General features: G+C 50.7%; 3 protein-coding genes, 1 long non-coding RNA gene and 1 other non-coding gene across 8 annotated transcripts; 2 read left to right on the forward strand and 3 right to left on the reverse strand.

Moving 5' to 3' along the window:
- Positions 1-34,843: 34,843 nt before the first annotated feature.
- On the reverse strand, positions 34,844-34,916 carry TRNAG-UCC (transfer RNA glycine (anticodon UCC)). The gene has a single exon. It is a non-coding gene; the product is annotated as a tRNA-Gly (tRNA).
- Positions 34,917-66,842: 31,926 nt separating this feature from the next.
- Positions 66,843-180,853, forward strand: PEPD (peptidase D). Of its 2 annotated transcripts, XM_059998811.1 has the most exons (15): positions 66,843-66,871; positions 75,316-75,499; positions 77,437-77,564; positions 85,053-85,116; positions 90,905-90,952; positions 92,370-92,431; positions 101,088-101,132; positions 111,351-111,426; positions 112,334-112,380; positions 156,469-156,537; positions 157,990-158,067; positions 168,172-168,320; positions 176,194-176,378; positions 179,718-179,909; positions 180,367-180,853. In XM_059998811.1, the coding sequence occupies exons 1-15, from the start codon at positions 66,855-66,857 to the stop codon at positions 180,502-180,504; spliced, it is 1,482 nt and encodes a 493-aa protein (XP_059854794.1). In that variant the 5' UTR covers positions 66,843-66,854; the 3' UTR covers positions 180,505-180,853. The 2 variants fall into 2 exon arrangements, with proteins under 2 accessions (XP_059854794.1, XP_059854795.1); XM_059998812.1 differs by lacking the exons at positions 77,437-77,564; positions 85,053-85,116.
- Positions 180,854-183,846: 2,993 nt separating this feature from the next.
- CEBPG (CCAAT enhancer binding protein gamma) lies at positions 183,847-193,567 on the reverse strand. 3 transcript variants are annotated; one of them, XM_060000222.1, is made up of 2 exons: positions 193,383-193,567; positions 183,847-187,377 (listed from the first exon to the last, which is right to left on the reverse strand). In XM_060000222.1, the coding sequence occupies exon 2, from the start codon at positions 187,286-187,288 to the stop codon at positions 186,839-186,841; it is 450 nt and encodes a 149-aa protein (XP_059856205.1). In that variant the 5' UTR covers positions 187,289-187,377; positions 193,383-193,567; the 3' UTR covers positions 183,847-186,838. The 3 variants fall into 3 exon arrangements, with proteins under 3 accessions (XP_059856205.1, XP_059856204.1, XP_059856203.2); XM_060000221.1 differs by lacking the exon at positions 193,383-193,567 and adding an exon at positions 192,596-193,364; XM_060000220.2 differs by lacking the exon at positions 193,383-193,567 and adding an exon at positions 187,590-187,610.
- Positions 193,568-261,790: 68,223 nt separating this feature from the next.
- CEBPA (CCAAT enhancer binding protein alpha) lies at positions 261,791-264,415 on the forward strand. Its single transcript, XM_060000826.1, has one exon. The coding sequence runs from the start codon at positions 261,927-261,929 to the stop codon at positions 263,016-263,018; it is 1,092 nt and encodes a 363-aa protein (XP_059856809.1). The 5' UTR covers positions 261,791-261,926; the 3' UTR covers positions 263,019-264,415.
- A 7,550-nt stretch (positions 264,416-271,965) lies between these two features.
- LOC138413919 (uncharacterized) lies at positions 271,966-272,624 on the reverse strand. Its single transcript, XR_011246323.1, has 3 exons — positions 272,402-272,624; positions 272,188-272,285; positions 271,966-272,092 (listed from the first exon to the last, which is right to left on the reverse strand). It is a non-coding gene; the product is annotated as an uncharacterized lncRNA (long non-coding RNA).
- Positions 272,625-284,705: the final 12,081 nt, after the last annotated feature.

The following is a 284,705-nucleotide window of genomic DNA, read 5'->3' on the forward strand; positions in this document are numbered from 1 at the left end:
CGGGAAACCTTCTCAGTAAAACTAGTGGGCAATGGGAGTTCCCTGGCAGTCCAGCGGTTAGGACTCCGTGCTTCCACTGCCGTGGGCCTCGGTTTGATCCCTGGTCAGGGAACTAAGATCCCACAAGCCACGCAGTGCAACCAAAAGCAAACAAATGAACAAACAAAAAAAGTGGTGGGGGCTTCCCTGTGGTGCAGCGGTTGAGAGCCCGCCTGCCGATGCAGGGGACGTGGGTTTGTGCCCCGGTCCGGGAAGATCCCACATGCCGCAGAGTGGCTGGGCCCGTGAGCCATGGCCGCTGAGCCTGCGCATCTGGAGCCTGTGCTCCGCAACAGAAGAGGCCACAACAGTGAGAGTCCTGCGTACCGCAAAAAAAAAAAAAAAAAAAAAAAAAAAAAAAAAGTGGTGGGCAACGTATCCCTCCAAACATCAGAAGACCAGCAAAGGGAAGAAACAGGGTGCTTGTCATGTCTGAGAACATGAGCACCCCCCAGATAGCCAGTAGGTATTCGCTGGGAAGCATAGAGATCCCGTTTTAGAACAGTAGCTGAAGCTGGGAGCGTTTTGCCCCCTCCAACAGCATGTAAGTGCAAAAGGCATCAGGTAAGATGATGTAAAGGGGATGGAGCATCCTGAAACTGACCAGCCAGGTCTTCCTTTCAGGAGGAGACACTGCTGAAAGAGGAATCAGAACTGAACCGAGAAGGGATAAAAGAGGGGAAGGAAACAGAAGATCCAGATAAAAGTGGAGACGTGTTTATAAGAGCCAGACGTTGGAAATCGAACCGCCAGACCTTTTAACTGCGTGAAACGAAACAGGGAGCTTTGTGAAGTTAGAAAAGCTACCTTGAACTAAACTTCCTCCTGAAAGTTCAGGAAAATTAATTTCCTCTTTACAGAAATGAGCACAGGAAAAGGATCAAGGTCATACCCCACACAAAGTAAAAAAAAAAAGAGAGAGAGAGAGAGAGAATAAGGAGTAGAATACCATCTCCACGGACACTGAAAAGCATAAAGAAAGACATGCTTACAAACAAATAAGAAGCTATAACCTACTGTTTCCAAAGATGAAAGCCATAAGAAATTAAGGAAGTGGTATAACAACATAAATCAGAAATTTAAAAACTCAGAAATGAAATGACAAATTCAGGAAAAAATTTGGTTTAAAAGAAAAAATATTTCAGAAATTAAGACTAGACTGGAAAGAATACATGAGTGAATAAACATGACAGATATTGCACTAGAAGCAATAGGAGATGGGAAAAAAATATTAAAACTCCATAAGAAATGAACATGATACAAAGAATTCAAGAGAAAGTGACAAATGTTGAAGCTAGGTAAAGATGACTTAACATGCAGAGAATAGGAGTCCCTGAAGAAAAAACAAAAGTAGGGCTTGGAACAAATGTTAAAAGCTGTAATTCAAGGAAAACTGTCATAAACAAGAAAGGGTTGAAACGGCATATTGAAGGGTCACACCATGTTCCTGAGAATACTGACCCAGAATGACCAACTTTAGGGTATAATTTTAGTAAAAATAATGAGACTTAAAAAAAAACTCCTTTGGGTAAGCAAAAGTAGCCTATGATTTGATAGAAAACTGGATTATCACCAGCTTTTTGACTGTAACACTTGTGTCACAAGAAAATAGAGTACCATACCGAAGATACTCAAGGAAATAAAATGTGAACCAAGAATCTAGGAAAACTGACTTTCAAGTATAAAGGGTACAAACTCTTACCAATATGCAAAAATTCAGGAAATATTGAGCCCTTCCTGAGGAATCTACCAGAGAACCAAAGTGACTAGAGAAACATGAACATAAAGAGATGAACACGAGCTCTAAATATTTGGTTGTTTATGGAATTAAGAATAATTGAAGATTAAAAAAGAAAGAGTATAGTGTGTAATGGCTATACTTTCTGACAATATTGAAATAGTGCAGCTCTTTATTAATGGAGGAATAAGAAAATGAGGAAAGCATATGGAAAAAATTGTTTTAAGTGTAATACTTTTATTGTACCTAGGTTTAATAGAAGTCAAATAAGATCTTGTTATATCTGTTCCAATTTTGTCAGCAAGAAAAATAACTTGGTATGATAAAATTCTTTTATTTTATTTTTTAACTGAAGTATAGTTAATTTACAATGTTGTGTTAGTTTCAAGTGTACAGCGAAGTGATCCAGTTATACATATATGTAATATATGTATATATACATTCTTTTTAGATCCTTCTCCATTATAGGTTATTACAAGATATTGCATATAGTTCCCTGTGCTATACAGTAGGTCCTTGTTTTTTACCTATTTTATATACAGTAGTGTGTATATGTTAATCCCAAACTCCTGATTTATCCCTCGCCCCCCGCTTCCCCTTTGGTAACCATAAGATTGTTTTCTATGTCTGTGAGTCTATTTCTGTTTTGTAAATGGGTTCATTTGTATCATTTTCTTAGACTCCACATATAAGTGATATCATATGGTATTTGTCTTTGTCTGACTTACTTCAGTTAATACAATAATCTCTAGGTCCATCCATGTTGCTGCAAATGGCATTATTTCATTCTTTTTTAAGGCCGAGTAATATTCCATTGTATATATATCTATAGCATGTCTTCTTTATCCACTCATCTGTTGATGGACATTTAGGTTGCTTCCATGTCTTGGCTATTGTAAATAGTGCTGCTATGAACATTGGGGTGCATGCATCTTTTCAAATTAGAGTTTTCTCCAAGTATATGCCCAGGAGTGGGATTGCAGGATCATATGGTAGCTCTATTTTTAGTTTTTTTTAAGGAACCTCCACACTGTTCTCCATAATGGCTGCACCAATTTACATTCCCACCAACAGTGTAGGAGGGTTCCTTTTTCGCCACACCCTCTCCAGCATTTATTAGTTGTAGACTTTTTAATGATGGCTATTCTGACTGGTGTGAGGTGATACCTCATTGTATCATTAACTTTTTTTTTTTTTTTTGCGGTACGTGGGCCTCTCACTGCTGCGGCCTCTCCCGTTGCAGAGCACAGGCTCTGGACGCGCAGGCTTAGCGGCCATGGCTCACGGGCCCAGCTGCTGTGCAGCATGTGGGATCTTCCCGGACCGGGGCATGAACCCGTGTCCCCTGCATCGGCAGGTGGACTCTCAACCACTGCGCCACCAGGGAAGCCCATTAACTATGTTTAATAATGATGTTGATTAAGGTAGTATTAGTGTTTTACACTGAGACTTTTGTGCGTATAATATGGGATAAAGTAAATAAGTGTTGGATATTCTAATTCTGTGATTCTTGTGTACTCTTGAGCAGTATGATTTTGGGTGAGAAAAAGGAATTCAGGTATAAGAAAGAAGAGTTTAAATAAACACTTGATACTTCTCAAATTGAATTGAAAGAATCAATACACACTCATGAGGCATTTTATCTTTTTTTAATTAATAGAATTAGTTTTAAAGAACTGCTTTAGGTTCACAGCATAACTGAGTGGCAAGTATAGAGGGTTCCCCTCCACCCACCCCCATCCCCCGAAACCAGCCTCCCCTACCATCAACATCCAGTGTCAGTGTGGTACCTTTATAACAGTCAGTCTACCAGCATTGACCAACCTCAACCGAAGTCCATTGTTTACATTAAGGTTCAGTCTTTGTGTTGTACGTTCGATGGATTTTGACAAATGCATAGTGGCATGTATCTATCATTAGAGTATCATACAGAATATTTTCACTTCCCTAAAAATCCCCTGAGCTCCACCTATTCGTCCCTCCCTCCCTCCCTCCCTCCCCTGAACCCCTGGCAACCACGGATCTTTTTTACCATCTCCATGGTTTTGCCTTTTCCAGAATGTATTATAGTCAGAATCATACAGATGTAGCCTTTTCAAATTGGCTTCCCTCACTTAGCAATATGTGTTTAAGTTTCTTTCATGTCTCTTCGTGGCTTGATAGCTCATTCTTTTTATTTCTTTGTATATTTTGGACAACAATCTTTTATCAGATATGTATTTTACAATATTTTGTCCCAGTCTATGGTTTATCTTTTCATTTTCTTAACATTTTATTTTATTTTTTTAAAAAAGATAGCTAGCTAGATAGAATCCACTATGTACAGATAGCAAGGAGACTGGCAGTACTAAAAGATATGTCAAAAGGAGATGGAAACCATCTGTAAGAGGCTCTTGGTGGCCAAATATGGAACCATTTGTGCTTCAACAAAGTTTATAATTGTAATGAATTAAAACCCATCAAATGTATTGAAACCTTTAATTCATAAAGCTACTTAAAACATAGTCACCTTCAGAGGAGAAAGAACAAATTTATTCTCTCAAAAACTGGTAAATGAAGGGAAAGAATCAAACATTTATCCTGCCTTTAATATGTGAACTGTACCACTGGGTAGCCAAACAGTGTATGAGTGGAAGCATTTCTTTTTTTTTTTTTAATTAATTTAATTTATTTATTTTTGGCTGTGTTAAGTCTTTGTTGCTGCGCGTGGGCTTTCTCTAGTTGCGGTGAGTGGGGGATACTCTTTGTTGCAATGCGCAGGCTTCTCATTGCGGTGGCTTCTCTTGTTGCGGAGCACGGGCTCTAGGCACACGGGCTTCAGTAGTTGTGACTCACAGGCTCAGTAGTTGTGGCTCGCGGGCTTTAGAGTGCAGGCTCAGTAGTTGTAGCGCACGGGTTTAGTTGCTCCGCGGCATGTGGGAGCTTCCCGGACTAGGGCTCGAACCCGTGTCCCCTGCATTGGCAGGCGGATTCTTAACCACTACGCCACCAGGGAAGATGAAGCATCTTTTTATAGAAGTACTCAAGTTAATATACGAAAGAGAAATGATAGAATATCACCAGCTTAAAGCCCCTGTGAATGAACAGAGCTAGGTATTGTGCAGCAACAGCTGTTAAACTCACAAAAGGAGAGGCAAACAGATATTATGTGCCTCTGTATGAAAGAACACATCACCACCTGTGGTCTTGCCAAAAGGACTGAACCCGAGTCTGATCCAACCTCTGGATTCAGCTGCAAATTTTACCGGAAAATACAGAGGGACACCTTGAACTCCACCAAGGATATCAATCAGCAGAACCCAGACAGCGGGAAACTGGGTCAAAAGGCTCAGATTCTTCAACAGATAAATTATAAAGAACAGAAAGGGATGGACCGGGAAAGCTCTAGATTAAAAGAGACTCAAAAGGTAGATTGGATTTTGAAAAATAGCAAAACTACAGCACATGTCTAGGAAGGCACTCGGGTGATACAAGTGTCAAGAAAGACAAGAGACCAGATTCCTATCAGAGTCTGGCGAGGGGTCACTTCTGCAGGGAGGAAGGCAGTTAAGATTGAAAGCAGACACATGAGGGCGCAGCTGGGGATGTTGGTGAAGTTCTATTCCTTGCTCTGGGTGGTGGTTGTTATAATAACTCCTTAAGCTATACATTTGTTGGGCTTATTTTTTCCGTTTTATTTTACAATGAAAATACTTCTTTAAAAAATTCTTCCCATCCCTAGTTTCATCCTCATTCTCCACATGCCCCGAGGCAATGGTTGTGGCTGTGACTGATTTCCCAATATGATGCGTTAGGGCTCTGGCTCCAGAGTAAGGATGCCGAGTGTCTAATTAGAAGGACCCAACGACCCACCAGAATAAATGCTCCAGAAGGTCAGAGACTGTGCCTGCCGTGTTCACTGCTGCACCTGGCATGGAGTAGGTGCTCAATAAATATGCCTTGAATGAATGTATGACAGAAGCTGGACTCAGTGGTTTCACTTTGTTGGGGAGAAATGTATAGTGTACTCGGTCATATAAAAGATACTGCGACCCCACCACGAAAAGGCCCGTCTCCTCCCTGTTTCTGAGTCGGACATATCCACATCTCTGAGGTCATTTTCTGGCCCACCTTTGGACACCATCCGTTCCACCAACAGGGAGAACCTCCTTGGTGAACCACAACGATGAAGGATGCCTTGCTGCTTCTAGAGGACTGGCCAGGCCAGGGGTGGGGCTGGATCATCCCTTCACCTTCATTTTGAACAAGAGTTTGAACAAGAGAAGCTATGCCTTGGACCGGTCCCCACCTCCCCCTACCTGGAGAAGCATTTGCCACGGTGACTGCCATGGGAGAAGCAGAGATATCTGTGGGCTCTAGGGTTCAAGAGGGTTCATTCTGAAAACATCAGGGAAAGACAGCATGGGCTGACACTGGTGTGTGCAGGCCCTCTGCTGCTCTGCTTTCCATCCCTGCCCTTGTGGGTCCCCAAGAACACGGGGATTCCAGGTGCACCCACATACAAACATGAGGTACAACCTTGATCCTTGGAGACCCAAATTCAGGGCGTGTTTGGAAGGTAGCATCATTTAAAGTGACTTAGATGAAATAGGTTTACGCGAAATCGCTGAGAATTATTTGCTTCCCTTAGCCCCCTTTATCCTAGTTTATACCCATTTAACAGCTGGGACAGCAGAAGCCAGAGGGTTAGTTATTACTCCAGTTGGAGAGGAGTAAGGGCTCTTGAGGGTGATGCCTCTGTTTTCCATAGATGGCCCCACTCATGACCGGTGCCTCCCAAACTTGACTTTGGAAAGGATGAGCAGGTGGTTCATGGGACTGGAGCCAGTTTCCTCTCATCTGGCATTTGTTTGCAGTTCTCTTCCCAGAGCGTGGATGCTACCTGCCCCTCCACATTCACCTCCACCCCGCTTCCCGAGAAATAAGTTCTAGAAATCTCGGGGATTCCAATTCCCTACAGTCAGATCTCTGGGCCACCTATTCCAGAGTCACTTGCTGTGACTCCTCCCAGTACAGGGAGCTGATAATTCCTTCCACGTCATCTTCCTAGGAAGTGTCAGGCACAGAGTGAGCAAGACATGCCCAGACCTCCCCTCACAGAGCTTATCGCCTGCCCAGCGGACATTCAAACGTCCGTGCCTTGCGACTTCCAGAGGTAGATAGAGTTTCCCTTGTTTAATAAAAAGCAGAAGAAAAAAGTGGGTTAAATCAAAGTTCTCTCAGGTAACCCTCTTCTCCACCAGTTAAGTACAGTAAACCTATTTTAAGAGCATCGCTCAGGAAGCATAAACTTTATTTCACTGCATCATATAATCCCCTGTAATAGAAAACCAGTGATGAGGATGCCAGCAGCAGGTGCAAAAGGCAGTTTTACATCAATAGAAAATTCAATTCTCATTAATCTCTTCACAGCCAACATAATTGAGTTTTCATGGGGACCACCGGGCTCAGCCCCAACCCCTCGCCACTGTTCCCTTTGACGGGGGACTGTCTTGCCCACTGCTGTGCTGGAATTTGTCTGAAAACAAAGGGAAAAACAGTGCTGATACCATCTCGGGCAATGTGGGTTTGCAGCAGAATCTCTTTATTTCCATCACCGCGTTATTACTGACATCCAAGCCCTTGAGCGCAGTCTCAAAGGTCTTCCCTGGGTATGTAAATAGCATCTTGCTTTGTTATTTATTTCTTAGCTCTCCTCTTCCCTCCCCTGCCCCCAAGTTGTTTTCTGTCTTTTTTTTTTTTTTCTGAAGACATCACAGGGGTCACATCTCTCTCTTCTATCACAGCAGTCTTCACTTTTGCAGCATAAGAAGGAATTATGAGCCGGGTGAGTGCCGGTGTCCTACGCGCGGATGTATGTCTTGTCAGACTCCCCATCCTCCCAGGTTGAGGCCATAATTCATGCATGGGTGACAGCCAGTTTGAAAGCAATCACTGTGAAGCCACAAGAAAATGCACAGGATTCATAAACTCCCAATATTGCCTCCTCTGATCTATTTCCTTCATTGCTTCCTTCTCCCTATGTTAAACTGTGATCAGCCTTAGCATGGAGCAAAGTTGCATCAGCCTAATGTTTCACACCAGCTACGTTAATTAAAATGCTCCCTCTATGCCGATTTCCAGTAGGCTCTCCTCCCAGCAAATGCGAGTGCACAGAAAAAGCCCAAATCAGACTTGTATTGGTTCTTCACGCCCACTGTGAGCAACAGGTGAAGCAGAGACGGGGCGGGGGGTGGGGGCACTGCCCAGGAGCCAAGGTCTGGCACAGAAAGAGGATGCTGCAACTTCAGAGTCCTCCTTGAAGAAGGGTTCCTGGTCCCTGTAATCAGAACAAGCAGCTTGCCAGGGTGAGTTGTCTCCCACCTTATTCGGAGTCTGGGGTCTGCTTTGGATGCCTCTGAAAACTGCGCCTAGTATTGCCAAAGATAGATCTAGGTTTCTACCTTGCCCACGTGAGGCGTTGGCACTGCCAGATGAGGCTGTGAGCATCGTCAGGTGTGGTTGGAGCAGTCCTGCCCATCCAGCAGCCCATCACCTGCATCACCACCAGATACCCGTTTGCCAGCTACCAAATCAGAGTCCCCAGCCAGGAATTCGGGGCTGGGCTTAAGCAGAAAATCGGACTCCATCTCCCGTTCACCATCATCCTTGGACCTTGGTGTCCCAGAAGCCACGGACACTAGCAATGCTTTCATGTCCATGCCAGTAAAGACGACTAGGGTCAGCAGAAAGCCCAGAGTAAGGCTTGGGAATGGGGTCCGGATAGACTCCTCACCACTAGGGCTCGGGCTCCTTGGTGGAGTCTGGGGTCAAAGGATCAAAGGGCTCTCTGCCCAGACTCCTCCTGTGCCGGTTTCCCTTGAGGACGTTGAGGGGTTCCTGTTTCCCTGGTCAAACACCCGTTTTTAAACACATTGACGGATGCATGGATAAAGAAGATGTGGTACATGTATACAAAAGAATATTACTCAGCCATAAAAAAGAACGAAATAATGCCATTCGCAGGATGGATGGGTCTGGAGATTGTCATACCGAATGAAGTAAGTCAGACAGAGAAAGACAAATATCATATGATATCACTTATATGTGGGATCTAAAAAAATGGTACAAATAAACGTATCTACAAAACAGAAATAGAGGCACAGATGTAGAAAACAAACTCTCGGTTATCAAGGGGGAAAGCAGGGTCGGGGTCGGGATAAATTGGGAGATCGAGATTGACATATACACACTACTATATATAAAATAGATAACTAATAAGCACCTACTGTATAGCACAGAGAACTCTACCCAATACTCTGCAATGACCTATATGGGAAAAGAGTCTTAAAAAGAGTGAATATATGTTTTAAAAAAAAGTTCTGTACTAATTATTTTTTAAAAGTTACAATAAACAGCATTGTGAGACAGCCATAAAAAAATTTAAAAAACCACACACCCCACTTCCCAAACTCCTCACGGGGACAGCCTCCATCCACCTGCTCCCCTCTCTGTTCCCCGAGGGCCATCCCTCCTCCCTTGCCTGCTTGCTGCCTGCCTGTTCCTTGTTGCCCCTGCCGCTGTGGGTGCTGAGCTGGCTTCTCCTCTCTGGTCTCAAGATGTGGGCTCACCCTCTGGCCACCTCTTGCTCTTCTGCTGCTCTGATAGCTGGATAGGAAGGGTCAGAATGCGGTCTGAATGCCTCCCTGGAGATGCCGTGGGGAGTGAGTCACCGTCTCCCAGGCCTGCTTCCCGTTCTCATGCCACACCCTTGAGGTCCAGCTATCCCCACTAACCTAGAGATGCTCACTGAGGTCCCAGACTTTTATGGGGCTGAACTAACCAAGGTCAGAAAATGGAGGATGGGGGGTGGGGAAGGCTTGACCACTTTCTGATGTTTCAGGTGTTACACTGAAGTGTGGGGCCATAGCCCTTTGAGGCCTGAAATCTTGAGTTCTTATGGATTGCTATTTATGTGACATTCAATGACTAACAACAAAAATAAAAGGAAATCCCACAAGACCCCATCCCCACTTGGAAGTATAACTGAGGGTGTAGACATTCTTCTGGAGGGTGAGACAGGGAAGGCACAGGGGCTGCCCTTGGGGAGGATCATTAGCTTTGTCCTGCCACACTTGAACTTCTTTGGGAGAAAGCACAAACCTCCCCATGCTACACAGGGCCCCAAAGTTTTAGGACTTAAACCTAATCTCAACAGAAGACCTGGTGTTGCTTATCACAGGGAACACCAGCAGACACTCCCACACAGGTCCTGTCCTCACCACCTCCCCTTTGATGACTTGTAAGGACCTAACTGGTCACCTATTCTGGGTCTCACATCCCTCTGGCCCACCCTCCACCACAGTCTGAGTCGTGCTTCTAAAATACAGCCTGACCACACCAGTCTGATGTCTACCACTTGTCAAGTCAAATCCACAATCCCCACCCTGGGAGTTTAAGACCAACTTCTCCTTTCTTTACACCATTCTCTGGATGCGTCACTGCTTTCTTCCTGCCTACTCCCATTCACGCTGTTCTGCTGGAATGCCTCCCCTGCCACCCACTGCCACGCCTCAGTACGCACTTGTGCCTGCTACCGCCTCTCACCCAATATTGTTCTGAGAGTCTTAGCCTGTGCAATAAGTCAAGAAAAAAATATAGAGATGTATAATGATGCAAAAAATAGAAAAGAAGGTAATTACTTGAAAATTATATGCATTTCAAAAAAACAAATGGAAAACTGTTAGAACGTTGATATCAAAAAAAGAACTGAGATGCATAGTTTCCCTATATACAAATTGTAACGCGCTAAATATAATGAAAAAAATCCCATTTACCATAGCAACAAAATATATAAAATACCCAGGGATAAACCAAAAGAAATATGCAATAACTGTACCCAAAAAAAATCCATAAAACTGTACTGTGAAATATAAAATAAGAGCTTAATAAATGAAGAGCCATGTTATGGCATAGAAAGACTTGGTAATAAAAGTATTTCAATTCTCCCTAAATGAATCTATAAATGTAACTCCAATAAAAAATCCCAGCAGGATTTAGGGAGAAGAACATAATAAAATTCAGTTGGAAGATTTCCAAATGACCAAGATGAACTAAGAACTGTTCTTTAAAGCGGAACAATGAAATCTTTGGTTTACTGGCTATGGAACCAGAATATAAAGGGATGCTTCTTAAAAATAGAAATAGACAAAACAACAGAAGAGAAAAGAGGATTCCCCAAATGGATCCTTGCATATGTAGACGTCTGATATTACTGAGAACAAAAACGGATACTTACTGAGTAAGTATCCCATGTGCCAGGCCCTGTTCTAAGCCCTTTACATGTATTAATTCATTTAATCCTGACAACAGCTCTGGGAGGTTGGTTACTATTACTAACCCAAGTTACAGATGAGGAAACTAAAGCACAAAGCAGTTGAATAACTTGCTCAAGGGCATACACCATTATGATGAGAGTGACAGATCAAGTTGGTTAAGAAGGATAGTCTATGGGACTATCGATGGGATAAAAGGAAGAAAATGGAATTAGATTGCCTACCTCAGATCATGTACAAAATTGAATCCCAGATATGGGAAAGATTTCAATGTAAGAAGAATCAAGGGTACTAGATGCTCATCACTATTCACAATCTCCAAAAGGTGGAAACAACCCAAACGTCCACCAACTGATGAATGGATAAGCAAGATGTGGCTAGTCCATGCCATGGAATATTATTCACCCATGAAAAGGAATGAAAGACTAATACATGCTACAATGTAGATGAACCTTGAAAACATTATGCTGAGTGAAAGAAACCAGACACAAAAGGCCACATATTGAAAGACTGCATTTATATGAAACATCCAGAATAGGTAAATCTATAGAAATAGAAAGCAGTGGTTTCCAGGGGCTGAGAGTAAGTAGGAGGAGATTTGGGAGTGACCGCTCAATGAATATGGGTTTTCCTTTTAGGGTGATGAAAATGTCTTGGAACTGGATAGAGATGATGGTTTCCCAACATTGTGAATATACTAAATGCCATTGAATTGTACACTTTAAAATGGTTAATGGTTAATTTTATCTCATGTGAATTTTACCTAAGAAAAAAAAGTACTAGAAGACACTGTGGAAAGAGTGACTTTAACACCTCGGGGTAGAGCGTTACTATACTGGCCTCCACTGAATCACATCTTCCTGTGTCTGTGTGCCTTAGCAATGTGACCTTGGTGTTCTTTCCATCAAGAGGTGGAATCTGTCTCCCCATCTCTTGAAGTTAGGCCGGCCTCGTAATTTGCTTTGGCCAATATAAGGTGAGGAAGTGACCCTGGGCCAGGTGTGGATCCTCTGATGTAAGAGGTGTTACAGCTTCTACTTTACCCTTCCATAGTCCTAAGACCACCATGCCATGAAGGAGGCCAGGCTAGCTTATTGGAGCAGGAGAGGGCATGTGTTGGAGAACTGAGGCACCCCAGCCTACAGCCAGAAACAACAGCAGCTTTAGTCATATGAGTGATCCCAGGAGAGACCAGCAGAGGAAGCCACCCAAATGCCATCCAGAGAATCATAAAAAAATAATAGATGGTTAATATTTTAAGCCACTATGCTTTGGAGTAGAGTGACGAGCACTGATACCTGAGTAGATAACGGATACATTTGGGCCAAGTAAGGGTTTTTTTTTTTATAATGTAGTGGTAAAGAAAAATAGATAGTGATGAAATAAAAATTCACATTTTAAGGCAAGACAAGAAAAATATGAACATAAAACTTTTCCTCTGCCCTTTGGCCTCCTCCCTCCCCGCTAGTGTGTCTTGCGCACATGCATTATGTATTAACCAGATCTCCCTAATGGCAGAAATACCTGCTCCACCATAAAAATGAATTTTTCTTCTTCTGGCGCCAGCCATGAAACTCCTTAGAAGATAACAATCCCTTCTCAATCCTGTAAGGGGTCACGCTGACCCACCCCTCACCTTGGATGTGCAGACATCTCTGGTGAACTTTATGTACAATGCCAATATATCATTTCTCTTAAAGATAGAGATTGGTGCAGAACAGACTAGTCAGATGACCTGGTGAGATACTGGGCCACACCTAACGGAAGTTCTTAGCTTAAATATTTACTTATGACCTCATTAATGCCACTAGCTATATTACTTGCATTCTATTTTACAAGATATTTGGTAATGCTTCTTGCATTGCCAAATAGTGTGACCGAGCCTCAGATAAAAGTAATGATAATTAGGTGACTTGAAATGATTGCTCAGAAATATAGTTCTAGGGCTTCCCTGGTGGCGCAGTGGTTGAGAGTTCGCCTGCCGATGCAGGGGACACGGGTTCGTGCCCCGGTCCGGGAAGATCCCACATGCCACGGAGCGGCTGGGCCCGTGAGCCATGGCTGCTGAGCCTGCGCGTCCGGAGCCTGTGCTCCACAACGGAGGAGGCCACAACAGTGAGAGGCACGCATACCGCAAAAAAAAAAAAAAAAAAAAAAAAAATATATATATATATATATACACATATATATATATGTAGTTCTAGGGAGTTCCCTGGTGGCCTAGTGGTTAGGATTCCAGGCTTTCAGTGCTGTGGCCTGGGTTCAATCCCTAGTTGGGGAACTGAGATCCTGCAAGCCATGTGGGGTGGCCAAAAAACAAAACAAACAAACAAAAAATATATATAGTTCTATAAGTTCAGTGACTGTAATAGTGTTACTCTAGATATGAGAAGAAGCAACAAGAGGGAACCATTTCCTGGACCATAACGGACTAGTAAGACAGGTGGTCCAGAGGCCTTTGGTTACTGTTAACAGGGCCTAGTCCAGTAATAGCACACTGAGTGTCCTATCAGCAAAATCCTCACCTGACCTGGGAATAAGCATTCCTAGCACCATGGGACAAATTGGTCATAAAATACCTTCCAAACCTTGCTTGAAGTAAAGACCAAAAAGGAAGAGATTATAAAATAAAGAATGTCACCCACCATTCAGTTCTACAAGAATCAAGTCATTAGCTACTGCAGTCACTGACCTACAATACACCCTGAAAGGAATTCAGGGTGAAGGTCAGAACGAGACACTTTGTGCCCCCAGAAAACTGACAGAACTGGCCCTCAGATAGGGCCAGATATTTTCAGGAGAAGGTCGTGTGAACCTAGTTTTCTTGCATCTTCCCATGCTTAGAAAAGCTCTAAAACCACTAGCTGAGATGTCTGTTCCTCGTGGCTAGTAGCAACCTTCTACCAAGATGTGCGCTTAATTGCACATACCCCTTTGTCAAAATCACGCATATACTGGCCTCCCCCTTCTCCTCTTTGGAACGGCTCTCAGAGCTCTCTGAGAGATGGTCTCCTGGGTTATAATCCTCAGGTTTGGCTCGAATAAAATTTTTCATTTCTTTCTTAGTTTGATGATTGATTCATTTTTTGCGGATAATAGAAATAGGGCAAATTTGACTAGGTAAAAAATGTAAAACTTCCACACAGCAAAACACAAACAAATAAAACACCACTAACAACTGGTGCTTACCCTGGGGGTATATCAAAACTCCCTGGGAGCTTTCTCAGTACGCATATATCAGTCACATGTCAAGGAGACATTTCAGACTCCCCAGGGTTTAGAGTGAATACATGTGGCACTAGGTCATGGTTAGAGCAAGAATCCTGTAGACAGGCAACGGCTTGAATCCCGCTTGCCGGCGGTGTGCCCTTGGGCAAGGTGTCTCTCTGCCTATAAAACTGGTACAATAGTAGTATGTGTCTCATAGGGTTATTGTTGTACGGATTACAACAAGTTAATACACGTGAATCAATTAGAACAGCGCCTGTCGTATAGTAAATACTTAATAAATGTAGTCAGCATGTGAATACTGAAAAATTTTCCAAATGATTCCCGTACACCACCCACCAAACCAGAAAACAAAATTTGACTGGAGTGTGTATGTGGACAGAGATTTGTAATGCGTTATGATGAGCAAAAGTTATCCTCAAGGTACAGACAGCTCTGAATAATCAATAAGAGAAACATGTAAAAACAAATGCAATCAGTTCCAAAAGAAATGTAAATACACAACAAACATTAAAAGACATTCAACTTTTGGACTTCCCTGGTGGTGCAGTGGTTAAGAGTCCTCCTGCCAGTGCAGGGGGCACGAGTCTGATCCCCGGTCTGGGAAGATCCCACATGTTACGGAGCAACTAAGCCCGTGCGCCACAACTACTGAGCCTGCATTCTAGAGCCCATGTGCTGCAACTACTGAAGCCCACGTGCCTGGAGCCCGTGCTCCGCAACAAGAGAAGCCACCGCCACGAGAAGCCGGCGCACCGCAACGAAGAGTAGCCCCCGCTCGCCGCAACTAGAGAAAGCCCATGCGCAGCAGCAAAGACCCAACGCAGCCAAAAAATGAAAATAAAAAAAGACGTTCAAAAAACAAACAAAAAAAAGATGTTCAACTTTAATGGTCATCAGAAATACACATTAACGCAATTTGTTTCTGGTCTTTCATATTTGCAACGAGTAAGAAAGGATAATTACCAATGTTGACGAGCATGGGGAGAAACAGGAACGTTCATACACTGTTAGGCAGATTTTGAATTGTTACCGTCTTTCTGAGAGCAACATAGCAGGAATGCATACACAATTGTAATGTGATCCACTTCTTGGAATTTATCATAAGGAAATCATCAAACAGGTTAAAAACAATATATGAATAAGGGTGTTCATAATAGTCTCCATGTTAAAACAACTCTGACGCCAGTGAATGGAGATTCATAAAATAAAGGGACAAAGCCGGTTTCAGGGCAAAGTGAATATGGTAGGACCCACTTTTGTAGATACGTATGCAGAGGGTGTCACTAGACACTGTCCCTGCTGTTGGGGAGGGTGTTCGTGGCGGGTGTAATATTGGGAAGCCCAACAGGGGTTGGGATCCTAGGGAATTCACGTCAGCCTCATCATACCCAAAGCTGACAATTTCATCTCCATCTGTCTGATTACTGAATTTTATTTTTCAGGTGGTTCGAAACTTGTTATTGCTCACCTCAAATGCCAACAAACCCCTCGTTCTTCCTTATCTTCCCTCATTCTTTCACAATAGGTCTGATTGGATGAGCCATTAAGCCCATCATTTAGCAACCAAAACTTGGTTGCCCTTTCTTTCCTCAAGGGCAGGAAGAACTTAATATGCAACCCTTCCCGGAGGAGAGATGAAATATTTGCATTCTGTCTCTCTAATGCAACAAAAGGAGGAAGAAGATCAAAGAGCTTCGATTCTTTAATAAAGCAGGCTGAGCATGCAGAGTCTGCTGCCACATATATGAAAAATTTACTATAAATAACTGAGAAAAAAGACTGGAGGGATGTGTATCCAAGTGGAGGAGGGGCAGGAGAGTTGAACAAGCTAATTGGATAAATGAAATCAAGGGTGTTTCCTGTTTTCTTGAATTTTATGATTTTTCTGTAATTTTCATATATTTCTCTTGAAACAGAAAAGCAATCTTCTATAATATTAGACTTTCGTCTACCTTTCAGAAGTGTCTCCTCAACTCAAAATCATCTCTAATCCCCGCCCCTTATTTTGACAATGTTGGTGGGTGTCTAGCTGTCTTGTACAATGTTCTTAAATGCTCCCAATCCCCAAACCTGCCTCCATGCAAGCCTGAGGGGCTGAACCGGGGCGGGTAATGTGGACAGGGAATGTTGCCTGCCATTCCCATAAACAAAGAATATTGCCCGCCATTCCAGTAAACAACAGTTGCCCGTCATTCCAGTTCTACAAGGGGCAAGCCATCAGCCACTACAGCTGCCGCTACCCCCCACCATAGGGCACCCTGAGGGGATTCAGGATGAAGAAAAACAGGATACTGGCCCTAGATGGTTAAGATGTATATCTAAGGAATAATTTCAGTGAGTCCTTGCATTTTCCGATACTTAGAAAAGCACTAAGATCATTAACTTGAGCTGTCTGTTTTTTGTGCTTTCCAGTTATCTTTTTTTTTTTTTTTTTTTGCTATGCGGGCCTCTCACTGTTGTGGCCTCTCCCATTGCGGAGCACAGGCTCCGGACGCGCAGGCTCACGAACCTGCATCCCCTGCATTGGCAGGTGGACTCAACCACTGCGCCACCAGGGAAGCCCTTTTTTTTTTTTTTTTTGAGAAAGTCAGTCCTTTGTGTGGCTAAACTAGTAACCTACACAGCCAGGAAAGCTGGGTGGCCTTGTTTTTAACCAGTCCAGGCTCTGAGTGGTGAACCTTCCTGAGGTTTCTGTTTGCAGGTTCTACAGGCTTTAAAAACCCATGTTTTTGTTTAAGCCTATTCTAGTTGGATGGTATAATCAGAAGAGTATTAAGCAATATCAACCTTGGTACCAGAAGTGGAGTTACAAGTAGACAGTCCTTGAAAGACAGTGAGCTGACTGAGGCAGGATGAGAGTGGGGATGACCACAGTGGGAAGTCCCATCCAACACCGAGAAGCCTTCCAACTGCGGTAAATATTGGAGAAGCAATTATGATGCTTGTTGGCTCCTGGGCCTAGGATTAGGGGCTAACAGAGAACAAGGCTGTAGGGGATCCCTACACTTAGACGGCTTAGGTTTTCATGAGATATATTTCCAGGAAAAGGAAAGCCTGGCCAACAGGGGCTTGGGATTTTCTGTCTCTTGGGAAATCCACAATTCTTAGCTTGGGCTCTAGCCATCGAGGCGGTCACCCCCTGGGGGGAATCTTCCCCAGGGCTTCACTCTGGAGGGTCCGCACAGGACACTGGATCCGGAGATCCCCCCTGGGATGGGTGCTGGCCGGGGAAGCAACCCACCAAAGCACTGTGGAAGGCAAGAAACCTCCGGTCCCATCACTCCCAGATCCTTTCTGGGCAGGAAGAAATGGTATCTGCTTTGGACTGGCAACTGAGTGGGGTGTATCTCTGTTCAAGAATGTTCTTGATGTATCCCAGTCTCATAAATGAAACTCACCACTGTCCATAGGATGAGTTGTTACTCAGCCTAGGGTGGCACCAGGCACAGATGGAGTAGTAGAGTGACCTGCTCCTTACAAAAAGAAAGTGAGCTCTGAGAAGAGGAGCCACGCAGCTGCCTGGGTGGGGCGGGGAACAGGGACAGGTGGGGTTTAGTCACCTTTCAATTGGGAGGAAGTCCTCTGATCTAGGATGGGGACAGATGGACAGGCAGGAGGGACTATTCTGTTAGCTTTACATTCCTAGTTCCAGGCCTTTCAGCACTGGCTGCCCTCCTGGCCTTGGGCTCCATGGGTAACTACTGCATCCTTCAAAATATGGCCCCCTTATGCTCAAGTTAGCTTCAGCTGTGTTTTGTTACTTGCAACTTACAGTCTTGAATTTTAAAAATTAATATATTTTGTACTGAAAAGGTCATAACTGAACATGCTAAAAAATTCAAGTAGGTCAAAGGGTAGTCGATAAAAAAAAGTAGTTCTCCCTTCCACTCCAGACCCCTGTCCTTTTCTCTGGAACCAACCACCGTTAACAGTTTATGTAAAGGGTTTCTATAAACCCTTTCTGGAACTTGCCATGTGTATAGAAGCACATGTATGTAGTTTTTTTTGAACAAATAAGAGCTTATTATACACACTGTTCTGCACTTTGATTTTTGTTCTTTTTTTTTTTTTTTTTTTTTTTTTCCGATACGCGGGCCTCTCACTGCTGTGGCCTCTCCCGTTGCAGAGCACAGGCTCCGGACGCGCAGGCTCAGCGGCCATGGCTCACGGGCTCAGCCACTCCGCGGCATGTGGGATCCTCCCGGACCGGGGCACAAACCCGCGTCCCCTGCATCGGCAGGCGGACTCTCAACCACTGCGCCACCAGGGAAGCCCCTTTTTTTACTTAATATCTTGGAGATCATTTCATATACCAACTGTTTATTGATTTTAAATTTCTTTTACCAATTCATTTTTAACTTAAAAATCACATATATAAATAAGTGGGCACTGTGATAGTTAATTGTTTATGGACATATTAAATTAGCTTCCTTCTTTATACCATGTGCCAAAATAAGTCCCAAGTAGTGGGTTGAAGATTTAATTATAACAACTGAAGCTCTCAAAAATAATGGAAGGAAACGTGGGTGAGTGGTCTTCACACGGCAGACCTTGAGTGCGAGAAAGTCCTTCCAGGCCTGACATGGAAACTACGAAATCTGAGGCCCACAGGCTCAAGGGTGCGTGTGGGTTTTCTCCAGACTCTACTTTTTCTCCTATAAGAAAAGAGGGTCTTAGGTAGGGCTCCCTAAAAGCAGACCCCAAGATGAGCACCCATGTGGTTTGTTAAGGAGCTGGTCTTTCATACTCCTGCCCCTGTCAGTCATCGACTAAGGGCTGCCCAAGGGACATGCACCTGTGGGCAGAGCAACTCCTGTAACCCAGGGAGATCCCGAGAAGTTGCGGGTGCAGCTCAGAGAATCGGGGCACAGATGCCCAGGTGTGGGGATCTGAGAGGCTCTGGAAGGAGCATCAGTTGTGTCTACCACACAGGGAGTCTTTCACAGAGGCGGGAGCTAGGGGAGACCTGTGGAGGTCAGATCAATGCCACGGTCAGCTGGAGGTCAAGACGTGAAGTTAAAACTCTGAGCTTGCAGTGAAAATTCCAAGAGGATGGGAGCCCCAGGCCCTCATACCCACAGTCAGCTGGCCCCAGAGCCCAGATGTCTTTGGGGCAGGGGTTTTATGCTGAGGGCTCTCAGAACGGACCCCAGGAAGGAAGTGAGGAGTGTAGGAGTGGGCAGAGAGGGAAGTCACAGTGGGATTACAGCCAAGGCCTCGGCCAGTCCCATGAGAGCTCTGGAGCTGGGACAACACTTCAGTACACAGTGAAATTCCCAGCACCCGAGGGGTGGCGGCATCAGCGCTGGAGAGGAGGTCTGGGTGGCACGCCACAGTGTCCCCTCCATGTGGGGATGGGAAAGTCTCTCCTGGAGGCATCCATCTGCTGTGACTGTCCAAGGAGAGGGGACAAGGGCAAGCCCAGGGAGCCGCAGATCCAAGGCCATTGGGATGGACTCACCCTCAAGGAGGTCCCCTCTGTGGAACCCTGGGGCGGTGGGGGGCCTACCTGTGGGCTCCGTGGAGCTTGGGTTCCCTGGCAGAGCTGCCGCTGGGAGAGATCTCAGGGGAGATGTTCTCAGAAACCTGGCGAGGGTCAAGGGTGAAACTCTGGCGTGCGGGTGCTCCAGCCTGGGTTCTGTCTCCCCCAAGCTCTGCTGTAGGGTTAGGGTAGCAGTCTGATGGAGTGGTTGGCGGGCCAGAGCAAGGTGGGCTTCAGCGAACGCCCTGGCCCTCTCTGGGCAGCTTTACCCTCTTGAGAAGGGTTCCCATGGAGGGTGGGGGGCCTGTGGCTGGCAGCCTGCTGCTTCGCTTTCCAGCTGCTGGATCGGAAAAGCAGAGAGAGGTTCTCAGGAATGCCTGGGCCTGGCCCAGCTTGGAGAGAAGGGCTGCCTTGAGATTGGGAGGTTTGTTTCTGGTCCCAAACCCCCAACCCAGTCACCTCAACTGCTGTTGCTTTTAACCAAATTATCCTGAGAACGAGAAGTGGCAGAGGGGCGTGGGCAGCCGGGCAGCCAAGGGCTCGTGGGCAGGAGCTGGAGGAATTGTGTCCCCACGCCTGCCCCTTTGCAGATGAGGTCACGGCCCAGGGCAGCCCTGGGAGCCCAGAGGGGCAGTGATGGAAAAAGCAGACCAAGGCAGGTCAGGGTGTGGCCACCCAGGGAGAGGTGTGGACCCCTGCACACCTTGGGTCCCGCCAAGGGGTGGGGTGGGCAGTGAGGGCAGCCTGCACTGTTGCCATTCCCCATGCTGCCCAGTGCTGGGCGGGAGCTGGGGTCTCAGGGGGACCTGGCTTTGGGTCTGGTTGCCAGGATACGGCACGGCCCTGCCTAAGCATCCCTGGAAATCTAGTTTCCCTGAAACACCTCCGACCAGGGCCGGAGCGGAAGGGCCGAGCCTCATTACTGGCTGAACAGACGGTTCTTAACAAATTGTCCTCAGCAGACAGGGACGTGTGGCCAGTTCAGCCCATGAGGAGGTCTGGGAAAATTCCAGGCCCTTGGTGCTGAGGGGAGACGGTTTGTGCGCCTCCACATCAGGGGCAGCCAGGCTCAGCCCCCATGCCCCTCACTGGTCTCCCAAAACTGTCCCCAGGACTCTGTGCCTCCACCTCGACTGGACACCCTGCTCATTGACGTCACCCCAGAGTCTGAGAGGGAGCCGTTCACCGGGAGCCAAACATTATGGATTATGCCCCAAACCAGGAAGGACAGCTAACAACTCAGGACTGAGCTCCACTCACACTGGTATTGATCCTGGCCGTGCAGTGGCATGGAGGCCAGTGAGAACCAGGCTTACTTGCGAAAGGCGAGTTTCCTGCCTCGCAGACACTGAAGGTTTTAATCAACGCAGAACATCTCAGGGGACTTCCCTGGTGGCGCAGTGGTTAAGAATCCGCCTGCCAGTGCAGGGGTCACGGGTTCGAGCCCTGGTCCAGGAAGATCCCACATGCCGCAGAGCAACGAAGCCCGTGCAACACAACTACTGAGCCTGTGCTCTAGAGCCCGCGAGCCACAACTACTGAGCCCTCACGCCACGACTACTGAAGCCTGCGCACCTAGAGCCCGTGCTCTGCAACAAGAGAAGTCACCACAATGAGAAGCTCATGCACCGAAACAAAGAGTAGCCCCCGCTCACCACAACTAGAGAAAGCCCGTGTGCGGCAACAAAGACCCAACACAGCCAAAAATAAATTAATAAAATAAATAAACTTATTAAAAAAAAAAAGAACATCTGAGGACAGCATGTGCTCCCCCACGCCCTATGCTCAGCTGGGGGGCAGGCTTGGCGGCCCAGGCAGTCAGAGTTGGTACATTTGGGGCACAAGCCCGGGGCACAAGCCCAGTTTCCAAGCCAAAGGCGGTTCCGTGGAATTATGAGCCAGGGCAGGGGGCTTCCAAGAAATGGAAAGGAACATGCCCATTGCATCCAGCTCAGGAGAGCATCAGTCACCCAGCCCAGGGCATGCCCAGTGCACAGGTCCTGCCGGTGGGATGACCAGGCGGGGCACGACAAGAGCCCGTGTGCCTCAGGTTTCCGACGATGGCTGCAAGGCTGACTTGCTCCACGGAGAATATTTGAGATGCGGATGTGATGGGACTTTGGCATTCCATCCTCAGTGGCTCTTAGCTCCCCTTCGCATGGCTCATGGCAGCTGGGTTTTCTGGAAGCAGGTCCTGGTAAGGAGGGGGCGGGTGTGGTGTCGGTGGGGCAGAGGTTCTTCCTAAAGCGAAGACTGTTTCCAGTGTCCTTCAGGGCCTCATTTAGGGAAGTCCGGGCAAGTGGAGAAGGCCGTGTGTGCTCAGCTGGGAGGCAGGAGAGGTGGGGCAGGCAGATCCTAAATGAGGCACAAGCCCTGAGATGTGGCTTCCAGACAATGGCCCCCAGGACGATGATGCTTGCAGGTGACGGCCAGCATCTGGAGGAAAGCAGGCCCACAGGCCCAAGAAGGGGCCCTAGCTGTCCAGGGCATGCTTGCCTCTGTCCCCTTTTATTGTCCTGGACCTCATCCTCTGGAATCCAAAGTGGAGGGTGGTATATTTACCCTCAGGCTGGAGTGGAGGCCGGAGTAGCGGGCCAGTGGTCACCGGGAGTGGCCTCTGCGCGCGCTCTAACGGGGCTGCTCCCTTCATTGCCAGCGCTGGAGGTTTGTCCTCGTCCTGGAGGCTGGGCGTTTCCCTTGCGCCCTCCACTGCCCTCTCCTTGCAGCCCCCCAGGGCAGAGTGGAGAGGCCCATTTACATATGGGTGACGTAAATGTGTCGCCCAGTGACGTGGGTGCTGGCCAGCACCATCGGGCCCCTTCCCGCAGGCGCCCCATCCTCGGGGAGCCCTGCCAGCGCCCCTTGCAGGAGAAGAGGAACCTGCTGCTTCACCCATGGGCCAGCCGCCTGGAGGGTCCAGGCCCCATGCAGGCAGCAAGCCTCTGGGACATCTGGTAGACAGTGTCCTCAGGGAGCCCAGGAGGACTGAAGCTGGGTCCTGGCCACCCCACAAAGAGGGACTGGACTCCAGATGCCCACCCAGTGCTGCTAGGGAGACGGAGAAAAATGCAAAAGTGCTGCTCTCCACGAGCTTAGGATTATGCTTCAGGGACAGAGAAAGCTTCTTCAGACTGGGGTCCTTGTCCCGCATGGGAAGGAACGGCAGGAGCGGCAGAGGGATCCAGAGTCCTAGCTCAGCTGTTCTGGGTGAGTGAGGCACAAGCCCTTACACCTCAAACATCTGACCACGGGCTTCCCACCAGGAGCCTACGGAGTGAGCTACTTGGGATTGCCGAAATTTAAGTCTGTGCATCAGTGCGTTAATCGTTCATCTTAGCATTCTGCTAAAGTGTACGGCGGCCAGGCCACACTGCACGGCTCCCTGCACGCACACACACGGGGAGTGGGCGTCACCAGTTTCCAGGAAAGAGCTTTGTGATCATCATATCCTCAGACCACTGTGAGTCGGTCACAATACACAGCTGCTGTTTTCTTCGCTTATCAAGGTAGGGGGAATAATGCGCAGTGGAGGAAAAAAATGCTGCTTCAAACTGACGCTCTCTTCTGGGAGGGTGGAGCCTGGTGAGGGAAAGATGATCATTCCAGGGTCTCTGCTGTTCTTCTCAGAGGGCCTGCTCTTTGTTCTGCCCCAGTGACCCTCGTGTGTGTGTGTGCGTGTGTGTGCGCCTGCGCGTGTGTACGCTTGCGCACATCCATGGTGTCCCTGGAGCCAGCTGTAGGAGAAAGAGCTTGTACTCCCGGGGGCAGCCGCCTCTGGGATGGAGGTGGGGGTCAGAGACCAGAAGCCAGGAACGCAGGCCTGACATGGAGAAAAGGGGTGTCTAACAAGCAGCCCCTCTCCAAGGTCCACAAACTCGCAGGCCTCAGCTTGCATTCTTAGTTGATTTGGAGAGGCTGGGGAAGGTGGACCATGGTGACTAAATCACAATCATCACGGCATGATCGAGAGCAGACGACAAGAATTCAGCAGAGGTGGCAAATGGAGCAGGAACGACATGAGAATATAATTCACCCCCTACTCTCAGGCTCAGCTTTGCAGAAATCTCAGTAGAGTTCTTAGGCTTTCTGTTGCATGTGAAATATTATTTAGATCGTAAGGGGCAGCTGGGTTACATTCGTTAGGTTTTAGTATTGTTTTGTTTAATTTTTACAAGTTGTTAGTAACGCAATGCATGCACATAGTTCAAAAAGTCAGATATTACCAAAAGATTTCTAATAAGGAGCAATACTTCCCTACATCCCAATCTTGTTCCCAGAGACAACGTTTTTACCTCCTGGGCCTGCTCCCTCCTGTATTCACCTCCATGTTTCCAATCCACATTCACAACCATGGCCCCCTCTTCCTTCATTGGTTCTGTCATTCTATTTTGATATCCCACCCTGTGAATGAGTTCCTAGCTTTCCTAGGGCATCCCCTCCCTACTTCTCCTCCACCGTCCCCCATCACACTTCTGGTTCCAATTATAGCCAGTGTTTATGTTATTTTGACTATGCAAATGTGGTTTATTGTTGAGTCAAGAATATATAATCATCTCATCTCCTTTCTTATCCAACCTTGTTTTTTTCCCTCTAGAGTTATTAATTGCTTCACTTTTTTATTTGCCTGGCTTTCAACATACCTATCATTAATTTTTTCCACATGTTTTGAAATCTCTGCCACAGTCTATTAACAATAATTTTAGATACAAGCTAATATCACAGTTACCAAACTGCACCAAGGCACACCAGGATATTGCAGTGAACATTCAGAAGCATCATGGAGTATTTTAAATTTTTGAGAGAAATACAGTGATAGTCAACATTTGTTAGCTGTCACAAACTACTAGCATAAGGCAGTTCACTGTTTCAGTGTTAGTGTGAACTACATTCCTTCAACTGATGTCACATTTTTGCAAAGCTGGGTTTTCAGCATTTACTGGGATAATATGCAAGTACTGGGTAAATATCAGTGTGAAACAGAAAATGAGGGTGGAGGTGTATAATCTGATTCAAAGGTTTGAGAAGCTGTGCAGTGTCCAAAGAGTTGCACACATCTCAATAGGAAGTAACTGTGATTATTAAAGAATGAAATTTTTATATTTTGATTTCAATTTATATGTACTGGTTTTTCAAAAGGCTACTATAGGTTGTTAAGACATAAATATTGATTAAGTTGCTCAGGCCTAACTATTTTATAAACAGAACTGTTAGGTATTTCTTTTAACCTAGGAGTATCAAGAAAAAATTACTAAGACAAGGACACCATGAACCAAGAAAATCTGGGAACCTCTTCTCTAACAGACATTCTTTCTCACTCCTGAGGATGTCTCTTCCAGAACTTTCTCCTTCTTGTCACAATCTGCTGTGAAGCTGTCACTTTAGGAGCAACCATCGCTCTACTCCTGTGTAGATCTTCCATTTCCTGGATTCCATGTTCTTTCTCATCTTGCTGGAGCATGTTCTTCAGCTTCCTGAGAAAGGGTATTTGGAAAATAAATCTTTTTAGTGCATGAAGGTCTGAAAATGTCTTTATTCTTCTCTCATTTTTGGTTGCTAGTTTGGCTGGATATAGAATTTCATATTGAAAATAATTTTTCCTCAGAATTTAAAAAATTTTGCTCCATTGTGTTCTAGTTTTTACCTTTGCTATTGAAAAATCTGATGTCATTCTAATTTCCAGTTTTTTATATGACATTTGTTGAAAACATTGTCTTTTCTCCATTGAAAAGTTATGGCACCCTGGTTGAGAATCAATTGACTGTATGTGAGAGTTTATTTCTGGGCTCTCCCTTCTATTCCATTGGTCTATATGTCTTTCTTTATGCAGGTAACACACTGTTTTGATTACTGTAGCTTTGTAGTAAGTTTTGAAATCTGGAAGTGTGAGTTTTCTAACTTTCTTCTTTTCAAGATTATTTTGGCTATTCAAGTCCCTTGAGATTCTATATGAATTTTAGAATGGGTTTTTCTATTTCTGTAAAAAGTACCATTGGGATTTTGACAGGGATTGCATTGCATCTGTAGATCACTTTTGGTGGTGTTGTCATTTAATAATATCAATCCATGAGCATATGATGTCTTTCCATTTATTCAGGTCTCCTTTCATTTCTTTTAGCAATGTTTGGTAGTTTTCAGTTCACAAATCTTTTACTTCCTTGGTTACATTTATTCCTAAATATTTTATTATTTTATGCTATTATAAAGGGAATTTCTTTCTTAATTTCATTTTTAAATTGGTCATGACAAGTGTACAAAAATACAACTGATTTTTGCATGTTGATTTTATATCCTGCAACTTTGCTAAATTTATTTATTAGCTCTACATTTTTTATTACTTTAGAGATTTTTACATACAAGATCATGTCATGTGTAAACAGAGATCATTTTACTTCTTCCTTTCCAATTTGAATGCATTTTCTTTTTCTTGCATAATTGCTTTGCCTAGAACTTCTAATACTACTGATTAGAAGTTGTGAATAGAAGTTCAATAGAACTGCTGAAAGCAGGCATCCTTATCTTGTTCCTGGTCTTAGGGGAAAAGTTTTCAGCCTTTTACCACTGAGTATGATGCTAGCTGTGGGTTTTTCTTAAATGGCCTTGGTCATGTTGAGGAAGTTCTCTTCTATTCCTTGCTTACTGGGTGTTTTTATCATGAAAGGGTGCTGAATTTTGTCAAATGCTTTTTCTGCATCAATTGAAATAATCATGTATTTTTCCCTTCATTCTATTAATGTAGTGTACTATATTGATTGGTTTTCTTTGTGGATTTTTGGTTTGTTTTTCTGTTGTTTTTTTTCCCTTTCTTTCTTTTTTTTTTCTAATGTTGAGCCATCCTCACATTCTGGGCATAAATTCTACTTGGTCATGATGGCTTTTTAATATGCTGCTGAATTTGGTTTGCTAGTGTTTTGTTGAAATTTTTGGCATTGATATTCATTAGATATGTTGGTCTATAGTTTTCTTGTTTTTGTAGTATCTTTTTCTGGCTTTGGTGTAATGAAAAAGCTGGTCTCATAGAATAAGTTAGGAAGTGTTCCCTCTTCTTCAATTTTTTGGAATAGTTTAGGAAATATTGGCATTAATTCCTCTTTAAATGTTTGATAGAATTCACCAGTGAGGTCATCTGGTCCTGAACTTTTCTCTGTTATGAGATTTTTTTAAAAAAATTACTGATCCAATCTCCTTACTAGTTATGAGTTTAATGAGATTTTATATTTCTTTTTGAGTCTGTTTTGGTGGATTATGTGCTTCTAGAAATTTATTCATTTCATCTAGGTTTTCCAATTTGTTGGTTATAATTGTTTATTCATAGCATTCTCTTATAATCTTCTTTACCTCTGTAAAATCTGTAGTAATGTGCCTAATTTTAGTTCTGATTTTAGTAACTTGTGTCTCTCTCTTTTTATTCCTAGTTATTTTACCTAAAGGTTTGTCAATTTTGTTAATCTTTTCAAAGAACCAATTTTGGTTTTATTGATTTTAGTTTTCTATTCTCTATTTTATTTCTCTCCCTTCTAACCTTTACTCTTTCATCCTTCTACTTGCTTTGGGTTTAATTTGCTTTTATTTTTCTAGTTCCTTAAGGTGTACAGTAAGGTTATTGATTTGAGATATTTCTCCTTTTATTAGTATATGCATTGGCTTCTATAAATTTCACTTTTAACACTGCTTTCATTGCATCCCATGAGTTTTGGTATGTTGTGTTTTTGTTTACATTAGTCTCAAGTATTTTCTAATTTCCCTTGTGGTTTCTTCTTTGACCATTGGTAGTTTAAGAGTGTGTTGTTTAATTTCCACATATTTTTGAATTTTCCAGTTTTCCTTCTGTTACTGATTTCTAGTTTCATTCCACTGTGATCAGAAAAGATACCTTATATGATTTCAATCTTTAAAAATGTATTAAAACTTGTTTTGTGGCCTAACATATGATCTATCCTGGGGAATGCCCCATGTGCATTTGAGAAGAATGTTTATTCTGCTGTTATTGAGTGGAGTGTTCAGTATATGGCTATTAACTCTAATTGCTTTATAGTGTTGTTCAAGTCCTGTTTCCTTATTGATCTTTTGTCTTGTTTTCTTATCTGTTATTGAAAGTGGGGCATTGAAGTCTCCAACTATTATTATAGAATTATTTATCCCTACAATCCTGCCACACATATTTTGAGGCTCTGTTACTAGGTGCATATATGTTTATAATTGTTACATCTTATTGTATTGAAGCTTTTATCTATCTATCTATCTATCTATCTATCTATCTATCTTTCTCTCTAGTCTTTCTTTGTCTCTTTTAATCTTTTTTTGATTTAAGGTCTATTTTGTTTGACAGTAATATAGTCACCTTACCTCTCTTTTGGTTATTGTTTGCATGAAATATCTTTCCCCATCCTCTTACTTTCAACTTCTTGTGTCCCTATATCTACAGTCTTGTAGAGACAGCATATAAATGGATCTTGTTTTATTTATCCAATCTTCCAATCTCTTTCTTTTAGTAGGAGAGTTTAATCCATTTACATTTAATGTGATTACTGATAAAGAAGGATTTACTTCTGCCATTTACTGTATTGTTTCTATTTCTGTAAATAGAAACAAATATGTATCTGTTTGTTTTCTGTATGTCTTCTATGGTTTTCATTCCTTAATTTCCCCATGACTGCCTTCTTTGTATTTCATTGATTTTTTGTAGTGTACCATTTTGATTACCTATTTTGGTATTTTTTTAGTTATTCTCTTAGTGATTACCTTGGGATTACAATTAACATTTTAAACTTATAAGAATCTAATTTGAATAATGCCAACTTAGTTTCAGTAGTATACACGAGCATCTGCTCTTATACATGTTCATCCCTCCCCTTTATATTATTATTATTGTCACAGATTACACTTTTATGCAATGTATGCTTATTAACATAGATTTACAATATTTATGCATTTGCCTTTTAAATCATATAGGAAAACAGGAGGAGTTACAAACCAAATCAAAAGTACAATAATAGTAGCTTTTATATTTACCTTTGCAGTTGATTTTACTGGTGTTATTTCTTCTTATGGCTTTGAATTACTGTCTGGTATATTTTCACTTCAACCTGAAGGACTCTCTTCAGCATTTTTTGTAGGCAAGTTCTATTGGTAGTGTTCTCCCTCAGCTTTTATCTGGATGTCTTAATTAATGTCTTAATTTCTCCCTCATTCTTGAAGAGTAGTTTTGCTAGATGTAGAATTCTTGGTTGCATTTTTTTCTTTCAGGACTTGAAATATGTAATCCCACTGCCTTCTGACCCCCATGGTTTCTGAGGAGATATCAGCTGTTAATTTTATGAAGATCTCTTGCATGTGACCAGTTGGTTATCTCTTGTTGCTTTCAAAAATTCTCTTTGTCTTTGGGTTCAGCAATTTGAGTATAATATATCTTGGTGTGGATCTCTTTGAGTTTATCCTACTTGGATTAGTTAAGCTTCTTGGATGTTTACTTCATATCTTTCATCAGATTTGGGACTTTTTCACCATTATTTATGCAAATATTCTTCTGCTTTTCTCTCTCTTCTTCTATGATTCTTATGACGCATATGTTGTTATATTGATGGTGTCCCATAGGTTCCTCGGTCTGTGTTTATTTTCCTTCATTCTTTTTTCTTTCTTCTCCTCAGACTGAATAATTTCAATTGTCTTATCTTCAAGTTTGCTGATCCTTTTTTTCTGCCTACTCAAATCTTCTGCTGAACCCCTCTTGTGAGTTTTTATTTCAGTTATTGTACTTTTCAGCTTTAAATTTTCTATTTGATTCCTTTTTATAACTTCTCTTTATTGAAATTCTCATTTTTTAAGACATAATTTTCCTGATTTCCTTTAGTTCTTTGTCCATGGTTCCCTTTAGTTCATTGACTATATTAAAGACAGTTGACTTCATGTCTTTGACTAATAATTCCTATGTCTGGTCTTCCTCAGGGATAGTTTCTATCAAATTCTTTTTTTCCTGTGAATAGGCCACATTTCCCTGTTTCTTTATATGTTTTGTTAAATTTTTGTTGTTGTTGAGAACTGGACATTCTGAGGATTATGATGTGGTAACTCTGGTACTCAGATTTTCACACTTCTTAGGGATTTCTGACTTTTGCATGTTGAGGGCTGGGGTCATCTATTTATGATTTTTTCCAAACTATTTATGTGAAGTGTGTATTCTTTGTTGTGTGTAGTCACTGAAATTTCTGTTCCATAGTCTCTGTGATTGTTCAGTGACCTGACAAATATTCTCTTAAATATCTGGGGGTGGGGGGAGTACTCTTTCTTTAAATTCCCTCATGGTGGGAAAGCTGCTTTAGTTCATGGGACTTCAAAAAATCATTGGCCTCTGTGCCAGCCCCTCAGTGATCAAAAGCAGTATTCAGCAATCAAAACATACAACCCTTATTTTTGTAGGACAAGGTCCTCATTGTCCATCCTGACAGCAGCAAGCCATACTAGGAATGTGGGCTGCCATCCCCATGACTGCCTGCCGAGGGGCTGGTGGCTGGAGAATGCTAACCACTATATAAAATGTGAGAATTTACCAAAATTTACCAGCCTCTTCATCAAGCTCTCCTCTGGAAACTACAAGTGTTCAACTGGATTTCAGAGTTCCAAAATGATTGCTTCAGACAAGTCCAGCTAACTCAATAGCTGTTTGGATGGAGGGACAGATTCCTTTAGCTTCCTACCCTACCATCTTCAGTGACACTACCCAACCTCCTTTTTTTTTTTTTTTTTTTTTTTGCGGTACGCGAGCCTCTCACTGTTGTGGCCTCTCCCATTGCGGAGCACAGGTTCCGGATGCACAGGCTCAGCGGCCATGGCTCACGGGCCCAGCCGCTCCGCAGCATGTGGGATCTTCCCGGACCGGGGCATGAACCCATATCCCCTGCATCGGCAGGCGGACTCTCAACCACTGCGTCACCAGGGAAGCCCCCTCCCTGTTTTTAATCATGCTAAAACCCCACTCCCAGCCCCAGCTTCCAGAGCCCATCCCCTCCAATACTGAGCCTGGGAATTCTGTGGTTAATGGGCTCGTGCTCACCAACATCCCCCTCCAACACGCCTCTGATATTACTTTCTCTGCTCTGCTCAATCAGAATGCACTCCTCCCTCTATTTTCTGCCTTCCAAAATTTATTGAAATCCCTCACTGCTACTATTCCCTCATCTGTCTTTGTCCTTTTTGGTTTATACCTTTAAAATTGCTTTACTTTCATGGTGGCAGGGTTGGGATGGGCAGGAGAAGATGCCTGAGGTCAAGCCACTTGTTTTTAATAGGCACTCACTCCAGGTTTCGCCACTGCTAAACACCTTGTTCCATTGCAAGGCAGCACTGTTACCATTTGACTGTCATTGTGTCCTTCTATGTATTGACTATCATGGTCAGGAGAAATGGTGGAATAGGAAGTTTGCAAGGGTTTGCTCAACAGTGTAGCCAAGTAATGGCAAGATAGCCAACTCTGAGTTTCATTTAGGGGAAGATGAGTCAAAGTGGGATGTCTGGGGACTTGTGGGCATATTCCTGGAGGGGACACTGAATTCTAATCATGCCAGTACGCAGTCCTGCTGAATTCCAGAGCAGCCTGCTACTGTGGCTTTGTTCTTAGTCTAACCTGCCTTGAATTGAATGAATGAATAACAGCCACCTCTGATGCTGGGAGGATGCCTGAGCCTTTAGGATTCAAGAGAAGTAGTGGGCCTCTCCTCTGAGCAGGTCTCAGGCCCCCACACACTTTCCTGAATCTAACTGCAAACAGGTAGCAGTACCCTCACAGGACAAGGGAAGGGACCTCCTTTTTCTGTTGTTTGTGTTTAATATTGAGTTTCAGCCCTGCTCATGATCGCAGCTGCTGTCAAAGGACCTACAGGAAAATCCGTTTTTATTGAAGCTGAAAAGGTCGATTTTCTTGGATGTCTCCATGGTGAAAATAATAAATGCAGCACATTCATACCCTGTGTGATATTTAGGCTCTCCAGCTGGAATGACCCTTGGGAAAAAACACCTGAGATTTTAATTATGTTTCTCATCCTTCCAGGCAACATTTGCTGCAGAGGAGACCAGCTGGTTTCTCCTTGGGTCATAGGATAGGTATGTGGTCAGGGACTGGGCAACCCGGCTAGGTGTCATCCAGTTTAACCTGGGCAATTTCCCAGTGGGCCTTCCTGGATCAGGAGAGCAAGGTACACATTTGGTCTAAAATGTGGCCCAGTAGTTACGTGGCTTCTGCCATTCAGGGCTTATCTCATCGATTGACCTGAATTTGCAGGAGGACAGGTCTCTCTCCTCTGTCTGTCCAAATCCCATTTGAAGATAGGAACCCCCTTCTGGGAAAGCCTGAATGGCTGAGACTCAGCTTATGGGGATGGCCAGCCTCTGGTCCCTGAGGACGCTTCTACTCCCTGGGGCATCTGAGCAGCCCGAGGGCAGGGCCACTGGACGTGCAAGTTTATCTCACCTGGGATTAACTGATGATGGACCTAGAGCAGGAAAAGGGAGGGGTCATCAAGAAAGCAGAGAAAGAGACTGAAAGTTCAGGGTAAGGTTCCACTCAAGGAGGGCAGGGTGGTAGGGGTGGAGGGAAAAACTCTATGGCCAGCCTGGTATTGACCTCTTTGTGGGTACTTATTCTTCATTAATCCAGGAGATTAGATCATTTCACCAGCTCTCTTTTGATGTTCATTCGTTTTGCCTGGTACAGAATAAATGTTTTCAACCTACAGATCTACACTGTCTTCAGTTCAGCAAGGTTCTCCTCGATTTTATTTTTGAATGCTTTTTCTTTTCTGCTAGCTGTGTTCTGTACTTCATCACACCTCTTACCCTTATTTGATTTCCAATATCTTGTCTCCAAAGATGTTGCCTTCTCTCTGATTACTTCCAACTTCCCTTGTCCTTTTTTGCTGCATCCTGAAAAAGCGTCTCAAACTCAGTCTCCGTGTCACTGCATCAGTTGTCCACAGGCCCTCTCCAGACTTTTACTGTCGCTGATGTCTTTTAAAAAGTCTGCTATGGTGTCATTTGTGTCCTCAGATGGTTTGCTCAACTTCCAGCTTCATTTTGATTACAGTTTGTTCTCATTCTCTCTCCATCTCTTGGTTTTTAGAGTCAATATTTTCATTTTGAAAAAGAAGTCTTCATCTGTTTCTCGGAGAAAATATTTTCAAAATTCACATTTTTTCGCCTTCCTTGATATTATTACAATATGGTTTTCTGCTCCGTCCACCTTTTCTTCAGGTGCTATACGGCTGAGTTCACTCTCATGCCCAGGTTTCTTCCTGCCAAGTTGGGCGTGCTCCATCTATCGTGTGAGTGTGGTGTATCTCTCTTGTTCAGGGCAGGGTCGCTGAGGGCCGACTGAGCCCATGGCAGTGGTGAAGGGGCAGTTGGAGAAGAGCCCTGACCACGGAATTCTGCCTGGTGGGAAGACTCAGCCCTTCCAGGCTCAGCACAGCCTCCTTGTGGCAAGTGGTCCTCGGGGACAAAGAATACTCATGCCTCTAGTGGTCCCCTCCGAGTTAGGGGGTTCAGGAAGGAGTTCTTCCACACCAGTAAATGGCCAGGTCAGAGAGAGCTTCAAGCACCCCAGGGCTGCGTCTCTGTGCAACCAAGACCGTGCTCATGGCTCTGCGGCTGGGGTCTCTGAAGGCCCTTGGGACACGGTTGGCACTGCCCCCCACGTCCCCCACGAGTGTGCTCACTGTGTGCCTCATCTGGAGAGGAAAGGACGTGTGTGATGCTCCACCAGCATCTCCTTTACTTACTTTCCTGACACCACACATTTTTTTCACTTCTTTCCATACTCAGGAAGGAGGGCTGTGGGTCTTCTTCAAGCCAACACCTCACCCTGGTCTCAGCTGCCCACCCTGGTCTCAGCTGCCCACCTGCCCACCTGGTCTCACCTTGCAGAGACTCCTTCAAGTCTGTAAAACGCAGCTGCTGCTCTCCTTAAGTTTCAGCAGGGCTTGCCTGATTTTTGTTATCTTTTTTGCATGTTTTCATTTCAGGGAGGGAGATATGAGGCCTTTTCCTTACCCTCCCTTCACACATCTCACGCCTAAGTTGTGTGCTGTGTCCTTCACAGCCCTTTGGATACTTTTGAATCACACATGTCAATGGCTAAAGAGATTGATGAGTCATTATTCCAGTGAAACTTTAATAAGGGACAAAAAAAATTTTTGTTTTGTCTGTGGGAAATGCGGAGATAAAGAAAGCACAGCTTCTTTATCTGAAGACAGGAAAATAACAACACCTATGTCAGGTTCTGTGGCTTGAATTAATTAAGACAATCAATATCTGTGAAGCCCTTAGAACAGTGCCTGGCAAGTGGAAGTGATCAATAAGTGGTGCTTAGGCCTTATTTATTATAATAAAAATCGTCACTCTGACTCCTGTTCCAACACGACCTTGTTTGGTTAAATCACTGCTTATCATGAAAGCACATTCTGTGTTTACCGTGATGTATGCTGTGAGTCTTCAAGATACAGGTGGCCTAAGGTTGGGATGATCGCCTTACCTCAAATTCAAATTTTTACTAAAGAACATCAGTGGATAAGTCTACCTCTTCCGAGGGGAAATAAAAGACCACTGAGATATTTAGGCTTATCCCATAAAACTAATCTTGTCCCTGAGTCATCTAGGAATAATAAGTTATATATACACCCACACATATATACGCATATATGGATACAAGCATAGATACACACATATACGTGTGTATATTTTATGTATGTAAATAGATATGAAAAATATGTATATGTAATTTATATATGTGTATATACACACAAATATATGTGTACGTGCACATATATATGTTATATATACATGTATATTATATATGCACATATGCATATACACACACAGTAATGACTTTATTATTTTTTTTTTAAATTATTTATTTATTTATTTACTTAGGCTGTGTTGGGTCTTAGCTGCAGCATGCAGGATCTTCGTTGCAGCATATGGGATCTTTAGTTGCAACAGGCAGGCTTCTTAGTTGTGGCATGCAAACTCTTAGTTGCAGCATGCGGGATCTAGTTCCCCAGCCAGGGATTGAACCCGGGCCCCCTGCATTGGAAGCACAGAGTCTTAACCACTGGACCACCAGGGAAGTCCCAATAATGACTTTAGAGGGACTAATTTATACCTAATCTTTTAACCCTTTACAACCATATTGAATGTAATTTGGGACCCAGAGTCAGGCCCTTCTTCCTTCAGAGCCTCTGAATCCTGGAATGCAGCCCAGAGCTCCACCGTTTTCCTAAAATTCAAAATAAAGAACTTTTTTTTCTTCCCCTCGGAGCAAAATTAGCAAATAGAGACAACTCTGCAAAGAGGGATGGGGCTGAGATCAAAGAAAAACCTTGTGCATTTTGCAATATCACAGCTGCTCAGTGTCTGCACCAGGTTGTTTCCCCATCTCTGGACCCTGAGCTGGAAGGTCTCAGCACCTTGAGGTCCTGGTCGGGCCCTGCTGTCTGTCTGCAGTGGCAGGAGAGGAGGGCTGCATGGAGGAAGTGGTGCTGTGGGCTCAGCTGACCTCGGTGCAGGCCACAGGCAGCTGCACAACCTTTCTGAGCTTTGGTTTCCTGACCTGTGAAATGGGCTCACAGCACCACTCCTGGATAAAGAGGGCATCTATGGGGAGAAGCGCTCTGCAGATGGACCACACTCATGTCTCCACCTACTCCCCTCCCAACATTCCCTGGCCCACTCAGGCTGCTGTGCCACCGCCCGGCTCTTTTCACCAAAGTTGGAAGGTTCCACTTAATCACCAGACCCCTCAGCTACCCCCCCCATTCCCAGCCCCTCCACCTCCTTCAGCTTGGATGAGGGAAGTGAAACAGAGCTCAAGGAAGATTCCTTAAACCTGGTGATGACCCTGTACCTGCAGGCCCTGCCATCAGCTAACCCCCAACAAGCCGTTAAGAAGAGAACAGACCTTCAGGGCAGGCAGTGAATTCCCATCCCCCTGTGGCGCGGGACAGAGTGCTTGGGCGGTGTCCTGCACCTGCTGGGCAATCTCTCCAGCCCTTAGCACAGTCTGTTCCCTGGACAGCACTGAGGCTGGCAGATGAGAGGGCCAGCAAGGAGGTGGGGGGCAGGTGCAGATATGTGCCCTCCCCCCTCCCCCATCCCCACCCTCTTTGGATGCAACTTTGGGTAACCCTGTGGTCAACAAAGATAGGTGTTCCTGGAACAGGAAACACAGGTCGTGAGCACGCCCAAATACAGGCACCAATATGCTTATCTGTGTGTACACACACCCCTCACAGATGTGCACGTGCGCACACTTACATGTAGGTACACACCTGCACCACACACATCCATGTGCACGTACACAGACACACAGGCATCTGTGGGTACCTTTCCTGTCTGCCCCGAGGCTGTCCCTGGCACCTGACTGTCCTTGGATGCCCTCTTGCCCCCTACGACCCCCCGAGCCTGGCCTGGGCAGTCCCAGGAGGCAGTGCTGTGATTTCATTTTCCATTTTCTTCTCACCAAGGAGGCCTCTGCAACATGAGCGGCCCAAGGGTGTGAGCGGTGCGCAGAGCTGTATGAGATTCATTTGAGAAGCTCCAGTGGTGGTGGTGTCAGACTGTGTCAGTTCCAGAGTGTCAGACTTTATTAAAAAAAACCTGTGTGATGAACACGCACACACACACACACACACACACTTACACACACAAATCCTCAATGGCATACGTGAGCACACTCGCAAGCATGCACACTCACACATGAGAGATAAAGTGCTCACACAGATGAGAGCACTCCACACACATTTCCACACACACACATGCACACACACACACACACATGCACAGCACACACACATGCACACACACACATGCACAGCACACACACATGCACAGCACAAACACACACATGCACACACGCACGCACACGCACACACACACATGCACAGCACACACACATGCACACACACACATGCACACACACATGCACACACACACATGCGCACATACACACACATGCACAGCACACACACAAACGTGTACAGGCATGTACACACACACGTAGAGAGGCAGGCACACAGGTGAGCACGTGCGTAGAAACCGGGCGGCACGCACACATACGCCGAAGCTGGTTTGCGATTCCTGCCCTGTCTTCCTGGGCCTGCTCCTTCCAGGCTGGGGCCCTTGTCTGAATGCACAGGAGACACACTGACTCGGCTGACCTCCAAAAGAAGGGAAGCGGAAAACGCTGATTCTGCCTTCTAACTATTTTTCACACGCGCTGGTCCTCTCTCCAGGCTCCTCCCCCCACCCTGTAGATGGCCTCCAGGTCACTCTGAACCCCAGCTCTGAGCTGCACAGGTGCTCAGAGCCCAGGCACTTCGGCTTGCTGCCTGTGTCACCCCAAATTGCTCCCCTCCCGGACACCACCCCACCCCACCCCACCCTCCACCCCCACGCTCCAGGCCCTCCAAGCCCCCCTCCCTGTCCCCCAGACCTCTAGGCGGTGGGTGTCTGCTCCAGGCTGGCTTGGATGGCCCCTTCTCTGACGCCCCCGCCCCCAGCAGGCAGAGCTGGGCCCTGTCCTCTGCTGTCCCTGAGCTGGGCATCCATACCTCCACGACTGTCCTGTTCACAGTGTCATGTACTGCTGCTCTGTTGTCTCTGCCATCCCAATAAACCCCTTCTGGAAGCGCAGGCTCCATCCTCCTTGTCTGAACGTGCCAGGAGCCTGACTGTGGTAAGCCCTCAATAAATATGTGTTGGCGGAATGAATCAACAGATGAACGCACCCATGCTGCTAAGTTGAAGTCAGTTCTGTTCTGTTTGGAGACAGGGGCCTCGGCCGGCTGGAGAACCCACCCTCTCTGCTCTACTGTTTTGAGTTCAGCAGTGTCCCCAGAGGGAAGGATCTGCAGGGAAAACTTAGCGAGGAAAATGCCATCTCCCAGCCTCATAAATCCTCGGGAAATTCCATCCTCTAAGTGAAAAATGTGGAATCAGACGTTCTGTATTCAAATATATATGAATTCGGATCACTGACTCAAAACTTTGTGTTATCACCCAGCTGCGGCTCAGATGAGATCTCAAGTCACGTAGAGCACGGACACATCACTCTGAAGGGAAACGTTCAACACCAGCAGAGGAGAGAGATTCCCGTGGTGATGGCTCCAACAGGAAGAGGTCACGTCTCCGTTCCCATTTCCATAGGCTGAACCTGTGCCCAGTGGGCACCGCAGGTGACTGACCTCTGCCAGTGCCCAGTATCTGGAACGTCTTCTTATCCCACATGCCCTGGGGAGGGCAAGCTCCCCTTCCACCACCCTCTCCCCTAAGTAAGGTCAACTCACCCCCATCTTAGCTGAGGCTTTTGCCTTTTCAAGACGCTTTGGATATTTTGGTTCTTGAGTTTCCACATTTATCATTAAAACGATTATCAGCTCAAAATATCCTGTTCCCTAAAACAATGCAATCAGAAGGCAACAGTGTATTTGAAGTTATAAATAACTTCCTTTCTCCCTGCTACTTGTTTGCGACGCTATATAAATCTTTAGGTGTACGAGTTTCATCATTACTAATGTTCTTTAAAATGTAATAAAACTTTTCTCATTAAAAAAGCCAGCCAATCAAAGCAAGCACCTCACAGAGCCACAGACTGGGTGCCGCGGTATTTGCATTGCAGAACATCTGTAATTCTATTCATGGGTTGGCAGAGCTGCAGCCCATCAGTAATTAAACACGGAACAGCTGTCACTCTGCGGCATCCAAGGCAGACAGGATGGGATAATGAGCCCCCGTCCCTGGGCTCTGCGCAGGGGGCTGACGTAGGAGGAGGGGGGCTGCGCAGGGAGGGGCCGGTGCGGGCAGGGGCTGACCTGGGTGGGATCGCTGAGCTGGGCTCAGGGCTGTCCTGGGCTCACGCACTCCAGGCTGTCCTCCTTGACTCTGAGGGGAGAGGGGCTTAGAGAGACAGCGAAGGGTTTGCTCCATTTGTGCAGACCTCAGGGCTCCTGATGGAGATGGGCTGGGCTGGGAGGCACTTCCAGCTTCCGCCCTGTATCTTCTGTGCTGTTTGCAAAAGGGTAACAAGCCGGCAGGTGGTGACTTTTGTAATTGACAGAGCTGACTTTTAAAAAGGGTCCGTTGCTGAGTGGTGAGAGCAGAGGAAGGGGTCCTGTTGGACTCCCAAAGACTCGGAGGGATGGGTCCTAAGTGTCTAGGTATCCAAGCCAGAAAGGGCATCTGCAAGCTTCTGGCCCAATGCCCCCATTCTGTAGGTGAGGACAGCTGAGGGATGGAAAGGCACCGTGGTTTGGGGCAGTCACTGGTGAGAGCCCAGTACAGGACTGGGAGCCTGCAGGTCTGAGTTCTAGACACCCACAGTCCACAGTGTAACCCAGAGCAGCTCTGTCTGCCTCTGGGTCTCAGTTTCCTGCTCTAAACAGGGAGTGGGATGGGGTGGGGTGGGGTCTTTAGGCCTGTTGGCAAAGACATCCTGGGAGCAGAGTCTTCCCGGGACCCTTTTAGAGATGGACCTATTCATCTCCCATGGGGCCCAGATGGGGGGCCAGGGGTGGTGGTCCAGTTCGTTGTCTGTCCTTCTAGGAACCCCACCTGGACTCCTCTTATACCTCTCCAACCCCCAGTGTGCACATCAACTTCTCCGAGGGTCTCCTTCTCCCTCTCTTTCTTCCAGGCACTTCAAGGTTGTGTGTGCCACCTCCCAACAGCAGGGGCATAGGTGATGTCTCCCAGGGCCCCCTGACGAGCCCACATCAGGGGCCCGAGCTCCTGCAGGCCAAGCTCCCTGCCAACCGCCCGAGGCTGCACACCCTCCGGTGCCTGCTGACCATCCTGACCCAGGCCTCCTGCTGGCCTGGAGGCCAAGGGATGGGGCGGCCTTCCTCCATGAGGAATTCTCGGCTTGCCAGGTGTCCCAGGGCACTCTCGTCTTTGTCAATTGCTGCCACACTGGAGTCAGGGAAGAACTGAGCAGACTGGCTATGGGCGGGAGACACAAGGGTCCCCCTAAGGGGGCTGCACTGGGGTGGAGAGGGGAGGTCTTCCGGGAGTGCACTGGCAGGTGCCCACTCTGGTCTGAGATCAGTTAGACTCATGTCCTTTACCCACAGTGACAACAGGGGGCAGAGGGGATGCTGCTCAGTGCCTTGGATGGGGCATTTTCTGTCCTGGGTGTGCAGATGGGGATGGGAAGGGTCCACGTGTCCACTTGTCTGGATGATGGCTTCGTGGGAGCTGGGGGGTGGTCCGGAGGGAGAGGTAGCGGCTGGGAATCCCTGGGGTCATCACTGTGGGGAGAGGAATGCCAGGTCATAGCTCGGGGAGCGAGGGATGCCCCATTGCCAGTCTGTGCCCTCTAGGACCCAAAGCAGGGGGGGCCTATAACCCAGACCCAGAGGTGGGGTGGGGGTGCCTCGACCAGACACACACACTGAGCTCCGGGGGCTTGGCTGTACTGCAGGTGTCCCCGGGTCTGCTCATCTCCCTGTGACTGTGAGGATTTTATGTCCTCCTGGGCCTGGTATCCTCTGTACCTTGATGTCTGGACCTGTGAGGGTGGCTGGATTTTCAAAGACATCTGTGGCACCTGAGGGCTGACAACAGAAAAGAATATTCGAAGTCAGGGACCTCTGGTGAGGCTCCTGGGTCCAGGTAGAGAGAACGTCCCACTGGGGAGGTGGGGCCCATGTTTGCAAGGACCAACGGATGCTGGATCTGACCCACCCCTCAGGCTGGGGACCCTGTGGACAGGGAGGAAACGGCCCTCCAGGAGAAGGTGGTCTCCTGGGCTGACATCCCGCATGCCTGGGGCTTGGGGCTGCTGCAGAGGCCCTCAGCGCGGCATCTGCCTGGCTCCCTCTGCTCTGGCACCGGGAGAAAAGGCATGTGCTTTGGGGCACGTGAGTGTGCATGTGTGTGCAGTGTATGTGTGCGTGCACGTGTGCAAGTGTGGGTGTCTCCACTGAACCATGCAGTCTGGGGGGCCAAGAGTCCCAGGAGCCAGCTGGTGATCCAGGCCTGGCATCTCTCTCGGCCCTTCCTCCCCTGAGCAGTGGACCCATCGGATAAGCCCCAGGAATGGAGCGTGTTGCTTCCCCCCAGGTAGACAGTTGGGGCTTTCCCCTCGGCTCCAACTGCTGTTTAGGACCAAGGTGGTCTGAGTCCAGCAAAGGGAGAAAAGGCTTTCTTGGGGCAGCGTGGCACGGCTCCCGCTGCCTGTTAGCAGCTGTGACGGATGCGGCTTCTTGGGGCGAGAGGCTGCTTGGGGAGAGAAAACCTGCTCAGAGTGGGTGGGGCTTCAGACACTTCTGGCCACAGTGGCTTGTGGTGTTGTGGGGCTGGGGGGCACTCAGGGCCGCTTAGCTCTGAACGCAGGGCCCGGAGGCTTAGCAGTGTGGAGGGAACGCTGAGGCATCCGCCAGCTCAGCTGAGCCGGCAGGCGCTGAGGGGGAAGGGGGAGAGGTTGCCTGGCGGGCGCCTCCTATGACCCAGTGCCCCGGCCCACGCGGGAGGGGCGCTGATGGAGAAGGCCAGCGAGCGCTCCAAGCCAGCAGAAAAGCTGCTCTCGCCACCCACAAGCATGTGGGCTAGGGCCTCCCAGCAAGACCCAGGCCCCTCCCGGGCTGCAAAGTCACCTCCTAGGCTCTCCCTGGTCTCTCTTCCTTACACGGGTGACAAGCGTCCACGCTCCACGCTGCCTCTGACAAGAGCCATGGCCACAGTTTAGGGGGGTGCTCTGCTTGGTGCTGTACGAGCACCTCCCCGTGCACCTTCATACCAAACCCGCAGGATGGGTGCTACTGCTCTCCCCCTTCAGAGAAGTTACATCAATTATAACTCTTTGTTGTTGTTGAAATTTGAGCTTTCTATTTTTTTTAATTAATTTTATTTATTTTTGGCTGCGTTGGGTCTTTGTTGCTGTGCAGGCTTTCTCTAGCTGTGGTGAGCCGCGGCTACTCTTCGTTTCGGTGCACGGACTCCCCATTGCGGTGGCTTCTCTTGTTGCGGAGCACGGGATCTAGGCGCGCGAGCTTCGGTAGTTGCGGCATGCATGCTCAGTAGTTGTGGCTCGCGGGCTTAATTGCTCTGCGGCATGTGGGATCTTCCTGCACCAGGGCTCGAACCCGTGTCCCCTGCATTGGCAGGCGGATTCTTAACCACTGTGCCACCAGGGAAGTCCAATTATAACTCTTTTGATCACAGGGACTAAGCCCAGCTCAAACAGGCTTAAGCAAAAGTGGGATGCACTGGCTTGAGCGTCCGAACTATTCCGGGGACAGCCCTAGCTCCAGGACTCTGAACAGTCACGTGCTTAGCCCTGAACCAATCACAGTGGCTGGGGAGTGTGATGCCCTGATTGGCCCACCCCAGAGTTGGTAGGGGCAATCAGCTGCTCCAGAAACAGGACGACAAAGAGTGCGGAGTCCCCAGAGGAGAATGGAGTGAGCAGAAGGCAGATGACGCCTGGCTGGCTGGCAAAGCTCACCACGAAAGCCAGATCTGAGCCAGGGCCTGCGGAGGTGCCAGAGCCCCCTTTCTCTGCTTCCCTACAGTGCTCTGGGGTCCCTGGGCTGGCATGCCTGCCCCCAGATCTTTACTGCATGGCCCCTGGAAAGCTCCTGACTGTGATCCAGACCTTGGGGACCCATTTCTGTCGGCATCAATTCTGCTCTTGATTTTGGGAGGTGCAGGATGCTGGGGCGAGACAGGGTCCTGTAGCACAGGCTCTCCAAGCTGGGACCCTGGGGACCCCAACTGGATGGTCACTGCAGTTACATAACTTAAATATAGGGGACGTAATTATTTTTTTTTAATCTACCAATACAATTGTCTCTGATTATTTTTGTCACAATACAAATAGTCTCAGTTAGAGCAGAAATAGGGCGAGGGTTTATGGCTCCCACGAATCTGACAGCAACCTCAATTCTGAGGCAGAAAAGCAGAAGCCCCTGTATGGCCTTGCCACGAATCTTGCGGCAAAATGTCCCTAATTCCAGTGGGGGCGCAGCAGGCTGGGAGGAGGCGGTCAGAGGGCACCTGGGTCGCCTGTGCAAGGCCCCAACTCCCACAGCTTGTCTCAGGCCTGCTGCGAGAGGGAAGGTCTTCAGGCCTGCAGGAAGGCTGCTCATGGGGTTGAGGACACCTGACCCATTTACGGGTCCACGCCCCACCCTGCAGCCCGGTTTTCCGTCTGTCCCTCTATTACAGCCTAAGACCTGCAGGGTCTGGACTAGCCCCGCTCTGGACCGTGCTCCCAGACTCTCCTGGGCCTTCAGCTCCAGTCTGGCCCGCTCAACCCTCCCAGCCAGCCTGACACCCAGGTTCCCTTTTACAAGAGGCCAGTTTCCACCTGCTGTTTCCAAAGGCAACCCATTTGGAGAGACCCAGGCCCTGAGATCCAGCCAACCCCCGACATTACCGATCGAGAAACTGAGACATCAAGGGGAAGAATAGTCCAGGGTCACACAGCAAAAGAAGTGGCAGACAGGGGACCCCAAGACTCTGTCCCCAGTCCCGGCAGCCACAGGGAGCCACAGGAGAGTACAGGACAGAGGTGGGGCAGCCAGCCCTTGGAGGGAAGCCTCATGGTCCTGCTTGCCTTGCCCCACCCTCTCCTTCTCCTCTGAGTATCTGTGCAGCTGCTGAGACCCCTGAGAGCCCAACCCAGTCCCCTTGGCCCCATCAAGGACAAGGTCACCTCACCAAGCAGCCATCCTCACAGGTCTGGACTTTGAGCTGCACTCAGCCATGGAGCCCCTGCCCTGGGCCCACCGCCATTCCCCTCAGGAGACACTCCCCTTCCTATTGCAGATTCAGTACGTATGGCGGGTGACCCCATCTGACTTGGGCCACCCACCCAGGGAACGGCATCAGGGCCTGAGGCCTCAGCGCCGGTACACTCCCAGTCCCACCGTGACAATGGCTATGCGTGACCGTGAGGTTCCTGCAGGGCTGGGGCAGGGCAGGTGTGAGTCTGATGCATGGGGACAGCAATGCCCCTCCACCCAGCCACTCCTGCTCTTTCTGATGAACCTGAGCATTTGTCTCTCAAACTCCAATGGAAATGTTTTGGGGATTTTGAAAATTGGAATTGTGGTAAGAACACAGATGAACTTGGAGAGAAATAGGATTTTCACAAAGCGAGTCCTCCCAACCCTGAAAGAATGATTTCTCTCTAACCAGGCTTGTCTTTTTGTCCTTTCAATGTTTTAGAGTTTTCTTCGTCTGGGTCTTGCATGTTTCATGTTCAGTTTATACAGTTTGTAGCTTTACTGATGTTGTGAAGGAGGCTCTTTTTTTTTCTTTTCATTTCCCAGGCAGTTATTCACTGGTACAGGGGCAGCTGTGGATTTTTCTCAGTGTCTCTTCCATCAGCCCACTTTTCCAGGCTTTCTCAGTGGCTCTAATGTTGTACAATTAACTTTCTTGGATCTTCCCGCTAAACATAAACATATTGTTTACCGGGAATGAGAATATGGTTTCTTCCTTTCTAATCTTTGGTTTTCCTTTTCTTCACTTTCAGTCTTATTATGCTGGCCCAAGAACCCTTGTTTAAAACTCACAGATAGGGCTTCCCTGGTGGCGCAGTTGTTGAGAGTCCACCTGCCGATGCAGGGGACATGGGTTCGTGCCCCGGTCCAGGAAGATCCCACATGCCGCGGAGCGGCTGGGCCTGTGAGCCATGGCCGCTGAGCCTGCGCGTCCGGAGCCTGTGCTCCGCAATGGGAGAGGCCACAGCAGTGAGAGGCCCGCGTACCGCAAAAACAAAAACAAAAAAAACCCCTCACAGATAGAAGGGTCACCTCCAGCTTCTCACTGAGGCCCCAGAGATGGGCCCCTAAGAGCCCACGGTCCTGTGCACACCTGTCAGCGTCCCCAGTGGTGCTGGGGCTCCTGTCCTCAGCATGCCCACAGTTCCAAATGCCTTACCTCTCCCTGGACTCTCTTCCCTCTCAGGGAACTCCAGGGCCAGGCTGGGGGTGGAGGCGGCCAATCCCTCCACCCCCTTGTGCAGGGGCTCCAAGGGAGATTTTCCTGGCTTGTCCCCATGTGTCTCTTCTTGAGGGCCCCTGGCCCCTGGGTGCCACAGTGCTGACCACAAGGATGAACTTGTTTCCCGACTTAAGACCCATCTGGGTGTTTTCTAACAAGGGCTGGCAGGCCGGGGGGGTGTTATGGGGGCTCCGTGATCCTCGGAGTTCTGGCCATAGAACCATGGTCCCATCTCCCAGCTGTGCCGTCTGATCCTCCGTCCAGCACGTGTTAGTGGGCCCTCACTGCCGGCCACACCCAGCGCAGTGACTGGGGGTCCAGGGAAGACCAGGGAGGAGCCGGGAGGAGACTTGCCCACAGTGCAGCGAGATTGGCCGGGGATGGGGGTGCTGCTGGACTTGAAGGTGAGAGAGGCCTCTACAACTTGGCTCTGCGGTGGGAGACAGGTAGAGGTCACCTGGCGGAAAGATGGGGGGAACAGGTGGGGGACGGCAGCCCAGAGGTGTGAAAGGAGCAGTGACCGCCCAAGTCCCGGGTCCCAGCAGGGCAGGATTCCACGTTGGACAGAAGAGGACACGAGGCTGCAGGCAGATGGGGGTTTGTGCAGGGATGCCCAAGGTAACGAGCTTGAACTTTACCCGGAGGGTCTCGGGCTGAGGATGAGGGGCTCATGTAAGAAAGATCACAGCTGGGGGGAAGAGGGACTGAGGACATTCTGGGGGATTGTCCACTGCCCCTAAATTACTGGCATTTTGATTTGACCCGTTAGAAATCTGAGACAAAGTCATGGTGTTTGTTAGTTTGGGGCTGCCCAACACCCATTCCCTCTTCTCAGGGTCCTGATTCCCCATGGGTCTCGCTCCTCCTGTGTTCTCAGCCTATGTGGCTGGAGCTGTGCCTTACATGGGGCCAGCTTGTGACCCAGGGCCCAAGCCCATCAGAACACTGCTCCCCTGTGTCGCGATGATGGGCCCTGCAGTACACATGTGACTCTGGCCACACGGTCAGCCCCATTAGAACTAACCCCAGGGTGTTGTCTGAGCCACTGGGACGCAGGGCCCACCATGTCCTAATGGACGTGCACCTGGACAGATGTGAGAAACTACCTGACCGCCACGTGGAGCCCATGAATATCACCAACAGAGTCAACCAGAGTCCAGAGTCTAGATTCCAGAGTTAGTGGCTGAGTCCAGCCCTGCCTGAGGCCAGTCTGCTCTGGATGGGATCTGCTCAACCCATAGTGGGCTGGGTATCCTGACCCTTGCCACCCCAAGAGACCTCCCCATGCCCAGCATCCTTCCAGTAACTGCCCCCTTTTCTGGCTTAATTTAGCCCAAAAGGGTTTCTGCTGCTGGGTGGAGGAGCTGGCCCCAGAGCACTGCTGTGTTCAAATGGACAAGAATGGGGAGACCCAGCTCTGGGAAGACCCTGGAGCCAGCTCCAGTGCAGGGACAGAGAAACCCAGCATTGTCCTCTGAGGGTCCAGACGGCAGGTGGGAACTCTTAAGGCAGATCCAGGGATGGGCCTCAAGACTGCCTGGGGAGCAGGATGCCTGGGGGCAAAGTGGCTTGAGCTGGGCCTTGGTAGCATTTGGATGGGGGAGAGCATGCTGGTGTGGGACACCCAGGGGCCAAAGGCCTGAGGCCAGACAAAGTGAGGAGGCCTGGGTCCTGACGCCTGGCCGGAGCAGAGGCTGCTACAGCCTGGGGAGTTTGGATTTGACACCCAGGAAATAGGACATCACCCTGATATAATTTACTCCAAGTGGGTGATCATTGATTTAGGACTCCTGGCAGGTGTGCTATTCTGAAACTTGACAGAGAGAAACATTAAGTCCATGAGTCCCCATTCTGCATGGAGCAATCCCATTTCTCTACACCTGGTCAATTCTACAAAAGCACTTTAGTCCCCCGGAGGGAGGCAGGATGGATTTGAATTAACCAGGAAGTTCTTTGATTGCTGTTTGAAAACTCCTCTCTGCTACCTGGCCTGACATAATAATTACCTGCCTGTGATTCATCTCTGGCAGATGATGATCGATGATAGGGTTTGAGGTGATAACTGAGTACGTCCAACACCTCACCTCCTCGCTCGTCGTTCGAGCTGAAGCAGCCCTGGTTTTCCCTCTGCGCTACCGATGTTCGCGATCACCTTGCCGAGAATGGGTTACAGAACGAGGTGGGCACTTTGCAGGGAGTCCTGTCAGCTCACACAGCACCCTGCTGTGGTCAGCCCAATGGGGGTCCATCCAGCTTGGTCTTGGCCCATCACCTTGTAAGTCACCCCTTAGACAGAGACTCACAGCCCAGATGCTAAGCTAGACTTCTGCTCTCACCTTCCCCAAATATTTACCGGGCTCCTACCGTGTGTCTGGCACTGTTCTGGGGACGCATCAATGAACCCAACAGAAAGAGCCCTGCCCTCGGGGAGTGTGGAGGGAACGTGAGGGGCAGGGTGCCACAGGCACGTAATCAAATCAACAGGAAAGGAACTTCAGAGACAGATGTGCTATGGAGGAAATGCGACAGGGCTGGGGAGGGCCCCTTGGAAAGGCGGCATTGGAAGGGGAAGCCCAAGGACCCAGCAGTGGAAAAGGCAGGAAGGAGCAGATCAAGCAAAGGGAGAAGCGAGGGGTTGGAAAGGATGGAAAGAAGGTGGGGGTGCGGATGAGGGGAAAGTGGGGGGCATGAGCTCAGAGAGGTTGACGGGGCATTGGGGGTGGTCTCCTGCAGCTGGGGGTAAGGTTGCCCCAGAAGAGCAACCCCCATCCTCCCCCAGAGGAAGTCCTCGGGGAAGGGGTCGCAGTGCAGCCAGTAGGAAGCCTGGGATGGAGTTCAGGACGGTTCGCACCAGCACCGTCAGTGGCCCCTGGTGGCAGGGCGGCTCCGTAATTGCGGGCCCAGCACGAAATGAAAACACAGTGCCCCTTGTTCAAAGAGCAGGAAAAAGCTTCCTCTGTTCGTCAACAGTCTCTCTGGCCACGTGTCATGGTCTTTTTAAATTTGCTATTTAATGCAGCTCTCCCTTGGGCATGGGGAACCTTGTGGGGAGAATGCAGATCCTCATGGGCACCTGGGGTCCCACCCTACAACTTAGTGCCTTACCTGGCCTCCCATTGCCTGTGCTCAGGTTCCCAGGAGCGGAGGGTGACAGCAGTCGCTGGGGAGGGTGCGGAGTAGGCAGCTGGCACGTGGGAGGTGGTGGAAGGAGGGGACTCTAAGCTCCAACACATGTTCCATTATCCCTTTGAACTTCACTTATAAAGCACAAATTCAAAGATAAAAATGGTTAAGAATCTCAGGAGTGGGAGGTACAAACTATCAGGTGTAAGAAAGACGTCTTCAATGCTGTCCCAGCAGTGGCCACAGGTCCCTGTCCACATGGGAGGCTTGCCTCCTCCCCTCCCCTGCTGAGGGAGCCCGGTACCCCTAAGCCATGGACCCTGGACCCTGGCCGGCTGCACGGGGGGAGTTGGGTGAGGGTGCCTAGCTTGTTGGTGCTGGTGGTCTGCTGTGCACAGGGCCACAAGCCATGGGGTGGTGCCACCGTGGGTGTATTTCTTAACAGGTCTCAGACCTGGACTCTGCCCTGGTTCTGCCATCAGCTTCTTGTGAGTCCTTAGGAGAGACATCGTTAGTTCAGCTTGGCCTCAGTGTATTCATCCATGAAATGGGCACAATGCCTTCTCTGCTCCAGGGTTCTCAGAGCTGTGGTGAGGCTATGAAGGACACGAGGGTCAAACAGTTGCTGGGCATTTAGATGTAGTTTGGTAAAAATAGCTGTGTGTGAAAGCAGAGAAATCCAGTGGCGGTGTGTGACTTTCCAGGGCCTGGAGAATCTGTGACTGGTTGACTCGTCCCCTGAAAAAGTTCTTCTGAATGATGATCATCCTGAAAGATAATATAACCATATTAACAAACATTTGGAAAGCAGAAGAATAGCCTTCATAAGCCCACAATCCTAATACAACCGTTGTTAAAGGGATAATCTGGGGAATATGTTGGCAGAGTCTTTGGTGTGGTTCATGAACGGGTGTGACGTGTTCATTATTCCAGTCGTGGCTCACTCTGGGTCCCTCAGAGGCGACGGTGGGGTATAAAGAATGACTCTGAAGCCAGACCAACCAGTCTGGGATCCTGCTCTATACAGTTTAAGAACTGTGTGATCTGGGCAAGTTACTTAGCCTCTCTGAGCTTCAGTTTCTTCATCTGTAAAATGGGGATAACAATGGTACCTATTTCATCAATATATTAGGAGACTGGAATGAGGTGGAACTGAGAAATACTGGTCCTCTCCTTGCCCCCCCGCCTTAGCCACTGCACGTGCATGGCCACACACCTCTGATCCTGGCTGTGCGCCATGTCCTGAGTCCTCCAGCAAGAGCCACCAATGGTGTATTGGGAGGGGAGTGTCACCTCCGCACAGAAAGGCTGCATGTCTCTTGTGGAGGTGCAGTGGACAGGTGCACGCTCTCTCTCTCTCTCTGCACACCTTAGGATGGGTCTGCAGTCAATACAATACAAGTGTCTTGGGAATGAATCTCCTGTTTCCTCCCAGGTCCTCCCTGCCCCACAGACTCCTTTGAAGGCGAGTCCCCTGACGTACTGATGTGGACATCATACCCCTTTGTGGCTTTTCAGGAGGCCCGGCTGTGAGGGCTCACAGTTCCACCCTTGTTACCAGAGGAACTGGCCTCCCCATGACGTCTGGCTTCCTACATCCTGCTCTGTGCTTGGTCACCATGTGTCAGCCTTCACCATCTGCAGGGAACGCAACTGATGCTGGAAGAAACACAGCCACAGTGGGGACACGACCATCTGGGAAGCTCAGGGGCTTCCCAAAGCCTGCCACATGCCCAGTTCAGGCACATCCCACCTCCAGGCACACCGAGCCACTCATTCAATAGCTTCCTAGGCTGGGGTATGTATGGGATGCCAGGCTGTCTGAGATGTGAACAGGTGTTGCTGTAGCTCACATGCACAGTCCCAGAGCCTGCGCTGCAGGAGGGACTGGAGCATCATCTCTGCCCAGAGAGGGGACCCGCGTGCCAGAGATCACACAGCAAGTCGAGGGACAGAGCCAGGCCTTGAATCCAGGCCTCCTGACTCTGAGCCAAGCGCTTATCTTTGGGGAGGAGTTGACAGAGACTGGAAGGGTGGGTTGGCCTGAATTTGGGGGTCTCAGTTTTTTCCACACTCCTGAGACTTCCCTGACCAGCCCTCTTCCCATGGATCTGTCTTATCATCCTGGGGAATGCCAGCATGAGCGCCAGGAAGAAGGGTGGGTGTCTAAGGAACCTGGATGTCATGGGGTGAGTTGTGTTTCCCCCAAAGATACGTTCACCTGGAATCTCTGAATATGACCTGATTTGGAATAAAGGTCTTTGCCGATGTTATTAGGAATCTCAAGATGTGATCATAAATCCAATGATAAAGGTCCTTATGAGAACAGAAAAAGAGGAGACACAGCCTGAGGGAAAAGCCCACGTGAAGATGGAGGCAGAAACTGGAGTTACGGGGCTTCCCTGGTGGCAGAGTAGTTAAGAATCCACCTGCCAATTCAGGGGACATGGGTTCGATCCCTCGTCCGGGAAGATCCCACATGTCGTGGAGCAACTAAGTCCTTGCACCACAGCTATTGAGCCTGTGCTCTAGAGCCTGCGCTCTAGAGACCGCGAGCCACAACTACTAAGCCCGCGCAGCCAGAGCCCGTGCTCCACAACAAAGAGAAGCCACTGCAATGAGAAGCCTGTGCACCGCATCGAAGAGTAGCCCCTGCTCACCAGAACTAGAGAAAGCCCGTGCGCAGCAACGAAGACCCAACACAGCCAAAAATAAATACAACTAAATAAATTTATATTTAAAAAAGTTTAATTTAAAAAAAGAAGAAAGAAACTAGAGTTACGCCACTGCAAACCAAAGAACGTCAAGATCTTCCAGCGGCCCCCAGAACCTAGGAGAGAGGCATGGAACGATCCCCTCTCAGAGCCTCCAGAAGGAACCAACCCATCAAGACAGCTTGATTTTGGACTTCTGGCTTCCAAAACCATGAAAGAATAAATTTCTGTTGTTTTAAGTCACCCAGCGTAAGGTAATTTGTTACAGCAGCCCTAGGAAATCAATACATCTGGGGAGTCCATCTAAGGGCAGGGTCTCAGCCAGTCATGGGTCACTTTCTCCTGGGTGGACTTGGTCAAGTGCAGCGGCATCATCCTGGTAGAGGTGGGGATGAGTCTGCTCACATGCTGCCTGCCTTCCACTCAGGTGTGCGTTCTAGCGGATGATAAAGGCAGTAAAGACAGATCTTCAGGAACCACTGTAGTAGGAGAAAGAGACTCCGGTGTAGAGCTGAGCTCAAGTCCTCGATGTAGAGGCCACTGGGCGTTTTAGAGGGAAGATGGGGGATAGGGAGGGGGAACAGGCAGGGGCGGAGGCAGAACTGGGGAAGTGAAAAGTGCAAAAAGCAGGTGGGGGTTGGTCAATGTGATTAGGCCCCTGGGTTTGCTCCCTGGAGCTTATGGACGTCGGCTCCTACCCAACCCCAGAGATGGGGAGACAGGGGCCCTGTCTTCAGGTGTTGGCTGGAATGGACAGTACATTTTTTTACAGCCTTGAGCTTTCCAAGGCAGGAAATTAAGGGGGTGGGGGGAGTGGGCTGTCCCAGGGATACGGCCTTGAGCTGGTTTGGTGATGTCTCTCAGTGCGGGGAGTGGATGAAATTGTTTGTCCTGAGAGGCTGCCGTCCTTACAGGCCAAGGTTGGGGCCAGTGGACAAGAGGGCTCAGAAGAGCCTGAGTTTGGTCAAAGAGAGAGTCTTTGTCAAGGAGGTGGAGGCAGATGCGAGCCCAGCCCTCCCAGCATGGAGTTCTAGTGGGGAAGACAGCCAAATCAATGGGGAGTAGGCGGTGATGGGGAAGGTGCGGGAGTAGGGGGCACGTGGAGGAGAGACATCTGAGCGGACAGAAGGCAGGGCCGTCAGGGAAGGAGGGAAAGTCCAGGCTGGACCTGAAGGTGGTGGAGGCAGAGGGGGCAGGGAGGGTGGCTGGGGAACAGCATATGTGATGCGTGAGGCTGGGAAGCAGAAAAGCCGGTGAATCAGGGATGTGGAATTAGGGGAGGTGGGCGGGGGCAGTGGAAGATGGGGCCTGGGCTGACAACAGGGGGCAGGTGGAGTTGTACCAACATTCGGGCCCCTGCCTGGAGGTGGGACCAGATACAGCATCGCTATACGCTCTCCGGGCGATTCTAAGATGCAGCCCTGCTTGAGACCTGACGGCTTTAGCTTAAGGGTAATGTGGCATCCCTGAAGGGCTGTGAGCAGCCGGGAGGGACAAGATGAGGTCTCTTTCATTTAAAAGTTCGCTGGGCAGAAGCTGGGAGAGCCTCGTTGAATGTTCTAGCAATAACCCAGGGAGAGAAGAGGGAGCCTGGTCCAGGGCAGTGGGCTTGGGAGGGAGGAGGGATTCCAGCGGTACTTGGGGGAGAACTGGAAGCATTTGATGACAGGTGGGATGTACCTGTGAAGGTGAGGTGACACCAGATTTCTGTGTGGACAGCTGGCTGGATGGTCACTGAGATGGGGAATCACAATCGGAATTCGGGCCATCAAGTAGTGACACGTGAGGCTGTTTTTCTTGCCCAGTGATACCTGAGTGGTGCTGTTGGGAGATACAGAAATAGAGCCAAGGGGAGAGTCTGACCTGGGATGAAGGTGCTGCAGTTACCAGCACGTGGGCAGCAGTTAGAGGATAGAGGGCCTGTGACAGAGGGCCCCTGGCCGGGGTGGGGGGGGGGGCTTCGATTTTTGAGGCATGGGCTGAATCTCAGCAGTTGGGAAAAGACCATCCAGAGAGGCAGGAGGAAGCCAGGAGAGGGTGGGCAGCTGGGAGACAAAGCAAGAGCGAGTTTCAACAAGGAGTGAGTTATCCCCAGCGCCCTAAAGTGCCAAGAGGCCGCGTAGGATGAGGCTGAAAGGCGTCTGGTGGATCTGGAGGGACAAAGAGCCTGGGCTGGCTCTCCTGTCCCCACTCCTGGCCCCCAGGCTGAGGCTTGCTTACTGGAGCCCCAGGCAGCCCAGGTGTCAGGGTAAAAGGCAGCTTTGGGCCCACAGAGGGAGAGATCTCCAGCAGGATGTAAACGTTCAGCTGCCTTTAATAAGGAAACTTCGGAGTTTAGGTGTCTTCTCCTTTCCTGCCTTAGGAAGAGGGAATGCAATTTTTTTCCCTCCAGGGCAGCCTAGTATCCTCCTCAAGGGCAGCCTAGTTAATTATAGCAACATTTTACAGACTGAAAAGTGCACATACCCTAAGCGTGCAGCTCTGTGCAGTTTCACAAACTGAATACACCCGTGGAACCACCCAGATGAGTCCAACCCAACCTCACTGGCCCCAGAAGTCTCTCCTGTCCCCCCTTCCAGGCACTACTGGCCACGGGTAACCATGATTTTGACTTGCAACTGTTTAGATGAGTTTTCCAGTGTTCTTTTTAACTTTTTTGTTTTTCATTTATTTTGTTTTTATTTTATTAATATTTCTTTTTTATAAACAGGCAATACGTTGCTTCCTAAGTTCTCTTAAAAAAGAAACATTCTACCTAGTAAATTTGGAGATCTAACTGGCTCTACTCAGTGAAACATGCATTGGGCAGCATCCCGTCTAGCAGATAGAAAGGAGCTCCAAGGAGGTGTACAAAATGGAAGACTTTTATGGCAGAAGGAGGCAGGCAAGGAAGTTATTCTAGCAAAGAGCGGATTGTTTCAGGCAAGGTCACCTTCCTGTGGGGGAGGGGACGTCTATCTCACTAATGCTGACCAAGTAATTCCAGATTGACCGGTTAAGGGTCACTTTCCTGGGAGAGGCTGAAACTGCAATTAAGTTAGGTATTAAGTCTAGTTTGCTGATGTCAGGGCTTAGCACAAGTGACTCCATTTTAGCCTGTTGTTTCCTCTTTTTTTTTTTTTCTTTTAACAGTTCAAAGACCAAAACGCTATAAAAGAGTGTGCCCATTGAGAAGTCTGGCTTCTACCCTTGTCCTTTTCCATCCCCCCTACCTTATAGATCATGAGACGGAAAACTTTTTTTCTGAAAAAGGCCAGATAATCAATATTTCAGGCTTGCAGGCCCCGCAGCCTCTGTTGCAATTACTCAGTTCTGCCGTTGTCATGCAAAAGCAGCCATAGACTCACACAGCACCTGCCCTGTGCCAGGCGGATCTCGCTCAACACCGGGTTTCTGAGATTCATCCTCCTTGTGGCATAGATCCATTGCATGACAGCACCACTCTATCCATCCAATCTGCTGCTGATGGGCATTTGGGTAGTTCTAGCTCAGGGCTTTTCTGAACAGGGCAGCTATGAGCAGCCTTGCCCGTGTCTGCCGATGGACAGATGCTCATGCTTCTGCTGGGTGTGCACCAGGGAATGGAGGCACTAGGTCAGAGGTGGGCACTCTGTCTTAAGGTTTCAAACGAACAGCTTCCATTCTAGGTTTCGTGAGTCATCCAAGCTGAATGCAAAGACGGAGACAGAATTTGTGGTGAATTGTGGAGGGACAAAGAGGATGAAGGGGCAGGGCACATGGGCAGCCGTCAGGAGACAGGAGCAGAGTGGGGGTGGGGACTCCGTGGGGAACTGGTATGAATTGGTTGGGAGTCGGAAGGTCCTGCCTGGGGACCACGCTTGCCTTCCCTCTGTGGGACCCCACCGTCCCCGTCGACTCTGTCTTGAAGCTTTCTCGATCCTGGCTTCCAGGAGGATCAACCAGGGAGTTTGCAAAAATCCCAGTGTTCTATCGCCATTCCTGGAAATTCTGATTCAGTTGTTCTGCGTAAAGCGCAGGTACTAGCATCTTTTAAAGATTGTCCAGGAGATTCCAGTGAAAGCCAGGGAAGAGGACCACTGGGCCTCATGTGGTAGTGGTCATGTGAGATCACAGCTGGCCCCCAAGAATCTAACTGCCCACTGAAGACCACCCACCCACTGGCAGACATTGTGTCACTCAGGGCTCCCGGATGTAAACAACAAAAATGGACTTAAGCCAAGGTATACTGAAAGGACGCCCTTGGAAGGGTGTGAGGCATCTCTCAGAACCTCCTGAGACCTGGGCTGGGGAGGAGCCCATGGCGGGCAGCCTCCGGTACTGCTCCCTTCACAGCCTGCCCAGCTGCCTGTGCCGGCTCTGACGGCGGCCCTGCTGCAGCCACCGTGAACCTTTTCTGCCTGAGCTGCACGCTAGGCAGGGCACCGGCCTGGCTGGGCTTGGGCCTGTACACCCAGCAGCCCTCGAAAGACAAAGGGTGTGAGGCACAGGGCAGCCACAGTGACAGTGGGCTCTGGCAGGGTGGAGGCGGGGTGAGGAATGCTCTACCTGTTCTGGAAGGGGCTAAACTGGGCAGGATGGACACTGCCCAGGGGATGATGGTCTGGGACTCCCCACCATGGCCCTTTCTCACCTTCTCTCCAGTGGCCCAGATTCTGCAGGAGCACTAAAGCCCCAAGACACAGGGGACCCACGTGAGCTCTTGGCTGGGACCCCGGGTCCAGCAGAGCAGAAACCAACCCGCAGTGTCCTCGGCCCCTTCCCTAAACTATCCTGCTCTTCTCACCGACAGCGTGACCTTTACCAGCCAGTCTGGACAGTGTCCTCTCTTGCCGTGGTCACTGTTGCCATTTGCTGCCTGGAGGTGACAGTCCCTCAGTGAGCTGGCTTTGAGGTCAGTCAGGGTAGAGCATGTTTCCCCACGGGCCACCTGGGAGGATGAGACATGTCAGGTTCCCAGGGAGTCCCCAGCAAACGCCCTGGGAGGCCAGGTGCCCCTCCGACCTCTGAGGTCTCTGGGAAGGGGGGCCTGTGGGAGCTGCTGTGGAGCAGCTCCACCGCCCCCCCACCCCGGGCCAGCTGTCGGGGCCACTTCCCTCACTTCCCTCCCCCTCACTCCGGGCTCAGGTGGTGGGAGCAATCTCTGAATCCATGGAAACCACAGAGGAGGCAGAAATCAGAAGAGAGGAAGAGCTGAGCACTGTTTTGCAAATCCTGGGGAGGGTGAGGGGGGTGTTACTTTCCTTGATGAGTAAAATCCAAAAGCACCATTTTTCTCTCACTGGTAGCCCCCCCACTGGGGAGGGACTGGCCCTCATTTCTCACCAGAACATAGAACGGAGAGCAGGAGAGGGATTGCCGCTCTGGGGGGGAGCCAGCAGGCCCCGGCGAGGCGGGAGGCAAGGGTCAGGGGAGGGGAGAAAGGCCTGGGGCGCAGGCTGTGGTGGGTGTGTGGATTGGGGCTCGGGGTCAGGGCTCTGGGACTGGAGGTTGGGAAATGGGGGTCAGTAGTGTGGAGAGGCAGAGTTGGGAGGTAGGGATGGGGAGTTGGGAGTCAGGGGGTGGGGAGATGGGGTTGGCCACACGGTCTGGGCTCCCGTGAGCCAGGGTCGTCCCCCTACCGAATGGCCCCAACTTCCCAACTGTCCTCTTGGCACTGCCCTGCAGTCCTCTGTCTGTGATCCTTGTCAATAATAACCAGACCTTTTCCTGCAAAACACAAACCAACCTGGGAATGTAAGTTGGTGCAGCCACTATGGAAAACAGTATGGAGGTTCCTCAGAAAACTAAAAATAGGACTAGCATATGATCCAGCAGTCCCACTCCTGGGCATATACCCAGACAAAACTATTATTCAAAAAGATACATGACCCCTCTGTTCATAGGAGCTCTATTCAGAATAGCCAACACATGGAAACAACCTAAATGTCCAACAACAGATGAATGGATAAAGAAGATGTGGTACATATATACAATGGAATATTACTCAGCCATAAGAAAGAACAAAATAATGCCATTTGCAGCAACATGGATGCAACTAGAGATTATCATACTAAGTGAATTAAGTCAGAAAGAGAAAGACAGATACCATATGATATCACTTGTATGTGGAATCTAAAATATGTCACAAATGGACCTATCTACAAAACAGAAACAAACTCACGGGCATAGAGAGCAGACTTGTGGTTGCCCAGGGTGGGAGTGGGGGAGGGAAAGGGATGAACTGGGAGCTTGGGGGTTAGTAGATGCAAACTATCACATTTAGAATGGATAAACAACAAGGTCCTACTGTCTAGCACAGGGAACTATATCCAATCTCCTGGGATAAACCATAATGGAAAAGAAGATAAAAAAGAATGTATATATGTGTGTATAACTGAGTCACTTTGCTGTACAGCAGAAATTAGCACACCATTGTAAATCAACTGTATGTCAATTAAAAAAAAAAGTCACAAACCAAACAACCTCCCCTCTTGGACAGAGTAGGAGGTGCAGAGGGCATCAGTGGTGGCTCCAACAGATTCCAGGGCCCCAGATGAAAGCAAGCTCCCCAGTTTTCAAAGGAACCCCATAGGCTGCAAGGCATTCCCGAGACAGAGGTGTTGTTTTTTCTTTTTTTACAGTGGTTTTATTTATTTATTAATTACACAAATGCCTGAATATATTCTCCTTAAAAAAAAAAACAAAACATTCGGCCATTAGATAAAGGTATAGCCCCTCCAAGTTGTCTCATAATTCCCTCCCTCATCCCTGAAGACATCCCTGGTTTATCTCCCTCCAGACCTTTTAAGCACTTTCACAACATATACACGTGTCTGCAGAGAATTCATAGAACTGTGCATTGTTTTATCGGTTTATAAACATCATGACATAATACAGTATGCACCGTTCTTCAACTTTTCACTCAGCGCAATGCTGTTGAGAGTTCTCCAAGTTGATACCTGTAGATCTAGGACATTCCTCTTAACGGGTCCCAAGTGCAGGAGCAGACGAGTTTTCTCATGTGGGTGAACGCGCAGACTGCTTCTAGTTTTTCGCTATCACAAATAATTCTTCAGTGAACTTTCTGGTTTGTGGCCTCCCGTTTTCATGAGGCAGGATTTCTTTGGGGTAGATAATGAGAATTGCAATTACAGGTCAGAAGGCTTTGTTTTAAATTTGGGGGGTTTATTGTTATTTCCAAGGTACTCGCCAAAGTGGAAGTTCCAGTTTATTTCCCCACAGCCGCTTTTACTCGACGCCCATCTTGGGGTGAGACTGATGGGCTATGGGCTCTTTAGCCAGCAGGGGCTGGGGCCCCGTGGACACCAGGGGTCCCTTGGCCAGACCAGTGAGCTTTTCTGATTGGGCCGTGGGAAGGGCAGGAGGAGGGGACCTCACTGGAAAGTGGGGCGTGAAAGGGCCCTCGATGGGAGGAAGGATGGGAATAAATGTGTGGGTGATGGGGGTGATGAGCTCAGGATCGATGCCCAGCGCTCATGCCTCATCCCCGGAGAGGCAGCTGACAGGCCAGCATAGGACTGCGAGTGACCTGAGGTCACGAGAGAGGTTTCGCTACCTTGGGTGGCTGTCACACAATAAACCCCAACCCACCACAGACTACTGGTGGCTAGAAATCCACGTGGCTGGGTCGCCTCTCAGCCCACCAAATCCAGATCTCTGAGGGGTGGATGACATGTCTGTCCCACCCCTCATGGCCCCAACAACAACACAGAGAGGGCCTGCCGCTTGTCCTGTGCTGGGTGGGCTGTCCCCAGGGGACTTGGACCTCCTCAGAAGGAGGCCCTTACTCTTCACATGGCAAGTGCCCTTGGTGACAGAAGGGACAGAGTCTGCTAGATCCCAAGTTAAAACTGGTTCTCCGTGCAGCCAGTTCTGCAGACGGAGCTCCGTGAGCCTCCACAAAGATTCTGGGAGCTCTTCTCATCCCAGTTTAGGCCTCCTTCTCCCTCCAGCAGAGGTGGTGGCCGGGGGAGACGCTAGGTCCATTCTCCTCCCAGACCCCCCATAAAGAAGGCCTGGCTGCCCACCCACGACCGGCACTGCTGCCCTGGTCGGCCGCCCAGCCTCCCCCGGAGGAAGCTGACAGAGGCCCCGTGCTGGGCCAGCAGCTGGTCCTGCGGGCGGATTCGTGATCTGGGAGGAGCCGCATGTGCCGAAGCTCCTGCTTCTGGCGTTTCCACTGTGAGATGATTTTCAGTAAATTCTCCCTCAAGCCCTGAATATTGATCTCCGAGCTCTGGAAATAAAATTGTAATTTTCCCAAAGACTGTTTGAACGGAATGTCCAGACAGGATGGGGAAGCGAGTGAGACCCCTGCCGGCTCCCGAAGTTGCCGGTGAACTTGACATCTGATTCGGAGACTGTGCTGCTGTCTGGACTGAGCACAGCGGCGGCAACGTCTTGGGTACCTATTAATCTTTGTAAAAGATGCCCCGGATAGAACGACCAGCTCTTGGAAGTGGGGCAGGCGCTCAGCTTGGACAGTGCAAGCCTTGGACCTGGGCAGGCGTCTCTGCAGCGGGACGCTTGTCTTCATCTAGGTGAGAAGGTGCTTTGCTTTGGAAAGAGCAGGGCTCTCCTCACCCTCTGTGCTCGGTCTCCCACAAGGTTTGGGTCTGTCTGAGCAAGGCTAGCCTTGGGGTGAACTCCCTGCTGACAGTCACCTCTCAGCTACCCCTCCAGGCTACCCAGGTACAACCCCATGCTATGTGCGCCCCACGTTGGCCTTGCTTTGGGGTGTGACAGTGCAGGCCAAGTTCCCAGGCCGGGCTCACTGGCTTTTGCTGCACCCAAGGTGCACACGAGGCGCCACTGGCATAATCGTTTGGATTTAATTGGCTCCAGCACCATCTCTGTTACAGGGGCCCTCCAGTCCCCTTAAAAGTCTCTTTCAGGTGTTCCTGGTGGGGTCCCCAGAGGGATTCTTAAGGAAACTCAGAGTCCTCCCACTTCCTGTGCTTCAAGTGGGCTGCCCAGAAAGCTCCACTGGGGGCACCACGTCTCTGCACCACCGCTGCCCAGTCTCCCTCGTGCAGAAACAGAGCTACGTGAGGGTGGTGCCTTTCCACGCCCCCAAGGCGGTGCAACCACACCGTGCCGGGCAGAATCGAGGTCCCGGCAGCCAGACCACGCTCCAGGTAGAGGTGAGTTGATGGTCACGCTCTCTCCCCAGGGCCCCACGGCGGGTGCTGCTGGGACCCTGCACCTCCCAGAGTTCCACGTGAAAGCAGCCCCTGCGGCCTCTGTCCCCAGCCTCCCCTCCGGGGTGTTAGTTTCAGGCTCTCCTCCCTCTGCCCCGTGTGATAACCCGGCATAACAAATCATCCAGTGTAATGGCTCAGAACAACCGTTTACACGGCTCGGGATGCTGGGGCCGGCGCGGCCGGTCTCAGCTGGACTCATTCGTGGGTCTGCAGCCAGTCCTTGGGTTGGCTGGAGGCTGATAGTTCAAGCCAGCCTTGCCTGTGTGTCTGCTGGTTGGCAGGCTGTCGAACGGGCATGTTACATTCTGGCAGGCTAACTAGGGCATCTTCATCCGGTGGCAGGGCTCCCAAGCGTGGCAGGAGGGTCGGCCCCGGTGGGTGAGCCCTTTCCGAGGCCTCTGCTTTTGTGAATGTCTTATTATCCAAGGTGAGTCACGTGGCCAATCCAGATTCAAGGGCTGGTGAAATAAACAGTACTTCTGGATGGGAGGGGCGGCAGCATCACTAAGCAAGGACGTGGACACAGCAAGGAGAATTTGAGACCGATTTTGCAATCTATTGTGTGTCCCTAACCACTCTCACACAACTCCTTGCAGCCCCTCTTCCCTACGTGCAAACCCATGCCTACGAACAGAGCCCTGCTGGCTTCATAGGCAGGGCCAAAAGCCCTGGGTGCAGCAGGGATGCCCTCTCTGCAGCCTTCCCCACTCATCCGTTTTCCTGCATCTCTTCAGCATCTCTGTGTTTGGCTGGACTGCCAGCTCATGTATAGGGAGCAGGGCTGGCTCGCAGTGGCTAGGCAGCCCCAAGAGCCAGCCAGTCCTCTTGAAGGGAATAAGCACTGACCATCTTGGCTTGGGGCTACGGACTCACCCATTTGTGTCAAAGTTGTTCTGTAGGTGGGCAGGGTTAAGAGTGACGTCATGGGGCATCTTGCCCACCTTCACTCCTTGAGGATGAGGGTCCTGGTGCTTTCCTGCTGTCCCTACTTCTCACATGACCACTGAAATAAGGATGGCAGCCATCCTGAGCCAGGGGCTGTGCTGAGGGTCTTATGGGATCACCCATCTAATCTCTTCAACAATCCTCTGAGCAGAGACCCATCAGCCCCACTTTACCAAGGCAGAAGCTGAGGCTCACAGAGGTTGGATAACTTGCCCAGCACCACACAGTGAGTAAAGTAAAAAAGCCAGGAATGGGATCTAGGTTCCTGCATCCACATTCCTAACCTCCGTGCACATGCTCTCGGATAATAAGTATCATAATAAGGAAAGTGACCACTGCTATATTTGTATAGTGTCAAACTGTTCCCCAAGAGCCCTGGTGTTCAAGGTCTCCTCTGCCCCTTAGAACTGCCTCTTACGGGAAGCAAAAGCACACTGTTGTCTCCAAATGGCAAAAGTGAGGACCAGAGAAGTCAGGGGACCCAGGCTTCTGATTCTGAAGTCCATGTACTTCTTTTCTTTCTCCACCACATGATTTCTAACAGGCTGTTCGTGCTTGGGGATGTTTATTAGGCAATGATATGGAGGCAGGGCTAGGTAAGACCTTTAGAGCTAAAGAAATGAAGATGATGTATCCTCTCATGTAAACTGAAAAGAAAAACCATGAAACAAGAAACTCACACTTGTGCTGAAATGAAAATCGCTGCCTTCTAGAATTTTTGATTGCAATACTCAGGACTAGTTTGTCCAAGTTGACCTTTTCAAGGTTTTATTTGGGGGAGCTGCTGGCACCCCAAATTGGTACCCACAATATTGTGTGTCACAGGGATTTGTGTATATCTCCCAGCATCTTAACCCCCACCTGTTGGGAGAATTGGATTTAGTGAGATGCCGGGCTCCCAACCCTTCCTTCCCCTCTGCAGAAGCCCAAAGGGACAAGATGGCCAGAGCATGGGCGTGAGGCTTGGGCTCTGTCAGTGGCTACACTGCCCGCCAAGGGCTTTGGCCATGCAGGGAGTGAAGCCAGGATGCTGGATGCTGTGTCAGTCCAAGGTGATGTCCAAGAGTAGGGGTAGTGGCAACAATTAAGGGCAGCAGTGTGTGGTGTGGCCTGGCTGTGCACTTAGCTACCAGCCTGCCTGGTTCCCTTCTGTTTTCTGAGTCGGCCTCTCCTTCAGATGTGCCTCCTAACCCCCTCCTGACACATCCTCTACTTGAGGATGACCAGACTCAGGGGCTCTTTGTTACAAAGAACGCTGATGAGCATGGGGCTTAAAATGGGAAGAGACTGCAGGCAGGCAGCCCCGGAGGCTTGGCGTTGACATGGGGAAGTGGGAAGGGGCCGCAGGGAGGAAGAGGTGGGGGACATGGCGGGGGGTGGGACAAGGCACTGAGGAGGAAAAGCGGACAGATGTGAGGTCAGGAGAATGAGGAGTCGCAGGTGACCCCAGTTCTGCTGGTGGCATAGACAGGTTAGGTGGCTGCTGGGGACATAGTCTGTGGGTGATTTCATGAAGGGCAGAAGGCATCCCCCTTAAAATGACACCCTGACGGAAACCCACGAGAGGGGCAGTTGTGAATGTCAGCAGGAACGTCAGAGACATTCAACAACTTGGAGCGGGGCAGAGGGAGAGCCCACCCCCCGGTGAGATTTCTCTCCAGGACACAAGCCACAGAACACAAGCCACAGAACCCAACACTCATACTTTTGAATTTCATTCATTTTATCAAGATCTTGGAACGTGGTAATAAAGTTACACCAATGAATAGCCCCACACAACATGGGAAATGCAATAAAAGTGAAAGCAATAAAAGGTGGAGAGACAAGCCACTCGGCACTGGCACGACTCGGAAGAAATAAAAGTAATTATCACCTGTGCAACCTGGCCAGCCCACTCCGCGTGCGCGCAAGAAAACCATTTCAGAACTTTATTTCCTATATGGAACGTCGATAATTGGATGTATTTATAAGTCTCTCTGGAAGAAAACAGCTTGTGATTTCAAGATGAGAAAACAGTCTTTCAAACAGTGAAAAACAATATACTCCCATTTTCACACACACACACGCACACAGACACACACACACACAAAGAGCTTGTTTCCTTCGATGTTTTTAAGGTGCTGTTGGAATGATTTGCCTTTCCGAAGGCACCGTTCCATTTCTCATCTTGAACTGCCTCATAGACCTTGGCAAAGTGCTCAGCAGGGACCACTTCATTTGAGGCAGTGATGGGGCTTCCTAGGGAAGGCACCCCACCCCCGCCCCCCCGGGCTGCTGCCTGCCTCTTTCCTGCAGGAAGATGGATACCCAGGAGGGCTGGGCGGGGCCAGGAAGGGCAGGAGGAGTGTGACGTGGTGTGGGGCTCCTCTGGGGGTGCTGAGGGATGGTGGTGACGGCTGTGGCATGGTCTGGAGGAAGGAGCAGGCCAGGCTGGCCCCGGGAGTTGGAGAGCTATGGCTGCCGCTACTGCTGATGTTGCAGAGGCTGAGGGCTGGGATCCACCAGATCCGTGATGGAGAGGTGGTCTCCTGGGCGTTTCATTTCTATCACGCTCCTTCCTTCCCTACTAGGGAAGAGCTTGGGTTAGACTATGCCACCCCCATCTCCCCTCTCCCACCCGCACATGCCTGCACCCTTCTCTTCCTTCTGTTCAGTCTCTTCGGTGCTAGTTTCCTGAGCCCAGTCTTCCATCGTCAGGAAAAGCAAATAGTCACAAAAACCCCACATGCCGCCCTGTGTGGGTTTCACCACCAAGGCTGGTGCCCCTATGCAGTTAGCACAGAGCCTCTTGCCAGCACCTCCTGCGCCAGATATGGGCTCGGACCCCACTGCTCTCCTGCTCAGAATCTCTCAGGAACCCCCAACTCGTCACACAGCCCTGCTCTCGGCCCTCCCAGATGGTGGGTTCCTTGGGGCCAGTGCTGAGGGCCCCTCTTCCTCCTCGGTCCAGATCTCCAGCGCAGGGTCTGGGCCCCGCCCCCTCCCAGACTGGCACGTGAGACAGCTTGGTAGTAAGGGCAGAGCTGGCATCCAGTGTGGTCACACAGAGCCTTCCGGCAGACCAGCATCCTCTGATGTAGCAGAAGATGGAGGGGGCCCGTGTCCTGCTCTTGCAGGGACGTCCCTGCGAGGCCCCAAGTCAGAGTCTGGCTGGTTGCCACCTCTGGGCCAACCACCTCCAGGCAGCCAGCCATCAGCAGGGTCCATGGAGCTGCGGGAGCTTTGTGCCCGGGTCGAGCGGTGTGGGCAGAGCAGGGAAACCTGGCAGTGTCACAGGGACAAAGGGAGCCATGGGAGCTCCCAGGAGAAGCCTTCCTGGGACCAAGTTTCTCTGTGGTCTCTGGCTGGGGCAGGGCACTTCCTGAGAGTCGTGATGCCCTGGCCACTGGGCTGGCTGAGCGCAAACGCTTCCCAGCCACTTGTAGGTCACGATGAGGGGAGACTGTTTCAACCAACAGTCTATGACCTCAGAGGGGACGCTGTGTGAGGCCTGAGTGTGCTGGCTGGAGCTCTCCCTTGCTGATTTATACTCTCTGGCTCCAGCTCTCTAAAATCAATCTTTTCCCAATTGCCTCCTGGCTTCCTGCAGCGTTCAGGGTCGGCCCTGCTTGAGTAATCTTCACCCACTCCCAAGGCTGCTTCTCCTGGAGCCCCTGCCAGAGCCCTGATCAGGGGTGGGGGGCGGGTGGGGACAGCCCTGCCAGAGCCTCTGATGGGGAGGCGTGAGCAGTAGCAGGGCAGCCCTCTGTGCCAGGCTCACTGGCAGGGCAAACCCTCCATCCAGACAGACCAGGGTGGGCAGGAATCAGGGGCAGGCCGCTCCCACCCCCCAGCACTGCCCACAAACAAGGGAGCTCCACTCAGCTGGTAGGTGCCCTCCCCCTATTATCTTGTGGCTGTTTAGGATAATTACTTCTTTTTCATATTAATAAGCACGCAGAGCTGGCAGTTGGCTTAATTTTCACATATTTTTTGTCAAAATAAATGGTGGAGGGGCTGTGATTAGCTCCCGGGCAGGTTTTCCTTCCACAAAAGAGCATGAGGGGCTTCCCTGGTGGCGCAGTGGTTGAGAGTCCGCCTGCCGATGCAGGGCACACGGGTTCGTGCCCCGGTCCGGGAAGATCCCACATGCCGCGGAGCGGCTGGACCGTGAGCCGTGGCCGCTGAGCCTGCGCGTCCGGAGCCTGTGCTCCGCAACAGGAGAGGCCACAACAGCGAGAGGCCCACGTACGGCAAAAAAAAAAAAAAAAAAAAAAAAAAAAGCTCATTCTGCTCACCCTTCGTTATTTTTAAAAAGTGTCCAGTCTCTTTAGCTGAAGGTGGGAAACTGCTTAATGGGAAGTGGGGGCGGGTCCAAGTTCTCAGGGCAATGGGCTGGGCAGTGGGGTGTGGGGCTTATACCTCTGCTCTCCTCCCTGGAAACTGGCAAGAGGGCGGACAGATCGTCTCTGGGGTCCTGCCTGGAGGAAGCGGGAAGGGGGAGGAAGGATGGAGTTTCCCTCTTCCATCAACTCTCCTTGGTCTTATCTCTGTCAGGGAGGTGGGAAGGGCTGTCTAGAGGTGCCACCTTCCTCCTCATGGCTTTGGCCGTTTTAGCTGTGCCACAGGCTGAAGGTGCCTGGATGTCTGCTCATGAAACCCTACAGCAGCCCCGTGAGGTGATACCATTAGCCCCCACCTGTCAGATGAGTAAACCCGGGATGGTGCTAGGACTTGAAGCAGGCACGCTGTGTCACCCACCCTGCTTATGCTCTCGTTTGATTCCTCCCCCTCTTTAAGGGGCCTGCTCTCTTCCCAGCTTTGTGGGAACAAACAACAGCTGCTTCTCCATCTCCGAGTCCCTGGGGCCTCCCTAGCTCAGCCATGGTGACCCGCATTCTTGTTCTGACAAAGAAACAAGAGGCACTCCCAAACCCAAGGTCTTCAAAGAGAAGCTACTTCTAGCTGTGAGATAGCTGGGGGTGGGGTAAAGAAGCCCAGGGGCACGTGCTGGGCCTCACATCCTGTCCACACACATCTGCATAACCCTCGTGGGGGCTGGGACTCAAGGGGTAACCTCTCCCATCAGCCCTGGGGCCCCTTCCTTTACTGAGCCAGTGTGAATCACTACCAACTCACTACTGCATGAGGTCAGCCCCTGTGTGAACTCAGGTGAGTTATCCACCTCTCTGGGCCTCGGTTTCCTCATCTGTAAAATGGCATTAAGGACAGAGCCTACCTCACAGGGCTATTGTGAGGATTCAGTGAACTGACATTTGTAAAGCACTGGGGCACACTGAGTGCCCCGTACCTGTTAGTATTACTATTATTCTAAGGCACCGGCAACACAGGGAGCTCCCCTGGAACATCTACTTACCACCACCCTTCCTGTCCCACTCCCCAGCCTTCTGGAGGACACTGCACCCAACAAGAGTACCCAGCAGGGCAGAGGGGGATGCCCACAGTTCTTCTGAACTGTGCCCTCCCTGTGCCCACTTCTCCCCAGCCCTCCTCACTGGCCTCCCTGTCCCCAGGTCCTTCTCCATTCTGCAGTTGAAGGAGCTTGGAAAGGGCCCAACAGACCGAACTCCCCATCCCCATATTCAAGGCGGTGCAAGATCTGACCCTTGCTTACCTCTGAGGCTGCACCTCTCACTCCCACACCCCCCTCCTGGACACTGAACTTTTAGTTTATTCCAATTGCCCTGGGCTTTGCTCCAGCCATTTCCCTTCTTAAACAACAGCTGTCACCTCTGCCCCGTCCCTTGACTGGGTCAGAGGCTCCCTCTCCCAAGGTGTCCTTCCCCTGGGCAGGCTGGGACGCCAGGTCAGGGTCAGAATCAAGGTATCCACTGCGCCGGGAAGTTCCCTCCTATTCTGGAAAGGCCTCTGCCTCCACCCGAGCCCCGCCCCTCGCCTGCAGCCGGGGGCCGGCGAGTAGATAGATTCATCTCCTCCTTCAGGGCTCCGCCCCTCCGGGTCCTGCGGAGCCTTTTCACTAGAGGAGGCGGGGCAATGGCTCCTGGCCCCGCCCAGGCCCCGCCCCGCGAAGTGGGACCCGGTGGGGCTCAGCTGACGCCTCACTTCACGTGACGCTGGAGCTGGGCAAGCATGGCGGCGGCCACCGGGTGAGTGCTGTTGCTGTCCCCGGCCCTTGCATGGCGGCGCGGAGCGGGGGCTTGGGCCTCCCGGCTGGACAGTGGCTGAGAGCCCCGTTGCAGGGCCGCGTCCCCGCCGGGCGTGCAGTGTGGCCGCGGGCAGCGCGCTTCTTCGCGCGGGTTGGGCGTCCAGCGCGGGGCGTCTGGCTGCGCGTCCCAGTCAGCTCCCTGGCCACTGCCCACTTCCCTCGGGGCCGCAGTGGCGTTCAGGCCCCACCCGCGCGTGTGGAGTCCCCACTGTGCGGCCGAGGTGGGGTCCACGCGCACATTCACGGTCACGACCCTCAGATGGGAAAACTGCGTTGCCAGGGCGCTGGGGACCTGGGGGCCCTCGGGAGGAGGCAGCGTTTGAGATGGGCGTGGAATCCCCTCCCTAGCGGGGCACTTCTCCTCTTCCTTCAGGGCCAGATGGAACTTCTCAGAGAAGACTTCCCTAAGCACCTATCCTACTCTTATCACCACCTGGTAAATTATATAGTACATAACAACAAAAAAAGAAACAACTCGTTTCTTGTCTTCTCTCCATTTAAAGTGTGAGGTCAGGGCCTTTGTCTCGTGTGCTCCTGGACATTGTTAGTACCTGTCTTGCACGTAGTAGATGCTTCATAAATTCTGATGAATGAAAGAATGCTGAATGGTCCTAGTGGCAGGAGATGTGGACAGGTGGGCTCACTGAAGCGTTGGGGAGTGTCCCTGATGAAGGAACATCTGAACAAAGGTTGAGAGTTCAGAGTGTTCTGGGGACGGGGGACAGTGGAGCGTGTCCCTGTGCTGGAGGGCAGTGTCCCAGCTGGCTTTTCCGGACTTTGTCCTAAGGGACTGGAAACTTCCAAGGGTTTTTAGTCTGCTCAGATCTGCTTTTGAGAAGACTATCCCCTGGGCTATATATGAGTTCAGGGCAAGGGCCAATTATGGGGGCGGCATTTGGGCCTGGAGATGCTGGGGGCTGGGAAGGGGAGTGGTAGAGAGAGGGCAGTGCCCCAGATGCCAGGCTGGAAATGAGATCAGAATGGGGGCACTGGGACTAAATGCATCTCTCTTTTTGGAAGGTAGGGAGAGTGGCAACAGAAAATGGCCCCCTCAGTTGGCCCCCAACTCCAAGGTTGGGAGAGCTTAGGACATGCAAATCAAGCACTTAATAGGCACCTGCTGTATTCCAGGAACAGTACTGGGCCTACCCTTACGTGTTCATGGGCCACTGGGGTAGGTGTCATGCCTCTAGTCTTGGTGTGTGCCATTGACGGGCATGGATTCTGAGCTCAGAGGAGAGTGTGGGTAGGCTTCACTCCCTGGATGATATTTGTGCTAGTCCTTGAGCACCCCTGAGGCAGAGAGCTATGCTTGCAAAGTCCCAGATGAGTGTCAAGGAATCTAGGGCCAGATCCTTGAACCCAGCCTGTGACCCTGTCTTGTTTTGTTTTTTTTTTTTGCGATATGCGGGCCTCTCACTGTTGTGGCCTCTCCAATTGCGGAGCACAGGCTCCGGACGCGCAGGCTCAGCGGCCACGGCTCACGGGCCCAGCCGCTCCGCGGCATGTGGGATCTTCCCGGACCGGGGCACGAATCGGTGTCCCCTGCATCGGCAGGCGGACTCTCAACCACTGCGCCACCAGGGAAACGCTGTGACCCTGTCTTAAAGAGCAGAGTGAGCAGTAGGTGTAGGCCATGTCCAGATGTGGGTCAGTTACCCCTATATCTGGGCCACCAGGTGGTCACAGGGAGTTCCAGGGGCTGCATTTGGATTCAGGGCTCCATGCTGGCTTGAGGTCTGCTGCTCTCCTGAAGAGACAGGGAGCCAGGCTGGTGATTGGATGGGCGGTGAGTCTAGAGCTGGCTGAATCCTGGAAGGAGGGCGCTTATAGCAAAACTGATTCTCTGGGCCATGGAGCAGGAAAACTGAGTGACAGAGGCCTTGGAGAGGTGTGTAATCGGAAGGGAGACCTGACAGGTGCAGGCAGCTTCCAGAGATTGGCAGGATCTGCTTGGCAAGAGCCGTGCCAGGCTGGTATGGGTTACCCTGCTGGACACTTAGAGCCCAGCAGATTCTTTAAGTGGAAGAGGCTGCCAGTGTGTTTCCAGCAAAGCTCGGTGCCCAGCTGCATACACAGGACAGATGAGAGTGTCAGGCATAATGAGGCACCATACCGTCAAGTCACAGCCACAGGCTCCCCAGGAGTTGGATTTGGTTGCCTGGAGAGTCCTTCTAGACCCTGGGCCCAGGGAGGCCTGGGTGCTTGGAGTGTGCTCCACGTGATGGGGGGAGTAGTGGAAGCCCTAAGCTGGTATCTCAGATTCAACTAGAAACTTCAGAAGCTCTTCTGGGGGGTGTTTAAGGGCTGATCCTGCTCTGTCCTGCCAGCCTGGGCAGGGACTTCAAGTTTGAGACAGAGGGTCCCACAGCCCCCAGAGAGTCTGCCTTGAGGTCGTCTCCAGCCCCTCCCCTAATCCAATATCACTTGGTGGGAGGGAGCCCTGCCTTCTCCTTGAGTCATGCCTCGAGCTTCCCATGGACAGAGATGAGACTTCTCTGCTGTTGCCAGACCTGCTGCATCGGCTCCCCCACATGGCTTTTTCCTTTCTCCACCTCCCTTTGCCCACTCACCGGCTGGCCCTGGAGAGTCCTCATCCTCTGACATATTGTTCACATACTTGCAGATTCAGCTCAGATGGTTCCTCCTCCTAGAAGCCTTTCCTGACCCCCCTCCCTCCTGACCTCCAGTCAAGGCTTCCTGCTCAATATTCCAGAGAATCCCAGTTTTTCCCACTGGCAGGAGGATGCTCTTCTTCATCTGCACTCCTGCCCATCACGGTTGGGTGAGAGGTTGCTCCCCTTCATGTCTCTCCGGCATCCTTGGAGCCCAGGGACCAGTTCAGTTTGTGTCTCCAGGGCCCTGTGGCCGCCCAGTGATTGGTGCTAGGTGACACGGTGCCTAATGAATAAGAGGAGGATTTACTTTACTAGTCCGACATGCCATCCTGCTTTGCACGGAGCCCTCAGTGATTGACGAAGGGAGCTGTGGGTGGGAGTGGGAACAGAACTCTGAATAGGGTGAAGGAGTATCTTTTTTTTTTTTTTAAAAACACCTTTATTGGAGTATAACTGCTTTACAATGGTGTGTTAGTTTCTGCTGTATAACAAAGTGAATCAGCTCTACATAAACATATATCCCCATATCTCTGAAGGAGTATCTTTAATTCTTTAACTGAGTGACGCTCAGGGAGCTGCTGCCCAGAGGGCTTTTGCCCGGTGATAAGCAGCAGGTGAGCTGCCCTGGGTGTGTGCCTGTGGGGTCATAGTTCACGCTGGAGTCAGCATTTCTGGAGGGCAAGTATCTGGAGGAGCCAGGTTCTGGATCAGAGCCCGTCCCCACCCTGATATGAACCTGGTGCTCTTGGAGAAGACGCATTGGGTTGACCTTGGGGGCTGGGGGGAGGGGTGGGTCTGTGGGAGGCAGGCTGGCCACCGAGTGCCCCTTTGCCTTCCCATGCCCTTCCCCAGGCCTGGTCTGACTCCACACAGGTCCCTGTGTGTGCTTAGCCCCCCGACCCTCCTCAGGAGAAAGGTAGGCAGGGTGGGAGATGCTGACCAGCTGCCGTGAGGCCCCTGCAGCCAGGGTGAGTGGTCTGGCCCTGCTGACAGGCAGCCGGAGGGCTCGGTGGGCTCGGTGCCTGGCCTGAGCTGGAGGCTATGGCCAAGGAAGCAGGCGGTCCTTGACTGGCCTCTCTTGCCGGAAGCTTAGCAGCATGGCCCCATCCAGAAGTGGTGTCCCATCCTAGTGCAGGGATCTTGTCCTTGTCTGTGCTGTGGACCCCATGGGCATCCGTGAGACCTTTACATGACTCTCAGCGTGACGAAATAAAATACAGAGGATTACAGGGAAAACCAATTATATGGAAATACAGTTATAAAGATGTTAAGAAATAAATTTGTGGTATAGTAGTATATGCTTCTTTATACATTAAATAATAAAAGCAGCAGGTCTAAGAACCACCTCAGTGTTGAAGTAGTGATGAGTAAAAGTGGTATTTTGAGGTACTGTGACATCAGTAAGGTGACATGAAAATACCTCGGATTTCTGTTGGTGACAGATTCACACACTGCCGAGACTGTTGTGGCTTGTTGCTTACATTAATAATTGAAGAAAATGTTAATTTAAAGGTGAGGTTAGAAAAACTAAAGATATAATTTTTTTTCCCATCCAAGTAGGTGGACTCCCTGAACACTATGCATGAATCCCTTGGGTGAGAACCCTGCAGGTGGCCATTGAGGTCAAAGGAGGGGCTGACTCAGTGCTGATCTGGGGGACGGGAGAGTTTTGGAGCAGTGGTATCACACCTCCCGTGGGGGCTGGTCACTGGCCGTGTCCTGGGCTCTAGCAGTTGGCAGGGGGTGGGCTGGCCCCTGGGGGCTGGAGCTTGTTCTGTGTGTCTCTTTGATACCCTGGAGCCCTCGTCTGCCAGCCCCTGCGGTCTTCCCCGGGCGTTGCCTGTGCCCTTGGCTGCCTGCAGTAAAGTGCCTTATTTATACTTGGACTCGGGGACGACCTGGCTTTTGCCTTTTAGATTCCGGGTGCCAGTTAGCAAAAGCTCCAGCAGAAACCAGTTGGGGATGTTTTATGGGTGCTGCTTTTGCTGAACTTGCAGGGCGAAGCCACCTGCGATGGCTCTGGGCCCAGCATTCTCTCTGAGGGGTTGGTTTATGTCATGAGAAATCAAAGGGCATGTCTCTATAAACCTTGATTCTGGGGTACCCTGCCGTGATGAATGACTGCAGCCGTCGGCGTGCCTGGGGGCTCTGGCCAGGCTGCCTTCCTCTGTTCCGGCTGAGCCCATGGACGACTAGATAGTGTTGTAGATTTTGCAGGAGCAGCTGATGCTCACAGGAGGGGGGAGCGTATTGAGTTTCCTGTCTTGACCTGGGCTGCTTGGCCCTTGGGCCACAAAGGTCCTGTCTGGGTGCCCTGAGGAATTCAGGTCTCTCAGAAGGTTCTGGATAAGACAAAGCCCAGCCCTTCTGAGAGCGTTCCAGGTGGGGACGTGGTGGCAGTCCAGGTGGACCCGGTAGCTGGTGTGTTTAAGGAAGAAGGTGTGTGGGGCGTGAGGCATGGGGGTGGTGGGGGGGATGAGGTGGGTGGGGCTGTGCAGGCCGCCGGCCGAGGCTGGGCACTTTCAGGCAGTTGTGCTGTTGAGTCTGCATGGGTCTAGGCACCTTTGGCCGAGGCCATCTGCAGCAGTGCCTTGGTGCTGCTCACTCTGGGCCGCTGGGAGTCTGTAGAGACGAGGCTCTTCCCTGAGCCCAGCCCCTCCATGGGCTTTGCTGAGTGAGGGGAAAGAATGGGAGGGAGCTTGGGGGACTCTGTGCACGGGTGCTGGTGGCTGCACTTTCAGTTCCTGATAGCACGGCCAGCTGGGGCGCTGGCGTGTTTGTGAGCTGTCACCTCTGTCCTTTCATCCTTGTGGCTGAGCGTGGCAAGCAAGTGGCACGGCTTAGAGGAAGCCCTGGCTTCTTGTGTCCACCCGCCCAGGAGGGTGAGTGGGGCCCATGCCCGGGAAGGGGGACAGCAGGGAGGCTATAGTCCTGTCAGCATGTGCGGGGTGGGCAAGACCCCTCCACCCTTCCTGGCCAGGCCGGCCCAAGGGTTCTGCTTCCTGCGCCTCTGGGGCTGATGTGGCAACTTCGCACAGCTCTGTGGGTGGCCGCACCTTGTGACAGTTGTTCACTCAGCAGATATTTCTTGAGTACTTGCTGTGTGCTAAACACAGTGCTAGCACGGGGCGGCAGGGACCAGAGCAGACCCAGATCTCTCTGTTCATGGGCTTTCCATTCTAGTGGACAGAGGCGGACCTCACCAGCAAGCACCAGGACACATTTATGTCGGACAGTGAACGCGTCCTTTCAGCAGGGACTTGGACGAGCCTCAGTCCGAGGGGTGACTGAAGAGAGTGTAATGCAGGGTGGGCTTACACAGCCGTGGGCAGGCTGGGCGGGGGGAGAATGAGCGGCCTTTGTAGCTCCAGGTTTCCCCAGGGAGGGAGCCGGGAATGGATTCTCTGTCCTCCGCCATCTCTTCCCACTCTCCAGCCTCTTGCTCTGCCTCCCAGTCACCAAATCCTCCTGGAGCTAACGAGGTCCTCGTGGGCCAGGCCTGGACAGAGTGGGAGAGTGGATTTGGAGACACGAGTGGGGGAAGCCTGGCCCAGGGCTAAGTGGGGGGACAGGCCGGGGAGAGAGATGCAAGGTTAGAGAGGGAAGCCAGGGAAAGCCATCCTGAGAAAGTACCATTGGAGCCAAGACGTGCAGGAGGTGTCACCTTCCTCTGAGGGTCCCATGGCCAGGTGAGTGTGGGAGGTGCCCCGGGGCCGTGAGGGCAGGTGCCATCTGCCCAACTCTCACTGCAGCCCCAGGCAGAGCCCCCTCCCTTGCACCAGCTCTGGGCTGTCCCTCCCCTCTTGGACCTCCATGCCTGCTGCCTGCGGGCCAGAGAGCCTGCAGGGCCTCCCTCGAACACACGTCACACCCACTGCCTGACTGCTGGCCCCCGGCCCGCTTGCTACGACTGCACTTCCTTCCTTTGTTTAGTCATTCACATGGCACTATTTTAGGTGCCGGGAAGGAGGCAAGGTCTCTGCCCTCACAGAGCTTACACTTTACCCGGGGAGACAACAAGCAAGTGAATATATACTGTTCGGCAGCGATGCTGGTTCTAGAGAGGCGGGAAGAGAGTAGCGGATAGGTTTGGATGGGGTTATCGGAAAAGCTCCCGGGAAGGGGGAGCATTTCTCCAGAGGCCTGGGTAAAGCAAGAATGTGAGCCTGGTAGGCCCTGGGAGAGAGCATTCCTCACAGGGAACAGCAGCAGTGGAGGCCCCCAGTGGGAGCGTCCTCGCAGGTCAGGGAAGGGTGGGATGCCTGTGCGGCTCCCCTCAGCGCCTGTGGCTGGGAGTAAGTCTGCACCATGTTGTAAGGGCAGTAGAAGGCGGGGAGGGGTTGAGCAGGGTAATGCCTGCTGGGATTGCCACTTTTCAAGGGTCCCTCTGGGTGGGTGCGGACCAGGCTGTGGCAGAGGCTGGGGCCGGGAGCAGCTAAGAGATCCTGCAGTTGTCCGGGTGGGAGATGGGGATGAGCCACATGGTCTGGGCTCCAGCTTGGAGGTGAGCTGAGGACGGAGGGGGTCCCGGAGGGGCCGGTGCGGGGCCGGGTTTCAGCAGAGAGCGTGGCCTCCAGTGTCCTGGGCACCGAGGCCCCCTGAGGACTGAGAAGCCACCTGCAGATTCAGGAGCACGGGGCCATTGTGGCCTGGCAGGGGCTGTAGTGCAGGAGGGGGTGGGCCAAGGTCTGCTGGCGTGGATTGAGGAGAGCACGGGCGGCCAGGACACGGGGATGGGCTGGGTGACTCTTCAGAGCATATTTATTGCAAAGGGAGAGAGAAACAGACGGCTGGCGAGCACGGGGGTCAAGGGGAGTGCTTTTATCTATTTATTTTCAAGCCGGGTGAGGGTCCTGTATGTCTGGATGCTGAGAATGGTCCTGAGAGGGGAAAATTGATGCTGGAGCAACTTGGGGGGCGGGGGTGGGGAGAAAGGCGAGGGGTGGGGCAGGCCATGCCCAGGTGGAGGGGCAGCCTCGGGTGGGAGCAGCTGTCTAGAGGGGCCCAAGGAGGAGGGGTCTGGAGAGTGGGTGCTAGGAGGATAGGGGGTGTTTTCTCAGTGAAAAGGGAAGCCAGTGTGGGCGTGAGGAGGGACACCCGCCTGCTGTGCCAGGCCTGGCTCCGCCTGGCCTTCAGTGCCTGCTGCCCGCCGTCTCAGGGCCAGCACCCCGAGGGCTGCCGCTCCGGGTGCACCGTGTTGTGCCTCCTCCTTGCTCGTGTGGCACCTGCGAGCCTGGCTCAGCTTAGGGCCTGGTGCTGCGTGCCCTGGGCGTGTGTGTGTGTGTGTTGTGTATGTGTTGGGGACAGGTGGGTGTCCCGGCTCAGGTGAGGAACAGGCCAGGCTGCTGGGTCTGTGACTTGCAGAGAGGATGGCGGCCTGCAGACACACGGGCAGGGATCCAGTGTCGTCTGGGCCAGATCTCGCGTGGATGGGAAGCTCCTTGAGGGCTGGAATTGGGGGTTGGGGGTGTGTCTGCACACCACTGCAGACTTTCCTTCCGTGAGCTGCACCCGTCTACCAGTCACACAGACCCAGCTGCCTCTCCTCCCCGCTTGTGGTCCAGTGCCCAGGGACAGGAGGGGAGGGTGTGGTTGACAAGCCCCCGTGGTCCTCCGGCGGCCCAGTGAGGGGCTGTTTCTAGGTCACGGGCAGGCTGAGCTTGGACCGGCTTGCCACGTGCTAATGGGGGCCCTGCCTCTGGGTGGGGGACGCGCCTGGTGATGCTAACAGAAGCCTGCGTGGCGGCCTGTGCTTGTGTCTTTGCAGACCCTCATTTTGGCTGGGGAACGAAACCCTGAAGGTGCCGCTGGCGCTCTTTGCCCTGAACAGGCGGCGCCTGTGTGAGCGTCTGCGAAAGAACCCGGCGGTGCAGGCTGGCTCTGTCGTGGTGCTGCAGGGAGGGGAGGAGACTCAGCGCTACTGCACCGACACCGGGGTCGTCTTCCGCCAGGTGAGCCCAGCCGGCAGCCTCCCACATCTCTGAGTGTGCACTAGGCCCGCTGTGGGCTGTCTGCCCTCCTCCAGCATCAGGCCTGGTGGGCCTGGGCAGCTCTGCCCCCTGGGGGACCCTGAAGAGGCTCTCTGAAAGCAGGCCGAGGCTTAGGTCCCCAGGGAGCCCCCTCTGTAGGGGTCAGGGCTGTCGCCAGCCAGCCTCAGCTCTCTCAGGTCAGAGTCTGGAGAGACGATGCTCCTGGGAGAGCAAGCAGGCAAGGCTTCGTGGAGGAGGCAGTATTTGGTGTGAGCCCTGAAGGCCGGCATGAATTCTGACTGGTGGAGCTTGGGATGGGCTTTCTGGGCTCGGGGGTAGTATCCACAGGATTGGACCTCAGAGGGCGGGCTGGGCAGCCTTCCCTGGCCCGGGAGAGGTGCAGATGGGGCGGGCTGAGTTCCTGGGGCCAGATTCTGCCACAGCAAGGAGGACGGGGGCTGCAGAGGTCCTGGGAGGAGGCATGTGAGCAGGGTCTGAGCAGGAGTCGGCAGCCCGGGCATTGGTCCCGGCTTGGCCGGTGCCGACCCTGTGACCCTCACTGGGGTTTGGTTTCCTCCTCTGGGAAGTGGTCCAGGGGCTCCTCGAGGTTCTGGAACCCTGTGGGGCAGGGGTGGCCCAGCTGCAGGAAGCCAGCTTGGATGTGGTGGCCTCAGCTGAGAATCACTGGCATCACTCGGTTCCCAGGAACGAGAATGAGGACACTGGACAGAGGAGCTCACCCAGAAAGCCAGGAGGGCCCTGAGCCGGCCCCACTTTACAGATGAAGAAACAGGCTCAGAGGAAAATGACTTGCTAGAGGTGGAGCTGGGATTATTTAGAACCCATCTCCCGACCCCAAGTCTAGCGCTCTCCTCTCCTCCCTGCGCTGCCCTGACTGGAGGTCTGATGCGCTGGGAACTCCCCAGGGGCAGGCAGAGCCGAGAGGACATGGGCGTCCAGCATCCGGATCAGGGAGGAGGCAGGGGAACCAGAGGGTAGCTAAGTGTGGAGAGCGGGTGGTAAGGCGTGGCCTCTGCAGCTGGACAGCGTCCACCCCGCAGGGCACGGGCGGAGATCCACTGCCGGGAGCCACGGCCCAGTGTTTTCCGTGGAAAGCACCTCCTCCTGCAGGGCTTCCCTCTGCCGCGCCGTTCTTGCAGCTGCAAGCCTGCCGTCCCTGTTGCTGGAGACGTGCGGGTCTAAATAGGTTTTCTCGGACTAGTCTTGATGCTTCTTGAGGTTTCCATAGTCTGTGGCTTAAAAACCGATCTCCTAAACTCAGCTGTTGGCTCTCTTACTGGTGCTATGCAAGATTAATTTTAGAAGAGCGCCTCCTCCGCTTCATACCTTTGTAACGCTATTTTAGCTCCGTGTTTAATGCTAAACACTGAAGTCATCAGCTGCCCCGGGGGTGGGAGAAGGAAGGAAGAAGTCCTAAACGGAGGAGTCCGTTTCTGAGCAGATGCCTGGCCTGGGCGTCTAAGTCAAGGTGGCATCTTGCCTGCCTGCAGGCAGTGGGGGTAGCAGAGAGGTGGGGGGAGGGAGGGGAGTGCGGGCAAGGCGGAGACGAACCTGTGGTGCTCCTGGGCACCCGTGTCTTAACCTGCCCTGTCTGGGACCTGACGCGGGTGGCCGGTGAGGTGGGGTGCAGGTGGGGCTGGGGCACGGGCCTGAAGCAGGGTCTGAGCAGCCAGCCAGGAGGAAGGCGGGGACGGCAGCCTGCAGCTGGTGCAGGGGGGCAGAGTGCTGTGGTGGAGGGTGGTGTGAGGCTGGGGGTCAGGCTCCGAGAGCCAGGGAGCCCGAGCTGACTCTCCAGGGTGCGGGGAGGAAAGCGCTCGGTCAGATACCCCACCTCTCTCCTTGCACCTCACGTTGCTGTCCTGCTGACGGGGTGACCTGGGTCCTTGTTCCCGCCACAGGAGTCCTTCTTTCACTGGGCCTTCGGTGTCACCGAGCCAGGCTGCTACGGCACGATGGACGTGGACACTGGGATGTCGACGCTCTTCGTGCCCAGGTTACCTGCCAGCCATGCCACCTGGATGGGAAAGTACGGAGCACCCCGGGGCGTGTGACCGTGCCTGCTGACTGCTGGCTGGCTGGGGTGGGGGTGGGTGCAGGGCCTGGGCTGTGGGTGTCAAGCGGCGGGGGGCGGGAGGCAGAATTAGCAAGGGGGAGGGTTAGTGAGCAGGCCCGCTAACAGCCTACTCTGGGCCAGAGCCTGTTACCCTTTGCTGGGAAGGAGTGTCAGAGCTGGAGACACAGACCACGGTCACGTTTGTTCGGAGGTACTATTAATTATTAATCTTGAAATTCCGGATTCCCAGCTTTGTTAAGATGCCCGAGGCTTTGGCCTGGGTCATTGGGAGGCAGCCCCTCCCTGGGTGTGGTGGGGAGGGCAGCCTGGGGCCCTTCTCTGAAGCCCATCACTGACGTGCGGTGCAGGGCGTTACTGTGTGCCTCCCGCCTGCCGGCCTCTGGGCTAGGCTCTGTGGCCCCCAGGATGTAGGCCCTGCCTCAGCTGGCTCACCTGGGAGACAGGGTCGTGCTCTAGGGCCGTGCTGTGGGAGAAGTGTGAGGCCAGAGGCCTGGGTGAGCCTGAGCGGCTGCCTCCCTCATCATCTGTGGTGCCTGCCAGCTTCAGGGCCCTTGGCCCTGTCCACCCCTCGCGGAAGCCGTTCCTGCCTGCTCAGAGAGGCACTGAGGCAGAAGCTGTACTTAACTGGGGATGCTTGAGGTGATCAGAGGATCCTGCCAAATGCTCGCCGCCTTCCAGCGTGTCGTTTCTGCCAGGAGAGTGCTTATTCTGGGCTAATGTATACATTGCAGCCTTTGCTGCCTCGTGGGCCCAAAATACTCAGTACCAGGTAGGCTGGTGGGTCTGCGGCTGGTTTGAATGATAAGGCAGCCGGCTGCTGCAGGGACATTGCTCTGTGCAGAGGGCCAGGGAAGGGCTCCCACAGCTCAGCGGGCTTCTCCGGGGAGCGGGTCTGGCCACTGTCGGGCCTCCGATGCCTTATCTGTGGAACGGCGGTGATGCCCTCGTGAGGCATCGCAGGGCTGTGGTCACAGTGGTGTGGTTACATCTGTGACATCATGGTCACATCATGGTCACTGTGGAGTGGTTACATCTGTGACACTGAAATGGGCGGCGAGGGTGCTGGGGACAGGCAGCTAGTAACGTCCACAGTATTGTGGCCACTCCCTATGGAGAGCTGGAACCTTTTCCCTCCTCCCGCGCTCAGCCAGGACCCGGGTGACTGCCTCGATGCGTGAACGTGGCCGTGTCACCGTGTGACCTCTGAGGCTAGACTGTGAAGTGTGCTACAGTTTCCACCTGGTTCTCGCTCCTCAAGCCCAGCCGCCACTCAGTGAGGAACCCAAACTCACCCACGTGGAGGGACCAGAGGCCCCGCTGACAGCCAGCACCGCCCGCTGGAGCGGGTGACTCCAAGCCCCAGTCCCTCAGGGCTTTGTTCCGAGCACCGACCTTCCGAGTCCGTGGACGTGACACATGCTTTTTTACTCCGCTGCGTGTCAGGGTGATTTGTCACAAAGCCTGGTAGCTGGAGGAGTTTCCTGGTGAGAGTTTAGATCTGGTCTCCGTGAGGAGATTGTCCCGGAGCCCTCCCCGCACCTTGAGGTGATCACAGAGCTATAGCCTCAGCCCGTCCTGCCAGTGGCTCCTGTGCCTGGGCGGCACCCATGGCTTTGGCCTGGCTGCCCTCTCAGCCTCCCTGTGGCCCCGCCTCTTGGCTCAGGGCGTGCTGAGATGCCCACTACTCAGCAGCGCTGCAGTCAGAGATGCAGCACGGTGAGACGTGGGCGTGGACGGTGGTGAGTTTCTGTCAGGAGGTGTGGAGGGGCTCTGAGTGCGTCCCCTCTTCTGACTGCTGCTGCCGCTGCTTATGCAGAGCTAACTCTAAGTCAGGGAGTGCCTGTCCGTGGGGCAGGGTGGACATCCTCCAGGGCGTGGCCCCTGCCTGGGGGACTGCACACTCCATTGGGGGAAGCTGAGCAAATCTCACCCTGCCTCCTCACAGCCATCATCTGGGGAGCCAAACAGCACTTGACTTGAGGGTTTTTGTTTTGTTTTGGCCAAGCTGCACGGCATGTGGGATCTTAGTTCCCTGACCAGGGATGGAACCCGTGCCCCCTGCAGTGGAAGTGCAGAGTCTTAACCACTGGACCACCAGGGAGGTCCCGATTTGAGGGTCTAAAACCCAGGACCTGATTGGTCGGGGAGCAGCTGTTATCGGTTGGCTGTTCTAGAGCATAATCTCCAATAATACAGGAATGATGTTCTGCACTTTGACCGCGGCTGGGTTTTAGAGCCACTGTTAAAAAGTTCTCATTTAGTCTGTCCCTGCTTTGCCAGGGCAGCTGATTGTCTGGTACGGACCTTGGAGGGTACAAATGGGTCTGTAAGGTGGGTCTCCCTCTTGGAAAGGCTCCATGTATGCGCTGGGCAGGCCAGACCACGCAAGCTGGTCCCAACGGGCGTTCCAGCTCTGCAGCAGATAGCTCGCCCCTTGTCTCTTGCCGACCTGGCTCCCCTCCGTGCCCATCCCCGGCAGGCCTTTCCCTTCCTCTGCTCTGGTGTGACCCTCCCCTAGTCCCCACGTCCCAAGCCTTTGGGAGAGAAGGCACGATGGGAACAGGGCAGTGGAAGGGGTTGGTTGTCTGGGGCTGGAGGTGGGGAGCAGCCAGATGTGATGTGTGTAGCTGTTTCCAGACGCTCATGATCAATAGGGCGGGAGTGAGGCTGATGGGATTACCTGGCCTTTGCAGTCCAGACCCACTGGACTGAACGTTTGACCTTCAGCTCCCCAGCTTCCTTCTGAGTCTCTGTCTGATGGCTTTTGAAAATCCATCTGGCAGACACTGCAGTCCAAAGTCATCCAGGGAAACAACACCCCTGTCTGTAGATCTGCCGCTTTCCGTGTAAACAGCCTGTCCTGTTGTCAGGGCTGCAGACGCCGGGGGCTCGTGGGCAGCCTGGTGCTCCGCCTGTTCCTCACCCCGGGCCTTTGTGGGGACAGGAGTGTGGGAGCTTCTATTTTGTTTTTACTTGGGGTCTTTGCTTACAAAAGTTTGGTGTCTTTTTTTTTTTTTTTTTTTGCTGTACGCGGGCCTCTCACTGTTGTGGCCTCTTCCGTTATGGAGCACAGGCTCCAGACGCGCAGGCTCAGTGGCCGTGGCTCACGGGCCCAGCCGCTCTGCGGCACGTGGGATCTTCCCAGACCGGGGCACGAACCCGTGTCCCCTGCATCGGCAGGTGGACTCTCAACCACTGTGCCACCAGGGAAGCCCTGGTGTCTTTTTGATGTGAGAGTGTTTCCCATCATTTGCGTCAGAATCGGCCTCAGCTGATGGCAGTTTTGGCTGCTGGGGTGTCTGGGGTCCTCTAAGCAGGTGGGAAGTTGCCTCCTTTGGCAGTTGCAGCACTGACAGAGGGTGAGGAACTTTGGGCCAGGTTGGGCGACCCTCCTAGAACCTTTGGAGCCTTGGCGGTTTTCTGCTCCCATCCCTGGCTGAGGCCTCGGGCTTGGAACGTGAGACAGTGTGGCTGGCCTGGGCTTTGTAGGGAGGAGGGGCTGTCCCCAGAGCTGAGGCCCCGAGCACTGCACTTTCTGGGATGGGGGCTGATGTGCGCTGTGGTGCGTGTGTATGTGTCTGCAGTGTGTGTGCATGTGTGATGTGTGTGGGTATGTTTGTTGGGGTATGGTGTGGTGTAGTGTGTGTGCTGGGTGGTGTGTGGGCGGGGTGGAGAGTGTGTGTGTGTGTGTGTGTGTGTGTGTGTGTGTGTGTGTGGTGTAGGGTTGTGGGGTGGTGTGTCTGTGGGGTGTTTGGGGTATACTTTTTCACAGTCACTGCCCCCACCCCATACACACAGCTGGGTCACAGGACGAAGGCTGCCTCAGCCAGCCTGACGGCCTGGCCCCGGCTCCCCCGTCTTTAGGGAAGGCGCCCCGGGCACTGATGAGGGGTGCAGGCCTTCCTGAGGAGGGCCAAGGGAATTCCTTTGGCTCTGACCCCAGGCGGTTTGCGGGGAGCCTGACCCCGGTCAGCCTGAGGCCTGGCGAGGCGTTTGGCCCCTCTCCCCGGGCTCTGCTGCCCACGGGCCTCCTCTCCATCACCTCTGCTCTCCTCACCGGCCTCTCTGGGAAGTGCTGCCTCGCCGCCCAGGTTCAGGCGCCTGCATAGCTTTGGAGAGCCCTGCTTTTCTCTAACAAGCTAATAGAGCCTTGACATGGTTGCCGACTTCCTTCTGGGGCAAGTGCGGGGTGCCGGGCGGTGAGCCGGAGGAGAGGCCGCTGCGTTGTACGTGGCTGCGGGCAGCTCCGGCCGCTGGAGATGGATGGTGACGGCTGTGATTTGGCCCTGTTACTTATTCATTAGCCCCAGCTTGCCAGCTAGACCTGCGCTTGGAAATTTCATTTCCTAGAGGGCTCCACCGTGTCTGCACCGTGGGCATTAATTGAGAGTCTCCTTCTCACAGGAGGGCCCGCGCGGGGTGTGGGCACTCGCTGCGCCTGCCCTGACCCTGAGTTCTGGGAAAGGCCTCCCCTGTCGCATGCTGGGCCCAGCTGCCTGTGAAAGAGGCCTGCGTGGGCCGGGTTCCCAGACACTGGCTCCTTCTTGAAGACACAAACCCTTTTGAGTGGCACCCTCCCTCCTCTCTCCTGCCAGAGCTGCCCCTTCCTTTTGAAGGGAAGAGTTTCTGGGGTGGGGTCGGCTTCCCTACTGACCCATCCTCTCCCATCCAGTTGCTTCTACTTGGATCTCCCACATGACGGGGTCTGGCATGAGCTGCCCTGCTGGACCCTAAACTGCAGTCAGGGCTCCATGCAGCCCTCTGTGAGGCTGCTGTGAGCCTGGCACTCAGCCTGGCACTCCAGCCAGCTCTGTAGGGCTCACAGGCACATGCCACTCCTCCTCCTGCCCCTCTGGTGGCTGGCTTGACGTGGTGGCATGGCACCCTTACCTCTTAGGGTGACATTTAAATGAGTTTTACTATAATTGGCCCCCAAACAGGAAAAATAAGTACTATTCAAACTTAATTATCTCTGCCCTTTAGAAGAAAAAATGACACGCAAAGTGCCGGAAAAGATGCTCCCCGCTTTTCGGGTTGTATCTGTCAAATGGTTATTCTTGCTGAGAACCAGGCCTGTGGCTAGTTGGGCGATCTGGGGCCCTTGAGGCCCAGTGTGCGTCGAGGTGGGCAAAGGGCATTTGGTGAAGCTGGCCCCTGGGCTCACTTGCTCCTGGACTTTGGGATGGCTTCAGCCGGCTCCCCCATGGGCTGGCTGGCCCTTGCCACTCCTTGGCTCCCGTGGCAGGTGAAGTGGCTCGTGGCTGGTAGGTGAGGGGTGGACAGGCAAGCGCACAGCCCTGGGGCCGCCCACAGATCACAGCTGCCTCGTGTTCTCCTCTCCTTTTCCCCCTCGTCCCCCCACCTCCTCTGGTTCCACCTTGTCAAGACGTTGACCTCAGGCTGAATACACGGAGATGCTCCCAGGTCTGAAGCCTCCTGGGTCTCTGCTGAGTCCTGACTGCCAAGACTCCCAGGTAGGGCAGGCAGGAGCACGTTTCCTGAGGTGTCCTTTGGCAAGACAGCTTGGGAGAGTTCGTGTCCCCGACGGGAGGTGAGGTGAAAGGCCAGTGTCCAGGCTAATGGCCGAGACGCCCCTCTGTAGGGACCATTGAGGCTGGTCTCGAAAGCACGTCCTTGGCTCTTCCTGAATATTTTGGGGGTTTGCCTTTGATGCCTGTCACAGCTGGAGGGGATGAAGTGACTGGGGACCAGGGGTGAATTGGGGAGCTGCCGAGAATTCGGGCATCTGTCCTGAGCGGGGACTGGAGCCGGGGCAGTCAGCGTGAATGTGGTGATGACACCGGTGGCCCTGCCTCTTGCCTTTCTGGCACGTGCTTTTGTGAATGGCTGCAGGGTCAGCTGTGCTGAGGGTGTCAGTGCTTGGTAGCAAAGGGTCAGCGAGCTCTTTGCAGTAAGCCCTGGAGCCGGGGCCTCCAGCATCCAGGCAAGGTGCTTGTCATCAGTTCCTGCCCCACGTGGCTGCTACAGGCAGTGCTAATGGAGGCACAGCCTTTGGCCCTTTAACTTTGAGTCCCATCTCAATCGCAGAAGCTAATGCAGTTGGATCGTGCAGAGTTAATTACCAGCGGGAGCTTGATACCCAGTGCCCGCTTCAGAGAAGCCAAGAGGGCAGTAAAGCAAAAAGGGTTCGGGGCACCAGGCCGCCGGTCTTAGCGGACCACTGTCTCCCCGGCCTGGCTCGCTGCCTACGGCTGTGAGCTCCCTGCTGCTGACCCCCAAGGCCACCCATCCGCCCCTGGTTTGTGCTCTGTGTTTCCGGGCCACAGTCCGGCCTGGGACGCCTGTTGGGGCAGAGAGGAAAACGGCGCAGGGCTCAGAGAGGGGAGTGGGAATCTGTTCCCTGGGTAGCGGTGCTGGTTGATCAGTGGTGTTGCAGAGGCACGTGGAGCTTGCTTTTAGAGGGGTCATTTCCGAGTCCCAAAGTGCTCTCCCTCCCTGTCCCCTACGGGCCTCCCCAGGTACACCGTCCTTGGCACCTCCACCTGCCTGTCGTCTGCTCACCCTTGAGAGCCCAGGAAGCACAATCTGAAAACCATCTGCTACTTCCTCTGAGGCTTCTTTCAGATCTGACACTTGGTGACTAGAATATCATGCAATCACAGGCAGGATGGGAGTGAATCCCCCATGCTGATGCGGTGCCCAGGCGTGGGACGGGGTGTGTGTGTGTGTGTGTGTGTGTGTGTGTCTGTGTGTGTGTCTGTGTGTGTGTGTGCATCTTGGACATCCTTCCTCCAGGCGGCTAGAGCTCCTGATGTGAGCTCTGTCACCAGCAGTGACATTGACTCATCTGCCTACCAAGAGGCTGTGGGGGTGGGGATGGTGCTTGCTGGACCCACCAGCCCTGCTCAGTGCAGCCGTGACCAGGAGCCCTTTGTGAGGCGGGCAAGGGCCACCCAGCCTCCTCCGCCCTGCGTCTTTGTCTTCTCACTGGCTGATTTTTCAGGGACGATGAGTAAGCTTGAATGTTTCTCATCACAGTGAGTAATACTGTTACTGGCTTCTTTAAAATGTTAACTTTTAAACTTTTCTTTAAAAGAGGCTCTGTGGGGGCCTGGGAGGCAGCTAATTTCATGCCCTGAAGCGTGGGTGGGCTGGCTGGCTGCCTGGAGTGGGTGGGCTTTCATTGGTAGTAGAGGGAGGTTTGTCCTCAGCTGCTGGCCCCTCAGGCGGCCGGGGTCACGAGCTCGCAGGAGGAGCAGAGGTTGGCTGGGGGAAGGTGGAGGGATGCAGGTGGGGTTCAGCAGTCACTCTGGCCCAGTGTCCTTTGCCCTCCAAGCCTGTGTTGGGCTGACCGGCTCGGTGCCAGGTGCCGGCTGGGGCAGGGGTGGGCCCGGGGCTTCTTGGCCTGAGCTCAGAAGGCAGCCTGGACCCAGCTGCGGCCAAACCCTGACGCTGGCGTTTCCTGTGCTTCTTTTTGAGGATCCACTCCAAGGAGCACTTCAAGCAGAAGTATGCCGTGGACGACGTCCAGTACACAGACGAGGTCAGTAGTGGCCGACTCCTCCCCTTGCAACAGCCTGGCTGGACATCGCGGGACAGCACGGTCCAGCCACCAGCCCCCTCAGCAGTGCCCTTGTTTGGAGAGAGCAGGCGAGAAACATGCCTTTCAGACCTCCCTGGGAGGCCCCTGCTTCGCTGGGGCAGTGCCCGACCTGGTCGCCGGTGTCTTACACCTTGGATGTGGCCGCTGAGCTGCTCGGAGTAAGGGTGTCTCTGTGAAGGTCTGATTAGGCTTGGATGGGCCTTCGCGCGTTGGGAGGCCCTTCCCACAGGCCCTCACCAGCTGTAGGTGCCGCTGTCGGAAGAGCCCCAGACAGCGAGAGGCCTGCGGGATGGGGTGGGCTTGGAGGACCCCTGGCTTTAATCTTCTTCCCAGCATGATTGCCCAGTGGCATGTGGCCTGGCTGTGTATGTGACTATCTTCCTGGGGCTATCAATCTGTCCCCCAATCCAGGCAGTCAAAAGGGGCTGCCCCTGGGCTTCCCTGGTGGCGCAGTGGTTGAGGGTCTGCCTGCCGATGCAGGGGACAGGGGTTCGTGCCCTGGTCTGGGGAGATCCCACATGCCGTGGAGCGGCTGGGCCTGTGAGCCATGGCCGCTGAGCCTGCGTGTCCGGAGCCTGTGCTCCGCAACGGGAGAGGCCACAGCAGTGAGAGGCCCACGTACCGCAAAAAAAAAAAAAAGGGGGCTGCCCCTGACTTCCACTGCTGTTAGGGCCAGGCCGTGGCAAAGGTGAGAGCACAGCCATGTGCCCCCCTCGTCTCCTTGGGGGACCGAGTCCCCCTGATACTGCACCACTGCCAGGCGCACAGGAGGCCTCTGCTTGTCCCTGGGTGCTGTCATAAGCCCCATCCTCTGTGCAGATCGGTGCTGGGTAGAACAGCAACACCCCGAAGTGAGTGCCCGCCGCCCGAGGTGCAGCCCTGGCCTGGCAGGACCGGCTGCACGGAGCCCCTCCGTGCCACATTTCCCCAGACAGAGGTCGTCATACACTAAGAGCCGGGCTGGCATTGAGTGAAGAGGCAGGAGGAGTTACTGACTGGAGGAGGGAGAGGAGGTGGGAGATGGTAGAGCTGAAAGATCAGCAATAGGAGATGCAGGGCAAGCTGCAATTTCACTCACGCCTGATGTTGATGGAATGTACTTATGCATCTTTGAAAGTTTGCAACTTGAAGGTTCATATGTAGGGGACTTACTGTACCTTGTATTTTTGAAGTGCTAGAGAGAGAGGGATGCCCATCCTTAGTTGTGATTTTGTTCTGACCCTCTCCTCTGGTGGGTGTATCCCTCCTACCTTTGTAAACTGCATCTTAACATTATTGCTCTTTGGGACCTTGACCTTCTGGGTCTCCTCGGTGTGAAACCTGGAGGGGGCAGCCTGGGATGGGCCCTGAGGCCCAGCGCCTCGAGTCAGAGCGTCTCTCTGCCGCAGCCTCCCAGCCACAGTCTGGTGTTTTTGCTTTTGACCGGGGTTTTTGACCGGGGTTTTTGTCCGGGGTGGGCGGGTAGGGGGGCGGTGGCCGTGAACTCAGCTCCATTTACGCAGTGATTTCTGGGGAGAAGGAGAGCCGGCCTCCAAATGAGGTAAAACAGAGGAGGTCTTGAGTGTCAGGCCAGGAAAGCCTGTCATGATAGTGTAGAATTAGAGCCCCGCAGACCAGCTCACCTGAGTCTGCATTTATGAAGCAGAATCTGAAGTGAAGGCTTCAGTGGCGGTGAGAGCACGGTGCTTTCTGCGGGGCCGCGCCGTCATCACCGTCATCGTTAATCGGCCCTGTTGTGATGATTACTGCTGTGCATCTTATTGGAAGCGAGGGCTCCTGTGGACCGTGGGACAGGCGCTCCACTCCAGGATGGCACCTGCAGGTTCCAGCAACCTCGGCAGCTCACACAGATCCCCTCCTCCCTCCGCCCTGTCCCATGGTGGACCACAGTCTCACCCCGTCGAGAGGAATCCAAGGCTCCGAGCAGTGAAGGGCCTCGTGCACGGCTGCGTGGCCATGGAGTACCAGGGTTGGGATTTGACCCCACCAACTTTGGACCCTGGCAGCTCGCCCTCCACCTCCGCCTTTGCCCTGTCAGAAGTGAGCGGATGCTGCAGGACACGCCTCCAGAGGGGACAAGGCTCCCAAGTGCCTTTGATTTTCTGTGGCTTGAAATGGAGCCCGACTCAAGTACAGACACCTGGGCTGGGAGGCACTCGAGGGTGCCTGGGGCTACTCCATCATGGAAAGCGACAGGAAGCCCTTTATGTTGGGGAAGGGTTCCCTGGACCAGTTCTGTGGTGCTCAGCTTGATCTAACAACCTTGGGCAGCCTTGGCCACAAATCACAGACGAGAAGCAGCTGACACTTGTCTCCTGTGAAAGAGGGCAGGAAGCCCCCACCCCAGGCCGCGGCCCGTCACTCGATACCACATGTACAGCACAGGTGTCTGATGTAGCAAACCTGGCTATCTAGTTTCCCGCCTCCTGTAGGTGATCCTGAGTTTATTGAGAAGGTAGAGTGAATGGTGGCTCCCCGAGAGGGGGGAGCTCAGGAGAACCTTGAGAGGGGCTACTAGGCATTGCCGTCAAGGTGCGGTGCGGTGGCTGGTATGCAGGGGGCGGGAGTTGGCCAGGCGGAGGGCACGTTTTGTGTTCTCCTTCATAGCACCAGGCAGATGTTGCCAGGGTCACTGGCTCGCATGTAAGAGACCTTGGTGGCAGCACAGTGATGGATGCTGCCTGCCTCTGCCTCGGTGGGTAGAGGCGTCAGGGAGTGGTGGGGTCTGCGGCGGGCCCTCTGAATGCTGTGTGGGACTGCTCGCCCCAGGTTACTAGATGCACCAGTTGTTCACGAGTAGCTGCAAATCCATGTTGTTCGTGGTCTTTCCCAATATTTAAATTTTAGAAACAAATTGAAATTTTTATTTTTAGATTTTTATTTAGCTATTTATTTTGGCTGCACCACGTGGCTTGTGGGATCCTAGTTCCCTGACTAGGGATCGAAGCCGGACCCTTGGCAGTGAGAGTGCGGAGTCCCAACCACTGGACTGCCAAGGAATTACCCCAAAATTGAACATTTTAAATGCATTGCCGGCCACCAGCGTTCAGCCCTGTTTCAGACTGCCGTGAAGAAGGTTCAGTTTTAAAAGCTTTGCTTTCTGCACAGCGAAGCCCAGCTCCCGGAGCAGTGCAGGCTCTCTTGACAGCACTGGTCAAGGATTGTCCAGCCCCTTTCTCTGGATCGTCACCCTTGAAGAGTGGCCAGCAGGCCTGGTGGGAGCTTTGGGCACGAGGGTGCGTGAGGCCTCCACGGGAAGCCTCTGACTGTCCCCAGGGGAGGATCCTGGTCCACAGGGCGCTGGAGAGTTCTGTGTGTGCCGTCCACTGCGACCTGCCGGAGAGGCCAGGCTACCTGGGAAACTGATGCTGCAGCATGAAGCAAGGCAAGGCGTTTAACAGCGCTGGTTCATGAGAGCTGGTGGGTCCCCAGTGACCACTGGTCCACGGAAACGAGGCCCCGTGTGGACAGAGCCACGTCGTCCTGTGTGCAGAGCTGTAGTTCCCACCTGTGACGCATAGCTGCCTCACGTCCGTCGCCTTAATTTCGGAGGCAGGGAATCAGGGTGTGCTGACGAGAGGGTAGCACTGATTGGTCTCCACGGGGAAGGGCAGGTGCAGCGGCCTGGCTGGGGGAAGTTTTGCAGCCGCAGAGGTAACCAGGGCCCACTCAAGTGTTCACGATCAATAAAAGATGCTGCCCTGCCAGGACCAGCAGACGCCCGGCCTGCTGCGTCAGGCCGCCTCCATCCGTGTGCACATCGGGTGGCATTGAGAGGGCTGCTTTCTCCTCCGTTATCCCCAAGCAGCACGTCCTGAGTCACAGCCGAGAGAAAAACCAGCAGCCCACACGTTTGTTATCCTGCTCCCCTCTTCCAAGGACAATAGCACATACAGTCCCCAAGTGCCTACTCGTGCTCTGGTTGTGCTGCCGCAATCGACGGACCGCTCTGTGCCGATGAATATAGACCCTTCAGTCGCTGTAACAGCATACCCAGGGCCAAGTGCGGCTCTGGTTCCTTCTAATGAGCCGCCCCCTCCTCGCAGAGGGCCTGGGGCGTGCTAGCGACTCACCACGCCCTTGTGTGTGCAGCTCAGAGGCTGGGCTTCAGTCATTCTCAGAGCAGTTACTGAGCAAACGAGGAGGGTCCAGGGAGATGGAGCATTGGGCTTGTGGGTGGGAGGGTGAGTCATGTGGCCGTGAGCATCAAAACCTTGACAAAGTATGGGGCTTGTCACCCAGCAGTTTCACTGGGTCAATTTTTTTTTTTTTTAAGGAAGTCATTTATTTTTTTAAGGAAGTAAAGACTTTATATCAGGATGCCCATCGGGGCATACTTTGTAAAGTTAATCATTAGAAATAATGTAAGTGCCCAGTAGAGGAATGAATAAATAAACCATGCCAGATCTGTTAAGAGAATATGACGCAGCCACCACTGTGCTCTCTTTTAACTATGGGCAGATTAACCCATAAGCCTTTTCACTGGTGAAATCTGGACATTTGCAGTACCAGCTTCCTGGGTGGTTCCATGAGATGAGCCTGCAGTGAGTGGCACAGGCTGTGTAATCAGGCGTTCCCTGGACGTTTACCATCCCCCGCAGTAGTGACTGGTAAAAATGGCGTGTTTGAAGCATATTTAATGACAGGAAATAAGCGAAACATGTAACTTCATATGATCCAAATGTCATTACAGATCTCTGTTTTTATGTGCAGAGATAAAAAGTCTCAGGGGATGGTTTTGTAGGTGTATTTTATCTTTTTATAGTTTTCGGTATCTTCCAGGTTTTCTCTGGGAGCCTCTCAGTATTAAAAAGCATGTATACATATATGTCAGAACTTATCAAAACGTGCACTTCAAATAAGGTGCGGTGTAGAGTATGTCGGTGATGACTCAGTAAAGCTGTTGAAACAACAAACAACAAATCCTCACTCCCGCCCTGTGTCAGGTGGGAGCGTGAGGAGGGGGCTCAGTGCAGTAGGAGCTGCAGTGGCCAAGATGCAGAGCAGGGGTAGGGCCAGGAGAGGAAGAAGGTGGTCCCACCGGGGTGGCCCGCCCCCTTGGGGTGAGGATGTCATGGCCGAGGCAGTGTGACCGGCCGGGGGGCAGTAGAGGAGGGAGTGGACCAACCCGCCGGGGGACCAGAGACCTCAGTCCTGAGCTCAAATTGAGGAAGCGGCTACGATGGGGAGAAGGCGTCCCAGGCAGAGGTGAGCCCAGGCAGAGGCATGGGGAGGTGAGCCTGCGTGGCAAGCTCGTTCAGGGGGTCGGGTGGGAAGCAGCCAGCGTGCAGGGCCCTGAGTGGGCCGTGGAGGGATGGAAAGCGAGGATGTGGGGTTGGGGGTGGCAAGTCCATGTGGTCAGGGGGATGAAGGGGGCAGGGAGGAGGGTGTCTACCCTGGGCACCAGTGCCGAAGAGATTGCCTCAGTGGGTCTTTCATGAGGGACCAGGCAGATGAACAGAGGTGCTAGCCTTGGAGGGTGAGTGGGTCTGGCTCTTAGGAGCTGGGATCTGTGTGGGGCTCGGAGCCAGGGCAGCACGTGGGGAAGCCGGGTTTAGGTTTGAGTCCCTCTCTGTTACCTGATAGCTGTGTGGCTTTCAGAAATCCCTTATTCTCTGTAAACTTCTGCTTTAAGGATGAGCTGTCAGTATTTAATAACGCTGGTACGTCCTCGCCATCAGGCTTCACGTGGTGGCACTAAAGTGGATTTTTCTTTCTGACCTTTCAGATCGCCAGCGTCCTGACATCACGGAGCCCCTCCGTCCTCCTCACTTTGGTAAGTGGCTGGTGTTCAGGGACCAGGCAGCGTTTGAGTACGGGGAGGGGCTTTAGGGAGCCGCTTGCCCCTGCAGAGGTCAGGGCCGTGGGGAGGATTGAAAACAAGGGTCATTGCTGATAAATAGTGACAGCTCAGTCTGAATTGCTGAACGTGTCCAGGACCACGTCCTCCATTCTCCAGTCGACCTGGGCTGTGTCCTGTCCCGAGGCCACTGTGGACGAGACGCCACGCATACTCCGAGGGTTAAAACCTGACTGGAGGATGTATTTGTGTCAGGTTGAGCTCTTGGGGTTTGTGGACGTAGAATATCAATTTGCTTCCACACTGTCTCTCCTCCGTTGTTGATAGAGGACGTATCAAAACGTGCACTTCAAATAATGTGCAGCGTAGAGTGTGTCGGTGAACACACCCTTTGCGTCTGCCCATGAGGGTGCTGGGCTGTGTGGCATCGGGGCACTAAATGACGGAGGGCCTGCTGCAGCCTGGGGCAGGCAGGGGTGCACGGTGCACCCTCGCAGGGTGGGGCGGGGGTGCTGAGGCTGTGAAATGGCTCCGAGGAGAAGTCTGCTTTCTTATACTTCAATCTTGGGGAGCTTCAAATATGAAGAGTATGCAGCCCTTCTACCCTCCCAAAGTGACCCTTCTCTCCTTTGTTAATTGATTTTTACCGAAATAGTTTTTCTCAGTTATTTTTGTTAGCGCTACACGTGATCTCTTTTTTCCACCCTGCAGTTTTGATGGCTGAGAAGCAACGTTATGATTGTGGTCACGGAGGGTTCAGTGTGTTTTTTTGGGGGGGATACAGTTAGACATCGACCTGTAGGTCTTGAGGAAGAATTAAAAGGCGATTTAAAAGGCCTGGCCTCTCTGGGCATGGCACGTTTTCCTCTGAATCTTTTGTTTTGTCTCCGCTCCTGTCTAAGTTCCAGTTGGAGTCTCCTTACAATTAGGGAAAGGAGAGGAATGTAACACAGTCTCGGTGTCACGGAGAAAGGCCCCTCCTGCCTGAGTCGGGTCACACCCGCGTCTCTGGAAGGGCCGGATTTGACAGTGCTTTTCAGGACACTGTCTGTGGGGAGCGTGTGTGCACACATGTGCACAGGGAGACCAGCCAGCCTTGGGGCAGCGGGGGGATTTGTGGTTGGAGGTGGTCCCGGTCCGAGGTCTTCTCGCCCAGCCTCCACCTGTGCCCAGGCAGCCCGAGCTGGGGTCAGCAAGGTGCTTGGATGGAGGAGGCCTTGCTTTCTCTCCTTTTCAAGCTGCAGCAGAGAAAGGAGGGCTGCCCTTGTGCTGGGGCCCGGCCTGGAGTTACCTGAAAGGCGGGAAGGGATGGGTTGGCTGGGCTGAGGCGGGGGCTCCCCGTCGTCGCCCCGTGTGGCGGGTCTGCGCCCTCACGTTCCCTCTCTCTCTCCAGCGCGGCGTCAACACTGACAGCGGCAGCATCTGCAGGGAGGCCTCCTTCGAGGGCATCAGCAAGTGAGTCCCGGGGCCCCGGGAACCGTCTCCTTTCATCCTCCATCAGCTCACGTCTTCACCAGCAGGCTGGCCCAGTCTACAGACTAGACACACAAACAGGAGGATGCTAAAAAGGGGTTAGATTGGGTGATTCGAGGACATGCTTAGAAAAGCAATTTGCCTAAATTCACTCCAACCTTGACTTTAAGGATCGATGCCACTTCCCTGTCAAGCTCTACTGTGAAAGCACAGGCCCGCCACGTGCTTAGGGAAGCCTGGGCAACCGTGCACACACGTGGGGCGGCTGTTTTCCTTCCAGGGACCTGCTCTGAGCTCCGTGGTCTTCGTTTTTATCATCCCCCTCCCCTCACTCCTAGCCCCTGGCCTCCCCCAGCCTGGCTCATAGCTTCCCCTTGTCCCCTGCTGCCCCAGTCCCAGGTGGCTGCCCCCTTACCTGCCCTCGCTCCCCAGCGTAGCCCCAGGCCGAGCCCCCCAGCTCTGTTCCCCCTTCTAGGCCTCCCCAGGCAGGAGGGCAGGTGTTGGGCACAGGGAGCCAGCACCTCTCCCACCTTGCCACCCTCCTGCCCTGGCCCCTGGAGAGTGCCGCCTGCCAGCCATGCCTGTGTCCCCGGGCTGGCTGCTGCCTGGCCCTGCGGGGAGCGGTCTGTAGGACCCGAGGCTGCAGCAGATGAGCCCTTGAGGGGAGGCACCTGCTCCTTGGGGCTGCTGAGTGTGGACAGCTCGCCTGGTCTCCTGTTTCTCCGGCCCCGGCCCCTCCCCCACCCCAGCCTGTACTCTGCGCCCCGGCATCCTCTGTCCTTGGTGGACCGAGGAAGTGCCTTGTAATCATGTATGAGCCTGAGCCGCGGGAATCTGTATGTGTGATGTGATGAGGAGGGATTATGAGCTCATAAATACGTGTCACTTCCCCCAGTGATAAGAGCAGTGGGGCATCAGGTGTGCTTCTTCTCGTCGCACGCATCTCTGCATCCTCTTGGGAGCTCCCCAGAGCGGCCTCGCCTCCCACCCCAGCAGCGATTAGCCCAGCTTGTTGAGATGCTGGCCGTGGAGCCGCTGTCTTCCTCCAGGCCCTTGAGGGGAGTGGTATGGGGCACAGCTTCCTGCTGCCTGTCCTGATCCGAGCCTCCCCTCGTCCCCCAGCACTGCCCGGTGCGGGGCGGCTCCTGTGCCCTGCTCACCTGCCTACACTCTGGTCCCGTGGGCTGGCCTGTGCAGTCTCGACTTGGGTCTCACTGCCTTGTGGGGAAGCCCTGAGCTAGAAGGAGGGAGCCCTGGTGGCTGCCACGCCGACCGGTTCTGTGACCTTAGCAGAACTTGCCTCTGAGCCTCAGCTCTCCCGCGGGAAGCATGGTGCTGCTCGGGCTTGCCGTGGGATGAAATGAGATCCCGCTTGTCCGCAGCCTGGCGTGGAGCCGGTGCTTAATAAACAGTTGCCCCCGAACAAGCCCCCATCACGCCCCAGTGCCCCTCTGAGCGTCAGTTTCCCCAGCTGTGTAGTGGGCCAGCAGACTTCAGGATGTCCGATGACAAGATTCCTGGATGTCAGTGAGCTGTGGGGTCTTTCTCGCCCCACCTCCCAGCCGAGGTCTCTGCTGCAGAGAACGCCTTCTCAAGCACCCGGGGCCCAGGTTTTCTGGGGGAGCGGTGTGGGACTCCAGGGGCATCATCACTCTCTGTGAGCAGTGGAAGTTGAGGCCTTGTCCCCACTCCCCCGGGAGGAGTGCCACTGTGAACTGACCTCTCCCTCCACTGAGCAGACCCCAGCCTCTGTGCCCTGCTGCTCCCTGAGTCCCCGTGGCCCCTGCCAAGAGCCCAGAGGAGCCTGTGCTTGGCCAACACCCCACCCCACATTGGGAGTGTTTTTGGAGAGCCTTAACTTTGCACACTCTCCCAGGCTGGCCCTCTCCAACCCGTGGTCCAGTCCAGACGGGGGCTGGCTGTGAGCTGCTCCCCAGGCCCCTCACTGTGGGCTGAGCGCCTGCCCCCATGCTGGGGGGATTCGTTTCCACACCCATGTGGCAGGCTGAGTTTTCTGACTTGGCTGAAGTATCGCAGGTGAGAGCCCTCCCTGCCTTGGGATCCCCCGGCCCCCCTGTGGTACTGCCTCCCCTCCTGTCCCCTCACACCTGCTCTGGGCCTTACATCCCGCTGTGGCACCCTTTGTGTAGCTCTGCCCTTAGGGGTTGCTCCATTTGGGTACCGCCCCCCCATCAGCACCCTGCGGCGCACTGTGGCCACTGACCCCTCGGGCCCCCTGCCAGCGCCTTCCCTGCAGAAAGTCGTGTCTGTATTCCTGGGGTCTGGGTGCAGCTCAGCCCCCTGTCGCCCAGCCACCCCAGCTCTGCCACCTTTCGGACCCTGCGCCAGGCTGGAGAGGCCCTTGTCCTCCAGGGCCGCTGCGGCTCAGTGACCGCATTCACCTGCCAGCTGTGAGCACCTCCCGCTGTTTGCAGGGATAATAATAGCCTGTTTCCTATGCAAGATGAATCTTGCTGTCGTCCTACTTTCTAATACTCACTCAGCTGCTTCTATCCTCGGCCGCTTCTCACTGCCCTAAGGAAGCGCCTTATTCCTGGAATTTTTGCTTTTGACCCTTTTGAACTTCTCTGCAACACCTCCCATCTTGGATCCTTCACTGACCTGGTCTGGCAGAAGTTCAGGTTTTGGCCTCTCGGTTTGTCCTGATGGGCCGCCCCAGGCCACCTTTATCCCTTGGCCTGGGGGCAGGAGGGAGCTTGTGATGGAACAGTGGCCTCACCTGTCCACCCAGCTGTGACCTCTCCAGACGTGGCTCCTCAGGGTCGGCTGCTTTGGGCCTGTCACCTCGGTGGGACTGTGGCTTTGGTCCTGGGAGCCCTCAGACCTCCCTTGGCCTTCCCAGATCAGGGCCAGGCCGCCTGCTGCCCACGGCAGGGGGTGTGCCAGGTGTCACAGTGGTGGGGTCGCAGGGGACTGGGAGCAGGGAGGCAGAGGCGGGGTGGGGCGGTAGACAGGCACTGGGATCTCCCCATGGCCAGGGGCCCCTGGGCTCACCAAGGGGTGTGGCCTCGTCCTCCCTGGGGAGCCAGGGTGTGATTATGCTGGGGTGAAGGGAGCAGGTGGGGACAGTCTGTAGGCCTCGTGCTGAGTTTGACTCCAGCCCCGGCCACAGCTCCCTGTACGGCAGGATTGGCGCCCGGACAGCTCCCAGGGAAGGGGTGGAAGGAGCAGGCCCTGTGGTGGGCTCTGGCCAGAGGACAGGGTCAGGTGCTCGTCGCCAGGTGCTGGTGAGGGCGGGGCCGGGGCTGGTCTGTGGAGAGGGTAGCTGCACAGGAAAGACGCCTTCTTCCTGGGGGCGGCACATACCACAGCTGCCTGGAGCAGCTGGGTCCTGCAGCCTGGGCACAGAGGCAGACATGATTCGTCTTCGTTAGCATCAGAGGAGAGGTAGACTTGAGAGCAGGTTTTCCTCAGACAGACAGACGGACAGACCCTGGCTATGAAGAGAAAGAGATTATCTGTGGGGGGCCAGGTGGCCTATGGGCCGCCTTCTTGGCCTGAGGCAGTTCCGTCCAAGGCAGGCAGACTGCCCAGGAGCCCTGGGTGGGGGCAGCGAGTAGAGAGCGCTCTGTTTCACGCCGTTGTCTGACGGAGAAATATGGTCGCTGTTTTACATTAGCTGGTTTTTCAGGATAAGCACATTTCTTATCTTGTGGCATTTACTTAAATTGCCTTGCATATTTGACGATGATTGGTTACAAATTAATTCCATTTAAATAAGCAGTTAAGTATGAAATTGCTGAATTTGGGGGTTATTAATGCAGGAATATTAATGTTCAGGGATGTGAATTTTCAAACCCAAGAAGTAGAGGGACATTATTAAAACTCGACAGTTACAATAAAATGCCAGTCTGTGGTATGGGGACCAGTGGCTTTCCGGTTACTGTTAACTTATGTATCAAGTTAACCGTTTGGATTGAGGTTCTGATTATGGCTCATGGAATCTCCGAGTCTCCTGAGGAGACGAGAACCCGCCCCAGCCCCCAGTGTGGGTGGAGTGGGGGCCTTCTGGGACCTGTTCTCCATCTTCCAGTTAGAAACTGCAGGGAGGAGCCCGGGGGCTGGAGCAGGGCTGGCTGGGCTCTCACTACTCACTGTCTATCACCCAGCCCACAGCTAGAGCCCACCAGGGAGGTACCCTCAGCTCCCAGGACATTGCCCACCTTCATGGGCTCTGGTGGGCTTTGTTGTTGTTTTTACACAATTATTACATGCTCGGTATAGAAAGCTCTAACTAGCACAGAGGCGAAAGCAAGGAATGTTCAAATTTCGTTACCTGAGTTAAACCACTGACATGGCCGTGAATGTCTTTTGGACTCTTATGTGTGTGTCTGAGGGTGTTTCTCTGTCTGAATGTGCATTTGTGTGAGTCTGTGTGTTTCTGTTTGTGTGTATATTTGGGTGTTAGTCCATGTTTATGCCTTTGTGTGTGTGTGTGCATGTATTTGCCTGTGTCCATGAATATACATCTGTGTGTGTCTGCCTGCGCCTCTTTTCTAAGCGTATGCCTGTCTCTGTGTGTGTCTGTGTGTTTGCATCTTTGTCTTTGTGCCTGGTCACCTTGCTGTTTGTGTGTGTGTGTGTGCATGTGTGTGTATGTACGTATGTTTTGTAACGTGAGATTTTACTTGCGTGTTTGGCTTTTGAGGAGATAGGCCATTGCTTTTCCTAGCGTCAAAGTGATATTTGGCAGAATGGGAGACGGTCTATATTGCCGTCTTTATTTATGTCATCTCCTGCTCTGTTCTTCACTCTGAGCCAGGTTGGCTCTCTGTGATCTCTTTGATATTTCACAAGTAGGGCTTGATTCTACAACACTTTGGTAGACTTTGAATTTAGTAGTCTTATTTTTATAGTTAGGGATCCCGAAAGCTTTGAAGATCTGGAATCCTTTCAGCCTGCTAATACCTCCTTCCCTCTCCTCGTCCTTGTCCCTCCTTCAGCCAGAAGTGGGGGTACCAGCTGCACAACGACAGCATTAGATAGGTGTTTTCAAACACCCATCAGTGAGGCCATGGAGGATTCCTGGTGGGTCACAATCCTGTATGCCCTGTGTGATATCCTGGCTTGAGATAGAGCAGGGCTCAGAATCCTGAGGATTGAAGGCTTCCCAAGGCTTCTCTGCTGAGGCCCATACATTGTGCTGGGCCACATGGCGCTTACCTAGCTGTCTCACTGATAGCTTGAGCTCTGAGTCACGCATGACAGAAGTGTCAGGGATGTGCCCCAACCTGATCCTTTTGTCTCCTGGGTTCCCTTTTCAGTTATGTTCATCTTATCAAAGAACTTTTGGCTTTGTAGATTTGTCTCTGTTGTATGTTTGCTTTTTATTTCATTGATCTTTTGCTTTAAAAATGTTCTAATCTCTTTAGGTTTTATTTGTTCTTTCTCTAGTTCATTGAGAAAGAAGAAAGATATTTCTGGGATGGAAGTTTATTTTTATTTATTTATTTATTTGGCTGCGTTGGGTCTTCGTTGCTGCACATGGGCTTTCTCTACTTGCGCCAAGCGGGGGCCCGCTCTTCCTTGTGGTGCATGGGCTTCTCATTGCAGTGACTTCTCTTGTTGCGGAGCACGGGCTCTAGGTGCGTGGGCTTCAGTAGTTGCAGCATGCAGGCTCAGTAGTTGCGTCATGCAGGCTTCGGTAGTTGCGGCACGTGGGCCCAGTAGCTCTGTGGCATGTGGGCTCTTCCTGGACCAGGGGTCGAACCTGTGTTCCCTGCATTGGCAGGTGGATTCTTAACCACTGCGCCACCAGGGATGTCCCGGGATGGAAGTTTAGATCATTGATTTTCAATGTTCTTTTCTACTGCCTACCTTTAGAGCTATAAATTTTCCTCTAAGCACTGTTTTAGCGGCATTTCACCAGTTACGATATTTCATGGTTTTATTTTCTGATTTTATTATTTTCTCTTCTTTGAACTGTAGGTATTTAGAAGTTTATTGCTTAATTCCCAAACAATTTTGGATTTTATATTTTTCTGTTACTGATTTCTAGTTTAATTCTACGGTAATCAATGAATATTCTCTGTATTTCAACCCTTTGAAATTTGTTGAAACTTCCAACATATGATATTGTTTCATGATAAGTGTTTCATGTATACTTAGAGAGCACGTAGTCTGCAGTTGTTGGCTGTAGTGTTCTGTATATGTCAATAAAATTAAGTCGGTTAATTGTATTGTTTGTATCTTCTGCAACTTTACTGATTTCTCTGTTTGCTTGTTCTGTCATCAGAAGAGGTATGTGAAAATCTGAAACTATGCTTGTCGATTTATCTGTTTCTCGTTTCTGTCAATTTTTATAAATCAATTTTATTAGAATAAAATTTATATACAATAAAATTCATTATGTGTATAATTCAGTAAGTTTTTAAAAACAGCTTTGTCAGAATATAATTCACATACCTTATACAACTGACCCACTTAAACTGTACAACTAAAATGCCTTTTTGTATGTCTATAGGTTTGTGCAGTCATCATCACAATCAATTTTAGAATATTTTCATCACCCAAGAAGAAACCCTGTACCCATTAGCAGTCATTCCCTTGGCCACCACTAATCTATTTTCTGTCTATGGATTTGCCTACTTTAGCATTTGATGTAAATGGAGTCATGCAGTATGTGGCCTTTTATATGTGGCTTCATTCACTAACTGTGTTTTCAAAATTCATCCATGTTGTAGCATGAATCAGTACTTTGGTCATTTTTATGGCTGAGAAATATTCCAGTCTATGGATATATTGGTTTCTGTTTGCATAATATATCTTTTCCCATCCTTTCACTTTCATCTTGTGTCTTTGAGTCTAAAGTGTCTCTCTTTTTTTTTTTTGTGGTACGCAGGCCTCTCACTGCTGTGGCCTCTCCCGTTGCGGAGCACAGGCTCCGGATGCGCAGGCCCAGCGGCCACGGCTCACAGGCCCAGCCACTCCGCGGCACGTGGGATCTTCCCAGACCGGGGCACGAACCCGTGTCCCCTGCATCGGCAGGTGGACGCTCAACCACTGCGCCACCAGGGAAGCCCTAAAGTGTCTCTTTAGAGCATATGGTTGAATCTTTTTTTATCCATCTATTCTGCCAATCCTTGCCTTTTTTTTTTTTTTTGCGGTACGCGGGCCTTTCACTGTTGTGGTCTCTCCCGTTGTGGAGCACAGTCTCTGGACGCGAAGGCTCAGTGGCCATGGCTCATGGGCCCAGCCACTCTGTGGCACGTGGGATCTTCCTGGACCGGGGCATGAACCCATGTCCCCTGCATAGGCAGGCGGACTCTCAACCACTGCGCCACCAGGGAAGCCCAATCCTTGTCTTTTAATTGGAAAATTTAATCCATTTACATCTAACGTAATTACTGATAAGGAAGACCTTTTTTCTGCCATTTTGTTATTAGTTTTCTGTGTCATGTATTGTTTTTGTTCCTCAGTTTCTCCATTACTCCCTTCTTTTGTGTTTAATTGACTTTTTTGCAGTATACAGTTTTGATTCCTTTTTTATTTCATTTTCTGTATATTTTAGTTTTCTTAGTGGTTACCCAGAGAATTACAAATGACTTCTTAAACTTGTAATAATCTAGTTCGCATTAATATCAGTTGATTTCAATGGTACACAGAAATTATGCTCCCTTCCTTTGTGCTGTTATTGCATACAGATTGCATCTTTATACATTTTGCAGTGACCTACACAGGTTTATCATTATAATTATTGCTTTATGCAGTTATCTTTTAAATCAGATAGGACTTACAAACAGAATACATTTACACTGTTTCCGTACTTGCCTATGTAATTACCTTTACCAGTGCCCCTTTTCTCCTTATATGGATCCTAGTTACTCTCTAGAAACTCCTTTCACTATAGTCTGAAAGATTCCTTTTAGTATTTCTTATAAGCTAGGTCTTCTAGTGATGAATTCTCTCAGTTTTTGTTTATCTGGTACTGTTTTAATTTCTCTTTCATTTATGAAGCATAGCTTTGCTGCATATGGAATCTTCGTTGACAGATGGTTTTCTTTTAGCAATTGGAATATGTCATCCCGTATTCTGCCTTCTGGCCTCTGTAGTTTCTGATGAGAAATCAGCCATTAATCTTACTGAAGATCCTTTGCATGTGATGAATTGATTTTCTCTTACTGCTTTTAAGGTTTTCTTTTGACAGTTTGATTATGTGTCTGGGTGTGGATCTCTTTTGAGTTTATCCCACTTGGAGTTCATTGAGCTTTATGGATGTTTACGTTGATGTTTTTCATTAAATTGGCAAAGTTTCTGGCCATTATATTTTCAAATATTCTTCTGCTCCATTAGCTCTCTCCTTTTCTTCTGGGACTCCTATTATGTATATGTTGGTACACTTGATGGAAGAGGCTATGCTGTCTGCCTAGCGAGGGTGGAGGATGACGTTTTGCAGCCAAGCAGCTTGTTCTCCAGCTGACTACACCTGGAGGACATGGCCTGGACTGCCAAGTCTGCTGCAGGACGTGAGCAGCAGCAGGCCTTCTGTTGTCCAGGGAGTCATGAAGTTAAAGTTCTCTTGGTCAGGCTTTCTCTTGGTATGTCTCGAATGAAGTATTTCTTGCTGGGAGATGATAGACCATTGAACTAATGGACTTGACTTGTTTTCTTTCTGTAGGTTCAATGTCAACAACACCATCCTTCATCCGGAGATTGTGGAATGGTGAGTATGGCTTGTGGCTGTTTGTTGAGCTCAGCCCAGGAAGGTGAGAGACCCTGCTGTTCCCGCCCACTCCCTCTCCGAGAGCCCCTCAGACAAGCTGGTCCCTAGAACTCTTCTCTCAGCCTCTTCTGTTTTGTATTTTTTGTTTGTCAGTTGGTCTGTTTTTCCAAAAGGGCACACGTCACTCGAATGTCAGTTAAATTTCTCTTTTTCTTTAGGAGTTTTTAAAAGAAATCTTAACCATAAATGAGCCAAACGTATATAGCTCAGTTAAAGTAGATAGTGAAAAAGAATAAAAATAAACATCATACATGATCCTATTACCAGAAAGGTAAACATGTTTTCCTCATGTCACGCATATGTCATGACTAGTTGGCATCCCTTTTACGTGTCTTATGTTGCCTGCTCTCTTTTTCTGCTGGTACTGATAGCCCTACCTGCAGTGTGTTTTCTGCTGGTTCACAGCAGGGTGAGGTGCCTCTGTGGGCCCTTGAAGAGACCCTCCACCGATGTGCTGCCAGTTTTCTTCCTAAGCCATCGAGTTGTTTGGGTTTTTTTAACTTATTTATTTATAAAATTTATTTATTTTATTGATTTATTTTTGTCTGCGTTGGGTCTTCGTTGCTGCACACGGGCTTGTCAAGTTGTGGCGAGCGGGGGCTACTCTTCGTTGAGGTGTGTGGGCTCCTCATTGTGGTGGCTTCTCTTATTGCAGAGCACAGGCTCTAGGTGCGCGGGCTTCAGTAGTTGTGGCACACGGGCTCAGTAGTTGTGGCTCGCGGGCTCTAGAGCGCGGGCTCAGTAGTTGTGGCGCACGGGCTTAGTTGCTCTGCAGCATGTGGGATCTTCCCGGACCAGGGCTCGAACCCGTGTTCCCTGCGTTGGCAGGCGGATTCTTAACCACTGCACCACCAGGGAAGTCCTCGAGTTGCTCTTTTATAGCACTAAAACGTGTTTTATTTGTTGTATGGCTGCACTTATTCTGAATGTAGGAGAGCGGAGAGGCAGGGCTTTGGTTGTGTCATCCCCTGACTGGGAGGCGTGTGGACTCCTCACATCTGATCCTAAGGCCATGCGTCAGGTTCCCTGTCTAGTTGGGAGACCTTGCTCACCTGTCTTGAAGCACTTGGGAACACTGTGGCCTGAGGACGAGGATGAGTCAGCCGTTGAGTTTGGGGGAAGCGCAGAGTGGGGAGAAGGAGAGTGTGATCCAGGCCAAGGGGCCACTTGTTCAAAGGCTGGAGACAAGAAAGGTTGGTGGCTTTGTGTGGCCAGACTAGAGCCACACACTGCGGAAGTGGCCCCTGAGGTTGGTTAGAGAGACGGGCAGGGGCCGGGTGGGCCGTGGTGTCTGCCTGGACTTTGTCTTGAGAGAAATGGGAACCAGGGGAAACCTTCAAGGATTTAGGCAGGAGAATGGTAGGATCAGGCTTGCTTTTTTGTTGTTGTTTTTTGTTTTTTAAAAATGTTTGGCTTTGTTGGGTCTTCGTTGCTGCGCGCGGGCTTTCTCTAGTTGCGGAAAGCGGGGGCTACTCTTCGTTGTGGTGCGCGGGCTTCTCATTGTTGTGGCTTCTCTTGTGGAGCATGGGCTCTAGGCGCATGGGCTTCACTAGTTGTGGCATGTGGGTTCGGTAGTTGTGGCGCGTGGGCTTAGTTGCTCCGCGGCATGTGGGATCTTCCAGGGCCAGGGCTTGAACCCATGTCGCCTGCATTGGCAGGCAGATTCTTAACCACTGAGCCACCAGGGAAGCCCAGGTTAGCGTTTTTTAAAGCTGTGGGGCAGGAGTGGGAGCAGGCTGCCAGTTAGGAGGCTGCTGCAGGGTCCAGGTGGCTGTGGAGGGGTAGGTGACGGAGTTGAGAGTAAGGGGCAGTCAAGGGGAACGCTCCTGGGAGGAACCGGCCTTGACGCCTGAGTGAAGGGTGGAGTTGAATGTGACTCTGTTCTTGTCCTGAACAGCTGGGTGGTATGTCACCAAGATGGGGCAGGTGCTCTGGCAGGTGAGGGACTGCTGTGGTGTGTTGAGTTTGAGGCAGGTGCCGGCGGGAGAGAGGCTGGGCCAGAGGCGAAGATCTGAGGGCTGTCGACAGGCATCGATACTGACCCTTGCGAGAGCTGGAGGGTGGGCGGGCCAGCAGCTCTGTCGGCAGCCCTGACCCGGTGCCCATCCTGGCCGCACACTGTGAGCGTGGGGGCTTGTGTCCTTCCATTTCACAGCCACCTCTTCTTGTTTTGATGAAGTAACAAATGCCTGGCCCTTCCATAGCCCCCAGCTGGCAGAAGAATAAACCCTGGATACTCAGGGACCGCGTCCACCTGTGTCCCAGATGTGGCATCCCTTGTGGCCGCTTACATTCTGAGTGCTTTGGAGACCAGGGCTGGGTTGTGCACCCCAGCATCTCCTGAGGGACAAGCCATTAGTTCGTCACTTTGGGACGAGCATGCTTTAATTCTGGTGACATTTCCAAGGCGCTGAGGTAGATTCTGCGTTAATAAGGTACTTCCCAGTTTTATTAAAGCCGGCAGCAGAAAGGACTTATTTGGCATTTGATGGCAGTAGAACTATTTTAGAAATGTCACGTTGTCCTTACTGCCTCAGGGGTGTGTTTTAGCAGCGTGTGTTCTGGCCTCTGTAGTGACTGCCGTCATTCTCGGTGGGAGCCACGTGAGTCACCGTCATCGCCCTCCTCTGGGAACTGAAGGAAGGATTCTGGGTGGAATGGCGGGCAGGCCCCTCATTTACAAGAGAGACTGGGTTTCCATGATATTAAATTATGGCTCATCGATGTATCTTTGGGCCCCTGTCCTGGATGCTTTTTCCAACGCCCCCCTCTCGGCCCGTGGAGAGAAGTTACCTGGGGTAATGGAAAAACTATCCAGTTGGGCATATCCGAATTCTCACCCCAGCCCACCCACCTCAGGAAGTCACTTAACTTCTCTGAGCCTCAGCTTCTTCATCTATAAAATGGGGACGTAGTAATGCCTAACTCACAGCATGGACGTGAAGATTCATGCTGCCCAACAATTACCATAGAGCGGGTGGCTTGTGAGCGGCAGAAATTCATTTCTCACAGTTCTGGAGGCTGGGAGGTCCAAGGCCAAGGTGAGGACCCACCTTCTGGTTCATAGACGGCCGTCTTCTTTCTGTGTCCTCAGATGGCAGAAGGGGTGAGGGAATTCTCTAGGGTCTCTTTTATAAGGGTACCAATCCCATTCATGAGGGTTCCACCCTCATGACCTAAGCAGCCCCCAAAGATCCTGCCTCCAGATACTATCACACTGGGGATGGGTATCAGCCTGTGAATTGGGGGGCAACAGTGTTCAGTGTATAACACCAAGCCTCAGTTTCCACACCTGCAGAGTGGACGTGGTCTCCCTTGGTGGATGGCTCAAGGATTGAGTGAGTGAGAGCAAAAGTCAAGTGACAGCACATCCTAGTAATCATGCTGTCACCTTTTGAGACTTCCTTTATGCAAGGTGCTATGCTAAGCACTTGACACACGTCGCCTTATTTAAAGAGGTATTTTATTTATGTTATGAGGTAGGACTCTGACTATCCCCACGCTACAGGTGAGCAAACTGAGGCACAGGAAAGTGATTTGACCAAGAAAAAGCCAGGAGCTGAGCCCAGGCCAATGGTTCCAGGCTCTGATGCTGCCCCATGTGGCTCTGAGGAGTACCCTGAGGAGTGGGGGGTGCTGCCTGCGTGTCAGCCTCTCTCTCGGTTCATTCTTGGCCATCCAACCTGCTCAGAACCCACAGAAGAGATCTCGTGGAGGCCAGGGTGTGGTGGGGTGGAGGGCCTGGGGACGTGCAGCTAAGCCTCCCCCGGCACGGCGCCCTGCCACGCACACGTACCCCAGCTCCCAGGTAGCGGCTGAGCTGGGGGTTTGGGATCCTTCCCAGAGCCTGTCTGATTAGGAGGCCACAGGCAGCCTCTCCCAGCACAGGGGAGGCTTCACTTCTCATTTGTGTTTGGGTGTCATTCATTTCCTTTCGGTGACGGCTTTATTGTTTTCCATTCTCTCAAGCAGTACCTTTCTGATTTTCTGTAAATTCCTCTCTAATCCTACTCTTCTTCCCCACAAACATGAGATCATAGCTGATCATTTCTTTCCTTGTGCTAGGTCTTGCAGTTTGAACGTGGAGGTCAAAAGTTGAAACTTAATAAGAGCAGGCGTATCTCACTTCCATAATTTAGTCTGTGGTTCTGCATTCCTGTTCAGCAGATGATTAAATTGATCTGAAGATGGGGTAGGAAATAAAAGGAGATACCTCTGTGCTGTCTAATAGCTTGGCACTGTGGATTTCAGTTAAGCACCTCTGGAAGCCTCACAGGAAAGCAAGCACGTCAGCCGTTGCCACGCGCCTTCTCGGGTTTTCAGTGAGGCCGTGTTAACTTGAGTCGGTGTCATGCCAGGGTTAGAGCTGTTCGGTACACGGGGCGGAGGTGGCCTGCGTGTATTCATCAGGCAGCGAGGTAAGCTGTCTATTTCCGTTCCCCTGCCTTTCTGTGCATGGGAGACGGTGAGGGGTAGATGATTTGGGGCAGACACGCACCAGGATCCTGCATCCGGGGTAATGTGTCCCAAATTAGAAAAGGTACCTAGATGATGACTAAGATTCTTGGTGTGTATATGAAAAGTGTTCCAGTAGGCTTGCTGTCTTTGTCTCCCGGTGAACAGGCATTTAACCCTAAGTCAACGAGAAAGCCAAGTGGAAAGTGGGGACCTGAGAGTAGTGGGGAGAACCTGGCTTACTGTGCACCGGGAGGCTGGACCCAGGATGTGGGAACAGTCAGGCCCTGGTCCCAGCTCTCCCTGCATGTGGCTCACGACTGCCTGGCCCCGGTCAGGTCTCAGGCACACTCAGCTTACCACGGGCTGAACCACTGTTTTCTTCCTGGCCCTGGTTTCTCTGAGAGGACTTATGGATTGAGCTTCCCGAGGATATGTAATCCCAACCAGCTCTTTCCTTTCTGTCCCTTCTGTTGTGCTAGGATTTTACCCTTTGAATCCCTGGCTCACAGGGTAGGGAAGGAACGGCCATGGGGGTCATGCGGTATGGAATTCCCGCACTCCTCTCCCGCAGAAGCCCCTGCACGTTCATCTCCGGGAGAGATGGAATTCCTGTCCCTTCAAATGGGTTTTGTGCAACACTGTGGCACTTTGATGCCTAGAGACTGATTCTGGAAATACTTCATCCTGTCTTGCTACTACTTTAATCAGTGGAGCATTCAGACCTCACTTAATTGATGCCTTAATCCTTCATTTAGTGCCCAGAGGCAGTTTTGTGACCTGTGAATATTTCAGGAAGAAAAAGATTGCACACATGAATCTCAGCTTGGTCCAGTCTTTGTCATTTCAGGCCAGTAGCAGGGGACTCTGTGCCTTCACCCCCGCCCCCCTGCCCGTGGTGCTGCCTTTCTCCCTGAGCAGCCCCCTTGATGTGGTGATGCTCACAGGCCTGGCCATGAGCTGGGGACTCTGCCTCAGGTCCTGCACACGTCGGGCACCTCCTCTTGCTGCCGGAAGAGCCTGAGTTGCCTTCTGCCCAGATGTCTTTTTTTTTTTAATTAATTAATTACCTTTTATTTTTGGCTGTTTTGGGTCTTTGTTGCTGCGCACGGGCTTTGTCTAGTTGTGGCGAGCAGAGGCTACCCTTCATTGCAGTGCAGGGGCTTCTCATTGTGGTTGCTTCTCTTGTTGCGGAGCACGGGCTCTAGGCGGGCAGGCTTCAGTAATTGTGGCACGTGGGCCCAGTAGTTGTGGCTCGTGGGCTTAGCTGCTTCCCAGACGAGGGCTCAAACCCGTGTCCCCTGCATTGGCAGGTGGATTCTTAACCACTGCACCACCAGGGGAATCCTGTGCAGACGTCTTAAGTGGCATCAGTGCTGTCCTGTCCTGAGCCTTGGTCCTCTGATGCTTCCTGGAGGAGGTGACCTTCGTCCTCCCCTGGGGATAGAAGCCTTGCAGATGATATTTCTAACCACCACCCCACATGTCCTTGGGCTGGACAAAGCGGGGGCTGAGTGTGACACCCAGAATCCCTCACTCCAAGGCGACTGGGCCTACAGAGGCTGCACCGCAGCAGAATCCCCCTACCGTGCCTTTTTGTGCTTGGGAGTAAAGGAAATAGCCTCCTCAGATTCAGGGCGGTGAATTCTTCCTGCAGATGAGGAGAAACTGTGCAGAATGCCGGAAAGTCTTACTGTTTTCTGCTGTGATCTTAAAAACGGTTTCTGGTGCTTGTGTTGTGGAGATAACGGGGCCAGGCAGGGACGCCTGGCACTGGGGCGAGACTTCAGCCCCAGAGTGCCCTGTGGACGGTTGGGTGAGCCGGCACACAGCAGCCTTTACTTTCAGGGCCTTTAAGGCTTGGGTTCAACTGGGCCACGCCAGTGCTCAGCCAGGCCGGCTTCACTGGAGAACTGCCTTTGCCCTGGTTCAGTTAGATTTTTTCTTCTTTTTTTTTTAACATGACTAAAAAAAGTAAGTCCTGAGGCAACCAGCTAGAGGTCTAGTTTGTCATCTTCCCCAAAGTGAAATTAGGAAAGAAAGCAGGACTCTGGGCCTTGGTGGCCCAACATGCTGATCATCTCTGATAGGCAGGGAGCATGGTCCGGCCACGGCGCACGGGCCCAGCCGCTCCGCGGCATGTGGGATCTTCCCGGACCGGGGCATGAACCCGTGTCCCCTGCATCGGCAGGCGGACTCTCAACCACTGTGCCACCAGGGAAGCCCTGATGGAGTCTTTCTCCCGGCTCTTTTCAAGACTGAGGGTGCCTATGGGGCAGGGAGGAGGCGAGTGGAGAGCCTGTGGAGTGGGCTTCTGCGGCTGGGGCTGCCTCTTCCTGCCTTTGTGGCTGGGGGTGAGGCAGTGGTGGTGGGAGTTTGGACTGCTGAGGCCTGGGGAGGCTGTTCCCCACGCCCTGTCCTGACCGGGGCCTGCCAGGCTGTGCGACATCCCACGATGACCTGGTGAACAGCCCAGGGAGGGCGGGGTGGAGGAGGCCTCCTTTTCTTTTTGAGATGAACCATTCTGTCTCCTGGTTGGAAGGAAGATGTTTCCCAGCTTTGCTGCCATGCCCAGGTACTGTTCCTAACCCGTAGTTACGGTGTGTCTGCTCTGGGCCAGGCAGTGTTCTAGCCCTGGGACGCTGCCCCCCAGGGCTGTGGGCTTTTAGGGGGAGACTTAAATGAAAAGGAAATTACAAGCGTGATAGCTTACTGAGGATTCACATAGACTGCCCAGGGAATAGAGGGAGGGATTTAGCCTGGTAGGGGGCTGGAGGGATCCCTTCCCTGCTTTCTGAGAAAGGGGCTAGAGGATGAATGTGCAGGAGCCGGTTCCAGGCAGAGGAGTCTCTGTCGGGGGTGAGGGGGTACGTGGTGGAGACAGGCAGGGTGTGGCCTAGAGAGCCTCCTGGCCGCTGGATAGAGTTTTAACTTCATCTGGACGACATCTAGAGGCTACTAAAGGTTTGAAGCCAGGGAAGCCTGGTCTCGTTTGCATTGCCCGAAGAGCCACAGCTGTGGTTGGGGAGCAGACAGGGCTGGAGGCCAGAAGAGCCAGGAGAGGATGTCCAGGCTGGAGAGAGTGGGGTCTGGACGGAGGGAGAGAAAGGGGAGGCGTGAGAGGTTGCGGAGGTGGAATTGCCGCCCTTGGTCGTCGGTTGGATGTGGGAGTGACGGACGGACGAGAGGGAGGTGCCCAGGTGTCTGCATTAAGCAGTGGGAGGTGGGGAGGTGTGGCTGGAGATGGGAGCCTGCGGAAGGGTGGGAGTCTCTGTCCTGCTGAGCTGGAGGTGCCTGGGGGGGTCCTGCAGATGCGACGCAGCTGAGAGGCCTGTGCCGGAGCTGGGCCTTTGGGGGCAGGTGCAGCGGCAAGGCTGGGGGGCAGGGAGGGGAGGGCCTGTCAGAGCTGGAGGAGGGGAAGCAGCCAAGCACGTGCCAGCAGAGGCAGGCGTCGCGGGAGGCCACGGAATGCCTCTGGGTTTGGCACCCTGGGGGTTGTTGGTGAGGCAGTGCTGGCGGAGTGGCAGGGGCTGAAGGGAGAAGAGGGGAGGGGAGAGGGTTAGTGAGAAGATGGGGAGGAGGTTCGTAAAAGCTGCTGTCCCTCCTCTCCGGAGGCAAGGACTGTCAGGGTGTCCTTTCTGGAGACGTGGCTGGGTGGTGGGGGGAAGGCTTGGCTGCACGGGGAGGTGAGTGGTCATGGAGCTTCCAGTAAGAGTGGCAGGTGCACAGAGGCGCTTGGGGGCTGGGATCTGAGCCCATGTGTGTGTGTTGGGGGGCTGAGCCTCACTGACAAGAGGGCACCCCTTCCCTCGTAGGCGGGGAGAGAGGGGAGGATGGGGGTGGGGGAGGCTTGGGAGTTTGGAGAAGAGGTGAGAGTACACCCACCTGCTGGCTTCTGTGTTCTCCAGGAAGTAGGGGATGAGTTCGTTCATGTGACAGGGAGCCCTGGGAGGGCCCCGGGGTGGAGGAAGTTGAGAGGAGCCTGCACGCTCCCCCTGTGACTCCCGGCAGAGCTGGGGTGTGTGGAGGCAGGTGGCAGCTTGCTGTGCCGTCCGCCCAGCTGAGTGCTTTCCCCCTCAGCCCCCGTGTCCTGCACACACAGGCCTGGGCTTTGGTTCATCCCTTGCGGGCGTTCGGCCGAGCCTGTGTGGATCGAAGGGCACAAGTCCTAGGGGGTCTAAAGTGTTGTCTGGAGTGGTGGCTAGAGGGCTGGAGCAGGGCTCTAGGCTGAAGAGAGAGGCAGGGGGTCAGAGGCGGTTGTAGCCTGGGCCTGGTTCCCACCTGTGTTGTCACTCTGGTCGTCACCGTCACCACGTCGGAGAATAGAGACCCGCTCCCAGCTCACAGATCCTTGGGCTGGTGCGGAGCAGGGCAGGAAGGAAGCGTCAGGGGCCGCTAGGTTATCTGTGAGTGGATTTGGACCACACCCTCCGGGGGGTAGAACTGCTCCCAGCGCCCCGAGGTGGAGCCAGAGCACCTTTATGATGGTAAAGAGCAAACTTAGGCTTCAGGGTCTGCCCCAGAAAAGAGAAGGCATGTTCATCTGGAGACAGGCTCAGTGGATTGGGGCTTTGTCTTTCCTACATCCCCTGGAAGGTGTCCCTGTGCTGTACGATGCCTTCCTCCCCTCCCAGCGACGAATGGCTGGCTGTCCCACGTGGGCATCATAGCTGCCTCTGGTGCAGGTGGGAGCGCCTTCCCTGCCATCCTCAGACGCCTCGTCTGAGGCTGGCTCAGGACCGTCAGGCCTCAGAGGTGGACAGTGGCTGGACGAGGGGTGCGCTGTGGACGGAGGGGCAGGCGCTGATCTGCCATCGTGACACTCCGCTTTGCCGATCTTGAGGGGGCTTTGGTGAAGGCAGGTCACCTTCACAAAGGGAGCAGCATCAGCCATGAGGGATTCACTGAGGACTCCATGCGCTTGAGGACTGGGCCCACTGCCACTTACATGCCGTGAGCTGGAGGTGCTTATTTGAAATGGGTAGAAGTAGAAAAAGAATATTTATTTAGCTTCTCTACGGGAGGCTTCCTTGGGGTCGAGATTGATTGCAAGGACCAGAAACCTAACCAATTCTGGGCAAATTAACATGAGCTTATTGCGAGAACCCCAGTACCCCCCTGGAGTCCAGCTGGCAGGAGGTGCAGCGGAGCCTTGAAAGGATGGCAGGGTCTGTTGTTTGCGCTGCTCCATCCCCATTCCCAGCTTGACCCTATCTCACGCAGGGGGCCTGAGTCACTTTCCAAGGCTGCCTGGACAGGTGGGTGTGGTGGGGGGAAATGGGAGAACTCTTCAGCCATCTGGGCAGAGCCCTGGGAGTCAGCACACTTAAGATTGAGGTCCAGCAGCCTTGCCATGTGGATTGTATCCCCATTTAGTGGATGAGGAAACTGAGTCTCAGTGAGGCACCGTGTGTCCGGCTACAGAATCTGGGTTTCTGCCACCCACAGCGGCTTCCCGATCTTGTAACTGGAAACAGCCTGCACTCCTGAGGCTGGCGTTGGGTTGGGATGGGCCATGCTTAGTGTAGCTCATCACTCCCGGGGCTTGGGGGCCCATCCTGCCCCCATCCTCTGCTCAGGCGGCCCATCTGCAGCCCTGGGCTCCTTCCCAGGCTGTGCAGGGTGTGGAGGTTTCCCTGGAGGTGTCTGCCAGCTCCTGCTGGAAGTCGCTGACTTGCTGCTTCGTTTTTCTCCTTTCTGCAGCCGGGTCTTCAAGACAGACATGGAGCTGGAGGTTTTGCGCTACACCAATAAAATTTCCAGCGAGGCCCACCAGGAGGTAAGCTGGGCGCTGGCTCACTGGACCTGCCGTTCTGGGTGGGCTGGGGAAGCAGCATTGCTCTGTGTAGGGCAAGACGGCGGTGTCGAGGTGGACAGTCTCGGGGGGGCGCTGGTCCCCAGCCGGCAGGAAGTGTCACTGCAGACCCAAGATACAGTGCTGGTTGTTTACTGTTCCCCAGCGGGGACAGGACAGGGAAGGCCTGTCCTCACCTTAAGGTACCCACCCTCAGGGAACTTCCCAGCAAGAAGTCCCGACTTCCAGGACAGTAGAGCTTTCCCTCCTCGCGTTCTGGCAGTCCCAGTTCCTTTGAAAGAATCTGTGGTCCTTAACCAAGATTCAAGCACGTTTATTACTATCACCCAGTTTTTGAAAACACCCTCACCTGGTTCTTTCCCAAACCTTCCCACTTTACCTGAGGAGCAGAAGCAAATAAGGAAGTTTATTTTTTGAAATGGGTCCAGGCCACTGGGATAGCCCAGTACCTGCTTACTGACATTGCAGTGTTGCGTCAGGAGACAGATGGGGGTCATTGGAGGCAACACAATCTCTTCTCCGAGTTCATTTTCTCTGTGTTTTATAAGGAAGGAAACCTCTTAGGATAGTTGTCATAGGCTTCTGAGCATTAAGTATTCACCAAACACGTCTTGGCTAAATCTTCACTTGCCTCCCAAGGTGTTTATCGACTTCTGAACAGAAGTGCTCCGGAGTGGTTTAAATAAACTGTATGACTTTGGAGCTTTAAAAAAGTTCTAATTTGTCACATTTCTGCACCACTGTGTGCGTGTATCATTCTTTTTTTTTTTTTAAAGAGGAGATTCTTTTGAAAAAATGCTATACATTATGTATAAGGTGGTGTTACTTATCTCCTTAATACAAATGTCTTTGCTTAATATCCATCCTCCAGGTAATGAAGGCTGTAAAAGTGGGAATGAAAGAATATGAGATGGAAAGGTAAGCTGCTATGTTTCTCTGGGTAAAGATTAAAATGTAAAAAACAGTAATTTACGTTCGCCGAGCAAGTAACAGATGAGGCGTGGCAGCCTGGCACACGGGTTGAGCGGGGATTAGGAGTAGGGCTTCGGCGGCGTGGGCAGAGAGGATTTTTCTTCCGACTGTGGCCACCTCCCCGGCTCCTGGCAGAGTGTTGGATGGTAATGGTCTTTGATTACTTTTCAGGGTCGTTTAGTGCCCCATCATTCCACTCGTGGACTTTGTTGCTGCAATTTGCAGGAAGCTACCAAACAGCTGCTATGGAGACTCTGAAAGCCGCTAGTAAAACAGCTTTTGCCGTTTTTATGTGTAAACACTGCCATTATGTCTGCTGTGCTCGGACGACCGGGTTGCGGGTTGGTTAAGTGGCTCATAAAGCACTCTGGAGAGCTCCATCATCCTGCAGCTCCAGTTAGGCTGCAGGGAGCCTGTTGCCACCCGGGGCCTTCCCACGGCTGCCCTGCTGTGCTGGGTGTGGGCTGGCCAGCTCCTCAGCCCCGCTCCAGGACCCAGGGGTCCGTTAGCGTGCTGCTGCCCACAGCGTGAAGAAGCCCTGGGGTCAGACCCAAACTGCCCCAGTGGCTCCCCTCCCGGCCACCTCCCGGGGCAGGAAGCCCCCATTCCCGACTGTCACCAGTGACTGCGCCGCGTGGGAGTCCCTGTGGGGAGAAGACACCGAAGCTGCCGGTTCTCCCCCTGTGACATAATAGGAAATGCGTATTTGGTCTCTGCCCCCAGTTCCTGGCTCGGAGCTTGTAAAACCTTTGAAATTCCCTGATAGAGGAGCATCTGTTGTTCTTTATAATAAGCTCCTTTCCGCCGCACTTGAGTTTATGCTAATGAGGGCCTCTCGGAGGCCCCGACCTCCTGGGAGAAGAGAAGGAGTAGAGATGGAGATTGAGTTCTGACCAGTGATTGAATCAATCCTGTATCTAAGGAGGTAATGGCCCTTGCATAAGCCCTAAACCAGAGGGTTTGGAAAGCGTCTAGGTTGGTGACCGCGTGGAGGTGCTGGGAGGCTGGCATCCCTGGAGAGGGTTTGGCAGCTCCACACCCCTCCCCCGCACCTTGCCCTCTGCCTCTCTTCCGTTTGGCTCCTCCTGAGTTGTATTCTTCCTAATAAAGTGATATCAGTAAGTAAAGCACTCTCCTGAGTTCTGCGAGCCGTTCTAGCAAATTATGAAACCCGAGGCTAGGTTTTGTGGGAACCCCTGATTTAAGGCCGATGGGTCAGAGGTAAAGAGGCCTGGGCTTGTGGTTGGTGCCTGAAGAGGGGGCGGTTTCGTGGGACTGAGCCCTTAGCCTGTGGGGTCCGCACTAACTGTGGCAGTTACTTAGTGTCAGAAGGTGTCCACAGAGAAGTGGACAATTGCTTAGTGTGGAAAACCTACATATTTGCTACCGGAAGTGTTGTGAGTACGAAAAAGCGTTTTACCTTGTACCCTCCACCCTGAGCTGCCCTTTCCTGCCTGGCCTTGTCAGAGCTTGGTGCCGCTGCCCCTTCCCCACCTTGCAGGGCCCGTGTCTGCCCCAGGTACCCTCAGGGCCCGCTCTGCCTCCACACCTTAGCAGTGCAGAGTGAGGGCGAGGTACAGACAGAGTCGGCAGCGGGCACCTTGGGCGTTTACAATCACCATCACGTGGCTTGGGGGTAGGCGGCTTTTCTCAAAGTCTAATAACCCTTAAAGGAGCCCTGAACAGGGAGCCTCTATATTTCTTTCCCCTTACCCTGGGAGGTAAGAGGTTAACATGGCCTCGGAGGCCCCGCTGCTGTGCCTGCCTAGGAGGGGGCATGGAACGAATGAGTCATCAAGGACCCAGCTCAGCTCAAGGAGGACGAGGGAAGGGGCAGAGCCCTCTAGCTCTTGCCTCCGTGCTCTGGGATTCCTGGGTCCTTGCCCCCACCCCCAACCTGGGACAGGAGAAGTTCTGCGGGGCTGCCAGGGAGGTGGGCTGGGCAGTGGGTCCCTCAGATTGGCACTGGCCCAGAAACCTGTTCCCAGCTGAATTGGCCTGTAGTGACCCACAGCTGATGCTTCAAATAAAACGACCGAGAAACTGGAGCAGGACTCGCTTGCTCCAGTGTGGAGCCACGCTGACTGCTGCACTGTGCCCGAAACTGCGGGGAGTCCAGCTCTGAAGGTGGCTCCTGGCAGGAGCTCCTCGGTGTCCCAGAGCCAGATCAGCCTGGGTGTGAGTTCTGGGCCAGGGGCTGGTCACTCAGCATACCTCCCCCAGCTCCCTACTTCCCAACCCAAGGTAACAGAGGTCTTTTTTTTTCTTTTAATGACGAATTTCAAATACCCACCACCCGCACGTCAAAGAGTATAATGAACATCGAAGTCCCCATCAGGGTTTTCTGTTCGGTTTTGTTTTCCTGGAGTATTTAAAACCAAACCCCAGACATGGTGTCATTTTACCTGTAAATACGTCAGTGGGTGTCTCAGCGGATGATGGTATTGTTTTCCTTTTCATGTAACCGCTGTGTCCTTATCACGTCTGAGTAAGTTAACAGTAATCCTTAATGTTGTAAATGTCTAGTTCATGTTGTCTAAAACTATCTTTTTAGAACTGGTTTGTATGAGTTGGGATTCAGGGTCTACACGTTGCGGTTGGCTGTTGTTTGGAGGAGACCCTCTTGTTGAGCTGAGCTCCGGGGAGATCTTACTTTTGTCTGCAAATTGCTCAGCCTTCCGCTCCACCCTGCGTCCCAGGTTGGCCCCACCGCTGCCTCCTCTGTGGACCAGGGGCGGCCCTCGGAGAAATGATCCTGAGGCTCTGGGCCAGAAGCAGCCGCCCTGAGGGCGCTGAGTGGCATTAATCCAGCTCAACGTGCCAGGTGTGTGCCCTGTTGGGCACCTACTGTGCGTCATGCCCACCCTGCGGCTCGCCATGGGGGGTACAGGGGGGAAGCAGTGGCTACCCTCGCACCCTCAGCCCGGCAGGGGGGCCATCTGACCTCTGGGTCCCTGAGACCTGAGAGCAGGGAGGTTCCTGGGGTGGAGTGTGGGGAGGGGTTTTAAAAGCTGAGGCAGAGATGATGAGGACAAGAGCCAGAGTCTGTTCCCGAAGGGCAGGTAGGAGGGGTGACCCTGGGAGGCAGATGGTGTCACCCCCCGGAGACAGTGGGAAGATGGTCCTCCCGGGACATTGAGGTGTCCCTGGCCAGATTTGAGGAGGGCATCACCCACTGCCAGTGCCAGCCTGAGCCCGGGGCGTCTGTAGTGGTGAGAGGGCCGACGTCACTTTCTCTGTCCCCGCAGGCATGTCACTGCCCAGGTAGCCTGGGATGCTGTTTTGTGGCCTGTGTCCTTGGAGCCTGGGAACTTTCTCTCGGAGGCCCCATCTCGTTAATCTGCAGTGTCTGCCCCACAGTTGGTATCAGTAAATACATGTGGGCGGATTAGATGGATGGGCAGGAGAGAGAAGAAAATGTCCTGAGCTACTATTTCCTGTCTTCTCTCCCGCTGTGAACTTCAGCATTCTTCTCTTAACCAAGTAGGAGTATGAGATCATGTCTAAAGCAGGTGGGGGCTCCCCAGGAGGTGTGGCCTCCTTAACACAGGCTGGACCGATGCCCAGGAAGGTCCAGGGCAGCGACTCCCGGGCAGGCCACCAACCCCTGGCTTAGAAGAGCATCCCTAGAACCTTCCGGACGTTCTGCTGAGAGCATGGCCAGCTCCAGCCCCACGGAGGGACACAGGGCAGGAAGGGCAGGGACTCCTGGGGGTGGGGGTGGGGGGGAGATTGGGGCTGATTTTCTGGGAGGCAGGCATACCACCGGCACAACGGCGCTCAGACTCAGACAAGGGCCGCTGGCCAGGAGACCCAGTTGTAAGCCTCATCTTTTTGTTTTATCATCAAAGGTTTGTCATAAAATCTGGAAGGCATGTTAGAAACAAGGAAGCCAGCTGGTGGTATTTATTAAGACTCCTCCTCTGTGCTGTGCCTGCGAGCAGGGTTCCAGGGAACATGAAAATCAGTTTCTGCAGTTGAGGTGTGGTAAATTGTGTTAAACCAATAAGACGTTAATGTTTGGGTAAATCGGGTGCTAATGGCATCTGACTGCAGGCCCAACCAGGCAATGCATCTTACCTCCTCGTGTTACTTAATGTTCGTGGCGTCACCGGCTTACAGCCGGCTGGCATGGGGCTGGCAGCTGAATCAATTACCGGCAAACACTAATTTAGAGCATGCTCAATTGGCTGTGTAAGCAGGTCCCAGTTCACATTTGCCACAAGGAGATTAATAACTTGATGTTTTTGACAGTCTGGGACCTTACCTGAAATGACGCTCTCCTTCTCTCCAAGCTGTGAACGGGGCATTTCGGGCCCTTTCCCGGCAGCTCCCGTCGGGAGTGTGGGAGCCATTTAACAGGCAGAGGGGTCTGTGAGGTATACTAGGGGACAGCACGGCGTTGTCCTCCTCCCCCGGCTGGCGTCCTTCTTGGCACACAACCGGACCGCATCTGGAGGCCCCTGTCAAGGCCTGGGTTTCCCTGTGCTCCATCACAGGCATCAGCCCACAATAAGAGTCTCCTGTTTTCTTTGTCTTTTTTTTTTTTTAACATCTTTATTGGAATATAATTGCTTTACATGGTGTGTTAGTTTCTGCTTTATAACAAAGTGAATCAGTTATACATATACATATGTTCCCATATCTCTTCCCTCTTGCGTCTCCCTCCCTCCCACCCTCCGTATCCCACCCTCTAGGTGGTCACAAAGCACCGAGCTGATCTCCCTGTGCTATGTGGCTGCTTCCCACTAGCTATGAATTTTACATTTGGTAGTGTGTATATGTCCATGCCACTCTCTCACTTCTTTCAGTCATTTGTTAATGCTGAACTGCACGGCTGGGCTACTCCGTGCTCAGAGTCGCCTTGCTTTTTTCTCCCCTTTGGCCGGAAGGAGCGAGTCAGGAATCTGTGTGTTCAGTGTGGCCACTGGGCCCGGATTGGGGGCGGGGAGACAGGGCCAGGCCTGAGGGTCTTCTCCCCAGGGCTGCAGGGTGGGGGTCTCCCCCCTACAGACAAGCCCCCACTACTCACACCACATACCCCCCCCCCACACACACACACACACACACACTCCCACCACTCCCAGCACATACCACACACACACACGTCCCACATCACATGCACATGCCACACACTCGCACACAGATTCCATCCGAGCCACGTGGTGCTGGATCAGTGGCTTGATCGGTGGTTGATTTTTCAGATTATCCGCCCAGGGAGCAGGCTGCAAAAATCCTTGCTGTGTTCTTGTTAAAAAAGGCCTGTCTTTTTGTTTTTCCTGAGGATTAGAAGATTTAACTGTAGTGAGGGTAATTGGAAGGTGGGAGAGTTTACAGGAAACCCTGCACCCCTACTAAGCCGTGGTGATTGTGTCTGCAGCGAGCGTAGGCGGGTGTGTCCGACCTTTTCTGTCTCTCCCGCCCAGGCCTCCGCAGCACAGCTGCCCCTGAGCCCACCCCTCACCCTTGGCATTGCCACCCCACCCGCTTCTCGTCTGGACCAGCTTCTCTGTCAGATCTGCAGGAGCCGCATCTCCTGCTCTCAGATTAGCATCCTCTTCTTTGTCTGCCCATCCCTCCTGGTGCGCTGTAACCCCTGCAGGGCCGTCTCTTAGACGCCTGGGCCTGCGTGGCCCTCCTCTCACTCTGGGTCTCTCTCTGCCTGGCCTGCTGGGTGTGGTGGTCCGACATGGCCCTGTGTATCTCTGAGCACCCCCATGGGTCATGCTGGGATCCAGGTGTCATTGGTGATGACCAAGAGGTGACCCTGCAGGGCCGTCTCTTAGACGCCTGGGCCTGCGTGGCCCTCCTCTCACTCTGGGTCTCTCTCTGCCTGGCCTGCTGGGTGTGGTGGTCCGACATGGCCCTGTGTATCTCTGAGCACCCCCATGGGTCATGCTGGGATCCAGGTGTCATTGGTGATGACCAAGAGGTGACCAAGAGGCCCTTATTACTTCCCGCTTTCCTGGAGGTCCTGGAGATGTTCCCTGGAGACGTCCACCGTAATCTGGTCTCAACCTAGGCAAGCTTGGGCCTCAGGGAGGCTGCCCTCAGTTATCTACCTCAGGAAGGTGCTAGATTTTGTCTGGGGCCTTTGCGGCAGGTCTGGGTCCAGGCAACCACTGAGACCAGAGCCCCTGGGTAAGAACAGCTGTGATGGGCCCTCCTCCGTGGGCCTGGTCACTGTCTGGGCAGTGAGTGCCCTGCACCCTCCACAGCAGACACGTCACTCACTCTCGCTGGCCACGTTGAGGGATTAGGCTGCGCCTGGACTGCTGAGACCCCCAGGTCTGGGTGCGGCCCAGCTGGCTCTTTGCCTCGCCTTGTGCGGCTGCTGCGGCTTTCCTGCCAGCCCACCACGAAAGGGTCAGGAAACCCCCATCTGTTTGGTGCACCCCTCAGGAAGGCAGCCCATGAGTCCTGCACCCCGCCGCACTTCGGTGTATTTGAGCTGACCCCTTTCTGACAGAAGAGTCAGACCGTCTTGGGTGGAGAATTCCTGGGCTTTTGAGCAGACTTCACCTCATACTGGGCCCCCCGATACCAGGCAGGGCGGGTCCTGTGTGCCCACCCAGCCTGCTCTGTCTGCAGACCTGACATCAGAGAGGAGAACCAAGAGATTCTGCAGAGCCCGGTGTCTGGGAGTATAGCTGGGTCTTAGGGGTCGTGGGGATCTGTGGCTTAAAGCCCGGATAGCTCATTTTGCTTAAAAAGTAACTGAGGGGCTTCCCTGGTGGCGCAGTGGTTGGGAGTCCGCCTGCCGATGCAAGGGACTCAGGTTCGTGCCCTGGTCTGGGAGGATCCCGCATGCTGCGGAGCGGCTGGGCCTGTGAGCCATGGCCGCTGAGCCTGTGCGTCCGGAGCCTGTCCTCTGCAATGGGAGAGGCCACAACAGTGAGAGGCCCGTGTACCGAAAAAAAAAGAAAAAAAAAAAGTAACTGAGAAATGGGCACATTTAGGACATAAACTAGCGTGATATCCAGCCAGAAAGCTGGGCAAAGAACCAGAGGGAAGGACTTCCTGCAAATGTGCACCCTGGTTGATGCAGCCCTAATTAGAGCTTTTGGGGGCAAAGCCAACAGAAATAGACCTTTTCTTTTCAGATGCCGGGGGAATTGCCCCTGGAGAACCCATTAGGTAACAGTGGTGCCAGCAGGCATCTTCATGGATTTGCCTCTAGTGTTTCACCATTGAAAGTGGTGCTGTTGATTTTCGATAAATATTTATCGTAAGTTTAAGGAAGTAGTGTCTTCTTCCTGGCTTACTAGGAGATTTTATCAGGAAAGGATGTTGAATTTTATCAGCCTTGTGTGTCTGTGTTTTAAGCAATTAATAAACTTTTGACTTTAGAACAGGTTTAGATCACAGAAAAGTTACAGGAATATTACAGACAGTTCTCTTTTTCCCCTGTTGTTAATGTGATTGTGATCCATTGTCACCACTCATGAACAGTGGTTTTTTTTGTTTTTGTTTTGTTTTTTTGTGTCTGTGTTGGGTCTTTGTTGCTGTGTGCGGGCTTCCTCTAGTTGCGATGAGTGGGGGCTACTCTTCGTTGCGGTGCGTGGGCTTCTCATTGTGGTGGCTTCTCTTGTTGCAGAGCACAGGCTCTAGGTGTGTGGGCTTCAGTAATTGCAGCACACAGGCTTAGTAGTTGCGGTGTGCTGGCTCTAGGGTGCGTGGGCTTCAGTAGTTGCGGCACATGGGCTTAGTTGCTCTGCGGCATGTGGGATCTTCCCGGACCAGGGATCGAACCCATGATCCCTGCATTGGCAGGGGGACTCCCAACCACTGCACCACCAGGGAAGTCCATGAACCGTGTTGATATGTTATTATTATCAAAAGTCCATACTTTATTCCACTTTCCTTAGCTTTTACCTAATAACCTTTTTCTGTTCCAGGATCCCACCCAGGATCCCACATTACATTTCGGCTGCCCTGGGCTGTGGCCAGTTCTCTGACTTTCCTTGTTTTCAGTGACCTTAACAGTTTTGAGGGGTACAGGTCAGGTATTTTGTAGACCGTCCCTCGGTTTTAGCTTTCCTGATGTTTTTGTCATGGTTAGATTGGAGATATGTGTCATTGGGAGGAGGACCCCAGAGGTAAAGTGCCACTTGGATATCTCATTGTTTCAAGGGTACAGGTTAGTGAACTGACTTATCATTGATGTTGACCTTGATCACCTAACTAAGCTGGTATTTGTCAAGTTTCTCCATTGTAAACGTACTTGTTTTCCCCCTTTCCATACTGTATTTTTCAGAAGGCAGAATACACAGCCCACACTTAAGGAGTGGGGAGTTATACTCTGTCTCCTTGAGCGGGGAATTATCTGCATACACTATTTGTAATTCTTCTGTACGGAAGGTTTGTCTCTTGTCTCCTGTTTATTTATTCAATCGTTTATTTACTTACATCTGTATGGACTCATAGATATATATTTTATACTTTGGGTTATACACCAATATTATCAATACATTATTTTGTTGCTTAAGTTGTTCCAGCTTGGCCACTGGGGACTCTTTCACACAGGCTCCTGTGTCCCTCTGACACACTGCATAATTTTGCTTTTTGAACACTTTCTTAGTTTCTGGCACTGCAGGGTGCTCCAGGCTCATCTTGTATATCCCTTGCTCCAGCCCTTGAATCAGCCATTTCTCCGAGGAGCTCTCGTTCCTTTTATTGGATCATGGTATCAGATACCAAGATTGGGCACTGGGTGTTCCTTAGATTAATTTTATGACTAGACTTCCTGGTGCAGAGCCAGCCGGGCATCCCCGGCACACCCTACTTTGTTGTGGTGGATTACTACTTCAATAAGCTGCAGGATTGAAATGGGGAGGCAGTCCACTTTAGAGGTTAGGGAACGGTCTCTAGAGACTGGTGTCCTGGGTTTGGGTTCCAGTTGTGCCACTTACTGTGCCTCAGTTTCCTCATCTGGAAGAAAGGATAATAATAGCACTTCATAGGATAGTTGGGAGGATTTGGTGAATTAATATATGTATAGTATATAGAACAGTATATCTAGTAAGCATCATAATGATTGTTTTATGTATTTATTTTTTTAACATCTTTATTGGAGTATACTTGCTTTACAATGGTGTGTTAGTTTCTACTTTATAACAAAGTGAATCAGTTATACATATACATATATCCCCATATCTCCTCCCTCTTGCATCTCCCTCCCACCCTCCCTATCGCACCCCTCTAGGTGGTCACAAAGCACTGAGCTGATCTCCCTGTGCTATACAGCTGCTTTCCATGAGCTATCTATTTTACATTTGATAGTGCGTATATGTCCATGTCACTCTCTCACTTCGTCCCAGCTTACCCTTCCCCCTCCCCGTGTCCTCAAGTCCATTCTCTACATCTGTGTCTTTATTCCTGTCCTGCCTCTAGGTTCTTCAGAAACATTTTTTTTTTTAGATTCCATATATATATATATATATATATATATATATGTGTGTGTGTGTGTGTGTGTGTGTTAGCATACGGTATTTGTTTTTCTCTTTCTGACTTACTTCACTCTGTATGACAGTCTCTAGGTCCATCCACCTCACTACAAATAACTCAATTTTGTTTCTTTTTATGGCTGAGTAATATTCCATTGTATATACGTGCCACATCATCTTTATCCATTCATCTGTCGATGGACACTTAGGGTGCTTCCATGTCCTGGCTATTGTAAATAGAGCTGCAATGAACATTTTGGTACATGACTCTTTTTTAATTATGGTTTTCTCAGGGTATGTGCCCAGTAGTGGGATTGCTGGGTCATATGGTAGTTCTATTTTTAGTCTTTTAAGGAACCTCCATACTGTTCTCTATAGTGGCTCTATCAATTTACATTCCCACCAACAGTGCAGGAGGGTTCCCTTTTCTCTACACCCTCTCCAGCATTTATTGTTTGTAGATTTTTTGATGATGGCCATTCTGACTGGTGTGAGGTGATACCTCATTGTAGTTTTGATTTGCATTTCTCCGATGATTAGTGATGTTGAGCATCCTTTCATGTGTTTGTTGGCAATCTGTATATCTTCTTTGGAGAAATGTCTGTTTAGGTCTTCTGCCTGGTTTTGGATTGGGTTGTTTGTTTTTTTGATATTGAGCTGCATGAGCTGCTTGTAAATTTTGGAGATTAATTCTTTGTCAGTTGCTTCACTTGCAAATATTTTCTCCCATTCTGAAGGTTGTCTTTTCATCTTGTTTATGGTTTCCTTTGCTGTGCAAAAGCTTTTAAGTTTCATTAGGTCCCATTTGTTTATTTTTGTTTTTATTTCCATTTTTCTAGGAAGTGGGTCAAAAAGGATCTTGCTTAGATTTATGTCATAGAGTATTCTGCCTATGTTTTCCTCTAAGAGTTTTATAGTGTCTGGCCTTACATTTAAGTCTTTAATCCATTTTGAGTTTATTTTTGTGTATGGTGTTAGGAAGTGTTCTAATTTCATTCTTTTACATGTAGCTGTCCAGTTTTCCCAGCATCACTTATTGAAGAGGCTGTCTTTTCTCCATTGTATATTCTTGCCTCCTTTATCAAAAATAAGGTGACCATATGTGCATGGGTTTATCTCTGGGCTTTCTATCCTGTACCATTGATCTATATTTCTGTTTTTGTGCCAGTACCATAGTGTCTTGATTACTGTAGCTTTGTAGTATAGTCTGAAGTCCAGGAGCCTGATTCCTCCAGCTCCAGTTTTTTTTTTTTTGCGATACGCGGGCCTCTCACTGTCGTGGCCTCTCCTGCTGTGGAGCACAGGCTCCGAACGCGCAGGCTCAGTGGCCACGGCTCACGGGCCCAGCCGCTCCGCTGCTTGTGGGATCCTCCCGGACCGGGGCACGAACCCATGTCCCCTGCATTGGCAGGCGGACTCTCAACCACTGAGCCACCAGGAAAGCCCTCCAGCTCCATTTTTCATTCTCAAGATTGCTTTGGCTTTTCGGGGTCTTTTGTGTTTCCATACAAATTGTGAAGGTTTTTGTTCTAGTTCTGTGAAAAATGCCATTGGTAGTTTGATAGGGATTGCATCGAATCTGTAGATTGCTTTGGGTAGTATAGTCATTTTCACAATGTTGATTCCTCTGACCCAAGAACATGGTATATCTCTCCATCTGTTTGTATCATCTTTAATTTCTTTCATCAGTGTCTTATAGATTTCTGCATACAGGTGTTTTGTCTCCTTAGGTAGGTTTATTCCTAGGTATTTTATTCTTTTTGTTGCAGTGGTAAACGGGAGTGTTTCCTTAATTTCTCTTTCAGATTTTTCATCATTAGTGTATAGGACGTAATGATTGTTTTGATGTTATTTTACTGGCATTGTATATAGGTTCAAAATAGGGGATTGAGGTAGACTTTTTTTTTTTTTAACTTCTTAGTCATATTTTAAGATGAGAGTTTTTGAGATCACGGTCTGGGAAGCTCTCCACGTTTTTCCATTTTTTGGAACAATTTAGAAAGCATAGGGGCTGTCTGTTCCTTGAAGGTATAAAGAAGTCTTTTGAAGCTGTCAGAACCTACTGTTACTTTGGGGAGAATTTCTCTGATACCTTTTCAAGTTTTTCCTGGAAAATTTTTGTTTTCATCAAGAATTTTAAACTTCTTAGAACCGAGTTATCAATTTTACTCTCTTAATTTTAAAAAATATGTGCTCTAGGGAATTCCCTGCCGGTCCAGTGGTTAGGACCCAGTGCTTTCACCTCCCCAGGCCCAGGTTTGACCTGTGGTCAGGGAACGAAGGTCCTGCAAGCCACATAGCGCAGCTCCCCACCCCGCTAAGAAATTCTCTATAACTGTAGTTGTATTTCCTTTCTCATTCCTAACATTATGTGTTTGTGTTCTTTTTCTATTGATTAGCATTTCCAGAATTATATCAGTTTTATTGGTATTTTCATAAAATCAGTTATTAAATGTATTTATTGGTTCTGCTTGTCTAACTCATGGATTCCCAGTTTTATTATTGATTTCTTTCTCCCCCCTTCCTGACCTTGTTTTGAACATCCATCTTTTGACTTGTTTAGTTGAATCTTAGTTTTTTATTTTTTCCTCTTCAGTAGTAAGTGAATTTTAGCTAATATATTTTTTAATGCTGCTTTGACCATATCCTAAGAGGTTTTGATTGATTTGTTTTTTAACCCAAGAAACGAACTAAGAGCATTTCTTTTCATTTCTAGGTAGATGTGTGGTTTGTTAACTTTTTATTGTTAGTTTCTGGTTTTATCACTTTTATAGTGAGAGGTTATAGTCTATGTAAATTTTGAGATATTTCTTTGTGGCCTGTTTAGACATATTCTTTGTCAGTCTTTTATGGAATACTGGAAAATGTTTATTTTTTAATAAACAAAAGTAGAGTGTACTTTGGTGTACATGAAATCAGATTTCTTACCGTATTCCAGTCCTCTGCCTCCTTCCTTATTTTTGTATATTTAAGATTAAGAGAGGTGGTTTGATGAATTCCCCTTTGTGATTCTTAGTAGCTTTTGTTTTATTCATTTCCATCCCAAGTTGTTTGACGTATAAAGGTTGATGATTAAGGCTTTATTGTGACATTTTACCTTTTTACAGCTTTTAAGAACCCTTTTGACCTAATTAATCCTTTTTATCTTGAATCTGACTTTAACTGATGCTGGTTTTGCTATTAAATGTTTACTTTTGTTGCATTTTCCTGGTGTATCTTTGCTTACTCCTTTATTTTGAATTTTGTTCATTGGTTGCAGTTTACTTGTTCCAAATTGAGCCCCTCCCAGTGTCAGGAGGGCCATTCGCGTCTGTGGTGATGACCAGTACGTTTGGTTTTTCATCCAGAGGCTCCTTTGGTGCTTTCTGGTTTTTGTTCTGGCTTTGAAAGAAAATTTTTTTTGTCGTTGGAAAGTTGGTGTTAAGAAGTTAATCATTTTAATAACAGTTATTTAGATGTCACTGTCTTACTGAATCCAGTGTGGACCCCTATTTCATACTGCGTTTTCCCTTTCCTCTAAAGCATTTAATTTGACCCCGCACATTGGAGAGTCCTTGCGTTGCCTCCTATGTGAAGGAGGGCTTTACTGGGTATTGAATCTCTGTTCTATGAAAACGTACCCTCCATTGTTGCTGGAGATCTTAGGCCAATCATATTCTTTCTCTTTTGTAGGGAACTTCTAATTTTCTTGCCTGATGTTTTTAGGACTTGAGCACAGTAGTATTTCCCGAGGATCTCTCTCGGTTCTGTGCTTCAGCCATGCTTTGGGAGTCATGGGTCCCACTAGCCTCACCAGCTGGGTGGAAGGCCCTGGAGGTGGCTCCTTGAAAAGTGGCTCCTTAAGAAGGGCCTCGTGTTATCCGACAGCTCTTCAGCCAGGCAGTGCGGGTGGGTGCGGAGGGCAGCACAACTCAAGTGGCAAGACTCAGATAAGGTGTATTCTGACCTAAGCCAGTGAAAGGTAGAGCAGAGAAGCAGTCACACCTCGACACAGAGCAGACGAGGTGGAGGAGGACACAGCCTGTTGACTGATCCAGGTGACAGTTCTGGTGATGCCAGCAGCAGCCCTGTGGAGTCAGGAACAGCTGGGCCACCAGCCAGGACAGGCCAGAGGCAGTGGCCACGTGCACAGTCAAGTGAGAATGTCACACGCTCTGTATTTCCTGTCTCTTGTCCTGCTGGTCACTCCCCAGGGACAGGCATTTATCCCCTTGGGTCATGTTTTCTGAGACCTGTAATTATATATCACGTCACCCTGGACAGATTTCACTGCCTGGTCTCTCTGTGACTTCCTTCTCGGTTACAGGAGCTAACATGGTGACCCACTGGGTGCCAGCAGCTCTGTAGACAGGCCTGGGGTTGTCCCTGCCTCGGGGCTCTCCTCTTTTCTCTCATAATCCCCACTTCTGCGTCGGTGGAAAGTTCGCAAGCTTGTCTTCTCATTCACTTCCTGTGACCCCCTTCCGGAAGCTCTGCTCCTCCCTTATTACGCTCATTTATAACTTGGCCACCGCGTCTGTGGTCTTAGAGAGCCCCTTCCATCGTGGCCCCTTCTCCATCCATGACTGTGGGCTCTTGCCCTTCAGATGTGCTGACCCTGTGGAGCCCATAAAAACGGGGGCCAGAGACTCTAAGTTGCCTCCGGTTTCCCGAAGGGAGACGTGCGCTGGCTCCTTCTGCACAGCTGAACGAGAGCTGTCTGATTGACCCTGAGATGCAGGGTGCCACTGAAATGGCTCAGGCCCAGAAGAAAAGGAGAGGAAGGTTTGGGTTGCCTGTGGATTCACTGTCAAGTTGAGCCCCCCAAAGGAGCTCAAAAGGAGGAGGGCGTGAGCCACGCCGGGGGTGCAGCAGGCCTTCGCGCTCTGGCAGTGGGAGGCATCTCCCCTGCACTGGCTGCGGCTGGAGCTGGCTTTGGCCATACCCCATTAGCTGGCCTACCTTCCCCCGGGGGCCCTGGCGAGAATGGGCTGCAGAGCCTGTGGCTTTCCAGAAGCCTCTGTCAGGTTAGGGTCTTGCGGGGAGTGGAATCTCTGGTGTCCCTACTTCTTACTCCCCAGGAGGAATTTTCTAGCAAGACAAAGTCCAGAGGTTGTAAACTGGTGGGTAGCCTTTGGGCTAGACCCAGGGCGTAAGCAGTGTTAGTTTGACCCACACGGTGGAATTTTGGGGCTTGTTTTGGTTGTTCTAAGTCAACAGTTAAAAATCAGGAGACTTCTCTGGGTTTCCCTAGATATTGAAATTGATAGTATCCTTGGGCTGAAACTCCCATAGAGCAGCAGCCCAGTCGGGCAGAGTAGCCTTTGGGGCACATGCTGCAGGCCCCACCCCTCCCTGATGCCTCTCCCAGCACTGAGGCGGACCCTTTCCACCCTTTTCTCATGGCTCTCATGACATTGGTTCTTTCGTAGTTGAGAAAGATTTCTCATACCAGTGTCTCTATCAAAAGGAGGAAAGAGGAAAACTAGTCAAAAGGGTCATGTATTTCAAGAAACATGGGAGTGCTGTGGGGAAAATGAAAGGACTCTTTCTCATATTTTGTGTGTAAATCTCTGGTCAGCTTCACTCCTTTACAAGTTACCTGCCAGGTGCCCCTAGGCCTCTGAGCTGGTACTGGCCCTCACCCCGACGCTGGAGTGGCTTTTCTGCTTTTCCGTACAGGAGGAGCCCCATGGCAGATAGGAACGGGTGAGGATGTGGTGCGTGGACCAGGGGCCCATCTCGGAGGGCAATCTGCCCTGTGTGGGTCCGATGGTCAGAAAGCATTTCTCTGGGTCTCAGGAGCGTCTGGTGAGGAATTATCCTGTAGGAGCTGTTATTTCGGTTTGGCCCCAGAACAAGCAGACAGTTGTGATTTTGCTGCAAGGTTTGCTGCTGGTTTTTAGAAAATTCTCATCCAGACCTATTACATTCTGGTGCAGAAAGATGCTCCCTGTGGGAGCAATTATTCTGGGCTGGGTGTTTTTCCCTCCTAGCTCTGAATTCTGTAGATGTCACGAAGGGTTTAGTCCAGGAACTCTGAAAGCCCATTCCCGTATCTGCTAGCAGGCACGTATGCTTTTAAAACCCGGAGGTTATTGATGGTGGAACCACAGACAGGGTTTCCCACTTAGAGGTTTCAACAACAGGGGCTGCTCTGAAGCCACAGTTGTGTCCCACACGAGCCCCCCCCCCACAGGCCAGGCCGGCCTCTATGCCCTGGACTGGGACTCTGGCGTGGAGGGTGGGCCGTGTGGGCCTTTGAGCTTCTACAGTTGTCAAAGGGGCTGCCACGGTCCTGGCTGCGGCCTCCTCCTCCCACAGCGGCCCCAGAACAGGGTGAGGAAGGGTGCAGGGTCAGGTGGACGGTCAGGAGATGGGCTCCTGCAGCTCCCGTGGACCCGGGACTCTCCGCACACGGTGCTTGAGGCTCAGAAGAGACAAGGATGTCCAGGAACCAGGCTGCTTCTGCCTGGCTGGGGGCCGTGTCCGGTGTTGGTGACAGGCCTCGGGCCAGGGGTCTGGGCTAGCATGTCGTCACTGTGGAGTGTCCTGGGTTCCTTCAGGCCCCAGTACTGCCATGACCCAAGTCCCTTCCTGTTCCGTTCTTCTCTGAGCAGAATAAGACGACGGCCCCTGCCCATGGGTGCAGCCCTGGCCACAAAGGCTGGCATCTCCCGGCCAGCACCTGCGGGAACCTGGTGTGGTTACCGCTGCTCACAGACCCAGCCGGCTGCGTTTATGTTAATTCCACTGTTCCGTTAGAAAACCCAGTTCTGTGGCAGCCACGTCTCCTTATCCCCTTCTGCTCCAGCATCATGCAGCTGTGCCTTCCCCCAGGGCCATCCTCCATGAACGTGCCACACCCCCGCCAGCCAGGTGGCCTGCACTTGTGACAGCACTTTGGGTCCCCTCGCTTGTGAGTGCGGTCCCCTACCTTCTGTGTCTGGGCCTGAGGTGGGGCTGTTCTCATATCCTGACCTTGAGGAGTGGCACTGTGGCCTGCCGGCGGCTCTCCTGGGTGTCCTGGCAAGGGCCAGGTGCTCTATAGCCATCCCTCCAGCCTGGGGTGACTGGGGCTTGTTGGTGGAGAGCTATGCCCGTCTAGCCCCTTGCACAGTAGATGCCTGGTGGCTGTTAGGGTCAGTGCCTGGCTGGGCTTGTTTTTGCTGTGTTTTGGGGTGTTTTTTTTAAACATTTATTTATTTTTAAAATTTTTGGCTGAGTCAGGTCTTAGTTGCAACACACGGGATTTTCATTGTGGCCCGCGGGCTTCTCTCTAGTTGTGGTGCGTGCATGTGGGCTCCGTAGTTGTGGCGTGTGGGCTTAGTTGCCCTGCTGCATGTGGGATCTTAGTTCCCCGACCAGGGATCGAACCCGTGTCCCCTGCATTGGAAGGCGGATTCTTTACTACTGGACCACCAGGGAAGCCCCTGTTTTTGCTGTTTCACTTTATCTTGCTGCTCATCCCAGCAAGAGAAGTGGGATTTGACTGCTCGACCTGCAACTGGGCTGGTGGCTCTGGAGATGGGCACCCTGGGTTGGGGAGGCTGGCATTGGCTGGGCCCTGCCCCCTTGGGTGGTGAGTAGCCCTTTTGTGGGGTAGGGATTCCTTGGGAGAGAGGTACCAGCTGCAGAACTGGAGAAAGAGGGTCCTCCTGGGGCACCTCGTTTGCAAATGGGGTACCGTGTTGGTCCCACTAGCCACAGCCAGGTGGTGCGTGTCCCTGGGGCCCTGGGTGACATTCTGCTGAGGGGTAGGAAGGGCTTGACTGAGACATGGGCAGCTGGTGCAGGCTGCAGCCGGACAAGTCACTGTCCCGCAGGTGAAAAGACACAGGAAGGAGTGTGCAGGTGCCTGCGTGAGTCTGGGGTCTGGCTGCCAGCACAGCCCGTCCCATGAGTGTGGTCGGTGCCTTTCTCCCCAGCGTGGGGTTACTCAGAATAGGCTCGACGCAGCCCATATATTTTCGGCATGAGCTGGAGTCTTTGAATCATTTATCTTGCCAGCTCTTCTTGAAACTGGAGAAAGGTAAAAATTCGTCTAGGTGCTGAGAAAGGAGCCTGGAAGGAAAAAGTGCCTGGTGGCTGCCGTGATGGGTGGCGTGCTTGCAGATGGTGCTGGTGGCTCAGAGATCAAACAGCTGAGAAATGGTTTCCCAGGAAGAACTCAGAGAATTCTAAGTAGGTAATGAGTAGTGACTTTCTTTTGATTTACGGCAAGACTCAGCAATCAATCTATAATGCTTTGAAGAGGAAGGAGATGAATCTCCGAGAGGCTGCAGCCTGGATGGTTCCGACGGGCAGCCCTTCCTTGGGGTGGGAGTGGGGGTGGGCGCCAGAACTTCAGCGGGGGGCGGGCTGGGTGTAGGGCTCTGCATCTCTCTTCGGCCATGAAGACACAGGCCCCTCCTGGCAGGCAACAAAGCTGTGGCTGGAGCCAGCCTGGGGGAGTGGCTGCTCACGTCCTCTCTCTGACCTCTGAGGTCTTGGCTTTGACCCTGGTGGGACTCTGGTTCAGCTTTTAGGTTATGGGCGATTCAGGCTCTGGTGCTTTGTGATCACAGCCTCCCTGAGAGCGTCTGGAGGCCTCTCATCCTTCTGGCCTGAAGGTGTCTGTATTAGTTTGCTAGGGCTGCCGTAATAAAATACCACAGACTGGGGGCTTCAGTGATAGAAGTTTATAGTCATGCAGTGTTGAAGCTGGAAGAGGCCAAAATCAAGGTGGGGGCAGGTTTGGTTTCTCCTGAGGCCTCTCTCCTTGGCTTGCAGATGGCCACCCTCTTGCTGTATCCTCACATGGTCTTTCCTCAGTGGGTGCACATTCCTGGTGTGTCTGTGTCCTAATCTCCTCCTCCTATAAGGATGTCAGTCAGATTGGATGAAGGTGCCCATAATGGCTTCAGTTTAATTTAATCACCCCTTTAAAGGCCCTGTCTCCATACCGTCACATTCTAAGGCACTGGGGTTAGGGCTTCAACATAGGAATTTGGGGGGCACACAACTCGGCCCATGGGAGTTCACCGCTGACATTCCAGAGGGGAAGATAGACAAGCAGGAGAGTTATCAATAATGTGGTGATAAGTTGGAGTCCAGGAGACAACAGGGAGTGACGGCCCAGCGTGACCCTCGCACCGAGGCCGAGAGGGGCTGAGGAGCCAGCCCGGCACTGACCCACCTGGCGAGGGGCACAGGGACCGGGGCCCGGTGGGTAAGAGAGGAGCGGGTGGCAGGCCAGGTCTCAGTGAGGCGCCCCTCGGAGATGTCAGTGATTGGCGTGACTTAACCTGCTGAGGCTGTGGCTTTAGGTGGCAAGTGGACAGAGGCGGCCACAGGCGGGCAGTGAGGAGGTGGCAGGACCGTGAGAGGAAAGGATGGGTTGGAGGATGTTTGAGGCTGGAGCTGGAGCTGAGGGCTTGCTGAGGGATGGCACGTGGGGGTGAGGGAAGAGAAGGAATGGTGGGAGTCCCAGGCTTCAGACTTGCGGCCTCGTGGTGCCGAGCCAGGCAGTGCAGGCCGTCGCGCTTCCCCGACGCCCCTCGCCTGTCCCCTTACAGGCGAGTCTGGTCCAGGCAGCTCCGGGTGCCGCTTCCAGACTGCTTGCTTCTTCTTCTCTCGCCTCCTGCCTCCCGGCCTGAAACAGAAGCTCTGCCTCAGGGCTGTGCTTTTATGACATCCGTGCGTTTGGATGGGAGAGAGCTCCCTAGGGACCTGGCTCTGCACTTTCATTCAGGGCCTGGCTGTATTTCATGTCCCTGCCTTAAGTGCGTGTGTGTGTGTGTGTGTGTGTGTGTGTGTGTGTTGTGTGTAATGTATTCGTGTGTGCTGTGTTTGTGTGGAGGGGTGTGCACACCCATTAAGCACGCCCCCTCACTCTGCCTGCCTGAGAGCACACAGGCCTGGCCCTTGCAGGTCCCTTTAGACCACGGGCAGGAGGTGGGGTGGGCCAGACAGATCTTTAGAGGGACAGAGCCATTCGTGGGGCTGACGACCAGGTGGAGGAGTGAGGAGGAACTGGGGCAGTGGGTCTGGGGTCTTAGAAATGATCTGCCAGTGACCTGTGCGGACAGGAAGGTGGTGGTTCTCAGGGAGGGGCAAAGGGGCTTTGGGGATCAGAAGTTCTTGGTCCAGCATGTAAGACACAAAACCCCTGAGGCCAGGGCGAGTTCCCTCAGCTGTTCGTTCCTCTTTCAGCCCATTCTTTTGTTCTGCAAGCGTTTATTAAGCACAAACTGTGTGTCAGACACTGTTCTGAGCCCTGGGGATCCAGCAGTGAAGGAGGCCCTTTACCCTGGAGCTAGTTCTGGGAGAGGGAGGCCATGGGCATTGGCCCGGCGGCAGCCCCTCAGGCGTTTCCAGAGGCCTGGGCTTTTCCCCCTTCTGCCATCAAATAAGGGTACGATGCATTTCACCCTCACAGCAACTGTCTGCACATAGGCACAACTGACTCTTTCATAGGCAAGGAAAGTGAGGAGCAAAGAGGCTGAGCAACTTGTCCGAGGCCATACCATTGACAAGAGGCCAATCCGTTGAGTGCTTGACCTTTGCCGTTCGGCCATGGCGACCTCTGCCCGATGGACGGGGGCCTGCTGCTTTCATCCTGGCAGCGATCACTGTACAGTGCAGGGTGCCAGAAAGGCCCAGGTGTCTTATGGGAGTTCTGATTTTTTAAATTACCTCTGCAGATTTTAAATGATAAAGACCTATCACTGTATGAATTATGGTGACACATAACCTAATGCCAGAATCGGGGTGGGGGGGAATCTGGCCAACCAGGAAGGAAGGGGTTCTGCCTCCTAAAGTGGAAGAAATGGCCTCCTGAAGTGCCTAAGAAATGGCAGGGCATGCAAACCCCCCCTCCCCCCCACCCCACATCCTGGGTCAAGGTCAATCTCAACCGGGAAGCCCAGGGGCCATTGTCTAGAGGCTAGGGTGTGGCCTTCAGAGGTTGCTCCAGCTTCTAGAAACATTCTCTGTGGCCCTTTAGAGACCACGGAGCAGGGTAGACATGCGGGAGGGGGCAGAGGTCACCAGCAGGGATGGACGGTTCTGGACTGCAGACAGGGCAGAGAGAACAGGCCCTGCCTCAGGGCCTATGGCGGCCTGGTACGTAGCAGGTGCTCAGTAAATGTTCCTGAGGAAGAGGAGGACTCCGCAGGCTCCTCACTCAACCCTTGGAGGATTCAGGGGCCAGGGAGTCTCCAGGCCAGCTGGGGCCAAAGTCGTGCATGTCAGAGCAAGATCACATCCCACCCCCACCCCACCCCACCCCACCTCACCCACAGCCATGCCCTCTTCCCGGCAGCCTGGCTTCCTGTGGATGTGGTCGCTGGCCCTGGCGACCTGACAGCCCAGTGCTTATCGAGGAATTGGGTCTGCGCCCCTGCGCTGGCAGATAAGAGGCGTGTTGGTGTCGCAATGAGGCGCGGTCGTTCACAGGTGGTCTCGAGGCCAGACAAAGGCCGGCCTCGCCAGGAGGATGTTCGTACGGCAGGCTGTCCAGGTCACCTCCGCAGGCCTGGGACAGCCAGAGCTGACCTCGCTGGGCTTGGCGGAACCTACAGAAACCAGCTTCACTGTCCCTTCAAGACCAGGATTTTCCAAAGTCATTTCCAGATATAGTCCGTGCGGTGAAAACTGGCTCAGAACTACGTTTAGCGTTTTCCGTCGCAGAGCGTTCTGATTTGACCATTCAGAGGGCTCGCCGGGGGCGGGGGTGGGGGGGTGGGCGGGCAGCGGAAGCCCTCTGAACCCTCCCGCTGGTCTTGGCTGAGCCGGCTGACAGATGCCCCCCACACACCGCCTGTCCTCGGCCAACAGGCCACCCCTGGGCCCGTCCTGCCCGCCGGCCAGCAAGCACTGGCGCATTCCCAGCTTGCCTGTGCCAGTTGGTTGGATTACAAACATTTATTGGGGGCACTACAGGTGCCAAGCAGTGTTCTAGGAGCAGAGAGACAGAACAGAGGGAAACCTATCTGCGAAGCTCTAGAGGGAAGAGAAACAAAATAAATAAGCAAAATGTACAGAATATTCGACGGTGACAAATACTACAGAAAACGGAAAACCGTGAAAAGTGATAGAGGGAGTCCTAGGAGTGATCTGCGGTTTTGAGTTGGGGGGCATCGCAGCCTCGCAGAGAGGTTGGGTACGACCCAGTGGGGCTGGGGGCCGAGCCCAGGGGTGGCAGAGGAGAGGAGCAGTGCAGAGGCCCGAGGGGCAGAGACGAGAGGGCCGGGGGGTGAGGGCCGAGGGGCGACAGGTCGGGCAGCGGAGGGACTGTCTGATAATGGAGAGTAGCCTTTGGCAGCTGTGCTGAGCAGAGACAGCAGCGGGGCAAGGGCGGCAGCAGCAGGCCCCACGAGGAGGCCCCTGCAGTGGTGAGAGGTGACAGGGCCCCAGTCTGGGGTCAGAACGTTTGAGGGGAGAAGCAGACAGGTTCTGGGTGTATTTTATGCTGGATCAGGTGAACCCGAAGGCTCGGAGGTTATCGTGGAATCTGGTTCTGTCTGATTTGGAATGTAGAGCCAGCAGGATTCGTTGTCAGATCAAGGGTGACTGCAGGGTTTTCGACGTGAGTACCTGGAAGGATGGACTTGCTATTAAATGGCTAGAAGAGTCCGGACCACCTGTGCCTGGGGAGATCGAGGCAGCAGAGGGGAAAGGTTCATCTCCAGCCAGGGTCACCCGTCTTGTGACAGGTCCCACTGGACGTCGTGTAGAATTTTTATACATGAACCATTGCTATGCTTGAGGAAAAGCCAGCATACAGTCATTCAGAGCATTTCTTGGAACCGTCTTCTTGTAAGGTTTGGTTTGCTCCAAGGAACGTATGAAAGGCATTAATCAAGGCCTGAGGGTGGCAGCACCTGAGAGGCTGTGGTCTGATTTAGTCCCGGATGCTGACGGAGGGGGGGCGCCAGCCGCCCTTCACGAGGATGCTGCTGGGCTGCGTGACCCGCAGACCCCGACGAGCCAGCTGTAGTGGTCGTCTCTGGGCCGAGCCCTCTCACTGGGGAATCTTCTTTTTGGTGAGCCCCCAGGGAGCTAAAGCCAACTGCCTGGGCCCCGGGGGCCCTGCCGGGTCACCTTCAGAGACCCTGCTTCTTGGGGAGGCTCGACGGGCATGCCAGCCTGCCCTGTGCCCGGTCCCCCTCCCCACTGCCCCTGTGCACAGGGGAGAAAGTCTTTGTGCCGACCCGCCTTTGTCTAAGGTTTGGCTCCTCCAGGAGAGGATTTGGACGGTCTAGTGGTGCCCCCCAGTCCTGGCAGAAGTCATGGCCAGGACTTCCCTGGTGGCGCAGTGGTTAAGAATCCGCCTGCCAATGCAGGGGACACGGGTTCGATCCCTGGTCCGGGAAGATCCCACATGCCGCAGAGCAACTAAGCCCGTGCACCACAACTACTGAGCCTGCACTCTAGAGCCCGCGAGGCACAACCACTGAGCCCACGCGCCACAACTACTGAAGCCCGTGCTCCGCAATAAGAGAAGCCACTGCAATGAGAAGCCCACGCACCACAACAAAGAGTAGCCCCCGCTTGCCACAACTAAGAGAAAGCCCACGCACAGCAACAAAGACCCAAGGCAGCCAAAAATAAATAAATAATAATAATAAAAAACCAAAACAAAAGATAAGCAGTAGCTTCTAGCATTTGCAGAAGCTGTTTAAAAAAAAAAAAAGTCATGGCCACCAACAGCTGGGGCCCCTTGTCCTAGGTGCCCAGCCGAGGGGAGGCGGGGCCGGGAGGTGTAGGCCCCTCTGGGGCCTGTGGATGCCTGTGGGACATGGCAGGTTATGAGAGCCCTGGCCAGGTCACGATTTTCCCTACCCAGGCCATGACTTGTCTGGGGCGTGGAGCAGCCCCTCAAACCTCCACGTCAGGTCCCCTCCGAGAGCAGCAGGGAGGAGAAGTGTGTCACTGGGCTGTCCTGGAGCACAGGTCCCTCTTTGTTAGAGAGCATTCTCCTTGTTTCCTGTGTTCTTATAGAAGCACACCTCAGCCCCAGACACGTCATTGGTTTGGCTCCACAGTTCTGCTCCAGGGAGAGCGACCAGTGCAGGAAGAATGTTTTCCTTCAGGACAGCTGCCCCGCCGGGGCCAGCTATCGATGCGAGCAGGACCCTGCCGTACCCACCTCCATCACCCGGGGGCCACTCTAGTTTGGCCTGGCCGGCTGGACAGTGGAAGAGCTCACCATCTGGCAAGGCTGGGGGTGTCACGGGCTCCAGCAAAGATCTTGGTTTTGCGAGGAATAGGGCTAAAGGGCCAGTGGAGCTTTGACCTGCCTCTTCTCTCGATGCCCTGCAGTCTTCATTTTCTGGCAACCACAAAATCAGGCGGGTCTGGCCCAAGAGAGGGAGCGGCCCAGCGTGTTGGTTGGGGCTCCAAGCTGGGGCAGGATCATAAGATGGGCATCGTTTCTCCTGTAGAACGGGCACGGCATGGGTGTTGCGATGTGGCGTCCCTGCCCCTGGGACAGTTATTTTCCAGGTCCAGGGGCAGATGGGTCTGTTCACCCTGTACCCAGCCAGAAGCCCAGAGGCTGCCCTCTGAGCGCCCTCCCCGGTTTCTGGACGTTGCAGAAAGTCTTGCTGGTTGGTGACATCCTTGGGGGCTTGCCTTTGGGCAGTGGGCCAGCCAGCGGGACGTGGAGGGCGATTTCCAGCTGTCCGGGAGGATCGCCCGTGGCTTTAATGCACTTCTCTCCTTATATTTCACAGTTAGACGCTTCACTCCATCATCCTTCCTGCGTTCTTTTTTTTCTGCCCATGTCATTGGCTCTGCTGCGACGTGGTGGTTGTTGGGGAGAGCTGGGAATCAGACCCCACATGTTATCGAGGGTTGGGAACCCCACCTCTTCCAACAGTGAGGTGACACGACAGGAAGTGGTGAGAGTCAGCTAGAAAACAGGCCCCTCTCCACACGGCCCACACACCTCTGGAAATCACTGTCTGAGTTGCTTCTGATACCAGCCGCCCCCCCGCCCCCGCCCCCCACCCCCCACCCCCCACCCCCGTCATGTCATGTCTCCTTACCTGTACTGGGCAATTTGGTTGGATTTATTCCTGTGGCTCTATGCACTTAGCAGCTGAGCAAGATATTTGTCATTTTGCTATACAACATCAGACACACCGTGGCCTAAACGATTGTGACAACGGAGAGTTCAACCACGGTCTAAAATTTCAGCATTATTTATGATGCCGAGAGGTCCGGCGTCTACAGCATCTCCTTAATCCCGTCTAAATCTAGAGCCCTGTCTCCCGGGCCTGCCTGTGTGTCTCTAATGGCTGTTAATAATAGTCCTCCAGGCACCCTGTTTGCTGATGGAAAATCCATCTGAAGCTTTTGCATCTCACGTGGCAGTTAAAAATTGACGTTTCTTTATTGATGTAACCGGTTCCTGCCGAATACTTGGGGACAAATAAAAGTGATTGAACGCAGAGATAAGCAGAGAACCATTTGTTCATGGAATGGCTGGCCAATTGATGTTGGTAGTTAAACAAGCTATCATTTAAAAGAACCTTGAAAGAGGAAAAAGTAGACTGTTTGAAGAAGTTAATGTTCAGAGTGCCAGGAACGGGCGACACAGGCGTTCTGAGGGTCAGAGCCCCCGGAGCCCTGGCTGCTTCCTCGGGCCTTGTTGCTGCTCCTCTCGCATGCCCTGCTTCTCTCCGCCTCTGAATTTCCCACTTGCTCTGCCCTCTGCTGCAGACCCCCTCCTCCAGGAAGTCTTCCTGTGAGTCCCGTCACTTTGGCTGTGCTCTGCCTCACATGGCTTCTGCTTTGTCCAACTTCCCACTGTCACATTTAATCAGGTGATGTCTGTCTCTCCGTGGACGAGGGCCTGGGTCTGCCTCACTCATCCTGTTATGGTCACAGTATGTCACGGCTGGCGCATAGTAGGTGTGCGAATGGTATTGCCCAGGGGCCTGATGGACAAGCCGGGGAGCTGGGTGTGATGAATCTCTCCCGGCAGCTTCCCATCCCGGGCCCTCCTGGGATGCAGGCGTGAGGCAGGCGGGCTCTCGGGAATCACCGGTTTTGGCCTGTCACCCTGTGGAGTAATTACTTTAGGCCAGCAACAAGTGTGCAAGATCGAGGAGGCAATATCATTGATTTTCCCATAAAGGTGCAATTTATAGTAAGTGAAAGAAGCTTCCTGGCAATTCCTCACCCATCTTCACTGATGGGCCCCTGAGTCCCTACAGGGCTGGTGGACAGAGTCTCTCTGGTGACCTCATCTGGGGCAGCCCCCGAGGCCTCCCTGGTGGGCACTAGTCTCATAGCCCATGCCAGGGGCAGGTGCCTCCTCAGCCTGGGGGGCACTGGAGCTCTGGATTGCGCTGGTCTTGTTCAGGCAGGAGCAGCCTGTCCTCGCCAGCGGGAGGTGCTGGAGAAGGCTCACTCTAGCCTCCAGGTGGGGCTCTGGGGGCCCACTGGGAAGGCTGCCCGTCTGGGCCCTCCCGCCTCTTCCCTCCTCCCCTCTCCCGCTCCTCTCTCCAGAAGCAACCCTGAAACCAAGCTGGGAGCCGAGAAGTGGTGCTGGGGGGCTCTGGGCCAGTTTGACTTCAGGTTTTCCTTGCCTCCCCAGCTGGAGCCCACCTTTCTTCCTCCTCACTGCTTCCTGGAGGCCAGCCTCTTTCTTCCTCCACACCTGCCCTACCTTCCAGTGATGTTCGTTGAGGGATATTCAGTGCCAGGCACTGGGAAGGCAGAGAACCTGCTGAGAGCTCTGGGGGGCACACCGACCTGCAGATGGGCCTTGGACTAGCACAAGACCAGGCAGGGGACCCGTGGGAATGTGGTGCAGCCCTTGGCCTGCAGCCCTTGGCGATTCGGACCCCCAGGATGCTGATGTGAGTGAGAGCGGAGGGTCATAGGATCAGCACTTATGTGACAACATCTAGTCAAAAGTGTGGTGAAGGCCAGAGAGGCCCGCTCTGGGGCCAGGACCCCAGCACCAGGGCGGACCCGGCCTGGGGCTGAACCAGGGGGAGGGTTCTGGGGGCCTTTGTCTCCCAGCCAGACCCAGGCCCCAGTTGTTCATTGTTCTGGGCTGTGGCCAGGTGAGGGAGGGGCCTGGCACCCCCACCTCCTGACCACCTGTCCGTTCTGAGGGGCTGGGCAGCCGGAAGTGACCAGGGAGGCCACTTGCTGAGTCACCCATCCCGAGGCCTCCCCTCAGCTTCCAGATTCTGTTTTCTATCACATTAATTGCATTTATTATTCATAAACTTCTAAAACTGGCTTCTGGGGCCTTAATTTTCCAAGCTCCCCGAGGCTGGCACAGCTGAGGCTCTGTGTTGGGCTCACCAGGGATCCGCTGTGGCTTTGAGTCGGGATCAGATGCTGGCTGACGCCAGCCCAAGGCCTTTGAATTTGGAAATGAAAACAAAGGACCCCCAGCTTGGTGGCTTTCCAGCAGCCCTGGGAGGCTGGGCTTCTTCTCTTCTCTCCCTGGAAGTGCAGGGTGGATATGAAGCTGTCACCTCAACTGCCCACACTTGGCCGCCCCCAGTGCTGGGGGCTGTCTGCCACCTCCTCTGTCCCTCCTCGTCCCTCATCATCAGTTCTGGCCTGTGTTCTGATAGTCCCTGTCCCTCATGCTGCAGTGGGCCTGCACCCTGGGGCTCCTTCCCTGGGGAAGTTGATGTCTCTCTCTGCTCCCTCTCTCCGGTTATCCTCAAATGTTTGCCTGTCCGGTGTCTGCGCGGCCTCTGACTGCCCTGTCTCAGTCTGCACTCAAAGCAGGAAGGGCTGGACCTCGCAAGCCACTTGCTGAGCTTCCTCCTGCTGCTTTCCGACCCCGTTCCTGAGGCCGAGCGGCCACTCAAAGGGCATGACCGGGCTTCCATGGTGGCGCAGTGGTTGAGAGTCCGCCTGCCGATGCAGGGGACACGGGTTCGTGCCCCGGTCCGGGAAGATCCCACATGCTGCGGAGCGGCTGGGCCTGTGAGCCATGGCCGCTGAACCTGCGCGTCCGGAGCCTGTGCTCCGCAACGGGAGAGGCCACAACAGTGAGAGGCCCGTGTACCGCAAAAAAAAAAAAAAAAAGGGCATGACCTTTCCCAGCCACTTCTGGATGCCCCCAGCTGGTACCTTTCTCCCCTACTTGAAAGGGTTTGTGTTTTTCACTCCCTCTGCCTCATCCCCAATCCAGTTTCCATTTCTGCAGAGGTCTCTACTCGTAGATGAGGGGGCGTCAGAGTCCATCTGCAGCTCCATTTCTCAGGAGCATGTGACCCCACCTTTGGGGCTGGGGGGAAGGCTAGATGTGCCGTCATCCCACGGGGTAGGTCTGGCTTTAGGAGAAGGCGGTTTCTGCCAGCTTTGCCCGAGATGACCAAGAGAGGCAGGACCCAGGTCTGGTGGGGCGCTCTGAGGCCTCCCTCTCGGGTTCAAGCCTCTAGGTCATAAAGCAATGGGCTTGAAAGTTTCTTCTCCACCAGGGAAAAACATGAAAACCAGAGACACTGGAGGACGACTGGCAGCGTCCACCAAAGCTGAGCATCCCCCTGGTGACCAACAGTTCCACTTGGCATACAGCAGACACGCCAAGAGCCACACATGAGAACACTGTGTATGCGGGCTGGGGGTTCTCGAAAGCCGCGGGGACCCAAAGCCCGCCCGTGGAGGTGGACTACGGTGTGTTCACATGATGAGTACCGTTGAGCAGTGGGAATCACAGGTCTCTGCACACGAGACCAAGGTCAGGCGGCTCCCGTGGGGTCAGTGTTGAGAGAAAGGAGAATTGTTCCATTCCATGAAGTTCCCCAACAGGCAGAACTCTGGTGATGGAGGAGCAGATGGGGGCAGAGAGAGGGGGCAGCGGTGGCACCTGCCAGGGGACTAGAAATGTTCTGCGTCTTGATCTAAAGGGTACATTTGTGAAGTCTCATCCATCTGGACACCTATGATGTGTGCATTTTACTGTATGTTATATTTCAATAAATAGGTTTACCCCCCAACCCCCGAAACAAAACAAACAACTCTACAAAAGCAGCGCTGTGGCAGTGACAGTCTGGGCAGAAAGGCTGCCGCATGTCTCTGTACTGCGTGGGCCTCGTACCTTCCAAATTTATAGGCATCTCAGGAGCTACAGGCTGACACGGTAAGATGACCGTTTGTGTGTTTTCAGAATTAGTCCATTGGCCAGTGACAGAAAGAAAATGAAAAGTTAAGTGTAATTTGGGGAAGTACCGCCCAGGCTGTCTGGTAAGGCCAGGACCTGAATATTGAGTCTATTAGAAGCAATTATAAAAGGGACAGCATTTTTTAATGTTTCTCACTTGACAGGAAGGTTTTAAAATATGGGGCATTAGTTAATAAAAAGTCCCCAGAAGCCTGTTGTAATATATTACCTAATTCCTAACAGTTCATAGTCACTGAAATAGGTAAAAAGGGAATGTAAAATTAATATATAGTTATTATTAAAATTGCCTTATAAATTAGTTAAGTCCCCTGGAGGTACCAAGTGGGCATCATTATTCTAAGACCGTCTGAAGGGTCTCTCTGTGCCCTGTGTGTGGGGTGGGAATGCCCAGCAGGGAGGGGAGCGCTCGGCTCCGTATTTAGGGATGAAACACCTGCTCATGCTGGAAGAGGCAGGAACCGGCGACCAGACCACAGAAATTTCATCAAGAAGTCTCTTCGCTGGTTGTCAGCGTTTCTGAGGAAGCTGGTACTTTGCGGCCTCATGATCCTTGTCCTGTACCTGAGGCAAGGAAGGCCAGGAGAGAGAGCCGGACTCCCATGGGGTGGGATGGGTTGGGAGCTGCATACAAGTGTCGTGTAGCTTCCGGGGCCCCGGGGACCACCATTTGTCCCAGAACCGGGGTGGGGGAGGATGCGGGCAGGAAGTGTCTTCCTCCAGAACACCCTGCTGCGGGGGGGCAGGTGGGCGGGAGGGTCTGATGCCATGTTCCCAGCCATAGCTGCAGGCGGTACGGCAGAGGGGGACCAGAGGCTCCCGGGAGACGTGTGTGCATTTGATTCAGGCAACATCAGGGCCACTGTCTCCAGGTTACACGTGCAGGGAGCCCCAACTTCCCGCCTTTGCCAGCAGCAGTGCATTGCACTGGGGATTTAGAAGCTGTGAATGTAAATCCGTCCGTATCTGAGCTGTTTACTGAATCTGCGTGCTCTTTCCAGGGGCATCTGGCGCATGTCACGCTTTCTGTGTCCTGGGTGAGGTTTTGCCTGTGCATGCTGAATCTCTTTATAGTGGCAGGCTCGCTTCCACGGAGCAGCTCAGTGCCCTGGGCAGAGGAGCGTCCTCCTGCTCCCAGGGGAGATGGAGAGCTGGGGCTTCCCAGTAGCAGGACCAGGGGCAAACTCGCTTCTTAATTTGGCCCTTCAGAGCTGCATGTACGGCCCCAGCCTGTCTCTGGCCCCCTCCACTCAGCGGGAGGCCAAGCCCTGTGAGTTTCCCGGGGGGGGGGGGGTGGTGGTCCGTGGAGGGCAGTGTGTACGGTGTGGGCAGCCAGAGGAAGCAGGTGAGGCTGTTTTCCAGCCAGTCTCTGTCGTCCCCAACTTAGGCTGCAGGAGGGATGCCTCCTCGCGCAGACAGAATCCCATTCCAGAGAAGACAGATAAGTGGGCTTTTGAAGCAGGGCTGAGCAGACATTCTTGTGGCTTGGGCTCTTCACACTCCATACCAGAGGGCCTTCCTACAGCATTTGTTTCTGAACTGTGATCCCTCAAGCCAGGCTGAAGGCTTCTCAAGGTTCTCAGTGTGGGTGGCGGGCGGTGCGCACTAGCGACCCCTCGTGGCAGCATCGCAGCATTGTCCCGGATCGTGGCCGTGTGGGTTCTGTCCACGTGGGAAAGAGGCCTGGTGGAGCCAATGGGGCAAGGCTGGCTGCAGGGGAGCTGGTCTTTAACAAGTAGCTTTCATTTCTTCCAAAAAATATTTTCAAAATGAAAACAGCTTTCTCGGATAAAAAGATATTATGTGAGCCAGCAGGAAGTTCAATCAGCACAGAGCATTATAGACAAGATACGAGAAATATCCTGTGATGCAGAGGTTCGCTAATCTCTGTTGCTTTAACAGTCGCGTTCTGGATCTCTCCGGGGGCACAGACAGACAGACTCGGGTCTGCTGGGATCACACTAGGCGGAGTTGTCCCTCCTCCTCTGTGAAGTGGAAATCTCTTCCGTCAGTGAACCAGGACCCGCTGCACCTGCAGGGCTGCGGGGCTGCACCATAATCCGCTTATCGAGCCCTCTGCCGGGGCGGCCAGGTGGTTTCTGACTTTACAGCGTGAACGACACTGTGCTGATCAGCCTTATCTATCCGCCTCTTGGGTGTTTAACTGATAATCTCTTTGGGGTAGATTCCTGCTAATGGAATTTCTGGGGGGAATTTTGATACACAAAGCCTAACTGCCTTCTAAAAGTTGTTCTCCCACACAGCGTGCATGGTGTCCGTGTCAATGTCTGGTGAGCACATACTATGGGCTTCCTGTGGATTTTCTCATTTAATCTCGTGAGGTGGGGATGGCATCTTTGCTTTATAGCACACAGAGCCAGGAAGGCTTTAAGGAACTGCCCAAGATCCCATGGTGGACAGATGGGTCTTAGAGGAGCCAGGTGGCCTCTCTCCAGAAACCGAGTTCTCAGCTACTGAGCCGGACAAACACACACACACACATACATATACATCCATAGTGCCTGCGGGCCCACTCGGACAGTAAAGTTAATTAGTATGGTTTTTATTATTAATCATCTTTACCAGTCTGATAAGGGAAAAGTAATATCCCACCTTTATTTGTACTTCTTTGTCTACTGGCAAGGTTAAACTTCTCTTACAGGTGTTTCCTGGGCATTTGCCTTCGTGGCTTGTCTGTCCTTGGCACAATTTGCTCTTGACATGTGTAGGCTGACTTACTGATCTACAAGAACACTTTATAATAGGGCTGTTCATGTTACAGTTCTGTTGGTCAAAATACTTTTCCCAATTTGATATACAGGAATTGTAAAATATAATAGTCAAATTGAGCCTTTCTTGTATAGTTTATGCCTTTTGCATAGTCACATAGACCGTTTCTAGCACCTCAATACAATTCAATTATTTGCATATGTTTTCTTCTACTTTTATGATTTTCTTTTAAAAAATATCTTCTGTACGGTTACAAAATATTTCGATGCTGGTATGTATAGTGTAGCATAGCCATGTATCCATGTGATTTCATTTTTAAGTTGTTAACTCTTTATCTAAAGTGCATTTAAAGTGGTGAGCGAGCAAGGACCCTGGCACTTCTGCCCTCTTGAAATGAGTAGTCGATCCCCTGTCTTTGGAATAATGTCTTTGCCCCACTGACTGATAATTTCACCTTTACCATATTCTAATCTCCTATGTGTGTTAGTCAGCATAGGATAGCCTTTGCTGCCGTAACAACAAAACCCCAGATCTCAGTGGCTCAGCCCAGGGACAGTTTATTTCTGGCTCATGTTACAGTCTGAGTGGCCCCATGTCTCTCCTCCAGACATGGGGAGGGGCTGCTTCATTGCCCAACGCTGCCCCCTTTGAGAGGGGAGAGAGAAAGCACAGAGAACGTACATCCACTTAAAAGTCTTGCTGAGAAGCAGCACACGTCCCTTCCCCTTGTACTCCCATCGGCGAGAGTCAGTCCCTGGTCCCAGCCTGACTGCAGGGAGCCTGAAAAATGTGCCCGGAAGGAGGAAGTGGAGTGGTGAGCGCACGGCCAGGTCTCCACCTGGGGCTCCGCCTAGACAGGCAGGGCGTAAGGCTGTGTGTGTGTGTGTGTGTGTGTGTGTGTGTGTGTGTGTGTGTGTGAGAGAGAGAGAGAGAGAGAGAGAGAGGGTGGGGAGGAAGGGGCCTCACCTATGAAGAACTTTTCGATGGGGAGAGGAGGGGGAGGCTACCGAGTGGGCCCTAAGGGGACCTGCGTAAGGCTAGCAGGGTAGCCAGGTGGCCTGGCGGGAGCCGTGAGGAGGGACCGCAGTGGTCCTGGGGAGAGGGGACCTGACAGGGTGCTGGCAGTGGGTGGTGCTGGAGGTGGAGCCTGGGAGGGAGAGCTCAGGGCACACTGACCAGTATGAGGATGCCGTGCGCCCTGCAGTGGTCAGCGTGGCAGGTGGGAAAGCACACCTCTCGGGGCGGTCCCCTCTTCCTCATCCTCTCAGTCCTCACTGTGTGTGTAGCTTTCTGAATTTTGGCAGGTGATTCGGTTGTTCCTGCAGGTCACTGGTGAGATGCTTTGCAGGGTGTACAGGGAGGGGAGTGGAGAAGTCAAGGGACTTTTCTGCCTGGTGGCTACACAGCAGAAGGGGAAACCCAGGCCCTCATCACGTAACTGGTGTGTCCGCCTTGGAGTGTGGCTGTCACAGGCCAGGAGCCGGGCGAGCACTTCTGGACCAGGCAGTTCACTGTAATTAGATTGCCATCTGCCAGGACGAGGACGAGGAGTTCCTGCAAGTACCTGTGCTCCCTGAAATGGGATTTCACACCCAGAAGAATTCCTGCCGCTTGCCTGCTGGCTTTGGTTAGCAGCGTTAGTACCATGAAGAAAGATGGTTTAACTTCGCATCAACAGGCAAAGAATTATTAAAATATAATTAAAAGCATGAATTCTTCTAATTATTGGTTTTATAGAATGTGCATTTTAAAACAAGTCATCTGTTAAGGCTTTCTTTTGAATCTATCCAGAAACCAAAAGAGGGTAGCATTTTAATTAAAAATGGATTATTTCAAAAACAATTTAATCACCCTGTCATCAGAGGACTTAGACCTTATTAATTAGCTGTTGATAAGTAGGTTTAAGTTACCAAAATATTTAATTCATGGGGGTTAGAGGCGTACTTTTAGGAGCCTGCCCTGCAACTCTGGGGTGTCAGTTGGAGAAAGGTTCAGAGCATGGAAGTGAATTCTTAAATCACCTCTCCCGTCCCCTTGGACCCAGAGTGGACATCCTGCAGCAGCTTGGGGACAGTGGGGAGCGCTGTGGCGATGGAAGGTGGCATCATTCTCCGACCATGTCCTCGCCGTGCCGAACCTCGGCTGAGGCCCCACTGCCAAGTTCCCGCGGGAGCACCGACGCGGCCCCCGCCGTGCTGGAGACGCCACTGGCCAGGCCAAGCCTCCCTCTACGCCCCCGCCCCGTGCTTGCAGAGTGTCTGCACCGGCAGCACCTCCTCTTTTCAGGGCTGATCTTTCTCCAGGGGCAGCATGAGTGCAACCCCCATTTATCGTCTTTAGTGGATGACGACTTTCAAAGTATAAGTGATAAGTAGAGTCCTCTGTTGTTTCTTCAGACGACTGTGACTAAAATAACGTTGGGAGTCGTGAGTGAGGATGGGAAAGCTCATTAGAAGAGGGGTCTTCGGCAGCTCACACCAAACAGCCGATATGCTGCCAAAAAGCACAGCCACGCGCAGGGTGGGAAGGGCCGTTTCCACCAAGGGTCCCCAGGCCTTGTCGGACAGTGTCTGGGCCTCCATCCACCGCTGTTTTGACTTCGACCTGGGCTTTGTGGCTCCTGGGGCCTTGGGAGAGCCTTCTCAAAGAAGAGACATCGTGTCACAGGAACCTGGGGTAGTGGCTGCCTGGTGAGGCACCCACGGTTCTCGCTTCCTGCAGGTGGCCTGCAATCCTGGGCTGCAGGGACGCAGCTCCCTGGGTCCCTCCAGCCTCGGGGTGACCCCGGCCTGCTGCTGCGCACTTACCGCCCGGATGAGCGGTTCCCCGTCTTCGATGCCCTGTGCTTAATTAACACACCTAGAGGGGTTTGTGTGCAGGTGGGCCTGGCTGGGGCCCCCCCTGCTGCTCCCCTCCCCTCAGAGCCTTGAGCCGAGGGCAGCTGGGAGGGAGGATGTGGACACGAGACCAGAGGAAGAACCAGAGTAAGCCGGGGCCCAGCTGCGGCTCAGCCCCTCGGAAGATGAGGGCCACGGGGGACCGCCCAGAGCCGGAGCCGGCCCGGGGAGAGGGAACCAGTGCTTGGGACTGCCGCGTTAGAAAGGCAGTGATATAAAATGGCGCTTTCCAAAGAAAGTTCTATCTGATATGACACTTTTGTGAAATATTTTAAGATTATAAGGCTGAGAAAGGGATTCGATGTTTGGAAGTAAAGTAGCACTGGGCTCTGTAGAAACAAAACACAACACCCTAGAGGGATTCGGAAAGCAAAGCCCAGAGAAATTCAGCAATAAGGGTTAGTCATCCTGTCCTGCCTGCACTGGGTGGAATCTGGGGCCCTTGTCTCCTGCAGGATTAGCGTTTAGGAAGCACTTGTTTGGTGGAAGATTCCAGGTTTTGTTTCTTCCACTGGGGATGGGAGGGGAACTCATGGAGTGGGGAGAGTTGTAGCAGGTGGTACCCCCAAGGATACCCCAGGGTGGAGTAGGGCAGCTACCAGGCACCCAAGGTACTGTACTCGGTAGTCCCGAGATCCCAGAGCCCCAGACGGACAGTCACTGCCCTGACCAGGCTCTGTCAGTGCCCCGGCCTTATGAGGAGCTATTAAATAAAGGAAGGTAGGAACATTGCCAAGCGAGACTCAAGCCAGGATTCTGCGCTAAAGGGAAGCTGTCACTCGCCTGCACTTGGTAGGGGAGCAGAGCATCGTGGTTATGAGCTGGGCATCTGCGTGTCCGAGGCCCTCGGCAGCCAGGTTTGCTGGGGGTGGCTTTGTTCCCTGAGACCCCTCGGCATCCCCGGTGCTAAGGACAGAGGGCCCATTGGGCCTTTGTCCCCGGGGTCCACACTAGCCTGGTGTCCAAGGCTGCTGAGCTGGGGACAGGAGCAGGTGGGGGCACTGGAAAGAGCCTAGGTTCTCTTGGAGTCCTCACACCAGCTGTTTTCCAAAGACCGGCAGGTTTGGGGGACATCTGGGGACGGGGAGCTTCTGGACTGTCCTCCCACCCAGAACTGAAAACAGGCTTTTCTTCAGAGAACTTCTGCCGAATCCTTGTATTATTTGCTTAATAGTTTCTTTACTTTTTTCTTGAGATATATTTTAAAAGAAAGCTTTGTGTTCCTGTCACGAGTGAAACCCAGTATAATTTGCAGGAAGGTGACTTTAAAATAAATACCTAATGCATCACACACGTTTATCAGTGTACCCCGTCCCATAATGTCACCTCATGGACCCATGTCATGCTTTGGGAAACACTAGCTCAAAGCAAATCCCTTCCCTCCACTCCCCAAGAAGACTCCCTGTGTGTGGGCTTCCCTGCCCTGCACCTTCCCGGGGAGGGGAGGAGGGGGTGCTGGCATCCCTTGGAGGGAAAGTAGGCTCTAGATCGTGGTGAACGAGGATTATCTCCCTCCACCCCTTCCTGGTCCTGCAGTTTGGTCCTCCCTGGCTGATGCCTAGGGCGACCTGGTGCATTTTTAAAGGGGGAGTTTGGGTTTGGGGCCGAGAAAGGTGTTCTTGTTGACATCGGCAGGAACTAGTTAGATGGGGTCAGATGAGAGCAGACGTTGGTCTCTGAGGAAGGCAGAGACCAGTTGGCAAATTGTCCCTGTGTTTACATGGTTCTTCCAGGGCCTTCCAAAGCTGGGGCCTCTCACATGCTGGAGAGTGCCAGCCCTAAAGACGTCTGGATCTACAGATCTAGAACTTCCCACTGGAGCCATGTGCTGTGGGGTCCAGGTTTCATCCTCCTGTGTGTCGTCACCATCCTGGGCACCAGTAATGCCCTGCCTATGTCTGCAGCTCCTGCCCCAGGCACCCCGTTCTTTTTCCAGACAAAGAAGGAGCTGGAGAGGGTCAGAACAGGCCGGCCGCTTGCCACGTAGGTGACGGTCAAAACCACTAGCTAGTATCTTTCATAGATAAATCCCTTAAAGATCAGTGAGGAAAAGATGAACAGTTTTCTAAAACAGAAGCAGGCCATTCAGAAAGGAAGAAATATGAGGAACTAAACATATAAACATGTCCAAACTTGCCAGTTAATGAGACAACGAAATCCTTTCTGTTTTGCCTACCAGATTCCCAAGTCCAGTGGCAAACAGGCTCCATGGTACACGTCTCAGGACCCTGAAAATCCTCATGAGCTTTCTGGGGTCCTTTTGGCAGAACACGCCCTGAGGCTCAAAACTGCAGATGCTCAGGAATTCTCCTTCTAGGAATTTAGCCCGAAGATAGTGAAAAGGCATATGGCCACGGGTGTCCATCGTAACACGGAGGTGGAAGCAACCTAGGTATCTAACAGCGTGAAATCGGTTAGGTAAATTATAGGCTGTGGTCCTGCTCATGCAACCATTTACTTATTCCGTCACTTCACAGATGTACTGAAAACTTCCCGTGTGCCAGGCACTATTCCAGGCCCTGGGGATTCTGCGGTGAACAGAATAGACAAAACCCAGCCTAATGGGAAGTGAGAGAGGATGGATGGATGGATGGATGGAAGGATGGAAGAATGGATGGATGGATGGGGGGATGGATAATAGGTCGTATATTGGTGAAGGAGTATTCTTTACCCAGGGGGCTCAGGACAGGTGTCCTTGAGTAGGAAACATGAAGGAGAAGCCTGAAGGAGAGAGAGCTGTGGACCTGTGGACAGACGTTCCAGGCAGAGAGAACAGGGCTCATCTGGTGGCCCTGAGGTGGGAGCTTGACTGGTGGTCCCATGAGTAGCAAGGAGGCAGATTGGGAAGTGAGAGAAGATGGGGGAACGAGAGGGAGGCAGTCTGCTCACGGGAAGGCAGGGTTTGAACAGAGGAGTCCTGGGGGCCTACGTACATTTTTAAAGGAGCACACTCTGTGGGGAGATGAGGACTGAAGCAGGGGAGCCAGCTCCACCACTGTCACCATCGACCAGGCACCGTCACCATCTTTTTTTTTTTTTTTTTTTTTTGGCGATACGCAGGCCTCTCACTGTTGTGGCCTCTCCCATTGCGGAGCACAGGCTCCGGACGCGCAGGCTCAGCGGCCATGGCTCACAGGCCCAGCCGCTCTGCGGCATGTGGGATCTTCCCGGACCGGGGCACGAACCCGTGTCCCCTGCATCGGCAGGCGGACTCTCAACCACTGCGCCACCAGGGAAGCCCCACTGTCACCATCTTTAAGAGAAGATGGTGGCCTGCACCAGGGGCAGGCAGTGGGGAGAAGTGTCAGATTCTGGGCATAGTGGAAACACGTATCTGTTGACAGGGAACAACGTTCTTGCTTTAGAAGGAAGCTTCCCTGGCACGTTCCGGCCCTCATCCCAGGCTGGGTGGGGCCGTTGGTCCTTGCAGAACCTCTTCAGCTCAGTTGGGCCCCACGCACAGGTATGAAGTGGAAGAGGCCAGTGAATACATAGATCCAGTTACCTGGAAAGATTGGCTTTATCTGCTACAGCTGAACCTGCACAGAATCCAGCCACACAGCATTTCCACTCCTGGCTGCGTGCTCGGTGGGGGATGTGTGTGCACCTGCCCTTGAAGACTGCACAAGGCCCTCGGCAGCACTATTCATGATGGCTGCGATCCGGAAACAGCGGGCACGCTCACCACCAGAAGACTGGGACACACTCACCCGGCGGAACCCTGCCAGCGCTGAGAAGGAACAAATGACAGTGACCCACCATAGGGGGGTGACGTGGAGCAGGGGGAGAAGCCAGACTCAAAGAGGTCTTGGTTTTTTATTCCATTTACGTCAGGTTCAAAAACAGGCAAATCTAACCTGTGGTCTTGGAAGTCAGGCTCCCCGTGGGCAGGAAGACCGACAGGGAGGGGCCTCTGGGCACAGAGATGCGCACTTTGTGACAGGCCATTGTGCCGAGCCCTTATGATTCTGGTCCTTTTCTGTATGTATGTCAGACTTCAGTCAAGAGGTGACTTTTTAAAAGTTTAGTTCATTATTATTTAAAAAATCTGTGTTTATGCACTAAAAATATTGTCTGGAAGGCTGTTCAACAAAATATTTGATAGAGATTGTTTCTAGGAGATAAGATCATGGATGATTTTAATTTTTTTTCCTCTGTGTAGAAAATTTCTAAAATCTCTTCCATACACACACACACACACACACTCACACACACACACACTCACACACACACACACACGCATGCACACACACACACACACACACACACACATATGGCTGGAGTTTATTAGCAGTCTGATGGGGCCAGGGCTTTGCCAGCTGAAAGGATGTAGTGCTTTATCCCAGAACTGATACCGAGGAGCTCAGGAACCCCACCTAATCGAGCACGTCAAGAATAAAGGGGAATGTTTGTTAATTGAATGTCATGTTATGTCCTCAGTTATGCCTCATACAAGACAGGCAATTCAGAATTCCCAAGTATCCAATTAAAATGCTAATTATCTCATACCTTGATAAGGCCGCTCTCGCGGAGAGAGAGAGTGGCTTCTCCCCGGCACTGCCTCTCCTCGTGCCCTGACCACCGCCGTCTTTACGCTGCCCTTGCCTCTGGCAGGCGAGCTTTCCCCTTCCAGGATCTCTGCACCCCAGCGGCCCCTCCTGGAGCACCACAGGCTGGCCTGGTGCCCTGTCCCTGGGATCGGTGGGCCATTTGTCCCGGCAGACCCGTTCCTGCTCAGTCTGGGCCCCATGCACAGACTAGAGTCCAGGGCCCTGGAAGGAAGGCGTAGCACAGCATCCTCCACCACTGGTGTTCGGGGAACAGAGAGCCTTGCCCCGTCAAGTGCCCCCACCGCCAACAGATCGGGGTCAGAAACCCTACATGGACCCCAGGCTCCAAGGGACTCTTTTGAGGGCTTTCCTGACCACAGCACATCACCACACTGACCTGCAGTTTCCTCATCAGCAAAGTAGGAAACCCTCTCCTCCCCTGAAGGATTGTCCTAAACGCCGAACGCCGCAGGCAGCTGTTGGGCCTTCCCGCTCTCCAGGCCTGTGGGAGGTCCTGGATGAGAAGGCGGCAGCGCCCCCCATCCGGCCAGGGCTGCAGGTGGCCCTTTGTCCCTGGTGGTGCTGCGTCGGTGCAGGCTGGGCCACGAAGCTGTTCTGAGCACTGGTTTTATTAATAATGCATCTCTGGGTTTATCCAAGGCTTTAAATCCGTCCCTTCTTGATGTCATTCCGTGTGAATGCTGCTTGCTCTTTTAAAACGTGCTCGGAGCCTCTCCGTGGTGGCTCCCTGGAGCGCTCTGTGTCTTTCTTCACCAGGGGGCCTGCGGAAGGAGGGGGACAGGGCAGCCCCCCCGGTCTACCACCGAGTCCCGGTACCTCCCTCCCGCAAGAAGGCCCTCACGCTCTGGCCCTGCCCGCCTTCGTAACCCTGTGTCCTAACCGCCTGCCCTCCTAGACCCTCTGCTCATCCAGGTGGCCTCCACCACCATGCCCATCTTCTCTTGCACGCTCCTGTTCCTGGCTCGGCCTCCTGGGAACCGGACATGCATCGAGGCCCAACCTGGGAGGGCATGAGGTGCCTGATGCCACCCACAGCCCCTGACCTCCCTGGCTGGCCCCGTCTGCTGGCACTCACGCTCACACTGAGAGTTGGGCGACCCTTGCTGCCTGGGGCAGCCCTTCTGCCATAATCTTGGGCAGCTAATGCGTTTTGTATAGGGCTGTGGCTATCTCCTCATCAGATGATACACCTCAGAGGGCAGAAGCTAAGCCATGCGGCCAGGAAGGCTCCATGGGCTGGATTTGCGGGCACCTGGGGAGTCCCAGCAGTACTGTCCCTGGAGATCTGGGCCTTGGAATCTGCTGTCCCTGCCCTGTTAACCCCTCTCCAGGCACCAGCGGATGGGCCTGCCACACTGTCGCTACAGGAACCCCACTGACGTCGTTATTCACAGCACAGACTCTCCCAGGTTACTTAGAGGTTCTCATTTATGCCTGGATACAAAGCATTTTCTACCTGTGTCTTGCTTGGGAAAAATTTATAGGCAAGAGTGTTAGAGGGATGGCCATGTCGGGGAGCTTCAGGGACCACCGCAAGACGGGTAGCAGGGCTTTGGGCAGACCCTGCCCTTCCCTCTGCTCGTCAGGAAGCCCCTCCTGCTGCTCGGGGAGGCTGTGGGCCATGTGCCTGGTCGGAGTGCCCCCCACCCACCCTCCGTCCAGGTGAGCAGGAAGAAGCTGGGGTGGTTAGGCCCACCTGACCCTCGTGCTGCACGTGAGAGTCCGATTGTCTGAAAGGGCAGGCGGGGCTGCTGTCGGGGGCTGCGGACACTGACTGCTGCCCTCTTATGGATAGATCAGTCGTTTCTAGCAGTTCTGTTGTGACTCTGTAACATCTGCCTGCTGTGTTTTCATACTGTACTTTCAGGTGTTAATTATCCAATATTTGTGTATAGTGTCTATCTGATGGTTCTTTTATCAGAAGTCCTGGGAGGGTCTAGCCTGCTGCTTGCTGTGTCTGACAGCTCTTGTGGACTATTTTCAGACTGTGAGTTCATCTTCAGTGTGTGGGGTGTGTGTATATATGTGTGTATATGTACCTGCATGCGTGTGTAGACGTTATGTGCACGTGTGTCCGTACGTGTGTGTGCACACGCAGAGATTGTGGCAGATCGCGGCTCTCCTGCCTGGGTTGAGAGTGTGGCCGCTCAGTTTGGCTCCAGGTATCACCAGTCAGGGACTCAGTGTTTTGTTAGTTTCCTGGCTTCGGGGTTTCCAAACCATACAGGTCGTTCACACTTGAACCTGAACCCCGTGGAGGACAGACCCATGCTGCGAATTCTGAGGGAACGTTCATTAATTTTTTTCCCGGAGCCCGGGAAGCTTCCTGATTGCCTCCTGCGGTGCTGGTGAATTTTCTCCAAGGCTGTGCCTCCCTGCCCAGCCCCCAGCTTTATGTTGGGGAGGGCTCTCAGTTCTGGCCCCGTACCTCTGGTTTGTCCGGGGCCTTCTCACTGTCCCCACACGGCAACGAATGCCAAGGCTTCCAGGTTAGCAAGGCCAGCAGCTTCCTCGTCTCCTCTGGCCACACTTTGCTTTTGTCCTGTGCACGTGGCTCTGCTGATGATTTTTAACCAGCACCTCTGAGTGTTGGGGGTGGGAAGGCTGGTAGCTGCATCCTCTGCCTTCATCTCACTGTGACTCCCAAGGGGCTGATGGGTAGCTCGCAGCCGAATGCAGCCATAGACGTGTGTCAGCCCCTCAGGTTATGCGTCAGCTGGACCCTCACCTGGTTCACAGTTTGCCATGTTCTCCGTAAAGGTCTAGTGGGTCTTTATGAAGTGTCCTCCCGTTGCTGCCTGGTCTGTGAGCCATCCAGTGGGAATGGGGCGCCGCTGCCGCTGCCGTCTGTCCTCCAGGCCTGTGCTTGCCGAGCTCTGACCGGGCTGTGCGGGAGCCTCACGTCGAGCCTGTGGCCCCAGTTTGGAGCATCCGTAACTCCCCGTGCCTTGAGAATCAGAAATATGTCAGACCCAGGGTCCTGGGCCACTACACTTGCCCCAGAACTTGGGCGCCTTTAGGTGTCCACAGCCCAAGGCTGAGGTCCCAGGGAGAGGGGCCCTTGAGGTGTGTGAGCAAAAAACGCAGCCCGTCGAGTCCACGTGTTATGCCGCTAGAGCATCAGTGTGTTCTTGTATCATGTCAGACGGGTTCCTTTGAAACAAAAGGAGATGCTAAAGTCCAGCGTGAAGGACTTAAACCCTTTTAAGGGAGAGTGACTTTCCAGCGTGTGGCGTTTCCCCTCCTCTTTGCAGCTCTTCCTTGTGGGTGTGGCATCGTGTGGCTGACAGGTAACCCGCGCTGCAGTTTGCAGGTGAAAACTGGGTGGGCCACTCCTTAGTCTGGTGCTTCTGTGAGTCACGCCTTTCAAAGGCTTTTTCCTTAGAAGCCAAGGCATGCGATGAAGGCTGTTTCTACTGAGTAGATGACGGGTTAGGGAAACACCTGCTTCTGAGACTGGCTGCAGGTGGGGGAACTGATGCCACCCCGTTTCCCCAGCCTGAACCTTCTGATTTGTTCATTCACCACCCCTCTGCCTGTCCCCTGCTGTCCCCGTCACCTGGAGAGTGGCTGCTGCTCCCCAGAACCCTGCTTCTGTCTGGACAGGGAGCCCTGTGGCTCCGTGGCCCGTCGGCGTCCCCCACTCACCGTGGGCTGCTGTGTGGAGTCCCAGTGTCTGAGGCCCCGTTGTCTGGGTGGGCGGTGTGGAGCCGCCTCAGGGCCCTGACTTGGCCTGGCCGTCCTGAGGCTGAAGTTGGGGGCAGCCGCCTGAACGCTCCCGCCATGAATACGGGGGCAGCTGATGCCGTACGTGGCTTTCCTCACCTCCCTGGGCGGTTCCTGAAATCCTTTGTGTTGAGGAAATATTTCACTTGCAGATACACAATTATTCTGTGGGATTTGTAAAGCAAGTCTGAAAGCTGATTGAATATAGCAGAACTGTTCATGCATAACAACTCCTTAATACCGAATCATAACAATTATGCATAATTTGTGTTTATAGTGCCTGGAAGATTAGACGCCTCCATACAGACGTGCTCTAAAACAGGCCTAGAACGCGCAGGGCAGGATTGCCACTTAGTGTGCCCACGGGCAGCCTTGGTGTTCTGAGCACAGCCCTGTGGTCGGCCTTCCCTGCCCTGGCAGTCAGTGGGTAGGGTGGGGTCCACCTGGACCTGCTTCCCAACCAAGGCCATCCGGAAGGCTGGGCCTGAGCTCTTGCCCAGGCCTCAGGGAGGGGGTGAGGGCAGCCCCCCACCGTTGCCCCCCTCCCCGGCTGGGTTCTGCAGAGGCCGGGGCCTTGGAGCGCCGAGTCCCACGCCCAGATGACCTCCCACCCCCCAGGTCCTGCAGTGTGTGGTGGGGGGAGGGGCAGGGTCCTGGCATCTCCAGAGCTGTTGGCAGTGTGGTCTCCCGAGGGTTCAGCACTGCTCGTATGGTGTTGATGTGGCAGTGGCTCATCCTCTGACCTCTGTCACACCCTGGGGCTTCCCAGGCTCTGCTGACCTCCGAGCTCCTGGAGGCCTCCCCTGGCTCTGTCTCTGTCTGGGCTCAGCCCAAGGGTGGGCTACCGGCGACCTGCTCTGAGGTCTCGTCTTTCCCTCTAGACCTTCTCCTGGCCTCCCCTGCTCCAGGTGGGAGCTCGTCCAGGGGGCCAGCCGGTTTGCTACTTGGCACAAGTAGGGAAAAGCTGGGCCTGCCCCCAGACCCTGCCTTTCTCCACCTGCACATGGACCTGCCCCTCAACGCCGTCCTCTAGGCCAGAGCCCAGTGGCTCCCGCTCTCCTTTCCCTGCGCCCCTCCCTGGGCTCAGCCTCAGGGCCTGGGTGAGTCCAGCACTGGGGCTGGGAGAGCTCTCGTCCCTCCCTGGCTGTGCACCCAGCCCCTCCTTGTGTGGGAGGATATGGCCACTGGAGAAGGGAGTCACAGGGAGACGCCCCCTCCCGCCCTGCAGAGGCAGGTGGCCCCTGCCCTAGCCCATCTCCTTGCAGGACCAGGGCTGTCTTCCTGATGGGCCTGAAAGGCTGGGCAGCGCCGTGGCACTGGAAGTGGCAAGCTCTTCCAGCCTTGTCCCCCCTCCGCGCTGACCTCTGTGCTTCGGTGGCCTGTGGGCTACAGGTTACCAGCCACAGATCCACGCTGGGGAGTTCAGGCCTTCCTGCAGGTGCAGCTGAGCAGGGCCTGGGCTGAGGATTTGCATGGGGGCGGGGGGCGTGCGTGCTCCGGTGACTCTACTCTGACGTGTCTTCCTTCCCCCGCAGCCTCTTCGAGCACTACTGCTTCTCCCGGGGTGGCATGCGCCACAGCTCCTACACCTGCATCTGCGGCAGGTAAGCGCACCTCCTGGGCCGCGTGGGAATGATCACGGGAGGAGGTTAGGGAGAGCGAGGGGACCCCACCGTCCTCCCAGCTTAAACGCACCTGTTGCTCCTATGCCCGAGGCAGTGCCCACCTAAGCCTTAGAAGTCGCTCTCCCCTCCTAAGGCTCTGGGAGCAGAGGTTGCTTCTGCCCGTCCTGGGCAGTGCCGGGTGAGGAGGGGAGCCGGCTTGCCCGCTGCCGTGCCCTCCCTTCCCGTCTCCAGCTGGCTGCTTCTCCTGGGGCTGGCCTTCCTCGCCCCCTCCACACAGGCACGCTCCCAGCATGGGGGACCGGGCCGTGACCTCAGGCTATGCCAGCTTCTGTGTGCCGGCGGTGCAGAAGGAGCTGGGTCAGTGCCGGAGGCTGCGGTTTTGCATGTGTGTGGCCGTGTGGGGAACAGCGCAGCCGTGGGTGGGTCTGGGGCTCTGTCGCGCAGGGTGTCACTGCAGGCGTGTTTGTGTGTGGCACGTTGTGGCTGGGGGCGGGGGCTCTGTGCGTCCTGTGTGTCACCCGCACTTGGCCGGGTGTGCTTTGGAGACACAGGGTGGAAATGACCATGAGTATAGGGGCAGCTCATGGCCGTGAGTTTGCACTGCTGCGTGGCTTTGAGGGGCACGTCCTGGGTGTGGGCGGCCCCCTCGTCCCCGAGGCTCACCCCGTCTAGTCTCCTTGTGCTCTCCCCTTGGGTCAGAGGGTCTGGCCCCTGTCCAGCCAGGATGGAGCCGGCAGCTCTGCTGCTGTGCACGTCCTCGGCACATGAATAATACATGTGAACATCTCAGTCCTTGGAAATGTTCTTCTGTGGCGGATAGAGAGAAAAATCATTATTTCTACTTTTATGATTCCTAAGACTCCCAAACAGGACCATAAATATTATACCCAGTGGGGTTTTTTTCCCCTTTCGACAGACTTAAAAGTTTTTTTTTTTCTTAAAGGCATCGCTCATTAGGGAAGTGTTCTCAAGCAGAGGGGCGAGGTGCCACTGCTCACCGTCTGTGGCCCTGGCCTGGCGGACCTCCATGGCAGCCCCCGACACAGCCCGGCCCTTCCCACTGGGCCTCCCCTCTCCGCTAGTCACCAGGAAATAAGGGCTTCTTTGGAGTCTCTTACCCGGGCCCGCAGGCCCTCGCTCCCACATCAGGCCCACATCCCCAGCCGAGGCCACCTACCCGAACACCTCAGCCAGGGGAGCGCTGCCAGCGCCACCGCCGTGAGCCCAGAGGTTGGCCAAGAGCCGTGTGACTGCACTAGGCCAGGGCCACCTTGCCCCTCACCCCCACCTCAGGCTGTGGACCTGGTCCAGCGGCCCTGGGCCCCTGCTGCAAGGTGGACAGCACTGCCCTTGGGGCAGGGAGTTGGGGTGCTGGCGCCCGGGGCCTGCTGGGTGAGGATGGGCTGCTGACCTCCCCCTGGTACTCTGCAGTGGTGAGAACTCGGCCGTGCTGCACTACGGACACGCCGGGGCCCCCAACGACAAGACCATCCAGGACGGAGACATGTGGTGAGTGACGCCAGCCCCCAAGCTGCCCTGGTTCTGCGTGTGAACAGCGCGGCTGCAGTGGGCCTCAGCCCCAAAGGTGGCTGACCACGGCCTCTCGGTCCCACCCTGAGAAGGCGGACCACGGTGAGGTCCCCCCGTTGCTCTGGGTCCAGACTTCTGTGCCAAGACTTTGGCCTACACGTAGCCTCCTCTCCGGGACCAAGGCGGCCCTGAGAGAGGGGAGCGGGGCCCTGTGTCGTGTGGGTGAGGCACCACCTCAGGAGGGCCTGTGCCGTCTCCCAGCACCCACCACGCTCACTTCTCTGGCTTGGTGCTGGGAGGGTGGGCATCTCAGTTCGGAGCGGAGAAGACCCCTAGGGAGTCCCCCGCCCTCTGAACCTGCCAGCTCCTGCCTCAAGGCTCCTTGGCACGAGTGGAGGTCAGAGGTGGTGCTTGGCCCTCAAGGCTGTTGGCAGGGCTTTGCTGAGCATAGTGTGATGTGCTCCCTGCTCCCCACGGAGCCGTGACTGAGCAGACGTGGGCAGGACCCACAGCCTCCAGCCCTCCGATGGACTGTGCCCAGCAGGCGGAGTCGCAGACCCTGCTCCCAGACCCCAGTGTGTAGGGCTCGTACTGGGCGTACGCGCCCCTCTCTTGGGTAGGCGCTCCGGCCTTGGCAGGGGCCTGTGGGCGCCTCACTGACCTGGACCGGCCCTGTCCTCCGCTCACGGGCGCTCGCACTGCCCGCCTGTTCTCTCCACCACCCAGATGTCGGGCAGAGCCAGTCCAGGCTGCCAAGGGCTCCCGAGAGCCGTCCAGAGGCCACCAGCCCCACGGGACCACCTGTCTTGGCCTGCAGACATCTTGCTGTGGTCACCGACCCGCAGAGGAGGGCAGGAGGGGTGCGCACTGTCCCACCTGGTCCTTTGGTGCCTTTCCCTCCTGTTGCTGAGGCACCTGAGCCAGGCTCCATCGCACTGCTTCCCGCCAGTGCCGTGCCCCCGCTCGGGTCGCACACGTGCCCTGCTAGGCTCCATCCCCGAGCTGGCATTCCGGTCCTGCCTGCAACACTGGCCAGGAACCAGCCTCACGCAGGGAGTGGGGAAGGCTGCACACGGGGTTCCCTGGCCCACAGCCACCGGGGGATGTGAGCCAAGGGATGCCTGCTTCTGAGCTGTCACTGCCCAGTGTTTTCAGAAACCCGCCCAAGCCCAGGGTGCCCCTGCTGCAGGGCGCACCAGGCACCCACTGGCTGCAGTGTCCACTCACCCAGGGTCAGGAGCTGGATGGATGTTCTGGCCCTGGCCCCTGTTGGCAGGAGCCCAGCTCAGCCTTCTGGGAGGAAACAAAGCCTCTTAATTCCCACTCTGAGCCTCAGTTTACTTGCTGTCAGTGGAGACAGCACACAGCACTTGGCACTGCACTGGGCAGCAGCAGGGACACGTTGGGACCACAAGTGCTGGGTGGACACACGCTCTCTCAGGGGCCTGGGTCAGCAGGACAGGGACGGGAGCACGCAGAGGGGGACACCCAATGTGGACACAGAGACCACTGCCGCTCACTGCACCCCCCCCCCCCACCCCCAGAGTGTCTAACGCCCTTCCTGGCATAGGGGCCAAGGGCGTGCAGCAACTTTGACAGGGTTCTCCCCTGTGCCTGGTGCCAGGGACAGCTCTTTATGTAGATTTGCTCACGTTGATCCCATGAAGTGGGTGTCTCCCCCTCCCCTCACTCTCCCGCCACCCCCCCACCATGTAGGCAAGGTCACTGAGACACAGGAGCGTCCAGGTGCAGAGCCAGAGGATTTGGGGATGGGGTCGGCTGCCTCCGGCTTGACTCCGCTGGAGACTAAGGAAAGTGGGGGGGGTCCTTCCCTTTGGTGGCCCCAAAGGAAGATCGCCTGGTGTCTTCAGGGACTCACGCTTCCTAGAACCTTTCCTAACGCTTTTGACTCTGCGGCCCCTTCTGGCTGGGCCAGGATGTGGAAACCCAGTCCCCAGGCAGAGGCAGACCCCAGCCACACCAGCAGGCCCCAGCTGTCCCTGTCGGAGGGTTCTGCAGCAGGGCCACGTGGCTCTGAGTCTTTCTTCTCTGTGCGTTTGGCACGGCCCAGACGAAAGGACTGCTTCTCCCCTCTTCTCTTTATGCGTCGTATGGCCGTCCTCCCCCCACGAGAGGCTGGCTCCAGGGGCCCTTGGCGCGGTGGGGCCTGGCTGACCAGGGGTGCCACGCAGCAGGCCTCCTCCACACGTCCAGACGCTGTGGCCTCGGCCCTCCCGGGCAGTGTGCGGCACCTGTGTCTCCTGGTCGCAGCTTTAGAGACAGGAGTGATCCAGGGAATCCCACAGATGTTAATGCCAAGCCCAAGCTGGTGATTTTAGTTTTCTGGTGCCAACTCTGAAATGTAGCCAGTAGAATAATTATGAGTTTATTATAGTCAATTTATTATGCAGCATTTAGAACAACATGTTTTGTTGATTACTGCTACTGCCAGGTTGCTGGCGGCATTTATAATCCATTGTTTTATTGAAATTGATCTGCCAAGCGCCCACTGTGTTTGGTAAATAACAGAGCGCTCTGTTATCCCAACATAAAATCCACAGCACTTCATCATAAGGTACAAAACCAAAATACAAGCATGGTGCAGAATTTTCCCTGAAGCTGAGCGTCGCCCAGAGCCATGACCGTTTTCCAGGTGCCCATCGGGTGGTACGCGCTGGGTCTCCGTTCCTTGATGTCGGGTGAAAATGCCCCAGAGAGAGTTTAACATTTAGGAGTGGGGCCGTTCGGGGGCCGGAGCTGGTCCAGGACAGTCAGACTCTGCTGGAGAAAGTGAGGAGTAGATGCCGAGGGGGCAGCCAGCCCTTCCCATCCCTCTCCCTCTGGTCCCAGACGTGTGATGATGAACACAGAAGGTCCCCAGTTCAAGTCCCTGCCCTCCCCCTCCCTAGCTGAATGGCCACCCCTCTGAGCCTCAGTTTCTCCATCCATCGTTGGGGGAGAGACAGCACCCAGCTCTGAGGACTGGGATAATGAGGGCAAAACGTTGAGTGTGGAGCCCGGCACAGGTGGCTCCTGGCAGGAGAGAGCTGCAATACGGCGACATCCCCAGAGCCAGCAGCGCACCTGTGCCCCTGAGGCCCGCCTTCCAGCAGCTGGTTCCAGGACGGAGACTGGAGGCGAGAGCCACCAGCAGAGCGTGTGCCGGGCCCAGTGTATTCAGGCAGCTCTCTGGTCACGTGGTTGCCTGCTCTGTGTTTTCAGCCCCCAAACTGTCCTCGAGGCGCATGCCAGGTGGAGCATGTAGCCGGCCAGGGCCACCGTCTGCTCCTCTGTCCTTCTGAAACCAGGCGCCTCCCGGGAGCTGGGCCGGGAAATCGGGGCCCCGTACGTTAGACGCGCTGGTTCTTACTCCACATCAGCAGCGTCCCCCGAGAGCTGAGAAGAGGATTTGGGGGACCCCTCCTCGCGCCACGCCAGCCCCCGCCATTCACCTCGGCGGGATGCTGCCCCGCTTGCTCTGCATGGATCCCGGGGTGGGGAACGGGACTTGGACGTGGCCTCAGGTCCCCACATTCCTCCCTCTTGGCTGGTTCAGAGGCACAAGGCCTCTTGTGGGGCCTCTCGGGGCTTTGCTGTTGCCTCTGAGAGCCCTTTCCTGCTGTGGCCCTCGGGGTTCACCATGAACCCCGTCACCAAGTTGCTGTCCTAGAGAAGCCAGTAGCTGCTGTTTTCATTTTAAGGCAAAAGCAAGCAGGGTAACAGGAGTGCGGCGCGCTTCTAATTAATGCTCTTGCCGAGTTCACACGGGACAGTGTCGAACGTCATCGAAGGCCCTTCCTGGGTGGGAGCCCCAGGAGAACCCCTCACCACCAAATCAGTCCTGACCCTGTGAGCACAGGAGTGGCTGGGGTGACGGTCCTCTGAGCCCTCACGCACTGCCCTCTCCTCCCAGAACCAGCCTGGGCTTGGAAACCAGAGTCTCCAAAGGTGGGTAGAAGCGCCAAGGGCTGGTGCCCTGCCTGTGGGCCACCAGGGAGCGCCACTGTCCACGTTTAAGTCCCCAGGGAAGTAGTGCACCCTGAGTTGGATGCACTCTTGCACTAGACTCCCCGCCTCCTCTGGGCCCAGCAGGCACACCCCAGGGGGCAGAGGTAGGGAGGGTCCAGGGTCTGCGTCCAGTGGGGTCTGATTTGGAAAACAGCTGGGACACCGCTCCTCACCTGCCACCTCCTCCCTCTCCCACCATCTGATCAGGTGGCGGAGGAGTGGTCCCTGGGGTAGCGTGCCCTGTGGCCCCTATCAGAACCTTCTAGCTGCCCCAGTCGAAGGATGCCCCGGCCTGGGTTGCCCAGCGGCAGACAGCAGGTGGCTGGTGGGTGGCGAGCCGGACCTCCCAACACTGGCCAGAAGAGGGCAGCGTTGCCTCAGGACGTGCTTGCCGGGCTCATCTCTGCTGGCTGTGGTCTCTGTGTCCTGGGGCATGGGAGGGGGGCGGCCAGCTCGGTTAGTGGGGGAGACAGACGCCTGTCCCAGCGCGTCCCTCAGCAGCCAGCCTGTGTCATTTCCTCTCCTTCCCTGTAGTGGGACGAGGGCCCCTTCCATCTCCTTGCCCCGATGACGGTCAGCCTGAAGCCCCGGCTTTGCCCTGCTGCCTGGCGGAGGGCTGACACAGCACTCCTGGACCGAAGCCCAGAGAAATAAGGGCTACTCATTTCCTCCCAGGGAGGCCCCGGAAGACACCCGAAGTGTCGCTGGCCTGAGGGTGGTGCGTGCTGCTGCTCCCCGAGTTGAGGTGGTGTCAGACACTGTCTGCAGGGCTGCCCGGGCTGCCCCGTCCTTTCCTGCCACAGAGGAGGAGCCAGGCCCACGAGGGGGCACGGCTGGGGCAGCTCTCTCCCCTCCTGGCCACCCTCCTCCTGCCACTGGCACCACTACCGGCTGGCTTCTCCCTGCCCTTCTCTCGAGTTAGTTCCCTGTTCGTCCCACAGGTTTGGTGTGGACTAGATGTTAGTGTAAACTGCTTGGGAAGCGTGGCCCCGCCTCACCCCCTCCGTCACATGGCTCCCGGGACGACAGCCTGTGTCTCCGTCATCGACATCCCACCCCGACCCCTGCGGGCTGCGGGGTGCCCGCTGCTCACCCAGGGTCCCGGCAGCCCCCTTGGCGTCTCAGGCAAGGATGGGACGATCCTGCCCACTCCTGGGGGCCACTTGGTCTGATGTCTTTCCGGCATCTGTGTGCTGCTGCCCACGGAGGGGCGAGTCATGCCTAGGGCTCCTCCCCGGCTGGCAGAGAGGCCACATTGAGGTGTCCCCAAGCCCCCGTTGTCCTGGTGCCTGAGGCCTCGGTCAGCTTTAGGGAATGAGTGTCACCTCCAGGCCCAGCTTCCTGATGCCAGGTCCAGCCCAGACGCACCCCCACCCCGCCCGCACCCACCTGGCTGTCTCCTCAGAGGACAACGCAGCTGTCACCAGGCAGCCCCCTCCTGAGGATTGGATGGTCTTAAGGACATGCCCCAGTCCTGGGGCAAGAGAACACTCTCAGGAGGGCACAGGCCCTGGTCAGCCATCTGTCCAGACCAGTGGCCGTGGCCTTCCACCTGCCGTCCAGGTTGAAGCAGCCTTTACGTTATAACCCAGGACCAGGGGAACAGACATGCCTAGATGGTAACCAGGCACCCTCACCACGGGGTTTCTGTCCGTTCTGTGTTGTCTGTTTATGCTCCTTCCCTGTATCCCACGCAGTTGACGTCACGACTCACAGTGTGAAAGCACCAGTCCAGACAGCCCGGGTGCTCGCAGATACCATGGGACACCACTTACCGGAAAGTGGAACGAAGCATGTGCTGTGCGCGTGACACCGACTCACTGCCTCCCCCGCGGAGGCCACGGCCCTGACGCCCAGCCCTCGCCCCGCTGTGCTGTGGCAGCAGCCAACCCCGGGTGGGCGCCCGCCGTGTCCCACACATAGGTCAGACGGGTACCGAGTAATGTCCTTCCTGGGGACGCAGCCCACACTGGTGCTCTGCTTCTCCCCATGTCATCTGTAGAAAGGTAACAACAGTTCCACTGGACACAGGAGGCCCACAGCACGTGCCTGCTCTTGTCACCGTGTGTGCTGGCGAGTGCTGGCTCTGGGGGTCCTGGAGCTGGTTGCCTAGGTGACCTCCCTGTCTGCCCGGGCCCCACAGGAACAGCTGTCCCGTGACTGGGTTGGGGAACAGGGATGCCCAGAAGGCAGCCTCTCTGGGGAGAGAGCAGCTTGGTGAGTCAGCCTGTGGTACGGAGGGAGCCTCCAGGCTCCGAGTGGTGGCCTTTGCCCCGCCGGCCACACCTGGGGCTCGGCATTGCACCAGAGGTCTGGCTGGGAGCCAGTGGGTGGCCCTTGGGTCTTGTCTGGCCTGCGGCACATGAACGGGAAAGTGACCAGTACGCCTCCCTCTCTGTCTCATGCTGAGGTCTGGAGGGAAGCAGGAGTTTCCCGCAGCTCAGAAATCCCCCAGCCTGGTCTGGAACGCAGACTGGGGCGGTTGCAAGTTGGGGTCTGAAATGCTGCGACTGTGACGCATAGGTCGTCGAGGTAGTGCACGCACACACGGGTGCATGCGCAGTGCCTTATCTGGGGTGAGAGGTAGCTGAGAGCGAGGCAACGGCCCTGGAGCTTAGAATGAAGCTGCAGCCTGCGTACACAGCGGCCCTCGTATAAACACTGCAGCATTTCCCCCAAACCCTCCCCAGGCCTCACATCACTGGCCGAACCGTCTCGTAGGCCTTCTGCCTGCGGTGGAGCCAGGGGGACTGAGGAGGGCCTGGGTGGGCCAATGGTGGCAGGTAGCCCGGGCCTGAAGCTGCCCAGGAGGAGCCAGCGGAAGACAGAACCTCTCATCTGAGCCAGAAATAGAACCAGATGAACACATGTGAGGATTGAGACGCCAGCATATTGCTCGGAGATGTGTAATATCTCCCCAGATGGCTTAGATTATCACACGCGTTCACTCGGCCAGAGATGGTAAGGTCCCCGGTGGGTGTCCCCAGGCAGCCGGGGAGGACGGATCCGGCGTTCTCGGTTGAGCCAAAGTATGAGCGAATTCTCCATCATCAGCGTGCATTCAGAGGACGGATGGAGTGGACACAGAGGAGATGATTTATAAAAGGCAATGGCTTTCATCCCTGGATTCCAGAATGGCTTACAATCTGAATAACTTATACATGTAGGAACTCTGAGGGGGATTTAAAAAAAAAAAAAAAAAGAGCGAAAAAAGATAGGGAACTGAGAGCACAAAAATAGACGTCAGCCCCGTGCCTGAGCGTCGCTGGGCAGGATGGAGCTGGCCGGCTGGGTGTGCACTTCCTTCTCCAGAAAGCGGATGATTTTAAAACAAAAAATACAGCTGAAGTTTTCTAGAACCTGAACAATAAAGCCAGACTGGCTGAGGAACTCCAAGCACCCACCTTCCCACATTTTTGTTTCTGAGAACTTGGTCAGGAGTCTCGTCTGTCCTGGGGAAGAGTCCTGTTTTCACTGCTCTGGGTGACTCCAGTGTTTGGCCTGCTCCTGTGGGCTTCCTGGCTTTTTAAATAGTTTAATTTCTGTTTTTGTTTGAGATCTGCACAGTCCGATAGAAATTTCTGCCGGGGGCGCTGCTACAGGTTGCCCTCTGATGTGGTGGCCCCCAGGAATCCACGTCCCCACGCCCCTGGCTCTGTCCTGTCTGCTCAGGCCGTTCCTGGGCCTTCTGAATCAACAAACCACAGACGGTTTTCCTTTGTTGCCTCTGAGGAGCCCAAATGAGAATGCTCTGCTCCCCAGGTGAAGCTAGGCCGCGGCCCCATGCGGTTCCACTCCCCAGGCCCGTCTGCATGCTGGCCCTGGCGGACGTGAACATGCAGCAGTGGTGGAGTCCGCGTTTTAAAAGTGGGAAAACTGAGGCCCTGAAGGCTGAGGGCCAGAGCCAGGACAGGAGAGCCCATCCCTGGGCTCCGAACTGCTGACCATCGACTTGGGACTTTGCTGGACCAGTGTTCAGAGCCTCAGTTTCCCTGCAGTTTAGGGCTAAGATACGCCCCACCCTCCTGGCCAGCTGGGAGGGGGGCGGGAGGGGAGTGGGGATGTGCCCCGGGCGGGAGTAAGGCTGCAGACAGCCGTCAGCCCTAGCACCCTGGTGCATCTGGCGCATCCTGGAGAGCAGATGCCTGGGCATGTCTGCTGGGGGCTTCTCGACATTCGGTCCTCGGTTCCCACACCGGGCCTGGGCGGGTCCCCTCAAGTGAGGCCCAAGTGCCCCTTCCGTTGGCCTGCCCCAGGCAGGGTCCCCCAGAGTCTGTGACTTTGACCCAACGCGGTCTCCCCTGCCGTGCCAGTGGGGCTCTTCCCCCGCCCCCTGAGAATCACCTGAGCTGTTATCTGATGCTTTGTGCACTATTGACACTGTTTATGGTGTTTTGCAATCAGAAAAAGACAGGAGATTAAAAAGTGCCCGACTGGGGACTTTGGATTCCAGCAGGGCGTCTGCGGATCCCGAGCGCTCGCGTTTTTCCTTTAGGTCTGTTTCTGTGGTGTCCCCGGTGCTGCCGTCAGGCCGCGTGACCCAACTCCTTGCTCCACTTGTAGGGCCAGTTGCTGGGGGTAGGGGTGCCCAGAGACAGGCACACAGGCAGCTTCTGGAATGTTGGTTGAGCCATCGTGTTTACCATTAGAATTTGGGTTTGGGTGAGAAGCCCTTGTCACGGAAGGCGTGGCTCTGCGCCCCCCCCCCCGGCCGGCTCAGACTTGCCAGGATTTGTGCGGCTTCAGACTGCCCCCCAAGGGGCAGAGCCAGGCACAGAGAGGACAGCCCTCACCGCCTCCACCCCACCTGGTCCTGAAGACACCGCAGGGGGCCAGGCCTGAGGCTGGACTGATGTCCCTCTGTCGGTTCTGTCACTGTCAGCATCCTGACTTGGCCCTGACCCCGTGATGGGGTCAGGGGGCTGGTGGGTCCCTGCTCTGTGCCTGCAGTCGAGCAGCCTGCTGGGGTGGGACAGGATGTGGAGGCCGCTCAGTCTGGGCACCCCACTCCCCTCAGCGTGGGTGACCCAGTGGGAGCCAGGCTTGGACCCAGCAGCCCCTCACTTATTTTGTCTTATCTCACCGTGGAGGATGCTTAGGGCAGGATTCTTACCCGTCCTTGACCAGTAAAGGGTGTGAGCGCGTGGTCAGGCAGCAAGGGTGTGGGAGCGAGGCTCCCTCCTCTCCCTCCCATCCCTGCTGCACCGGGGCCCTGTCACGGGGTGTCCAGAGGGCAGGCTCAGCTGGCCCGTCCTCCTGACTCAGCAGCCTGCCTGCCTGTCCCAGCACCGTCCTGCCTCTGCTGGCTCGTGCTCCCAGCTCCAGCTTCTTCTTTCCTCCCCCTCTCTACTCCCACCTTCTGTGCCTCCTGGTATCCACTCTGTCACCTGGAGATGCTGGGGGCCAGATGGCCCCCGAGTCGGGGACTTGGCCAGCCGGGCCCTGGGAGAGCACACTGTCCCACCCCAGTGGGGAGAGGGCCACGCTTCTCTGGCCAAGGGGACCCCAGAGCTGGAGCAGAGCTGTCAGCTGGGTTTTCACTAGGACACTGGGGCCTGCAAGAAGCAGGCAGTGCGGCTCAGCCCACGTCTTCCGTCAGGCGGGTGCACCTGTTCCAAGGACCCGTCCAGCTCCCATGAGCATTGCCTTGTGGCCTGCAGCTGTGCCCCATGCTGGGTGCCGGGTGGCCCCGGGAGGGTCTGTCAGAATGCCCTTGTGGAGGCCAGGTGGCAGGCGGGGGCCTGGGGACATCTCCGCCCCTCCCCCTCCCCACAGCTGGGCATCCAGAGGCCTGGCCAGCAGAGGCTGTGAGGGGAGGTGTGTGGGCAGCCCCACTGCCCCCAGCCTTCCTGCTCTGGAGACGGAGGTCTCCTGGGACGCCCCGTGGTTCCTTGGCCGCTCGTGTACCATGAGGAGACAGAGGGGTCGGAGGGCCCCAAGCTGCTGCCTGCACCGGCCACATTGCAAGAAGGCTCAGGCTCAGCGGCCTTGGGCGCCGGGCGGGAGGGGAGCGTGGTTGGAGGGGACGGGTGCCCCTGAGTGTCCCCCTGGCCTCATGCCCCACTCCTCCTGCAGCGTTTTCGACATGGGCGGTGAGTATTACTGCTTTGCTTCGGACATCACGTGCTCCTTTCCTGCCAACGGCAAGTTCACCCTGGACCAGAAGGCCATCTATGAGGCGGTGCTGCGGAGCTGCCGGGCCGTCATGAACACCATGAAGCCAGGTGAGGGCAGGGGCGGGGCCTGCAGGGAGGACCACCTGGTGTGGGGATGCAGATGGCCAGGTGGCAGGGCACCTCGGAGAAGCAGGTCCCGCACTCTGCGACCTGAATCTGTTGCCCCCTCTCGTGCTCAGCCAGCAAGGCTCCAGATGCTGGCGGGTCCCCAGCATCCTTCCTGGGAAAGGGGTCTGACCACCAAGCAGGGACAGCTGGGGATCGGGGAGCTCATCCCAAGGTCACCCCACATCCCATCCGACTTCCACCTGCACCTCTTCCCTTCCACACTGGCCACTGGGATGTCAGCATGTCCTCTGCCCTGTCCCCAAGCAGAGTCTGTTCCAGAGAGGGTTTGGCAGCTTGGACACCGGCCTCTGGTTGCGCGTGGAGCACCCTCGTTCGCGGCTGCCGGCTGCGGCTGGGTTGGCGGGAGCTGAGTGTCTCTCCGGTGTTGGGGGAATGGTGAGAGGAGGTTGCGGGGCCATCTGAGCACCTGGCGTGACAGGCCTTGAGGGCTGGGCTCTGGGTGCTGAAATCGGGCACTGTGGCAGTCAGATTTGTATCCCTCTGTGGAGCTTTTTTTTTTTACAAAGAGAAAAAGAAGAGAAGATCCAGAGCCCCCAGACTGTAAGGCCCCAGTGTGTGGCCCCTTTCGGGCCCAGAATCTGATGGCTCGGTTCTTGGCCTCTACGGCCCCGTGGCCAGTTATTGCGGGCCAGGTGCCGATCGTGAGGGGTCCTCTGCAGCTGCCCCCTTCAGGGGAGGCGAATTGTCAGCAGGGCTTTGTGGATGCCCCCATGCAGCACTGGGGCCCACCAGAAGCCAGGGAGCCCCGGAGGGGTGATGGGCCTGCACCCTGTGTCCAGAGGGAACAGAGCTTGGTGACCAGATGAGTCCAAGGATGAGGAACTCACATACACCCCAGAAAGGAGACAAGGAAGGAAACCTCAAAGCTAAGCTCCTGCCGGGCGACAGTGTCGACGAGACTTGCCTGGTTTAGCAGCTGGGAAAGAAAACAGCATCTTGTGCTATAACTGTGTTTAAAAAGCAGCAGCGGGCTTCCCTGGTGGCGCAAGTGGTTGAGAGTCCGCCTGCCGATGCAGGGGACGCGGGTTCGTGCCCTGGTCCGGGAAGATGCCACATGCCGCGGAGCGGCTGGGCCCGTGAGCCATGGCCGCTGAGCCTGCGCGTCCGGAGCCTGTGCTCTGCAACGGGAGAGGCCACAACAGTGAGAGGCCCGCGTACCGCCAAAAAAAAAAAAAAGCAGCTCCCTCTAGGTAGGAATTAGTACGGACGCCTCCAGGACGAACCGTTGCACGAAGACACAGAAGTGCAGGAGGGGGTGGCCAGGGGACCCCCTTTTGTGAAAAACAGGACGGCGAGAACGTGGATCCACATGTGCTTGGAAATCCACAGAAGAGGTGCAGGAAGGGAACCAGACAGACAGGGCGGGGCGTGGGGAGAAGGGAGAGTGTTCACCAGAAGCCTTTTTATACTTTTTGACCTTTAAACCTCAGAATGTGTGACCTGTGACCTGTAAAACCCGGCCTGTGTGGGGCAGTCATCCCGAGCAAGGGACATCTCCTCCTCCTCCCTTGACACCCTCGCTTTACCCTAGAGAGAGAAGGAATAGACGGTTCTGCCCAGCTTTGAACATCGGTCGTTTAAGTGATAAGCGTTCCAGATGTAGCAAGAGGTTTGGGCCAGTGAGAGTGGGTGGAGGTGCCTGGCCCCCGAGGTGGACACTCCTCTGGGTGAGCCCCGTGACCCCTGTGCACCCACGCCCCATGGCGGGTCCCTCTGGGAGCGTGGCGTGGGCCTGCGTGGACCCGCGCCTGGCGCCGGGCCGCGGTACGGCAGGATGGAGGGCTCCTGCCGCACTCCACTCTGGAGACAGAGGGGCGGGCAGAGTGAGGCCAAGGCATATGGCGATGGTGGGGGGGGAAGGTTGGCGGGATGTCGGGCAGGTAGGGATTTGGAGGGACAGTGTCTCCGCTGGGGCTCTTCGCTCACCTTGGAGCTCCGGGCTTCATGTCCCTAGCACTGCTTAGCCCCGTCCCTGTGCTGAGACGGGTGGCGGCCAAGGCCTGGCTGACCCCACCGACCCACAGGAAAACCTGCTGCGGCCTGGGCAGGACCCGGCCAGCTCAGTCGGCCAACCAAGCAATGCCAACTCTGCCCAGAAGGTGGCCGGGCCCACAGGCAGGTCCCCGGGGCCACACATTGCACTAAAAGGGCCTGGTGCGTGGTGCTGGCACCGAGGTCCCGTGGGGCTTCCTGGCCATGTCACTTCAGGGGCAGTTAGTTATTCAGGCCCGGCCAGGCTGGGCTCAGCTGAGCTGGTCCCTGCAGACGGAGGCAGGCCTCCCCCGGCGCACAGTGGGGCTTCGAAGTTCCCTTGTCGGGGGGTTGAAGCAGAGCCCCTGCAGAGCTCCCCCAGCCCACACCCCGTGCTTCAGGGTTGTGACACACAGTTCCCCAGGGGCCACATGCGGTACAGGCCGGGCGGGATGGGGGTCCTGCCCACAGAGCTGCTCTTACGTCGGGGCAGGTCGCCTCCCCACGGGCAGCTCAGAGGCCGTGGCCAGGTCAGCCCTGTGCCCTATCCTAGCGGAAATGCCCCTGGTTTGTGGGTTTGGCTCCTGGGCCAAGACAAACACCCGCTGAGACTGCGTGACTGCTTCCTGAGCCTTCCAGGGAAGAGTAAATAAAGGCGGCCGGGGTCACAGCAAGATGCCCAGAGGAGAGGCAGGGACCAGTGCTCAGAGCATACCAGATCCTGGCCTACTGCCCCGGGATTGAGGAAAGCAGGCCTGGGGTCAGAGAGGGAGCGTCCCTCACTGCCACTCAGAGACAGCCAGGGAAGGAGGGCTGAGCTCACTCAGGGGGCCGCACGAGGTGGCAGGGGCAGGCCAGGCAGCTGCCACACCTGGGAGAACGCCACCCTCATCTGCCCCGCGGGAGGGGGTGCGGCGGCCACGTGCCGGCTTCTGGCCGGGTGCAGTCGAAGCTCTCCAAGGCTTCCGTGTCCGCCCCCCCAACCCCATCTCCGCGGACACCCAGGAGCTTGCCGATGGGACCACCCCCGCCTCCGCCCCGGCCTGCATGAGGGGAGGAGGCACTGTGGGGAAGCCTGGGGCCAGAGCCAGTGTCTGAGCTGGCCGCAGGTGCAGGGCGGGGCAGTTCTGCAGACTCCCGGGGTCTGCTCTGCCTCACTCCCTGTGGGGGGCGGGCAGGGGCTGCAGCAGCAGGACTCCCCGCAGGCCTCGCCTTAGACATGGTGCGGAACACAGGGCTCTGGCAGACAGAGGTACTGGGAGACCGCGCCATCCAGATCGTGAGCGCCCTCTGGCAGAAGCCAGGACAGGGAGGGCTGTGTTTGGTGAGGGCCCTGTGTCCCCACTCTGGCCTGAGAGGCTCCCTTGCTGGCCGAAGGGCAGTGGGTGAGTCCCCGCCCTCGCTGGCTTCCCCGCCAGGGCGGGCGGGGAGGGACCACGCGGAGACCACGTGAGGCAGCCACGCTTAACTCGGCATCGAGGCGCCTGCAGCCTGGGCACGTGCTGCCCCCGTCCTCCTGCAGGGCGAGCGGGTCCCCAGAGGTCCTGGCAGCAGGCGGGCTGTGTGGTGGGGTGGACTGGAAGCCCTCAGCCCTGCGCCAGTGCGGCCTGCCAGACGGTTCCCTGCAGCCCGGGGGGCCTGCCCTGGGACCCTGGCCCTGAGCCTGCCCTCCTGCACCCCCAGGGCCTGGCGCGCTAGCATCCCCCGAGGGCCATTGTCTTCAAATGAAGTGAGCTCTTTGTCTGGATGAGGCTGTGAGGATGTAGCTCCCGGGGCCCTCTGCTGCCTTCCCAGCTCGGCTCAGGGCCTCAGGGCCCCCAGGGCTGTCACGCTCTGGGCAGGAGGCCTCCAGCCTGTGACGGATGCTGCGAGGCTCCTTGCCCAGGCAGCAGGCCCAGCAGGCTCCCGGCCCAGCAGGGGAAGGTGTGGTCTGAGGGGGGCCAGGTGGGCACAGGAGACCAGCCAGGGACCAGGGGCTGCTCTGGATACGTAGTGGGGCCTGGGCACTGGGACTCTGCTTCCTCTGAGCTGAAAGGCAGGTGACGCGGCACAAACCCGGATGCTGCCCTGCCACCCTGGGGTCTGAGTGCACAGAGGAGCGGGGTGGGGGGCACACCTGAATCCTGGGCCCATGAGGTCACAGCACTGGCTGCAAGAGAGCCACGAGGGAGGAAGGGGCTCCCGGTCAGGCCAAACGGTTACCAGCCTCGGAGCAGGGCATAGGCCCCGCCTTCTCAGGGTTCAGAGGCCACGACCTGCCATGGCTGTGCCCGTGTGCTTAGCTCTGGCAGCACGGGAAGGGGCAGTCAGAGAGGGCTTCCTGGAGAAAGCCTCAACACAAAGGCCCATAGGAGGAATGGGAGTGAGACTGGGAAGGCGAGGGCCCTGGAGGGGGGTGGTCCTAGCTGAGGGAACGGCAGGTGGAAGGCACGGGGGCACCAGCACTCAGGAGTGGGTGAGGGATGGGGCTGGAGCGGGAAGCCGGGCCGAGGAGCTCGGGGCTCTGTCCTTGGCGCGGGGGGGGACTGGCATGGTCTGTTCCATGTTCCAACTGTCCTGGTGTCCCGGCCTTGTGCAGCATGCAGCGGGGGTGAGGCATTGCGAGGACTGGGGAGGAACCAGGCAGGGGTCCAGGAGAGGTGGGGGCCCACAGAGTCACCGGGTTCAGGAGACGTTTCGGGAAGACGGGACGAGCCTTGGTGCTTGCTGGAGGTGGGACGGTGGGCGGGGCAGATGGTGCCCAGTCTCTGCAGTGTGATCCCCGGCGTGGCATCCCCAGTAGGAGCAGGCCTGGGGGACTGCCGATGCCCCTGGCCGGGCGTGTGGGCTCAGAGGTGCCTGCGGGCTGCAGAGGTTGAGGAACCCGGGCGTCGGGGCGTTAGGTGGGCAGGGAGGCCCTCTGGCCTGTGCCCACCCCTCCAGCCTAGCCCTAGGACAGTAACCTCCACACACTTCAGGGGCCCCTGCCCTGGCCGTGGGTGTCGTAACCACCATCCGGGCCAGACGCTGGGGCCAAGTTGCTGGAGGTTTAATCACTGTCACAACCCTAACCACACGCAGGCAGAAACTCCCACTCCCGGCCAAGAGAGCTGTGTGCAAGGCCTTCCCCAAGGGCACGCAGGCAAGGAAGACTAGAGGCGCCGTGGGGACCGCTGGGGCCTGCACGTCCGGCCCCCACAAGGGGCCACGAGGACAGGAGGAGAGCCGAGCTGCCAGCACGGAGCTTGATTTATACCTGGTTCCCACCCTCTGCTGCGGCTGGGCCGAGACCGCAGCCCCGCCGTGGAAGTTAGCCAGGTTTGAAGTCAGACTGCTTCCCGGGCCTCTCTCTTGGCCACCGGAAAAGGCCCTGCCCAAGAGAGATGGAGCTGCCCGGGGGTTGGGGCATCGGCCCTTCCTCAGTCCCAGGGGCCAGGCTGAGTGACAGGAGCCGAGTTCGCTGGGCTGTTTGGGGGCTCTTTAGGCCCAGAGCCCCAGGCGGGAGCAGACCTTAGAAAAGAGCGTGCCACGCGCTCAGCCCTGAACCGGCACCCGCTCCGCCAGGCTCTGGTGTGCCCGGGGGAGGCAGCCACCTTTCTGGTGGAGAGACCCTAGAAGCAAGGAAGCACACCTGCTGGACAGGAACAAGGTGCACGGAGATGAGAGGAGTAGCCAGGACAGCAGAGAGAGGACGACGGCGGGGGTGGGGTGGAAGGTGTCACCCCAGGAGGGGCTGACGTTTCCGCTGAGACCTCGAGGATGAGGAGTCACAGGCCAGCCAGGTCTGCAAAGGGTCTGACGTGCAGAGACCTCAGTGTGCTTCTGGAACACAGGTGGCCGGACCCGAGGAGGTCGAGGTGGGTGGGTCGGTGTTAGAAGAGCGGCGGCCGCGGCTGGGGCTTGTGCCCCAGGAACGCAGCGAACTGTCACGTGTCCAAGCCGGGGTCTGGCTGGCCACAGGTGGCTAATGACAGTTCGGGGGGATTAGTGAGCTGGTCCCCCAGTAGGTGCCAGAGCCTCTACAGCCAGCTTTCTGGGGCCAGCGTGTGGCCCTGTTTGACAGAGGAGGCATCTGAGGCTCACAGAGGTGACGGCTTGGCCAGGTCACACGGCAGGTGAGCGGCCAAGGTGGGACCCGGTTACCCAGGTCTCCAGGATGCCAGACCATCAGAGAAAAGCCCCCCATGCCGGCTCCACCCTCAGGGGTGCAGACCTGGCCCCCCACGCTGACGTGGTTATAGCCAGACCCCAGGATGACCCCCCCCCATGTGGTGGGCCCGGGCAGGTAGAACGGGGCTGGACTCAGGAGCTGGATTCCAAGGAGGCTCAGCCTTGGGGACACCCTTGGCCTCCCTGCAGCTTGGGCCGGGGGCAGGCCACTCTCCTGTGAACTGGCCAGGCCACAGCACCACCTGCTCAGAGCCCGGAGCCTGGGGATCTGGGATGTTGGATCAGCCCTGGGCTCCAGCCAGCACAGCCAGCCCAAGACCCCAGCCGTGGGCCCACTGTCTCTGGCAGGAAAGGGGGCCCCTACATGGGGGACTGGTGCCCAGCAAGAGCATGTGAGAGGGGAGGGTGTGTGTCCCAGGATGGGCTCTCATCTCCATTTACCCCTTGGGCCCATCCTCTGCCCTCTGCCAGCCAGAGCTTCAGACCCTGGTGGCCTAACCCTCACCAGCACAGGGTCCAACAAGGCCTCAGGGTGTGGGGTCCCAGTGCTCCCGTGATCATCAGGGCATGGCTGGGAGGCCCCTTGGGAGCCAGAGTTACTCCCCACATGGAGGGGGCCTCAGGGACCGGCACTGGCCACCCTCTCTGGGTGCCGGTCCCACCCTGTCCACCTGGCCCTGAGTGTCCTGGGGCTGCTAGCCTCGCCGACACATGGCCTGCCCCCAACTCCACCCTCGTAGGATGGGGCGGGGGGGTTGCCAGCCTAAGGCCTTGTCTGGTGCTCAGGCTGAGCGCCCAGCGCCCTCGAGTGAGACTGAAGGTGGGGACTCCATGGAGCCCAGTGGCCAAGGCGGCCGTGCCCCAGTGACGGCCGAGGCTCTTGGAGGCGGCTCCCTGAGGGCCCTAGGCTCCAGCCCGTAAGGGCCTCCCTGGGCGCCAGGCAGGGCTGAGCCCCTGAGCTCTGCACAGCCTGCTCTCCTCGAAAGTTGGTTACTGGGGGTACTCTGCATGGTGACCTTTGCCCCGGAAGGATGGGGCCAAGACGAGTTTGATTAGCAGCCTGGGGCTTGGACATCTGGGCTGCCACGGAGGTGGTCCCCTAGCGCTTGTAGCAGACAGGGCCACAGACCCCTGCCAGTTTGCCCGTGAGGTAGTGCCAGCTGCATTTTCACCCCAGAAACCTTTGCTCCCCACAGAGGCTCCAGGGATGATTCAGCCCCATGCGGGGGTGTGCGGGGGTGCCCCCCACCCCCAGCCTGAGGTGCTGAGGCAACGTTTGGACCTGAGCCTCAGTCTGGGGCTCGCTGAGGCCACCCCACGTCCGCTGCTGGGGACATAACGCTTTTCTCCTCCTGACGCCAAGGACCTTACTGGGCTCCCCGGGCCCCAGGAGCAGACACGGCAGGGGCTGGGCCCCTGTGGTGACCGTGGGTGACAGGAGCCTGCCCCTGAGGGCACAGTGGAGAGAAAGGAAGGGTCTCAAGTCCAGAGCTGTGCTGGGAAAGCCCTGCATGAAGGGCTGCCCGGGACACATCACTCTTGCCCCTCACCTCAGGCCCTTACTGCCTCAGCCAGTGCGAGGGCATCGTGTGTCCCCCGAAACCTTGCCTGGGGAAGCCCTGGCCAGGCTGCCGGACTCCGCAGCTCATTGCAACCTCCTTCTGAGCCACAGGCGTCTGGTGGCCCGACATGCACCGCCTGGCCGACCGCGTCCATCTGGAGGAGCTGACCCGCATCGGCATCCTGACCGGCAGCGTGGACGCCATGGTCCAGGCCCACCTGGGAGCCGTGTTCATGCCTCATGGACTCGGCCACTTCATGGGCATCGACGTGCATGACGTGGGAGGCTACCCCGAGGTCAGTGTGGGCGCATCAGCCCGAGTGGCCTGCCTGTGAGCCGTAGCTGGGCTTGGCCCTCCCTGGGCTGGGCTGGGGCTCTGGGAGACGGCGGGGGTGAGGAGGAATGGGGTCCCGGTGAGGCCTGCTGCCCCTCCTCCCCCTTCACCCATTGGTTGGTCCTGGCCCAGGTCGCTGCCCTGATGCCCTCCGTGCCCAACGCCTCCCCACCGTGGCTGCCTCCACAGGACCTGGTGTGGGATGGGCGTGCTCTGCACAGAGCCCCGGGCTGTGCGCTGGGGGCAGCGCCTGTCCTGAAAGGTGGTAGAGTGTCAGTGTGCAGTGCACGGGGTCCCCACAGGGCAGCAGGAGCCGCAAAGCTGGGTCTTAGTGATGGGGCTGGCACTGCACCCGTCATGTCCTCGTGCCTCTGGCTTCATTCAGACGGGGTGATGAGGCTCCGCCAGCTGGTGGCTGGCCCTGGTCCCTCCTGGGACTAGCTGAGCCCCGCGCCCCTCACAGGTCCTACTCCTGCTTCCTCCTTGGTGCAACCCCTGCCGGGGCCCCAGGCCCCTGGGCCAGCACGCTCTGCTGGCCTCCTTGTCTCTAGGACGTACCCTTGGCAGGGGAGGAAGGCTTGTGTGGGCGTCTCCGGGCCAGGCTTTCCCCTCCCCCTCCTACCGACCGACCCTTGAAAGGACCACCCAGACGGTGCTTGTGGCTTTGGGAGGCCCTGCCGCAGCCTTGCGGGGCAGGTGGCTGCAGCCTCCCTGGCCGGTGGGTGTGGGTGAGCCCGGCCCTGCCGTCTGGCCTGGTGCCCGCGGTGCAGGGGGCGGGTTATGCAATCGGTGCACGCCCTGGGGCCCACCAGCCAGTTAGCCAAGACTGGGCTTGGCCTCTTAGCTGCAGGGTATTTTGAAAGCTCTAAGAACGATATTTGGGGGTTGGGGGGGGGGCGGAATTGCTCAAGAGAAGCATTATTATTCAATTATTTTTTCCTCAAGTGTAAACAGTTAAATTTGGAGAAACAAAATCGGTTTTAATTTCCTAATTTTTATCCATCACATTGTGCGTAGGGAGCCAAGAGCTGGGCCTTCCAGACATTGTTAACTGAGGTTCGTTATTCATTAGTCTCCAAAGCACTTTTTTTCCACCAGAGAAAATTGGCAGCAAACTGTTTTCATCTTTTCCAGTAAGCAGTCCTTTGTGCTCGGAGTCTATTCTTCTGACAGATAAACATTGTGGAAAAAATATGGCTTTTCCTATAAAAGTCATTTGTTTTATTTCAGGCCTATAGACACATCTGGGTCTCTTCTGCCAGGAGCCCAGTAAAGTTGAGGCCCCGTTGAGCCCTGAGCCCAGGCAGAAGCCAGCGTGGACCCAGCATGGGCAGGGGCCCGAGCCCCAACAAGGCTGAAGTCCCCGGGCCCGAGGGGCTGGGCGCTCAGCTGCTTCCCTTTTAGGGGTCTTCTCCCCACTCAGCTCAGCCTCCATCCTTCTCCCAGCCCTGATCTGGCCGTTCCTGGTGGACCCCATAGGGCAGACTCCCGAGAGCTAGTGCTCTGAAGGGGGGTGGGGGGTCATGGTCAGTGGGCTGGGGCACGCACATTCTCCTGTGCCCCACGGGATCCCTTCCATGCTCCCCTCACCCCCAGTCTGAGTCGTGGTCCTGAAATCTTCCGGAGGGAAGGCTGTCTGTACAAGTTGGAGCAGACCCTCCACCCTCGGTACACAGCTCTGGAGCAGCAGGGAGCCCACGGTGACCAAGGAGGTCAGGGGGACTTTGTCAGTCTCTGCCTCCGCCAGGCCCCTGGCTTTGACAACCTTGTAGTAGAGAGAAGGTGACGGCACCTGGGGGGCAGCATGAAGGGAAGGGACAGGAGGGGATGCCCAGGGGCAGGCACGGGGCTTCAGATGGCAGGAGACAGGGCCCCGCCCCGTCCCACCAGCACTTCCCACCTGAGCACAGGGACTGTCATCCCAGACTGTGCCCTTCTATGTCCCCTGCCTTCCTGCCTAGCTCTTCCAGGCACATAGTAGTGTTTTGGGGTCAGGTACCACACCAGACAGGCTTCTGGGCCCAGAGCATGACCCATCAGGGGTCACAGGGCCTTAGTGTCCCCTCATCACCTCCGTCCCAGCCTGACTCACACCAGGTCAGGGCGGCTGCGCGTACCAGTTTCTACACGCCCCGCTGTCCCCGCCCTCATGGAATCACGCTCACAGCCTTCCCTGCTGTGCCCAGCCGTGGATGGAGGCTGAGCCAGCCCGTTTCTGGTTACCTTACATGAACCACTAATTGAAGTCTGATGTTCTTGGCCCCCAAACAGTCAGAAATGACAGCTCCATCTCCAGCAGCTGGGCTTCCAGGGGAGAGCTGCGAGTGGGGCAGGGCAAGCTCAGAGCCCGACCAGAAAGCTTGCCTGCTGCCCCACTCACTCACAGGCCTTGGCCAAGGATGGATGGGTGCCTCTGGGACCTGGGGAAGGCAGGGAGATTTCTGCAAGTGTCCTAGGTACCACCTGCCCTCCTGGCCCCGGTGGCCACGCCCATGTGAGTGTTGGCGGGGCGGGGGGGGGGGGGGGTGGTGCCCCTGCAGGGCTGAGAGCCGGTCTCCATGGGTCAGTGGGGGCCCAGCACACGGGCATGGTGTGGAGCCGCCCACGTGCGCTTCTTGGGGCCCACACCCCCAGGCCATGCACACGGGATGAGCGTGTGTTTGTGCACACACGAGCCAGAGCTCGTACTGACGGCCCGCCCTGCCGACAGCACCTGTCCCTCCTCCTGGAAGGCCACGTGGAAAACCTAGGACTTGGCTTGTGGGGGGACCCAGGTCCAGCACTTCTGGGGCTGGTTTCCACCTGAGCTGCCTAGAAGAAAGCGCGCAGCCTGGGAGGCCCCGCAGGCCTTCTTAAAAGCTGCACAAGTTTGGCTTCTACTGTTCCTCTCGCGGGGAGAGGGCCTGGTTGAGGCAGCCGGACCCCCAGCCAGCCCCATGGGCCAGCAGGGGCAGCATGACCTGGGTGTGTGCGCACGGGTGTCCACGGGGCACGGTTCTGAGGAGAAACAGGGGCAGGGATGTGAGAAATCTAGGGGAGCGTGCAGAGAGCGGAGGGTTTTATCTGGAGTGCCGTGGACAACACAGCAAGGCTGAGTCTGGGCTGGAGACCCCCATGGTCACAGAGCCTCCTGCAGCTCCAGGGGGACCCATGGGGCCGAGCCGGGCCCCACGTGTGGACGCCTGCACGGGCAGGGCGGGTGCCCCGCACACTCACCTGTTTCCATCTTCCTCCCACCGATGCGGTGGCCCTGGGCTGGGGCTGCGCCCTCCTGGATCCCCCTCACTGTCCTCTCCCCCAGGGCGTGGACCGGGTGGACGAGCCCGGCCTGCGGCACCTGCGCACCGCTCGGCACCTGGAGCCGGGCATGGTGCTCACTGTGGAGCCCGGCATCTACTTCATTGACCACCTCCTGGACGAGGCCCTGGCTGACCCGGCCCGCGCCTGCTTCTTTAACCGCGAGGTCCTGCGACGCTTCCGTGGTTTCGGCGGGGTGAGTGCTGGTGGGCCCCGCGTCCTTGCTCCCTTGCTCCTTGCTGCGTGTCACCTCTTTGTCCTCCAGGACAGGAGGCACAGTCTTGACTTCCTCACTGGAGAGGGACCTGGCTTATCCTTTCTCATGGTCTGTCACCTAACAGGAGCCTCAGCCCTCAACACAAGCAACTCAGATTCCTACAAAACCCCTGCCCACTCCAGGGGCTCCCAGCCACCGGGCAAGGGGCAAGGCCAGGGTGGGCAGGTGGCACGAGCAGGCCCCTGTGGGAGGCGCCTTCTTCCCAGCAGCTGCCCACAGAGGCCTTGAGGCCAGCCCCCCGCCCCCGGCAGTACTGACCACTCCTCAGAAAGGGCTCTTCCCTCTCGGCGGGGGTCAGCCTGGAGCCGTCGGGCCCAACCCTCAAACTTAGCGTGTGAGGCCAGCTCAGAAATAACGAGCGTGTCGTTCTGACCAGGTCCGGATCGAGGAGGACGTCGTGGTGACGGACAGTGGCATGGAGCTGCTGACCTGTGTGCCCCGCACAGTGGAAGAGGTTGAAGAATGCATGGCAGGCCGTGACAAGGCCTTTGCTCCCTTCTCTGGCCCAAAGTAGAGCCCCGGGCAAGCTCACCTCACGGACGGCCGGCGGCCTGGCGGTTGGCCCCCAGCGGTGCTCAGACATGCGGCGTCGGCTTTGATCACACCAAATATGCCGTTTCCCAGGGAGAAACTTTTTTATTAACCTTCTGTGGGATCACACCCTTAATCTGTTCTTAGACAGCGGCTTTTAAAATGCTAATTTTCAATTATCCCGTTATTTTGAAAAATCCTGTTCTTCACTAGCAACTAAATGTGTATCTTGCCGTCATTTGTATGCTGCTCAGGAAAGATGCCTTTCTCGTGTTTTCTCTCAAAATCAGTACACGGAATGGAATTTGCAATAAAAGATTTCCTAAACTGGACCTTTGTGCCCGGCTCCCTCTCCATTTGTCCCTTTGCAGGTGAGCACTGCAGGGTTAGACCTGGAAACTGGCCCTGCAGAGACCCGGGAGTCTGGGCATAGGTGGGGCTGGGCCTCTGCCCACGTGAAGAGGGCTCTAGAGCAGGAAGCCTTTTTGGTACGGTTACTGCCTCAAAGCTGGATTTCCGAAGGGGGGCAGAATTACGCAGCCCTTAAGGTACAGTTAGCGACAACATGAGACTCGCAGGTTCCTTGTCTGTGATTTCCTTCTCATGCGGGACAGGCTAGCAAAGCCAGCATCTGTTCGAGAGACGCTGCCGCCTAAGGCAGCACCATGGCAAAGGTGAGCTTTCTGGTTCCTTCCACGTCGGCCAAGTCCATTTGTCTCCCCTAAGTGGAAGCCCACTGGCTGGACTCCACTCTGAGGCTGTGGAGCCATCCAGGGCCACCTGGGCCCAGTCCCTGCCCGTGGCAGAACACCTGGCCTTCCTCTGCCTGCCCACCTCTCCCACGGTCCCACAGAACCGCCCCCACCCCTGCAGCGGGCTTCGAGAATTCTGCACACCATTCTAGGGTTCTCTCATCCGAGCCAAGGTGAAGGGCAGGTGAGAAGGACGGACGTCAGAGATGAAACCTTAATAGGGTGGGGAACCTCTGTAGCCCAAGCCAGAGACCGCTGAAGTCACTGAAGAGTTGAGTAAACTGATTTCTTCCTCTGGCAGTAACACAGAAGTGCTCGTGATGTGGCCACATTAAAGCAGCGTTAGTCTCAAATCACCGTTTGTCTTTTTCTTACCTCTTAGATTTACATACCATCTTTTAAGGTTTCCTCCTGGTGCGCAGATATATTCCCTAAGTTATCTGTGGTATTAAGCAGTTTGAGTAATGATCGCCTGCGGGTCAGGAGTTTGAGTTTGCCAAATCCTTCTCTCCCCCAGCTGTATCTGCGAGCCATGCTCTAGTGCGCAGGGTTTCAGGTTCCCCCACCCCCAGGATAAAAACAGTTAAAGTTATAAAGTTAGGTTGGAACTCTAAGTAGACAGTTTAGTTTAGCTGTGTTAACTAAAAAACACACACATCTTTCTCCTTCCTCTCCTTCAGACGTTTTATACCAAGACTGCCCATTTCACGTAAATGTTTGCTCTGATTATCAGGTCGACAGGAAAGAACAGGGAGAAATCTCAGGAACTAAATGCTGTTTGTCCGAGAAGGACACTGGGGACAGAACTGGCTGCTTGGGCCCAGGTAGGCGAGTCAAAGGCATTCTTTGCAGGTACAGGTCTCAGGGAACCGCAGTAGCCACCTACTGTGCCCCATGTTCTAGAGAATGGTCCAATTCCTATGTCTCCAAATTCTGCAGAACTTTGTACAGCTTCAGAAATATATTAGAGACCCTTCCAGAAAGCCATACAGTGCCGAAAGCTCTTCCAAAACCAGGAAAGATCTAGGTATTCGTTCAAGAAATGAGCATCTGCTATGTACCAACGTGGCATAAAGACATGACCCCTGCTCTCAGAGCCCAGTCTCCTGAGAGGCTTCCCCTTAAACACGCACAAATAGATCATCTCAAACATTAGAACGTGCCAAGAAGGCAAGAAGGAAAGTAACAGGATTGACCTTATCTAGAAAGCCAGGGGGGCTGACGGGAAGGGAGGGAAGTGAAAAAGCAAGAGGAGATAAAGCATTCCAGACGTAAGGAGCTGTCCTAAGGCAGCCGGCCCTGGGCTAAAAAGTGCTGAGAAGAGCCCTGCAGCCAAAGCAAAGTGATGCAGGAGGGTGGAGGGGAATGAAGGCAGCACGAGCAGAGCCACATCCCGCGGAGACTGGGTCTCACACGGAGTGCACCGGAGAACCATGAAGGTTCTGGAGAGCGTGCAACGGTCCAGGAAGACAGAAGCCAGGCAAAAGAGGGTGATGGCTCTGCACAAGGTGGGGAAGGGGAGGTGAAGCAAATGTCACAGGATTCATTTAGGAGGCAGAACTGAACGGTGGTGATGTACAAAGGCACCTGGCTCCAACAGCTGCTTCAGAGGAAACAAGACTCGGGTAACTGGGCTGCAGAAAAGTGTGACGTGTGCCAGCCTCGCGCCCGGTTCTCTGGACACCCCTGCACAACCTTCAGGTCTACAGCTCTGGGAGGAGTGGGATGTTGCAGTCAAAGGATATTCAGGGTTGCTGCTCTCCTTTGAGTACGTGTAAAACGCATATGAACTCTTCAGATACTCACAGGCAGCCAAAGAGCAGTAGGTCTAAAGTGCTTTTACCGAAAAAGAGCCAGCACCCTCACAATCACGTCGATATAAAGTTCCCTGGGTTCTAAATTACAACTAATTCATAAAAATGAAATGGGACGTATTACCCACAGAAATAATTACCGTACTACAATTTTCACCAAGATGCAATAGATAGAAATCTATTTCCCAAGACACGAAAGTCACTGAAGGATCACAGAAGACAAGTATCTATGGCATTTTCCCTTGAAACACTCAAACCAGCTTCTCGGACTCTTATGTATGAATTCATTTCGACAGACACCCTATGGCATTGTGTAAACGAAGACGACGCACGACGCACATACTATAAACTGTACCGTTAGGGGAAAGGCTTTACTTTGACATTCCGTCAACCTCAAAGCCTCAGAACTTATTTCCTACCACTCTGTAGGTGGAGACCACACTCTGAGACGTCAGCTGTCTAAGCAGGATGCGAGTTATTGCTTCCTCTATTCTGGGATACATTTCTACACTAGACTAGGGGACAAAGAATATTACTGAAAGGCATTCTAAATTCAGAGCAAACTAGGTTCCTATCATTAAGGGAAGTCTAGACTTGGGACAACAGTGCCTCTGCCTGCCCCCATGCCCACCTCACCCCCGGCCCTGGGCTGGGAACAGAAAGGCAGCAGGGCATCTGCCTGCTCCTCAGAGCTGGTCAACATTTGCACTACATTCTTGGTATCTAACATAAAGAAACCCACAATGAAATACAGTCATTATTCCAAAGTTATTTTTATTTCAAATTCACTGAAAGAAATAAAATTATATTTAAAAAAATAGAGTAATCTCACAAACTGAGGAAAGCCAGGAACAAAAAGAACAAGTTAGGTACTTCTTCCTGAGAGGCAGATCTAACAGCTATAGGACGGACTTTCTTCCTTCCTAGCTTTTGTCAAACAAAAAATTTTTTCCTATTTCTAAGGCATCAAAAACACTCTTGAGTGTTTCAACTGGGTTGTTCAGGTACAAAGCTTCAAGCCCTCTAAGGGGGATCAAGAAACATCAAAAGCTGCTACGATTTCCTTTGTTGTAACACCAAACATTAAATTGTACATACTTCTACTTATGTAAATTTGAGAATTTCACACTCGTGACCTGAATTTCAAAAATGTGGTCATATTTTATTAAAATCTTACTACTTCTTGGTAAGAATGTCCAAAGTAACTGAGCTCACATCCCAGTAACTAAAAGGGGCCAGACAGCAGGAAGAACTGTTGGATCGCACCACCTGCAGCCAAGACCTGTCAGAAAACACCCATCCCGGAAGACTCACATGCAGCTAGAAATTTATACTAAAGCCTAATTCCTAAATCACTAGACCTGCCAGCAAAGGCAGATCATATCCTAATGGTTCATATGTAACCTACAGGACAAAAGTTACAGAAGTCATATACAATTCCCAAACTTACCCATTCCCCATACTTGGTTTCCCTCCATTTTATACTGTTAAATCTATCAAACTAAAAACTTTCATTCCCAAACACTTCAGTGAGATAGTCAAGACAACGGTTAACATTTCTGTTCTATGCATGACTGCTGGTGCTAGTTTTGATTTGCATAGGTAAAAGGAAAGCCTGAATTTTTCCAAAAGGTACAATCTTATTTTCTTATTTGAAATAATTGAGTACATACCTGATGATTTCCCTAAAGCTTCTTTTCCAAGAGAGTTAAGTCAATTCACATAATTGGTAACAATAAATTCCATGGGGACAACCATTTCTGAAAGATATTGTTTAGTAAATAAGAGATTTAAAATGTCTGTAGCACCTCTTATAGGTGCTTAAAGATTCAAGTGACCTAACTGCATCTCCAATGAGGTGCTATTAAAGATTCAGTAGGATTCTGTGGGTATCTCCTAGTTAGTTGTTTCAAACATCTATCAACCTACAAGTAGATCCGTACTCCAACCACAGTAAACCAATGTTGGACCCTAACAGGAAGCCCTATCCTGTCTCCTGGATCTATAGGGAGTTAACCGTCCTGGGACAGTCACTCTCGTGGAACAATACAGGGCTCTTGTCACATGCAGAAGGGACTCTTGGCCTTTAATAATGGCTTTGCTGAGTTGCAGGGCACTGTGATGTCTTCTTCCGCCCAGAAGGGCACAGACAGCACTCTTCCACCAACCCAAGGGTGCAACTTGAGTTACATCCTGGTTACACTGTCCCAGGTCCTAGTAGGAAACAACAATGTGGCCCAAAATGACCATGTTCAAATAAGATACCTGGTAACTTTTTAATCTGATGTGACTCAGTCTCTTGTCACCAGCCTAGGTCACCCAAAAGCAAAAACCAAAAAAAGAGAAAAACACAAATTTGAGCTAGAATTGTTCTTTAAAAAAAACAAAAAAAAGTCAACAAGGACAATCAAAACTACCAACGCTTATATAAGCCAGACCCTAGAGATTTCCATCTTCAGTGACTGCCACTTTTTAGTCTTAACAAAAATGTCAATATCCTGAGTTTTATCAGTATTTTCTTGCTAAAATAATTTATGGGACATAAATGCATACAAATGAATAAAAAGTGGTACAAAAGTCTGGAAGAACAGCCCACTAGCTAGAAAATGTCGCAAAAACAATATAAAACGATGTGTTTAAGTGAAATAAATTAAAGGTTAAACCTTACACTTTCAAGTTTTCTTAGACTATTATTTTGGGAAATGGCATGGAGTTGATGATGTATTTTTCTAATAATCAGTTGTTTAAGATCAAATACCAAGTGATGGTTCACAAGAAATTTTTGCTTTTAAAAACCACAGCCCCACTGCAGTGTATCTGAACACAGGAGAAACTACCTGCTGAAATTAATATTCAAAATCCTAATGGGTAACTTGTGTGGCCATAAACTGTTAAGACGTTTTGTTTACTAACTTGGCTGTCCAAATGGTATGTTAAAAAAAAAAATGCTTACTTTACTAGCATCTGCAGAAACTAAAATTTTGGTACATAAGTTTCTCTAAACCACTGAGTTGTTTTTTTAATTTTAACAAAATAATGCCAATGCAATAACCCAAAGGTATCCCAAATGCTTTGCTTTTACTTTTAAAAAACTATTTGCTTCCTAAATGCTATTTATGTTTTTAAGCCAGTTGGCTGCATACTGCCTTTAAAATGCAATGGAGTTTCTTTACTTAACCTGACATCACTATTCAAAAACTTGTACTTGCCGGGGAAAATGGTACTAATTATGCTAAAACAAGGTTTATGCTATACATAAAATCACTCCAAATTATAAAGTGATTGGTTTCTATAGCTCTAAGCATTTTTAATACATAATTTAGGAAAAAAGTCACACATAGATAAAGAGAGATGGCATTCAACTTTCTTTCATCCAATTAACCGTATCTATGAAAACCAAGACCCTTCTGCATGACTTGCCAGTTCCCCATTCCTTTTGTCAACCTAGAAAAGAAACATTTCTTGGGAAGTCAGGATTTATTAAGAACATCAAGCTCCAGGGCGTTTTTTTTTTTTTACCATATACCTTTAAAACTGTTTTTTATCCCCACAAAAATCCTTATCATTTAAAACCAGATATTCAAATTATATGGCTAACATTTTTAGCTAATCAACTCTTCAGTGCTGATTCTAGAAAACAACCTTCAATGGATCTTTGAATAATGGAGATTCAGCCGCTGATACGAGTAGTGTAGGTAGTCACACCTTTAACGTTCAAGCCACAAGTTGTGACGTTTGAAAGGGGTGAGGTCTACTGTCCTGCATTATCAGAATCTGTCGTATTTTCAGTGCTACTGGGTTGCACATTATCTGCGAGGTTGTGTGCATGCTCAAGAAATAAATCTTTCAGTACACTTAATTCCTTAGTCAGCAATTTAATTTTTGCTTCCAACCGTTCATTCTCTTCCTTGAGCTGATTCACTCTCTGCAGCGTATCCTGCGCTTTCTGCTTGCTTTTCAACCGGCTCTTTTTCACCGCCATGTTGTTCCTCTCTCTGCGCTGGCGATACTCGTCACTGCTGCGATCCACGGGCAAACTCTTTTTGCTCTGCTTGCTCGGAGGCACAGCTTTGCCTCCGCCCCCAGGGCCGGCGGGCACCAGCTGAGGAACCTGCTGTAAGCCGCTGGCATGAGCCTGAGTATGGATGACACTTATTCCATTCACGCCCGGGGTAGTGTTCTGCTGTGATACCTTGCTCATTTGGGCACGCTCCTTTGTCAACACAGAACAAGTAGAAATGAAGACAAGGTGATCAATGGTTTGATCTGCCAAGAAATCTTCACATGTACCTAGTTAAAAAATAAACTGCATTAAAATATTTGAAGTGACAAGATAAAATAACATTAAACTTGCATGTACCTACTAGCAGGCCAATATTAATTGATTATGCTGAGAAAAGTCTATGACAACTGCCAACTGCTCCAATGTTTCAGAAGTCTAAGTCACGTAATTTAGAGAGGTAAGTTAATACAGACGCACCATACGGCCAAATTCAACCCACCTGAACCCCTGAGGGTACTGCCCATCTGTGCTTGTCATCAAAAATGGGAGGAAAAACAAAAGAATACCACTAATTAGGTAGCACATATGAACCAACAGCACTTGGCAATCTGCAAGAGAGAAATGTGCTATGTTTGGTTTAAACACAATGAGTTCAATTATGATAGGAGAGACCCTGCAATAAAAGAGGGAAAAAGTTTCAACTGTTGGCTCAAGTCAAAGTAGAAGGCTGGAGCAGAGCGCCCAGCCCAGTCTCCAGTGCTCATCAGGAAGCACTGCACTACGATCTCCGCATGGTCCTTACTCTAATATGCAGAGACTGAGTCATCAAGGACTTGACTTCTCTCCCAGAGCGTAAGAATCTTTACAGGATATTTTGAAAAGGTGTTTTTTGCTTGTTTTTATTTTTTTCAATGACTTCAAATGAGAGTAGCTTACAGAGATTTTTTTAAGTTAGTTTCTTGGATCACAGATTTAGGAGCTCTGAGATACCCAATTTGCTTCCCCATCCCATCATGCTTCTCACAGTGTTTTTTAAATTCTCGACATAATTAGTAAACACATCTAAACACAGTCAGCCTAAAACCACAAGGAAAGAAACAAAAGCCCTGATGATGCATCCAAGGAGGTGCAAGCACTGGGACTCAGGCTGGACCAAGAGCCAGAGCAGCTGCAGCGCCTGCACCCACTTGACACTGCTCAAGGAGCACAGAGGAAACGCCAATTCTGAAATATTGCGGCAGTGCTGCCCGTAGAAATGAAGTCACAGTTTCAGAACTAGTCATATTTGGATTACTATGAATTCAACCAGTTCGCTACAACTGCCTCAAGATGTGTCAAAAGCAGACCTATCCTATCATCGTGAGGCCACTTCAAGGCAAACTAAGCTGAGTGAAGCGTGCCCACCAAGAAGTCACAGCACTCTTGGAAACTGAGAAAGCAGTGTTAGGAACCATAAAACTATCCCGTTCTCTTCTCACAAAACTGCTAAAACTGCATCAGTGGAAAAAAAACCTGCAGCCAGAATTATGAACTGCCTCAAATGAGTACACCTTACAGTTCTTAAGCAAAGCTCAATGAGTAAACACCAGTAGCTTCACCCAAACCTTTAGCTAGGCATTTCTGTATAAACACCATTTACTGGTCTGCTTTTTAAAAATCTTTGCTTTTAAAAAGGCCATATGTCATTACTTTCCATTGTTTTTTCAAGCCACACAGGCAGCCCTGAGCTAGCCGGTCATCTGTTCTCACTTCAGTGCTAAGGAAACACCAAAAGCTTCCTTCCAAAACCATGATGGATACCTACTCCAAGTCTACCTTCAGTAATGGATATTTCACATTTCCCTTGATAATTTATCATGTTGCCTATTTTTTCTTCCAGTTAAAAAGTGGCAGTTCAGTATAATTTGAGCTACACTTACCACTAATAGTGTTAAAGGTCGTCTATACCATTGCTTATCTATTTGGTATGAAGTGAAAAGTGTTTACTCAATTTTTATGAACTTGTTTACCATGTCTCCTGGGAATATCTCAACAATCATGATTATGTTCATCTTATTTATCTTCTTTTTTATGTTTTATATGTCAATTAGGTTTTTAGTCTTTAAAGCTACTCTCTAATAAACTCAGAGGTAACAATGATCCAAAGAAGTACAAACCAGGAACCAAGTCAGTTCTTGCCTTGGCTCTGACTTGCCCTGTTTCACTTTGGACATATCCCTTCCCTCTGTGAGCCTCGATTTCCCCATCTGCAAATGAGGGACGTAAAATGGTAAAATGCCTTCTGACTTTGACAATATACCACGAACTTCAGTCACCAAAAACTCTTATTATAGCCTCCAAATTTAGTGATGTTCATGCTCATTTTTGTTCTCAGATACCGGAGGGCTTCCCTGGTGGCGCAGTGGTTGAGAGTCCACCTGCCGATGCAGGGGACACGGGTTCATGCCCCGGTCCGGGAAGATCCCACATGCCGCGGAGCGGCTGGGCCCGTGAGCCATGGCCGCTGCGCCTGCACGTCCGGAGCCTGTGCTCTGCAACGGGAGAGGCCACAGCAGTGAGAGGCCCGCGTACCGCAAATAAAAAGAAAAAAAAAAAAAAGATACCGGAACAGGGAAGGGCTCTTTTACCTCCGTCTGACTCAAGGTAGTAGGCTGAACACAGTAGGCAAGGTTTTGAAAATGAGTCCTTCGGCTTGTAAAACAAAGAGTAATCATCAAACTGGTAAAAATGTAAGAAAAGGAAACTTGGAGATAATAAAAAGAACTCCAATTGTTTTTCGTTTTTTAAGTTCTCCAACCGAAGACAAGCCAATAAAGTAGCTCTTAAAGTGAAGAGCTATCCACTAAGGAAAGGGGGTCAGAGCTAAGTGGTCTAAGACTTAACGCCAAACATATTATCAATTTTGTTTTTTACACTGAGCAAAACAGCTGCCTCTATAAGTTACATATTTTAGTTTACACAGTTATCTGTGCTTTTGTTTCTTCCACTAACATTTACTGAGCACCTACAATGCACAAAAAGAAAATAAGTTTATTTCAAACCTGGATATTCAACCCTAAATGAAAGTCTGGCTCCTATGTGGACAAATACTATTCCAAAGTTCAGTCTACAGGAAGCAGAGTGGCACCTCGTTTCCTTGCTGTGAATCATTCAAGCAGGAAGCAGGATAAAAACTGAAAAGCAGTGGTTCTCAAAGTGTGGTCCCTGAACCGGCAGCAACAGCAGCAGCATCACCTTGTTAGAAATGCAAATTCTCGGGCTGCCCCAGACCTAGGAATCAGGAGCTCTAGGAATAGGGCTGGGCAATCTTGTTTTAACAGGACCTCCAAGTGATTCTGATGACACTGAAGTTTGACAGCCACTGCTACAAATCAACCATGGACCTTAAGAAAGGTGGACTGAGTGGGTAACATTTTTTAAATTCAAATTCCTTAATTCAAGTAATGTTCATTCAAATCAATGACACAGTGACAACTCAAAACGTTAAAATGAGTAAAACAATATCAAAATTTTCTCAAGTTTCACTTGGGAAAATAAACCTCTCAAGGATTTTCCTAACCCTCTTGTCATTTTCTTCACATGTGTACAACCAGATATTCCTCCCCTGCCGCCCCAAATAAATTTTTAACTCCAATTTCCTCAACGAAGGTCTACACTCCAAAATATTCAGATGTTTGTCCCTTATTCCAAATTTGTTCAAATCACTGGTATCTGACAATTCTACCCACCCCCACCCCCCCAAAACACCTCACCTCTACTATCCGTCTCCATCCCAATGCCACAGAATTACCTCAGGCTGACATCATCTCTCAGGGGCACAGCCTCCTCTGTCTGCACGTTATCTTTTCTTTGTGCTTCTGCCCAATTTGTTCCCCCAGTTTCTTGGTCAATGCCAGCTCGATAGTGTGCCTCCCTGTAGACTAAACTAGAGACAGAACTCTGTCTTTATCACCATATGCCCAGCATCTAGCGGTGGTGCTCAAGAAATGTTTGTTGAATACAGCCTCAAAAGCCTAAGACAAAACACTTATTTTTACAAATGTCTTACATAAAAATGAGATTCTCTAGCATTAAAATCTCTTATAACAACCATAATTAAATCAAGACTGTTACTAAGATATTATGGTCTCACCACCTAAAGTTCCTCGTCTTTCTTAATGGTATACAGGAAAATTAAAACATTTGCTACTTCTAGCCCCCAGCCTATACAGTGAACATCATTCTTGTCTGGTCTTTGCTTCATATCAGTAGAGAACCTTTATTTTCCATTTTGCCCAGTTATACTTCCCATAACCTCAAGTTCTTAGACATATGTTGCCAGGGTCTGACAACTCTGTACTACAAGTGAAGTGAAGGTAAGCAAAGTTAACAAACACCCAAATGAGCAGGATTTCTATTTATTTGCCACTGCTGGTTTCATGACCCAAAGCAGGGGTCCATGAAGGAGGGTACATCCCTTCAGGGAGTACATAAGTGGTCCACTGGAGTATGAGAAAAAAATGTATGCTCTTTTGTCTTTTTTTAATGTCATCTTTTTACTCTACTTTTAGTGCCATTAACAACACACACAAACTAATACACACACATTGTTTATAAATATACATCTATTAAGGAGTCATGCTCAATTCTTTTTTCTTTTCTTTTTTTTTTCTTTTTTAACTGATAGGTCTGGAAAGCCAAAAAGACAGGAGACCAATGTACCTACCAGTATAAGAGCCCATGGAAGCACCCCCTCCTAAGAATACACAATAAACCTGGAATTGCGGCTACCTGCGTTTACCATTTCTGTGATCACGTGAGGCAATCTTAGGCCATAAGACCAAACTCAGCCCCATGAGGTCCTATTGATCTTTACCTAGGACTCACCAGGTGCTGTTTAAATCCCAAGGGATGAAACCACCTGTCCAAGATCAGACAACCTTGCTGACAGTCATGATGTGACCTTGAGAATTTAGAGGATATTCTGGGGGAAAAAATACTAAGTTTTGCTTCCACCTATGCTTTTCAGGGAGGTATTAAAATGACTGAATCCACCAAGTGTGCCCACCAGAAGCAGGACTCGAACTGAAAAATTCTTCAGCTCACTAGCATCCTGTAATTATTTAGCCTTGTTTACACTAAGTTTTTCCAAAACAGTGCTTCAGTTTTAATAGCTTATCCCAAATACTACTCAAGTAGTAACAGCTGACCAGATTTTAACTTTTAACTGTCAAGGGCTTTTAGATGCAGAATTTCTTAGTAAAGCAAACCTTTATACTATTTTATTTCAAAAGTTTCTTTGAGCGTCCCACATCCTATCTGAATTAAAGGACAATCTCTTCCAATAAGAATTCAACTGAGTGAGTGTACACTGGGAGAGAGAACTACCAATTTTTGTGTAACCCACCAAGGTTAAAACCATTCTGAAACGGACACATTTTAAGATGCCAGATGACAGCACAAACTTCAGACCAGAGGAAAGCCCAGCAATTAAACCTTCTGAAGAATAAAAACACACGAGCTTACTTGGAAGAACAGATTCTCCTTCCCCTCAAACATGCATTTCCATCCTCTCCATCTAGACACCTCTGCTGGCAATTTTCCTTACTGTGTTCCCTCCAAGCATACTAACGAAGCACTTCTTTTTTTTGCCCTTTTCTGTTCTAGTCAACTCGTGGTTGCTGCACGTTCATCCAATCTGTGTTCAACAGTCACCTGAAGGATATTCAAAGTACAGCTCCATAAGGAAGCACAATATTATTTGTGTAAAGTCACATATTTAAAACTCTACCGCCTTCCCTGACTACTCGACTAACTTCTAAAAAGGATTCTCGATTACCCGACACCGAGCAGTTTTGCAGGCGCAGGAAATATCCCAGGTGGCACTAAAGATACCGTCCACCTTCTGCTATTCTGGGAACACCCTTTATCCCCAGAGGCCAATACGAGCCTGGCTGGTCACACTGCACGTTGCACAAACAGAGGGCCGGGTTCTGGAGGGGGCACAGCCCGGCTCGCATCCCGTCCCGGGCCGGCAGCAAGGGCGCTGGGGGAGCGCGGGGGTCTGCGGGTGGCGCCGCGGCGCTGGGCCGGAGCCAAGGATGAGATCAGCGGCCCCGCCGGGTGTTGCCGGCAGGTTGCATCACACGCCGCGCGGGGCCGCCGCCCGCGCCGCGGGCCGCGCGGGGCCTTCCCGGCAAGCCGGCCGCCCAGGGCCGGGCCGGGTCTCCTCGGGCCGGGGCCGCGCCCACGCGAGCGGCCGGCGGCGCCGCGGCCTCCTCCTCCTCCGTCAGCCCGCCCGCAGCCTCCTTACCTGCGCCTCCAACCCGCCCGCCCCCAAGAGGCCTCCACTCCCAGCGGCCCCGCACGGCGCGGCCCGACCCAGGCCTCGCGGCCCGCGAGTCAGAGCGACGGTTACGAAACCGGCAGCCTCCGCCCGTTCCGCTGCCGCCGCCAGCGCCACCGGGTTCCCCTCCTCGCCGCGGCCGCGCGCCCGGCCGCGACCGCCGCCGCCATAACCAATGGGAGCGCCGGCTTGCGGGGGACGCGCCCTCCCTCCGCGACGGACAGCGCCGCCAGCCAATCGCAGGCGGTCTGGCCGCGGGAGGCGGGCACGTGGCGGAGGCGTAGCCCACTGAGCGGTGGGGCGGGCGAGGCGGGAGCGACGGACTGGGGTTCCCCGGCCTATTGCGCGGGGCGGCACCCCAGCGGTAGGCGACCCGCTGCGAGAAAGGTTCTGTGAAAGTTGGAGGCATTGGAGAACCGTAGCCTCATGAAGGCAACACCTGTCTTTGGAAAACACAATTTGCTGAGGTGATGTTTTGAACCATCGATTTCTGTTTTGGTTTCACCAAGACCTCGGGGAGCCCCGCCTCAGAGTCGCTGCCGGGGACATTTTCCCGGAACGGCCCACCAGACTCGCCTCCCGGGACGCGGGGCGCCCGACGGTCGCTTCACTGCCGACGGCCCGCGCCCCTCGGAGGGAGCCTGGAGAGAAGTCCTGGACCTCACGGCTCTTGAAGGCAGCTGCAAACTTGTTGAAAGACGAAGGGTGCAAAATTTTCCCAGCGTAGGATTAGTGTTGATGTCACTGGTGCTGACTGTGGTTACGGAGAAATGAATTTACACGATCAATTCCCTTGTGCTATCCTCCAGGTGAACAGATTGAGAGACGTGAACTCAAAAAAAAATGGATGGCAAACCAGCCTTATTTATCTAAGACGATTCACAGGAGGATCTGAAAGCGTATTACAACTGGGAAGCAGCGCGCTGGGTGGAGGCAGACAGGTTTGATTGCTTCCTTTTTAGCAATTCTTATCGTCTAAAAACTGGAGTCTTTGAAAAAGGAAAGGTTTCTTCATCACCCAGGCCATGGCATCACCTCTCCGCATAAGACGGTTTCGAGGAATCAGTAAAGAGGTGATAAAACATTTGCGAAAAAAATAAAGATATAAAAATTAAGAGGGCTGCAACTAAACGTGAACACTGAATACCACAGAAGCAGACTTGGTAGAATGACACAATATCATCAAAACCAGTACGTTTCTTTCACTTTGGCCCTTAGTGTTCTGAGTTGAAATTTCTTTGATCAAGATTTTAGCACTATTAAAACTGGATTCGATTTTGTTGCTCACAAAATTATAATTTTACACTCACCATGTCCTAATCACTTTAAAAATTGTATAGAAAAAAAAAAACACAACCATATAGAGATGTTCATTTATCCCCTGGTTTGCTAACCACTCTGCCAAGCTGCTCTGTGTTTGTCTGGGCAGGCCTTCTTCCCCACTCAGCGGATTAGTCAATGCCAAGGAGACTAGAGTATTTATTTCCTCTTCAGCTGGTAGCTGGTAATTCTGTCTTCTCAGTTTACAAATATTTATTTGGTGCCAACTATATGCTAAGCTGTGGGGAATCAGCAACAAACAAGACAAGCAGTCCCTGTCCACATGGAGCTTACACTTAGAGGCAGGGAGACAGACATTCAGTAACCGCACAATTTTCTAATTACCATTTTCACAGCTATTACAAGAAGGAAGTACAAGATGCTGCGAGAGATTATAAGAAGGGAATCAAACCTGGCCTGTGGGTTATGGAAACACTGTAAGATGAGCAGGATTTGCCTAGGTGGCACAGATGAAGTGCATGTGCCTTCAAGTTAGAGGGACTGTCTTATCTAAAGGTCTTGAGATGGGAGAAACACCTTTCTTTGGCAAGCACAGTGCCCCGGAGGAGACTGATGAGATGGACAGGGACTTGTGGCCTGAGAAGAGTCCTGATTCTTACCCTAAGAGAGATGGGAATCCTCTGAAAGACTTGCTCTCACCATAAGGAAATGAAGAGAGCCTGGTGGAGCTGTCTCTAGTTTGAGGAGATCCACCATGTTGTGTCTTGCAAGTCACAGGGACGCAAGTCACCATAATCAAAGAAAAATTTCCTGCATGGATCTCTGCCTCACTGATACCTGATACGTAGTCTGCAAATCCAAAGAATTTGTAAAGAAGTAGTACATTAAAATCCCCTCCAAAGGACTTGAGAAGTAGGATCTCCTGCTAATTGAATAGGCTAGTTACCCGAGAGCTACTACAGTTAACTACTTAGTTACCTAACAGGTATGGACTCTAGGGTCAGGCTGTTCTGTTCACAGCTTCACCTCTTACTGGTGTGTGACCTCAGGCAAATTACTTAACCTCTCTGTCTTCTGCAGATGGGGAGAACAGTGTCTATCCAATAGAACTGTTGTGAGGATTAAGGAGTTGATAAAAGGGCTCTAGAACACTGCCCTACTGATACATGGTAGGAGCTCAAAAGTATTAGCTGTTATTACCATGATGCTCATACATGAATTATAAACAAATTATATCCATAGAATTGTAATAGACTAAAATACACTTCAAAACAAAGTCATGCTGTGCTTAATATTGCTTTGATGATTCAGGCACTGAAATCTTCACAGTATTGAAGGTGATGTTGACTCGTTAGGGTATCTCAAAAGTCATTTTTAGAATAATCCCCTTAGTTACCACATCTTATCATTTCACTTCTTTCCGCAGAGTGGAGAAAAAGTTTAGTAATTTGAAATCTCTTACTGTTTGAAAGCCAGATCAATAGACGTTTACTATGCATACTTAAGTATTTATCTTAAATGTGTCTTAAGTACTTAGGATAATACTTAAGTATCATAAATGTGTATTTGGAACATTTCTGAAAAATTAATATACCAAATTTACCACCTTTGACAGATCTGGACTATAGCTATATAGCATTTTGAGAATTGAGATAATATCTGTCACAGGTTTGAGTCTCAGTAGATATGTTTTCTGGTATGTTAGCAATCACAGGACAGTGATTGGCCATCATTCTGCATTGGTTAGGGCTGTTTTGATAGGAAGTAACTGAAAACCATCCCCGAGTAGGCTTAGCATAAAGAAGGATTTGGTCAAAGATTTTAGGGCATTATTCTTTCTTCACACGGCCACTAACAGCCTCCGTGTTCACAGCTTTGGTCACTAGAGAAAGGCCCACTCACCTTTTAAGTTCCTGTTACAAAAGTCCTAGGCAAGGACTCTGGGGTTGGTCCAGCTGGATCAAGTGCTCTTCCCTGGAATGATCACATGGCCAGGACCAGGTCACGATGTACTAACATGGCAGCTGTGGATGGAATGGCAGAGGCACTTTCCAGAGGAAAAGGGAGTGCTGAGCAGACAAATCCATCAATATCCACTTCAAACACCAGCTCACACCGTGGTCACTCTGACAGAGCCTTAATCACTCTGGTTATCTGATCTGTCCTTTCCTGTATCATATGATTCTCCATCCTTGAGGGCAAAATTTAAACCTCCAATTTTACCTTTGGAAGCACTATTTAGAATCATAACAGCTAAGATGCTAAACAGTTGTCTTAGGACATCCCCAAATTTCATAAGCAGGTCCTGTGCGTGAAAGAGAAAAATCTGACATAGTTTAAACTTGAACGGGTGGCAAATAGGGTGAATGTCCATTATAAGGCACTTTTCCACGTGTCGGATTTCATTATTTTGTGAGTTAAGACATGTCACCTGTACATTTAAGGGTAGTACATGTCATCTGTGCACACAAGGATCGGTGTGTACTGTGGTGTGTACCTTGTGAGCACATGAAGTTAGGTACAGACTGCACACATGAGAGCTGCATGCATCTGTGCTCATAAGAGTGGCGTGACATCTGTACATATCAGGAGAGGTAATCTGTATCATGTTGTGGGCCTAGGAGGGTCTTATTCTTATATCGTCACCCCACTGAATAAGCAATAACTACCTGTTACATATTGATTGTAATGCAAGTTATTCCAGTGCCTATGAAGCACAAAATTGAAGATAAACAGAGGGTTTTTTGGTTTGTCTATTTGTGACATATGTGATACCAGTCTCCATCATAGTGGTGTGATGGGTTTTGGAGACAAAACAAGGTGATGCTGGCTAGCATTTACCTAGCTAAACCTCTGTTCCCCATCTGTAGAGAGGGTTAACAGTAAATTCCTCATAGAATTGTTATGAGGATCAAGTAAACTGACATGAAAAGAAGCTGACATAGTGCCTGGCACATAGCAGGTACAAAATAATCTGTCCATCCAAAAAGAATTTGCTACCTAGGACTCTGTTCTTGGTTTCTAATAACGTTCTCCAGTAATAGCACCTGGGCTCCTTGGAGAAATGGCTGATTCTAGGGTTGACGCAGGAAATACACAAGATGAACCTGGAGCATCTTGCAATGCCAGAAAGTAACGAACACTCAAAAAGTAAGACAATGAGGGTATGTGTCTTAGCTCAGGCTGCCATAACAAAGCATCATAGACTGGGTGGCTTAAACAGAGATTTCTTTCTCACGGTTCTGGAGGCTGGCAAGTCCAAGATCAAAGTGCCAACAAGGTAGATTTTATTCCAAGGCCTCTTCTCTTGGTATGTAGGCGGCCACCATCTCACTGTGTGCTCACGTGATCTTTGTGTGAGTGCTGGGAGAGAGAGAGACATGCTCTCCAGTGTCTCTTCTTATAAAGGCACTAATCCCATTATAAGAGGGTCCTCATGAGCTCATCTAACCCTAATTACTGCCCAAATGCCCATCTCTAAATACCAACATATTTGGGATTAGGGGGTCAACATATGAATGTGGCAGGGGAAGGGTAAGACAAACATTCAGTCCAAAATAGCGTGTCAAAGGGGAACAGGAAGCAAATGGAAGAGCCCCTAATGCCCAAAGAGTCCTAATACCAATTTGAGTGGAAAACAACTAATGTAGTATTGAATTATAACCCAGAGTATAAAAGAAATACCCAAGAGTCCATGTTGAGGTAAATAAATAAATGTTGGAGAAGAGATGAGTCTCCCGTGCAGAAGAATTCCAAATAATTTATGTAGATGCTCTGCCCTCAGATGGGGGAGAATCATTCTTCACTCCTTATGTACGGGCTGCACATAGTGACTTCCTTCTGAAGAGCAGAGCATGAAAGGGAAAAATAAAGAGAAACTTCATAGTGGAGAAACCTGACAAACACTACCTCAGCCAGGTGAGCAAGGTCACCATCAATTAGACATAAGCCATGTTGCTATAATGAGATGAAAAGGGCACTTGACCTCCCAAGAACTCACGGTAGTCTAACTATGAGAAAACCTCCACACAAATTCCAATAGAAGGGCATTCTACAAAGTGTTATCTGACCAGCACACCTCAAAACTGGCAAGGTCATCGAAAACAAGGAAAGTCAGAGGAAGTCTGGAGAATCCTAAGGGGACGTGACAACCAAATGTAATGTGGTATCCTGGGTGGGATCCTAGAACAGAAAAAGGACATTGGGTAAAAACTAAGGAAATACAAATAAAGTAGGGACTTTATTGGATATTGTATCAAATTTATCAGTCCCCCTTCTAGAGTCCCTTCAGCCTTGGCCAGCACGTCTCCTAGTCTAAGAAACTTACCTGTTGGGGTAACCTTCACCTTCATTTCCATGACCTTTTAAGACTTTGGCCGCTGCTCTTGTCCATTTACCATCAAGACTGGCAGGGGATCAGTCACGCAAAGGAAACACTGGACAAATAAATCAGAAACTAATGATATTGGTTACCTATGAGGGGTGGATGGGACTGAGATAGAAAGAATGGAGAGTAGGAAGCGGGTAGGAGGGATGAGGGAGCGAGTGATACCTCTGTGAATATACCTTTTTGTATATCTCTGACTCTGAGAACTGTGGTGAGGTTTCACAAACCCCAGAAACAAATAGTTAACACTAACCAGGATGTGGGAGGAACCCAAAATGAAATGTTGTACAAACAGTAACCAATAACCTAACTGTACTACAAATGAACAGCACAACCACACTGTGGCGAAGGGACTTCCTTGGTTGTCTAGTGGTTAAGACTCCATGCTCCCAATGCAGGGGGCCCGGGTTTGATCCCTGGTCAGGGAACTAGATCCCACGTGCATACTTCAACTGAGATCCCACATGCCACAACTAAAGATCCCACACGCAGCAACGAAGATCCCGTGTGCGGCAACAAAGACCGGCGCAGCCAAATAAATAAATTAATATTAAGAAAGAAAGAAAGAAAGGACCTAACCTGAGTAGCTTCAGAACACAGTATTTTGATTGGATAGGCAAAATACAAAAAGAACTGTACACCGATGATATGCACTAGTTACTAAGTTTTTCAAAGGGGTATTGGTTAGAAATTCCGAAACTATTTTATGTATATGTTAGGACTGATCAATTAAGTAAATACATTTGGATAATGAGAACAGGTTTCTCACTTTGGAGAAAGGAGTTACAAATAAAAAAAGAGCAAGACTAGAATGAACCCTGTGGTGTTGGAATCAGAGGCTATCAGAATGAATTCATGATTTGTAGTCTATTCATAGATTGATAGATATATAAATAAATACAGATGTGTGTGTAGGTGTGTGTGTGTGAGGATATATATGTTCTCTCTATGTGTTCTCTGGATTTTGTTCTCTAAAAGCAATGACACCCCAGTAGCAATGATCCTACCTAGAGACCAAATCATGGTTTCTAAATATCTTTCTTTAATGAGAAGAACTAGGGCTCATTGGAGAAGTGGTTGATTCCAGAGTTGGGCAGGGAAAAGACAAGAAGAATCTGGCATACCTTGTGGTTCCAGGAAGTAAAGAAATGCTAAAAAAAAAAAAAAATGGTAGGAGTATATCAAAAGAACATATGTGTTAATTTGAAGAAGTTCCCAATGACCAAATCTGGTACAATTTGATTAACAAAATAAATAATAACAATAGATTATAATTCACAGAATAAAATAAATATCTATTACTTTATACTGATATAAATAATTAAACAAATAAATGGCAGAGAAGAAACAGCTCTTCCTTACCACAAAGGCCAATTAATAAATGTAGAAAGAATGGGCTTCCCTGGTGGCGCAGTGGTTGAGGGTCCGCCTGCCGATGCAGGGGACGCGGGTTCGTGCCCCGGTCCGGGAGGATCCCGCGTGCCGCGGAGCGGCTGGACCCGTGAGCCGTGGCCGCTGGGCCTGCGCGTCCGGAGCCTGTGCTCCGCAGGGGGAGGGGCCGCGGCAGTGAGAGACCCGCGTACCGCAAAGAAATAAAGCGGAAAAAAAAAAAAAAATGTAGAAAGAATGGCTGAAACAGCAAGTCACCATTAGATAAGCACAGCAGTATAATTGTTGCAGGCACGAATCATCAATTAATGTTAAAACCAATGGGTGAAAGTATAATGAGAAACAAAATATCTCTGTATTCTCAAAGTATCTTCTCACAAGATACTTACTAATTACAATGGGAAAAATAACTTCCATAAACCTGGAAGATACTACCAGAAACCTGGAAGATTACCACCAAGTAATCAAAGTTAACATCAGCAGGACTAAGACACATTGACCTCATGAACCCCTGTTATGAGGCATTGAGAAAGGCATTCCTGTGAAAATGTATAAATAACCTCAATCCAATCATACGAAAATTTCAGATACAAATTGAAGGACTTTCTATGAAACAACTGACCAGTACTCTTCAAAAATGTCAAGGTCGTGGAAGACAAAGAAAAGCTGAGAAATTGTCCCAGGTTGGAGGAGACTAAGGAGACATGACAACCAAAGGCAACACAGGATGCTGCATTGGATTCTGGACCAGCAAAAGGACATTAGTGGGATAACTGGAGAAAATCTGATTGAGCCTATAGATTTGGTAATAGTACGTATTGTGTCAATGTTAATTTCCTAATTTTGACCAGTGTTCTATGGTCAGACCAGCGTTTTTGCTGGGGTGTTGGGAGTGGAAGCAGCCATTGTGTAAAGAGACAGGCACCCCTCCCTCTGCCTGTGTTCTAGGCAGATACCAACGGTTATCATGGCCAGAGAGGAGCCAAAGGCCAGCAGGAGTTAAGGCTCCCCAAGTACACAGGACAGTAAGAAAAATTTCCCTGATTAGCACTCAAGCCCTGCCCTAAGGCTATCACAGAGGTTAGCAAGTTGCTCCCTTACAGGATAGAAACCTGCCACACGGAGTTTACATAAAATTGACTTCCAAATCAAAAAAGACAAAGAAAACAATTCATAGAGTTGAGCACGTAAATACTTGAAACTTTTGGATATAAAAATACACCATAAATAAAATTAGTAAAAAAGGAGAAACTGGAGAAATATTTGGAACATATAATAAATTTCCTTATCATACAAGTAACTCTTAAAAATCAATAATCAATATACAGGAATATTACTCAGCCATAAAGAGGAACGAAATTGGGTCATTTGTAGAGATGTCGACAGACTGAGAGAATGTCATTCAGAGTGAAGTAAGTCAGAAAGAAAAAAACAAATATCGTATATTAACGCATATATGTGGAATCTAGAAAAATGGTACAGATGAGCTGGTTTGCAAGGCAGAAACAGAGACACAGATGTAGAGAACTAATGTATGGACACCAAGGGGGAGAACGGGGAGGCAGGGTGGTGGTGGTGGGATGAATTAGGAGATTGGGATGGACATATATACACTAATATGTATAAAATAGATAACTAATAAGAACCTGCTGTATAAAAAATAAATTAAATTAAATTTAAAAAAATCAATAATCAAAAGATGAACACCACAATATAAAAAAGGGCAAGGGACATGGACAAGCATTTCACAAAAAACACAAATGGACTGAGACTTGAAAAATAAATTACCTTATTATCATCAAACAAATGCAATTAAATCAATAAGATAGCAAATTTTGTCTTTGATTATAAATCACCAAAAAGAATGTTAATAAATGATGTTAGCGAGAAGGTAAGGAAATTGGCACTTCACATATGGTCAGTGGGAAAGTAGTTTGGTAAAACCTTTCTGGAAGGCCACTTGGCAATTTGCAGTAAAAACCCTAGAAGTGTGTGGTGTACCCTTTGACATGGCCATTCCAATTTAGTCATTTATTCTAAGAAGATCATCATACATGCATGCAAAAATACAAGGAAGTATATTACATAATGTTTACAATAGCAGAGAAAGAGAGATTTCATCTAAATGTCCATTCAGATGAGCCCCAACGAGTGGTGACCCATTTCTCAAAATCAACAAGAAGGAATGAAGGTGATGTTTGGAAGAAAAGATATGCCTAACATAGGTAATTGCCTTAAAGTAACAGGATTATATCTGGGACTATTATTGGATTTTTTTTTGTCACCTTTCTTTCTTTTCTCTTCTTATCCCTTGAGGAACTAAATGCCTATTTGCATGGATTGCACTGTAATTGGACCATTAGGGCAGAGAACTCTATCCATCCCACCTGATCTCAGATGTTGATTAAAAATGTACTCCTCCGGGCTGTCTGGTATTTGAACAAAACCAAGAATAATGACTTGTGTTCTTTCTTTCAAAAAGATATACACACAGCTTTGGAATATATATATATAATATATATATATTCTAAATGAATGTTCATTCATTAATGTATTCATGACTCTCAAGATTTTTATACTTCTAAGTTTAAAAATTGACTTACAAAGATCAGTCTTATTGGATCCATTCTTCTGTATAAATTGGACGATACCAAATCTTACATAAGTGTTTCTTATTTTTAATGAGGATTTATACAGTGAAATACATATTAAAATGTATACATTTTAATGATGAGTTTTTTTATTAGAAAAAGTGTGAATAACTTTATAGTAGTAACAAAAGCTTATATTTAATAAAGCTCTTTTTATTTCTATAAAGCATATACTTGCATATATTATCTAGAATTTGAATGTTGTAGGTTCAGAAACTTGTGAAAAAACAGAATTATAAATACTGTAGAAAATCATAAAAAATCACTGATGTATGGAGGCAACACAAACGTCCATAAGTGGATGAATGGACAAACAAAAAGTGGTATATACATACAATGGAATACTAGACAGCCTCAAAACGGAAGGAAATACTCTAACATGCTACATGCATGAAACTTTATTTTAATTAAAAAAATTTTTTATACAATTTTTAAAGGTTACTTTCCACTTACAGTTACTACAAAATATTGGCTATATCCTCTGTGTTGTACAGTACATCCTTGAGCCTATCTTACATCCAAAAGTTTGTACCTCCTATTCTCCCACCCCTACATTGCCCCTCCCCCCTCCCCCCTGGTAACCACTAGTTTGTTCTCTATATCTGTGAGTCTGCTTCTGTTTTGTTATATTCACTAGTTTTTTATATTTTTTAGATTCCACATAAGTGATATCATGCAGTATTTGTCTTTCTCTGTCTGACTTATTTCACTTAGGATAATGCCCTCCAAGTTCATCCATGTTGCTGCAAATGGCAAAACTTCCTTTTTTTTCTTTTTTTTTTTTTAAAACTTCCTTTTTTTAATGGCTGAGTAGAATTCCATTGTGTGTGTGTGTGTGTATATATATATATATATATATATATATGTATATATACCACAGCTTCTTTATCCATTCATCTGTCGATGGACACTTAGGGTGCTTCCATGTCCTGGCTATTGTAAATAGAGCTGCAATGAACATTGTGGTACATGACTTTTTTTGAATTATGGTTCTCTCAGGGTATATGCCCAGTAGTGGGATTGCTGTGTCATACAGTAATTCTATTTTTAGTTTTTTAAGGAACCTCCATACTCTTCTCCATAGTGGCTGTATCAATTTACATTCCCACCAACAGTGGGAGAGGGTTCCCTTTTCTCCACACCCTCTCCAGCATTTATTGTTTGTAGATTTTTTGATGATGGCCATTCTGACTGGTGTGAGGTGATACCTCATTGTAGTTTTAATTTGCATTTCTCTAATGATTAATGATGTTGAGCATCCTTTCATGTGTTTGTTAGCAATCTGTATATCTTCTTTGGAGAAATGTCTATTTAGGTCTTCTGCCTGGTTTTGGATTGGGTTGTTTGTTTTTTTGATATTGAGCTGCATGAGCTGCTTGTAAAATTTGGAGATTAATCGTTTGTCAGTTGCTTCATTTGCAAATATTTTCTCCCATTGAGGGTTGTCTTTTTGTCTTGTTTATGGTTTCCTTTGCTGTGCAAAAGTTTTTAAGTTTCATTAGATCCCATTTGTTTATTTTTATTTCCATTTCTCTAGGAGGTGGGTCAAAAAGGATTTTGCTGTGAATTATATCATAGAGTGTTCTGCCTATGTTTTCCTCTAAGAGTTTTATAGTGTCTGGCCTTACATTTAAGTCTTTAATCCATTTTCAGTTTATTTTTGTGTATGTTGCTAAGGAGTGTTCTAATTTCATTCTTTTACATGTAGCTGTCCGGTTTTCCCAGCACCACTTATTGAAGAGGCTGTCTTTTCTCCATTGTATATTCTTGCCTCCTTTATCAAAAATAAGGTGACCATATGTGTGTGGATTTATCTCTGGGCTTTCTATCCTATTCCATTGATCTATTTTTTTGTTTTTGTGCCAGTACCATACTGTCTTGATTACTGTAGCTTTGTAGTATAGTCTGAAGTCTGGGAACCTGATTCCTCCAGCTACATTTTTCTTTCCCAAGATTGCTTTGGCTATTCAGGGTCTTTTGTGTTTCCATACAAGTTGTGAAATTTTTCATTCTAGTTCTGTGGAAAATGCCATTGGTAGTTTGATAGGGATTACACTGAATTTGTAGATTGCTTTGGGTCATATAGTCATTTTCACAATGTTGATTCTTCCAATCTAAGAACATGGTATATCTCTCTATCTATTTGTATCATCTTTAATTTCTTTCATCAGTGTCCTATAGTTTACTGCATACAGGTCTTTTGTCTCCTTAGGTAGGTTTATTCCTAGGTATTTTATTCTTTTTGTTGCACTGGTAAATGGGAGTGTTTCCCTAATTTCTCTTTCAGCTTTTTCATCATTAATATATAGGAATGCAAGAGATTCCTGTGAGTTAATTTTGTATCTTGCTACTTTACCAAATTCATTGATTAGCTCTAGTCGTTTTCTGGTAGCATCTTTAGGATTCGCTATGTATAGTATCATGTCATCTGCAAACAGTGACAGCTTTACTTCTTCTTGTCCAATTTGGATTCCTTTTATTTCTTTTCTTCTCTGATCGCTGTGGCTAAAACTTCCAAAACTAAATTGAATAATAGTGGTGAGAGTGGACAGCCTTGTCTTGTTCCTGATCTTGGTGGAAATGGTTTCAGTTTTTCACCATTGAGAACAATGTTGGCTGTGGGCTTGTCATATATAGCCTTTATTGTGTTGAGGTAAGTTCCCTCTATGCCTACTTTCTGGAGGGTTTTTATCATAAATCGGTGTTGAATTTTGTCAAAAGCTTTTCCTGCATCTATTGAGATGATCATATGGTTTTTATCCTTCAGTTTGTTAATATGGTTTATCACGTTGATTGATTTGTGTATATTGAAGAATCCTTGCATTCCTGGGATAAACCCCACTTGATCATGGTGTATGATCCCTTTATTGTGCTGTTGGATTCTGCTTGCTAGTATTTTGTTGAGGATTTTTGCATCTATGTTCATCAGTGATATTGGCCTGTACTTTCCTTTCTTTGTGACATCTTTGTCTGGTTTTGGTATCAGGGTGATGGTGGCCTCATAGAATGAGTTTGGGAGTGTTCCTCCCTCTGCTATATTTTGGAGGAGTTTGAGAAGGACAGGTGTTAGCTCTTCTCTAAATGTTTGTTAGAATTCGCCTTGAAGCCATCTGGTCCTGGGCTGTTGTTTTTTGGAAGATTTTTGATCACAGTCTCAATTTCAGTGCTTGTGATTGGTCTGCTTATATTTTCTATTTCTTCCTGGTTCAGTCTTGGAAGGTTGTGCTTTTCTAAGAATTTGTCCATTTCTTCCAGGTTGTCCATTTTATTGGCATATAGTTGCTTGTAGTAATCTCTCATGATCCTTTGTATTTCTGCAGTGTCAGTTGTTACTTCTCCTTTTTCATTTCTAATTCTATTGATTTGAGTCTTCTCCCTTTTTTTCTTGATGAGTCTGGCTAATGGTTTATCAATTTTGTTTATCTTCTCAAAGAACCAGCTTTTAGTTTTATTGATCTTTGCTACTGTTTCCTTCATTTCTTTTTCATTTATTTCTGATTTGATTTTTATGATTTCTTTCCTTCTGCTAACTTTAGGGTTTTTTTGTTCTTCTTTCTCTAATTGCTTTAGGGATAAGTTTAGATGGTTTATTTGAGTTGTTTCTTGTTTCTTGAGGTAGGATTGTATTGCTATAAACTTCCCTCTTAGAACTGCTTTTGCTGCAACCCATAGGTTTTGGGTCATCGTGTTTTCATTGTCATTTGTTTCTAGATATTTGTTGATGTCCTCTTTGATTTCTTCAGTGATCTTTTGGTTATTAAGTAGTGTATTTTTTAGCCTCCATGTGTTTGTATTTTTTACAGATATTTTTCGTGTAATTGATGTCTAGTCTCATAACGTTGTTGTCAGAAAATATACTTGATACAATTTCAATTTTCTTAAATTTACCAAGGCTTGATTTATGACCCAAGAAATGATCTATCCTGGAGAATGTTACAGGGGCACTTTAGAAGAAAGTGTATTCTGTTGTTTTTGGATGGAATGTCCTATAAATATCAATTAAGTCCGTCTTGTTGAATGTATCATTTATAGCTTGTGTTTCCTTATTTATTTTCATTTTAGATGATCTGTCCATTGGTGAAAGTGGGGTGTTATTAAAGTCCCCTACTATGATTGTGTTACTGTCGATTTCCCCTTTTATGGCTGTTAGCATTTGCCTCACGTATTGAGGCAATGCTCCTATGTTGGGTGCGTAAATATTTACAATTGTTATATCTTCTTCTTGGATTGATCCCTTGATCATTATGTCGTGTTCTTCTTTGTCTCTTGTAATAGTCTTTATTTTAAAGTCTATTTTGTCTGATATGAGAATTGCTACTCCAGCTTTCTTTTAATTTCCATTTGCATGGAATATTCTTTTCCATCCCCTCACTTTCAGTCTGTATGTGTCCCTAGGTCTGAAGTGGGTGTCTTGCACACAGCATATATACGGGTATTGTTTTTGTATCCATTCAGCCATTCTATGTCTTTTGTTTGGAGCATTTAATCCATTTACATTTAAGGTAATTATTGATATGTATGTTCCTAATACCATTTTCTTAATAGTTTTGGGTTTGCTTTGTAGGTCTTTTTCTCCTCTTGTGTTTCCTGCCTATAGAAGTTCCTTTAGCATTTGTTGTAAAGCTGGTTTGGTGGTGCTGAATTCTCTTAGCTTTTGCTTGTTTGTAAAGGTTTTAATTTCTCTGTCGAATCTGAATGAGATCCTTGCAGGGTAGAGTAATGTTGGTTGTAGGTTTTTCCCTTTCATCCCTTTAAATATGTCCTGTCACTCCCTTCTGGCTTGCAGAGTTTCTGCTGAAAGATCAGCTGTTAACCTTATGGGGATTCCCTTGTATGTTATTTGTTGTTTTCCCCTTGCTGCTTTTAATATTTTTTCTTTGTATTTAATTTTTGATAGTTTGATTAATATGTGTCTTGGCACGTTTCTCCTTGGATTTATCCTGTATGGGACTCTCTATGCTTCCTGGACTTGATTAACTATTTCCTTTCCCGTATTAGGGAAGCTTTCAACTATAATCTCTTCAAATATTTTCTCAGTCCCTTTCTTTTTCTCTTCTTCTTCTGGGACCCCTATAATTCTAATGTTGGTGCATTTAATGTTGTTCCAGAGGTCTCTGAGACTGTCCTCAATTCTTTTCATTCTTTTTTCTTTATTCTGCTCTGCAGTAGTTATTACCACTATTTTATCTTCCAGGTCACTTATCTGTTCTTCTGCCTCAGTTATTCTGCTATTGATTCCTTCTAGAGAATTTTTAATTTCATTTATTGTGTTGTTCATCATTGTTTGTTTGCCCTTTAGTTCTTCTAGGTCCTTTTTAAACGTTTCTTGTATTTTCTCCATTCTATTTCCTAGATTTTGGATCATCTTTACTATCATTATTCTGAATTCTTTTTGAGGTAGACTGACTATTTCCTCTTCATTTATTTGGTCTGGTAGGTTTTTACCTTGCTCCTTCATCTGCTGTGTGTTTCTCTGTCTTCTCATTTTGCTTAACTTACTGTGTTTGGGGTCTCCTCTTCACAGCCTGCAGGTTCGTAGTTCCTGTTGTTTTTGGTGTCTGCCCCCAGTGGCTAAGGTTGGTTCAGTGGGTTGGGTAGGCTTCCTGGTGGAGGGGACTGGTGCCTGTGTTCTGGTGGATGAGGCTGGGTCTTGTCTTTCTGGTGGACAGGGCCACAACCATTGGTGTGTCTGCGGTGTCTGTGACCTTATTATGATTTTAGGCAGCATCTGTGCTAATGGGTGAGGTTGTGTTCCTGTCTTGCTAGTTGTTTGGCATAGGGTGTCAGCACTGTAGCTTGCTGGTCATTGAGTGGAGCTGAGTCTTAGCATTGAGATGAAGATCTCTGGGAGAGCTTTCGCTGTTTGATATTATGTGGAGCTGGCAGGTCTCTGGTGGACCAATGTCCTGAACTCAGCTCTCCCACCTTAGAGGCACAGGCCTGACACCCGGCAGGAGCACCAAGACCCTGTCAGCCACACGGCTCAGAATAAAAGGGAGAAAAAAAAAGAAAGAAAGAAAAATAAATAAAACAAAATAAAGTTATTAAAGTAAAAAATAATTATTAAAAATAAAAAAATTAAAAAGTAATAATAAAAGGAAAGGAAAGAAGAGAGCAACCAAACCAAAAAACAAATCCATCAATGATAACAAGCACTAAAATCTATACTAAAAAAAGAAACAAAAAAACAATGGACAGACAGAACCCTAGGACAAATTGTGAAAGCAAAGCTATACAGACAAAATCATGCAAAGAGGCATACACATACACACTCACAAAAAGAGAAAAAGGAAAAAAATATATATATCGTTGCTCCCAAAGTCCACTGCCTCAATTTTGGGATGATTCATTGTCTATTCATGTATTCCACAGATGCAGGGTACATCAAGTTGTTTGTGGAGATTTAATCTGCTGCTCCTAAGGCTGCTGGGAGAGATTTCCCTTTCTCTTCTTTGTTCTCACAGGTCCTGGGCTTCCGCTTTGGATTTGACTCCATCTCTGTGTGTAGGTCGCCTGAGGCCATCTTCCCCCCCACCCCGCCCCCCGCCAGACAGGATGGGGTTAAAGTAGCAGCTAATTAGGGGGCTCTGGCTCACTCAGGCTGGGGGGGGGGGCGGGGAGGGAGGGGTACAGAATGTGGGGCGAGACTGTGGTGGCAGAGGCCGGCATGACATTGCAACAGCCTGAGGCGCACCGTGTGTTCTCCTGGGCAAGTTGTCCCTGGATCACGGGACCCTGGGAGTGGGGGCTGCACAGGCTCCCGGGAGGGGAGGTGTGGATAGTGACCTGTGCTTGCACACAGGCTTCTTGGTGGCTGCAGCAGCAGCCTTAGCATTTCATGCCTGTCTCTGGTGTCCGCGCTGATAGCCGTGGCTTGCGCCCATCTCTGGAGCTCGTTTAGGTGGTGGTCTGAATCCCCTCTCCTCGCGCACCCTGAAACAATGGTCTCTTGCCTCTTAGGCAGGTCCAGACTTTTTCCCAGACTCCCTCCCAGCTAGCTGTGGTGCACTAGCCCCCTTCAGGCTGTGTTCACGCAGCCAAACCCAGTCCTCTCCCTGGGATCTGACCTCCGAAGCCCAAGCCTCAGCGCCGGCGGGTGAGCAGACAAGCCTCTTGGGCTGGTGAGTGCTGGTCAGCACAGATCTTCTGTGTGGAATCTCTCTGCTTTGCCGTCTGCAACTCTTCTCCTCCATGGCTCTGAAGCTCCCGCCGCCAACCGCACCCCCCCCCACCCCCCCACCCCCCCCCCCCCCCGTCTCCGCCAGTGAAGGCGTTTCCTAGTGTGTGGAAACTTTTCCTCCTTCACAGCTCCCTCCCAGAGGCACAGGTCCTGTCCCTATTCTTTTGTCTCTGTTTTTTCTTTTTTCTTCTGCCCTACGCAGGTACTTGGGGAGTTTCTTGCCTTTTGGGAGGTCTGAGGTCTTCTACCAGCATTCAGTAGGTGTTCTGTAGGAGTTGTTCCACATGTAGATGTATTTCTGATGTATTTGTGGGGAGGAAGGTGATCTCCATGACTTACTCTTCCACCATCTTGAAGCGCCCAAACCTCCTGCCTATTTTTAAGTTGGGTTTTTTGTTTTTGATGTTGAGTTGTATGAGCTGTTTCTGTTTATATATACTGGATGTTAATCCCTTATCAGTCATATCATTTGCAAATATTTTCTCTCATTCAGTAGGTTTCTTTTCATTCTGTCAGTGGTTTCCTTTGCTGTGCAAAAACTTTTAAGTTTAATTAGATCTCATTTGTTTATTTTTGCTTTTATTTCCTTTACTTTAGGAGACAGATCCAAAAAGGCATTGCTTCAATTTATGTCAAAGAGTGTTCTGCCTAAGTTTTCCTCTAGGGGTTTTATAGTATCTGGTCTTACATTCAGGTCTTTAAGCCATTTTGAGTTTATTTTTGTGTATGTTGTTAGAACATGTTCTAATTTCATTCTTTTACATGTAGCTTTTCAGTTTTCCCAGCACCACTTATTGAAGAGACTGTCGTTTCTCCGTTATATAATCTTGCCTCTTTTGTTGTAGATTAATTGACCATAAGTGTGTGGGTTTATTTCTGGGCTTTCTATCCTGTTCCATTGATCAATGTGTTTTTGTGCCAGCACCATACTGTTTTGCTTACTGTAGCTTTGTAGCATAGTCTGAGGTCAGGGAGTATGATTCCTCCATCTCTGGTCTTCTTTCTGAAGATTGTTTTGGCTATTTGGGGTCTTTTGTGTTTCCATACAAATTTTAAAATTACTTGTTTTAGTTCTGTGAAAAATGCCATTGGTATTTTGATAGGGATTGCATTCAGTCTGTAGATTGCCTTGGGTAGTATGGTCATATTAACAATATTGATTCTTCCAATCCAAGAACATGTTATATCTTTCCATCTGTTTGTGTCATCTTCAATTTCTTTCATCAGTGTCTTATAGTTTTCAGAGTACACGTCTTTTGCCTCTTTAAATAAGTTTATTCCTAGATATTTTATTCTTTTTGATGTGATGGTGAATGGAATTGTTTCCTTAATTTCTTTCTGCTATTTCATTGTTAGTGTATAGAAATGCAACAGATTTCTGTATGTTAATTTTGTATCCTGCAACTTTACCAAATTCACTGATGACCTCTAGTAGTTTTCTGGTGGCATCTTTAGGAATTTCTATGTATAGTATCATGACATCTGCAAACAGTGACAGTTTTACTTCTTCCTTTGCAATTTGGATTCCTTTTATTTCTTTTTCTTCTCTGATTGCTGTGGCTAGGACTTCCAAAACCATGTTGAATAAAAGTGGTGAGAGTGGGCATCCTTGTCTTGTTGCTGCTCTTGAGGTAATGTTTTCAGCTTTTCACCATTGAGTATGATGTTAGCTATGGGTTTGTCATATATGGCCTTTTTTATGTTGAAGTATGTTTCCTCTATGCCCACTTTCTGAAGAGTTTTTTTTTTAATCATAAATGGATGTTGAATTTTATCAAGTTTTTTCTGCATCTATTGATATGATCATATGTTTTTTATTCTTCAATTTGTTAATGTGGTGTATCACACTGATTGATTTGCAGATATTGAAAAAGTCTTGCATCCTGGGATAAATGCCACTTGATCATGGTATATGAACCTTTTAATGTATTTTGGATTTGGTTTGCTAGTATTTTGTTGAGGATTTTTGCATCTATGTTCATCAGTGATATTGGCCTATAATTTTCTTTTTTTGTGATATCTTTGTCTCATTTTGGTATCAGGGTGATGGTGGCCTCATAGAATGAGTTCAGAAGTGTTCCCTCTTCATACATGTATAAACCCTGAAGACATTAGGCTAAGTGAAAATAACCAGTCACAAAAGGACAAATACTATACAATCCCATTATATGAGGTATCTAAAGTAGCCAAATTCGTAGATATGGGAAGTAGAAGGGTGGTTACCAGGAGCTGGGGGTAAGAGGCAAAGAGGAACTGTTGTTTGATGGGTATAGAGTTCCAGTTCTGCAAGAGAAAACATTCCAGAGATCTGTTTCACAACAATATAAATATACTTAACACTACTGAACTGTACACTTAAAAATGGTTAAGAGGGTACATTTTATGATATGTGTTTTTTTACCATAATATAAACAAACAAACAGCCATCTTTACTTTAAAAAAAAACAGATGATGTTGAACTCTCAAGCTAATAGAGGAGCTATTTATTCATTCATTTCAATATCTATAGTCCATGTGCTATGTGCTAGGCACTTTACCTAATGTTGGGGCTAGATGATGATTAAGAAATGATCCCTGCTCTCAAGAGCTTTCAGCCTAGTTGGAGACAGAGAAAAATAAACAGTGTGATATGGACTCCACATAATAGGGATAAGTACCAGCTGCTAGGGAAACACCAAGAAGGGGCGCTTCCTCTGGTCTTGGAGCGGTGGTCAGGAAAGCCTTCCCATCTTCACGCTGGAGTAATGAAGGTAAGTATGCATTAGCCACGCAGAGGTTCAGAAGGAAAGACCAGGTGAAGCCACAGTGAGGAAGTCAGGGACAGTGAGAAACATGGTGTGACCAGAGTTTAGGGCTGGAGAGGGCCGAGGAGACGGAAAATGGAGGCCTCCTCAAAGAGTTTGGATCTTTTCTTGAGATCAATAAGAAGTCATGAAAGCTTTTTAAGGAGGGGAATCGTGTGTTCAAATTGGCATCTTAAAAGGATTATTCTGGCTGCTACAGTGAGAAACAGATTGAAGGAGAACAAGACCAGAGGCAGAAATATGAGCAAAGATTAAACAATAAGGAAGTGACAGGTGACCTTTGAGTAGAATGAGGAATGAGTGGGAGGAGAAGAAATGATGAGTTTACACAACTTGTTCTAGAAATGCGGTTTTGAACAAGAGGAGATAGTACTACAGCTGCAAGGAAATCTGAAGTGAAAGAGTGTGTGTGTGTGTGTGTGTGTGTGTGTGTGTGTGTGTGTGTTAGGGTGAGAGGGATAGGCATGTTGAAACACAGGGCAGAAAGGAGCTATTCCCTAAGGGGATGGGAGGGGATGGGACCAGATCTCACTTAACAGAGCTTGGGAGGAAGAGGGCAGGACTCTCTCTCTCCATTTTAATACCCCATATTATGGTTTGTTTTTATTTTGTAACAAAGAAGGGAAGTACATCCTGGAGGAGTAAATGGAGGAGGGATGGTTTAAGTGTAAAATTGAAGCTAAGACGAACAGGACAGAGAATTGATTCTGGAAAAATGAGACTTCAGAGCAGCATGGGGCCCAGTAGAAGCTGAAGATCGTAATTCTGTTCAGTGTGTTTTATGTTTGTTTCTATGGAGCACAGCACCAAAGATGTTTCTCTAGAACCTTATCTGGGTGCTCTGCCTGATTTCAGCCTGTGCATCTAGACTCAGAAGACCTTAAAGGGTGCCCTCTGAATTCACCACAGGTTTGGGAAAAAATACTGAAGAGATAGATACTTGTCTTACCAGAAATCAAAATAGACTATTAATTTATAGCTATTAAAACAATGTGATATTGGCCCAAGATTAGACAAAGAACCCCAAAGCTGAGACAGAAATTTAGGAGATGAAAAAGGTGGCCCTTTAAATTACTGGGAAAAGAAAGGATCAGTCAACAAATAGGAAAGTGACAGGGGCTATTTGTTAGATGCCTACCACACACTATACATGAAAGGAAGTTCTGGATGAATTGAGGGTTTAAAAAAAAAAAAAAAATATATATATATATATATATATATATATATATATATATATATATACACACACCTTTCTAAATCATTGGAGGAAAATATTTTTTATGAGCCTGGATTGCAGAAGTTTTCCTAAATAATTCATGAGACCTAGAATCCAAAGAAGAAAATATCAACAGATTTGATGACATACAAATTAAAAAACTAAAAAAAACCTCCAAAAAACCCTGTGTAATAAAAAAAAAGGAAGAAAAGAAAAAAGAAAAAGTTTAAACTAAAAGTTTAAAAGATAAGGTACAAACTAGGGGGAAATATTTGTAACTATATAATATACACAGGGTTAATATATGAGTTGCCACAACTCAAATCTACTGCTCTACATTTGTCACGTTTATCATATATTGTGTCCACATGTGTGCTGATTTATTTCCAGACTCTCTGTTCTGTTCCATTAGTCTGTTTGTCTGCCCTTGTGCTAATATCACACTGTCATATTAGGGTAAAATGATAAGTTTTTACATCTAGTAATATAAATTCTCCAAAATCATTCTTCAAAATACAAAGTGAAGAATTGGTGATAATGTTATTTTTCTTAAATTTGATGGGTACATACTCTGATATTTGTTATATCAATAGTTATTTATAACTCATATTTTACAAATATTAATTTGTAGCTGCTTAATACTCAATAACCCTATAGCAGAAAAAAACCTTTTATGTGCTTATTATAGTAACAGCATTAAATTTTATAGAGTTAAAAGTTAAAAACAAAAGGTGAAAATGTACAAAACCACATTTTCAGTGGGATAGTTTAATATACCTTTATTCTTTGACAGGCCAAGGAAAAATGCATGGAATTGAAGGGACCCCCATGGTGAAATAGCAGACAAAAACTCCAAAACAGCCATTATAAATATGTTCAAAGAATGAAAAGAAGCCATACGTAAAGAATTAAAGGAAAGGATAACATTGTCTCATCAAATAGAGAACATCAACAAACAGATAAAATTACTTAAACAGCAACAGAGAAATTCTGGAGCTGAAAAGTAAAATAATTAAAATAAAAACTTCACTAGAGAGGCTCAACAAAAGATTTCCACTGGCAGAAATAAAATCAGTGAAATTGAAGATAGGTCAGTATTGATTATCCTATCAGAAGTACAGAGTAAAAAATAAAATAAAATAAAGAAGAAAAACTAACAGAGCCTCAGAAAAATGTGACACACCATTATATGTGTGTGTATGCCAAGAAGCTTAACCAACTCCAAGTATGATAAAGAAAGAGATTCACACTCACACATATCATAGTTAAAATGTTTTAAGACAAAGATGAAATCATGAAAGCAGCAAAAGAAAACAACTCATCACACACAGACTCCCTAGTAAGATTAACAGCAGACTTTTCATAAGAAACAATGGAGAGCAGAAGGCACTGAGATGATATATTCAAAGTGCTGACAGTAAAATATTGTCAAACACGAATCTTATACCCAGTAAAATTATCTCTAAAAAAATGAAGACAAAAGAAAGACATTCCCAGATAAACAAAACCTGAGAGAATTTATTGATAGCACGCTTGTATGACAAGAAATATTCAGGCAGAGAGCAAGTGACCCCAGACAGTAATTTGAATACACAAACACACACACACACTCAGAGAGTGCTGGTAAAGGTAATTATGTAGTAATTTCAAAACAATACATAATTGTATATTTCTTCTCCTGTGTTCCCTAAACTGAATTATAAAACAATGTGAATATAATTGTATTGTTGGGTTTATAACATACAGACATACAATATATTTGACAATAACATTACCTAGAAGGAAGGTGGTAGCAAAGTATACTGGGGTAAGGCAACATACAAGGTGACAACCCTAATCTGTAGTAATAAATGAATAGAAAAGAAAGGGTAAGAAGGTAATATAACAGCTCTATAAATATATACTTGCTTACCTTTCTTCTCTGTTCCTTTAAAATATATGATACTACATAAAGTTAATTATAATAATGTATTGTTGGGTTTTAACATATAAAGTGTAAAAAATTAATAATCATAAACCTCAATTAAATAGTGTCGATAGACCAGAAGGGGGAGCTCTCATGCCCTGTGACAATAGCAGAGCCCAACAGGAAGGACAAAGACTCCTCTTCTTTCCTGGCAAGGACTCAGCCAATGAAGAGGCATGGACTCTCTGTTTACTAGAGCACTCCCAACTTCCTATTCCCCTCTATAAAGATGTTCTTCTTTCCTTGCTGTGTGGGGACTTGCATGTGGCTTGCCATGGCTGCAGACCCCGAATTGCAATTCTCTGCTGATCTCAAATAAACTCATCTTTGCTGAAGAAATATCTAGCAGTCTATCTTAGGTCAAAAAAAGACATAACATTTATAGCAATAATTGCATAAAGAGGAGATGGAGTGGAGCTTTTTAAGAGTAAGGTTTCTATATTTAACTAGAACTAAATCATTACAAATCTGAAGTTGATTTTGATAAATTAGGCTAAAATTAGATATGGTAATTTTTGTACAACTCTGTGAGTATACCAAAAAACACTGAATTGTATACCTTAAGTCAGTAAATTGTATGGTATGTTAATTATACCTCAATAAATGTGTTATTTTAAAAAGACATGGAAGATCTGAATAATAACATATAACTCTGAACTAATAGATAAAATATATCAATTGGCCAAAGAACATGCATTCTTTCCAAATGCCCATGGAATATTCACACACTCACACACACACACACACTCACACACACACACACAAGTTTACATTAGGCAATAAAAGAAATGTGAATATATTCCCCAAAAACAGAACTTCCAGTGTCCACAATGCAATAAAACTAAATGATAAATAAAAAGGATCAACACAATAATCAAACTTATAAATCAAAATCAAACAGTCTTTAAGAAGCTTTTGGATGTAACATATCTTTGGATATAATAAAAATGGCAATTTCACTTATGCTTAGAAAATAATTATAGAAATGTACATATTAAACTTTGAGAATATAGATCTAGTTACTCGGGAAAATTCACAGTTTTAAAGGCTTGTATTATTGGAAAAGAATAAAGGGGCGATCATTCGGTTCTGAGAAGTAGAAGGGGGATTTCTTTATCTGAAATATGATATTTATGAAGTTGCTCAGGGAATCTGAAGTAATCATAACATGGAAATATGAATGGCCATGGTAAAAGGGTTGGCCATGGTTAAAATAAACCCTCACTTACACATCTCCTGACCCAACAAGGGAGCCATTTTGCCTTTCATGTTACCATTTTGAGGGGTCAGTGTCTTCTTGGCAATGGAATGGGATATACATGCAACAGATCTACCACGAAGTGAAATTGAGAAAAAAAAAAAAAAAAGCGGCCAGATTTCAAACAGTCTGTGTAAGTCATATTGATTGATTGTATCACAAGCAAAGCCATTGTCAGAGGTGGATGGGGCATGATTGAGACAGGTTAACAACTGAGGAAGGGAAATCAATGGATAAAGGATACCGACATGAAAGAGAATGAGTTTAGGAGCAAAGGGAGGCTCTTGGGATAATTAATAAAGTCACCTTCTTTGTCCTCACACTGTGACAGTCTAAAGGGAAATCCACAGAGTGTCAGCACACATCATAAACAGAACCTCCCCCAGCACCACCTGACTCATTCTTTGTTCATTGTAAGAACTGTTCATGACTGCAATTATAACCCATTTTCTGAAATATAAAATAAAACTTTTTGTAATGCTTGTTTAATTTTCAAGGCAAAGCCCTAATCATATCTTTTCTTCCCTGTCATGTGAAATTTTGGCTCCTGTTTTAAATGAATTCACTACAATTCCCTTTTTTTTTGGTACTGTTTTTCCTAGAATAATGAGCACCCACCCTCAGCCCCTGCCACACACACACACAAATTAATCTTTCACCAGCAATTGGTTCCTTAGCATGAATTTCTTTTTCTGGTGGCTGAAAAGGTGAAGGCAAAAAGCTGGGGGCATTTTGGAACTAGTGGAGCAGCTCAGAGATGGAGCTGGTGCTGGAAGAGTCCTCTTCGTCTGGGGCACACAATGCCAACTTCAGTTTTGTCTGGCATATAGGGCACCGGAAAACGGAAGATTAGCCCTAGACGAGTCACAGACCCTGCTGACAGAACTGCAGTAATTCTCAGACATTCAGGTCCAAACGCCGATTTCCCTTGAATCATCAATGAAAACTGTGCGGAAGTCCATCTTTTGGCCTGCTCGGTCCAGCTTTTCTGTTAATACACCTTAGTTCAGCCACGCGCCTCTCTCTTACCTCACACAGGGCGTCCTCCTCCGAAGAAACCAGCTTCTCTTGATCATAGCTGATACCTGTAGGAAACAGGGCAACAGTACCTGAGCCCCACAGGGATGCTCTCTTGCCTTTTAGAAACCACTTGAGTCACACATGAACGTTATCATTGAACTGGTCCCCAGGATCGGTGTCCAGGCTTTGGACTGACAAGCAGTCTTTTTTCCCTGGAGTGGTGAATTCCAAACTTCTGTGTGAAAGAAAACACGCATCTGATGGGGCACGTGGCATGTCATGGCCTGCTCTAGCACTTATTTTTGTATTTGCGCTGTAGACCTACATACCACTACTCAACTGTGACTCTGATGAGACTTGTGGTATTTCTTTAAAACGTGGTGTAATACGTCTTTATATGGGGAAATAGAAAGGGTTTGGTCTCAGCAATGATTGACGTGTGGCTGCCACATTTGATCTTTTGCTTCACTACAGGTAACCTAAATAGCTTTTCCAAGAGAAGTTTCAGGGTCAAGTATTTTTTTCTTTTCTCCTATGTGTTAAAGTTTATCAGTGCGTGGAAAAGTAAAGTTTTTAGGTTAAATGCGAGAACGAATCATAAACTCTCTGTTCATTTTTGGATGTACACATGAGGCAGTAACTCAACTCCAAGTGAATGCCACTGGGCAAGGGTTATTGTCTCTAGTGGCCGAAGGTGACTGGCCCTCAGCTTCCTGTTGATCATAAACTGAAAGAAACTCACCACCCAGCCTTGGCGGGTTTGTTCATCCATGGATTTCTGAGCCACACCATCCCTGGGATCCTTCCCCCATGGCTCTTCCCAGCTGTGGGATTTTCTAATTTAATTTCTGGTAGAAAGCTGCTAATGTGATTGGTTAACCTGACTTGTGTAGTTTCGCTTCAAGGAACTACCTCAGGATTTAAAATGTTTTACATCAGATATTGAATATTTAATGCATGACTAAATTGATGAGTCACTAATAAACACACATAACTTGATCTCCCTCTGGGACTGCACCTTCCCTTCTTGTAATTCACCCCGTGCATATATCTGTCATGGGCCAAAAGGGTGTGTGCAATTATTTCAGTGTGGGAGAATCTCAGATGATTAGCTACAACCACAATGTTTTGAAGGTATGACTGTTGTGGGCACAGCCAGATAATTAATTAGATTTGAACAGTCTGTGGGCCAGTGTCTGTTCTTGAAATTAACTGAAGCCCTTCCAAAACGAAAAAAGGATTACTTATGTCCTTTAGAACATAAATCAAAAAGCTTTAAAATGTTTCAATAATTCTTAAAAATGTCAGTAATTGCCCTAGTTCCCTATACTTAAAGGGATTTATTGAGTTATTTTCCCATGACAACTTTTAAATGAAAAACTCCGAGTTGAAAAGAAAAAGGAACTGGAATAATTGGCTTTGGTGAATTCAAGTTCCAGTTCTGCACCGTAACTATGGAAGAGAGTTTAAAGGGACAGGTGTGCTCTAAAAATATACTCTGTGAATTAGCCAGTCGCACTGTGGAAGATAATGAACAGTGCTGAGAGGTTCAGCATTCACCCAGTAAGTGGGTTATCCTAGGCTTAATTCTTTCATCGTTTCAGGACCAGGCATGGTGCTGTGGTTTTGCAGCTGAGATCTTGCCAGCGTTCTGAGCCGAAATACAGGGAAGCCTCTCCCTGCATCATCCCACAGAGCAAAACCAGCAGGGCATCCAGTGCTCTGGCATCACCCTCCTCCACACCTCAGCCAAAGCCCCCTCTACCTGGATGGCCCGACGTCTCCCGTGACTCCATGACTCCTGGTGGCTTCTTGTGTGATTACTAAGCTTTAGGTAACTTCAGAGGAATGAAGAAAGCACTGAATTTCTCAACTTCATTAGGTAAGCATCAGACACTCTTCAGCCTGTGGAGAAAGCATCGGAGCAGGTAAACAACAATTTCCTAAAAGCAGATTTCACTTTCTGATTCAGTGATGATTGTCCCTAGAAAGTTTGTTTTTAGTGTTTTGGTTTTTTTTTCTTCCATGAACTATATATCCATCAATGTGAAATGCAGGGGTAAAGGGTAAAGTAAAAGATATTTTTTCCGGTAAACACTGGACAATAAATTTAGAACTGTATCAACTACTGGAAGGTTTACGGGAAGCTCTCGTGGGCGCTCAGACCTGATGGGAGACAAACCTGCTCTCAGGGACATGTGTCACTTCCTCATCCCTGGAGCAGCCCAATCAGGATGTGGCTGCTTCAATCTGGCCTCTGTCCACCACAGTCTTTACTGCCAGCAGATGGTCCGCCATCCTTGCGTCATTCACTCAAGATCCAAGGTCACGGCAAATATAAAAGGAGACTTCCCTGGTGGTCCAGTGGTTCAGACTCCGCTTCCACTGTAGGGAGTGCAGGTTCGATCCCTGGTCGGGGAACTAAGATCCTGCATGTCGCTCGTAGCAGCCAAAAAATATTAAAATAAATAAATTAAGTATAAAAAAGATCCAAGGTCACGGGCAACTGGCCTGCAATTGGCCGAGTGTGGGTCCCATGCCTCCCCACTTCCCCCCATCATTGGAGAGAGGAAGCATTTGCCTCTCCAGCTTCCACAGAGGCTGGAATGCGAGTGAGGCAGCAACCTATAGTTACCCCTGTGCTGAGATCACGCGGTAGGGGAAAGGTCACTTCCGCTGAGAAATGAGGTACACTGTGAGTCAGGATAGCAGCTGGGCAGCCAGACCCAGACAGCAGCCCCGACCTGACTGAGAAGGCAGAGGGCCAGCCTGTGCTTGGGCCCTAGGAGCCCAGCCCAGGAGGGCTTCTTCCACTTCAGCGCTCCCACAGCACCTGCGTGGATCCTACTCATCACGTCACATCCTCTGCCCGGGTTTCATGAGTATCTCCCAGCGAGATGGCAAGCTTCTTACAGCAATCTCCAAGGAAGCTGACACAGTGCTATGAACATAACAATTACTCGAAACATATGTGTTGACTAAGAATATTGAAACCAATGACATATGTGAGTATCTCATAAAGTCACATTACGCTGTTTTCTGGAGAACTAGCACAGTGTCTGTGGGGTTGAGTAAGCCCATGTTCTCATCTGAGATCCGTGTGACCTTGAGCCAGTTATTTCTCCTTTCTGGGCCTCAGTTTCCTCATCTACGGATGTGGATGATAATACCTACCTTAAAAGCTTGTTGGGAAAATTAGAGGCAATATAGGCAAAACATCTGGCACATACCAGGCATCCAACATACAAGTTTTAACAATTGTAATTAGATATGGACTTTTCATGTGCTGTTCCTTAAACAGACACTTCATGCCTTGATTAAGGACAAATATGTTTTGTCTTTAAGTTCTCCTTTAGAGAATCTTCGATTAACCCCCAATTTGCTTTACATCATAGAGTACATGTGTGTGACATACATACTTTTTTTTTAATTTCCAGGAGTTTTAGACCTTGATATTAGAAGATTAGCATTCATTCATAATTTGCTTCAAAATGCTATGATGAAAAGAGATAGTGCAACCCAATTCTGTCTGGAAAATATGTTGCAGTATCTTTTTGGATAACAGCAAAGACGTTTTAATCAAAAATTGTAGTGTGATTTGAGGCAAGAAGGTGAAAAGGCTTGGCACCTGGTTAATTAAGGTGCTGAATTTTCAAATTGTCAACAACTATTGAGTGCTCACTGTGTGCAGGGGATGGTCCCCAGCATTTAGTATGCACTGGGGAACAAACCAGAGGGAGATCCCTGCCTTCCTGGTGTCACCTTCTAGCAGGGGGAGACAGACCACCAACAATAGACAGAAAACAGAGTTAAACTGAACACTATATTAAAAAGTGGGGGGAAAGTGGAGGGGAAGGCAGTGGAGGAGTGTAAGGAGGACTGGGCATAGGATTGAGTGCATCTAAATAGGATGGCTTGGGTGAGGTGCCCCACGTGGGAGTAGACTTAGAGAGTCCAAGAGAATCAAAGCCCCCAAAATGTGCCGTGAGAACAAAATGATCTAGAATGGTTTTCTACAGGTGTCCCATTACTCTGAAAACTGACAGGTTCGGTTTTTTTTTTTTTTTTCTCTTAGGACATTGTATGGTAGATGTAATCACAGTCATTCTTTTGGAAAATGTCTCTGCCCTCCTCCCCACCCTTCTTTTCAAGCATTATATATAGGATATGTGCTCAGAGAGGCAGCCAGATGTATGCTAGGGAAAAAAGTAAGTTCCTTTCGCTTAACAAGACATTTGTTCCTGCAGGGAAATATTTTTTTGATTTGAAATTTAAGTGAAACCCACTCAAATTTCATACTTAGTGAATTATTCTTTTTAAAGGGGCCTATCGATCCAAAACAGGTCCAAACAAGAGTGAGTGGGATACACCTGGGAATAGAGTGTGTACTGTTGTATATGGGTTTAGTAACCACCACACCTATTTCCAAAAGCTCCCTTGAGCCAGGATTTTGTTCTCCTGAGCCTAGAAGAGCAAAAGGGTCATGGCACTGGGCCAGCAAGTCACCAGGGTAGGAGGAAATCCCCACCTGCAATTACTGGGATATTCATAAAACTGAGACTGTCATAAAACAAATTCTGGTTTTGGTACAGAGTTCTCCCAGAACCACGTGAAGTACACAGATGCCAAATCTTCAGAGTTCCAAGGGTAGCTCTCCAGTTAGCTCAATTTTTTTTCCTGTTACATCTAAACTAGAGGGATCCAAACCTGCAGCTCTGAGTGCTCTGCCCCATGGGATATGGAAGAGGAGGGGAAACCTTGCTTTTGATTACGGGTCTCCATGGTATCCAGGCAGAGAGAGGAGAAGAGAGGGGTTTGGGAATGGTCACTGCAAACTCAGCTAGCTTTGGGACAACGAATGCCCCAGTTCAGCTAAATAATCAGTTGGGAACGAAGAAACGAAGTCCTTAAGAGGGACCTGTGCTGAAAATTCATTTTTGATCCTTCTGGGATCAAGACAGTGTCTGGGTAAATTTGCTGGACTCTCTTCTTGTTCTGTTTAAGCAAGTTGTTTTCTCTTCTGAATCCCTTCTGAATTCCATAATAAAAAGCAGTCCCTTATCTAAGCTCCTCTTTCTAAGAATAGTCAATGTAATGTTCTTTTGACCATGGGAACTGTAGTCTTTAGCGAGAAGTTTTCCAAACTGTTGCTGAGGAGCTGTGTTACAAATGCAGTCAGCAGCTCGGAGAGAATAACGCCCATTTGTTATTTGTTACCTCCTACCTGGCATGGACAGACAATAGGGACATTGCAATTTCCTGGCCGAGGTGGTGATTTAAAAATCAATTGCAGGGCTTCCCTGGTGGCGCAGTGGTTGAGAGGCTGCCTGCCAGTACAGGGGACACGGGTTCAAGCCCTGGTCTGGGAAGATCCCACATGCTGCAGAGCAACTGGGCCCGTGAGCCACAATTACTGAGCCTGCGCGTCTGGAGCCTGTGCTCCACAACAAGAGAGGCCGCGATAGTGAGAGGCCCATGCACCGCGATGAAGAGGGGCCCCCACTTGCCGCAACTAGAGAAAGCCCTCGCACAGAAACGAAGACCCGACACAGCAATCAATCAATCAATCGATCAATCAATAAATAAATATTAAAAAAAAATCAATTGCAGACCAGTATCAGGCTGGCCTGAGGTGCTTTGCTTTCTTTAATGAACTGAGATACTGAGGAAAGTTGCACAAAGTGAAGACGCAGATCAAGGGACAGAAGCCCCCTCGTGGTTCCCTACCCCCAGTCACTAACCTACTTCTTCCAGCACCATGCAGTAGTTTGCCTAGTTCTGAACTTGAAGTTAATGCAATTCTATAGATTGTACAGAATGTACGTTTTCATATCTGGCTCCATTCACTCGACATTGTGTTCATGAGATTCAGCTATGTTGGGAGTAGCAATAGATCATCTTTCTATAGAATTCTATCGCATGAATATACCAACATTTATCTATCCACTTATCCACTGGGGATATTTGGTTTGTTTCCAGTTGAAGCGGTTATGAAGGTCTCCATAAACATTCTTGTACATGTCTTTTGATGTACAAATGTCTGTGTTTCTGTTGTATATCCACCTAGAAATGAATCATCCCTGGGGCACAGGATGCATGTCTGCTCCACTTCAGTACATGTTGTCCAACCATTTTCCAAAGCAGTTACATCGATTTATATTTCCAGTATGTGAGAGGTCCAGTTGCTCCAGGTCATGGGCTGAATTACATCTTCCTAAAAGTCATATGTTGATGTCCTAACTCCCAGCACTTTAGAATGTGACTGTATTTGGATATAGGGTCTTTAAAAAGGTAATTAAATAAGGTCATCAGGGTGGCCTATTTGTCCAATGACTGCTGTCCTTAGAAGAAGAGGAAATTAGGACACAGATACACACAGAGGAAGGACCATGTGAAGACACAGGGAGAAGATGGTCACCCACGAGCCAAGGAGAGAGGCCTTCAGAAGGAACCAACTCTGCTGACACCTTGATCTTGGACTTCTAGCCTGCAGGATTGTGAGGAAATGAATTTCTGTTGTTTAATCCACCCAGTCTCTGGTACTTTGTTACAGCAGCCCCAGCAAACCAAAGCACTCCCCTCCACAACTTCACCAACACGTGGTATTATCAATCATTTTCGTTTTAGCCATTCTGGTTGGAGGGTGCAGTGATAGTTCATTGTTCTATTAATTTGCATTTCCCTGAGACCTCATGGAATAGAGCAAATTTTTCTATGTTTATTGACCATTTGGAGATCCTCTCTGGTGAACTGCCAATTCAAGTCTTCTATTGGGATGTCGTTTTTGATTTGTAAGAGTTCTTTCACATTCTGTGTTTAAGTCCTTTGTCAGACATATGTCAGCAAATGTCATCTCCCATTCTGTGGCTTGTCTTATTACTCTTTTAGTAATGTCTTTTGATGAGCAGAAGTTCATAATTTTAATGTAATCTAATTTATCAATCTTTTTCTTTATATTTTGTGTTCTATTTTAAAAAGCTTTACCTCATGGTAATGTAGATTTTCTCCTGTATTTTCTCCTAGACGCATTGTCTAACTTTCACATCTAGATCACTGATATGAGAGGAATTCTTTTTTTTTTTTTTTAAGATCTACAGCACGTGGATTTTTTTTTTTGACCGCGTTGGGTTTTCGTTGCTGCGCACAGGCTTTCTCTAGTTGCAGCGAGTGGGAGCTACTCTTTGTTGCAGTGCTCAGGCTTCTCATTGCGGCAGCTTGTCTTGTTGTGGAGCACGGGCTGTAGGCACGCAGGCTTCAGTAGCTGCAGCACGCAGGCTCAGTAGTTGTGGCGCACAGGCTTAGTTGCTCTGCGGCATGTGAGATCTTCCCGGAGCAGGGCTCGAAACCGTGTCCTCTGCATTGGCAGGCGGATTCTTAACCACTGTGCCACCAGGGAAGTCCAGGACTTCATTTTTATGAATGATCTGAGGTAGTGGTCAAGATTCATTTTTTTCCCCCTGAAGATATCCAACTGATCTAGCACCATTTATTGAAAAAGCCATCCTTTCCTTACTGTTCTGCATTTGCATCTTTATAATAAATTAAGTATCTATATGTGTGTGGATTTATTTCCAGACTCTCTGTTCTGTTCATTGGTCTATCTTTGTGCTAATATCACACTGTCACATTATTTTAACATTATGGTAAGTCTTAACGTCTGGCAGAATAAATCCTCCAAATTCATTCATTCTTCTTCCAGGCTGTCTCTGCTATTTTTAGCACTTTGTATTACATAAATTTAGAATCAGCTTGCCAAGTTTCTATACATCTACTGGGAGTTTTATTTGGACTGCATTGAATTTGGAGAGAATTGACATTTACAAAATTGAGTGTTCCAGTTCATGAACATGGCATATCCCTACATTGACTTAGATATTTTTTTATCTCAATAATGACTTTTTACTGTCACTGCAGAAGTCTTCTATACCTTTCATTTGATATATACCTAATTACTGGCTATTTTATACTATTATAAATGTCACTTGTCTTTTACAATTTTATTGTCTAATTGTCTGTTGCTGAACATAGAAATATAACTAATTTTTTAAATTCTTTTTTCAAAAATATTATTTATTTAGGCTGTGCTGGGTCTTAGTTGCAGCATGCGGGATCTGTAGTTGCGGCATACCGGCTTCTTAGTTACAGCATGCAGACTTCTTAGTTGCCACATGCAGACTTCTTAGTTGCGGCATGCATGCGGGATCTAGTTCCTGGACCAGGGACTGAATCCAGCCCCCTGCATTGGAAGTACAGAGTTCTACCCACTGGACCATGAGGGAAGTCCCATAATTAAATTTTGTTTGTTGATTTCACATCCCATAACCTTGTCACACTTATTTATTGATCTTAACAATTTATCCGTGATTCTTTGGGTTTCCTGTGAATATGATCATATTGTTTGTAAATAATAGCAGTTTTATTTCTTCCTTTTTAATCCTTACGCCTTTTGTTTGCTTTTCTTGCTTTTTTTGCATTGCTTAGGCCCTCTAGCACAATGTTGAATATAAGTGGTGATAGCCATTACACAGATGGTCCCTGACTTACCATGGCTCCACTTACGATGTTTCTACTTTATGAAAGTGTGAAAGGGATATGCATTCAGCAGAAACCGTAGTTTGAATTTTGATCTTTTCCCAGGCTGGCGATGTGTGGTTAGACATTCTTTTGTCATGCTGGGCAGCATCAGTGCAATCCAAGGGTCATCCCTGTCAGCCATGCAATCACAAGAATAAACAACCAATACACTTACAACCATTCTGTACCCATACAATCATTCTGTTTTTCACTTTCAGTACAAGTGTTCAATAAATTACATGAGATACTCCACATTTTATTATAAAATAGGCTTTTTGTTAGATGATTTTGCCCAACTGTAGGCTAATATAAGTGTTCTGAGCATGTTTTAGATCGGCCCGGCTAAGCTTCGATGGTAGGTTTGGTATTTTAAATGCATTTTCAACTTATGCTATTTTCAACTTACAATGGGTTTATTAGGATGTAATCTCATTATAAGTTGAGGAAGATCTGTATTCTTCTTGTTACCAATTTCTGATAGTGATTTCAGTATTTCACTTTTCTGCAGGTATTTTTAGATACCCTGCAAAAGGATGTTTCCATGTTTTTGTTAGTTTGCTAAGAATATTTACAAAGAGTGTATTGAATTTTATTATACGATTCTTCTGCATCTATTGATATGATCCCATGAGTTTCTCCTTTAGTGATTGTGTGAAATTATATCAGTTGATTAAACCAATCTTTTATTTCTTGGTCTTTGTATATTATAATGCTGGATTTAGTTTAATAATGTTTTGTTTAGGATTTTTACATCTAAATTCATGGGAGAGATTGGCTTATACTTTTCTTATAATATCCTTGTCAGTTCTAGGATCAAGGTTATTTTGTCCTCATAAAACAAGTTGGGAAGTTCTCCCTCTTTAAGTAGTCCCCGAAAAATAAATATTTATTCTCCTTGAATGGTTAGCAAAATTCACTAGTGAAGCCATCTGGACTTGGAGTTTTCTTTGTGGGATGGTTTTAATCATGGATTCAATTTATTAAATAGATGTAAGTTTATTCAGATTTTTCTGTTTCTGCTTTTGTCACTTTTGGTAGGTTGTGGGGTTTTTTTTCTAAATTTCATTGACATAAAAATTTTTATCTTCTTATCTTGCGGTACGCTGGCCTCTCACTTTTGTGGTCTCTCCCGTTGCAGAGCACAGGCTCTGGACGCGCAGACTCAGCGGCCATGGCTCACGGGCCCAGCCGCTCCGCGGCATGTGGGATCTTCCCGGACCGGGGCACGAACCCGCGTCCCCTGTATCGGCAGGTGGACTCTCAACCACTGCGCCACCAGGGAAGCCCTCTTCTTGTCTTTTCAATGTCTGAAGATTGGCTGTGACATCCTCTTTGTCGGTCTTATAATGGTAATTTGTGATTGTTCCCTCTTTTCTGATAAGTCTCACTAGGAGTTTATAGATTTCAATACTCTTTTCGAAGAACTAATTTTTGCCTTCGTTTCTTTAATATACATTTGTTTTTAATTTCACTGGTTTCTATTCTAATCTTTATTTTTTCCTTCCTTCCACTTTCTTTGGGTTTATATACTTGCTGTTCTTTTTCTAGTATTTGAAATGGATACTTACATTGTGGATTTTCATCCTTCTTTTCTTTATTTTTGTTTTTTTAAAACGTTTTTATTTTTTTAATATTCTTTTTTAAAATATTTATTCAGGTATTTACTATCTCTTTTTTTCTTTCTTCTTTTTTGGCCACACCGCACAGCTTGCGGGATCTTAGTTCCCTGACTAGGCATCAAGCCGCGGGCCCATGGCAGTGAAAGTCCAGCCCTAACCACTAGACCACCAGGGAATTCCCTCAGCCTTCTTTTTAACATAAACGTTTAAGGTATAAAAAACAGTTTTATCTGCATCCAATACTTTCATGGTCATATTTTGATTATCATTCAGTTCAAAATATTTTCTAACTTTTATTGCAATTTCTTCTTTCACTCATTAGATTTTTGAAAGTGTTTCTTAATTTCCAGAACTGGGGATTTGGGGTGTTTTGTGGTTTTTTTGTTTTTTAATTATTGATTTCTAGCTTAATTATATTATAATAAGAAAACATATTCTGTATGATTTTAGTTCTTTAAAATTTGTCCAGATTTGCTTTATGGCCCCAAATCTGGCCAATTTTGGTGAATGTTATAGTATTCTTGAAAAGAATGTGTACTCTGCAGTTGTTGGGAGCAATATTTATATGTGTTAATTGGATTAAGTTTGTTATTTTTGTTTACATCTTATATATCCTTATTGGTTCTGTGCATCCTATCAGTTACTGAGAGAGATGCACTAAACATTTCTCACGATGAATGTGAATTTGTCTTTCACCTTTTAGTTCTGCTCATTTGCCTTATACATAGTGAGGCTGTGTTATTAGAGGCATATAAATTTAAATTGTCATATCGTCTTGGTGATTGACTCCTTTCTCATTATCCTTCTTTAGCCCTAGTAATGCTTCCTGTCTTAACATATATATATATATATATATATATTTTTTTTTTTTTTTTTTTTTTTGCGGTACATGGGCCTCTCACTGCTCTGGCCTCTCCCATTGCGGAGCACAGGCTCCGGACGCGCAGGCCCAGTGGCCACGGCTCACGGGCCCAGCCGCCCCGCGGCATGTGGGATCTTCCCGGACTGGGGCACGAACCCACGTCACCTGCATCGACAGGTGGACTCTCAACCACTGCACCACCAGGGAAGCCCATCTTAACATATATTTTGTCTGACATTTATATAGCTGCACCCACTTTGTTTTGGTTGATGTTTGTCCTGTCTATATTTCCCATCTTTTTATTTTCAGCTGTTCTGTATCCTATATGGAAAGTGTCTTGTAAGCAACATTTAGTTGTATTGTGCTTTATTACTTAATCTGCTAATCTTTGTCTTTTAATTGGAATATTTCATCATTTTACATTTGCACAATTAACGATACATCAAGATTAAAAGCTACCATCTTAGTATTTGTTTTCAATTCTTTCCATTCTCCTATGTTCATTTTTTCAACTTTTTAACATTTTTGGATTAACAGGTCATTTTTATCAATCCTTTTTCTCCCTCTACTAACTTGTCAAATCCACATTATTTTACTCTTTAAAATCTGGAGATTACAATATGCATCTTCTATTTATTAGAGCCTAATGTAAATTAGTACATTTATTTCTTCCTGGATGATTAAAACTAAATTTTTAATTTTTTAACTCCCTTTTTTTCCAGTAGTGGATGCTTTCTATGCCCCACCTAAACCCCTTTGGCACCATTTCCACGCATGTTGGCACAACTGACAACTCCCAACATCTGTGACCCAACTTGGCCTGAGGGCTTCTTTGGATGCTGAGTGCCAAGCAGGCTAGAAGTGCCTAGAAATTTAAAACTCCCTGAAGAGCAGTCCTCAACGAATTACTGATCAGAAATGGTAATAAATACCCCAGCTTCTTTGCCCTTCAGGTGGGATTAACTCTGAGGTGCCTGATCTCCTCTGGTCCCACAGTTTCCAAGCAGAATTAAGCTCCAGTTACCTCTGGTGATACTTTGCTAGATTATACATACTTCATTGGTTCTCTCCCTACCCGACCTCACTTCACCAGTCCCATACTGATATTATCTGGGTTAACTCCCCAAATAAGTGATTTGAACTCAGATCTTTGTTTCAGGGGCTGCTGTGGTAAACTCCCTTTCCACCATTTGTGATATTGCTGTCATATATTCTTTTATTCTGTGTGTCTATAAGATTCATAAGATGTTATCTTGGTGGGTTTTTTTGCCACACAGCACGGCATGTGGGATCTTAGTTCCCCGACCGGGGATCAAACCTGTGCCCCCTTGCAATGGAAGCGCAGAGTCTTAACCACTGGACCACCAGGGAAGTCCCTGTAAGTCATTATTTTTGTTTTATGCAATCAGTATTCACTTAGATTTACACACACATTTTCTCTTTCTGCCACTCTTTAATCCTTCCTGAATTTCTGCCCTTAACTCTGGAATAATTTTTCTTATGCTTGAATAACTCCTTTTAGCATTTCTTCTAGAGTGAGTATACAAGCAACTAATTCTCTCTAAGTGTTATTCTTTGTCTAAACGTTTCTTCATTTTACCGTCATTTCTGAAGCGTATTTTCTCTGGATCTGGAATTCCAGGCTGGCCATTATTTTCTTTCAGCACATTAAAGATCTTATTCAGTTTTCTTCTGCCTTCTATCCTTTCTATAAAACACTCAGCTATCAATTTCATTGTTTCTTCTGGAGAGAATTAGCCTTTTTTCTCTAGATACTTTTAAGATTTCTCTTTGTTTTAAATTTAACATCTTCACTATGATGTACCTAGCTGTGGCTTTCTTTGTATATATCTAGCTTGGGATTCATTTCTCTCTTTCCTCTTGTTCTGGGACCCCAAGTATATGATGTTGAACATTTTTCACATGTCTTTTACATTATTTTCTGTATTTCCCATTTTTTCTCTCTCCTCATACACATAAAATTAACAACCACAAGTACACCCCTTGTCAACTTGGCACCCACAAGGATCTCTTAAACCATACTTTAGCTCCAAATAAAGACAATAACAAGGTCATAGTTCCACCTTATATGATACAACAATTCTGCATACAACTACAAACACACAAAAAACTAAAAACCTCCTTCCCCAGAAGAGGAGGTAAAGTCCTTGAGTGATGTTTGCTCTTCTCCTTGATAACCTTTAGCTTAAAATATGATTTAAAATAAGGAGGAAATACTCATGATAATTACAGTCCTCATTTCTGCACTGGCCATGTGGCAGTAGCTGGTATTTATAACTACCTTCCTCTGCTGCCCTTTTTGTATTCCTTCTGCTTTTGGCAAGCACCTCAGCTGGGCATGGTTCTTTAGCTGGTCGGGTGACCCAAACATTTTATTCCTGAAGGGTCTGGGCCATTAGTAGTCCGACCTGATTTGGTTGTTGTAGTTTTCCATTGACCTTGATCACAGGTCATGGTAATACTAAGAGATGCCTTAAGGGATCTCCTGTATTCCAGACATTTCTTCCTTACCTCTGCTGTGGAGTAGCAGTCCAATGTCCCCTTGGTAGTCAGGATTGATCACCCCAGTCAACACAAGTGCAGTCATTCCTTTCTTTGCCTGTTGATTCAGAGACATGAGGAGTCCAAAACGACCAGGTGGAATCATTGTTGTGTCTCCTGGTAGAAGCATTCCTCCCATGGAACTAAGACGTCTCGGCCAGCAGAGCATACACTCGCAGGAGCAGGAGACAAACATTTTGCTAGTGGGTCACCAGGGGTAATAGTGAGTGGTGCCACTCCCATTTCCTCTCCTTGATTCCTGGACCTGTGAATCCGGGCTATGGGGGAGACAGCACCATATTTTGGATGTTGATTCAAAGCATTTACACCCTTGAGAACCTTGCCCCAACATCGTAAGATATTGCCACCTAGCTAGTGCTGTAATTGAGTCTTCAAAAGGCCGGTCCACCATTCTATCAAACCAGCTGCTTCAGGATGGTGGGAAACACGGTAAGACCAGTGAAATCCATGAGCATGGGCCCATTGCCACACTGCTTTTGCTGTGAAGTGAGTTCCTAGATCAGAAGCAGTGCTGTGTGAATGATGAATAAGATATTCTGTTAGTCCACAGATAGTAGTTTGGGCCGAAGCGTCGTGTGCAGGGGATGAAAATCCATTTCCAGAGACAGTGTCTGTTTTAGTAAGAACAAAACATCGCCCCTTATATGATGGAAGCAGTTCAGTGCAATCAACCTGCCATCAGGTAGCTGGCTGATCACCCCGGGGAATAGTGCCATACCCAGGACTGAGTGTTGGTCTCCTAGCAGCTTGGGCAGTCAGTGGTGGCAGTAGCTAGTCTGGCCTTGGTGAGTGGAAGCCCATGTCACTGAGCCCATGCAGAACTCCATCCCTGCCACCGTGACTACTTTGTTCAAGAGCCCATTGGGTGACGGCAAGGAGTGGCTAGGGGTCTCCAGAGGCTGACTGGTATCCATAGAACCAGTCATCCTATCCACTTGATTATTAAAATCTCCTCTGAGGTCATTCTTTGGTGAACATCCACATGGGATAAAAATATCTTCACATTTTTTACCCATTAGAGAGGTCTATCCACACACCTCTTTCCCAAATGTCCTTGTCACCGATTTTCCAATTATGTTCCTTCCAAGTTCCTGTCCATACAGCTAAACCATTGGCCACAGCTCATGAATCAGTAGAATCGCACATCTAACCGTTCCAAGCAAAATGAACCAGGGGCACAGCTAACAGTTCTGCCCACCGGGAAAACTGCTCCTTCAAGGATGGCTCAGAGAGGTGCCGTAGCACTGCAGCTGTCCAGTTTCAGGTGGTACCTGCATATCGTGCAGAACCATCTATAAACCAGGCCCAAGTCTTCTCTTCCTCTGTCAACTGACGGTAGGGATCTCCCCTTGCCATAAGTGCAGGCTGCGAGTTCAGCTTGTGTTGTAATTCAGCCAATCACAGGATGAGATTCTGTGTTTGATTTTCAGCAATCTCAGCCCTGCAGCTGCAGGAGTTAAGGTTCTCCTTCAGGGCACACGTAGGAGCTTTACAGAGATGGTACATGCCTGTTGAAATATTATTATAATACAGAAAGATTTAAAGCAAAGAGTGAAAGTTCGCTGTCCTTTCTACCTCTTTCCCCCAACTCTTACTGCACAGGAGTAATCACTGAGCTAATTTGGGTTGTGTGTGTGCGTGTTTGCACATGTGTGTTTTCAATTTTTTAAGTGAGAACATGCTGTTCTGCAACTCTCTGTATTTTCAATTAGCAACACATCCTGGACATACTTCCATGTTATTGTATATAGATCTACTTCATTTCCTTTAACAGCTCTACAGTGTTTTGTGGTAAAGGAGACATCATAACTTATTAGAACACTTATTAATGGACACTTACAGCATTTCCAATATTTTGCTTTTACAAACAAGGCTGCAATGAATATCATTGAACATATATAATTGCTATGCTCTCTGTGTATGTGTATAATTGTGTGTTTCTGTAGAATAGATGTCTAGAAGTGGAAATGTGTGGGTCAGAGGGTATGTGTTCTACATTTGGATAGGTAATGGCAAATTTGCCCTGTCAAATTCACGATAGCTTTTTAATTTTTTTTTTTTTTTTTTTTGGTACGCGGGCCTCTCACTGCCGTGGCCTCTCCCATTGCGGAGCACAGGCTCCGGACGCGCAGGCCCAGCGGCCATGGCTCACGGGCCCAGCCGCTCCGCGGCATGTGGGATCCGCCCGGACCGGGGCACGAACCCGCATCCCCTGCATCGGCAGGCGGACTCCCAACCACTGCGCCACCAGGGAAGCCTCTCTTTTAACTTTTTAAATGTAGCTATCAGAAAATTTTAAATTACATATGTGCCTCGTGTTCCATTTCTATAGGACACCACTGGTCTAAAATGGCCCAAGCCTGTGTTTCTGAATGCATGCATCAACCAAAAGAACCAGGTTTTATCAGCCAATGTGTGGGAGGCACAACGGGAGAAGCTAGCTCATGGAAAACGTAAAGAATAAAATAATGTGTTGATAAAATTATCCATTTGTCTAGAGATTCTAAGGTGGGTAAGGAACTCGGTACCTCATCCCCCCAGAATCCATGGTTCTCACCAGTGGCACAATATTCTTACCCTTCATGGAACTAACCCTGTAATTCTGTGCATTTCAGTGTATTCTTTTTTGGATGATGGGTCAAGTCTAGTCCATCCTGGAAATACTGAACCTAGATAGTGCTGAATAAAGTAATGAAGGATCAGAGTGAGTTTAGATGCCTTGTCTGAAGCCAGGAGAATAGAGCAAATGTTCCCTGAGAATGTCTACAACAAGAAGATTTGAAAAAACTTTGAAAGTAAATGTCTATAAGCAAAGGAAAAAAGGCACGAAAAGGAAAAGAAACAACACAAGGGGATTCTGAACAACAGATTCTACCAGCAACCTGGAATCTTCTTTGCAACAATTCCAATTTTAATTGATGGGGTAAATGCATGTTTATCATAATTGGAAGTGTTTAATCCAGTCCACAAATGTTTGACTTAAAGACCTTCTGAGTTCAGAAACCAGAGGACTAAAGTTAAATTGAGTAATGACATAGAAAAGGAAAATGGAAATTTTTTATAATTATTCTGCTAATTCAGTTTTTTCTACCTCCTGTCCCTAAAATATCTATTTACAAGTGTTCTTTTAAAAATGAATGAAGCTCAAACAAATACTTTTTTTTGGAAAAAGAGCGAGAAGAATGTTTCACTTTACAGAAATTTTCTTTACTAAGTATTCATTTTAGGATCTCACACAAGAGTAGTCTTTGAACAGAGCATCACTTAAGTCACAAAGAGAATCCCATTGTCATGTCCACCACTTACTAAAGAACAGTCAAACATGAGGATGACAAAACTTTGATATTATTAGTAAAGTAATAGGAAAATATAACTTGATTTGCCAAACTAAAGTTATTTGCGTATAGAATACAAACATTTACCAATTATATAAATAAACCGAAGTTGGGGTAAAAATGGATGGAGTGGATTTTTACTCTTTTGGACATTGTTCATTCTCCAAAAGGTCTGGGTGGACAGAGAGGCAATATCACAGAGGGTGTTAGTATTTTAGGGGTTAGTTTAAAACTACCTAACATTCAAAAAAAATTAAAGCCATATCTGAAGCTGCATAAGACAAATTAATTCACAAGATGCTGAGCTGGAAGGTGTGCCCAGAAGTGCTATTGGGACTTCGGGGTAGACTCTTCTCATCCTTGTTACCCCTTCTTTATTCTTTTGGTATTAGTACAAGTTTCTTCTTTGGGGTACCAGCCTGGCCTGGCCAAATCGGAGTCATGGTAATTGGTTGAATGTATGCATGGCCACATGACCCAGGCTAGTGCAACTGATGTCATCTGTTGGGAATCCGAATGGTGACAGGAGTGACAAGGTCAGAGAGTGGTGGGAGCTGATTCACCTCAACAGCAGCTGCACCCAGAATAGATGGTCAGTTAGTTCTTGCTCTCTGGAGCCCTGGAGTTGTCCTGGATGGTCTCCCTTACAAGGTTATTCTATTTTTTCCTTGGATTCCACGAGCTTCTCCAAATCCTTTCAACAGATTGTTTGGTTCAAGTTAACCAGACTCAGTTTCTGTTGCTTGTAAACAAAGACCCTGCTGCATTCCGACTTAACACGAGAAAATACATTAGAGGTAATTTAGCCCATCTGTTTATTATCATTGGGCAGAATCAGGTATAAATGATCTCAGAAAGGTGAAATCTGGCTTAGCTAAGCGGAAATAGTGTATCCCATAATGTCACCTATTTAAAAACTGAGTGTACCTGCCAAGAAGTTCTCCCAAGAAGTTCTTCCTTTACATCTAATTTAAAATTCTCAATTTTGGGACAATATCCATTTAATGTTATTATCTCACTATATATTTATTACATGCTTATTAGTTAATGAGAATGGCAACATGTCAATGTAGAGGGATGAGTACACAGGTGTTCACTGTACTCTTTTCTCTACTTTTGTGAAGTTTGAAAATTTCTAAAAGTTGTTCTTTTTTAAATGCCTCTCATGTATGAGATGGTGGCAATATTATGGGACGTGCAAGACAAAGTTCTACCTTCACAGAGCGTATTAGGTAAAAGAATGAAAATACAGAATTCTTGGTCCACATAGAAAAGCTTTTGTGAGCACAGGCATGGAACAAGCGTCCCCCAGATACAGGTGAACTTATACTGACATCAGGGAGCCAAACAAACACAAAATAACAAAGATGAGTGAACTCCTTGGGGTGGGTACCAAGGCTGCGTGCTAGTCACTTGCAAAGCTTCAACTTTAATACGTGTTAGAGGATGTGCTCCTTTTCTTAAATCTGATTGGCCCAACCAGCTGGCTGCTGGGGCACCAATCATGAGAAGACAAACACCTCCAGGCAGGGGCGGGGCAGGGGAAGGTGCTCTGAATGTACATATAAGGAATCCACCGATAAACTGCTTGGGTTGGGGAAATGAGACCTCGGAGGGGCATGTTCTGGCGAGAGCGGGTGACAGATAATCTGCCTTCTAAGGCCTGTGGGTCCCCTTACCTGCAGGACTAGCGTAGCCTAGTGTTAAGAGCAGGCACTGTCATCAGATGACCTGCATTTGGATCCTAGCTCCACTACTTCTTTTTCTCTTTCTGAACTTTTTCCTCCCAAATTTTTTTATTTTGGTAAAATACACATAATGTAAAATTACCATTTTTAAGTGTACAGTTTGGAAGTGTTAAGTACATTCACAATGTTGTGCAATCGATCTCCAGAACTCTGTCATCTTGCAAAACTGAAACTCTATACCCATTAATAACTCCCTACTCCCTCCTCCTCCCAGCCCCTGGCAACCACCATTCTACTTTCTGTTTGTATAAATCTGAGTCCTCTATTATTATGTAACTCCTATAGGTGGAATCATACATCATTTGTCTTTTTATGACTGGCTTATTTCCCTTAGCATAATGCCCTCAAGGTTCATCCAGGTTATAACATGTCTCAGAATTACCTTCTTTTTTAAGGCTGAATAATATTCCATTGTATGGAAATACCACATTCATCCACATTGTTATCCATTCATCCATTGATGGATTCTTGGGTTGCTTCCACCTTTTGGCTATTGTGAATAATGTTGCTATAAACCTGGGTGTAGAACAATCTCTTTGAGACCCTGCTTTCAATTCTTTCAGTTATATACCTTAAAGTGGAATTTCTGGATCATATGGTAATTCTATTTTTAAGTTTTTGAGGAACCGCCATACTGCTTTTCACAACAGCTGCACCATTTTTCTTTCCCACCAGCAATGCATGAGTGTTCCAACTTCTCCACATCCTCAAGAACACTTAATATTTTCCTTTTAAAAATTATTATAGCCATCCTAAGAGGTGAGCTGGGATGTTTTAATGCTCACATCTGATTTGGAAAATGTAGATCTATAACCTGTGGCAGAGGGTACTGACCAGCTAGTGCCAGAGAAGAGAAGGTCACAGACCACCTAGTGCCAGAGAACCTGAAAGAGCTGGCAGGAGCCATGACTGCCCAGATGAGGGAAGTACAGTAGAGCCACACCCAGAAAACTGTGCTTAGTTAGGGCTGTTTTCTACCACAAGTATGTAGAGAAAAGGCTGGCAGGGCCCAAAGAGGAACCAAAGTTATTAAAAGAATGGCGGAATTGGTCCAGAGCAAAGACGAAAGCTCCAAGGGGTAGTTTGGGTCATCAGTGTCCGCTGTTTACAAACATGGGCAAAACCAACAAGGGAATTTTTTTTTAAGAAAAGGGATGCTTTAAAAATGGAAAATATACTAGCAATATGGCAAAGACTTAAAAAGGAGAATCTGAGTTCAATATTAGACCAAAAAAAAATATTAAGATAAAGCTATACAAAATGAGGAATGGTTTCACCAGAAAGTGAGGAAGTACTATTTTTGGAACTCCCTCTGCTGAAAGAAGTGTGTCTTATTGGAGGGAAAGTTCAATCTTTCTACAGATCAATCCAGTAACAGAAGAATGTTCAGTCCCTGGCTTCTTTGAGATATATATATATGTATATATATATATATATATATATATATATATGTATATGTATATGTATATATATATATATATTTTAAACTTTGTCATTTTCACATTTCCCTATTCCCAATTATTTCAGAAAACTCTCAAAGTTCAAATACAGCATGCCTGAAATCCAACTCATACTCTTCCTCCCCTCCCACTCCACCTCTTTGAAAAATTCCCCTGATACCACAGCTTTCCCTCCGCAGCTGAGTGGCTGCCCTGCCACCCCTCCTGCCCTTTGGAATCACCTTCACACCTCCTCCCCTTCACTTACCCGGTAGGTGGTTTCTCCTTCTGACTTGCTTTCTGAACCTGCCTCATTCTCCTCTGCCCCAGACCTGATCCTCTCCCCAGGCTTATCTATAGCCTGTGGCAGCAACTTCCCGGCTCACCTCTAGTCTCCAGCCTCCATCCATCCAGCACTCCCAGGCCTCAAGGCTGCCACACCATCCACTGCCCTACAGCTGGTCAAGCACCAACCCGTCGTCAGCTCCTGGTTTCCCAAGGAGTAGCCTGAAAACTTTTAAATGAACTTCAAGGCAAATTAACCTCCAACCCATAAACAATCACTGCTTCCCGGATTCACCATATGTGTTTTTTATAAGTTACAATATTGACAAGACAGTATTATCATTTTTTTAAATTAATTAATTAATTAATTAATTTATGGCTGCGTTGGGTCTTCGTCGCTGCCCGCGGGCTTTCTGTAGTTGTGGCGAGCGGGGGCTACCCTTCGTTGCAGTGCACGGGTTCCTCTCATTGTGGTGGCTTCTCTTGTTGCAGAGCATGGGCTCTAGGCATGCGGGCTTCAGTAGTTGTGGCACACGGGCTCAGTAGTTGTGGCACGCACAGCCTCAGTAGTTGTGACTCGCGGGCTCTAGAGCGCAGGCTCAGTAGTTGCCGTGCACAGGCTTAGTTGCTTTGCAGCATATGGGATCTTCCTGGGCCAAGGATCGAACCCGTGCCCCCTGCATTGGTAGGCAGATTCTTAACCACTGTGCCACCAGGGAAGTCCCAGACAAAACAATATTATTTTAACAACAAAAATTCAAGGCAAAAATTCCCCACAGTCTCATGGGTTTGTGTACATCCATGATATCCTCTAGTCCTTGTCTATACGCTTAGTCCATGTTTACAGACTTACGGTAATGTTGATAGAATTTTGAATCTTCTTATTTTACTTAACATGATATAGGGAATAATCTTCTATTTTGTTAGTAACATTGCCCGATCATTTCCCCAAAGCATTGCTCCAATTCACATTTCTACCAGCAATGTACCAGACTGTCTGATTTCACGTATTCTTACCAGCCACTCTTTCATTTTTGCCAATCTGATGAGTGGTTTTTTTCATTTAAAAAGGTACCTCAGTTGGGCTTCCCTGGTGGTGCAGTGGTTGAGAGTCTGCCTGCCGATGCAGGGGACACGGGTTCGTGCCCCGGTCCGGGAAGATCCCACATGCCACGGAGCGGCTAGGCCCGTGAGCCATGGCTGCTGAGCCTGCGCCTCCGGAGCCTGTGCTCCGAAACGGGAGAGGCCACAACAGTGAGAGGCCCGCGTACCGCAAAAAAAAAAAAAAAAAAAAAAAGGTACCTCAGTTTCTTCACATGTTTATTCATTATTTGAATTTCTCTTCCTCTGAAAAGCCTATTAAATACCTTCTCTATTTTTCTATTGGATTATTTTTCCTCCCAAAGTGTGGGTCTTCGTGTATTGAAGATTTTAACCCTTCATCTGCCATGTGTATTGCAAGTGCTTTCCCATCATAGATCTCTCAGCCCCTCCTCACCCCTAGTCCTGAGTCAGAAAATGAAATGTCATTTGTCATGGCACAGGAGAATGCATCCGATTTGCTGCTTCCTTGGGCACCTCGCCCCACCGTTCACCTCCTCCTGAATGGGCTAATTCCCTTCAAAATAGAGTGATGCCTAAGTGTCTTTGTTGGTGTGAAAGGCCAGAGCCCCTGAATGAATGAAGGTGTGGGGGATGGGACTGAGGAACGTGACTGGAGAGATGAAGCAGGAGCTGGGTCATGCAGGGCCTTGTAAGATTTATTTTAAGTGCAAAAGGAAGGTATGAGCTGGATTATGTTTTTGAAAGGAGGCTTGTAGCTGCTGGGTGGAACATGCACTAAGAGAGCAGGACTCGAAGCAAGGAGCCCAGTTAGGAGGATATGATTGTGGTCCAGGTGAGAGACAGTGGTGGTTTGGACTAGGGTACTGGCCGTGGGTAACAGAGAGGTTGATAGACACATTTTGAGCCATAATGAAGGGTTAACATTGTCAATAGATTATGCTAAGAGATCGGACACGGAGTGGTGAGATGGAGATGTAGAGATTTAACTCCTGGGATTCTGGCTTAAATCACTGGATAGGAGGATCTGATTGGGAGGGGAGTTCAGAAGGAAAACAAGATTCAGTCTTAGACTTGTCAACTCTGAGCCACCTGTGAAACAGTCAGATGGAGAGGTGAGATGTTGGAGGATGGAGCTCAGACTTGGTGTCTGGGTTGGAGACACGAACTTGGAAATAAGCAGCAAAAATTCAACAGATGGTATTTAAAGGAGGTGCCGATAAAGGAGACTATTGAATCTTGGAGCCCAGAAGACACCTTACTAAAAGCAGTTTCAGTAAGTGTGTGGGAGCGTGCTGACTATATCGGAATGAGTTGGAAAATTCATAAAAGGTGAGGAAGTAGAGATGGCATAGAGAGACAACTCTGTCAGGAAGCTCCGTTGTGAATAAAGAGTGAGAAATAGGGAGGTGTGAAGAAAGGGTGTGCTGAATGAGATGGGGGTGGGATACTGAGAATGTGAGAGGAACGGGTCCAGAGCACGGGGAAAGGGCTTGACTTAGGGCAGGAGGAGGCCACCTCCCTTGGCACAATAGAAGGAGGTGAAGGAGAAGATGCAGATGTGAGAAGCCTGTAGATTAGATGGTAGGAAGGTGAGAGGGGTCCTGTCCGGTGGGAGTTGAGGGAGGGATGCTGGCAGGAAGGGAAGCAGGAGGGGAATGGAGAGAGAGAAATATTTACAGAGTGAAGGAAAGAAACCAGTTCTTAGATTGCTAAGAAGAGTGAAGACAAAGCCCATCTCATGAAATTTCAGAATACCAAAAATAAAGAGAAAATTTTCAAAACAGAGAGAGAGAGAGAGAGAACCAGATCACACAAAAGGGAATGATAATCCTATGAGCATCATATCTCTCTCGTTGGCAACACTGGATGCTAGAAAACACTGGAACAACAGATAGATAGTTCCAAGAGAAGTTTAATTTTTGAACCCGGAGCTCTATACCAAGTCAAACAAGCATTCAAATGGAAAGGACAAAATAAAGATATTTTCAATCATCCAAAGATTCATAAAGTTTACACTCACAGACACATCCCTGAAAATTTCCCAGCAAGTCAGAAAATGAATCCATGAGAGATATATGTGATACTAAAAACAATGATGAGCAAAGAACAGGGGTAAAGGGTGTGCTTATAATTAAGTATAACTTACTGCTGCCTGTTTTTTTTAAGGCAGTCTGAAGGCAGTCTGAAACTCAAGTTCAGCTGATTCTAAACATGAGAGGTGGGGTGAAGAGAGAGAGGAGGGAAGTGAAAGTCCGCTAAGTTCTTCATCTCATTCAGAGGAGGAAATAGATACTGATTACCTCTAGTTATTGAAGGAAAATGTGTGTTAAATGTAATCATAATCCTAAAAAGAATAGAAGATGTACACTGTCTATATACTCTAATCCCCAGAAGGAAAGAATGGAAAAACAACAACAAAAACCTATTAATTCAAGGAAAATAAAAGATTCTTAAAAAGGGGGGAAGGGAAGAAAGGCAAGAGAAAAGAAATAATTGTATTCAGAAATAGAAAACCCCAAAGAAGATGGTATAAAGGGTGCTGAACATATCTCACTGAGGAATTGAGGAATGAGTTATTAGAGAAACATAATAAAATTTCTGAGCGAGGTTATTTTCTCTTTTCCACCCCAATTGGAAGGTGCTGAGGAATACCTCTAAGACTATCTTTATTAATAAATATACTACTTACCATGGCTGTATAATTACCCAAAGTGTAGTGGCATAAAACAACTATTTCTTTCGCTTGTGGATTCTGTGTAGCAGGAATTGGGGCAGGGTGCAGTGGAGGGAGGTGGCCTGTCTTTGCTCCCGACGTTTGGGGCCTCAGTTGAAAGTGTCAAAAACTTTTCACTCACATGTCTGGCAGCTGGTGCTGGCTGTTGACTGGGGGCCTCATTTCCTCTCCATGTAGCCTGGGCTTCCTCACCACATGGTGGCTGGGCTCCAAGCGCAAGCATCCCACGAGAAAAGGAGCCAGGGGAAGCTGGAAGTCACACAGCATCACTTCAATCTGTTTGTTGGAGGTGAGTCACTAAGGCCGGCTAATATTCCAGGGGAGGAGAATTAGGGTCCACCCTTTTTGAGAGAAGGGTCAAAGAGTTTGTGGGCAAGTTTTAAACCCATCATAATAACCAAGTGGAATTCTTCATGATAAAACCAAGAATGTACTATATAAACAAATTTTAAAACTTCAATTCTACAGCAAAACATGATGATATACTAAACAAAGTTAATATACAGCTATACAGACAGACTTTTAAATAACATTAGTCTTAGCGATTTGTCAATAACAAACTCTTTGGGTTTTGCAAGTTTCCTTTTTTTCCAGCTCTCAGATCAGGTAAATTCTGTTAGAATTACAATCAAGAAAACCTAGCTATTTGCTATTTACAGGAGACATGGACAAAACAAAGTAAAAATCAATATAAAAGGATAAACAGAGAGAATTTTAAAACTCTAAAAAGGGATGTAACAAATATACCGGATATCCTAAGAAAAATAAGTCAGGGTGAAAATGTTAGGGAATTTCATATTCAACTAACCTTATAAGTAACCAAGAAAAGAGAAGTTAAAACAATGAGATATCAAACAAACAAAATTTTAAAATATTAATAACATACATTGTTTGCATGGGTGTAGGGAAGGGTATATGTATTCACTATTGTTGGGTGTGTGAAATTGTACACCCTTTCGGGGGACAATTCGCAGTATTTGTTAAACTGTAAAGCCCACACCATTTGACCCAACAATTTCACTATCAAATATTCAGCCTACATAATCTTTACTAATGCAATATGATGTGAATACTATGCAGAACTTTTAAAGAGGAACATCTATACATAATAATATGGAAGGATTTCCAAAACAACGTTAACTGAAAAAAGGAAGCAGCAGAAGAATACATACAGCATGAGCCCTCTTATTTTTTAAATTACAGAACTAAATTATATATCTACAACTTATGTTCATATTGGGTTGGTCAAAAAGTGCCTTTGGTTTTTAAATAAAAACAAAAGACACATTTTTCATTTTCACCAAGAACCTTATTGAACAACATATTCACCCTTTTGTTCCACTACCTTCTGCCGTTTTTCAGGCAACTTCATAATTCCATCTTCCCAAAACTTTTTATCTTTCTGAGCAAAGAACTGTTCTAGGTGCCTTTTACAGTCTTCCAGGGAATTGAAATTTTTTCCATTAAGAGAATTTTGTAAAGACTGAAATAAATGGAAATTCAAAGGTGCAATGTCTGGTGAGTATGGTGGATAAATCAGAAATTCTCAGCCAAGCTGTAATAGTTTTTGCCTGGTCATGAAAGAAACAGGCAGTCTTGCGTTATCCTGATGGAAGATTATGCGTTTTCTGTTGACTAACTCTGGACGCTTTTCGTGGAGTGCTGCTTTCAGTTGGTCTAATTGGGAGCAGTACTTGTTGGAATTAATCATTTGGTTTTCACAATAGAGGAGCTCACAGTAGAGGACTCCCTTCCAATCCCACCATACACATTACATGATCTTCCTTGGATGAAGACCAGCCTTTGGTGTGGTTGGTGGTGATTCATTTCGCTTGCCCCATGATCTCTTCCGTTCCACCTTATTGTACAGTATCCACTTTTCATCACCCATCACAATTTGTTTTAAAAACGGAACATTTTCATGACGTTTAGGTAGAGAATCTCATGCAGAAATACGGTCAAGGAGGTTTTCTTTGCTTAACTTATGTGGAACCCAAACATCAACGCGATTAACATAACCAAGCTGGTGCAAATGATTTTCAGCACTTGAGTTGGGTAGTTTGAGTATGTCAGCTATCTCCCGCGTGGTGTAAAGTTGACTGTTCTCAATTAATGTCTCTATTTAATCAGTATCAACTTCAACTGGTCTACCCAACCGTGGAGCTTCGTCCAGCGAGAAATCTTCAGCACGAAACTTCGCAAACCACTTTTGACATGTTCGATTGAGTCACAGCACCTTCTCCATACACTGAACGAATCTTCTTCGTGTTTCTGCTGCATTTCGACCTCCTTGAAATAATAAAGCATAATATGCCGAAAACGTTGCTTTTTTTCTTCCATCTTCAATATTAAAATGACTACACAAAAATTCACTAATCTTGATACGTCGTTTTTGAAAGGCACACTGATATGACAGCTGTCACCATACAACCTAACAAAATTGTTTCGATGAAGTTAAAGTGCTACTAGGGCCATCTTATGGGAAAAACAATGAAGGCACCTTTTGGCCAACCCAACGCTTATGCAAACACAAAGAAAAGTGTGGGCGGGAGGGAGGGAGACGCAAGAGGGAAGAGATATGGGAACATATGTATATGTATAACTGATTCACTGTGTTATAAAGCAGAAACTAACACACCATTGTAAAGCAATTATACCCCAATAAAGATGTTAAAAAAAAAAAAAGAAAGAAAAGTGTGAAGAAAGATTTGTATTAAACTGATAACAGTGGCTTCCTCTCAGGATTAAAAGTAGGATTAAAAGTTTAGAATAAGAAGGTTGGGGCTTCCCTGGTGGCGCAGTGATTGAGAGTCCGCCTGCCGATGCAGGGGACACGGGTTCATGCCCCGGTCCGGGAGGATCCCACGTGCCGCGGAGCGGCTGGGCCCGTGAGCCATGGCCGCTGGGCCTGCGCGTCCAGAGCCTGTGCTCTGCAGTGGGAGAGGACACAGCAGTGAGAGGCCCGCGTACAGAAAAAAAAAAAAAGTTTAGAATAAGAAGGTAAATGAAATTATTTTCCTCTATACCCTGATATATTTTGGATTTCTTAAACATAAAATATACATACATAAGCTATATAACTTTAAAAATTCAAACCAAAATGAACTTTAAAAATTGTTTTGTATCGATATATGTATAGTTTTTGGTATAACCGTTTTACTGAGACGTAATTCCCATACCACACAGTTCACCCACTTAAAGTGTACAATTTAATGGTTTTTAGTACATTCACAGAGTTGTGCAACCATCATTGTAATCAGCTTTAGAACATTTTCTTCACCCTGAAAAAAAGCCTTTAGCTGTTTACAATAGCCGTGACATGGAAGGAACCTAAATGTCCATCAATAGAGGAATGGATAAAGAAAATGTGGTACATATATAGAACGCAGTATTACTTAGCCATAAAAAGGAATGAAATGGGGTCATTTGTAGAGACGTGGATGGACCTAGAGTCTGTCATACAGAGTGAAGTAAGTCAGAAAGAGAAAAGCATATCGTATATTAACGCATATATTTGGAATCTAGAAAAATGGTATAGATTATCTTATTGGCAAAGCAGAAATAGAGACACAGACGTAGAGAACAAACGTATGAACACCAAGAGGGGAAGGCGGAGGTGGGATGAATTGGGAGATGGGGATTGACAATACACTATTGATACTATGTATAAAATAGATAACTAATGAGAACTACTGTATAGAACAAGGAACTCTACTCAATGCTCTGCGGTGACTTAAATGGAAAGGAAATCCAAAAAAGAGGGGATATATGTATACATATAGCTGATTCACTTTGCTATACCGTAGAAACTAACACAACATTGTAGAGCAACTATACTCCACTAAAAATTTAAAAAAAAAAAAAAGCCTTCAGCTATCACCCGTTCTCCAGTCCTCCCATCCTCCCCAGTCCTAGGCAACCATTAATCCATTTTCTATCTCTGTAGAATTGCCTTTTCTGGACACTTCATATATATGGAATCACATAATATGTCATCTTTTGTAACTGGCTTCTTTCACTGAGTATAATGTTTTCAAGGTTTACCCATGTTGTAGTATGTATCAATACTTCATTCCTTTTTATAGCCAAATAATATTCCATTGGATGGATATATGTACCTTGTTTAGTTTATCCATTCAACAGGTGGTGGGCATTTAGGTTGGTTCCACCTTTTGGCTATTAGCAATAATGCTACTATAAAATATTCATGTACAAGTTTCTGTGTGGACATATATTTTCATTTCTCTTAGGTATATATGCAGGTGTGGAATTGCTGGGTCAGATGGTATACCTATGTGCAATTATTTGAGTAACTGACAAACTTTTCCAAAGTGGCTGCACCATTTTACACTCCTACCAACAGCGTATGAGGGTTCCGATTTCTCCACATTCTCACTAACACTTAAATTATTTGTCTTTTTGATTACTAGTGGATGTGATGTAATATCTCATTGTGGTTTCGATTTGTATTCCCTGATGACTAACGAAGTTGAACATCTTTTCATGTACTTTTTGGCCCTTTGTATATCTTCTTTGGAGAAATGCTTGATCTGAATAACATTTAATTAGCCCATTAATTATTAATCTAATTAATAAAATTAGATTACTTTTATTGTTGAGTTGTAAGAGTTCTTCATATATTCCAGATACAGATCCTTTATCGGATGTATGATTTGCACACATTTTCTCCCATTGTATAGATTGTCTTTTCACTTTCTTAATAGTGTCATTTGAAACACAAAATTTTTAATTCTGACGAAGTCAAATTTGTTAATTTTTTGTTAAATTTTGTTAGTACTGATGAAGTTGAATTTGTTAATCTTTCGTTGCTTGTGCTTTTGGTGTCATATCTAAGAAACCATTGCCTTATCCGAGGTCACAAAGATTTACCCGTATGGTATCTTCTAAGAGTTTTATAGTTTTTGCTCTTACATCTAGGTCTTTGATCCATTTTGAGTTAATTCTTGTATATGGTGTGAGATAGGGGTCCAATTTCATTTTTTTGCATAGATATCCAGTTGTCCCAGCACCATTTGTTGAAGAGACTATTCTTTCCCCACTGAATGGTCTTGGCACCATTATTAAAAAATTGATTTACCATAGAGATATGGGTTTATTTTTGGACTCTCAATTCTCTTCTATTGATCTATACATCTATCTTCTGCCAGTACCACACTATCTTGGTTACTTTTGCTTCGTGGTAAGTTTTGAAATCAAAGTGTGTAAGTTCTCTAAACATTGTTCTTCTTTTCAAGATTATTTTGGCTATTGTGTTCCTTGAGTTTCATGTGAATTTTATGATCAGTGCATCAATTCCTACAAGGAACCAGCTGAGATTCTGTTAGGGATTGCACTGAATAAAGTGAACTTTTAAAATAGTACATCTTGTTATGGTGTTATTATTATTCTATGAGAAATAAGAATAAAGTAGCACTTCATCAAGTGGTTTCATGAGACTCAGCTTATGGGAGTTAACAAATATCAACGTGTGTCATCATCCAGATCCAGAGTTGCCAAATCTCACTATACTGCTTCCTATGTGTCTTTCAAAACCATGCTTCCTTCTCCATCTCTGCTCTAAAGTTATAAAATACATCCCTAACTTTTCACAATCTTCTCAGAGTTAATATTATACCACTTCACATGAAATGTAGAAAGGTTGCAACCATGTAGGTCCATTTACATCCCCCATCCTTCATGCATAGTTGTTAAAATGATTACATCCACATACATCATAAACCCCATAATACAATGTTATAATTTTTATTTAAACAATTATTTGTATTTTAAAGAAATTAAGATGACAAAGTAATCTTTTATAGTTATCCACCTATTTACCATTCTCAATGATCTTCATTCCATCCTGTAGATTTGAGTGTTTATCTTGTTTCATTTTCCTTCTGTCTGAAGAACTTCCTTTAGCATTTCCTGTAGTGCTGGTCTGCTGCTGACATATTCTCTTAGATTTCCTTTAATCTAAAAATCTGTTTTTCACCTTTATTCTTGCAGGATATAATCACTAAGTATAGAATCCTGGAATGACAGGGTTTTTTCCCCCCTGTACTTTAAAGATGTGGTGCCAGTCTTCTGGCCTCCTTTGTTTCTGAAAGAAGTCTCAGGTTATTTGAGACTTTGTCCCCCTGTACACAGAGATAACAATGTGTTGTTATCTCTGACTACTTTCAAGATTTCATCTTTATTTCATTTTCAGAAATTTGACTATAATGTCTCCAGGTGTGCTGTTGCTGTTGTTTTTAAAATCCTGCTTGGGAGTATCCTGAGCTTTTTGAATCTATAGATTTACACCTTTACCAAATGTAGCCATTTCTTAAAATTCTTTTTTCAAGCATTTTCTGTCCCATTTTTCCTCTTTTCCTTCTAGGACACCAGTTACACGTATGTTAGACATTTTGACATTGCCCCACACGTCCTCGAAGTGCTGCTCATTTTTTTTTAATGTGTATGTCCTTCAGAATGGATAATTTCTATTGATCTACCTTCAACTTTACTAAGTCTTCTGTAATCTTTCTTCTGCTCTTAAAGCCACCCAGTGATATTATATATGATATTGAAATTTTCATTTGTGATGTTGACTTTTCTGAGATATTTTGAGAATTTCCAGTTTGTTCTTTTTTATAGTTACTATTCTGCTGAGATTTTCTATTCTTTTATTTATGGCAAATACATTTATTTATGTCCTTTGGCATAGTTGTAATAGCTGCTTTTAAATCCTTGTCTGCTATTCTAGTATCTGAATCATCTTGGAGTTGGTCTTCACTGGCTATGTTTTTTCTTAGATTGTTGTGTTTTCTTGTTTTTTGGTATATCAGGGAATTTTGATTGTATCCTGGTGTTATGAATGATGCATTGTAGAGTCTCTGGATTCTGTTATGTTTCTCTGAAGAAAATTGGTTTAGATTTTAGCTTGTAGTTAACTTGACTGAATTCAAACTGTAAATTTTGTCTCTCCCCTGTGGTGGGTAGCAGCTCAAGTTTAAGTGCAATTTTCTTAGCCTTAGCTGGCTGCTTGGTGTCTGCCCCATCTATTTGCCGCTTAGGTGTCAACCAGAGATTTGGGCTCCCTCTCTCCTTTTTTGGGTTCCCCTCTCCTCACTCTCCAGGAACTGTGGTTGCCCTAAACAGCGTCCTCTGGTTCATCAAACCAATAATAATTCAGGTTTTTCTGTCAGACTTTTACCTGTCTTATATGCATACGCTGGGGCCTGCCTTCAGGTTAAATGTTACTTAAAAAGAAAGAAACTTTGTGATGTCCTTTTTTTTTTTTTTTTACATCTTTATTGGAGTATAATTGCTTTAAAATTGTGTGTTAGTTTCTGCTTTATAACAAAGTGAATCAGTTATACATATACATATGTTCCCACATCTCTTCCCTCTTGCGTCTCCCTCCCTCCCACCCTCCTTATCCCACCCCTTTAGGTGGTCACAAAGCACTGAGCTGATCTCCCTGTGCTATGTGGCTGCTTCCCACTAGCTATCTACCTTACGTTTGGTAGTGTATATATGTCCATGACACTCTCTCACTTTGTCATAGCTTACCCTTCCCCCTCCCCATATCCTCAAGTCCATTCTCTAGTAGGTCTGTGTCTTTATTCCTGTCTTACCCCTAGGTTCTTCATGACATTTTTTTTTCTCTTAAATTCCATATATATGTGTTAGCATACGGTATTTGTCTTTCTCTTTCTGACTTACTTCACTCTGTAGGACAGACTCTAGGTCTATCCACCTCATTACAAATAGCTCAATTTCGTTTCTTTTTATGGCTGAGTAATATTCCGTTGTATATATGTGCCACATCTTCTTTATCCATTCATCTGATGATGGACACTTAGGTTGTTTCTATCTCCGGGCTATTGTAAATAGAGCTGCAATGAACATTTTGGTACATGACTCTTTTTGAATTATGGTTTTCTTCCAAGTGTCAGCTTCTTTCCAGCGTCTGCCTGCTTTTTTCATTTTCATTTTTTCATTTCATTGTTTCATTTTCATTTCATTCTCCATCATTTTCAGATAGCCGATGTTTAGATTTTGTTTAGAGTTTATAGTTGGATATCATTGGATTTTGTTGATTGATTGTAAAGAAGTCTATGGTCAGAAAAAAATGGCTAGGAATCCCTGATCTCACTGTTAAAGGGATTGTTATTTTTATCCCATATAATATGATTTTCTAACTCCCCACACTTTAGTCTTATTTTATTTCCTTACTGGGACAGCTAATCCTCAACATTTATTTAAGCACTATTAAATTCATGGGTTATTTTATTTAATTCTCACAACTACTCTATGGGGAAGATGGCTTTGTTATCCCTGTTTTACAGATGAGAAAATTTAGCAGGAGAGATTAAGCCGCTTATCAAAGCCACTGCGCATCAGTGGCATTCAAAAGGGCTGCTCACTCTACAGCCCGTCTTCTTTCTCAATCTGGCTAAAAGACACAGCTTACCCTGGCTATGAGGGCAAGTTTTCAGGACCAAGGCCATAGCTCGAGGGAGAAGGTGGAAGGAGTCATCTATGACTTTGATCTTGGCCCAGTCCTTGCTAGTCATCCAAGTCAGAGGCTTATCCCAGTTGGGCATAACCAACAGAATCCACCCTAGTTAACAAGAATGAAGTCCAAGAAGAGTTCAAGAGGATGTTGGGTAGTTGGCAACATCTCTAGGAGGGCCCGAGGGTCCGGTATGGGGGCCAGCTTTAAGTGCAGCTGCTTACAATGCCCACAGCACCCCGGACACTGGCTGTCTCTTGGCCGCCCTCCGCAGAGTGAAGCCGAGGAGCACCTGCTCCTTATACCTTTCACTGATGCCCTGACGGCTCTCACCAGCGTGTGTGTTGTCAGATCCTTCCTCTCGTGCCTCATCCCAGCCGCAAAGGAGGCTGGGCAACCAAAGAGTTCAACGGATGTGCACATTCCGTGTCAGTGAGCCATTGGGCAAATTCCGTGTGACCTGCTTTTCTTAAAATAATTTCTCCCAGCAAGAGGCCCGAACAACCCCTTTCTATGCTGCCTGACTTTGAGTTTTCCCCGTTTAGAGAAAAGCCAAACTCTGCAAGTAGACGGTTTTATGCGAGCATGACTCATGCTGGTTTTCGTTTAACTGTTATTGCACCTTGACTATGATAAAATGACGGCATTTGGAATGTAAGCTAGATTTTCTAGTTATTATAATAAAAATTGCATTCTAAAGATATACTTGTTGAAACTTTCAATTTGTTCAGTGTCACCTCCAATTTTTGGCCAAGTAGACAATGATTTATAACAGTGCTGCCCTGGTTCCTGGAACTCTACGTTGGGATCTGGGCCTTGGAGGGTTATCTAGCCAAAAGGGAGTGTCTGGAAAGCTTAGTGTGTTATGTGCTTTTCAAGTGACCTTTGGAATTTTGACTGAAAATGGTAGAGACGAAACCAGTTGGAGGGATGGAAGGGATAACCCTGCCCGCCTGCAGTCCCTGAACTGCTAAATCAATATGGACAGGAAACTCAGATCCATAGTTGGGGGAAATGGGCTCATGTTGAATAAAAGAGTTTTACTGTAACTGACTGGTTTATAGATTTTCTTGGTGACAAAAATGAAAATAAAGTATTGTTTGGGCTTTTATGGTCATTTATTCCTGTTCAAGTATATGAAAACTAAACTAAATCCCTGTCTCATTATCCCAAGGCTAGCGTTGTCAGGGTCTATTCAGCAGTCATATGTTTTGGGATTTTTGGAGCAATCCCAATTCCTTATTATTTAATTATTGTTTAATTCTTTTATATATCTTTATGTATAATAAAAATTCTCACCCATTTGCAATTTCCTCTCTAGTTTCCCTGCTTATGCTCCCTTCCTGAGATGTTCTAGACAAAGACAGCATACATGTAGACCCTCCCTCTTTTTACACTAATGGAAGCACATTTACTGCACTGGGTGTATATGTATATGTATAATATATATTCATATACACACGTGTGCAAGTGTATTTTACACATATGTATATATGAATGAATATATCAGAGCTCTATGTGTTCATAGACAGATTTTCCTTCTTCTTAACAGAGATACAGAGGATCATTAACCAGCTATCCCATGGTTATTTAACCAGTCTTATATTAATAGACAGACATTCCATTGTTTCCAGTCTTTCGCGACTCTAAGCAATGTTTCGGTCAATACCCATGTATGTACCTCTTTGTGCACATATGAGAGTTCATGAGATTAAATTTCTGTAAGTGGGATTACTAGGTGAAAGGTTAATAACACTTTAAAATTAGATAGGCGTTGCTAACTTGGCCTCCAAAGAGATTGTATTAATCAATATACAATCCTACCTGTTTGCCCTACCCATTTATCAGTACAGCACATTACACCTATCCAACTGGTGTAGTTTTAATGGATACCTTTTATTCAGAGTATTAGCACTTTTAAACATGTTTAAAATCCATTTGCACTTACTGTTTTTTTTCTTTTTTTTTTTAATAAACTCCCTGACCATGCCCATTTTCCTTTGGACTGTGATTCTTTTTCATATTGATTTGTAGAAGTTCTTTATATATAAAATATATATTATAATTTCTAAAATAAATGAGCTTTCCTCATTTTAAGTAAAGATGACCTTATTATGTAACAACCTAAATGGGAAAAGAATTTGAAACAGAATGTCTATGTATAACTGAATCACCTTGCTGTACACCTGAAACTATCACAGCATTGCTAATTAACTATACTCCAATAAAAAAAAAAAGTTAAAAAAAAGAATAAAAGTTGAAATGAATTATCAGCCAAAAAAAAAAAGTAAAGATGACTTGTTAAATGTAGAACTAGATGTGATTCTGTGTCTATAACTAGGTGTGGTTCTTCAGATGAGCAAATTCATAAATCAGGAACAATTCATTCTTAGAGCATGTTTCCAGATTTTTTTTATTTGGAAAGTATGCTCATTAAAAAGCATTTTGAAGTAATTTACAAAACGATGCTATCTATTATGGCATTACATGTTTGCAGAGTAAATTAAAGTTGACTTTAAAACATTTTATAGTTTATAAAACTATAAAAATTATAAAAGTATAAAATGTACGTGACAAAATATTTTTATAGTTTATAAAATTATAAAAGCCATAAATATATACTCATCTGTTTTTAAAAGTCCAATATACATAAGTGTGTAAATTTAAAAGTACAAGTTATCTCTCTTCCTACCAAGGCAGCCCCCCTGTTAACAGTTTGGTGTGTATTCCTCCTAACTGCTTTCCATACAACAACAATATGTATTTAAATAATTTTTTCCTCAAAAAGTGGAAGCTACATGCTGTTCTGTAACTTGATTTTTTTTCAGTTAAGGATTAATCTTGGATGTCAAGAATGGTAACTTTTGAAAATCAGTTTTTTAACTCTGTAAGTTGACAATATATCACCACAGATAGGGCTTCCTTTGGGAGTAATCCAGCCCCAGCTAATTGGCTAGAACAGATAAGGCCTGTGGAGACCTATCAAATAGCTCACTGTATGCAAATCATTCCTCCTGTAGCTCCCACGTCTGCACCTGGGGGACGTTTTATACATACTTGGGGGTGCTTAGACTGGAAGGGGCTGCTGAGTCTAATCCCAAGGAAAAAGGGCTTCAACTGAGGTCTTCACAAGCGAGCACCTAAAAACTCATTTTGATTTTCAAAAGATTTGTCTTCTCACCTAATTTAAGGGGTTTTGTTTTTTAAGATGCACTTTGCATAAGTCCTTGGAATCAGCAAAGAGAAAGAAGGGGGTCAAAATGGTGGGTGCACGGAAGTAGGCTCCAAGGAGCCCCACCCCGTTCCTCGAGAAGTGGGGTTGTCTGGTCTGCACCCTGGATCAGACCATGCCTCCTGCGTGGGCCTGCAGGAGGCCGGCCTGTTCTCCCACGTGGATCTGATGTCCAGTCACCTCCAAGGACTGTCTTGCTCTCCTGGGGCCCCCTCCCAGAATTGCCCTACAGATAGCAGGTGCTCTGGAGCCAAGGTGGAGGGAGAGCTCCAGGGTCGTCTTGCAGGGCTGAAAAGTTTGCGCTACACAAACGACTCCGATGCAGGAGGCCTCCGCTCACCAGGCCTTGTGTCCTGGCCTGGCTGCATCTCTCCAGAGAAAAGAGCCCTTTTTCCTCCCAACTTTCTGCTCAGCCTGACCCCTGGGGGCTGCACGTGCCTGAGGGAGGCTTCCTCCGAGTCAGCTCAGAGGCACTAAGCAGACCCTCCAAGCCCCGGCAGTCTTGTCTGGCAGAGCTTCAGGAGGCTCCAGATGGGTCTGCCCTGGGCAGCCCTGACCCAGGGGGGTCGGGTCTTCCCCAGCATCCTTTGGGCCCACCCTTGAGCTGCCCTCCTAGGCTTTGGGAACAAACTGAGTTCTGGGAGGGTGGCCGGGTAGCAGTTTTCCTGAATAGAATCCATTCTGTGTTCATTCAACAAATATTTGAGGCGCCACCATATGCCAAGGCCTGTTCTAGCTCTGGAAGTAGGCAGAACAGGACAGACAAGGTCCAGTCTTTGTGGAGCTGGCATTCTAAGTGGGGGGAGCCAGACAGGGAACAAGTCAAGTGAGTAAACAAGACCATTTTCCAGGAGGATAAGTAAAACGCACAATGGCCTAATGAGTGATGGGAGAGGTGGCTCGTGTGCAACGCGTACCTGAGAGGAACCTCTTGGAGAAGGTGAGGCTCAAATGACAGGAAGGAAGGAGTCTTGCCAACATCTGGGAAGATCATTCCAGGGCGCCGGTAGAGCAGAGTGCAGTGCCCCGAGGCTGGGAGCCCAGTGGGCAGCCAGGGAGGGTCTGAGGTGTAAGGAGAGGTGAGGGCCAAGCCTTGCAGGGCCTTGGGGTCAGGCTGAGATGCTGCACGTCCTCTTCCACACGCGACGGGCGGTCACGGGAGGGTGAAGCAGGTGAGTGTCATGACCCAACCGCATGTTTAAAGGGTAACTTAGGCTGCTCCGTGGGGGAGAGCTGGGGGGCAAGGAGCAAGGAGGGCAGCGAGGAGACGCTTAGAGGCCTGCTGTGTGGTCCAGGTGAGAGCGTGTGGGACCAGGATGTCTGCAGTGAGATGGAGAGAAGCCATGAACTGGGATACAGCTTTGGGATTACTGCTGACTGACATGGCCTCGCACAGAAGCAGGGCCTGGGGCCTCCAGACAAGGCCAGAAGCAGTGGAATCACACCCTCCTGTTTGCACTGCGTGGGTGCCTGCCCCACCAGGGTGCTGAGACCCTGCCTGGTGGATCTCCCGTATCATCCTTCAACTCAGGTATGGGGGCCCCTGAGAGGGACCCTCAAGCTGGACCCCCGACATTAGAGGGACCCACTCGTGCCCTCCTCTGGCTTCTCCCTTCCCTCTGTGTGAGGACCCTACAGGCCGAGGAATTTCCTGCCCAAACAGCCCAGAGCCAGCTGCCTGGGCCCTCACGGGCCGCTTTTCCAGGCACTTGGCAGTATGCACACCCCTAGATCAAGGGTGACGGGAGGAGGGCAATTTTCAGGGAGTATGGGTAACGCTGGAGTCCTGTGCTGGGAATCTACACCCCGCTGACTAAGGACCTTCTGGTGGGGGATGGCACAAGGGGTGGGAAGAGAAGGGGGTGGCACCGCCGTGTCCCAGAGTCCAGTTCTAAATTTAAATCCGGCCTTCTAGGACGTAGAAAGGTAGACATATTTTACCTAACAGTTTCTTATTGGATTGATAACTTTTAATGTTTAAACAGATGGTATGGAGGCTGCCACTTGTAATCTTGTTCCGGATCCCACAAAAATATGGGGTGCTGGGCCCGCCCACATCCACTGCACCTTGCTTTCTGCAGTGTTCCCCAAATGCTCAATGGCTAGAGCTGGGATCCGTTATCTACCAAAGGGGTTTACCAACCTAAAGGACTTTTCCCAATTCGCTAAGGAAAATTAAGATAATGGATAGAACTTTCTGAATCTTTTATTTTGACTCAACTTTTCTCTTTCTAAAATCATTGCTGCCTGCCACCGCTTATCTGCCAGCAGCTGCGAGCACACAAAGAGAAAACATAACAAACCCCATACACACTAGAGTAGATGAAAACTGAGAAAACTGGAAACAGCTGAATCTGACAGTGTGGATTCTTTATGGACCTAAGTATTCATGGTTGTGATTTCATACGGTATACATACATATACATATATAGTCATCTTTCCTATCAGTTAAATCACTTCTAGCTCATGGTGACAGAATTAATTATGCCTTGTAACATTCCGTGTGACTTCTCAGTGCTTTGTCCTAGAACAAGCTGAGAATGCACTCCAGTGAATTATTGCCCCCAATTTACAGAAAAGAAAACAAAGGCTCAGAGAAATTCAATAACTTTCCCAAGGTCACCCTAGCGAATGTTGAAGCAGGGGTTTTAACAGGTCTGAGGAATCCCACACACCACCGGACCTCCTGTGAGATAGAACACGTAATCTCAGGGTAATAAGAATGTCTTCTCCAAGTACCCAGAATCTGTTTGTAAGAAACACTAGACTCCTGGTTGAGTGTCCACTGAGTTCATATGCTTTACCCGTCAATACCTAAAGCATAAGACGAATTAGTATAAAACTCACTAGCCAGTGCATTTGTACTGACAAAAAGTAACTGGTGTTTCGTTTTGTTTGTCTCAGTTTTAGGAAGGTCTCTGCGAGTATTTTATTGAATCACTATTAGATATCCTATATTAGCCAGAGGGCAAACTGAACATATAATACTTGTCATTTATCTTAATCCGCCCTTATTAATTACCTTAACCAGTCCTGCTTTGGAGTGACCAATCCTACATCCATTTAGCTGTAGATAAAGTTAGAAACTAAATCAGAAGGGTTCCTTCCAGCTTTGCTCTTCAGAATTCAATTGATTTTCAAACGTAGGTACTAATCTCTTGGATGCGTTGCATTAGGAAGGTTGAATCAAAGTCAAATAAAAACTTCCTCGCTCTGTCTTCTCAGAATGGTTAGCACTGTGAACGACTCTGGAACTAGTCTCCATTCCAGAGCACCCCAAACTCAGGACCACAGTTCACGGAGGGGAGGGCTCCCGCCCACTCGCTCCCCACCGGGCCTGCCCGCGGGGCTCAGCAGCCTTCTCTCCTGAGCTGTCCGGGGCATAATTCATACCAACGAAATGCATTTTCACTTCTGTGGCTGATTTTCCCCTTTGTCAAAAAGATTCACTTTGTTATAAAGCAGAAACGAACACACCATTGTAAAGCAATTACACTCCAATAAAGATGTTAAAAAAAAAAAAAAGTAGAGCCAGAGCACGCCTTCTCCTCTCCCCGGGCTCATGCGGTGGCAGAAGTCAGGCCGGCTGAGCTGGTGGCCTCGGAGCTGGGGGTCCCTGCCCCATGCCCCCCTGCCGAGCGCACTGAGGCCAGGGCTTATGAGAAAGCTCTCCCTCTGTTCGCTCCTCAAGCACGGCCAAGTACCATCGATTAAGATGAAGCAGGAGGATCGTGAAGGTGGTCAGATTTACGAGCTCCTTTTTTTACTGCCTCTGTCTCAACAGAGCGTGAGCCACAGGGCCATTTTCCTCCCAAGTGATCCCAGCCAAACGCTGGCTGCCCACGTGTCCTATCAGGCCACAGCCCCCTTCCAGCCGTGGGCACCTCCCAGGGAAACTGGCTCCACCAGCCCTGGGGTCTCTCCCAGGTTCTGCAGCCCATTCTTGTTTCACGGCTTAGAGGGCCCCAGGACTCTCCCTCACCGCTGCGCAGCCCACACACAAACCCACTACTTGCCCTCTAAACCGCTTCCTCCTCACCCCAAGGTGTTCTCTTGGACCTCAAAGGAAAGACTAGACTGTGGAGGTGGATCCTGGCGGCTGTTCTTGGGTCATGGTCCTCTCCTCCAGAATCGCAAATCACGCAGGGGGTGTCCTGTGGGTGGTGAGACCCCATGACCCCCAGGGGCTTGGAGGGGACCCTCTATTTTCCCTGCATCACATATGTTGGGGGATGGTGACCCCAGCCAGAAGCCAGGCATTCAGCCCCCACCCAGACTCCCAAGCCCTGACATCTCATTCAAACCCATCCCTGCCCTCTGTCCCCCATCCTGGGGCCTCAGGCCTCCACTGCTTCTCATCTGATCCACCCTCCCCTCTCCAGCCCCTACCAGAGTGGCCTTTCAGGAACCCAGATTGGATCACAGCACTCCCCTGCTAAAAGCTGGATGGCAAAAGCCTGAGAGGCTCTCTCTCCTTCACCTGGAGCCGCCTTGGCCATGAACCAAGCCCTGTGTGTGGATCCAGCCTTATCTAGGCCCCTCCTCAGCAATCCCTGCACTCCAGCCCGTCAAACGCCTTGTCCTTTGTTACCAGAACATGCCTTGCACTTGCAGCTGCTCCACCTTTGCACCTGCCATTCTGCAAACTGCACCTATCCTTCTAGCCAATTCCTGCTCATCCTTCAAGCTGGGGCTCAAAGGTCCACTCCTGCATGAAGCCCTCTCCAACCTCCTATCTCAGTCAGCTCAAGCTGCCATAACAAAATGCCACAGACTGGGCGCTTAAACAACAGATATAGTTACGTTAGGGGTCATGGCTTCAACATATGAATTTGAGGAGGACACAATTTAGCCCATAGCACCTCCTCAGACGAAGTTGGTTACACCCTCCTCCAAAGCCATATTTGCTAGAGCAGGACATCCCTTTGTCACAGCACATTCATCCTTCATCCGCATTTGTGTCTCCTAACAGACATTTGATGAATTAATGGACTCCATGCCTCTACCCAGTTCCATTTCCTGCTCCTTCAGCATCTCCTCCTCTGTGAGGAGGCCCTTGTCTCTCAGCAGATTTTGTGTGATAACCTGTCTGTCTCCCCAGCTGTGCCCAGAGCTCTGAGAAGGCAGGGGCCACTTCTCACTCACCTCTGGGCACTAGGCACCTTGCACAGAGCTGGCCTCGTGCGGAGCTTTCCGCTTCTGCTATGGGAGGACCTGCAGCTGCAGGCTGGACAAGGCCTTATTCCAATATTTCCCCAGCCCCAGGAGCCTCTGCGGTTTCCTCGGATCCTAAGAGGAGACCTTCCTGCTGCCTGCGCAGGAGAGCAGGTGCACACGCTAGAACAGGTCGCTTTTCGTAGCCCTTTCTTTGTTCCCGCACTGGAGCAGACCGTTATTTTTAGCACTGCAGCAAAAATGCAAATCCCAATGCCATGTTTTTGGGTTTCCCTCCGGGTGTCCACAGGTGCATGGTGTATAAATGGCCCTACAGCCGGGCCCAGAGAGTAGCTCCCCAGCTCACACGGGCTATTTATTTAATGTATCTACTTCTACTCCAGTCCAAAACCATCAAGCTCTGGACCAAAGCATGAAGCCGTTGAGCCGTTAATCATTGGGAGAACGTTGAATAGGAACTTGATTAAAGCACAGTAGCGTTCCCCCAGACGAGGTTGCTTCTTTCATGTGACCACAGTGGAAGCTCAGCCTCCCCGGGCCTTGCTTTTACGCTGCGCCTCCTTGAGAGCTCCTGGGCCGGTTGTGGCGTCTTGCCAGCCTTTTGAAGGCCGCTGTCCGGGAGGGGTCTTGACCAGCGCAGCCCGGCGATTCTCAAGCAGGCAAACTTCCAAACAGCATCCAGGCGGCGTTGGGCTTCAGGGCACTTAGTCCGTAAGGGGCAATGGGGGGTACAGGCGTGAGCGACTTGCGGGCCCACGAGGCCCCTTGGGAGCCGGCTGTCCCCGCGATCCCGAAGCAGAACGCGCGAGGCGCCACGTGGCTGGGGAAAGCGCTGCCTTGAACCCCTTCCTCCGGCAGCAGCGAGTGCGGAGGCGGCGTGGCGCCCAGGGGTCACCGGGGCCGGACCGCCTTGTTCCCCAGGATTCCGGGGACCCAGCGCCCCGCGAACCACCCTGCAGGGTTCTCTCATTAGGTGCTCGGACCCTGGGCCGCAGAGACTAGGAAGCCCCGGCTCCCTCGACACTCCTGCTCCCGCCTTGGAGAGCACCTGAATGGGGCGTAGGGGAGAAGGCTGTGGATTCCAGCGCCGTTGACCGCCGGCCCCGCTTCGGGATCCCCGTCTGGGAGTCAAATTCGCCTCTTCCCTCTGTGCGTCCCCCCTCGCCCCGGCACCCCAGCCGGGGAATCCAGTTCGGCCCGTCCCGCAGGAAAAAGTTGGCGGCCCCGCGCCGGGTAGCAGCGCCAACTCCGTGCACGTAGCAACACCTAGAGCTCCAGCTAGGAGAAGTAATCAAAAAGAAAAGGTTTTCCAGCCCAGGCGGGTGGACCAGCCGGGTCCTCAGCCCGGCCGCGGCCGCCTCTCCTTCCCTCCGCTCCCCGCGGGGTCCTAGCGCCCTGCACTGCGGGGCCGTGGGACCCCGGAGTACTGGGAGGGGCGGAGCGGGGGAGAGGTACTTTTGCGCGGAGTCGGTGAGGACGCCTGGAGATCAGAGAGAGTCGCAAAATCCCCGCGCTCCGGGCCTCTGCCCTCGGCCTCTCCACGCGGCAGTGTGCGCTGGGCCGCACGTCCCAAACTGCCCCCCACCCCTTCTCTACGCCGCCGCCTTCCGGAGAGCCCGGACCCGGACAGGACTAGTTCTAGCTTTTAAAGCGAGTCTGCGCCAGAGAAACTCAGAGACGAAGACTTGCCCACCCCGCCCCCCCAACCAATCCCACCCCGCTGCGCGGCGCCTGGGTGCTCCCGGACTCCCCGACCGTTTGCTGGAGTCGGGTGCCCCGCGGAGGCTAGAGGAGGGGGCCCTGCCACCGACCACGTGTGCGCGGGGACGACAACTCTGCCGAGGGTGGGGCACCGCGCGCCGGTCGTGGTTCGGCTGGAGGCGCAGGAGGTAGTGGGCGTTGCACCGCGGCCCCTCCCCGCCAGCGCTGAGCTCTAGCCTCACTCGCCGCCCTCTGAAGACCGCAGGCGCTAAGACCCAGGAGGTGCTGCTCCGTCGTCGCCGAAGGTCCACGGCGGGTTTGGACACTAGAGGGCGACCACCAACCCGGTATAAATGCTGGGCCCGCGCGGGCCTGGCCATTCGCGACCGGGAGCTGAGCGGGCGCGAGCGAGTAGGGCCTCCGGGTGGGCGGTGGCAGCAGCGGCGCCCCGCGCAGGCTGGAGGCCGCCGAGGCTCGCCATGCCGGGAGGACTTTAGCTCCCCCATGGAGTCGGCCGACTTCTACGAGGCGGAGCCGCGGCCCCCGATGAGCAGCCACCTCCAGAGCCCCCCGCACGCGCCCAGCAGCGCCGCTTTCGGCTTTCTCCGGGGCGCGGGTCCCGCGCAGCCCCCAGCCCCACCTGCCGCCCCGGAGCCGCTGGGCGGCATCTGCGAACACGAGACGTCCATCGACATCAGCGCCTACATCGACCCGGCCGCCTTCAACGACGAGTTCCTGGCCGACCTGTTCCAGCACAGCCGGCAGCAGGAGAAGGCCAAGGCGGCCGCGGCCCCCGCAGGAGGCGGCGGCGACTTTGACTACCCGGGCGCCCCCGTGGGCCCCGGCGGCGCCGTCATGCCCGGAGGGGCGCACGGCCCCCCGCCCGGCTACGGCTGCTCGGCGGCCGGCTACCTGGACGGCAGGCTGGAACCCCTGTACGAGCGCGTCGGGGCGCCGGCTCTACGGCCGCTGGTGATCAAGCAGGAGCCGCGCGAGGAGGACGAGGCGAAGCAGCTGGCGCTGGCCGGCCTCTTTCCCTACCAGCCTCCGCCGCCGCCGCCACCACAGCACTCACACCCGCCGCCCGCTCACCTGGCCGCCCCGCACCTGCAGTTCCAGATCGCGCACTGCGGCCAGACCACCATGCACCTGCAGCCCGGCCACCCCACGCCGCCGCCCACGCCCGTGCCCAGCCCGCACCCAGCGCCCGCGCTCGGCGCCGCTGGCCTGCCAGGCCCCGGCGGCGCGCTCAAGGGGCTGGCCGTCGGGCACCCAGACATCCGCGCGGGCGGCGGCGGCGGCGGCGGCGGCGGCGGCGGCGGCGGCGGCGCGGGCAAAGGCAAGAAGTCCGTGGACAAGAACAGCAACGAGTACCGGGTGCGGCGCGAGCGCAACAACATCGCGGTGCGCAAGAGCCGGGACAAGGCCAAGCAGCGCAACGTGGAGACGCAGCAGAAGGTGCTGGAGCTGACCAGTGACAATGACCGCCTGCGCAAGCGGGTGGAACAACTGAGCCGCGAACTGGACACGCTGCGGGGCATCTTCCGCCAGCTGCCTGAGAGCTCCCTGGTCAAGGCCATGGGCAACTGCGCGTGAGGCGCGCGGCGGCGGGACCGCCCTGGGCCGGCCGCTGGCTGGGACCCAGGGAGTGGTTTCGGGTCGCCGGATCTCAAGACTGCCCGAGCCGCGCAAGCCAGGACTAGGAGATTCCGGTGCAGCCTGAGAGCCTGGCCTGCCGCGCGTACCCCTGGCCTTCCTCTGCGCCCGACACGGTGCGTCTAAGATGAGGGGTCAGACAGAGAGGAGAAGCGCCGTGGGGCAGAGCCGGGAGCCCGGCAACTCTAGTATTAAAGGAATAACCCTGTGCCTTGGAAACGCAAACTCACGGCTCCGATTCCTACCGAGTAGGGGGAGCAAATATGTGCCTTGTCATTTTATTTGGAGGGCTCCTGACCTCGCGAGAGAAGAAGGGGTGCAGCCCCCCCCCCAACCCCCGGCAGCAGGAAGGTTCAGGGAGCAGAGATCCCGATAAGCCGGCCCCAGCCGCTCCTGAGCGCCTATCCTTGGAGGGGAGGAAACACAGGGGCTTGGGGCTTTGAACCTAAGGTTGTTCCCCTAGTTCTACATGAAGGTGGAGGGTCCCTAGTTCCTTGCCTCTAAACTCCCAGCCTGCAACAGGCTGGGCTCTTCTGGGCAGAACTCACTGAGATGGGCGTCACCAGGTGACCAGTGGGAGCCTCCCGCCCCCAGTCAGATCAGAAAGCCAGGTCGTGGGTTAGGTATGAGGACGTCTGTTCATGGGAGTGGTGGCCTGGTGGGAGAGGGGAACCTAGAGATCTGGTCTAGGGGTTAGCAGGGGGGTGGTGAAGGGACACTGGGACCATCAGCCTTGTCTGTACTGTATGTCGCCAGCGTTGCCATACAAACATGAAGCACAATCAGTCCATCCCAGAGGGACCGAAGTTATGAGAAGCTTTCCAAATATTTTGCTTTATCAGCCGATATCAACACTTGTATCTGGCCTCTCTGTGTCCCAGCGGTGCCTTGTGCAATGTGCATGGGCACGTCTATGCTAAACCACCATTTTATTTGGTTTTTGTTTTGTTTTGGTTTTGCTCAGATACTTGCCAAAATGAGACTCTCCGTCAGCCGCTGCAGGGAGGGTCTGCGGCTCTCTTGCCTTTTGGTTTTGGGATTGCTTTTGCTCCCAGGGGAACCGAAGAGGTGAGGTGGGCCTCCCCTTTCCCCTCAGCTTTCCCTGGGGGTGGCTGTGGGCCTCGGTCCCCTCCAGCCCGGGCTGCCCACAGCTTTGTCCCCCGCAGAGGCCCTGGCTCCCGGTCTGGAAGGGAGGCGTCCTCAGCCAGCACTCACAGATCAGATCGCTGGGCCTGGGAGCAGGGAAGACTGGCTTGGTTCTCTTCTTTGGGGAGAACATAGAGTTTCATGCTAGATGTTTTATGTATTATATCTATAATATAAACATATCAAAGTCAGTTTTGGTGTCTTTTTAAAACCAGAAAAGCTACTTCCAGGGTTTTCTGTGGGCCAGGTCACATTTGTAAATGATCACAGCATGTTCTCTGGCTGCGAGCCTGACTCTCATTAGCTCTCCACCCATCCTGAGCCCCTCTCTACAGTAAAGGGGTGACTTCTCCCAAGCAAGGCAAATAAATGCCCAAAGGAGGACGAGGCTCCGAGCAGAGAAGGCCGAGGCCTGAAGAGTCTCTGGGTGTGTGGCAGGGGGAGGGGCGTGTGGGGTGTCACGGGGCCTTGGTGTGGCCTCTCATCGGCCCCTGGGAGGAGGAGAGGGACTCGAAGGGGGGGCCCTCTGCCTGAAGCTGCCACGGCCTCTCTGGGACTCGGGCAGGCCTGCCCCAGGGTTCCAGGCTCCAGGGGCCCTCTGACCACACTTACTTCCAGATCACTGACAGCCCCAGCTCAGGAGCAGCGCCGCTCACACCTTCCTTTGCCCCAGCCCTCCGGCGGGGCCGTGGGCGGGCAGGTAGAGGCCACAAGCGGTAGGACCGTCCACCCCTCCCCACTAGCTCCGGCCCATGTGGCTGCAGCCTGTCCCAGCGGGGCCCTGAAGGGAGCCCTCCACCCGGCCTTCCTCACCTGCTCTGCCCCAGCCCACCCAAGAAGGGGGACCCACCGCGGGCCTGCGCCGGATGTCCGGCCCTTCCTCACCTTCTGCCCGGCAAGGAGCCAGCCCCAGCAAGTGCCTCCCCACTGTGCCCACCCGGGACCAAGCCCCCCACTCCAATGACTGCCCCGTGAGGACAGGCACCCGGAAACCCCTTAGCAGCGGTGATGGCCAACCAAGGGAGGGCACGCCCTTAGGCCTGAAAAACCAGGGCCTTGGGGGCAGGTAGCCCAGGAGGCTGGCAGGGCTTTCAGAGTTGACCCTCTCTGAGGGTAAAAGGCAAAACCCTTTACCTTCTGTTTTCCCCTGCAGAGCGTTCACTTGAGCAGCTGACAGTATACGCCAATGTGGGCTGTGACCGTTTCAAGAAATTACACATTCTTTTCAAATTCTGAAAGTTTTTGCCTGTGTGGTTAGCCGGATGACTTGCCCCCTTCCCGCCCCACTCCCCCACCCCCTCGGCCGCCCTCTGTCTCCCCGTCCGGTGGTGTCCTGCCTCCTCCACACCCATGGCCGCCCTCGGCGGAAGAAAGGCCGCGAGCCCTGGTGAGGAGGCGGCAGCCTGCCCTGCCGCCTGGGAACCAAGGACGCAGAGCCCCACCGCCTGCCTAGAGGCCTGGGGCAGGCCACAGCTTGCTAGGCCCCAGCAAACCCTCTCTGAGTTCAGTGCTAATTCCAGTTTTTCTTGTTTGAGGGGGCCAAGCCTCGGCTTCCCCCTTTGCCCCCAGAACAGATCCCAAGACTAGTGGGGGAGGGGCACCCCTCTTGCCCTCACTCCTCCCCCTCATGTCCCACTATCCCATCTCCAGGGGTTTCCTCTTTCAAAGCCGTCAGCTCACAAAAGGGCAACGCTCCTGCCGCAGATCCTGAGGTCCAAGGCAGGCTTTGTTGGGGACAAGTCAGCCCCAGGAAAGGGATGGGGCCAGTGGGGTCCCCAGTAGACAGAGAAGCCTGCTTGCGGGGAGAGGGCAGCATGGGGTGAACCTGCCCAGCACGTGCTCTGTGCCCAGTCAGAGGGGTCCCCAAGTGGGTGGCTCCTCACCCCTCACTGCTTCCTGAAGGGCCCCCCACGGTTCCCCTCCTGACTGCAGCCTTCATGAAGACCCACTTCAAGTGCATGGCACCGAACACACGCCAAGCATTTATTGGATGCCTGCTGTGTACCAGGGGAAATGCACAACCTTGTGGGCCCAAGATGAGCTTCAAGGGTGACAGGGCAATAAGGGGAAGTTCAAAGTGTGAGTAGAGGCCACCAAGGAAGGCTTCCTGGAGGCAGCAGCTTTGACCAAGACCTGGCCACGGACCAAGTCCAACATGCCTGGATGCCTCTCTCTTGTACTCTCCCATGGGAGGCAACAGGGACCTCACGTCCTCAGTAGGCCACTCGAGCCCATTGTCCCCTGAAAGCACTGTTCAGGAGAGCCAGCCTCCAGGGAAGGAGCAAGGGCAGAAGGGAGAGAGGGAGGCGCCCCTTTGCACCAGATGCCTCCTAATGGTTGAGCAGTGTCACGATGTCACCCTTATCTCTTGGATCTCCTGGGAATCTGTGAACATGGGGTTTGGCCCTGACACCCGTGATGAGCCATTGGGACTGATGAGGAGTGTCTGCCCCTCCCAGGTCTTCCGCCCCCTCCTTCCCAGGCAGGAACCTGCCAGGCCTCCTCCAAGAGCTCTTCATGGGAGGAGAGGGGGCAGTGCGGCGGGGGGGGTGGGGTTGGGGGGGGGGAGGAAGCAGGAAGCCACTCACGGAACAGGTCAAGGGGGAGCAGAAACCCGGACCTTGCTCGGCCATGAAACCTCACCTTCCAGGCACCCTCAGGCCTTCCACAGACACGGGGCAGCATCCTTGCCTGGGCAGAGGCGATATCCCATTTCTTTCTTTCCTACGCTGGCGGGAAGGGCAAGGCTTTACTCTTCTGTTCTTTAAACGAAACTAAACCACAAGCACCTTTGAAAGATTTCTTGTCTCTGTGAGAGACTTGTGCTCTCTCCCTTCTCTGGACATCCCTGCTTCTCCCCCTCCCCCATACCCCTGTCTGTGGATGGAGGATTTGACGTAAGCAGAGACACAGGAAAGATACCAATTCACTATCAAAGCATCCTAGCCCCATCCCAGAGCAATTAAAAAGCCAGATGGAATCTCTGGGAAAACGGCATTAATAACGCAAACAATCTGTGCAGGCCGGCAGGGACCCAGGGGCTGTGGGCGGGGGCGGGGGGAGGCTGGGGTGCTGGAGCGTGAGCTTAAAGCAAGGTCTCAGCCACGTTGTGGCTAACCAGGGATGAGGCCATCACAAAAAGCATGTATGCCTAGGTCTGGCCACAGCTGGGCTGTCCCCTCTAGCCCCTCAAAGGCCCACGGTGCATCCTGGATCCTGGGCACTGTAGACGGAGCCAGACAAATGTGGAACCCATTACCCAGGCAGCCACAGCCTCGGCCAGCCCCATTCTGGCACCCAAGAGCTTTGCTTCTCTTCACTTTTATTTGTATTTATTTTTCTAGCCTTCTGACCCCACCCATCTGAAACAGACCTCCCCAGGTGCATGTCTCCCAAAGCTGCACTTTCTCTTCATTAGCTGTGTCCAAACCTACTGCCCATACCTGAGGACAGTGGGTTCCCCACTGGGGTTGGGGACCTCAGTGGGGCCTGAACCCCAAGGGCTCCCCTTAGATTACAGAATGGCAGGCAGCTCTGGCAGGACCAGATGAGCTCTCAGAAACTGGCATGGTTGCTAGGGGAGCAGGGGTCCATACCGCCTGGCGGCCTTGTGGGACACAGAAGGGGCTGAATGAGAACCACAGGAAAAGAACCTTCTGCTGCTCTGAAGCCTCTTCTAGGCAGAGCCAAGACAGAGTCTTCCATAGCCCCGTTTTTCACACCATGGTTTGGAGCCCCACCCAGTGCGGACTTAAAGGTGTGGTTTTCTTATATCCATCAAGTTGGGATGGGAGTTTGTGTTTTACAAACATCCTTTGTTTCTTACATACCCAAAGAGCCACTTTCTGAACTTCATCTTCTCCTTCCCTGTCCCCACCCTCCACCCTCACCTTCACCCTCACCCCCACTGGAAACTGTTCTCCCCAAGGTCACCATGAGCTCCGGGAGTCAAATCACGTGGACTCGCCTGGGATCCTGCCTTTCTTGGCCTCTGGCTGTATTTGGCCCCAGTGGACGTCCAGTGTCTGGCCCACAGCAGGTCTTCAACACGTGTGTCTGAAAGCACAGATCTCTCTGCAACTCATCTCTCTCTTTTAAAAAACATTCACACACTCTCCTCTTCATGCAGGGGTCTGTGGGGTTGGCCTGAGGTCCACCAAGCAGGGGTTTGAGGGTTGGGAGGCAACACAAGGGCACCGGAGATAAGGCTCCCCTGTGCCGGCCCTCTTTAGGGGAGCTGCTGCTTCTACAAAGTTAATTTTTAAATGCAAGAATCCTAAGAAAGGTAATTTATCCAGTTCTAGATAATCCTCAACACCTCTGAGTGATTAGCTTACCACCAGGTCTAGCCAGGCCCCAACGAGATGGTCATGCTCGTGGGGAGTGTACAGGGAGAAGGTGGGATTCCAGGGAGACGGGGGAGAGGAGGACGAGGCAGTGCAGCGCGCCCCAAGCCTGCCGGGGCTGCTCAGAGACGCCGGGCAGCTGGGGCCACAGCGTTTCTGCTGTAAAGGTCTATCAGCCTTTGTGTCTCCCCTTTTGTGTCTCTATAGGATGACTGGCAAAGTCATTTTTGACAGACAGGCCCGAGAGTGGGAACATCAGGGACCAAATGTGGTGGCCTAGGGCCAGGACATGTCACCCGACGACCAGGACAGGGTTGAAAGGGAACAAGCGGGGCCAGTCCCAAGCCCTCTTGGATACGAAAATAATTCTGCTTCTTGGCAATGACAGCCAGACTTTCACCAGAAAGCAAGCCCGTCCTTCCTGAGCAGCCCCTGGTCCCACCCTACCCAGACAAGGAAGCCTTAGCGAGTCCGCCCCTTCCCCCAGCCAACCTAAGCGCTCTCCCCTGTCCCCGGTGCCCCCCAGGAATCTGAGCTGCTCTGGCTGGTGAGGAAACATGGCTGATTTACGGCGGCCCTTCTTGCAGGCACGCTGGGCAGTCATCTCGGCTGGATGCGACAGCACAGACCCTACCCAGAGAACGTGGACGAGGGGGTGTCAGGGCTGGGGTGCCTACCCCAAAGGGAGCCACTGTGGCCTTCAAAGTCAGGTTCGGACCCGTCTGAAGTAGCCTCCTCAAGTGATTTGCAATTTGCAAACACGTTTTATTTGATTCCTCAGCTTTGCTGGAGCAATTACAGTGACTCAGCATGACAAAACACTCCGAACACCACGGTGTCTACGCGCTGTCAGGAAATGTGTTTGCTTCACTGTTTTGCCTGGTGCGGCAACGTTTTAAAAATAGACTCATTCACTGTACTTGAAGTCAATTTGTTCCAAATTTTCCCACTAATTTGATTTTAATCTGATAGTTAAAATTCGTGTGACCACATTCCCACTGATTTATAGGGAATAAGCCTTACCTGGCAGCAGTTCAATTGGCCTTAACCCAGGAGTCCACAGGACAAAGGATTTATCCTAGGACAATTGGAAGACACTGGAGCGTGTACTGCTTAACTATACATCTAATTGAGCCTTGCAAGTGCCGCTCGCCTGGGGCCAGTAACAGTGAGTGTGGGCTGAAGCCCACACTGCGCTTCTGCACAGCCCTGGCACATAGTAGGTCAATGGTCCTCGTTGGGCAGGGGCATCCAGCCCAGTTGTCCTGGCACGATGCACCCACCGCTGAGCTGGGTGCTAGAGGAAAGCAATTTGTTCACGCGTGATAAATAGAAGTTTCCTCCTTCTCCCATCCTGTGATCGGAACGGGCCACGGGAGGTGTGCCTGTGGCACCGGCACCAACCAACTCCTGGCTTTGCCTCTTACTGTCTGTGGGGCCCTCACCAAGTCTCTTCGTTTCTCTGGGCTTCCGTTTCCTTTTATGCAAAACATATGCAAAACTAGCCCCACATCATCCGGTTGTTGTGAAAGGTAAACAGGCAAAGCTTGTGAGACGCTTGGCTCAGTGTAAGGAGATTGCCATCGCTGTGTGTTAGGGCAGGAGGCAAAGTGGGCCCAGAGGCCACGCCCAGCCCCTGAAAACCCTCCTGGAAGGAGACGGTCGTCTGGATAATTTAGGGCAAAATCCTCGTACCCAGAACAACCGAGTTACCGAAGTCCTTTTACCGTTGCTTAGATTTTTCTTTTTTCCAGGATACCTTCCACTTGCTTAGGAAACACTTAACAAGTTCCTCCTGGGTGCACAACCCTCTTGCCAGTGCCCTTGAAGGCTGAGCCGGAGGTCAAACCCTCCTCCACTGCTCTCACAGAGCAGGCGAGAACGCCCCTTGCGCTTGTCGCAGTAAAAGATTCTTGATACCAGTGCAGAATCCCAGGGGATGAGTCCTGGTCAGTGAGGACAAGCGTTCTCACACCTGGGGGGCATCAGCCTCCTCAGAGCCTGAAAGACACCCCGTCCTGCTCCGCTGGGCCTCCCCACTAACTCCTTTCCATTTGGGAGGCTGGGACCTCAGTGACTAGGGTGGCCCTGCCTCCCCCATTACTGGTGGATGGGAGTAGAAGGTATACTTGTGTGTCTGTCGGCGGGGGGGAGACACCCCCCACCCTCCCTTGTCTCCCTCGGTTCCCCGCTGGGTCATAGCGGCGCTTGGCCAACCGGCTGGTTCCCATTTGCCAACCCAGCTCGAGCCCAGGAAGTGAGGAGGGAGGCTGGCCTCTGCCCTGTGGGGCGGCCTGGCTGAGCTCACACGACCAAGGCAGCCCCTGGGGTCCTGGATGGGTGAGGAAGCCTTCCCCAGAGCTGGGGCCACCAGTAGGAAAGAGCTCTGGAACCTACCCTGCTTCTCCCTTGGCTGCTGGCAATGCCACCACGAGGGTAATTTGGGTTGACAAGCAAGTCCCGCAGGCGAGGAAGGAAGGTGGCCTTCCTCTGGGACACCCCCACCACAGGAAGAGGGAGGGAAGGGAATGCCACCTGTCAAGGGAGGGAAGCAGGGATGGGTCGTCCACAGCCGGGTCAGCCGGGCTTGGTCCTGGAAAGGAGAGAGGGCAGGTCCGGTCTGGGGCAACTCCCTGGGGAGAGGGTGGCCATGGGGTGTGGGCACGGGTACAGGTGTGAGCCGTGAGCATGCAACCTCGACGCCAATTCTGAGCCTTGGGCTGGAGGCGCCTTCAGGCCCAGGAGGGGTGAAGGGTCCTCCCGAGAGCAATTCCGAAGCTCACCACGGCCCAACCTCTATTTGAGGAGCATCTCTTCTGGCAGAGGGAGAGGCACGTGAGTAATGAGCCAGGCCCCTGAACCGAGGGGAGCTGGGGACAAGGGCTCCGAGCCCGAATTGTGTCAGAGGCAAGATGAGCGTCCTGAGTGACGTGCCGTTTATGTAATTATGTGGGGCAGCACTGCCCAGGGTGTGTGCAAACCGAGCTAGAAAGGAGAACAGCTCTCTCCTGTTCCCTACTCGCCAACCGGGCTGCACCCCAGGCTCCCCGGAGGCCCAGGTGCTCGCCAAGGAGCCCAGTCTGCCAGGACCAGGGATGAGACCAGGGCAGGGGCAGGATCTGCACCTGGGCCCCTACACTCCGCATCCAGTGGGAGAGTTTCACCCTCTCCAACCCCAGATCCACCCAGGGGAGTGAAACGCTCGCGTGTTCCTAAGACTCTCCTTACTGGCTGTATTCCATGCCACCCTCCCCTTCCCCTGCCTCCACCCAACATTCCTCAACTTAATTTACTTGAGTTTTTAATTTTTGAAATTAAATCAACTGCACGTTGTTTGGAACATCTTTGAGAATTTCAGAAATTGGAATGGCATGCCAGAGACATTGCAGAGCCAGGTTAGGGGGCCCGCACGACCCATCCCCCGTCTTCACTCATCATGGCCTGAGAGATCTCTTTCTGCTTTCGGCATGAGACAAGCCTCAGGATGGCCGCCCCCGCAGCACAGCGGTTTGAAGGGACCTGCTGCTGGGGGTGGGGGAATGGTTACGCAAGGGCTGGGTCTGCATCCCCACCCACCGGAGGCGTGAGACCATAAATGCCCTCGCCTCACCGCACACCTGCTGTGTGACCAATCCCAGGTTTGGCAGCCTCTCCGTTTGAGCGTGTCTGAGAGGTGTGCCGAGATTCCCAGAAGCAAGATGATGAATGGGTGTCCCTGCAGAACAGAGCAACCACAAGAACCTGATCCCAGGACGAGTCACACGAAGGAGGACCAGGACCGGGCCACCTGGCAGCGGAGAGGGGAGGGTGAGTCAGAAACAAACTACCCACCTGCCAGCCAGGTCTCTTTCCTGCCCAAGAGAGCTCAGGCTTGGAAGCCAGAGGGCTGCAGGATCGAGGGTTGGGTGTTGCTCCTCCTGCCTCTGGAGCACAGCTTCTAGATCCTTGCCATTCGGGTTGCAGGTGATGCTGGCAGGCTGTTCAATCAGGGACGTCAGTGCTCCTTGGTTTATCTTGGGGCCTGGGGTTGAAGAACCCTCAGGTGGCGATGGCATCATCAAGATTTCTTCAGCTATGGCAAAGGGACACTCCAGCATCACCTCCTCTTTCAGATCCCCCCACCCCAGCCGGGATCAGACCATATCAGCCAGTGAGTCAGTAAGTCTCCGTCGAGCACCCCTGAGGGCCGAGATGGGAGCCCAGCCACAAGGAGACCAGGGTCAGGGGAGAGAAGAGGCATAGAATCTAGGAGGAGGAGGTCACCGTCTGTACCAAATCAGGGTAGGACACCCACCCACCCATGCCACTGCACCCCCCGTTGACTGTGGAGGGACCCTAGGGAATGGCGTTCTGCTATCTCCCAGTGACTGGTCAGCAAGGTCTGCAAGAGGGAAGAAGGAACAGGAGGCTGAAGCTGTGGTCATCTCAGGGCTGCCCAAATAGTTGCTAAGAAGGCAGGGGTGAGCTGTAGGGGCAGGGGAAAGGCAAAGGTTGATTTTTCACCTGTTTCTTGTGTCTTTTGCTCTATTGAACTTGGCATTGTACAACATCATGGCCCTTGGCCAAGAGCACACTGGGTCCAGTATCCCTCATCAGTATCCTTTGAACTCTGGGTTGTCTGAAACACGGAGCTGTGTTACCAAAGCACAACTAACCATCAGATGGTTCAGTGCATCCCTCATACATTCATTCATTGGTTCCAGAAAATTCTTACCCATTAATCCTTAAAACATTGCTTCTGCTCCATTTCCTCTCTCCTCTCCATCAGGGACAATATGAATCACATGTTATACCTTCTCTTCCTCTTTATCTCATATGATCTCTTCCATCGTGTCTTCTTTTTGTCTCTGTGTGCTACATTTGTGCTAATTTCTTCTGACTTCTCTTATAATTTCCTAATTCTCTTCTCAGCTGTGTTTCCTCAGCTATTAAACCCGTCCATGGAGTTCTTAATTTTGGTTATTGTAGCTTTCACATCTAGAGATCAACTTGATTCTTTTGCAGATATGCTATGTTACTTTTCATAGATTCCCATTCCCTGCAATTACTTTTAAACATGTCATATTTCTTTAAACGTGATATGCACAGTTCTTTCATAGTTAATAATTTGCGTCGTAAGGGTCTATTTCTGTTTTCTGTTGATTCTTCTAGTTTTTGCTCTAGTGCCTTATTTTCTTGTGAGTCTGATCTTTGACTATGTTTAGGTCATTGTTTTAGAAAAAATTGTTTGCAAGAAAAATTTTTGATTTATCACCACAGTACCTGCCACCTGAGAGCACTTTTATTTGCTCTTGCCAAACATCGAGGAACACCACTAGCTCAGGACCACCTTAACCCACCTTTGAGGATAGCCCACCTAGGAGATGAGACTTAGATTGCAAGATCACGTGAGGGCTGGTCTACTTCTGGTTCACCCATATCCTGAGGGTGTAGCACTTTGGAGTTCCACATCAATGTGGGATGGTGTCTTATTACATGGCCCCACCTGTGTGAGCCCTGAGGTTTGATTTCCCTCTCTCTCATTTCATGAGGCCGTCAAAATGAAATTCAAATTTGTTGGTATCAGACAATGCCTCAAGGAAAACAAGTGGCTTTTCCTCTTGCTTACCTGTCCGGATTCCTGTTCCCCCCAAGTTGGGCCTGACAATTCCCTTTGGTACTGCCGACTCTTCAGTGCTTCGAATGTTTTAAAAAATGTTATCCAGCATTTTCAGTTGTTTTCAGTGCGAGGATGGGCCCAAATCATTTAGCCTGCCGTTCATTACTGGAAGCTGGAAGTTCTCTGTCAGTCACTCAGCAAGCATTGGTGTGTGCCCGGCACTGTGCTGGGCAGATCAGCAAACCAGACAGACAGAGGGGACTTTTGTGGTGCTCACCGGCCCTCTAGGGAGACAGACAATAAACAGAGAGTTACTCAACTGGTTAGTTAATTACAGCTGTGATGAGGATTGTGAAGTACGGAAGCTCAGGAGTGATGAGAAGGAGCCCTTGCTCGCTTCGTGGGCTCAGGGAAGTCATCCCCGAGGGATAGGATTTTTAAGCTGAGATCGGAAGAATCAGTGGGATTTGTAAGCAGTCGGGGGCTGGATCGAGAGAATCCAGGCAGAGGGAACAGCATATACAGATCTCAGCAGTAGGAAGGAGCATGACATTCTAGGTACTGAAGAACACCCAGTGTGGCCACCGTACCTGGCCCGGCGGGCGGAGGATGAGAGGTGAGGCCAGAGGGCAGCTGGGTCAGACGATCAGTCTCTCACAAGCAGGGGTTCAGACTTTGGTCAATATGCCAAGTGCAATAAGAGCCGTGGAGAACGTCAAGGTCAGGCTTGCTTATTACCAACCCTCTGCTGAAGTGTGGGGGATGTGAAGGGGCTTCAGTCAGGCCAGCGAGGGGGCTTTGCAGCACAGAGGTGGACGGATTCGAGAGATGTTTCGGGGATAAGAGGAGAAGGATTTCCACCCAGTTTGACCTCAGAGTTGTCCCAGGATGCCTTCCCGGATCCCACTGGGTATTCTTCATTTGCTCTCGGGTCCACGCGACACCTCCTCTCTGCCCTGGGAGCCTGGCCTGTGTGGGCCACACTGAGGACCTCCCGGACCTCTGGCTTCCTGTTGGGTTTGGCCAATGGTAGGTACCAGCCGGAGATCAGAGGGAGGAAGAAGAGAGAGATTGGGGCGTTTTATCTCTGCTCTCTTTCGGCTTCAGCACCCCATCTGCCTGTCCACAAGACGACAGCCCCCCTCGGGTAAGCCTGTGCTCTGCCCTCCATGGGTCCAGCTCTCATGGGGCTCTGGAAGCATGAACTCCTCGCCTCACCCCTGGAGCCCTAGGCTGGTGACCACTGCTGCTGGGGCTAGTCTCTGGGGACCTTGACATCCCTCCTTGATTCCCTCAACCCGGCTCACACTCCACGAATGGTCCCTTTGTTAACATCCCTCTATTGGAAGCATCCAGACTGAGTCTGGTTCTCTGCCAAGGACCCTTGAGTGACCATCAATACTCAGGTTTTTTTTTGCTTTAAAGAATCTGGAGAAGCAAATCTGTCTGGGAATCCTGGAGAGGGGCCAGTCCCTTGTGGCAGCCAAAGGGGTGGTGTCCGAGCCACATGAAGGCCCTGCCGCCATCTGTGTTCCATAAACAAACACCCGCGTGCGTGCAGGGTGAGCCAGAGCCCAGTGACAACCACGGCTGTGACAATTTTATAGAGCCCCAGTATCAGAGAGGACAGAGGTAATTAGGAAAATCATAAACATATCTGGTGTCTTCTGTTTGGCCGCTGGGAGCTCCAGAGGCGTTGCTTTCCAATCCGCAGTCGCATTCAGGTTCCAGACACTTCTTAAAAAAAAGTGTCCGAGCGGCGGGGGTCAAAGTGCATCTGATTTCTGGGGTGGATGTGATGGGTCCAGTGCTGAGTGCAGTTCCGGAAGAACCCACACCCCCTCTCCCTGCTCTTTCCCTCCCTCCCCTCTGTCTCCTGCTTCCCCCCCCGCCTCGCTCCAGGGTTGAAGCTCCTTCCCTTCACTTTCACTTTGGAGATGTGCGCTGGGAATGTGAGCCTCTACTCAGAGGTTGACAGATGTTGAGAAATGGGCTCCCAAACACCTTGGATTCATTCCTGCCCATTCCCCGCCGGCCTCTGTGCTGGGCACTCGGGCACAGAGCCGAGGGGAAGGCGAGAAAAACGAAACGCATCCTCATGGCAGAGGTTGCCTGGGTGGAGGTGGGGGGGGGGGGCGGGTCAGGGAAGGCCCCCCGGGGAGGCAGTGTTCAGGGGAGACCAAGGTAACGAGAAAGATCCAGGCACTCAGAGGACTTCTCCAGGTAGAGAAACAGAGCAAAGGTCCAGGGGAGGGTCATCGAGCCAGATGAGGGGGAGGGGTAGAAGATGAGGCCGGAGAGCTGGGCAGAGACCAGCCCTCTGGTGGCCTTGGAGTGGGGCAGCCCCACGTCCCAGATGACATGAAGCAGCCCTAGCTTACTCCCCTGTCCCAGCATAACTGTTTATAGCATCCCCTTTGACTCACAAAGTACCCCTGCTTATTCAATAAATGACACAGTCACCTACTTGTAGGGTAGGGCAAAGAAATCTAGATTTTTCATATTTTAACGACAATTGGAAAACATCAGAGGATTTTAAGCATGGGAGGGACAGGGTCCAGGCTTTTTCCTTCATTCACCAAATATTTACTGAGTTACCCTCCTCGGCTCCAGGGCACAGCAATGAGCTACGCTTAGCAGAACTTCTGCCCTCATGGAGCTTACATTCCACTGTTAGAAATGCCGACACGTGTCTAACAAAATTAACTAACTCTCCACTCTCAGTGCCCTTGACAAGTCAAGGTGCCCGTTGGACAGATAGAAAGACGAAGCCAAAATTTCTAAATTTAGTAATTGGAAAATCATAAGCTACTTCCCGTGAAGTCTGCTCCCAAATTTACCCCTGAGGGAGGTCTCCGTGGGGAGCCACTTGCAGTATGGGTTGCCCTTGACTCCCCTCTCACCCACATACCTAGGCTTCCATGGTTGGTGGGCCTAGCTGTGTGCTGGTTGCTCTGACTGGGCCCTCACTCCAGGCTGGTCCTTAGCTCTAGGTAACAGGCTTCCAAATGCTCGCAGAATCCTAGCTTGAGTGATCTAAGGAGAAAGGAGCATATGACGCTGGCACATCTCACCCCAAATCCTGCCTCTGTGCCAGGGACCCAGGCATAGGGCCAAGTGCAGTGAGGAGGACAAAACTTGGCCAGACGTGTCTTCAGGCACAGCTGGATCCAGCAGCCTGACTATGTCATCAAGAGTCCTCTCTCGTGCCATTTCCTGGTTTACCATCCTCTGTGCTGCCTTCAGTCTCCTGTTAGAGGTTCCCAGTGACCCAAGGCCTCCAAACAGACACCCAGCATCCCAGAATCGAGCTTCAGTTTCTTTTTCTTTAAATTTTTGGCTGTGTTGGGTCTTCGTTGCAGCACGTGGGCTTTCTCTAGTTGTGGCGAGTGGGGGCTACTCTTTGTTGCGGTGCGCAGGCTCTAGGCGCACGGGCTTCAGTGGTTGCAGCACGCAGGCTCAGTAGTTGCGGCGTGAGGGCTCTAGGGCGCGTGGGCTTCAGTAGCTGTGGGCTCAGTAGTTGTGGCGCACGGGCTTAGTTGCTCTGCGGCATGTGGGATCTTCCCGGACCAGGGATTGAACCCGTGTCCCCTGCATTGGCAGGAGGATTCTTAACCACTGCGCCACCAGGGAAGTTCCAGTTTTTGAATAGTTCCATCAAAAATCCTGGAACTAGATTCTCTTGGACCATAGGCTCCTCACTGAACAGCTACTATCTCCAGGAGGATGGAAGACACTAACTGGCCAATCCTGAGTCATGTTCTTACCCCTGCCATAAACCCTTTGGGAGGCGGAGCCAGCCTCACTCATACTGCAAGGAATGAGAGGGGGGAGAGGGAGGGCCTCCAAGGAAATCCAGGTGTTTGGGCTGGAATGAGAGAAAATGAGGCAGGCAAAACAGCTGGTGTCCACTGTACCGGTGTCCCTGAAAGAAATAGAGCCCGTGGAGAGTGAAGATGACTCAGGGTGACTCCTCACTTCCAAAGAAAAAGCAAGTTCACCACCCTGGTGGAGGCAAGTGGGGGGTTTCTGGCAACAGCTGCTGTGATTCAGGCCCTAGATCCCTTCCTTACTTCTGCCCCACCTCAGGCTACCAGCAACCTCTCCCCACAGGCAACACAGGTCCTCTGGGCTCCAGGCTATCCCTGAGATCTGTGACTCTAGCCCATGGAGGCGGGGCTGCTAGGGACACACGGGGCAATGGACAGCTGTCCCAAGAGAGACTTCAGAGGGGCTCCAGGCAGAAGCCCTCCCGTACTGCTCCCACCCAATACCTACCTGGGGGGGGGGGGAGATGAGAGGCTGAGAGGTATAACCCGAGGCCTCTGGGGTCACTGGCTCCTGTCCCCCGTGGGCTCCTGCAATACCTTGATCTTAGCCCTTCTGAGGCCTCCAGCCCTGGGGTGGGAATTCTGCTTCCTGATCCCTAGGACAAGAGCTGGGGGAGGGGGAAGGAGTATGGTGGGGGGATGGGGGTGCTGGCTACGTAGGGGAGGTTAGGAGAGGACTCCTGCCCTTCTGGCTTTAGGAAGAACCTCCAGAGGAACAGGTGAGCCCTCACACTCCTTGTCACCTGTACTCACGGATGCTGCTTGACGGTGGGGAAGGAAAGCCTTTCACTGGGTACCAGTGGCCTGCAGATGCTTCTGTAAGTTTCTCAGCTGCTCCAGGGATGGCCCCACACCAGCCTGTCCATGGGAGGAGAGGTAGGAGGCTGCCGAGGTCCACTGGACTTCATCCAGATTCTCTAACTATAAATGGGGAAGCCGGTACCCACCATGAGGCTGCCTCCCTCCCCAGCCTCCGTCCTGCCGAATAGAATGAACGGTGAGGTCAGGGAGGCAGAGGCAGAGGCCGTCAGAAGCAGCACAGCACCCATCTCTTCTGGTAGGGTGAGAGCCCCCAGCTCAGGAAGGGAGGGCGGCACTGTGGCCCAGGCTGGCAAGTGGGGAGCCCTGCCAGGGACAAGGAGGAGGGCTTCCTCTCAGTGTCTTCGTGCCACAAGATGTAAAATAATCCCCTCGGCTCAGAAAAACACATTTTATGGCCGTCTGACTCATTTCCCACAAAGCGAGGTTCAACCCCCACCCCCCAGCACGTGTAGAGCTTTTGTTTTGAAAAATAAAAAATATGTTGAAAATTTCAGGATGACTTTTAGACATAAATTGTTCCCTTCCTCACCCTCGTCCCAGACCCCCCTCACCTAATTTCCCAAACGCTGGCCGCCAGAGCCTCAGGAGGACCCAGTCCAAGTGGGTGCGGGATGACTCTGGTCCACACAGCCCCCAGGGCCAGGCCAGCGGATGCCTGCTGGGCATGGAGACGGGCCAAGGGGCCCTCCAGGGAGGTGGGCCTCCCCAGCATCTGCCGCAATGCCCCTGATCCTTCTGGTTTGGGGTCCCGCGCGGGCCCCCACACCCGCTCCAAGCCTTGCAGTCTCTCCAGAGTTCCCGGGACACAGGTAATGCCTGGCTGGTTCCTCCCCACCCTGCTACTCTAGCCTAAGGGTTGCCCCCGAGGTGACCTCATACACCCAGCTGGGCTTCGCCCCAGCCCTCAGGGCCACACTGCTCCTCCCCAGGCCAGCAAAGAGCGGTGCTGAGTCTCACCGCCCCTGGGACCCTGCGAGTGAAGCATAGGTGTCCTCCATTCCCCCAGGTACATCAGGGCTTTCGATGACCCCCCACACACCCTGGGGCTTGGTCTCTTGACCCCCTCTCACTCTGCCGTTCCTTTCATTTCCCAACAATCCTGAACCGGGGGCAGCGGCATCCCCATTTCTCGGCAGGAAGAGGAGCCAAGGAGAGCATGTGACCCACGGCAGCTGAGGGAGGCCTGAGGGCAGACAAGGGAGCAGCCTCACATCTGCTGAATCCCAGACAGCCCCGGAAGAGCACCCCGGTCGGAAGCGCAGGGCTCGGTCGGAGGGCCATCCCAGGAGGCCCCTGGTTTCTGGCACGTGGCACACACACACCTAGAGGGCACCCAGCCCGTAGAGCCGGCCTCCCCTTCCTTCCAGGCAACTGGAGCATTCAAGGCCCTCCACACAGCACTCAGGTGGCTGCCCACGCCATCCCTCCACCTTCCCAGAGGACGGCCTCTGGAAGCTTCCTAAGGTCTCCAAGGGAGGGGCAGTAGCCTGTGGCCAGGCAGGGGCACCAACCATCACGAGCTTCCATTGAACTGAGAGCCCAAGCTGGGCAGGACCCTGCCTCTCCTGGGCCGGGCATCTCAGCCCACGGGCTCAGGCGCCTCAGATCCAGGGTGAGACAGAGGCCCCACCTCCTGGCTGCAGCAAACCTCCCTGGGGCCCAAGACGATGGGCCAGTGAGCGCCCAGAGCACAGCCCCCCGAGAGCTGCTCACTTCTCACTCCACTGGAGCCCACAGTCCACAGTGGGATGTGAACTGGGTTCTTGGTTCTCCAGGGCTCTGGACTCCCACCTAGGAGCGGAAAGCGGCTGTGGGAAGCAGCAGGTGGGCTGGGGTATCCTACCATCAAGGGCTCTGCTGGGAGGACCTTGGGGTTAGCTGGGAGCAGGCATGGGGGGAGTGTGAATTGGGGTCCCCCAGGCTGGCTGGGCCATGGGCATCAGGCGAAGGGCCAGAGGCGACCTGGACTTCCTTAACCATAAGAAAATGACTCAGCTAAATTGAGGAAGATATCTGTTTCAGCACACTACTTTTTCCACTATGGTAAGAGCTTTTTACCCACAGGCTCCAGAGGAGCTGATACCCCAGAGAGGGGCTTGGGGAGTTTCGATTTGAATAGTCAATGCTGATTCTTAATCATTATTTTGAAAAGGCAGCTTTTGGTTTTCCAGCAGGTGGTTGGGTCCTGGGGAGTGAAGCCAGGTGTGTATGTGTGTGCGTGCGTGCACACGCGTGTGTGTGTGTGTGTGTGTGTGCGCGCACACTTGCGCGCACAAGTACATGTTTGTGCCTGGAGGAGACTGGGGCCCAGGAAGGGGAGGTTTAGTCACGATTGTTTCCCTTTGCCTGGTGGCAGGCCTTGCCCAGGTGTGCAGAAATGACTTGGATTCTCAGCCCTCTGAGCCTGTTGACGTGAACGAGGCTGACTGGCTACACTGATTGAAGGCTCAGTTTGTTCCAACGCAGCAGGCTGGGCACATGTGCACATTACCTTACAACCCACTCCAGTTATTAGCTGAGACTCCTAGAGGGAAAAGCACAGCCAGGTGCAAACCCAGGCAGCCATGGTAGACACTGATCACTGCCCCCACCTGCCCTTTCTCCAACTCCTGGCACCTCCTGACACTGTCTGGGCTCATCTGCCACAGAAACTTGCAGCTCTGGGCCCAGCAAGGGCTGAGGGTTTCTCTGTAGAGGCCCTGCTCAGACGCCAGCCCATTGGTGATCAGAAGCTGGGCCTTGCCCTGGATTCTGAGATGTCAAGTTGGGACATCTCCAGTGCAGCCCTGGCTCCCAGTGTCCAGCCCAGCCCTGAGGCCCAAGAAAGCGGGGTGGCAGATTAGGTCTTCTAAGAGTGGAGGACTCAGCCCTGTTCCTGCGACTTCTGGCCTAAGGAGCATGATGAGGACAAGTGCTGGTCTGGGTGCTTGATGAGGAAGAAGGCAGGTTGATCGGGGGGTCCTCCCACTTCTGGTTCAGCCCAGATGGGCTTCCTGGAGGTGGGCGCCAGCAGGCTCTGGACTGAATGACAGCACTGAGCACAATAAGGGCCCCCAGGACAGTGACTGCCCAGGCTGGAAGACACTCCTCCCCATCCATCCTCCCAATGGACACCCCTGTGTCAGCTCCCACCCTGGCTAGATCCACAGCTGTGAGAGGATCCCTGTTTCTCATTTCCCCTTCCAGGGAAGGCTCTTCCCTGAGGTCCCACTGAGGGGGATGACAGGGCTATTGCTGGCTGGACCTCGATTCTGCTGGGGGCCATCCCACGTCTTGCTTCACGGGGACTCCTGCTCCGAGCTGGGGTGGGTCGGGGGTCCACACTACCCAGCGGAGGAGCCTTGCCCTCTACTTGCTCCGGGAACTTCAGGCAACAGAGCTGGGCCTGGCCGGTGTGGCTCTGCGGCCAGGGCTCGGGTTCTGCCTGGGGCCAGGACACGTGTCCTGGCTCTGTGGCCTCCCCACGGTCCAGCCTGCTGGCCAGCCTCCCGGGAGAGGAGCAGGGGCCGCAAAGGCTGGGGGGAGGAGGCGAGGCTACCGGCCCCCTTGGGTGCTGGCAGTTCCAGGACAAAGGGCAAGACGCTCTGGCCAGAGCAAGGAAGCAGGGCAGGGAGCAGCGTGAAGATGAGAGCTGCGCGGAGTGACCAAGGGGCCTGAGCCCCAGCTCTAGGCTCAGCCCCTCCCCTGGGTGCCCCCTTCCGGGCAGCAGGAAGTGAGAGCCATAGACAGAGGAGAGCTGAAAATGGGGAAGGGGCTGAAAGAGGCCACGGCCAAGGCAGGGAAAGGGAGAGGAACAGAGAAAGAGCATCAGAGGAGCAGCTGGGAGAGGTCCCCTGTCCAGGGGGTCCCACTACTAGTACAGAGGCTTTCTCCAGGCAGGAGCCCTGGAGGTGGGGCTCCCTGTTTATAGCCCCTGCTCCTGTCCACACAGAGGCCCCCCACCTTCCCCACCCCAGGGCTCACACTAGATGGCCATCATCTGTGAGTGTCATCTGTGTGTTACCGTGTGTGTGTGTGTGTGTGTGTGTGTGTGTGTGTGTGTGTGTGGTGTGTACCATGTCTCTGAAGCCCTCTGCCTCTAAGGCTCTCGACTGCCCAGAGTCTTGGGGTTGGCCAAGAACCAGAACAAGGCCTCTCTCTGAGCCCAGCCCCATAAGGCAGCCGTCCTTGGTGGCCCTGGGGCAACCCTCCAGAGGCCCTCCCAGATGTCCTTCCCACCCTGTGGAGCAGAAGACGCAGCCCCTTCTCCCTGGGCTCCCCCCACTCAAGTGGTTCTTGGGCTCCCAGGAACCACAGAGCCACAGGTGGAGGGGCCTGACTCACCAGAGGCCTCTGACCCACTCACGTGCAGAGTCAGCTCCAGGCCTCTGGCTCCTCTCAAAGGCTCCTGGACTGAGCCCCAGAATGTTTGTTGCATGCAAAGATCAGTGTGGCACACACAGACACACAAGCACAAACGTTCACATTCGTTCCCTTGTTGGTGAGCTCCAGCCTGTCAGCCTCACCCATTTGACCATCATCCCCTCACCCAGAACTTCCAGTGGCTCCCAAGAGCCCAGGGTACCAAGGTCTCTGCCTGTCACTACCTGGCCTGGCCCAACCCTTCCTTCATGCTCACTAATTCCTCCCTCAACCCCCTCACTACAGCCAGGCTGGTTCCCTCACTGGACCTGGTCTTCATTCACATTTTCTACGCAGAAGTTTAGCAGTGTGTGTACCTGCAGCTAGTGTGTGTTTGTGGCATCTTCCCTGCATGTTTCTGAGTCAGGTGTGAGAATGTGCAAATCAGGGAAGAAACCCACTCTGCATTGCTTTGAGCAGGAGAGAAACTGATCAGCTCTTGTGATGGAAGAGCCCGGGACGGTACCTGCTTCAGGCACAGCTGGCCTTCAGCTGTGCAAATCCGTACCCCTCTCGCAGCCCTACTACCCGTCGTGCTCCTCCACCTTCTGGCAGGCTCCCAGCAGGACAGCCTCTAGGCTTACATTCCTCTGCTTTGCCACCTAAGAAAAAGAAAATGGTTTTTCCCAGTATTTCCAGCAGAAGTCTCAGGGCTGACACCCACTGGGCAGGCCCCGGACATGTGACCCACTTCCGGAGGCCTGGGCTGCAGCAGCCCTGCCTGAGCCATGTGGTCTGAGAGAAGGAGAGGGCTGGTTCCCCAGAGGAGCACCAGGGCTGCTCTAGAGGAAGAAAGTAGTTGATGGCAGCTAGGAACACGGTTGGCCCAGATGACTCTGTCCACGAGTGGTGACCTGGGGCAGGGTGGGGCATGCACTGTTCCAGCCCTAGGTCTCCCTCCAAGACAGAATGCAGTCTAAAATCCTGGAGCTGGCAAGCCTTGGATTTCTGTGCCATTTCTTGCAGTGCACATGGGGAAACTGAGGCCCAGAGGGTCGGGGTCACACAGCGCAAAGCTGGAACTAGAACAGCAGCCTTTGGACAGCTGATCCTGACCGTCTACACGGGGGTGTTCAATGCAGCCCAAGCTGCATGTTGCCCGCCTGGGAGATTCTAATTTACCGGCCTGTGATGTCCATCCCAGACCAACCGGTCAGACCTGGGATGCAGGTCCCAAACGTCAGTGTCCACACGAATCACATCACAGAAGGTCAGCATTGATGGGCTGGAGGCTGTGCTGGGGGCTCTGGGCTCAACAGGTCCTAGCAGTGCTGATGCAGGGGCTGAGACACTCCATCAGCAAACCCTAGTCCAAGAAGAGGCCCTCACCTCAAAGGCCAGGGGCGTGGGGGGGAATGTGCAAAGCGCTGGGGCAGGGGAAGGTAGTAGAGGCCGATCTGGGGTGGGGGTCAGAGAGGCCCAGGCATCCAGACCACTGGCTGCTGCTCTAGCTTGCAGCTGAAGAGGGCAGGGGGGGCCTGGC

The sequence above is a fragment of the Delphinus delphis genome, chromosome 20 (assembly GCF_949987515.2).
Source record: "Delphinus delphis chromosome 20, mDelDel1.2, whole genome shotgun sequence".
NCBI lineage: Eukaryota > Metazoa > Chordata > Mammalia > Artiodactyla > Delphinidae > Delphinus > Delphinus delphis.

Bases quoted from the DNA above. Each gene is read 5' to 3' on its own strand.
- PEPD (XM_059998811.1), top strand. The intron at 77,565-85,052 runs GTACGGAGCACC...CTTCTTTTTGAG, and splicing joins CATGCCACCTGGATGGGAAA to GATCCACTCCAAGGAGCACT. The intron at 101,133-111,350 runs GTGAGTATGGCT...TCCTTTCTGCAG, and splicing joins CATCCGGAGATTGTGGAATG to CCGGGTCTTCAAGACAGACA.
- CEBPG (XM_060000222.1), bottom strand. From the start codon at position 187,288: ATGAGCAAGGTATCACAGCAGAACACTACCCCGGGCGTGAATGGAATA.
- CEBPA (XM_060000826.1), top strand. From the start codon at position 261,927: ATGGAGTCGGCCGACTTCTACGAGGCGGAGCCGCGGCCCCCGATGAGC.